At 43.4% G+C, this 288358-nt stretch overlaps 1 protein-coding gene across 5 annotated transcripts; it reads left to right on the top strand.

The window, feature by feature from the left end:
* The first annotated feature begins 95166 nt into the window (after positions 1–95166).
* On the top strand, positions 95167–241839 carry adgrl2a (adhesion G protein-coupled receptor L2a). 5 transcript variants are annotated; one of them, XM_080771094.1, is made up of 23 exons: positions 95167–95923; positions 123151–123354; positions 127691–127868; positions 159913–160126; positions 174710–174819; positions 184086–184886; positions 205279–205578; positions 207776–207879; positions 208315–208500; positions 209290–209328; positions 213329–213512; positions 214739–214861; positions 216707–216912; positions 217605–217778; positions 219354–219563; positions 221085–221305; positions 222255–222321; positions 228233–228324; positions 231539–231707; positions 232237–232365; positions 233557–233653; positions 236735–236786; positions 238987–239186. In XM_080771094.1, the coding sequence occupies exons 3-23, from the start codon at positions 127793–127795 to the stop codon at positions 239048–239050; spliced, it is 3618 nt and encodes a 1205-aa protein (XP_080627220.1). In that variant the 5' UTR covers positions 95167–95923; positions 123151–123354; positions 127691–127792; the 3' UTR covers positions 239051–239186. The 5 variants fall into 5 exon arrangements, with proteins under 5 accessions (XP_080627220.1, XP_080627221.1, XP_080627217.1 ...); XM_080771095.1 differs by lacking the exon at positions 236735–236786 and adding an exon at positions 238150–238202 and having other exon boundaries at positions 238987–239081; XM_080771091.1 differs by lacking the exon at positions 236735–236786 and having other exon boundaries at positions 95168–95923; positions 238987–241839.
* Positions 241840–288358: the final 46519 nt, after the last annotated feature.

Raw genomic sequence — 288358 nt, 5'->3', positions numbered from 1 at the left:
ATTAGAGTAAATGTGTAAATCCATATTTTGGGGAATTTTTAAACCCCCAGTAATTTTTGTCCTTGGAAAGCCATTAAGGAGGAAATAATATGTTATTAATGAATTGATGAATTCCATTATCTCTTTATTAACTATTCAAACATCATAATACATGATTTGGCTAACTTTTGTTGGGATTTTTCTTTTTAAAGAAATGAATGCACCTCCGGCGATATTTTAATAATAACTCTTCTTTATCGTTCCCACCAGTGGGATACTTGATACTTGATACTTTGGGTCCGTTGGGTAGACAACTAGGAAAGTCAGATGATTAAGACGTCCTACCAGTCTGTAGATTACTGCATTACTGCAACATTACCTCAACCCCCCACAGTCCCTGAACTGAACGTCTCCTCATCATCAGCTACACACAGTAAACTCCTCAGTGGTATATAAGCTCATCCCTTTGTAACTCCGAGAGGGTAGCGAATGGAACCAAATGGACCCTGTGAGCGTCCATTTGGTCATGTTTAAAGCTATGGTTTTTTTCCTGTGTACAGTACAGTGCTACTCCATTATGACATGGTCCTTGTTAGTGCGGCCAGCGGTGCTGTTTGTCACATGCCCGGTGAACACGTCTGGTGGACTCAAACACCCTTTTTTTCTTTTTAATTGAGTTGTGGGGCCGGCTGCCATTCAGTGGACCGGCGCATGTCCAGCGTGCGTGCGTGTGTGTGTGTGTGTGTTTGCGCGTGTGCGTGTCCAGGAAGTTCCCCATAACACAAGCTCTGACCTTTTCTTTTGTGGCGCAATCAAATGGGGAGGGTGGGGGGCGGTGAGGGGGGGGGGGGAGGACTGACTTGGTCCTGGGCTCTGAATAATTAATTCCTCCCCGCAGTAGGAGTGTTTGCCAAACAGTGGGGTCCTCTGCAGTTCACTTCTTCTGCACCACTGGCGCTGCTGCACCCTTGGGGAGGAGGGGGGGGGGGGAGAGAGAGAGAGAGAGAGAGAGAGAGAGAGAGAGAGACAAGTGTAAGGCGCCGTAGCCCAATTTAGGCTTTGTCGTACGACGTTGTCGTAGCGACGCTTGTCATACGACGAAGTGTAATTAGAGAGACTTTAAGATCCTCCTGTTTTCAGTTCAGAGAGAGAGAGAGAGAGACCTTGCTCCTCTCCTTACCTTCTCTTCAGGGAAAGAGCAGAGACAACGGCACACACACAAGAAGGTAGTGAGCGAACTTTGCATCATTTTGAGTCCCCCCCCCCCCCCCCCCCCTTTCATGCTATTTAAAACAGAAGCTCTATTGGTTGTCAACATTGGCTCCATTTGCTTAAAATGAGACTCATTACGCGTGAGTGTGAGTGTGAGTGTGAGTGTGAGTGTGAGTGTGTGTGTGTGTGTGTGTGTGTGTGTGTGCACGTCCAATAAATAGCTGAGTAACAGCAGTTACTAAGCACATGCTACTTGTGTCTGATTTTACTTCAGACATGCTAGTGTGGGGCCTGCTATGGCTCCAATATCCATGAAGCAGCTAAAGGTTCCGTTTGGGAGGCCTCATGCGTCTTGGTCTTCTCTCTGCATCATGGTCGTAGATGGTCTTCTCCTCTGCATCATGGTCGTAGCTGTTTCATCATGCGCGCACAGAGAGAGAGGAGGAATAATAATAGTGTTGTAGGGAGTCAGTCCTGAGCCAACCCTCTACTGTATGGCAGTGAGCCTGAAAGCCACTTTGATCTCACTTCACCGTGCCTAGCTGAGGCTTCAGGAGACATTATCAATGGAGAGAGAGAGAGAGAGAGAGAGGGGGGGGGGGTGGGGGGGGGGGGGGTCACATTGGCCAATCAAATTTGAAAGATATATTTTATTATTCAGAGCCCTGGGCACGGGTAATTGTGTGCACCGTGGAGGACAACAATTAAAATACTGTCACAGTATTTATGTAGTTGAATCACATACAGTGGCATATTGCATGCTTTTGTTTATGCATTATTACATTATTCCCAAAGACCATGTCTAACTGCAGGCCAGTGTTGATTTTGACAGCTTTTAATTTTGATTTAGTTTTAGTCTTTTGAATACAATTCTGTTAAGTTTTAGTCATATTTTAATCTCCTGGTTTTTTTAGTCTAGTTTTAGTCGACTAAATACCAAAACTTTAAAAAGATGGCGTCCTAATGCCTCATTTTACACTTGGTTGCGTGCTGATAATAGCCGATATACAAGTTCACGACGCATTGTCACGCATTTATAGTTAGATTTGAAAGCTTTCTGCGTAACGAGTACTTTTGCTTTTGATCACAGTTCTTTCTTTCTTGAGCGAGCAAAGACAGTGTGTGTCTATCCTTCTTATCTGTTGCATCTTCTCCGTCAACGCACCTGTTGCAGAGACCCTTATTAGTTCTGCAAAAGACTTTGTTTACAAAAGGATAACAAGTTAACGTTGACAATATTACATTTTAGACAGCCATACTGCCAGTTAATGATGTGGCTGTAAAACTGCTTCTGAATATCAACCACCAGATTCTGTCATAAGAACACACTGATAAATCTTCGCCAACAAATACTGGATGATCAAATGTGCTCCCGAGTCCCCGACACAAATCAACGGCTATTTGATCTGTTGCGGTTTTCATCATCGTGATGTAATGATGTTGAAAGTACGGTGTAATAATTTGTATTTACAGTACAGAGACCTTCCTCCAGATCAGAGCAGTCGAGAGTAAATCCAATGCGGTGTATTTGAAGTCGTGGAAAACAGGCAGTTTGTCGTTTACGTTTAACGTCGTGTCATTTAAACACATTTTAAAAGTGGAACCAGTAAAGTCATCTGGGGATATGGTGGAGACAAACCTATACCTAGTCTTATGATGACAAACTCAACTCAATTCAACTGCATTGTTGGCACATCACAGTGTTCACAGGTGTAAAAATAATAATAATAAAAAAAACATACAAGCTCTATCATTGCAGTTTTAAGAAAGGTGGAAAGAGATAGACAAAACAAGAAAGTGAACAACTTATCAATAGGAGCAGGTTAAATTATCCGTACAGTATATAGAAAAGGTGCATGCTTTAGGCCTACATATACATAAAGGGTATGTTTAAAAATAGCAGTAGGAGGAAGCCATTAAATAGCAACATATGTAAGAAGAGGTTATGCACATATAAGGTGCATGGTTTACTCTGATAAGGTCATAGTAACAATAATAAGAACGCTACTTAGACTCCTTCTCGACATCTTTTAAATGTCATGTACTATCATTTTCTCTGACATTCCGATACAGGTTTTTATCACTACATCCAGGAATATCTGCAACTTTATATAGGCTACCCATACTGTAATGTCATGAAAGGTATTCACAATATGGATTCCCCTCTGCATCAAAACAACAGCTGACTGACAGCTCAAGCTTCATATCTGCCACTGATAATGAACAATCTCTGCAGAAATACAGTATAGAAGGCATGAAACTGATGTACCCATAATGAATACGCAAATAAATACAGTATATGTCTTGGGCTGCGAGCATTAATGTGCCGTTATGCCTGTAGGTAGAAAATGCATGCCCGGGGGGTATATAAGATGAAATGCAATATATGATTTCCCAAGATAGGAATTCTGTAAAATTCATATTCACTGACTCTTATATGATGTGTAAAGTATAGAAAACAGAATTTGAGGGATTAATGACTTTCTTAAAATCGACATATAGTGTATAGGTATCCGTGTCAGAAAACACATATGTGTGCAATAAAATGCCCAGGAATTTGTCTTGGTGACAGTGTGGTGTAAAAATACAGTACACATTACCGTTATGATTCATACCATGTACAGCTAACTACGTCTGTGTACTGAACTTGAGCTATACAGTGTGCTTCATAGGTGACAGTGCATGCTTGCATTGCGATATGTTTCTCTGTCTGCATTGTGTACTTTCTAGATATGTGAGGCATGCTGTTACAGTAGGTGCAGGCACCCATACGGTCCGCCTGGTATGCAGACAGTAAGGCTAGCCCGTGTACATGGTGAGGTCAACCTTGCACACATCATCATGCCACGTTCCTATGTCGCGCGTCTTCATATCTTACTGTCTCGTTTCTATGATCCAGCACTATAAATAATATTCCCTCTGTCTGTCTAATAAACTTGGTCACACACCGTCCACCACCCACCCAGCCTACACACACACACACTGCTGCCAGCCTGTCAGAGCCAGACCGCAGGTCCTTTTAGAGATCACAACAATAGTAGTAGACATACACCAAAACCATGGAGATACAGATGGACCAATTATTATTATTATTATTATTATTTGTATTACTGTGGAATAAAAAGGGTTAGTCCAGTACGTGAAAAAAGGATTCCAGACATCAACAGCCATATGCCATATAGATTCATGTACTTATAAGCCTTAGATAATGGTCAGCCTTATAAATGTCTGCACATTCACAGCAAGAGCCAAGCAGCATACAGAGAAAAAACAGAGAAAAACATCCCTCTCTTAAAAAAGAAAAGCGAACAAACCAAAACAATATGGAGCCTTTTTTTTTAATATATATATATATATAAAACTGTCGGAAACAAAATCTTCATTAAGTGTTTCTCTGCTTGGCATGTCGTCCTCTTGTGAGATAAACTGCAGTGTAATGAAGACGTATTGGGGCAGGAGAAAATATTATCTGTGGCATAAGGGAGGAGGAGGGCTGTGTGGCTCCTAGCCCATTCTGAACGGGAACCCATTTTGGTGTTAGCATTATGTTCTGCTTTAGCTATTGAAAAATAGCAGATCTACAAGCTCATAGCGCGCCACCGAGTGGCGCGCTACGAGCTTGTAGCTCTGCTATTTTTGGAAAAATCGAAGAGCGACTGACATAAAAGATTTTTTTTAAAATCTGATCTCAGGTCAGAATGAAAACTGTCAGGATGTAGAAGACATTTTTAGAATCTGATCTCAGGTCAGAATGGGCTAGGGAGATTAGAGAGGCCGTGCCGCTTGGTCCGTTTGCTTTGTTTTCCTTTGGCGACTGGTCCTGATCTCATCTCTTTGGCATGAAGGGGGAGCTGTGGCTCCTCCTGTCCGACCGAGGTTACAACTCCTGGGTTTCTCTCTCTCTCTATACGGCAGTATACCGTACGTGCCTTGCACATTTTCTCACACTTTTCTGGCTGTGCTGTGCCACATTGATTTAAATGTATCTGTTTGGGGGGTGGGGGGTTTGGGGGGTTTGTGGGGCTGTAATCAATGCAAATTCCCCTGGCCGTGCGGGCCGGCAAATAAGACATGTCTGAAGCATCAAGTGAGCCGAGCTCTGCTATAAAGAGCAGTGTTTCTTCCTTTGTCCTGCTGCTATCTGTCTGTCTATCCACCTTCTCCGTGGCTCACACTCCACCTCTGTGCCTGCTGTCTGTCCGTCTGTCTATCCACCTTCTCCGTGGCTCACACTCCACCTCTGTGCCTGCTGTCTGTCTGTCTGTCTATCCACCTTCTCCGTGGCTCACACTCCACCACCTCTGTGCTGTCTGTCTGTCTGTCAATCCACCTTCTCCGTGGCTCACACTCCACCTCTGTGCCTGCTGTCTGTCTGTCTGTCTATCCACCTTCTCCGTGGCTCACACTCCACCACCTCTGTGCTGTCTGTCTGTCTGTCTGTCTGTCAATCCACCTTCTCCGTGCTCACACTCCACCTCTGTGCCACCGCTACGACCTTTTCTATTCTTCTTGGCTCTCTAGTCTCTCCCAAAAAAAAAAAACTCATGGCCAGTGCTTCAGTTAATGGAGGGAATCTAATGTGCAAAAGGCTTCCTGCAGAACTTCTTATGGAATGCAGCGTAGCAAATTTATTTAAAAAAAGGTAGGTGAAATTATCATTTGTACGCTGTATTTTAGCACGTGTGACATTTTGCATTTGGTGTAGACTAATAAGGCAATATGCAATTATGTTAGAGAAAAGGGGGGGGGGGAAAGCTGACAAATTAATTCAAATAAATATGAATTAGACCTATTAAAATATATTTCAAATGTACATCAGAACTATTACATCATTTCACATTTTTTATATATATATTCCAAATACTTTTATTTATTTATTTGTATTCGTCTAATAAGGCCATTATAAAATAGCTCCGGATATTAAAATGAAAGCGAGTGGACATGTGGAGCAGGAAGGAAGTGTAGGCCGACACCTAACCTGAGCAGTTAGTTGTTTTCTCCAGTCTGAACTCAAAGGGTCAAACGCTCTGGTCTCCTAACAAGACTGTTAGCCCCGCGTATGTAAATCCACTACATGTGTGAGAGAGAGAAAATAAAAGCACGGGGTTATTTGGAAATTCCTGTGTGATGAAAGGGAAAGAATATCCCCCCAAAAAATGATTAATGTGGTGTTCAGGTACACAGAAGATTGAGTGATCCTGTCACAGCGCCATATGGTACCAATTTATTCCGCCAAGCGAAAAGGCAAACTCAGTGGAAGAACTCTCACGACTCTCTCTCTCTGCGTCTGCACCGGCACTCCCCGCGTATATTCTACGAGCATGCACGCACGCACGCACTGCACTTCACACACTGCACACACTGCACACACACACACACACACACTGCACACATTACACACGTACACTGAGTTGTAGTAAAAGAAACATATTAATAGATGAATCCCAAAGCGGGGGATGATACGTCACACTGAGTCCAAGTCTCGAAGACAGATATTCCTTCAGATAAGAGTTGATAACTGGGCTCGTGTGTGTGTGTGTGTGTGTGTGTGTGTGTGTGTGTGTGTGTGTGTGTGTGTGTGTGTGTGTGTGTGTGTGTGTGTGTGTGTGTGTGTGTGTGTGTGTGTGTGTGTGTGTGTGTGTGTGTGTGTGTGTGTGTGTGTGTGTGTGTGTGTGTGTGTGTGTGTGTGTGTGTGTGTGTGTGTGTGTGTGTGTGAGAGACTATTTACCATGTATTGGCCCTAAAAGGTCTGTTATTACACATGGAGTAATAATGTATATATATATATCATCACATGACACTTTTTTTCTTTTCTTTTTTACCTAATTTAATTGACTAATAAAATGGATGAACCATATTGACATTTGACTTAAAATGTCGAAAAGTCAGTCTATTTGCCTTGAACTCAAATCTAGGTCATGATAAAAAATGGAATCATTTCAAGTCAAACAAAACACTGCCAAAACCTCCTCATCAGTGCACGCCAGTGTTGCCATTTTGACAGCAGCTCCTATGTTTTTGTCTGTGTGACATACTGTACAGCCACTCAGAAATACAGCCACGTAGACGAGAGACGTATGCAGACACTGCCCGAGTTAGGTTTGGGAGAGGTGAGCTTGTCAATTCAGGCTGAACTGGGGCCTAATTTGACATTGTTTTTCAGGTTCATCTTCTCCCACTTAAACGTGGCCTTGGCCCAGAAATAGAGATCATGAAATGCTGAGGAGTCTACTTTACTCGCTGACCTAAAAAATAACAATTGTGCAGCATGAAAAGACCTTTTGTCAAACACTGCAGCATCTTGTATAGTGGGGAAACATAATTAATGCCGGTCAATGCAAAATGTTATTTCCATCCTGTGAAGTTGGCATAATATCATATTACAATGTTGATATGTGTTTACTGCCTGTGGCCTTTCCAAGAGACCTTTAGCTCTCTCGCACACGCGCACACACACACACACACACACACACACACACACACACACACACACACACACACACACACACACACACACATCATTAAAGTAGATGAAGATGTGACCGTCTGAACAGGTGATGTGTGCTATTTCGTTGGGCGCCCTGGCTAATGCAGTACTTGACATTTTGTCAAGTTTCTGAGGGCATGATGAAGTACCGCTGCTCCTGATGCTGCACGGGGCTTTCTGTTCATCTATCGCTACTCGTGCGTTATACGCCGTTTGAGTCACGGGTCACCAGTCACGCATCAAGAACAGTAGTTGTGAATGAACATTTGTTGAAAATGCAGATGGCTGTTCATTGTGGGGGAAAAACGGCTACAGTTTTTTCCTGTTCTACTGCCTTATAATTTGCCCCCGCCTATACTCTGCTGCAGGCCATGGTGACAGGAGCAGATAAACCTCTTTGTGTGCCAGACTGAATTGGCTCCCATTATTCAAGGTGTGAGGCTGTTCAATGGTGGCAGTAAAAAGTCTTTATCCACTGCCCATCTCCCTACCAATCACATTCTCTGCCTGGTTTTCAGCATTTAAAAAAAAAAAAAGGCCGTGCCCCCATTTCTGCTTGGTGTGTACTGTGTATTCTCTCTCGTATGAAAGACAAAATGAATCTCTTTTTGAGAAAAAAAAAATCTTTTAGTTGATTGCCTGGGCTTATCACCCAATGTTGAAAGCAGGAGTAATGATTGGCAACACAGCCCTATACCATTAACAATAACCGTGCAGAAAAGAATTGTGTTGCAGCCACAAGGAAACTGGAAACGTGCAAAAGTGTGGCACCAACTTTGAGCCCTTTGCTTACAGAAGCAAAGGGCCAGAGCTCCAATCAAGAACGTTTGACTAGAGAAATCCTTTGAGGCCGCTTGGCTCTCTCAGAAGTGGCATCATAGCATCTTCTCAGCAGTGTTTATACTGAAGAAATTCAAATACTATTATATTCAAATTTAGATGTCCCAACTAGTTATAGGCGAAGAGGTGTATTTTTGGTACATTTGGTGGAAAAAGAATGAAGTACAGTACAGTGTAACTTAGTGTACGTCTAAGGAAGTAGTTTCACTGAAGTGACAATTTAAGGACATTTAACACCTAAAAAAAGAGACAAGAAAAGAAAAAGACCATTACTGCTTCAAAAACAATCGGCAAACTATAGCCTGCTATAAAAGCTGGTCAGACATTGGCCAAATAATGTTAGGGTGGGGGTTCCCCTCTTCAATTATCATTATTTTGGGCATGCATAGTCACTCACAAGTTCTAATATGATTATTTTGGGGGGGGTCCCCAGTTCTAATATGATTATTTTGGGCGTTCACAGCCTGAAAAGGTTGAGAACCCCTGTTGTAAAAATAAAGGACTGTTGATTTAGCAAGCATGTTCAGCAGCAGACTGCTTGGTAAATCCCACCAATATGTACAGTAGAATGAATCACACCTGGGAGCTACAGTCTTCTGCTCTTATCGAACAGATCCACACCAGTAATTGTGGGGTTAAGTGCCTTGCTCAAGGGTGACTCGAGTTTCTCATCGATTTTCCTTGGCCAGATTTTCCCAGCTGGTCCAGGATTTTAAAACACAGCCTTCACGGACCTATTCTATTGAATGAGATAAAATGCATAGTAAAACTGTACAAAGCATGTACAGTACAAGTGTGTTTATAGTCTTGAATAATTTACCCATGCCAAGGTGAGAGGTCAGAGTTTGTTTTGGATTAATATCCGTATAGATTATCTGTAGTAGATTTGGATTGGTTTCTGGTTTTACCACGATGTGCCTTAGCTCACTATAGTTACATGTCTCAAGACAGATTCAGCGAACAGCAGAACATGCCCTGTTGCATCTATACCATGTGAATGTGCTCTGCACAGTAACATTAATGAAGTGAAGTACTGTAAGTACATTGTAAAGTGCATTTTTGTGGTCGGAAAGACAGGAAAAACTTCTATATACTGTATAATGCAGTCCATTTGCTAGATGTCTCATCACTGCTTGGTTTTAAGTAGTTTGCAATGTGAACATGCTGAAGCTGATGAAAGAGTTCCTAATTTGATAGATCAGATTGATTTAGTTTCACTGTGGAATTATTGTTTTAATGAAGATCTTTATATGCATGACTCGATTGTATATTTTCTGAGGTTAATCTGGCTCTCAAAAATTCATCGCTGATTTAGTGTATTGCCTCTTGTTGTGTTTTGTCATACAAAGTATCAAAGTACATTATCCCTTCCTTATTACGTCACATTTTTTGTGAAATACTTTATCTTGCCTATAGCCAGATAAATAGTATTTGGGCAGTTTGCAGTAACTGGAAAACGTTTTAGTTTGCAATATTTTGCTTAACTTCAAATTGTCCAAAATGCCATACTTGGTTCCATATTTGACTTTATAGCAGACATCAGGAAATGACTTTGCAGGAAGTGGTCTGACAAGCTATGCATAATATCTGGTCTTTCTGGTCTTTAAGGCATAGTTGAGCTCTGGTAGGGTACAGTACCATACCACTACAATCAATTTATTTGTTATTGAATTAGCATGCTACTTTCACCAACTACTTATGCTTGCTATAACTGCATGACTCTCATCTACTAATTGCAAGTGAAAACTAATGTGGGGTTTTGTTTCTTAAACCTTGCTGTTTGAGTTCTGGTTTCATACCAAATATTTGTTTCCTGGTAATTATTATTGATGCATTTCTTATTAACCCATGACGAGGAATTTACCATCACCAAAAGCTCATTGGAATACATTTAAATGAGCCTATAGTACCATGGTAATTGAATACACTAAATTAGTCTAGACGGGCCTTGGAACACTGAACCATGCTGTAACCATGCTGTGGTCTGTGGGCAACATTTGGCGGTTGTCACTTAGATCGTCTCCACACCTCCACCTCACAACCCCCGTCTCTTCCTGTCCATGTTGGGAGAGCAAGTCCCCCCCCCTTCCCGTCTCACCTGTTCCGTCCCACCCCCCCCCCCCCCCCCTTCCTCTTCCTTTGTGTGTAAACAAATGGTCCTTTGCTTATTCACCTCCCCATCCTGTCTGCTCTCATTCTGGTCCGCCTTGTGGGTGGGACTAAGACTGTATATAAGGTATAACTCTGTGATTGTTATGTTATGCTTCTTGGGAGAACGGCCTGCGAGCCAGTAGCGTCCGTGTATGCTGGAGTTGCACGTTAAATAAAGAATGATCAACAAGGGAACTTGGTCTCACGCGTTTAGTGTCAGATTTCCTGCCATAACATTTGGTGTCGAGAAGTGGGATCCTGTTGTCGTCTAAAACTCCGGAAGATCAAAACTGACTGATTTCAACAAACGGACAGATCTACAGAAGAGTCAAATGCTGAATCTATGGAGTTCAAAACGCCAGGATTTAAAAAAACCCTGTGGCTACACTGAAACGGTGAGAACCTTCCAGATTAAGTGCTAATTCTCATATTTTGGAAAAAAAAAAAAAAAAAAAAAAGAGAAAAGAGAGACCTTGTTTTGCATTAAGAGAAGTCGCAGCCAAAGAACCGTGCTTGCCAGAGACGTCGCAGCCAAAGAACCGTGCTTGCCAGAGACGCAGCCAAAGAACCGTGCTTGCCAGAGACGTCGCAGCCAAAGAACCGTGCTTGCCAGAGACGCAGCCAAAGAACCGTGCTTGCCAGAGACGTCGCAGCCAAAGAACCGTGCTTGCCAGAGACGCAGCCAAAGAACCGTGCTTGCCAGAGACGTCGCAGCCAAAGAACCGTGCTTGCCAGAGACAGTATTTCAATATGGGAAACAAAAAAAGTGCGCCGGCGGCCACAGAAAAAGAAGAGATGGTTGCAAAATATGAGAAGAAAATTAGTAAGAAAAAGTCATTTAAAACAAATATGACCGCCACAAAAAAGTATTTTCAAGGTGGATGGAGGAAGAGACAACTGGAGGATCGTATGGAGGAACTTCCAAGGGCAGAGAGCGGACCGCTGGCTCCTCGGAGGTCTCCTTTGTCTTCGCAGCGGGCACTGACTCTCGACCTGGGCTGCATGGAGGCCAGTCGATGCCCAGACGGAGAGGAGACGGTGCCTGCGGGAGCCCGTGCGGACGGTCCACAGCCTCTGACTCTCGACCTGGGCTGCATGGAGGCCAGTCGATGCCCAGACGGAGAGGAGACGGTGCCTGCGGGAGCCCGTGCGGACGGTCCACAGTCTTCAGCCGGGAGGAAATCATCGGACATCGAGGTGAGGAGAACAGAACCAGAACCAGCAGGAGCAGAGCAGCCAGCGACAGACGTCGACGACAAGGGGACGTCTCCTGTGCACAGCGCAGGAAGGCTCCTGACTGCAGGGGCGGACCTTTTCGGGACCGGAGACGGGCCAGCGGCAGACGTCGAGGACGGGGGGACGTCTCCTGCGGAGGCCCTGGAGCTTACCTGCACAACCCTGGTCGTCGGAGCAGCAACGGACGTCGAGGGTGTCGGGGGTCTGCTCGTTCGACAGGCGGTGGGAGAGGAGTGCACACTCATGCGCCCAGAGGGGGTTCCGGCGGGCCGGCCAGTGAAGGAGGAGATGACCGAAGTACCGGCAGTTGCGTTCCGTAAGTTTTTACACGCACTGTCAGAGTTGGCAGGAAAGGAGAGGTTCACGCCTCCATTCCTTAAATCTAAGGCCAGAAAGATGCCTTTATTTTCCGATCACGATGGGAAGAAAAAGAAGGTGAAATGGAAATGGGAAGACACTTTTCGGAAGTCTGCTAAAGAGTAGCATGACTGCCCACCATGAGACTCAACACACACACACACACACACACCTCCCCCTATACAAAACAGTGGCTTAGATGTAAACCAGAGGGAGTGATTGAGTGCATTTTCCCTAAATCAGTCTAAAAGAAAATAGAGGAGTATGTGTAGTTTGTCTATATCTCATTTCTATTTTCACTTTTCTGTGTGAATGGGTATGAGAAAGTAATGTAAATCTAATTTACAAGTAAATGTTTTCCTTGAGTGAGTTTGTTGACTCTACTCATTCTGTGGGGATGGTATGCAAATGAAATGCATGTCTGTGACTGTGTGAGGTGTGTCACCCAGAATGAGTGCTGACACTGAAAAGGACAGTTCAATACTCAAGCCCGCATGAAGAGAGACTTACAGCATTTGAGACGACTCTATGAGAAATGTGGGGACAAAGACACCGCACAGAACTTTATGGAAAGTATTGCTACAATTGCTAGGAAAGAAGCACAAAGTTCAACAAATTGCTACAATTGCTAGGAAAGAAGCACAAAGTTCAACAAAAAAATCATCCCTTTGCTTAAACCATGCTTACAATGTATTTTGTTCAAATGTATTATGATGTATTATTTTGATATTGATGGAAAATTCAAATTATTGTTTAATTAAGCTGTTGTTTTAATTAACAAGAGGAAGGATTTGACGAGGAATTTACCATCACCAAAAGCTCATTGGAATACATTTAAATGAGCCTATAGTACCATGGTAATTGAATACACTAAATTAGTCTAGACGGGCCTTGGAACACTGAACCATGCTGTAACCATGCTGTGGTCTGTGGGCAACATTTGGCGGTTGTCACTTAGATCGTCTCCACACCTCCACCTCACAACCCCCGTCTCTTCCTGTCCATGTTGGGAGAGCAAGTCCCCCCCCCTTCCCGTCTCACCTGTTCCGTCCCACCCCCCCCCCCCCCCCCCTTCCTCTTCCTTTGTGTGTAAACAAATGGTCCTTTGCTTATTCACCTCCCCATCCTGTCTGCTCTCATTCTGGTCCGCCTTGTGGGTGGGACTAAGACTGTATATAAGGTATAACTCTGTGATTGTTATGTTATGCTTCTTGGGAGAACGGCCTGCGAGCCAGTAGCGTCCGTGTATGCTGGAGTTGCACGTTAAATAAAGAATGATCAACAAGGGAACTTGGTCTCACGCGTTTAGTGTCAGATTTCCTGCCATAACACCCATTCTGGGCGGGAACCCCTTTTGGTGTTTTAACTAAGCATTATTTATGTTATACTTTAGCTATTGAAAAATAGCAGATCTACAAGCTCATAGCGCGCCACCGAGTGGCGCGCTACGAGCTTGTAGGTCTGCTATTTTAGAAAAGTCGTGAAAATGCGGCACAAATCTTTGAATATATATTCTTTCAGAAGACTTATTTTTTTTAAAGCAGTGATTGATTAGCATATAATTCAGTCCACATTGTAGTCCTCACAGGGACACACTGAACATTGTAGTCCTCACAGGGACACACTGAACATTGTAGTCCTCACAGGGACACACTGGACATTGTAGTCCTCACAGGGACACACTGAACATTGTAGTCCTCACAGGGACACACTGAACATTGTAGCTACAGTATAGTTGTACCTACAGTATACCTATAGTTGGACATGCCATCCCAGAACATTTGTTTGTGCTGAAGTTTGCAGAATTATATGAGATTGATCGATTAGTCCTAAATTCAAGTGGGCCAGACCACTTTGGTAGAGGTTTGGGTTGTGTAATTACCTCGCCATGATGTAACTAAACGAGTGACTTTAAGAGCTGTTTCAGCGTACAATTAAAGTCAATGAGGAGCATATTTTGAATGATCCAAACTCTGGAATGAACTCCCCAACCATCTCAGAGCTGCTCCCTCTCTCCTCTCTTTCAAAACCTCACTCAAAACCCACCTCTTCAAAATAGCTTTCCCCAGTTGACGTCTCGTTTATCCTTTTATCTTTTTAACCCTGTATCTGTTATGTTTTACTTTTTTTTTTTCTCTCTTAATAAAGTCTGTTCCTAGTGTTCCCTTGTAAAGCGCTTTGGGTATTTAGAAAAGCGCTATATAAATCTGAGCTATTATTATTATTATTATCAATTTCTAATCACTGGAGCAATTATTTTCGATTTCTTGTCCACATTTGGAGTTACATCATGGCAAGGTAATTAGTACTTACACAACCCAAACCTCTACCAAAGTGCTCTTGCACTTTAAGTGTCTGTATATACCTGCTTTGAAATACAAAAAGATTACAGAACCAAATATTGTTTATAAAATGAAATATTCCAGAACGTGTCAGTTTCCAAATAATTATGTGACGATAAGGACACAATTTAATAGGAAATTTCAACTTTCGCTTGGCAAGATAATATTGTAGAGAGAATGTTTTAACATGAAAATGATGACAAAATTTCAGCCCGTATCTTAGTGTAGCTTATCTAGCGTACAGAGAGAAAATATCAGTAGATTAACATGAATAAATAAATAGTGTTTCATTCAAGTCCATTCTCCCCCATTATCACTGGAAAAGAAGTGTGCTTTGTTGGCTGTGAAGTAATTAGCTCCAGTTTTCTTTGCAAATGGAACACATTTACTGTAGATGCATCGCTGCTTTCACTTTTAAATACACAAAGAGAAGTCACTGCAACAAAGGCAAATCCCTCAATACCTCTTCAACAGGGTGATGAAGAGATGATATATATATATACACAGTATATATATTTATATACACACACACACACACACACACACACACACACACACACACACACACACACCGGTATATACTGTATATACATATATACATGTATACAGGTATACATGTCATGACTGATAATGTAAATGACAGCCCAACACACACACACACACACGGCCGGACTTACCACTGGGCTAGGGTGGACTAGCCCTGTGACTAGCCCCCGGCTGGGCTGTTTTTGTTTCTTTAAATTATGAAATTGTAAAGTATTGCACTCCAATTTCTAAAAGCATTACTCTATCCCAGGGGCCACAACTCCTATAAGTCTATCCCAGGGGCCTCAACTCCTATAAGTCTAGCCCAGAGGCCTCAACTCCTATAAGTCTGGCACTGGAGGTTATTCAAGGTGTCTTAGACTCATATTGTTCATTTAATATCTCTGTCAATTTGCTGGCCTGAGAAGAACTATAGATGGTTGGAGATACAAAGGGTCCAGAATAGAGAGGTTATAGGCTCTGTGGTACGTTCATAATGACTGTGTGAACTATAGATGGTTGGAGATACAAACGGTCCAGAATAGAGAGGTTATAGGCTCTGTGGTACGTTCATAATGACTGTGTGAACTATAGATGGTTGGAGATTCAAACGGTCCAGAATAGAGAGGTTATAGGCTCTGTGGTACGTTCATAATGACTGTGTGAACTATAGATGGTTGGAGATACAAAGGGTCCAGAATAGAGAGGTTATAGGCTCTGTGGTACGTTCATAATGACTCTGTGAACTATAGATGGTTGGAGATTCAAACGGTCCAGAATAGAGAGGTTATAGGCTCTGTGGTACGTTCATAATGACTGTGTGAACTATAGATGGTTGGAGATACAAAGGGTCCAGAATAGAGAGGTTATAGGCTCTGTGGTACGTTCATAATGACTCTGTGAACTATAGATGGTTGGAGATACAAACGGTCCAGAATAGAGAGGTTATAGGCTCTGTGGTACGTTCATAATGACTCTGTGAACTATAGATGGTTGGAGATACAAAGGGTCCAGAATAGAGAGGTTATATGCTCTGTGGTACGTTCATAATGACTCTGTGAACTATAGATGGTTGGAGATACAAAGGGTCCAGAATAGAGAGGTTATAGGCTCTGTGGTACGTTCATAATGACTCTGTGAACTATAGATGGTTGGAGATTCAAACGGTCCAGAATAGAGAGGTTATAGGCTCTGTGGTACGTTCATAATGACTGAACTATAGATGGTTGGAGATACAAAGGGTCCAGAATAGAGAGGTTATAGGCTCTGTGGTACGTTCATAATGACTCTGTGAACTATAGATGGTTGGAGATTCAAACGGTCCAGAATAGAGAGGTTATAGGCTCTGTGGTACGTTCATAATGACTGTGTGAACTATAGATGGTTGGAGATACAAAGGGTCCAGAATAGAGAGGTTATAGGCTCTGTGGTACGTTCATAATGACTCTGTGAACTATAGATGGTTGGAGATACAAACGGTCCAGAATAGAGAGGTTATAGGCTCTGTGGTACGTTCATAATGACTCTGTGAACTATAGATGGTTGGAGATACAAACGGTCCAGAATAGAGAGGTTATAGGCTCTGTGGTACGTTCATAATGACTGTGTGTGAACTATAGATGGTTGGAGATACAAAGGGTCCAGAATAGAGAGGTTATAGGCTCTGTGGTACGTTCATAATGACTGTGTGTGAACTATAGATGGTTGGAGATACAAAGGGTCCAGAATAGAGAGGTTATAGGCTCTGTGGTACGTTCATAATGACTCTGTGAACTATAGATGGTTGGAGATACAAACGGTCCAGAATAGAGAGGTTATAGGCTCTGTGGTACGTTCATAATGACTCTGTGAACTATAGATGGTTGGAGATACAAAGGGTCCAGAATAGAGAGGTTATAGGCTCTGTGGTGAGTTCATAATGACTCTGTGAACTATAGATGGTTGGAGATACAAACGGTCCAGAATAGAGAGGTTATAGGCTCTGTGGTACGTTCATAATGACTGTGTGAACTATAGATGGTTGGAGATACAAAGGGTCCAGAATAGAGAGGTTATAGGCTCTGTGGTACGTTCATAATGACTCTGTGAACTATAGATGGTTGGAGATACAAACGGTCCAGAATAGAGAGGTTATAGGCTCTGTGGTACGTTCATAATGACTCTGTGAACTATAGATGGTTGGAGATACAAACGGTCCAGAATAGAGAGGTTATAGGCTCTGTGGTACGTTCATAATGACTGTGTGAACTATAGATGGTGGGAGATACAAAGGGTCCAGAATAGAGAGGTTATAGGCTCTGTGGTACGTTCATAATGACTGTGTGAACTATAGATGGTTGGAGATACAAAGGGTCCAGAATAGAGAGGTTATAGGCTCTGTGGTACGTTCATAATGACTGTGTGAACTATAGATGGTGGGAGATACAAAGGGTCCAGAATAGAGAGGTTATAGGCTCTGTGGTACGTTCATAATGACTGTGTGAACTATAGATGGTTGGAGATACAAACGGTCCAGAATAGAGAGGTTATAGGCTCTGTGGTACGTTCATAATGACTGTGTGAACTATAGATGGTTGGAGATACAAACGGTCCAGAATAGAGAGGTTATAGGCTCTGTGGTACGTTCATAATGACTCTGTGAACTATAGATGGTTGGAGATACAAAGGGTCCAGAATAGAGAGGTTATAGGCTCTGTGGTACGTTCATAATGACACTGAACTATAGATGGTTGGAGATACAAACGGTCCAGAATAGAGAGGTTATAGGCTCTGTGGTACGTTCATAATGACTATGTGAACTATAGATGGTTGGAGATACAAAGGGTCCAGAATAGAGAGGTTATAGGCTCTGTGGTACGTTCATAATGACTCTGTGAACTATAGATGGTTGGAGATACAAAGGGTCCAGAATAGAGAGGTTATAGGCTCTGTGGTACGTTCATAATGACACTGAACTATAGATGGTTGGAGATACAAACGGTCCAGAATAGAGAGGTTATAGGCTCTGTGGTACGTTCATACTGACTGTGTGAACTATAGATGGTTGGAGATACAAACGGTCCAGAATAGAGAGGTTATAGGCTCTGTGGTGAGTTCATAATGACACTGAACTATAGATGGTTGGAGATACAAACGGTCCAGAATAGAGAGGTTATAGGCTCTGTGGTACGTTCATAATGACTGTGTGAACTATAGATGGTTGGAGATACAAACGGTCCAGAATAGAGAGGTTATAGGCTCTGTGGTACGTTCATAATGACTGTGTGAACTATAGATGGTTGGAGATACAAACGGTCCAGAATAGAGAGGTTATAGGCTCTGTGGTACGTTCATAATGACACTGTGAACTATAGATGGTTGGAGATACAAAGGGTCCAGAATAGAGAGGTTATAGGCTCTGTGGTACGTTCATAATGACACTGAACTATAGATGGTTGGAGATACAAAGGGTCCAGAATAGAGAGGTTATAGGCTCTGTGGTACGTTCATAATGACTCTGTGAACTATAGATGGTTGGAGATACAAAGGGTCCAGAATAGAGAGGTTATAGGCTCTGTGGTGAGTTCATAATGACTCTGTGAACTATAGATGGTTGGAGATACAAACGGTCCAGAATAGAGAGGTTATAGGCTCTGTGGTGAGTTCATAATGACACTGAACTATAGATGGTTGGAGATACAAACGGTCCAGAATAGAGAGGTTATAGGCTCTGTGGTACGTTCATAATGACTCTGTGAACTATAGATGGTTGGAGATACAAAGGGTCCAGAATAGAGAGGTTATAGGCTCTGTGGTACGTTCATAATGACTGTGTGAACTATAGATGGTTGGAGATACAAACGGTCCAGAATAGAGAGGTTATAGGCTCTGTGGTACGTTCATACTGACTGTGTGTACTATAGATGGTTGGAGATACAAACGGTCCAGAATAGAGAGGTTATAGGCTCTGTGGTGAGTTCATAATGACACTGAACTATAGATGGTTGGAGATACAAACGGTCCAGAATAGAGAGGTTATAGGCTCTGTGGTACGTTCATAATGACTGTGTGAACTATAGATGGTTGGAGATACAAACGGTCCAGAATAGAGAGGTTATAGGCTCTGTGGTACGTTCATAATGACTGTGTGAACTATAGATGGTTGGAGATACAAACGGTCCAGAATAGAGAGGTTATAGGCTCTGTGGTACGTTCATAATGACACTGTGAACTATAGATGGTTGGAGATACAAAGGGTCCAGAATAGAGAGGTTATAGGCTCTGTGGTACGTTCATAATGACACTGAACTATAGATGGTTGGAGATACAAAGGGTCCAGAATAGAGAGGTTATAGGCTCTGTGGTACGTTCATAATGACTCTGTGAACTATAGATGGTTGGAGATACAAAGGGTCCAGAATAGAGAGGTTATAGGCTCTGTGGTGAGTTCATAATGACTCTGTGAACTATAGATGGTTGGAGATACAAACGGTCCAGAATAGAGAGGTTATAGGCTCTGTGGTGAGTTCATAATGACTCTGTGAACTATAGATGGTTGGAGATTCAAACGGTCCAGAATAGAGAGGTTATAGGCTCTGTGGTACGTTCATAATGACTGACTGAACTATAGATGGTTGGAGATACAAACGGTCCAGAATAGAGAGGTTATAGGCTCTGTGGTACGTTCATAATGACTGTGTGAATCATAGATGGTTGGAGATACAAACGGTCCAGAATAGAGAGGTTATAGGCTCTGTGGTACGTTCATAATGACTGTGTGAATCATAGATGGTTGGAGATACAAAGGGTCCAGAATAGAGAGGTTATAGGCTCTGTGGTACGTTCATAATGACTGTGTGAACTATAGATGGTTGGAGATACAAAGGGTCCAGAATAGAGAGGTTATAGGCTCTGTGGTACGTTCATAATGACTGTGTGAACTATAGATGGTTGGAGATACAAACGGTCCAGAATAGAGAGGTTATAGGCTCTGTGGTACGTTCATAATGACTGTGTGAACTATAGATGGTTGGAGATACAAACGGTCCAGAATAGAGAGGTTATAGGCTCTGTGGTACGTTCATAATGACTGTGTGTTGACTCTGTTTGCATGGGGGGGAGGGGGGGGGGGGATGGAAAGAATACAGCCCGTAGATGGATGTGCGGTTTGTACTGTAGCCTCTGTCTGTGGAGTTCTGGACTGCTTTGAGCAAGTTAACAAAGCCATCTGTTTGGGCCTAGAGGGGCCGGAGCTGATTAATACAGCCATGGAATGGAGGACGTCACAATGGAACTTAAGTCAAGAGAGCAATGCATCAATGTGCCCTTTTTTTTTCAGGTAGTTCAAGGAAGTAACTTTGACTGAAAAGTAACTAGGTCAGCATCGATGAGTGGCCATTTTGACATTTTAAAGCATCACGTATAGCATTTGTTTAACCCATTTTGACGTGAGATCAGATTTAAAAAAAATCTTCTACATCCTGACAGTTTTCTGAAAAAGCTATGTTTCTATGTCAGTCGTTCTTTGATTTTTCAAAAATAGCTAAAGTATAACAGAATGCTTGAAACACCAAAAGGGGTTCCCACCCAAAATTGGTTACGTTGCAAATTGCTGCAAAGTTACAGTTAGTTAGCAATCAGCGAATTATCACATCACTTGCAGTGGGCAATTTTAAGGGAAATGTCATCTTATTTGCATTTAAATGGCCAATGCAAAATGTGAAATTGCCCAGGACACACAATGAAAAGCATGAGCAATACGTACACGCCCTGCGCTCCCTCGACCATTTGAATTATTTCAATTCCATTTAACTGCATTTCGCCGAAACCTTTTAGGCATCGGCGACGACATTGAGAATGCTCAGCGACTTTCTATTTTGGACTAATAATCCAGAAAAACAGATTTCCCCTTGCAGACCAGTGGGCTATAAGCGTCATTGATAGTTAAAGGAAGACATTAGCATGAGGCTGCGGTTAATGACATTGTTTAATGGTGTGTTCACGTTGTTAATATGGCTGACAAAACACAAGCACATTATTCTCACACTCACAACTTGGAGTAGTTGTTGCTTTCAGTGTGGGAGTTCAGTGTGAAGAGTCACGTTACTGCAAGAGTCCAGGGACATTTTAAATGGCATTAACAGATGGTGGACAGTAAGTAACAAATAGTACTGTACTCAAGTCAATGTTTTTAGTGTTACTTGCGTAGTTGCATATTTGTATTTTTCTCCACTTGTATTTTTACTTTCACTCCACTACTTTTATTGTCTAAGGGCCGATTCATACTCCTATTTTACCGCTGTTTCGGCGCTGTAGTGCCGAAATGATTTCGGCTCGTCAGATAATTTCAGTAGCACCGAAGAGCCGACTTTAGGACGGTACCCCCCCCCCCCCCGAACCTCAAATGACGTCAAATTGTAGGCTCTACAGCGCCGAAGCGACTTTTATTCGGCTCTAAAATAGGAGTATGAATCGGCCCTAATACCTATGCTGCCCAACATCTATGCAGTCTATTGCTCTTTTCGCATTGGATTGATGCCATAAAAGGGACACTTCACGATTTAGAACACTTTCCTGGGGGTCTTTATGTGCGTAATATGTGGTTTTAGATATTTTAGATTTCAGCAGTGTCCATGATGTCATAGACACTGGGCTCACTTACTTCCTGGACTACATGTTGTCTCAGTAAGACAGCCCTCCCCCTATCCACAAGGAGGAGCAGTGCACCATTTCAAAAGTCCATAAAAAGCATTTGAATTATTACTTCCTTTGAATGAAAACGTGATGCGTGATGACGTATCGATGCTGGCATGAATAAACATGAAGCTGGATTTCATTCCTATTGCTGCACGTTTCCTCCAAACACAGCTCAGCACGCTAAAACATGTATCTGAAAACAGAAAACCTTATAGCTTAGAGATAAGCCACGTAGTAGCAGAACATGGTTTGCTGGTGGACTCTTTGTCTTGTAAACAAGCAGACTCCATGCGTCACAGATGTAGCAAAGCTGTTGGTTTAGAAGGACACAGCCTTCCGTTTCAGAGTATAAAACTTCAAAATAAAATGCCCCCAAAAAGCCATTGCACCCCATATTTAAACTATTACTATTTTTTTATATATATATAATTTCTGGAAAATCCTGAAAAATGTCTAAATTTCAATACAGCAATGTATTGAATAGATTTGTTTTAACCCATTCTGGACGGGAACCCGTTTTGGTGTTTTAACTAAGCATTATGTTGTAAAAATAGCAGATCTACAAGCTTGTAGTTCTGCTATTTTAGAAAAATCGTAAAAATGGCGCACAAATCTTTGAATATAATATTCTTTCAGAGCGAACGTTTATTTTTATTTTTACGTCAGGCCTAAATGGGTACAAATTTGTCATATACTGTGAGTGAAGTATTGGGGTTCACTTTCGTGAATACAGTCCATTATGCAACGTGTTTCATTTTAAAATGTTTTCTTTGTGGCTTTCGCCTTTATTTTATATTTTTTATGGAGGGACAGACAGTAGGCTGACAGGAAATGGGGAGAGAGATGGGGGGGGGGGGGTGACATGCAGTAAAGGCTGTCAGGATCGGGAGTTGAACCCGCGGCACATTGCCAGACTGGATTAACCAGCCAAGGACCGCTGAGCCACAGCCCAGGCCTGCAACGTGTTTCATTGGCAGGAAAAGCAGTAACTATCTGAGTTTGAAGCCTATAAAATACTTTACAAACTTATTCTAATATCATCAGTGGGGGGGAAAAAGGCTTATAAAAGTCTTGATTGATAGGACCAAATTAGAACAAATTATCATCCTTTATTAAGCAAAGAAAGAAGTTTTAATCCTTAGTTATTACTCAATGAGCTTCTAAAGACAAATTGTTCTATCTATTGAATGATGAACATCAGGTTATGTCCCCCCCCCCTGAAAATGCATATGTGGCATTTTGGGGTAGATCTCTTCAATCGTTCATAGTAGTTGTGACATTGCTAAGGGTCCAGAGTTTCATGTTTGCCATTTAATAGGAAACAAATGACGGCGTTTTATTTGTTTCTGCGAGGGACCTAGGATGACATAGAAATGCTCACTCTGTGAGAACGTGCTCCTATAGCGCAGACAGCTCAAGTAATTAGTATAATCTCCCCAGGACGCATTAATTTCTCACCGTTAATTATATCAAATTCCCTCTCCCTGATCCACAGTGTGCATGGATCATGTTCTGACTGCGTTTGGAAAGATAGAGGCATCTGTCACTAAAGTGCCCCCCGCATGTCTGTTTTCTTTGCAGTGATTCAAAGCTCTGCCTGGTCATGGAATTGTGGGGCAGACACATTTTCTGAACTATACTTCATCATCTCTCTCTACTGTATATACTTTGTATGCCAATAGCCTATTTGTCTAATATATATTATCTACGAGCTCACAGCGTGTGTGTCGCATCGTCTCACAGCTTGTATAGATCTGTTAGCTCTTTTAATACATTCGGGAAAAAAAACACATTTTGACAAAATACTGACTCCATGCAGGGTTTATGTGGTTAACATACATTAAATGTTTTTTTATTAAATTATAAATAAACGGACCTGGGCCGTGGCTCAGCGGTCCAGGCACCTTGGCTGGTAATCCAGTCTGGCAGTGTGCCGCGGGTTCGACTCCCGATCCCAACGGCCTTTACTGCATGTCTTCCCCCCCCAATCTCTCTCCCCATTTCCTTGTCCCTCCATAAAATAAAGGTGAAAGCCACAAAAAATCATTTAAAATAATGATAGATAAACATAAAACATATCCCCACCGGCAATATAAAAATGAATGACCAGTAGGATGTACACCCACCCACCATAACCCCCCAGCCTGTTATTGTGTTTCGTTTGCGACGAGGGAGAACGAGACAGAGGTCTGGATTTGTAAACGCAGTCAGTGTACTTCTTTATCCCTCTTTAATTGTGGTGTTTTTCAGGCTCCACTGTGCTCACCACCTCGGCTCCAAAACCATGTTTTTCAGACCATTCATTCAGGCCTCTTAAATAGCAATGATGCACTCAACCTTGTGAATATATCAATAATTCAGACACATCATCCTCTCATGCTGTTGCTGTCTGGAATTGGGGGAACTGCAGAGTCTGAGCAGTAATATTGCACTCTGTCAAATCCAACTATAGCTGTCATCAGCGAGCGCATGGGATACACACTTATACACAGCATCCAGTAAACGCAGAGTCAAAGCAAGTACATTGATTCATGATTTGCAGTACAGCAATTCCTTAGCCGGAATCATGATGCTTATAGACCCCACCCCCTCAACAATACATTTGGATGAGTCATCCATTTGTTTATTTTTATTTTGAAAAGGCCATGAATCTCAGGTTGATTTATTGATTATAGGTTAGTAGTTACATGGATATGTCCCATGCAACAAAAGAAAAATCTTTAAAGATTTTCTTCTGTTTAGGCTATGTCAGCATTTTTATTCCAGGGGTAGAGGGACGGCTGGAGACGTGTGTGAAAATGACAGGAGCCTGACTTTTTAACGTTTTAACATACGTGTAGTAGGTCCTCTGAACATACAAGAAGCATGTGGAGTCTCACGTGTCCAGATACTATTCTATAATGGAGTCTGGAACTACACCTCCTGAAAGCTGAGAGAAGGAAGCTCTTATCTGTTCGTCATTTCCGTTCACGGAAAAGCAAAAAAATAAAATAATAATAATAATCTGCTAAGCAGAAAGCTGTATATATATATATGCTTTGAATAATTGTATTAACAGTCAAATGTAGGGGGGGGTTATATATGGAAGAATTTGAATATTGAGGGAGGCAATAGCCTGCCTCGAGAGGCTATACAGTATAGTTATTACACTATCTTTATTAATCAAAGTTCTCAAGAAGATTATTGGTGGCCTGGTAACTTGTGGTATAAGACCACATTCCTGCAGGATTTTCTGATAACTTATTAACCCTAGCATTCATACTTGGGGAATATGCCATTATAGGCACAATTAACATAACAAAATAAAATAAAAAGATTATCAAGATTTTTCCAAAATTGCATACCATATAGAAGCCCATTACACATCATGTTGGGAGCTTGTAGTTTGGCTACTTTTAAATAGCCAACGTAGTAAATAGGGTCAGCATCCATCAGCACCGTTTTATCACCTTTTTTTTCTCTGACACACGGTTTAATTTATTAACAGAATAACTCAAGTGAAGCTCGTATGACTAGTAAGCCTTTGATTAATTAATTGGGCTTGATGTGAAATCACTACTACAGATTAACATATATTGACCCAAAGGTATCTCACTGTCAGAGGTTGGTAAAATTATCTTACAGACTCCTTCAACATTTAATTATTTTTGTCGTGACTCATGCCGAGTAAACATAATCCAATAATTGCACATCAAATAGCTAATTTACTGCCTAGGAATTTTTCCCACGTCTTGAAATATATTACGCTTTGTCATTCTCATTGAATAGGTGGCATTGCATTTGACCAGGCTCATATAATTAGATTATTTCACTGCCACAATCATTACGGTCGAAAAAATACAATAAAACCCTCTCGACAAATCACTCTCTGCAGTCCCCTCTCTCTCGGTAATTCCTAATACAGATAATAACCAAACACGGATAATTAGCAGATATGAAAAATCATTAGCCACTGTTCATCATAGTGGAAAGTTTGTCCTGTTCATTATCCCATTCTGAACGGGAACCCATTTTGGTGTTAGCATCACGTTATGCTTTAGCTATTGAAAAATAGCAGATCTACAAGCTCATAGCGCGCCACCGAGTGGCGCGCTACGAGCTTGTAGGTCTGCTATTTTTGAAACGACTGACATTTTTTTAGAATCTGATCTCAGGTCAGAATGGGTTAATCAGACCAGCGTGTGTCCAGTGGAAACCTCGTATGAATCTGATCCCAGGTCAGAATGGGTTATCATTGCAATAGCAGAGAGCACAGGAGACTAGAGTATGTCAGCGATGCAATGCAATCAGAGACACGTATCGCTCGGAGAACTTTGGGCACAATTAGTCCCGCTGAACACTTGAGGCCTGAGTGAGTGCCTGGTCTAATTTTATCCTTCCACACCGCACCTGCAGTGCAGTCGGAACGCGTGCTAGTCCCAGGAACGCAGTAATAAGAGAATATTTATGAGCATGGCTTTTTTTTCCCTCTTCCTTGTGTGAAGTAAAATAGTAGATTCCCGGCTAATAAAGAATGAAAAAGTACATGCATAAAATGTGTGATGTCAGTGGGATGAAACAGGACGTTAAGTAGATCGTATCAAATATAAACGACCGTGAGCGGGGCCAACACTGTGAACGCAGCAGTGTGCATCTTGCGTTGCTTGATGAATAGCCCCGAAAATGAATAGTCATAACACAGATAATGCTACCCTGCAGTTTCACATTAAGGCTGTTGTCCTCCTCCCCCCTTTCCCTTGGGCTGCGTGATATTTGGCTGGCCGAGTGAGAAATTGCCCTGAATTCTGACCAATGAATCGTTTTACAACGTCCTGTAATGCGTTTCATAAATAATCTGCCCTAGAAGGTAATTAGTGCAGGTGTTTACACATATTTCTGCCATCAGGGTGCACAGTAGGATCACAGTTGGCTGAGAGAGTTTTAGGTTATTAACTCATTTTGGCCGGAAACCCTTTTTGGTGTTGTAAGCATTATGTTACAGTATGCTTTAGCTATTATAAAAAATAGCAGATCTACAAGCTCATAGTGCGCCACCGAGTGGCGCGCTACGAGCTTGTAGGTCTGTTATTTTTGAAAAATCATGAAAATGTGGCCCAAAATGTTTGAACGTTTTTAACTAAAATCTTTGCTTCTGGGGAGGTCCCTGGAACAACATATTTTCAGATGGGGGTCGGTGGCCAATTACATATCATTTTTGGGGTCCTTGACATGAAATATTGAGCACCACACTGATACAGAAACATGAGGTATTTTAGAAAACTGTCAGGATTTTTAAGATTTTTAATTTCTACGTCAGGCCTACATGGGTTAAATTAGGCCCAAGGTAACGGTAAGAGTGATGAGCTGCTGTCGGTAAGGTATGGCCAACAACATGTCTCCTTATTCCAAACAGTACGGCATGAACAAGACATAATGAGCTGCTGTCTGTAAGCTATGGCCAACAACATGTCTCCTTATTCCTCACCCGGTCAACAGCACGGCATGAACAAGACATAATATCACATCTATAACGAGAACATCTTATACGTCTTACGTTTTCTTTGGGGAAAACCAGGGTAATATTCAATGATGTTCTAAAGACTCAGGAAGAGTTCATCAGTTCTGAGAAATCTTTCCAGGGGATTTCCAAAGAACAGAGAGGGTTGGAATTGCTACTTTCCACGCATGCACACGCACACACACACACACACACACACACACACACACACACACACACACACACATACACACACACACACACACACACACACACATACACACACACACACACACACACACACACGCACACACACACACACACACACACACACACACACACACACACACATACACACATACACACACACACACACACACACACACACACACACACACACACACACACACACACACACACACATTTTAACAATTTATTCAGGTTCACATAAGGAGAGCATACAAGGACACAAATATTAAAGGTACATACATACAGTTATGGTTACATTCACAGAATGATGGTATGATATGTCTTCATGACAAGCATATAGCATACATTACTCTATGGGTATAAGTAACATGCAGCGTGTGTGTGGTGGCTACCAATTATGTCAGAGACAGCACAACACACACACACACACACACACACACACAACACACAAATCAGTTATACAAAATTACAATTATATACAGTATGTGTGGCAATTCTGAAGTGCTATACATATTGGCCTCGGGAAAATTCTCTAAACTCTTTTTTTTACAGTGTTTTTAACACAGTGGCATTGAGACAGTGTGTGAGAATGCTAACTGAAAGCTCTTTCAGTGGGCTTCAAGGATTAACACATTGAAATATGTGTAAATATAATTATTTACACACAAAGGGAGTCTACCAACGCGCCTCAAGCCTAAAACGGCTGATCCGGTGCTTCACAGGTGCAGGGACATCAAAGTTGCAAAAGGAGAGGAGACTGGAGCAACACAGACATTTGGAGCCTTTTATTAAGGTGCTGAGTATACAAAACGACTAACGTTTCGACCTTGCGGTCTTCATCAGAGTCATGGGTGGTAGCATTTGAGCATGTCTTATATACAGGATGGGCTATCAATGAGCCAATGACAGGAAACCATATGACATGTAATAGCCCGTTACTACCAGCAGTCTAGATAATGTAAGGGTGGCTATGGAAAAAAACGCTGCTAAACAGTAAAATAAATAAAGTAAAACAGTGATTTAACCATAAAAAAGCCATCAGAATTAAAAAACAGTATTAAGGAACAACAGTGCACATACATATTTAAGGGCCTTGTGGCCAAATAAATAGAAAAAAATAAAACAGAGGTACAAAGGACAATACAACACTCTCAGGGCAAAAAACAGAAGATTTCAGGGACCGTCTAAAAAGGGGGATTATAAAAAGCATGAAAGGCTCAGTTCTTCATTTAGGCCATTGGGTTCTAAAGTGTCTAATGCGTGTATCCACTGTGCTTCTCTGCGGAGCAATTTATTAATTATATCACCTCCCCGTGGAGGGGCTGTGATTTTTTCTATTCCCCAGAATTTGAGGGAAGCTGGTGACCCATGGTTGGCCTCTTTGTAGTGTCTGGCCATGGCATAATCAAGATTTTGGGTTCGAATGGCGGTTTTATGTTCTCCAATCCTTAATTTGAGTTGTCTTTTTGTTTGGCCTATGTAGGCTAGTCCACAAGGACATTTAAGCATATAAATAACATGTGTTGAGTTGCAATTAATGAAAGATGATATTTTAAATTTTTTACTTGTGCGTGGATGGGTAAAAAATTTGGAGTTAAAAGAATTGGAGCATTGTGCGCAGTTACCGCATTTATAAAATCCTTGGGGGGGGTTTGAGAGCCATGTCGAGGGGGGGGGGGCATTCATGTCCGAGTGGACTAGACGGTCTCTGAGGCTTCTGGAGCGTCTGAAAGCAAAGAAAGGTGGGTCAGTACATATATTTACAAGTTTGGGATCACTTTTCAGGATGTGCCAGTGTTTGCTCTCCTTTTGCATAATTATTTACACGTTGTACTAAATGTGTGGACACAGTCATATAGCCACAACAGTGTATTCCAAATTCATAATTCTAATGTTCCACCACTGGTTGAATGAATAAGTGTTGCCATAGATCCGGTTTATCTTTTAGATTTATCAATCTTTTAGATTCAACATAACGTTTGCTTGAATTTTTTTGAGGCATTTGAATTTGCCCTTGAAATTAAATCAAACTGGTCTGTGTTTTGACTTGGGATGAGTATTGACTTTCCGAATTCCTATTCTGTGTGATTTTCAAATAAGAAATGCAACATGACTTATCTTCGCCGAGCAACACTGTCATGCGATGATGCGACAAAGCAAAGTATTACATTAGGCTTAATTCTGCACGCACACAAAAAAACGACATGTAGCCTCATCACACATGCTATAGCCATCAAGAGCTCATGTCAAAGATTCTTCCCAGCGTGGAGAGATCTATTCCTGTGTCTTGTTCCGTTCAGCACCATTGAGATTTGTCAGTCGAGCCATGCTTCAGTGTGATAAGACTGGTGACCCACATGGTGACGTCTGCTGCTTGCATATGGCTCAGTGCAAGTGCTCAGTGAAACCTACTCAACAGGTGATGACAGCTGCCTGGGGTGATTCGGGCCGTTCTGCACACCTCTCGCCTACTTAGGACAGACACAGAACAGGAGCCTCGTCTGTTGGTTCTGTTCTGCCCATTAGACCGGTTTAGACCGCTGGTTCTCAGAGGGTGTGCCGTGAGACATGTCCAGGTGTGCCATGGGGTTTTGTGACAAGCACACATTATAATTGCAATTATACTAAAACTATGCAAAAGGTTACGAATTACGCTGTGCCATTATTTTTAACCCAATAAGACCTGAGGCCGATTCCACAAATGCCTTCTAAATCAGTAGTTCTCAAACTTGTTTGTGTCTAGGACCCACACATTGATATGTAATTTGGCCGCGGACCCCCGGAAGAGAAGATTTGTGTTAAAATAATTCAAAATGGGCCTGGGCCGTGGCTCAGCGGTCCAGGCACCTTGGCTGCACCTTATTGCATGTCACCCCCCATCTCTCTCCCCATTTCCTGTCGGCCCACTTTCTATCTATCCCTCTACAACAATAATTTAAAAAAAAAAAGGCAAAAGCCACCAAAAAATATCTAAATGATTCAACACTTTAAAGTTTTTTTCAAAAATGGCCCAAAAAAGCAGATGTACAAGCTTGCAACGCGGCACAAAGTGACATGCTGTGAGCTTGTACATCTGCTATTTTTGAATAGCCAAAGGCTGAAATCTAAAATGACACGGATGCTTTCCCGGTTTTTTTCTCCATATTTTTTATTCTTTCCTTTATTCCTTCCTTGCATTTTGATCCTTCCACATTCTTTCCTTTCTTTAATCCTTTCCTATATTCACCTCATTGAACTCAGTTCATAGTCCTTGTCCTTCATTGGTGTAAATTAATTCAGCCTCTTTCCTGATTGCTTTATATTTAATTAATAGTTCCTATATTTTGACGTAACATTTGAACTGCTCTTTGTGCAGACTTGTGGGTCACGTCATTGGACTGGGTTCGAGAGTCGGCATCCTTCATCAGTGTTGCCCTAGCAACAGTCTACTACACCCAACAACCACATATTGTACCCTAGCAACAGCATACTAAACCCTAAAAAAACACCCTAGCAACCACCTATTTTACCCTACCAACCACTTAATATGCCGTAGCAACCAGCTTTTTTTTATCATAGCAAAACCCCTGCAGAAACCTGCATGTTAGTCAATAGCAACTGCTTTATACACACAACCTAGCAACCACTGGCTTTCCCTTCATAACCCCTCCCCCCACACACCCTTCTTGTTTGTCCTTTTTTTATTTTGATTTCTAGTTTTTAACCTTTTAAACCCTTTAAATAGTTTTTCTAATAAAAATGTCTGTACTTCTTTCTGTAAAGCGACTTTGGGTACCCAGAAAAGCACTATATAAATATATATAAGTATATATATTATTATACACCCCAGCAACCAGCTGTTTTACCCATATTATCCCTTCTCATACTTCTCAAGGTTTATTTCTCTCAAAATCTTACATTTATTAATTATTATGAAATATTATTCTCAAACACAAATTCCGTTCAAACTGTTACGGTCCCTGAACACTGCAGCGTTTATCTGATTTTCTGCAGCGTTTTTCTGCCGGTTCTCTGAAACACGTATCCAGTCTGTAAGGACCTTTACTGTTTACGTTTTTCCAAAGTAACAAATGATTTCTTTGATCAATGTATTTATGCACACACATACGTATAAATATATTCCACTCAAATGCTATATTTACCATTTAACATGAGTATGCTCCTAAATAAATATGAATATTTACTCAATAAGTAGGCTACTCTTACTTATACACACAGGTGTGTTTCTCTATAGTCTTCTGTAGGCCACTCTAGTAGTATTTGTTTTTATAACCCTGGATATTTGCTGCCTGGGAGAGGAGGTGTTTTTGATATTTGCACACTGAACGTTTGAACTTTTGTTCAAACTGTGTGTGCTCTGGTGTGGGGGGGTTAGGTTAGGAACGTTATTGTTCCATTTGTTGAGATGAGTTTTATTGTTTCTGTGTGCCTACATCGGTAACAACGGTTATTGGTTCATTTGTAGTAAATTTGATATTTTTTGTGTTGTATTGTTGCTTCAGTTCAGGAACTATACAGATAGAAGTGAGCTAGTAGCTAAATCGGCTACAAGGCATCTTTCTTTTCCTTGATTGATACGGTGAACAAAAGATGTGTCCCATTAAGACCTGAGGCAGATACTAAATCCTTTGTTTTTACTTATAGGTTTTATTCCATGATTTTGCAACCCATTTTTTCACCCAGTGTCAATTATCTAATGATAGTGGAGGGCACGGTGGCACAGTTGGTAGTTAGAAGGTCCTGGGTTCGATTCCCGCTGGGGACGCTGTGGGTGCTGTTCCCTCCTCCGCGTCATCAGTGCCCATACCCGAGGCGGGGTTGGCGAAAGGGCCTTTTTGTGTGGAGTTTGCATGTTCTCCCCGTGTCCCCCTATAGGGTAGGTACCCTCACAAAAACATGCAGTAATCCTGGTCTCTAAACTACCTCCCCCTGGCCAGCCGGGTCCCATGATGGGGAGGAATGGAACTGGTCGGAATAACGTGTTCCTTCCACGCACTACGTCCGGCCGGGGAATCTAATCTAAAATGACACAGATGCTTTCCCGGTTCTAATGTGTTAAATATGGAATGTTATCCAGATGTACGCTGTCACATTGTATATTATGATAGCAGTGTTATTTATTTAAATATGTATTTTGTTTGTTCATAATAGTGTCTTCGGTGTTGCAACTGTGCTGGTGATGGAAAAATTAATTTCAGAGCAATCTAACAACAAATTGTCATCAATCAATTCAATCAATCAATTGTACATGGTCCCTAGTACAAAAAAAACAACTAATAAATGAAATGATAACATTTGCTTTGTATGGGGGGGGGGGGGGGTGCATATCATAATCACAAAAATATCTCGCTCTCAAACACAGACAAATAATAATGTCAGTGTTACTTTGATAGATGCCCATTTAACAACACATTAACCCATTCTGGGCGGGAACCCCTTTTGGTGTTTGGTGATAATTTAGCTATTGAAAAATAGCAGATCTACAAGCTCGTAGCGCCACTCGGTGGCGCTACGAGCTTGTAGATCTGCTATTTTTGAAAAATCGTGAAAATGCGGCACAAATCTTTGAATATATATTCTTTTAGAGCGAATGTTTTTTAACTCAAATCTTTGCTTCTGAGGGGTTCCTGGAACAACATATTTTCAGATGGGGATCGACGGCCTATTACATATAATCTTTGGGGTCCTTGACATGAAATAGTTTGAGAACCACTGATACAGAAACATGTGGTATTCTTTTCAGGCCTAAATGGATTAATGATGACAGAATGTGAGCTAAATGGCCGTCCACACCGTAGCTATAACGATAATGATGTGAGCATCTGTTTACACAACCATAACACTCTGTAAACAGTGGCTCTGAGCGCGCACCGCGCTGCACGCCACGCTGTGGCACACTGAGCCCCAGAATGTATATTGATGACTGTCTTTTTTTTCTGCTAAAATGATATTAATCTCTACTATTGTTCCACTTCTTAAAGTGTTCTGTCTGTCTGTCGTCGTCGTCGTCCTCCCCCTCCCCCCTCTCTAGCTGTAGCCAGATCTACCAAGGAGCCACGGACGCAGCTTCTTTTCCAGGTTTTTAGACAGCTGGTGGATGCTTCTTTTCCATCCACCAGCTGTCTTAAAAACTCGGAAAAGAGGCTGCGGACAGCTTCTTCTGTCCGCGGCTGTCGGCCGTTTTACGCTCAGGTGTGGAAACACTGTCTCTCCCCTTGTCTCTGTGATGCTGAAAGGTGCACAGGAGCAAAGGGGCCAATTCCTTTCCACACTTTTGTCACTTCGTGAAATTGCTCTGAAAAGTGATCTCAATGATATCGTTCACCGCTGTTGCTATCTTGCGGTGTGGCCTCCGCTGTCCACTTGAGTTAGAATGATTTGTGTAGAGCTGCACTTTGGCGGGAACCCCTTTTGGTGTTAGCATTATGTTATGCTTTAGCTATTGAAAAATAGCAGATCTACAAGCTCTTAGCGCGCCACCGAGTGGCGCGCTATACGAGCTTGTAGGTCTGCTATTTTTGAAAAATCGAAGAACGACTGACATAGAAACATAGCTTTTTCAGAAAACTGTCAGGATGTAGAAGACATTCTTTTAATCTGATCTCAGGTCAGAATGGGTTAACCAATCTGTATGGTAGTAGAGCATGCGCAGCAGCATTGGTTGGAGGTGGAGTGCTCGTGCATGCAGGCATTAGAAGTGTTCATGCACACGCACGCACGCACACACACACACACACACACACACGCAGACATGCAGACATTTATACAGTAGCATCTCACAAAAACATTTACACAGTGCACTCACCCACTCACCCAGACACCCACTCACTCACCCACTCACTCACTCACTCACTCACTCACTCACTCACTCACTCACTCTCTCCCCCACACACTCATTCAGACACAACAAACTCATGCAAGCACGCACACCATGCACAGAAATGCACGGCACGCTTGTTCCTTCTGGTGCAGGTTGTCATTTTGAGCCGTTAGCCTAAAAGGTTCTATAAGCTGTCAATATAGACTCACTACTACTATACTATACATATTTATTATTATATCCTCTTTTTGAGCTGTTTGGTATTATGCTATAGTTATATGTTGTGTTCTTGAAGAACTGCCTCGACTGAACCCGCAATATTTTAATACACAACAACAAGACAGAAAAGTGGATACCATTCAGTATTCATCCCATGTTTGGGTTGGAATCACACTGCACTATAGTTCCAGAACATTAATTAACAGTGTATTGGACACTGTTGTCATGAAAAAATCACCAAATGTTCACAGTTTCAGCTCTTGGGTACATACCGTACATATCGTGCCATGTTCCTTCTTCTTTTTTTTTTGCGTCTTGGCACGTTCTAATTCAGCCAGTCTGCCATCATGTGCAGTCACATGTGGTGAGTTGAGTTCTAGACGTTCTCATGATTTATGAGCTAATCACCAATATGAGAAAGACAGGAAACAAATGGTAGAGCCTCTGAATTGATATCCCCCGTCTTTAGTCATACATGTGTGTCACCAGTGAGGATAGATCTTTAGCTATGCTTCTGAGTCAGACTGAATACAACATATGCGTTTCCTTTTGGGAATTGGTCAAGCTGTTTAACCCATTCTGAACGGGAACCCATTCTGGTGTTAGCATCATGTTATGCTTTAGCTATTGAAAAATAGCAGATCTACAAGCTCGTAGCGTGCCACCGAGTGGCGCGCTACGAGCTTGTAGGTCTGATATTTTTGAAAAATCGAAGAACGACTGACATTTTTAGAATCTGATCTCAGGTCAGAATGGGTTCATCAGACCAGTGTGTGTCCAGTGGAAACCTCGTATGAATCTGATCTCAGGTCAGAATGGGTTAAAATTGTCATTATTTTTTATTTTACTCAAAAATAGCGAAAATGCAGATCTACAAGTTCACCATTCATAACATCCTAGTATGCTAGTATTTGTTGTACTAAGAAGTAACATTATACTGTACCATATACTGCAGCGGTTTGTTATTTTTTTTACAGATCAAACTCTTGTTCTTGGCAGGAGAGTGCATATGGCCCTGAAGGCACAGCTGCTTGATTCACTGTGTACAGTACTGAACAGTGACTCAGTGAATTTCACCACGCGCATGTCCCCGACTCCCCTTACACTTTCTCTAATTGAGCCATTCAGTTTGAGCATGTCCACCGCCCCCCCCCCCCCCCCCCCCCCCCCACAACCCCCCTAAAGCAGCCGTTTGGGGGTACAGTTGATGGTGGCTGTGTTGATGGCGACCTCTGTGTTCCCCTCTTTTGTACTTCAGTGTATTGTTGTTTAACGGTTCACCGGTCATTCACAGACCACTGTGTGAACACAGATGGGCTTTAATAACTGTAAAAGTAACACAGCTGCAGCATGTGGAACATGTCTGCTGCTGACGTGTGCGTGTGACACAAACTGTACCGCCCTGCAGAGGACAATAAAAAATGTTGTTTTAATGTACTTAAAAGGCATCTTTGAAGTTCATTCATACACATAGCTCTGCAGCGTGATACTCTAAGGCAGTGTCTTTCAGTCGGCGGGTTAGGGTTCTAAAAGAGGGCCCTGAAATGCTCCGACAGGGTCGTGCAAACGGATGGAGTATAAATTAGCCTTTGAATTTCAAATTGAATTCCTCGTGGCGTATGAATAGTTAGTGAACCAGTAATCTTCAAATGTGCAAGACATCACATGTAGCAGGATGCAGCTCCATTTGCTCCATATATCTTTTAACCGTGGAGATTTTTTTTTTTTTCCACAGCAACAGTATAGCGGCTTTGAAACCCCTGCTTGTGAATATAATCATAAAAAAAATAATGATTTATTGAAACCATGAAGACATCTGTCTTTACCTACCACAGATAATGATGGATGAATGCGTTTCTCAACATCTGAAAGACTGTAATGAACAGCCATTCAGAGCAGCTGCATTTTCCTCCTGCAAATGTGAATGTTTTTTGCAATTTTCTGCCCGATGCGCAGAAAGAAGAAAGACACAAAGAAACGTCTCTGATTACAATCAGCTGATGGACATTGAGATGTAGCATGTTAAACCTGCACCCAGAAACAAAAACAACAAGGTATGTTTCTGGATGATTGACATCTGTTGAATACCTCGGTAATTAACCCATTCTGACCTGAGATCAGATTCATACGAGGTTTCACTGGACACACACTGGTCTGATGAACCCATTTCTGACCTGAGATCAGATTTAAAAAAATGTCAGTCGCTCTTCGATTTTTCTCAAAAATAGCAGACCTACAAGCTCATAGCGCGCCACTCGGTGGCGCGCTACGAGCTTGTAGATCTGCTATTTTTCAATAGCTAAAGCATAACATGATGCTAACACCAAAACGGATTCCCGTTCAGAATGGGTTAAAGTCTTGGTCGTGAACGCCGTGTCTGTTTTATGTGAATCCTTCCATTCCATCAGATTGTCGCGCGTACGTGGAATGCAGAATGGAGCAAGACTTTAATTAGAATAGGCTGTTTTGAAGTTGGGATTGGTCATTATCTGCAGGCCCCTGCAGCCGAATGAGGCCATTTTTCAGATCTTGGGGGGTGTCCACTTTCAAAGCCACAGCAGATATGTATCAAATAGACACAGATGGATGAATTTGATTCCAGAAAAATGACCTATAGTCCTCTCTGACATTGTTGCTGAGCCTGTCCTCACATTTTCACGGCGCTATATGTGAAATTATGACTTGCTTTTGCGATGGCTTCGGGGCTCAGGCTGTCGGAAAGTAGTCTGTGGAATTTCATTGCAGACAGGAAATAGGCAGAACTCTACAGGAAAGCTATTAGGCACTTACTAAAATTAACCAGCAGTTAACGATTCAGACTTTTGATTCATCATCAAAATTCTAAATGAATGAATGTATTGTCCTTATTTAAGAACGGAGAGAAGAAGCAATAGTGCTTAAAATGATTTGTGTATGTGTCGTGACTAAAGGTTATTGGTATGAGATATGAGATGTGTATCCCTGGGATACACATCTCGGCCACGGCCAGGCAAAAGCTTCCGGAGCATCAGGAGCGGCACCACTGTCCATGCAGACTCTTGAACAGTTTCTGTTTTGTCAGCCATTAGACTGCTGAACAAGAGATACGTCTGGTGACGTCGCTGCCTGACTGGACACTGGCCTCATTCCCTACCTCTGTGTAAGGTTCGCTGCCTGGTTGGTGCCCTATAGTGGCTTTTTGAGATTGTATTGTTCATGGTGTGAATTAGCCACTATACATTACTTGTAATGTGAAGTGACAATAAAGATTGACTCTGATTGTGACTGTATGTAGGTAGATAAACAATACACAGACAGACAGACAGACAGACAGACGTGGCTTATTAGTGATGTTCAGCAGTATTATAATAAAATGTAATGAAGAAAAGAAAAGTCACGTCTATTTCAAATGCATTAAATTAAGCCTTCATGGCTTACTAAAAGCTAAATTGAACCACAGCAACAAGTGTGTTATAATGCATAACATAACCATTGCAATCACTTTTTTAAATGTGTGAAAAGGGCTTTTCACACATTGAGAATGTCTGGTCCCTCAAGTAAACGGCTCAGTGGAGTTATATTATGGCGTAAACCTAACCTCTGACACAGCGCAACAAAACGTCATGAAATGTGGATAATCACATCATAGGCGTTCTCAGCTGACAGTTGTGTCTATAATGCTTATACGGGTCGACGCTGTCTTAGAAAAGCAATACTGGAGACTTCAAATGGAAAGGCCTTTTGGCCATGTGGCAATGACTTCAGCTGTGGTCTCTTTAATTACATCCAGAACAATGGGTCAGTTGTCTCTCCGTACAGTTCTGTGGGCAGCATCTCCACAACATGGGAGCACCATGCAGAAAGCAGCTGTCATCGAGGATTTCTCCTCCCTTTCTTCCTCCCCGCCACGTCCTTTCTCTCCTCTCTCTGTTTCCATTCCTGCCAAAGCGTATAGCTGTTGCTAAGGATTGCCGGCAATCTGCTGTGCTGGAGAATATATATTTGAACAAAGCCAAACCGGATATTACGGCGTTCTTATTGCGAAGGTGAAACTGCTTTGCATATAATATAGTAGGTTTCCGCCGTGCCTCCGCCGCAGAGTGCAATCGCCAGCTATACCACTGTGAAGGGTAGACGCAGTCCACACAGATTTGTGTCATACGATTGCATCTGCCCTCAACATATATGTCATGCCTATTCATAACACGTAAACGGAAATTGCTCTTACAAAATCTCATCAGGTGTTAGGGTTATTTCTGTGGGTGAAGCGGGCAGAATTGTGTGCGTGTGTGCCTGTGTGTGCGTGCGTACCTGTGTGCGTGCCTGTGTGTGTGTGTGGGGGGGGGAGGTATTTTCTGGGAAGTGGAGAGTGTTGTGGTGATAGCGACCCCAACGGAGCTGGGGTTTAATTGAGATTTGGGGGGATTAAGGTATGGCATCACATCAGACAGCAAAGGTACTCCACAGACGCCTGTTGAGAAGTTGGAACGTATCGAGCAAAAAGAAAAAGGGGTTTCGGGTTTTCCATTTATTGTACGCAATGCAGTTCTCAGCCACCGGAGATCGTCTGGAATGACTGCTCTTAACCCATTCTGACCTGAGATCAGATTCTGAAAATGTCTTCTACATCCTGACAGTTTTTTATTCTGACCTGATATCAGATATCTAAAAATGTCTTCTATGTCAGTCGCTCTTCGATTTTTCAAAAATAGCAGACCTACAAGCTCGTAGCGCGCCACTCGGTGGCGCGCTAATGAGCTTGTAGATCTGCTATTTTTCAATAGCTAAAGCACGACATGATGCCAAAACACCAAAAGGGGTTCCCGCCCAGAATGGGTTAAGGTAGACCTTGATCCATTCCGTGCAGCGCCTTTGATCGATGGCTGAAAAATATGTGGTTTTTGAAATCTGGAGATGTTTGATATGATATCTGTCCCCAAGACGGAATTTGACATTGTAACCTGAGAGATTCCCCAACTGCCGCCGCCACGTGTTCTGCTTAGAGAGAAACCTTGTAATGTTTTGGAGCGCTTTCAAACAGTGAGAACAGCGGCGGAAGTCCATACTCTGGTATTTGGACCGTGCTTGGCTAAAGATGCAGCCTTTGAAATGGAAAAGCTTGGGATTTGACCGATAGCAGTTCATAAGTTCACGAGCACACACAGTTCGTTGAAAAAAACAGCTATAGAGAGAAACCTGAAACATGACGAAATCTCCTCTTGACCGTCTTCCTCTAAACCCAGAGCTATAAGCTTCTCGTTTGCCATAGCTAAAGCTGCAGCTGGTTCATGTCCTTACTGGGGATTCGAACCCGCAGATCCCGCGTGAGCACCAAAAGCCCTGCTTTCACAGCATCTGTGAAATATGAATCACTAAAAAAAAGGACTAACTATATGGAATCGTGCATTTCCCGTGTGTCGACGGGCACCATATATGGTGCCCAGGTCTCGTGACATCATGTGACATCATCAGGGATGGAGATGTGGAGACCCTGATGTCATAGTAAATGAGACCTGCTGTCGCAGTTAAGCCCATATATGGAGATCCCTGATGTCATCAAAATTGGCCAGAAACTCTACATCTGACCTCAAACCGCAAACCCTCATATATGGATATATATGTCAGAACCTGTTCTGACATTCCATATGTTGATCCTTCCCCATCCATCCTTCCTCTTCGATGTATTTGACTTATATCATGTCCATTCACATTTCTAGTTTTTTCATTTCAAAGTTAGTGCAGCCACAGCTACAGCTGAACGTTTAATATAATTGTACATATAGTCGATTCCCTTCACTGCAACAATAGTTTTGTTAAAGTTGGATATTGTCTGGGCTGTGGTGGTGGTGGGATCGCTGTGTGTGAATACCTTTCTGTCTTTGAATGCCAGCCATGATTGCCGTTAGATAACAACAATGTGAAATTCATAGAATGGCAAGCTGTGCAACAAATACACAGCTCCGTGGGTAGTCAAACACTCCTACTTATGAGACGCATACAAATCCCGGGAATAAGGTGTATGACTGTAACGTGGGCTTAACCCATTTTGGGTGGGAACCCGGTGTTGGCATTATGTTATGCTTTAGCTATTGAAAAATAGCAGATCTACAAGCTCGTAGCGCGCCACTCGGTGGCGCGCTATGAGCTTGTAGATCTGCTATTTTTGAAAAATCGAGAAGAACGACTGACATAGAAACATAGCTTTTTCAGAAAACTGTCAGGATGTAGTCGACATTTTTAGAATCTGATCTCAGGTCAGAATGGGTTAAACCCAGATGGTTGCGTCTTATGTTGCACTGAGTGAAATTGAACAGAACAAAGTAGTGTTTAACTGTCTCCCCTGCAGTGTTGAAATAATGACCCTTCCTCATGAGTGCTGCCGCTTCTCTCGCTCTCTCTCGCTCTCCGTCTTCTTCTTTCAACGGCTTTTGTCTCTCGCCCCATCTCTCACACACTTCACGTTTTTATATTTTTAGCCAATCTGCAGACATGTAGCGCAGCAGGAGGAAAACTGCTGTATCTGGCGAAACAAGAACATGAATAATTAATGCAAATTCTGTTATTAATGAAGTTTCAGACATGTTAACGAAAGATTTGACTTCTGCTGCCTCTCATCTCCGTACATGTTAACCCCCCCACAATAATAGCTCCAACCCAATGAGAAGGGGACACAGGGTGAGAACGGTGCTAGCGGAGTATTGTCAAGACTGTCGTCTCCATATGCTAATGTTATGAAAGACCAGACCTCTGTTTTGCTTCTTCCACTCTCACGCTGTAATTCAAAAATGGCCGACGGGTTTTTGGTCAACTCTGACCTACAACTAGTCAAAAGTCTCCCCCCTGTGATTGATGAAGTTTATTCCAAGTGTGGGGGGGAAGGGGGGGCGGGGGGCTGTTTGAAACAACATATTTTCCAGTGTAACGTTTTCCTTTGGACTTTGTAGTACCATGAACGGATAGTCCGGGGGCCGCGTTGGGTCGACCCGCCGTTCCCCAGTCGCTTTGGTGACAGCAGTACTTTCTGTTGACTGATTGGGATTTAATCTCTCTTCAATCAGGCCCTCCCACAACACATACATCATCGCCCGTTCCCTCTCGTCTCCCATGCATATTATTTTCTGCTGGTTGAGCCGTACCCGACCAGCCAGAAGCAGCCGGTCTGCTTCAGCGCTGTAATGTGAGCCAATTGTCATAACGCGTGGCATAGTGCACCTGTGTGAGGAATTTCACTAAGCCCCGAGTAATTTCTCCCACTCATCTAATAACATTCGTCGGATTTCCATAAAACGATTACGAAAGTTATAACTTCAATGCGAGGGAAGGAATGTCTCGCATTCGTCGCCAGAGAAATGTCTTCTTTTTCCGGAAAGTTTTATAATATATCCCGAGGGGAAATGTAGGCCTATAGCAGCCAGAGACAGAGTAACCACTCTATACACATAAAACACAAGCGAGACATGGCTATACATACAAATATTTACTGTGTTATACCACAGAAGTGATATCTTAACCCATTCTGAACGGGAACCCATGTTGGTGTTAGCATCATGTTATGCTTTATAGCTATTGAAAAATAGCAGATCTACAAGCTCATAGCGCGCCACCGAGTGGCGCACTACGAGCTTGTAGGTCTGCTAATTTTGAAAAATCGAAGAACGACTGACATTTTTTTAGAATCTGATCTCAGGTCAGAATGGGTTAACACAATGCTGATAAACCCTCCTTGAACACAACTGGCATTTATGTGAGACGTCAACCGTCACTGTACTGCTTTATAGCAACATCACTTCACTGTTGGTGAGTGAGTCTGGGATAGACATATCCACCTATCATCCATGACAAGGCCACTATGAGCAGCCACCGAGGCTCCCAAAGAGCCCATTAGTCCCCTCTCTCTTTCTCATTTTAGCACTGACTTGTGGAACTCTGCCGTCACTTAATATCACATTACAGCATCAACAACTCTTGTATATCATTATTACTGGCTCTTCGTTTTCTCTTTGACTGTTAATCATCCTCAAGATCATGCCTAATAATGTTACACATTATTCTTTGTGTTGCTCGGATTCATCGTGGCCTTCAGTCGGTGTCTTTTCACCCACTACTGTCATATTATGTGACCGTAAGTGTTTTTACGGTCACATAATATTTATCGTGTAGCCGTCAGTTTGCGGTTTACTTTACGCTGCACATCCCGCGTCCCAAACGCTGTCTCAATACGAGAGGTCCACCAGTCTCCCCCGAGCGGCGCTTTTTAGTCGTGCTGTGATTAATGTCTTCACGGTCTGGTCAAAGTGTCGATATCTCCAACAGCTGGGCCCATCTGTCATCTTTTTCCTTGTGACACCCCTTGAACGTACCTCAGATCCTATCAGGCTGGCCATCCATCACGCCGGTAAACAGAGACGTCTCATATTAGCAAAAATCTCCAACACTTCTCATCATATACCATAACAGACAGCCATTCATTCCGGTGTCGTGTTGCGCCACAGGCTTAATGCAAAAATATTAGCGGAAGTGAATGGCACAGCAGATGCGGATGGGGATGAGTGTCTGCTTGGGTTTGTGTATCCCTCGCAGGGTATCTGTCAGCTAGGTAACAGACTGATTGTGCAGACTATAGAGCCGTGGGATATTATTCCAAGGCTGAAGAGTTTCCACTGAATCAGGAACCCATGCAGCTAAACAAATTGGAGATTTATTTTCTCTTTGTTTTCACCTTTTCTTTCTTTACTTCCTCTCTGTGAGTAAATCAATAGCATGTCTTTCCGTCTCGCGCGGTCAGTTCCTGTATGAAGGCTGTGCATTTAGATTGATTTCAGGTGCTTATTCAAATCCCAACCCCGTCCAGTTTCGGTGAAAGCAAAGAAAAGGTTTTCAACTCCCATTTAGTCCTGATCCGTTTCAATAAATGGCTCATAAAAAGGTATTGATGTCTACATCCTGCCCTGAGCCTCGGAGCCTGGCAGCCGGGAGCGCCGAGCCTTTGAACCTAATCATGTATTTGGATGCGTTGTTACAACCACTATACGGCTCCCTGACAGGCAGCCTTATCGGGGACTTTCCTCTGGAGGGCAGTAGACTCAGGGACAGCTTGTGTGTCTCAGCGGCCATGCAGCGACTGAACCCTCGCTCGGATAAATAATGTAGGGCCGAGGCCAAAGGCCAGCTTACTATGGATCAACCTCATCCTGCTCTCCATGAGTCCCCCCAACCCAACCCCACTCCACCCCACTCCACTCTCTCTCTCCCTCTCCCCGTTCTGTCTCTCTCTCCCCGCTCGCCCCACCCCCTTCCCCTCTATGGCTTGCTCCCTCTTTTCTCTCTCTCTCCTCCCCATCACCCCCCCCCCCCCTCTCCCTCTCTCCCCCCCCCCCCCCCCCCCCCTCTCTCTCTCTCCACCGTGCAGTCCCATCCATGCAACACTCACTCCAGGCAGGGATTATGCTGACAAGCTCACCACTGTAGTGGGAGGAAAATATATATATATATATATATATATATGCACGTTGGAGAAAATCAAGATATGGAGCTGTAGTCGATGCCGCTGCCAAATGATGTAGATAAATGTAGGTCAAAATATGAGTTCCATGTTAATTGTGAAATCTCCTCCACCCACTGCTCACTGCCCGGGGCAGAGGTGTACATATTTCTCCTCTTGTTTCCAACTGTGATGCGTTAAAAAAATGAAAACAAAAGAAAAGAAAAACAGAAAACAGGGCTTATCTGCAGAAAGAATATTCTTAAACATCTACGTGAAGTGAAACCTGGTTTTGTCATGGATAGAACAACAGTCTCCTGTGCGGTGAAAAGTTGATCATTATTTGGACCTTTTAACAGACAGTGAAACCACATGGCGGTTGAAAGAGAAAATCTATATTAGATGAAGAGGGGCAAAATCAAGTGCAGGTCTCCCCGAAATTGAAGCAAGATTGTGTTTCCGACACTCTTTGAAACCCAAAGCATGACTTTGGGGTGCACGTTTCGCAGGCTATAGGGCTAATTGCATCAGCACCTCTACGTGGAAACTCAGTCAGTTATGAAGCCATAATGGATAACAGCATTTCCTCCTTGCAATGCTCCCTGTGATGCACAACCTTTTTTTTATATCTTATACCCCAAAGTTATTCCCCTCATCTACTGTGGTCAAAGTGAAGATGTCCATTGTAACAGTAGGAAGCGTATCATATGCATCTGAAGAATGGAAAGCAACAGAGGCCAATAATCAAGGCAGTTAAATGGAATAGTTTCATTTCCTTTGGTGTAAACAAATACCCCGTGTCGTTCCCTCAGTCCAGAGCCCGCGTGGGTAATGGTCCGTTGTAGCTCAGCGGAACACCTTGCCCTGAAGCTAAACATAATACTTCCTGCACTTAAACTAAATCCATTTCTCAAAACCCTGAGAAGCCACCCTGACACGGTGATTGCTTATTGTACAAATGTCCGACAAAGTTACAATTATACAAACCATGTAACAGTTTACTGCTTAAATAACCGCAAACATGTACAAAGGTTCCGTGGCGGTTTTCGTAGCACGCGCAGTACTTTGGTAAGTGGGGGTGGGCGGTTTATTGTATTATAGCCGACCTGTAGCCTACAGTGTGCGGTTGTTCGTGAGTGTTCTTCTGGGGGATCATTGGAAATATTTGGCTCTATAGTTAATTCAAGTTAATTCTTCTCCTTGTCACGTATCCACAGATGTTATTATCACATATCTGCAGAGCATTGCGCCAGCGTTGTGCATTCGTATAGATTTAAACTACCTCAGCTTTGCTTTTCATGTCATAGTAATAGTATAGCCTCTGCACTGGCTGTGGTGGACTCAGATAATTATCCATTGTCAGGAGTCACAGGTCCGTGCAGCAATGTATAGATTTACAGAAATAGGACTCAGTTGGGGGTATTTGGGAGTTTGGAGTGATGGTGGTGGGTGGAGGTGGGGGGAGGGCACTAGTTGGAGTGTTGAACAGGGCATTGTGAATCCGACACAAAGAGAAGACAGAGAAATCCCAGTCTAGGACAAACACTCCAACCGGGTGAGATTAGGCCACCTCGGTCGTCTGAGGCCTTGGGCTGGATATTAACTGAAGACCAGACAGTTCACACTGTCTTTAAAAAAATAAAAATCCTGTTGGTTTCATGGGAATGTAATTAGCACCTTGTCCTTGTGCCTGCCTGACGCTCGGCTGAGGGGAGAGGATGACATCTCTTCTCCGCCACTCTTAGCGGTGTGAGTGTCTCTTGTCACCTTTTGTCGCGGAGGTTTCAACCCCAGACGTTTTTTTATCACTGCCGCAAGAGGCGTCAACCAAAGAGGCATCCCTGGAGTTAAGAAATCCATACACCACATAGTGTTGATGCTGTTTTTCCTCCCGTCTCCCACAAAACATTGATTTCATGGTAGTTGTAATGGTCTTTGACTGTCCTCTACTACCTGCATATCTCAGCAGTAGAGGACGCGGGCTGGTTGTTTTCCGACAGCCTGCTGCGTAGCGTCGGTAGATAAAGCACACTCCAGGCCACCACGCGCACGGTCACTCACCATTACATCACTCCCCATGTTGCCCCAGAGATGGCACTCTTAATTAGAGGGTCCTTAGATCTCAGTGTCAAAACACTGCTTTATTACCACTTCATAATGTTGCCCTGGTTCAGTCATTGTGGGGGCATATATTATTATTATGGATATAGTTTATAATTGAGGCTGTTTTGTAGTTGTTTTGCTCAATGTCTTTCTTATTTGTGCAACTTATATGCTTTCCTCAGAATAGTGCACCCATCTTTGGTTTGATTACCTTGTTAGTCAGCTGCGTTTCCTCCTCAGACAATGACCTGTTCTGCGCATGCAGATGACGGGGTGCCATTTCACAGGCAAAACGAGATGGCTGCCAATTAGGGAGGGCTGCAAGGTGCATTTCAATACAAACTCACACCGGTATAACGGCACCCTGTGGTGTCTTCATTCAAAGACACATTATAGCGAGCGTGTAGAGTAGACTTCAACTAAAAAAAAGTTCTGAAAGTATTTCAATTACTGGAAAAAAGTAACAGGCCTCTTTTTCATGTACTGTACCAGCGCAGTGGAGGGCTGGTTTGTAAAGATGTCTCGCCGAAGTCAAGATGTCTGTGCTTAAGTCTTAACTTTAGATGTCGTAATACAGGCACAATTTGTGTAACCTTTTTTTCCTCCCTCAATTCCGAACGGAAATGGAAAGAATCTAATAATCCTTTCTGTGCTCTGGACAACTGGACGCACTCCAGTTCAAATGCTGGGAAACAATGCCGGACCACACAGTCATGTGGCCATACCCCCCCCCCCCCCCCCCCTGTGGACACAATGGGACTTCTATACTGTCTGCCCTGCACCAGTGCTGAGGAACAAAGAGCTCCGATAAATCCCATCACCTTTCACCAAACGGTAGTTCCTTAACAACACATTTTAATAACCTTTGATTTGGCCAAAGTCATGTTGGTTAAGAGTTATAATTAGTAGTGATTAAACTAGATGTAGAGTTACAGTATATAGTCTGCTTTCCAGGCCAGTCCTATTATTATTATAAGAGAAGGATTTAATTGAACATTAGGACAATGGACACCTTCCTCAAGAAAAGAGAATAATAATTAAACACGTTGGGATATGAACCGGGGGGCCTTTATCCATGGCCAAGCACTTCAGCCATCCGAGATATGCTGGAAAATATTACTGCCGTATAGTCGTATACAGTATGAACATAAAACTTAGGCAAATATCCTTACCAGAAATAGGTTGGTCAGTAGGCAAACAAGGCTTCTTTTACTTTTTGTGTATTTCCTGGATCTGCTTAAGAACGTTTAGTGCAGCCAAAGTGGCCTTTGAATCTAAATCTAAATCTTCCGTTATTATTCAAATTCAATCAGGTTCGGGGCAGATGGGGACGGGCAGAAGTCAAAAGAAGCCTGCTGTAAATTTCAAAGCTCTACCTCTGTGATTGCTCAACCCCACCGTAGAATAAAGATTAGAATATAAAATCACTAATCACAAGCGGATGTCATTAGCATATTATGAGGTAGTTTAGATAAAAGGGAGGGAGGGCGGGGTGGATTCAGATTGCCTTGTAATATTGGTTTAAGTTTGAATCAATCAATGCCTTGTATGGATGCACATTGCACACAGCTGCTTCAGAAACAGACATATTCATATCCAAACATGGAGCAGGAAGTGTGTGAATTTTTTCAATGTTATTCTTTTTTTTGTCACTCATTGAAGCACTTGATGGTAATACCCCCCCCTTCCTCTTTTGATCAGTTCTTGCAGCTGGGCTACACTTGCCTTGGATTGATCAACAAAGCCTGAAGTGGCCACTCTAATCTGATTGGGGGAGAAATGTGTCAAATTCTTTTAACTTTTCAAACAAACTATAATGCAGTATTTTTTTTGTTTTGTTTTTTTGAAAGGGGGATATTATTTCAATGTTGTCGTAATGCTTCTCTTCATTTCTATAAGCCCACAGAGTCGTATCTAACGTACACATAATGCAGCCTTATTTCAGATCAGAGAAATGAATAAACCAGAGGAATGTCTGCTTGAATATCTGCCAGGACACATTTCCCATATCTGGTACACTCAGTGATAAAAATTAACATTAACATTATAGTATAGTAGAAGTATTTATTAACAGTTTGCAGGATTACAGTACATTTCAAGCACAACTCAATACAAAAACTGTTAACTGTGAGTGGACGACACCATAAAGCATTACACTTGTTTAGAAGAGGGTCCACCGTTTTCAATTCATCATAACATTTAGCTCATACCCACCCACCCACCCAGCCACCCACCCACACACATAGCTCCGTAAGGGAGTGGTTGCACCACTCAAAAAGTGGAAAACGCATATACAGTGAGGGGGAAAAGGGGTGGGTGGGGGATTCAGATTTTACGGGGGCCAGTTTCGAATTGCAGCCGTCCGTAGGTGCCCTTTGAGAGCGGTTTTGAAGGAGTCAATTAAGGGATTCACATGTCTTAATGACAGTTGGTAGGGCGTTCCACATTTTTGTGGCATATGAGCGAAATTAATTTAGTCCCTTGTTTGTGCCCAATCTGGGTTGCACATGGTTTGTTGAACTCCCTCTGGTGTTGTGGGTGTGTGGAGTTTGGACTGATTGATTTGTTTTGAATTTGACTAATATTTTCGAAACCTAACAATTGTCTCAGACATATTGATCTGTTTCGTGTGAGAAGTCTGGAGATGCTATGATATTAAGCTCCATATACATATTCTTGGAGTGTGTTTTGCTTTGCTTGGCAGGGTGCTAGAGTAAGCAGAACAGAAGACTGATTGTCTAGTGTCTAGTATGCCAGATTTCCTCGTTAAAAATGGGAGACTGTGCTTTAATTACACCTATAATATTCTTTCACAGTCATCCTTTGATTCTGTCACCTAATACGTGACATTGTGCTGAATCTGCCAATCAAGAAACCAGTCACCTTTTCACTCAATATTCTGGTTCTTGTGTCTGTACGTAACGCTGAGGATATTCATTTATTTGCCTGTCAAGCAGCAGCACTTTCATGATTAATTTCCATTGGTGGAAGTCTGCAGAAACACATCAGTACGAGAAGTATCTCTAACCTGCTACCATATTACTGACAGATTTCCCGCTTCAAGTAGTGAAATTCTGTGAAAACAGACATTGCGTGGTCCCTTATTGACTAGCCTAGCAGATGGTTCAGAGGAGGGGGAAAAAAGAATATGATCACAACATTGCATTGAACAGTTTGTCTCTTCGGATCTTCGGGGCAGATTGTCTCCATTTTTCAAAGTGTCCAAATCCTTTGTTTGAAAGGAATCTGTTTAAATCCGTCTTAGTGCTAATAAACTGCCATTATTCCCTCCAACAAGGCTGCGCTCATTAATAATGCCTCTGTCAGATGCTCATTCTCCTCCGTGAAAATAGAAAATACCATTAATTACAGTTTCTGTCAGCCAGTGACAGCTCCACCAATTGTTCCCGTCCCCGAGTCCTGTTCCATTGTCTCCATACCTACTGACCACCTATTCTTTACTGTCTCAATGGGGATGTCCAGCATGAGGGAGCCACAAAGGCCCTGGAGGATCTCACCAGGCATTGCAAAGCCTCTGTCCCAGCAACACATTAGTCATCCGTTAGGAGACGTGATTGGCTTTAGGTGGTATCTAAAGCTCATACGATCATAGATTTATCTCAATTCTCTCAGCTAGAGAGATTAGGAAAGATTATCAATCACGATGCCACGTTTGTTTACTTTTCTATTGCAGATTCAGTGTATTTTCCCCAATTCAGTCCTCATAGGAGTGGAACGGGAGGTTATTCTTCTTCAATTTATCAACTCAGAGAGAGGGGAGGGGAGGGGGGGAACAACACCTAAACTTAACATTACAGTGGCCTATTCCGTAGGAGGAGAGCATTCTTGCACGGATACATCAGGATCTTGTTCCTTGTGGAATGCTTTCAAATGAAAAAGGGAGGTGGGGGGGAGGGGGGGAAGCAGACGTGAATAGAAGGAAATGGTTACAAGACAAAGGCCCGACTCTCCAAACATATCGATGTGGAGTGCTAACAGCGAGACTTGCTTTGGATTGTTATGGTTTTACGTTGTGTAAACTAAAGTGAACGCTGCAATCACCAACTGATCCCCAGAGCCTCGCCGAACCAGATGAAATATGTGTGTCCGTTTAGTAGCTTTACTCTTATTCTTCATGCTAGTGCATTTAGCATAAATGCTACTTTCTCGCCACTGCTCTCTGGAAATCAGACAAGAGGCTGAATGGGTCTTTTGTGTACACTGCTATCAATGGGCCATCAAGTTGCATCGCAGCAGTGCAATTAGACCTTGAAGACGCCTGTTTGAGTTTGTGCATGTTTTCCAGCACAGTGACAACAGATTCTGCATCACGAATGAACATTTATGTGAATAAGCTTACAATGACCTGCGTTGTTATGCACATTTTTATAGGGTTCCTAGGCAACACCAGTACATCGTGTACATAGACCACATAACTTACAATAGTTCCTGGTTCGTACGATGATGATGACGCATGTCTCACCCCAAGTTTCTTGTCTTTTTTTGTATCCACACAAAGCCAAAAACCCAAGAATATCAATACCAAATTACTGGGCTCCTGGTCACATAAATTATAATTGTATGTGTTATAGAGCCTGACAGACACACATACGTAAACAGAGGCACATAAAAGGAATGAGTTTAAATGGATTGTTGTTGTTTCTTGACCTTGAGGACATTTTAAATATCTTAGTTGATGCAGTTGAAACTTAGTGGAGTAACGGATGAGATGAGTTGAGATCAGATAAGGATTTAAGGATACACCTGTCAGAATTAAATTGATCTGGAAAGAGGAATGAGCTAATCACATGAATTAAATCATATCAACTAAACACCCCAATGAAGTGAGTATAAGTGATGCTACGATTCAAGCACATTATTATGGCTCAAAGTCAAATACAAACGTAAGTCTGTAAGCTGCGGTCGGTTGCTCTGTTTTTTGGGGGGTGGTTTCTGCTATAGTTTGACAGTATTGCGTTTTCTGTGGCTGTGGTTGATACTGTAGTATAGCTTTAAAATTCTCCAGATACCACTTTATTAAGTAATTACAGAGTTCTAGCTAACACAGGATTATATGACACAATAAACTTTAAGATTTCGGTTAAAGTTTCCAAAGACGGATAAGCTCAGGGAGATATGATACCGGACCCCATGCGTGGATGTAATTAAACGAGGCCAAGCGATAGCAATAATGCATCATCTGCTGTAGAGCCGAGGTCCTGGCTTCCTGCAAAACCAGCGTTACCAGAGACAAATTGCCCGGAGCAGTCGCCAGTGTGTCCCTTTTAACTTTGCTCTGGTGCAGACGCAGAGAAGTGGGTGTCTCCTGCAATGGTGGCCTAGTCAAGACAAATGGACAGTCATAATCCCCCCCCCAACCTCCCCACCACCAGCAGTGGAGAATGTGGTTTATTAGAATACGATACAGTGTAGGTGAAATAGGTCCCTGGTCGTGGGATTCGGTTTCACGTGTGGTTCTCCACATACACAAATCATATATGTGTCATGTGTTCACTTTTGTGATACAGCCTTGGCTATTTTGGACTCTGCAAGTCGCGACGAGTTGGCCTGCCCTGTTATTTTGAGATACGTTTTTCTTTTCTTTTTTTCCCCCTTTTTTTTAAGCTCCAACAATCCAGTCTGCTAATATGAGACAAGATCTAACTAGGGCAACTGAATTCCATATAATTAATCCATTTTGGGCGGGAACCCCTTTTGGTGTTTTGAACATAATGTTATAATTTAGCTATTGAAAGATAGCAGATCTACAAGTTCATAGAGCTTGTAGGTCTGCTATTTTTTTGAAAAATCGTTAAAATGCGGCGCAAATCTTTGAATATATATTTCAGAGCGAACATTGTTGACTAAAATATTCGCTTCTGGGGGGGGTCCCTGGAACTACATATTTTGAGATGGGGGTCCGTGGCCCAATAGAGATAATTCTGGGGGTCCTTGACATGAAAAAGGTTGAGCACCACTGACATAGAAACATGGGTTTTTCAGATTTCTTTTAGGATTTAGAAGCCTTTTTCTTTTATCGACCTCAGTCCAAAATGGGTTAATTTGGACAAAATGCACAGCGGGTTTAGATAAACTGGGGGAATAATAATGCACTCCTTAAGTGTCCTAAATTTAGAGATGTGTGCATATTATTGGCCCTGTTTATCTATTCAGTTACAGGATGCACAGACCACGCAGGCAGGATGTGCTGAGACAGGAGGATTTTTGCTATTATTGCATATCATTACATGAATAAAATATGCGTGTGATTACATTCATACGTTGTGCGGGTTTTTTTTGCACAACTCTCTGATTAAGGTGTTGTTGTATTAAAATGTAAGGACGCTCTGAAGGTGTCTGTCTTGTGATGTGACGGCTCAGAGCTGTGGGGAGTCCAACCAATGAAGCCTCATTTGTGCTTTGTGTCGCACAGCGAAAAAGGAACCAGGGCTTAAAGCCAAAAAGAATCCCAAGCACTGATCTCATTAAATGACCCCTATGAAATCCTCAGGACTGAAATCAGTCACCATGGGACTGAGAACTTTAAGCCCTGGCTGGAACATTTGTAAAAAAAAGTTTGTGCCTATAATGATCTTCCAAAAATAATGTATGCACACCGAAGATATTCAGCCACAAATCATTCATATTCTTTGTTGATGTAGTCCATATTAAAGCTTCACACGCTGACCCTTCAAACCCCACAGTGTGTCTTGCAGGGCTCAGCCTCGGCCCACATATATTCTGTATTGTCATTCACCAGACAGTTTTATCCAGACTCCCCTGTGACACTTTCCTCCTAATCTCCTACGCCGCGTGGTCATTCCTTTGAACACGTGGAAGACCTGCTGGTGCTGAAGGAAAATCATTTATGTCTTCTCCTGGGCACCGTCCAGCCCTCCAGGGGTCCCGTCCGTGCCCCTGTCAGGGGAATGTAGATGAGATGAGAGTCCAACCTCTACTCTGCAAGATCTCTTTATTTCTGCCATGTTTTGATAGAGCTGTGTGGATCCTTTATAGGTTGAGGTCTATCCCTCCTGAGGGACCTTTTATCTTGTTTTAGAGAGAATGCCTGTCCGGGCCCTTGACCTGAGGTGGATGGAGGTGTACGATGAACTGACTGGCATATCGCCCTCAGGATTCAGATCTGTGTACTGGTTTCAGTTGTGAGCATATCATTAACACAGAGGTTTTATTACTTGTTTTAAGTTTTTAAAAAAAAAGAAAGAAAATAAAAATTTCAAAAAATTGCACAAGTTTTCAAATTTTTCATTATAGCAGACACACATGTGCTTGTAATATCCCAAGTATGAAATAGGGCTTAACCCATTTTGGATTGAGGTCGATAAAAAAAGGCTTCTAAATCCTGAAAAACCCATGTTTCTATGTCAGTGGTGCTCAACCTTTTTCATGTCAAGGACCCCCAGAATTATCTCTATTGGGCCACGGACCCCCATCTCAAAATATGTAGTTCCAGGGACCCCCCAGAAGCTAATATTTTAGTCAAATGTTCGCTCTGAAATATATATTCAATGATTTGCGCCACATTTTAACGATTTTTTCAAAAATAGCAGACCTACAAGCTACATAGCGCGCCAAAAGGGGTTCCCGCCCCCAAAATGGATTAAGCGGTCAACATGTGAGAGCATGAGCGATAGAGAGCACAAAGTTAATGCTTCAGTTTCATACTACAAATGAAAACAAAAACACTTGAATTGGGAGTCGTTGAAGTCACTTCATCTGATTAAGTGCAACTATTTACTGGCTTTTAAAGGGTTTCTTCACCCAAATTAGCTTCTGGAAAGCTTCCAAAAAAAGTTATGCAAACCTATGCAAGGATGTATTTTTCCCCAGAGTGCTCCCTGTCATTAAGAACAATATTTCACTTAAATGTGAGGTGCATTTTAGTGCAAATAAAAACTATTTTGTTCAGCTTGCCTTTTAATGTAATCGCTGCCGCTGAAAGAGCTGTGTTTACACGTTAAAGATTTATGTTGTCATTATTTGAACGCAATTACAAAGAAAACAGTTCATCAGCATAGATTAACGAGCCATTCATTAATTAATTCAACAATATGAGTAAACACAGTATACATCATAATGAAAAACAAGGATCCCAAAATAGTAACAAAAAAAAGTATTCTTGTCACTCAAACATAAGCACTTGAACCCCAGCATCCCTATTCTGGGGGGAACATTCACCAAAAAATAGCATATCTACAAGCTCACAACACTTGTAGATCGTCTATTTTTAAGCGAAGAGCTTTGATGTAGACCAAATACAGTCAAGTTTACTAAGACTAGAGTGTGTGTGTGTGTGTGTGTGTGTGTGTGTGTGTGTGTGTGTGTGTGCCGTATGTAGGTGAGGGTGGTTCAGCCGGGCCATGGGGATGGTAATACATCTTCATAGTATCAGCTCTGTTCTGTTATGGAGAAACAATAGAGTCACAGCTTTTTTAATGTTTTTTTGTGTTACTTTGACCTCTCTCTACAATATATTATATTAAAGTGTGTTTTGTTTTGTCCAAACTGGACGCAACATTCCTCACTTGAGAAGCTAAGCAGTGTCCCACCAGCCCTGCAACTTATTCGTGTCAAGGACCCCCAAATCAACATTCATTATAGGCCACGGACGGACCCCCCATTTGAAAACGTGTGCCAGAGATAAGGGAGGATTTCTACGGCTCTAGCAGTGATTATGAAACATATTAATTTCATGGACCCCCAGTTTCACACGCATTATGCTACTGTACGGACCACCGATTGAATGGCATTTCTATCTCTGGTACCCCGATTTATATTGTAAAACCACTGTTAATTTAACTCTGAGAGTGTACAAATGGAACCGTTTGTAGAGTTCTAGACCCATAAGGGTTCATTTGGTTCCTAACTATCTCTAATTGAGCTAGGTACTCCCTAAAGTATACCCCCCTAGGGGTCCCCGGACCCCACTTTGGGAACCACTGCCCTAAACGCCTCAACAAGGACCACAATGGTAGATTATTATTACGGGCGAGATGAGATGGAATAAGAACAGATAAATACATGAATAAATAACTCATGATATATGTATGGAATCCTTTCAACTGATCTTCAATTTAACATTGTAAGCATGCCTCGTGGCGTCGTGGTGTTTCCAATGCCACAGTGAAGTGTACATCATACACTGCACTGTTCTACACAGTTCTTGATTTGTTGTAATTGTGTTTAAATTGTGCCAAATATTCCAGTTTAACCAGACAAAGAGGAGATGTAAGGTCTTGCCTAGCCATCTGCACTTGCATTGACCAGAATGTGCATGATAACAGTAACCGCACACACATAAATGTAGACGGTCAAGTTGTAGACATAAGTTTTAGGGATAAGAACGTATTGAAGCAATGACAGTGTGGACCATTAAAAGATAATAGCGGTACTTGACTAGTTGTTGTTGCAGACATCATTATTTAGAAAAACTGAAAGGCGATATCAAGTTTTGAAAGAATAACATAATTAGTTAAAATGGAATATGGTTTGAAGATGATGGTGAAATACAGTCTTTTGAGATTTGCAGGCTATTCACAGACTATACACAGTTATGTAATTTACATTTACACATTTTTAGTTCACTATTAAAAATCTGATTACAATTTGCTATATTTGTTCAGCGGCAGGAATGATGGATGAATCACATTTACATATTATTTATCTGCATTGTTAGATTGCTAATCCAATATATTTACATTAGTCACAGTATTATGACTAATATTAACTGTAGGCCTATAAATATCCTGCTTTCTGCAGATTACAAACATTTACAAAGGGAGTAAGGACCATATGTTCTATGACTATTAATAACCATATACATTGGAGTAATAGGATTCTGGAGGTAGTAGAGGTTTAACGTGATGTATGGGGTTATGTTGGGTTAACAGGTTCTCTGTGGAGAACGTGGGAGTGTTCACACTTCCTTAGATTCATTAGATTACAGTTATTGGATTTTACTTTCTTGGCTGATTTTGATTTCTTGGTATAAGGATTCAGTGGCGGAGGGAATGTCCCACGGGCCCTGATGCGAGATCGACAATTGATTGATTAATTATTCTCTTAATTTTTCAGTTCAAGTGGTAAAGTTAACGTGGGCATGTGTCCATCTTTATGATTACTGTTGTCTTTCACCAGCATGCGACTTGACAGAGTTACCGTGTGGTGGGTCCCCAGGGGGTCCCTCTACTGTACTGTCACTGTACTGTACTGTCACACCTGAAATCATCATATACAGTATACAGTAATATGTATGTGTGTGTGTTAGGCTGCACAACAGTGACACTGAAAACCAACCAAATGCTATTTTTGTGCCCGGACAATGCCATCTCTTGAAAAGTGTCTACTATTGAACCGAACATGAAAGCACCAAAATCAAGTTTGGAGTACTTAGAGAGATAAGATTGTATCCACAATAGAGTCTAGACGTCCTCTCTGAATGAGGTATTGTGGCCACATATCGGGCCCTTGTTCCGAGTACAGTTAACAGTCTTCATGTGTGGCTGAGGTTAGTGCTCACGCCGTGGGTCCCTACGGGGCTGCAGAGCTATGGATTACAAGCAGAGGCTAAATGTTCAGCCACCAGCAGCACCCCCAGACAACAGTTATGCATATAGGAGCTTAAATAGCAGCAGCATATGCCTTATGCCTTATGCCCGCATCATGACTTCACTGGTGGTTCAAAAACACAGACCCTTGGAATCAAACCCATCTGGTCTGGTCCTCCACTCCCTTTTACATTTCTGCGAGATAAATGAATGAATGTGTGCCTTGTTTGCGTTGATTTGCAGCTTGATGAAATAAGTTGAGTAATACACCAAAAGATATGCTTGCTCATTCGTTCGTTCGTTCGTTTATTCATTCATTCATTCATTCATTCATTCATTCATTCGTTCGATCATTCATTCATTCATTCATTCATTCATTCATTCATTCATTCATTCATTCATCCATTCATGAATGAAATGTGATTAGGATCATCATCAGACATCAGGTTTGTAGGTAGGTAGTGGAGTCAGAAAACAGTACCATACAATAACAGGAATTAAGAGCCATGTGTCTCACATTACTGATAAAAATGTTCATCGTTAAAATTGAGTCACTTCCAACATGGCAGAGGGTCTCTCTCTCTCTCTCTGCTGTTCATTTATTCAAACATGAAATCAAATAAAACATCATAACGACCGCTGTGTTGCAACCAGACATACTTGCTGGCCAGTTGGAACACACCTTGTACGACATCAGCATCCAACTCCCTGGTTCCAGTTTGTGTTCACATAGTTTTTTCAATAGGAAAATTATGTGCACACAAAAATTACGTGAACCGTTTTCCTGTTAGAAAGCTATATATACGTAGGAAAGAATCCAGTAAAAGACAACAGTTTGGTCGACAAAGAAGATCTTGTTTTGAAGCAGTTGTTGTCCGATCAAGGCCGTTGCCAGACAAACACTGGAGTCAAAACATTCCGTCTGAAAAAACGGCAGTGCAATTTGCAATTCTCTCCCTCCTCTATACACTCATCTGTCTCCATATGGTACCATGCACCATATGCACCATTAAACGTGGCTTTGATATCCCGTCTTTGTGAGGATTTAGCAATGGATAGAAGAACCCTGACGTGTTTTTCATTACGCATCAGCGTCAGGGAAAGGCTGTGTTCCAGAACAATGCTAGGCATGAAAGCAGTGCCATGCGGGCCCACGTGGAAAATCAATGTGATCCTAATTATCGGTTCACTTCAAAGGACAGCAATTGTTGGACATTAATTACAATGTCTAGCCCATTTAGACCTGAGTTAAAAACATTCACTTTGAAAGGATATAATATTCAAAGATTTGCGCCGCATTTTTACGATTTTTCAAAAAAATTGCAGACCTACAAGCTCGTAGCGCGCCACTCGGTGGCGCGCTATGAGCTTGTGGATCTGCTATTTTTCAATAGTTAAAAACACCCAAAGGGGTTCCCGCTCAAAATGGGCTAGGCAAAGGAAAGCACCTTTACAGCTGAGAGAGGACCAAATCATACAATGTTGGAATTGTTCTGAATTGCAGGGGGTGGTTTTGCCCCGAAGGTATCTAACAACCAGGTGAACGGTTGGTTTCTTTACCCCCGTAATTGGTCAGCAATGGTGTACATTTGAGCACAAAACAAGACGTATACAGGGATATGTTAAAACTTAAAAGATGAAAAGCGGAATATAACAATTCGTTATGCCCGTGCTGTATGTTAACACCAACAATTTATATGGAGCAAATCACATAATTTACTACTGCTAGTGGGCGTGTTGCTCCATCACTGCATACAGTAGCAGAGTGCAATAGCGGATTTTAATTTCACTATTTTATTTTTTAATATGACTAGTCCTTACCCGTTTTATTTTCAACTTGTATAATATATTTGTATTGTTTTTTTGAATGAATAAAAACAGCAGTATAACATGAAAGTATTCTTACGAATGCATGGTAGGGAAATGTTTTCATGGCAAAGGACAAGCTAAGAGAAGCGAGGGGCGTCACCGTGTGTGTGTGTGTGTGTGTGTGTGTGTGTGTGTGTGTGTGTGTGTGTGTGTGTGTGTGTGTGTGTGTGTGTGTGTGTGTGTGTGTGTGTGTGTGTGTGTGTGTGTGTGTGTGTGTGTGTGTGTGTGTGTGTGTGTGTGTGTGTGTGTGCGTGTGCGTGTGCGTGCGCAGGTCGGCAGTCTGAGTGTTGGGCCAGGCGCAAAATTGTATAGGCCACTGTTAGTTGTGTTGCGCCGGGAGCAGAGGAAGCATGTCAGTGGGGTAACACCGAGAACAGTGGCCTGTGATGCAGGTGTAGCTAGGGGGGGGGCGGAGGTATGAGGCTGCGCGTTTTCCTATGTAAGTAGATGGGGACATTTTAGTTCACTAATAAAGTCATTATTCATTTAGAACTTGTTAAATTGGAAAAAGGGGCTTCGTTAAGACCTCCATAATATTATGGTCAATGCCTGTGTGAAAAGGAGCCATTGGTGCAGACAATGAGGAGCTACGACAGTGTTTCAGACATTCATTCAGACATTGAGTGAATTATAGTATGATTATAGTATGATATGATTATAGTATGATGAGAAGAAAAGGGTCCTGCACACTGTCTTCACTGATAGAGCAGTAGTTTTATTTAATTTAACGTTTTGGTCTAAACGACCTTCATCAGGTATCCCAGATGAAGGTCGTTCACTTTTCTTCTCATGATTCGAATTTGGTTGCCGGCACCTTTACTATGATAACATTTTAGGCAATAAATAGACCTTGAACTTGCTCAGTATTGATGCATTTCTACATCTACAACTGCTACTTTAAAGGTGGAGTGCCTTTGGAGTCAGCATTACTCTAATACCAGGCGTGGTTATAATTGTAATATGTCTTCCCTGTGTACTTTTGGTTTCTTCCTGAAAGCCTTTGAGTCAAAAGGCCCAATCAAAATACACCACTTTAGTGACATCATAACCCTAATCCCTCCCCATTATCATACAGCATCAGCTGTGGGCATCAGGTGGGTGGTGCTACGGTGAAAACCATGTATACTTAACGAACTGGTGGATGTGAACACATAACCTCATTTTAACACTTTCTGTACACTTTTTACCTGATGATCATGTTTTATGGGGGTCAAAATCACTCCATCTTTAAAAGCCCCTGAATGGCCATGCATTCAAGATATTATTCGTCCGGACGAGATAATATCTTGTACGGACAAGATAAAATATATTTTAATGCATGGCTCCGTAGGAATCGATTTAGTGTGTCACTATCACTGTGTCACTAAGTTCAGCTGATCTCAACATGTTGACATTCTCCTTCCCTACAAACCTTTGTATAGGAATGCCACCTGCTTCCATAATGAAAATGAATCAAGAGCTTTTTTTTTAATAGCCAATGCTATAAAATCTAAAAGTTTCAAAGGGAAGCCACTCCGTTGTTAGACCGGTCTTGTTTATTTGGTTTCTCTTTCTTCTTATAATTTTACTGCATCTTACACAGAGAAGTCTCCCAGGAATTCACTGAGCCTTTAATGCCTTCACATTAGTGCTATCTTTTACCATGATCTCCTCAGATCAGTGAATAATCACACTCATGCTCTCTCTACACCATACTGTGTTATACTCTCAAATAAATTCAAGCCGAGGCAGAGCGAGCAGAAAAACTAATTAAGCCACAATAAATTAACCCATTCTGAACGGGAACCCCTTTTGGTGTTGGCATCATGTTATGCTTTAGCTATTTAAAAATAGCAGATCTACAAGCTCATAGCGCGCCACCGAGTGGCGCGCTACGAGCTTGTAGGTCTGCTATTTTTGAAAAATCGAAGAACGACTGACATTTTTAGAATCTGATCTCGGGTCAGAATGGGTTAATCAGACCAGTGTGTGTCCAGTGGAAACCTCGTATGAATCTGATCTCAGGTCAGAATGGGTTAATAGGACACAGGCTTGTAATAATTCTTTTTTGTGTTCCCTTTCTTAGACCTCAACCAAGCCTTTGTGTGCTTTATCAAATAAATGGCTCAAACCAATAAAAACAACAGACATGTTCAAATTCCAATTGGAATCACGGTCTCGTGGGCTATGTTTATAAAATTGCTTTCACCTATTTCCAGCTGACCCATTGGTCGGGTCATTATTGTACTAATTCCACACAGTGAAAGCATTTCGCTTAGCTGGAGGTATCCCCAAAAGCTGCTAATCAAGTTTTTAAACTGTGGAACATTAGTGAATTTGTCTATAGAGCACTTTTTAACATTGTGAAAATTTGATTGGGTTCCTCGCAGAAAAACAAAAGACATACTTTAGCTGAATCAAAACCAATTAGTCTGGATATAATTGTAGTTTTAGCTGTACGACGTGCAGCCCAAATGCTCTGAATACACGCGGTTCTATAAACACCATTTTGAAATGGATTCGGCAGTGAAAGTGCTTGTTTTCTTTTCACGTTATTGTTTACCCCAACCCTGAACGCAGGCTATATTAACACTGTGATTTAAGTCTGACCTACTAAAATTGATTTGAGCAGTTTATTGTTTTTTTTGTGTGTTTTCATTGTTATCGTTAACGTTCAGAATACAGAGTACCCCAACTTTATACGTTCTAGTATATCACTCACGAAAGCATCGATCATAAAGCTTGATTTGCTGTGTAACTATAACATTACTGACACATGTAACTAGCTGTTGACGTACAGCTGCTGCCTATCTATGGCCCCCTAAATAAACCAGTCTGTGGGAGATTGGTTACTCAAACACTGTAATTTTGTCAAATGTGTGTCTTTGTGTGTGTGTGTGTGCGTGAGGAGGTCGCACACAGTTAGCCCATTCTGACCTGAGATCAGATTCTAAAAATGTCTTCTACATCCTGACAGTTTTCTGAAATAGCTATGTTTCTATGTCAGTCGTTCTTCTTCGATTTTTCAAAAATAGCAGACCTACAAGCTCGTAGCGCGCCACTCGGTGGCGCGCTACGAGCTTGTAGATCTGCTATTTTTCAATAGCTAAACACCACAAAAGGGGTTCCCGCCCAAAATGTGTTAGCACAAGTGACACACCGTTACAGGACCGTCATTACTCTTAATTATGCGTTTAGGTTAAAGCTATCCATAATAGTCAAACGTGTATATCACGTGAAGTATCATATGTCAATATATGGTCAATATAATACATTTCATGATTAATTCCCCATAGTTCATGTAATGGTCCAGTAAACGCGGCGTATAAACAAAACGGTTTAGCTCTTGGGTCTCCTTGTTGCCAGGTTTGTAGGCATGCATTCACATTTTCAATAAAACACAGCCATGTTGAATTAATTCTCTTGAAATACCCCCCAAAATAAAGAAAAAAATCACACTCATGTGAATGAGGGGCGCCCAGATCTTTGGGTGCATGCTGATGCTGTTGAAAAATGAAATACATTTATTACCAGAAAAGAGCGAGATGATGTCTTACGTCGTCATTTACTGCCCTTAAAAAAAACATTAAAGTTGATATACTTGGCTGGCAAAGAATTACATCATAACTACCCAGAAGAAACATTAGTCTATAGACGGGGAATTCATAATTAGGCTCTAAACAAACGTCAGTGCTAAAGCCCTTATCCCTAAACCTCTTTGCCTCACAACGTGTTGTTGTTGATCCATAATATGCTTTTTAAAATAGTAAAAAAAAAAGAAGGAAAATAAGTTAAGGCATAAGGGGTTTAGCACTGTAATTTCGGAAAGCCATGCGTTGGAGTTCTTCTTGTTTTGATTTTTCTTTTCTCAACATAGTATTTTCAAAGCAATTATTCACATTTATTCCCCCCCCCAGCACAAACACTAAACAAAATATTCAAAGAAACACATTACATACTGTACAGTTAAACAAACAAATGCACAATTTAATATGCAGTTCTAGCGCCCTTCAAAAAATTAAATAAAGATTTCTGTTTTATCAGTGACGACCTTCCTCTATAGTACAGTGGGAAGAAAAGCACCCCAGTAACTGTTCTCTCCAGCTGAGGACGTAAACATCTGCCATTATATCACTGGGTTGTCAGAGGCAGCCATCACAGTTTACATGTGCAATTTACTTTGCTGATGAAGCTGGTGGGTAAAAACGCTCTCAGGGGATCAGATCCTTTGATAATGTAAAAAAGCCTGTTTTAGACTCCTCACTCTTCGTTGGATAGTTTGTTTTTGGACAGGAAGTGCACCCCAGCCCCTCACCCCTTACTCCCCACACCCCCCCACCCAGTCCTGGGGGATATTTCAGCACCTTGTCACAGTTATTCTTGAGGTCCTTTAACCCATTCTGACCTGAGATCAGATTCATACGAGGTTTCCACTGGACACACACTGGTCTGATTAACCCATTCTGACCTGAGATCAGATTCTAAAAATGTCAGTCGTTCTTCGATTAAAAAAAAAAATAGCAGACCTACAAGCTCGTAGCGCGCCACTCGGTGGCGCGCTATGAGCTTGTAGATCTGCTATTTTTAAATAGCTAAAGCATAACATGATGGCTAACACCAAAACGGGTTCCCGGTCAGAATCGGTTAACTTCCTCAGCAGACAAGGACCCCAGTGTCTCTGGACCTCTGTCTGTGTCTCCTGTTTTTCTTTTTTTTTGTGGCCGGTATAAGTGTTAAAGAATGGGAAGAATCTAAGTTGGCAAAACGTTTATCGGGCCCTTTATCTTCTCCGGTGCTGCATGGTGCGGGAAGACAGCCAGACAAGCTGCTCGCTGGACTTCCGTTTCTTTGGCTCGGTCAGTGTTTAACCCATTTCGACCATTTCATCTACTAAATCATGACAGTTTTCTGAAAAACCCTATGTTTTCTATGTGTCAGTGGTTCTCACACTATTTCATGTCAAGGACCCCTAGAATTATATAGTATTTGCCCGCCGACCCCCGTCTGAAAATGTGTTGTTCCAGGCAGGGAGTAGGGACCCCCACCAGAAGCAAAGATTTGAGATAATGTTGGCTCTGAAAGAATATATATTCAAAGATTTGCACTACATTTTCACGATTTTTCAAAAAATAGCAGATCTACAAGCTCGTAGCTGAGCTTGTAGATCTGCTATTTTTCAATAGAATAGAATGCTTAAAACACCAAAAGAAGGGGTTCCCGCCCAAAATGGCTTAAGTAGGTCCTCTGCCACCGTGCTCTGGCTGCTTTGGCACATTTTGGCAGCCAGACATGACCTATGTTTCAGCTGCTACCGTTTGGCACGCGGTTCACCGCCGCTGCCAGGCGCAGACCAGCAGGCTCAGGGACAGCCTTCTGCACCACACGGCCAGGCAAACAACCTCCTTTTTAATAATGTTGTGACATTAACGCTGTCTGTGTCTGCCTATTACACGCACGCTCATTTTAATTATTTATTTGAATCAATGAATTAATTTACAGGTTGTTCCAACACACACACACACACACACACACACACACACACACAGCACACACACACACACATCCAGTCAATGCAGATAATGCTATAATGTTAATGTTAATATTATCACTGAGTGTACCAGATAATATGGGAAATGTGTCCTGGCAGATATTCAAACAGACATTCCTCTGGCTTATTAATTTCTCTGATCTGAAATAAGGCTGCATATGTACTTACTGTAGATGCCGACTCTGTGGGCTTACAGAAATGAAGAGAAGCATTACAACAACATTGAAATAATAATCCCCTTAAAAACAAACAAAAGTTGAAAAGTTACACACACACACACACACACACACACACACACACACACACACACACACACACACACAGTCACACACAGGTCATAGACCTTTACTGTATATCTCCGATTCCCACCCTAGAAAGTTATTGCTAGTTATTTGCTATAATAAATAATATCCCCTTCAAAAGAACAAAACAAAAAAACTACTGTTATGTTTGTTTGAAAAGTTACACACACACACACACACACACACACACACACACACACACACACATACACACAATACTGTATATCGCCGATTCCCACCCTGGAAAGTTATTGCTAGTTATTTTGCTAGTGTTCTTGTTGCTGCAACGTTCGAGGAGCCCAATCATAAAAAATGTACTGTCTTATACTTGTTTATCTCAGGATGCAACAATAAATAACATTGAATGATTCATGAATCTGCCTGGGGGAGGGAAGCCAAATAGTCAGCTTGAGCCAGAGTGCAAATCCTCAATCAATGCTCTCTCTCATATCTCCAAGGGGTGCATCCATTGTTCTGGTAGCCTGGTTGTTCTTCCAATTTGCCAGGCTGTGTGTTAACCTGGCAGCAGATGTCAAGGTTTCTCACTGGAGTCCTGAAGACAACTGTTGATCTCACTTATTGGATGAATCCTATAGTAGCATTAGTTAGTCAGTCACCCAGAAAACCTCCCCAGATGTTGATGAGTAACGGAGACCATCAACGTACTGCTTTTCACTAGTGTGCGCTATAGGGCGAGGTGTGATTTTTTTCTTTTCTTATTAATACTTTTCTTTATTTGCTGTTCGTTCAGTGTGAGCGCTGCACAACAACCTCTGCAGCACTATCAATATTGTAGTCAGAAGCAGTGTCTGTTTTACAGTGTTTTGCTACCAGTGTCTGTTTTACACAATTTACAGCAGCTACCAGTGTTTTGCTACCAGTGGTCAGTCAATATAACACAACTCTCTGCCACTCTCTTCTCTTTCTGCCAAGAATCGCTTTGCATTGTGAGTTAATGGAACTGTAAACAGCATGCTCACCCTTTACTGTACAGGCATCTGTTGGTACTTTTTAAGTAATCACAACTAAGCTAGATGTTTGTTTTAAAAGAAGCCAGCCACTATAAACCAACCAAATGGATCTTCTATGGGATTTGTTTTAGGAGAACTTCAAACATTTACACACATCTCTCTGAGATGCATGTATGCATGTTATACTATTTCTTCATTAGTGTAGTAGTTGGGGATTGAGCTATGCCGTATATTGTCTGACTTTGACAGCCTCAAAGAACCTGTGAAACTACTTGAACGTGAACTTGGACTGTTAAGACCGGCACAATGTTTGGCAGGGCTTGAATGAAGAGGCTTGTTCTCCTTTGCCAAACGTTAGCATACTTAAATCATCTGCATGGAAAATAATGTAGGTATTAGTATTTCAATATAATTCTTCCAATCTTATTGCTTACCATTATTGTCGTTTCTTTCATTATTATTGCCCATATTAACAATTTCAATTCTACGGTGATAATTTCAACTATAAGGGCCGATTCATACTCCTATTTTAGAGCTGCATAAAAGTCGGTTCGGCTCTGTAGAGCCTACAATGTGACGTCATTTGAGGTTCGGGGGGGCGGATACCGTCCTAAAGTCGTCTCTTCGGTGCTACTGAAAATTTCTGACGAGCCGAAATCATTTCGGCACTACAGCGCCGAAACAGCGGTAAAATAGGAGTATGAATCGGCCCTAAGGCGCTAACAGTGCTGCCTAAATGCACTAATTCTGGACCTCTCTCTGTGCGTGTCTGAATGTTTCTGCTCTGGCCTAATATATATAGTCTTATAATTGACGCTGAGTTTGACGGTTGTTTCAAACGTCAAGCTCCACATCACAGACGAATGGCAAACTGAGATGGGAATCGAATAGTAAACAGTGTTTTAAACCACAAGCTGGTTCCTTGAAAGATGAGGATAAATGATCGGCACTGCTATCACATTGTTATCTATCTCGTGAGATGCTTGCCAAAATGCAGGTAATGAATCTACGAGAGATCGATAGTCATTCACCGAAAGTGAAGGTATTTCTGCAAGCTTGTTGTTAAACCAAGTGGGTCTTAGCACATCAATTCCACTCTGGCGAGGCCTTGCATCACACAGAACCTGATCATTTTTAACCCATTCTGGCCGGGCACCCATTTTGGTGTTAGCATCATGTTATGCTTTACCTATTGAAAAATAGCAGATCTACAAGCTCATATCGCGCCACCGAGTGGCGCGATACGAGCTTGTAGGTCTGCTATTTTTTGAAAAATCGAAGAACGACTGACATTTTTTAGAATCTGATCTCAGGTCAGAATGGGTTGATCAGACCAGTGTGTGTCCAGTGGAAACCTCGTATGAATCTGATCTCAGGTCAGAATGGGTTAATCATTACACTATCCAAATAGCATCGAAATAACACCTAACACAAATCATCTGGATTTCCAATTTTGCCCATCTCATGTTTGTGCATGCTAGATGGGTCTGCGTGTCTGGCTTATAATTGTATTATTTTGTATTTCAATTCCAAGCTGATGCGATGTGCATCTCAAAGAGGAAGAGGATTTAGCACCTCTGCAGACTCTCTCTCATTTTCTTCAGTGGTGGAAAGTAGCTAAGTACATTTATTCAAATACTGTCATACAACAAGTAGGCCTGCTTACAAATTAATACTGTATATAATACACGTACTATACACATTTACTCAAGTACATTTTTAAATAATGGACTTGTCCTGTACATTTCTACAAGATGGTATTGATACTTTTACTTAAAGTAAAAAACCACTGCATTTCACCTTGAGTGATATATATATTTTCTTTGTTTAACCCAGTAGTTTACTCTGAGGAGGCCTTTTGAGTTGACCTGACAAATTGCAGTCAGTGCCCATGTGAGTAAAGTAGCCTAACTCTTTACTGTGCCTTCGTCCTACTTTTCTGTACTGGGAAAGACTTGTCTGCTGTCCTGTATCTTTATTTTGTTTGTCGTAACTCTTGGTAACGTCTTTGTTTAATTCTGTCATTGCAACAGTGGTGAGGTTGTTTTTACAATGAAAAGCTCATTACAAATGTATTATTATTATTATTATTATTAGCATCATCATCATTATCATCATCACTCTGATTGGCTTGGAATGATCTAAGTTTGAGGACAGGGATCATAGATCAAGACAGTGATGACATGAGGCACATAAGCTGTGAAGCCAGCCATGACAGACACATACAAATTCAACTCACAATTGATTCATTCACAAAATACAATATGTATTGGTGACACGGGGCTACGACATATTGGCATAAACACACACACACACACACACACACACACACACACACACACACACACACACACACACTGTGGCCTGGCAGTGCAATAAAATAAGACGATAGCCTACACTTGTCAACAGATTCTTGCATATCAATAACCATGTGTGGTGCAATTCAGCATGACTGGCTAAATTAAAATGTAAATTAAATTCTCCTTTCTGCTCCTCCGACTACCAAAAGGTCTCCTGTAGTTAATCTGCCACTCTCCTGCTGCTCACACAGCGTCCTGCAGCCAATCCCCCACCATGCTTCTGCCACTATGATGGGGATAGAGCTGCGACGGTGCAGCTAGAGGTTCTGGTTCTGGGTCACAGGATGTCCAAGTGACATTATAGAACAGTGGCTTTCAAACTATTGTTCTGTGTCCAAGGCCCACCCAAAGAGCAGGTCCAAATCTCAAGGTACACCTGTATTCATATCCGTGCAGTATAACATGTTGTTGAAAACGTTTACTAATGCCAAATAAAAGATTTAACCAGATTATTTCATATGTTTTACATAGATCAGCTAAAATAGCTGATCTACAAGCTCACAACGTATCGCATTGTGATGCCAGTGTGAGTTGTTGATCTCATATTTTACTAATTAAAAATAAATAAATCTGAGAAACCATTTTTACGCCTATAATGTCATGGCCAAAGTAGGGATGCCAGGTACATAACAAGCTTAGAAATATCTTGGTAATGATCATTAAACTCAGATGCAATAACCCACCTATAATCCCTCCCCAGTCATGAGTTAGGAGTTTGAATGAATGAATGAATGTACAATTATGTGCAGGATGTAAATTATCATGTAATTTGTAGATGTGAATAGACTTAATTTAACTTGACTACACTTTTTTGGAATATTTAATTTTAAAAGAAAACCCTTCTCTCTCTCACACTAATGCCAGTGATCACCCTCCCCTGTGCCAATGGGCACCCGGCCGTACCCCCTATAGGCTCTAAAGCCTAAGAGCCGGAACCCAACCACCGTCATTTCACTTCACTCCCTGTCTCTCTATTGCTGTGACCCCCCAAATAACCAGGGGACCCCCACCATGACTAGGACCCTGACCCTGACCCCCACCCTGACAAGCACTTGCATTAGGCTTCATTTAGTTTGACTCGGTTTCACAGATAAATGTTGTGAAAATATCAGATCTTGTGAGCTTGTAAATATTATCATCATTATTTTGTTTCTCTTTCTTAGGTAGCCTAATATTTGACAATTTGTTCACAACTTTTGACATTTTTTTTACAGTATTTGTTGGTTACTTTTGACGTAGTAATGGTCTTATTATTGTATTGTTTACTGTTGAGTGCAGAAAGCAATGTTGCACATTAAGCTAATCATCTGGGAGGCCCCAAAATCAACCGACCTCCAGTTTGGGAACCATTAAAAACAAATCTGTAAAAATGGCAAAAAAGAAAGTTGGCATAATATTAATAATTGGTATATAAGAATGTGATTATATTGTAATGGCAGCACTCATTAGCACAGCAGCATGCCACGGGTAGGCTACACTTTAAGATCACTTTAAGAGTATAGTTTAATTGGGATCCTTGACCTTCAAAACGTCTAGACACCATGTTTGTTCAGTTAAGTGGCTGATATATAGTGAAAATAGATGTTTCGATAATATACACACTAATTTGCATATAAATGGTATATGGGACAGCTTTATAACACACCTTATCATTTAGTTTTTAGTTTTCAATCTAGAAACACTGATTAGAAATATATCTCCAGCTGAGTCATGCACAGGTCCAGTTCTGACCACCTGCAGTCCTGCACCCTCAACCACCAATCACCCTCAACCACCAATCACCCTCAACCACCCCGCCCGCCCGTCAATAGTCAGACCCGTAGACCGACCTGCTGTCACCCGTGATTACATCAGAACACAAACCAGACCTGACCGTCCAATAATGTCCCCGCTGTCCGCCCCCCCGTACTTATTCACCGATCGATATCTTTGGCTTTATTTCATCCCTGTTGGTTCTGCACGTGGGGGTGTGTGATGTTGTGTATACGACGTGCTCACTGGCGTGTATTTCCGTATATTTCCAGGAATGCATGTACGCACTAAACTACTAACCGTAACCACACCAACACACGCACGCACGCACACACGCACGCACACACAAACCTGCATGGGGTTAAATACGTTTGAATGAAACCCATGCCTAAACAAACCTGAGGTTAAATAAATGTGTGTGTGTGTGTGTGTGTGTGTGTGTGTGTGTGTGTGTGTGTGTGTGTGTGTTGTGTGCGTGCGTGCGTGCATAGTTTGGGTAAATGGGTGGATTCAGTTACATAGGGGAATCAGCAACTATACAAGGCCCATGCGCTAATCACTTCAGAGGTGGTGAAACAGTATTAAAGTAAAACTTCATATTGATTCATAATGAAAGTATATTTGAGCAGCGGGATTAAATAGTATACAGCGAGGTAATGTTTACCCTTTTTGTCTTTAATTGAGGACGAACTCCATTAATTCTTCTCCCCACAGCGCCACGGCGGCATAATGCCCTGCTACTCTGACAAGTTTAGAACCCGGGTCTGTACATCTTAAACCAATATCGAGCTTATTAACCCATTCTGAACGGGAACCCGTTTTGGTGTCAGCGTCATGTTATGCTTTAGCTATTGAAAAATAGCAGATCTACAAGCTCATAGCGCGCCACCGAGTGGCGCGCTACGAGCTTGTAGGTCTGCTATTTTTGAAAAATCGAAGAACGACTGACATTTTTAGAATCTGATCTCAGGTCAGAATGGGTTCATCAGACCAGTGTGTGTCCAGTGGAAACCTCGTATGAATCTGATCTCAGGTCAGAATGGGTTAATAGAATTTATAGGCCACATAACCTCTTCTCAGGCATAGAGCGCCCTAATTATCCCACACCGTGAATGATACTGGTGTGCGTTATTAATGTTCCACAGTATTGCCAGGGACAACCAATAAATGTGGCAATGGGGGGATCCCTGCAAATGAAGGGGGAATATTTCAGTCTCCTAACGAAGCGCTGTCAGTGAGTGCCGTGTGTGAGCCTTATTTAAATGTACGCTCACTCCTTCATGTGTTACATAAATTAGCGGTGGTATAGCTGACATGGCTTTATACGCCAAGAGCTGCTTTCTGCAGCGCCACGGGTCCATCTGCGTAGGAAACACAACAGCGTTGCATGCAGTTAACATTCACACAGCATCCATTTTATTACGGCGTTATTGTTCCCGAGGTGGACCTAATGTGCCCCTGGGGGACCCCTGGGATATCTCCAGCATGTTTTAACCCATTCTGACCTGAGATCAGATTCATACGAGGTTTCCACTGGACACACACTGGTCTGATTAACCCATTCTGACCTGAGATCAGATTCTAAAAATGTCAGTCGTTCTTCGATTTTTCAAAAATAGCAGACCTACAAGATCATAGCGCGCCACTCGGTGGCGCGCGATGAGCTTGTAGATCTGCTATTTTTCAATAGCTAAAGCATAACAGGATGCTAACACCAAAATGGGTTCCCGCACAGAATGGGTTAAAGGCTGTGTGATCCTATTGAGAGTAATGTGCAAAGTTTACATCATGACGGCGAGGCGTTCAACAGCAATGGGTCACGACGTCGTGGTGCGAGACTGGCTGTTTCTCGCCTTTTCGATTTGAACATAATGGAAAATCAAACCTCGTTATCGGGACATTGAGCCATAAAAAGACACATGTGTGTCTGTTACTGCTCTCTGCGCTCTCTTCTCCTCAGTGCTTTGTGTTCTCCCCGAGGAGGTGTTCAGGCACGCTGTGCTGTAGATCAGTCGTACTGTAAATCCAGAACTTGGTCCTTATTTATTTGTTTGTTGTTTTTGCATGGAAAGAGACATTGATGTCTGGCGTCGGACTGACCATGGCTCAGTGACCTATATGACAGTGAGGACTGTCTGATGAATGGCCTGCCCTCCCTGTATCATCACAAAGCACTCACACCAAGTGCAACAACAAAGGCCTGCCATAACAATGCAGATCCAGATTACCTTTACTGACACACTTCTGACTGACTCACTGTGGTTCAATCGGTTCATATCGGTATACACAAGTCGCTATTTCCCGACAAGTCCTGCTTAACATTCTGGAATTAGCCCAAGAGATCATTTCGTACAGCATTTACAGGATTTGGAATTGGGCGTTATAATCATGCACTACATTCATTCGTCAGTGGAGAGGAGAGTACAATGTGTTTCTTTGTCTATACAGTATGACAGCCAAATTATAAATGCCAATGTCCAACTATTGTTATTAATTTGATGCATGGTATTGAACACATAATCATAGTAAAACCTTTTGTCTCTTGCTGTCCACTTTCAGAAGGATGGCTTTTCTCAATTTGATGTGAAAATCATATGTTATGTTATTGTAAGTCCCACTTGACATTGAAAAACCAAAATGTAATTTATAATCATGTCAGAAAAGGATGATGTGTCAATGGAAAAAGGTGACCCCCAAATGCACACTTCAAAGGCTGCACATGGAAGAGTAGAAGGAAGCATTGTCCTTCAAAGGCCATTATTATTTGAGCAAAGCTATTGCAATGCACGCCACACTGCAGAGCCATGAGCGTAGGTTGCATTTTCTGTACACTCACTCCACTGCAAAATGAGACTAGTCAAGCCCTAATGTAACCAGCAAAAGCTGGATAGAAATCTATACAAACTCAATTATGAATCAATTTGAGTTTGTGTCAGACAGTCTGGTGCCAACAGAGTGGATTTTTTATTAACTTATGGTCTAGGAAGAATGAAACACTTTTCATTTGTGTACTTCACTGTGTTGCCTCATGATTCAGTGGAACGGTGTTCACACTTTTGTCTTTTGCACCAACTCCCAATCTACTGCTCGCTGTGCTAGATTCAGAGGGACAACTTGTGTTTTATGTCTTCAGTGTAACATTTAATTAAGTTGTTCCTTTTTTTTCCCCTACGTTTGGTGCTTTGTGTGTCAAAGTGTGATCAAAATATATGGGACTGTGAAGATAATAGCTACTCTATTTGTATGTTATTGGAACTGTGTCAATGTTACCTTGCGAAGGGGAGAGTATATCATTAGCTCAACTACCTCAATTAGGTCTTATGTTTGCTGAAGTCTGTCACTTATAATCAGATAAATAACAGAATCTAAATTGCCCCCGCAGTGAATGATATTGTAAGGTAGCAGTGTGAGGTGGATTTGTGCTTGTGCACCCTTGCGTCCTCTTCCTCTCGCATATCAAACTAGGTCATAGTGTTGAATATTCATGGTCCTCCATGACAACTCCCCGCTATTCCATGTCAAGACCTATGTTAATTCAGAGATCTGCTGAACTGAGTTAGTGCCTTCTCCAAGCCCTGATGCCTGATTTAAAATGCCGATTGTAGCAGATCTACAAGCTCATGGCGTGTTGGGATGTGGCGCATTTTGAGCTTTTATATCTGTTATTTACGGTGCTCAACACCCGCACACAACGAAGTATAACTGAGACTTTAAACTTAAACAACTCTGAAAACCAGCTTTGACAACTGAGTAAACTGACAGGGACAAAATATTGTGGCGTGCAACTTTGCAAAGTTTGTGGCTTTAAAAGCTTGCTGTTGAGCACGTTGGCATATCATTCATTCAGTTATTGGCCATATGGCTGGTATTTCCAAGGGTCAATCGTGCTGCAGCTGTGATAGCTATAGAGATGCTATTGATTGGAAACCAGATAGCCAGGTGGCCAGTGGGGATTTCCAAGAGATGGCTGTTGTTTTCCTGATGGATTGATTGTGCCCCAATTGTAAGGTGTCACTGGAAAATGACAGTTCAAACGTGAAAAAAGTAGCTGCTGGTTTGTTGGTCAGTTGCACACACAACTCATCATCATTACGATCCAAATGTCAGTCATTCCTGATCATGTTGGCGCCACCATCCAGATCTATTATTTCGTGGTGCACCAACGAATGCATGCATACAAATGCACACACCCACACACTTGACACACGCACACACACACACACACACACACACACACACACACACACGCCCAGTCACTGTTCCCATTAGCTCCATCACAAATCTCCCAACAGCGATTCATTGGTACTCGTCCCGATATCTCTTTCACCTGCTGATTGCCACAAACCCCAGGTCTCTCCCTCCAGGTCTATCAAGCACTAACGAACTGCCAATCAAAAATCCTTCACCGCATTTCCGCCCATCGGCTGATGACCTCTCATTAGCAAGTAAGTGGGTCGTATAGGATACACTAGTTATCAGTTCTCGGGAGGAGTGAGAAAACTGAGACAGTGGAGACTTCATCTTGAGGAATGAAACAGGCCCCCTGGTAATCATTTACTACTTTGCTGCCAAGGGCGGCATCATTAATTGGAAATGGTGTGGAATACTTGGCATGCGCCCACTCCTACATGTTGACGGAGAGCTGGAGCGTGTTCACGTGCCAGACCGCGTGTGTGTTTAACACAAAGAACGGAAGTGAGGAAAGCCAATGCAATGGGAGTACGTGTGCCACAATGGCGTTTGTTAACAAGATATACAAATTGAAAAAGAAATGGAATTAGGTGATTAATTCGTTCCACACATCTACTACTACTGTCACTATTTTTCCCTCTTATTTTTTCTGGCTTATCTGCTCCATCTTTCCAATTTTTCTTCCCCTTAACAGTCCCTCAGAATTACATGTCGATGCATCTTGAAGATGGTTATCCACTGAGATTGCACTTCCCTAGAAGACCATGCCCAGGGGAGCGTCATCGCCCCTGCTGTAATAGACGAGAACAAAAGGACCAGAGACTGGAGAGGAAAGCAGTAGAAATTCCACTGAGCTACAACAAAGCGTGCAGAGTCAATTCCGCCAGCCAGTCACCCCCCCCCCCCCCCCTGCCAAACTATCTCCAACACCCCTGCCGCCAAACTGCCACACACTACAAACCCCCCGCCCCCCCCCCCACCCTTCCAATATCTATTGCCCGATTGCGGCAGGCCAGCAACCTGCTTGCCAAGGAGATATCTCCATCATGGTCTCACCCAGCTGGGACAGAGATACACCAAGACAGAGTATTGATCATACCATACAGCTGTACGTCGTTAGTTCACACAACTCTGGAGCTTAATGAAGACTTTTACTCCACTTGCTCTGTTCTTTACCCCATCTCAATTCAAGGTGCACACCCTCTCACACACACACACACACACACACACACACACACACACACACACACACACACACACACACACACACACACACACACACACAAATAATGACTTGGAAGCTGTCGCCCCCCACTTACACAGGTCTCTTCCTTCCCCCCACCAACATTTAAGATTTATCTCTCAAATGAGAACCTGTAGTAAACAGGCTAATCTGTTTGCCAGCACTCACGGCCGTAGCTGAATAAAACATTTGACAATGCTTAAGCTCCCTAAATCTTCCTATCTCTTTCCGGTGAAAAGGCATATACTCTCTCTCTCTCTCTCTCTCTCTCTGTCTCTCTCTCTCTCTCTCTCTATGTCTCTCTCTCTCTGTCTCTCTCCGCTGCCTCCCCCCTGGGCTCTTTCATTGTTAATCCCCACCGATGGTATTCTTCCAGGCTTCTTGGCGAGCTACAGGGGTGTGGCCGGAGTTTTGTCTCGCCTGACCGAGAGTTCATTATGTGATTGGCGAGCAGCTAACGCAATAACACTCATCACGTGCTGCAGGCTGGGGCCAGCGCTCCCACTCCATCCTCACTCGCCTCCTCGTCTCCTTTCCCTTAATTATTTTATCCTCCCTCCTTCATAACTTTGTTCTCCTCCTGATCATGTCCTCTCCTCTCCTCACCCCCCAGTGCCTCCGTCCTCCTCCCTCTCCTCTCCTGATGGCAGCCCTAACACCTCTACGGCGGTGACAGGTTCCCTCTAAGGTATTTAACCACTTGTCTTGCAAAGCCCCTTTTAATTGAAATAACCCAGTGGCTGATAAGCTTCTACAACCTTATCACAGACAGAGGAGATATGGTGGTTAGGGTCCTCCATGCTGGAAGGTTTTGTTGTGTCTTGTTCATCTCATCACTCTCTCTCTCTCTCTCTCTCTCTCTCTCTCTCTCTCCCTCTCTCTCACAAGCACACACACACACACACACACACACACACACACACACACACACATTCCGTGTCTTCCAACTCCCCTCACTCCTGCCTTCTCTCTATCTGTTCACACTGAGAATATCTATTTCTGTCTCCTTCTATCTGTTTCTTACTTAGTCTCCTTCTTTCAGCCTCTCTTTGCATCACTCTCTCCCTCTATCTCCCTCTGACTCTCTTCCAGCTATTACCCGTGTTTTGGGAGAAAGTTGCCCAGTCAAACAGCCTCCTGTCCTGTGTGTCTGCCAGTGCAGGTGTTTGGGGCTGTTGTCGTGGCCTCCCCAGTGCGCGGTACACTACATGGAACCAGTAAGCCGTTTTTTATCTGTCATACGCAGGGCCTCGGCACGCCGGTGTGAGACACATCCCCCGTCGCGAGCTGTCAGGAGCCACCGGTTAACAAGGCTAACGCGGCAGCTCCAGCCAGCGTCGCTAGCCGCCGTGTGCATTTTCCTAATCAAATACATTCCCAGGTATTTGTCCCTCCCTCAGGCGCTATAGCCTTCCTGTAGCAGACAAACTGCTAATTCATCATTCAGCTCATTCCAGCCGCACACCGTCGCAAATGTGCATCGCGCGGTAATTGGGTCAGGCAAATTCTGTTATTTAAATTCTGGTGCAGCCACGGCATCTGACAGAAGAATGCCCACATCCACTGACTACTGCCACCCACACGTAATGGCCTGTACGATGGTAATAGGTCTGATATTGTGTATATGCCACCTTATCACATATGAGTGATGTTGACATCTTTGGGAGTTAATTGTCCAGTCCAGCAATCAACAAAGATACTGAGTCAGTCTTTTTCTTTGTCCCTTGCTGAGATCGTCTGAAGAATGCAAATACCTTTTGTATAACACTGAAAGAGGAATGGTGCTATCAAGGCTTAGACAGGCTTAGACAGTGCAGTGGGTTCACCAATAGAATAGCATATTAGCTCAGTTCAATATCTGTCAAGGGGTGGATTTCAGGTAAAGTAGGACCCAAATGCAAGGAAGTCAGGATCTTAAATGGAATTCAAGTCTTTATTCAAACAAAGGTTTGCAGGACTAGCACAACACTAGCAAACAAACAGACTTGGAACTCAGGTTTACAATACAATAATTAAGGGCTTAAATAGGCACAGGATTAACAGGACACAGGTGAACTCAAATCAAAGCAACACAAGGATTGGCTGAGGGGGAAAAGAACCACAAATCAGGGAAGGCGAGACAAGGCAGGAGACGACTACAAAGGAAGGCAGGAAACACAAAACGACAAAAGCATCACTTCATACTAAGATTCAAGAACACCACAGCATTACTTCAAAATAGGTCTCAAGAACAACAACAACAGCACACGGAGGAAGGCTGACCCTGACAATATCCCCTTTACACTTGCAGCACATGGTGTATGTAGTATGTATACATTGGCTCCAACTCAGTGGGCTGAATTCAATGTGAAAACTCAATCGGCGTGAAGCAATGCAAACAGCAGCAAACATGTCATTATTATTCCAAGGATGACATGAATACATGCATTAGCCCATTCTGAACGGGAACCCATTTTGGTGATAGCATCATGTTATGCTTTAGCTATTGAAAAATAGCAGATCTACAAGCTCATAGCGCGCCACCGAGTGGCGCGCTACGAGCTTGTAGGTCTGCTATTTTTGAAAAATTCGAAGAACGACTGACATTTTTAGAATCTGATCTCAGGTCAGAATGGGTTCATCAGACCAGAGTGTGTCCAGTGGAAACCTCGTATGAATCTGATCTCAGGTCAGAATGGGTTAGAGACGAGAGGCCCTGCGACTGCACACAGCTTAGAAGAATTACTGCTCATCAGACAGAGCATATTGTCCATACCTGGGAAATGTAGAATGGGACATGATTTATCCCTGCTAGATAATGAACTACTGCCATAAGAATGGCTGAAAACTAAATTGCTGGTCACGACACAAATGCGTGACACGGTGATTTGATCACCTGTAATAAAAAGAAGCAGATTCGTTTTGTTTAGTTTTATCTTCGGATTGTTTATCTCAACTCGGTATGAACAAATCAACTTGACTGAATTATTCATATGTGGCTATTAGGCCCTAGTTTCATTTACATATATTAATTGGATTGACTGCATGCCCCTATGATAATATTTATGTAAAGTTAAAGTTGTCAAGTGAGTATAATCGCCGATAGATCTCTCCCAGTGTTGCTTTTTTATCTGCATGCGTCTATTCATTTGACAATTGGAATAACTTATCAAGAATGACGGATATGAATTTAGCGAGAACCACATCACAAGAGTTTTGTTAGTTGTTTGTAGAAAACACTTGATTGAAATTCTCAAAATTGTGTCATACTGTCATTCAAAATGTAAAGGTCAAACCATTTAAAAAATACTATTTGAACTCTTTTGACTATTATGTCTCCGGTGAGCAACTGGTTGTAACTAGTGTGTTCCTCTATGTGTTACAGCCTTCCTGGTGAAACTCCACACTGTCAGGTTAAAAGAAGCGGCTGATCACATTTCCTCTTTTCTTCTCAAGTTATTTGTCTAAAAGTCAGGCTTTGACTTTGACCCTGACAGTGACGGCAGCCGACAGGCTTCTTTTGTTTAAAGTGGGAAATGTGGTATATAGCCTTTTTTTATTGGCCTAAAAAATTCATGAATCCAATTGCTGACCGGCTGTCAGCAATCGGAGCGATATTGGAGCGATATAGCCACTTGCCCCAAATGTGCCCAAAATGTGCTGACCTCATCACATTTTGTCATGATGTCTATGGCCGTTCTTAGCCCAAGGAGTGTATTTTGTGCAAAACTAATGCTTGGAATGGATTCAGAATCATGAAAACCCCCTAGTTTGACATAAAGCAAAAGGAAAGTTTGACATGTTTGCCTGCCATAGGATGTTAATGGTAGGGCTATAAAAACATTGCCCAATACTTTCAGCCGGTCAGCAAGTGGATTCATGAATGTATATATAGACAATATTTTAGATTATATATATATATATATATATATATATATATATATATATATATATACCAAATTTCCCATTCGTACACCTCGGCTGCCGGACTACCTTGAGTTTTGATCTTTTCAACCAAAAACGTGAATTTCATAGTGGCATAATGAAAATCAGCCCAATCATTCTCAGGTCATATGCTAACAAACAAACAAACAAACCTTGTACAATACTATACCAAATACCACACATTGCTGCGGGCAAGATAATAAATAATAAAACAAATAGAAAAGGAAAGGTACTGTAGAATATAACAAGACATTCCAATGAAAATAGCCACTATCTGACATTTTCCAAACACATCAAGCCAAAAGAAAACACTCAAAATGCAGGAATTGAGGCTTGCAACAGCAAATGTCTGGAGAGACAAGAAGTAAAAAGTGAGTCTGAAAGAAGGGGGGGGGGGGGGTGTAGATAAAGAGGGTCCTGCAGCTGGAGGGAGGGGGAGCGTGGAAATGCTCCGGAGGTCAAAGTGACCTGACCAGCTCAAACACACCATGTGGAGGTATAGAAACCAAAAGGGCCCTGCTGGAGATACCTGAGCCTGGACTCTGTCTGAAACAAGAGTGGCTTGTTGACAAGCCATCACTCAGAGGCTCCAGAAGGCCCTTTCAGCAGACCCTCCCCTCTCTCTCCCGCCTCCTGAAGCCCCCCACCCACCCCCTCCACCACCACCACCCTCCCTCCCGACAACACACTCTGGAAAGTCTGCAAACGGGGGTAAGCACACTGTATGTCAGCACTGTCATTAGGGTAATTGCTGATTACATACACAATCGTCTTTCGCCCCAAGTCCGCCAGACGTGCTTCACTCCGCGAGCCGGGGTCTCCGTGCGTTCACGGGGAGCTCTCCTGACTGAGGTTTGTTCAGAGCTGTTGAGAGGATAGTGTCGAGTAAAAGCCTCGGTTTTCTTCTAATTTGTTATTTCTTCAACCGAAAGAAAGAAAGTGAACGAAAAAAAAGGCCACTGCTGAAGTAAAACAAATTAGTTGTAGGGATTGTATTCCATAACGCTATGAATCATTGTATCTATCTATCTATCTCAGCCAGTAATATTGCTCTATCTGTCTCAGCCAGTATTGCTATAAAACACACATTATTCTTTGCTCAAAGAATGATATTGAACTATATTGTGGCTGTGTGAGTAGAGATCATATAGATGACAGCAACCCCTGTATTTCATTTTCATTTAGTTTCTCTTTGAAGTATCCCATTTTGTAACTCGGCTCTGCATTTGAACCAGAAAGGTTGAGAAAGAAAGAAGCTGTGCCATTTTCCTCTCTTTGTAGTGTTATATTTATTCCCTTCCCCCTCCTGTGGATATGAAGGAGTTGTACAAGACGTGACTGGTCAAACGACACACAGGCAGCGATGAAAACTCACAGCGAATGCTTTTCGTTTTGAGGCTCGCTGATGGATAAGTGGACAATGTGTCACGGACAGGTAGCTGTGAAAAATCGCCCTTGTTATGCTTGTGGACAGTCGAGGTATCTGTGGAATTCAAAGTGATTGAAACTGCACTCAGACGCCCGACCATTTTGAGGAAAAAAAAAAAAGAAATCCCCCTTGTTTTCTTTAAACAACCTCACCACATTTGAGCGACAATTCAAGCCATACATGCAATAGACTCTAGAAAAGATACATGCCCTACGTGGGTGGGAGCCGCGTTGCAGACGTATGTTTGTTGTCATTTGCATGGTACATGGCACATGGTACATGGCACTGCACGGCACGCACACAAATTGTCAGAGGATGAGGACAAGCAAACAACTCATAAATCATTCAAAAGTTATCCACCCCTCTTTTTTTTTGTCTGAATCTAACATATGAGCTATATCTTAATTTGACCAAGTTGTTTTCCTCCAGAGCTCTCTGAGAACACGCTAAGCCGCAGGCCCCGGCGTTGACGAGGCTTTAAGTGAGGTAATGGTTCACAATGAAAACATTACATTAATCCCAAAGAGCTGCAGCTGCCTGTACTCTTTCACAAAACATTTGGTCTAATCAGCTCATTCCAAGTCAGGCACACACTGATGAATTATTTAAATTTGTATTGGGAGGGCCACTAAAATCAGATCGTCATATTAAAAATGCATGATTTCATAACGGTCCCACGATTATGGCGATATTAACCTATTCAAACAAAGGCTCACCTTTTGCAATTACACACATCTGGATGTATTCCAGAGGGAAAGGAGGCACTGATCAGCGTTTCTGTATTCAGGCGACGCTTCCGTTTCCTTTTATCTTCTTGATTCCAGGTGATCACAGAGAGTTTCCAGTGAATTGGTTATTTATCTGCTGTTTGTGAACACCAGTTGAGTGGAATATTGTGCCTGGCTTGAAGCTGTGCCCTTTATGCTGATCTGCGTAGTATAGAAGCAAAAAAAACATGGTGGATTTGGTACTACAGAAAGCAGAGACGATTGGTCCCCCATCAGTGGCAGGTGATGAGTTTATGTGTCCTCGCTCCCCAGACAGACCAGGGGCCATGACCCCCTCATTCGCCTGCATGCACCCTCGTTGTCATTTCACTTTCATGAGCACCAGTAATGACTTGGCTTCCAATGAATGGGGGACACTTGTTGTGTGCAGAAGTAGTGTCTTTTTCTCAGCAACATGCAATTGGTCTTGCACTCAGCGAAGAGCGGCATGGGGAGATATGGCCATTACCGAGGTCACAGGGAAGACGGGAGGACAATCATCCTCCTCCTTACACATAATTGTTCATGCAACTGTCACAAAACCAGATTGACACATGCTTGAATAGATAGATGGATAGTATAGATAGTATATATGTGTGTGCGCACGCACGCACGCACGCACGCACGCACGCGCACACACACACACACACACACACACACACACACACACACACACACACACACACACACACACACACACACACACACACACACACAAACTGTAGACACACATCCCTGGCCGGTGTGGTGGCTGATGGACTGATGGCTCTTGCACTTGGTAATATGCTTGGGAGGCCTGTACTGGGATTAGCAGCTCATTTCAGGGGCTGCACGCTTGGCCTTCACAGCCTCCCCAGAGGAGGTGGGGTGGGAGGTGGCGTTGGAGAGGGACAGCTGTGAGGAGGCGCTCTTTGGAGAGAAGCAGGGCAGGCAGCGGGAAGGGATGACGACGTGAGCTTATCTGACACCGAGGGGGCAAATTTGAGATGGCCCAACACCAGCTTAACCACTACAGACCACTGAACTTAATTGAGACGGGGAGCAGTGAGGTTTGGGGGACCGGGGGGGGGGCAGCTGTCATGGGACAAGGGCCCTTATCATATCGCCTACTTCCTTTAACCCATTCTGAACGGGAACCCATTTTGGTGTTAGCGTCATGTTATGCTTTAGCTATTGAAAAATAGCAGATCTACAAGCTCATAGCGCGCCACCGAGTGGCGCGCTACGAGCTTGTAGGTCTGCTATTTTTGAAAAATCGAAGAACGACTGACATTTTTTAGAATCTGATCTCAGGTCAGAATGGGTTCATCAGACCAGTGTGTGTCCAGTGGAAACCTCGTATGAATCTGATCTCAGGTCAGAATGGGTTAAACAAACTACATCTCTGTGTGGATTTAGAAAGGCTTCACGTGTTCGTGGCGAAGCGATCTACATTTGTATTATGCAAAAAAGCGTTCGGCAGGGATTTGTGACGCTGTCACAAACAAAAACTCCCCCAGAGGGAGACCCCACTTAATTCAAAGTAGGCTCCGGCTAATTGGAAAAGATAAATACAAACATTGGTCAGTTATTCTTGTAAAGTAAAACACACAGACGGGGGGGCACACAGAGGTCTAGACTTTTACTGTGATAATTACATTCTAAGCCACTACCTTTAATTACATTTTTCCCTTGACAAACCACTTTTGGTGGCTATGCTGGTGATCTTTTCCAGGTGTGTGTTATTATGAGAATGTGAGAAAGGTCTTGAGTGACACACGGGGGCCGTATATGAAGACGGTGACGAGTCCTTATGACCTCACCAAGCTAAATCCCTCTGGGAAAGAAACGTATGCTGTCCGGCGCGCGGACACCGATACACAAATAAATATTTAAGTGGCGGTTACTTTTCCTGTCTTCATGGCTTCTGGTCATGTGAAGTGTCGTGATGATGAGAATGCCCCACTCTCATATGACCTTATGCTTATGTTCATTCTCTCCGGGCTATTTCTGCAACATACATCTGTCAGCATATATACCCAATGTCAAATATTTGCTATTAAGATTTCTTTCTCTGTAAGAGGTATGCAAAAGCTTCTGAGAATAAGTGTATAGCAGAATATCCTACTTTAGTTTTTTTTTTTAAGTAAAGAATTATGCCTGAGCGTGCCAACATGTTTTGAGCATTACGAGTATAACGTGGTCAGTCAGCTTGTCGTACAGATGGCGGGCCGTCCGACCAGCTTTGTTATTCCAGGTTAGCGTTTCAGTCCTGCTGGTGGGCCTGCTTCCGGAATCCTTTAAACGTCAGCTGTCAGCTCCAAAGCAAACACAGCCCGACTCCGGGACGGAAAAGAAAAAGGAAACAGTGAACAAATCCAGAGACCTGCTGCTTCAAGAGAACCTCAAGCAGTGTAATACAGTATGACATGAGGAGGGGTGGGGGGGCCCGGCCTGTCGTTTCTCAGGCAATGCAGGAGAGTTTTACCAAATAGGGGGAAGAGGGGGCTTTGGGGGGGGGATACGGCCCGGGGCGTGGTGGTGGGGTAGGGGCTATACTAGTGCAGGGGGGGATCCTCCTCGCCAACTGATGTCGCCGCTTCTAATTTAGCTGACAAGGAGGCCTTTGGCTGCGTTGTGTCCATTCTCTTAAGCCCCAGCGCCATGAACCGTCCTGGCATTTACATGAGAAATAGGGGGAGCTGGTGGAGAGTCGGGGTTCCCCATTGCACAGTCAGTTGTCTCTCTAATCCAATCTAGTCCAATGGTGTCGGCATGGTGGTATCAAGGAGGCAGCAGCAGGGGACAGCTTTGTGGAGAATAGAAGGGCACCATGATTTTGAGACCCCGACCCATGCAGAGGTCACCGAAACCATGCAGAGGTCACCAGGCTTTGCTCCTCCGGCTTCCGCTCGCTGTGACGACACGAGGCGTGAGGCAGGGCGCCATTATGGAGACGTGAGGCAGGGCGCCATTATGGAGACGTGAGGCAGGGCGCCATTATGGAGACGTGAGGCAGGGCGCCATTATGGAGACAAAAGTATGCGAAACACAAACTTTGAGACCGCGTGTGTTCCTGTTGACTAGCCAGGGAAATGGCTTTTTTATTGTTTTTCTTTAGATTTCCTTTCCTTTGTATATCGATTCAAGAATAAGATATACTCAGCAAACGGCAAAGCCATATCTGTCTTTATGATAGTGTTAACCCTGCAGCTCTTCTGATGAACAACTATATTTCTCTTATACGTTAAGGACTGGACAATTAGGTTTTTAAACAAAGAACACAGGAGGCAATAAATATTTACTACGTGCTTCACTGCTTGCAACACAAAGTTTAGATACAATTACATGCTCTCAGGCCCTTATCCATTGTCATCACCCACACACTCCACAACTTCACATTGGCGCTGCAGTGTTTTGAGTCCTTGGAGAGGGCTGAGAAGAGCCCAGGCTGTATTGTCCCTAACCCTAACACAACAGCTGTGACTTAATGAGTCCATTCCAGGGTGCTAACCCTTTGCCCAATGAGCTGCCTCACTGTTGCCTCCTCATTGACCACATGACCATTGTCGCCAACGGTATTCACGGGGTCTTAATGGTAAGACACACAAGAATGCCGCACAGACTGAGCCCTCCTCACCGCATATGATGGTGGGAAAGCTCCCCAAAACTCAATTCCACCGGCTTATGTTCAGCACCACAGCCCAAGTGACCTAGGGGTTGACTTTGGGGAGACCTCCAGGTCCATCCCCCCCTTCATCCTCCCATCAACTCTGCATTATGTCTCCCCTACTGACTCTCACAGTTATTCACAGTCTGTCTTTTATTCTCGTCCTCCTAGTCTGCACGTGATCTTGTGCTGTTTTTCTTTGTGAGATACAAGTACAGAATGTTTTGTTGGACTTGCATAGAGCTCAGGGTTGCAAGCCGATAACGAAATCCAGGAAATTTATAAGGAATGAATCAATGAATAGGACAATGGTTGGTTAAAGTAGTTAAAGTGGTTGTTTTTCCGTCAGTGTCCGTATCTGTGTCTGACCTGTATATTGACTATCTTATGTTGAAAGTTAGCCAGAAATCCTTTCACCACTCAATCAATCAGGAGCAAGAATAAAGCAAGGACAAGGATAATAGTTTTCTCTCAGTTTGAAAATATATTGACAGTTCAGGGTTCATTTTAAGGGTTCATTTTTGTCGTTTTCTTTTTTTGTAGGTCTCACTCCCTCCGAGTGTGAATCCTGAAAAGGAGTGAGAGAGGAGAAGTAGCACAAACCTGGAGTCTGGCAAAGGAATCTAAATGGTCCCATAGCAATTGAGATGAAATGCTGAAGAAGTTGTTTAATTAAATATATAACCTCTTTTGATGATTTGACAGTCAGTGGCACCGGCAACAACAGCAACCTTAAAGATAAAAGTACTGTTTATTAAACATTCTTTGCTTAAAACCCATGCCAGTGAATTCATGTTATACTCTCAAAATGAAGCTCCTTTTAAGAACACAATGTGAATGCGACACAAAACATTATGAATGCAACTTGGAAAGAAAACTCAGCAGTTCACGCTTGTCCTTGTGGGGGTTGGAAACAGTGGTTGGGCAGCCTTTGGAAAACACACGCACACATGCACACGCACGCACGCACGCACACACACACACACACACACACACACACACACACACACACACACACACACACACACACACACACAAACAGGCTTCTTCTCGCTGTGACCACTTACAAAGACAGAAGGTTAAGATCTAGTGGGAGCGACCTCGCGCTGAAGAGGGCCTATAGTCACACTGGAGGACAACATATCACATTGTAGAAGAACTTAGTCAGGTACGTGTCATTAAAGCCGTAGGTGTGAGTTCCAAGGTGAATGCTGTCAGTTGCTTATAAAAATCACACTTGTGTGAAGTCATTTGCCACTGACTTTCCATTGACCTGGAAGTTTGCACGGAAGACATTTTTCCGTAAAATATCCATAGACTTGTCCACACACATGACATCATCACAGGCTGCCACTGTGGCACCTATGTACAGTATGTAATTTGCCTTTGACTTGCCCTGACATTTTGTACGGAAGAAATGATTCTGTAGAAAGGCCATAGACTTGACCACACACACACACGACGTCATGGCGGCACACACAAAGCCAGGCATTGGAGGGGCCAACGCCCCTCAAAAGTATTCCATTGGAAATATTAAATCAGGAGAACCTTGAGGCTGAATTGATGTTGTTTTCCCGTCCTCTTTACGGATGTTTCCAGGAGATCTAAATGTCTTAAGCACTGTGAAATCACACGTCCTTCTTCAAATGATTCTATATTGACATAACTGCCTATCTGTGCCTCACGGGTATCAATGTTGAATAATGTAAAGACAGTTTGAACGATCTACATTTTCTCCCCTCCTTTTTCGTTTTAACGACGCTTCCTCTTTTCCCTGTCAGGTCACCGTAAAGCTTAATTAGTGTTGTTAGCCACCACGTTGTGAATTGAATTCCAGTCATGTCAAGTCGTCTGTATGCATGATCAGTATCATGAGTGCACGCGGGAGAGGCGAGGGTCACCAGTTAGCGGGTTTGACCCTGGACGTGAACCTGGGGGAGAGAAGGGCTTGTTGAAAACCAGATGGGCTAATTTCCCCGATAACCTTTCCCCTCTCAGAGGTTGTGGTGGATAAGAGACTTCTCACGTTCGCTGCCACCACGTGTGCCTGCTGGATGTGTCATGCAATGTGAATGACACGATATTAAAGCACTTCCTCATCAGATTGAAATGCGTACATTTTCCTGCCTGCGAGCAGTCAATTATTTGACAAGTACACATAATGAACAATGCAAGACTAGTCGGGATTTAATCAAAAGGGAGAGACAGGGGCCGAGCGCAGATGGGAAATGATTAACACAGTTAATCAAACATCCCAGCGTTAGTTTAAACACGGCAAGCCTATCCCATCATCTGAAATATGGATGGGATCCATTGCACATTTCCATTTTTCCATTTCCTTTAGCCTGTGGAATTTATTGCATTTATTATGATCACCCCTATTTATACTTCTGCTTTTATAAAAGTATTTATGTTCATCCAAGAGAACCTTCAGAGTCATTTCCTTGTGTCCATGTCAGCCACACTGCAGACAAACTCACAGGGCCAAACATCCAGAAATCTGCTAAATACAATCTTATCAGTATTATATTTATCAGAGTCATCTTCTCAGAGGTATAGCTTTTGATACATTAAGAAGAAAGCCAGAGCAAGCACTCAGTTGAATAGTTCCATGTAGTGATGTAACGGGTGCACGGTTCTGGTTCTGGAAGGTATATACACTGAAGGAATAAATACCAGCACTCATGTTATCCGTTAGGATCCTTGTTTTATTTCACTTTTCCCCCAGCAGGTATAACAACAGACAGATGGACGTTTCGGCCGGGTGGCCTTCTTCAACTTTAACCTCAATAGCTTTTGATACACCCATGCAGTGTTTATAAGGCAAATAATACCTCTGCACAAGCACTACAACACAGTTCTGGTTGGGAAGCCAACATGACACAGAACATTTCTCTTTGACATAATTTAGTTGGCCTTGTACAAGACCTCTCCCTCCAGGAATCAGCAGTACAGTATGTATGTCAGTTGACATAATGGTCTGATGGGCTAAAGAGCTAGCGCTTCGTACCACTTTTACACTAGCTCCTTTAGTCGATACCAAATGACTACTCCAGTCCTGCAGATCGTCTAAAGTTACTCAGCCGGAACCGGGTACTGCCTGCTGTAGCATGGGATTGAAGCAGGAAACCTGGAGGAGGAATGAATGCATCAATAGAGTAAATTTGCGCTGTTGAAGTAAGAATATGTTGCAATGGAGGCTAAACTTTGAGGCTGCCGCCCTACAGGAATGGCTATTGTGTAAAATCATGAAACATTAGCATTTCCCTGCAAATTCTTTTTATGTAGTAATTCTATGGAAAGACTATAGAACAACCACTATTGTTCCTCTCCCACTTTAGCATGCCACAATAATTAGTGATGATTACTAGGTATCCCTGGAGAAACTTGGACAGACAGAACAGAGTGTGTTCTTTGTCTTCACTCCTCGTCCTCAGAAATGAGGGTTCAGTTCACCCTTCCTTTCCTTTCTTGTCATCCCACCCCCATCGGATTCATGTGTTCCTTCACTTCCTTGGTATGTGAAGAGGAACACATCACTAATCAAGCAAACAATCTGATTGGCCTTGAAGGAATCCTCTGGTTTTAATAAACAGTTGAGTCAGATGATGGGATAGGTGCCATTGCAGAACTATTCTGGATCTTTATTTACATATGTCCTACATATGTCTTATTGGGCATGGACCCAGAGCGCAAACCTCTGAAAAGCAATCATCGCTGAAGAAGGCTTTGTTCAGTCACATGGACACGTTTTTTTTTTAAGAACTGAAAAATCCTCAAGGAACGCAACAGGATGTTGTTGACTTGATAATTTAAGCAACTACTGTAATAATAGTATTAATTTTGGCAAGTTTGTTATGCCTTGCTGAGCAGCCTCCCAGTCTAAATGTATTTAGAAAAATAATGTTTTATGGAAATCAGCTATATGTATTTAAAACTTTTATAATTGTGTTCCTTTCTGCTAGCACAAAGCAGTTACTTTTAAATTAGTGGAATTAATGGGAATGCCCAATTGAAAGGAGGAACGTGCATCCACAATGATGAATGCTTAAGAAAGATTTTCCTTCAATTATAATTTCAGGGCAATTATTCTAAAAGATTATTGACCTCTAAAGGGACTTGTGATGTCACATAATATTGTCCCTTTGCTCTGCTCTCTCAGTACAGTATTCATCTTAATTAGCAAGAACAATTGAAGGCGTTTTCCAACTCATACCGGAGGGTATTAACTCAGACAGATTATCCTCTGTACAGTTAAATAAAGTTGATTTCTATTATTGTCTGCCCAGGTAAGGGGAGGGGTTGAAGTCCCCTTTGTCCCCTCATCATCAAATCAGCTCCATTTTTAAAGGATTATCACAAATTATCATGTGTTTGTGGGAATGGAAAGGTGGCCCACATTGTAGTTTTTTGTAGTAGGTTTTCTTTCCCCAATCAATGTTTTGTGCAGATTTTGTTGATATAAGATTGTAGTTTTGTTTTGTAGGCACTGAAAAAGTCAGATGTTTGTGTTGATGTAGTGTTAATTGACAAATAATAATACATGTAAATAATATTTTTGTCGTTCTTATTTTTCACCGTTGAAGCATAAGGGCTTAACGAACCTGGCCATAAAGAATGTATGACAATATACATAGACTTCAGAAGATTAGACTCAGGATGGAAGACACAAGAATAAGGACCTCCATGGAGTACTTGAAGTCAAATGTCAAAATTATGTTTTATTTAAAAAAATAAAACACTTAATCATGACTCTAATTAAACAAAGTTATTACGTAATACGAAATAGAATCAGGGAGTTAAAAATACCTTACTAGACAAAATATATTGCATTGAAAATATTGCAATCTTGAATGAATGAACAGCTCTTTTCAACTGTTTCAAAGCATTCATTGAGTGAACATGCCACATCTTTTGTTTGAACAATATGTCTGCATTTACACAACACAGAGCCCAGTGCCACAATGTGAAGCAAATTGGAACTGTTGGCCTCTGCTGAACCATATTACTGGTCACCATATATCATTTTTTTTATAGGTCAGAAGTGAAGCACATCTGTTTCCACTTGGTTAAGTTTTTCCACACAAAACATTTTGAATAGAGATTCCTCACCTATATCTCTTGTTCCCCCATGTGCGTGCTTGAGCCAACACGTATATATGTCTCATACATCAAACAACAGGAATAATGTGGGGAGGCTTTTTCCACTATAAAGGCTTTTTTCTCCACCAAAAGGCTTGATTGAGAGACACAATGTTAAGCAGGGGTGAGATTCCTCGCGTGTTTACGCCACGATACATTTTGGCTGGTATGATTTGTTTATGTAGCATGGTCTTTTAACAGGCAACGTATTTGACAGTTGTGCAAGCCAGAGCCGAAGCCTGCCCGCGCTGGACCTTGCTTTTTTTTCCAAATTTGATCTCAAAGACCCTCATGTGTTTGACTTGGTTTTAATTGCTTCCTGTCTGCTGGGTCAATTATAAGCACTGGGTTCTTTTGGGTGAAACTGACTTTAGCAGCGCGTTTTTGAACAGACTGGGTGATTAAATAACTGAAATTCGAGCACAATGGTGAGATCATTCATCGCAGCTTGATTTGATAATATTTTACTTGGTTTGCCAGCTCACTGCATACACATGTCAATTTACGTTTAGACAGTGCTTGATTGCCCAGGCTTCTTGCGTTAGTACCTGTGTAATGAAAAAATGAAAAATCTGAATAGGGGGGGGGGGAGGCGAAGAAAAGAAGAAAACTATTGATTTATAAAGGCTTAAGACAGTCTTACTCTATCCGTTATTGAATTTTGTGTCAGATGGATTCTGATGTACAAATCTCGTCACTGCTTTTTTAAACAAAATATTTTTTTAACTAAACATTAGGCAAAACAAGAAGAAGATTGTTTTCAATAAAATACCTTAAAAAAGGGGGGGGGGAAAGACATTAAATAAATCACTTATACAACTGAAACAGCTAACTGTAGCTTTTCTATCAGACTGTAATTTGTTAGGAATCACAGGAAATCCGGTTGATTGATGATAATCTATTGTTTAAATTCTCTATCAACCATTCAGAGTAAACATGCAATCACTGGGCATTACAAAAGCTGTGACTTCAAAAAGAAATATGCAATTCATCTGAAAACACACGAGGACTGTTGGTAGGGAGGCAATGGTAGCCATTTAAAAGCCAATAAATAAACCTCGTTGTATGAAAGTATAGCATTCAACTGTCCTTGCACATTCACCAGCCACATTTACAAATATGACTGTGAACCTAATTGAGGTGGAGAGCTCCACATTGTCAAGCATTCAGCTTTTTAAAATGAAAATAATTACCTCATTGCATGCAGTTTTCAGTTCAGGCACCTTGTGCACACATCTGTCTGAAAAACCTGCATTGCAATTGGCAGACAAAATGGTCACCAGCACATGAGAAACCTGACAACACGCTGGGGGAGTGAATGCCAGTGCACCCGACGTGCTTCCCTAAACGAGAGCCGTGCACAGTTCAGCCTGTGTGGAGAGAGGGCAGCTCTTGGAGGTGCAGTGGTGAGGTCAAAGCTGCAAGCTGTTCAGTTGCCCATGGCTACATAAATATTAACCAAGCCTCTTCTGTGTGGAGAAGTCTGTTTTGATTACCAGTCTCCTCTGAGAGTTTGATATCCGTGGAGACTGCAAAAGACTCCCTGACAAAATTGTTTGATGCCAAAAAGACTATTATAGAGTTGATCTTGGTCAGCGTAAACATCCTGGTTTTTATGTAGATGTGGATAAAGTGCAATCAAGAAGTGTGGTTTACGGTCTACACAGTGTTTGAATGCGACTTGAGGATTTCTTTTTTTCTGTCTTTTTATTTTATTTTTATCTGTCGTTTGTAGAGCTGTAAAGTTGAAAATAACTGGTCAACAATAACTGATTCTGAACTGAAGATCCCACACAGAGTTATCTGCCACCTAAGTAAACCAAATTTTTAATTCTATATCCCAGTCACAAAAACTATATCCCAGTCACAAAAGTCACAAGCTATAGTACACTGGAGGTGTAGGCTACTATAGCTGAAGGTAACACACATACAAAATGAGGAAAAAAAGGGAATGTAAATCTGGTCAAAAACAATAAAACTAAGCAAATGATTGAAAAGCTAATTGGTAAAACATGCCTTTGCTAATTATGCTGTGAAGCCACACAAGTTAACTTGCCCAAAATCCTTTTCTGTCATCAGAGACAAGATGTCGGCAGCCCTTGTATTGGGGTCAGCAGTCCTGTGACTGGTCATGTGTGCATGAGATGTCAATCATGTGCAAATATTTTGGGAAGGAACCAATAAGCATTGTTTAATGAACAATTGAAGGTTAAAGAACCAGTCTCAGAGCCACATGGGAAACTGGGAGACATGTTTGCTCTCACCATGGTTGACTTAAGTCCCTCCAAAGCGTCTCCCATCGTCCTCGTCAAAATAGAACGACACCACAGTTACGTACGTCTTCACTGACCTGCACTCCAAACCCAGACTGTGATGTTTTCATTGTGCTTGTGTATACATGTGGCACTTCTGCACTCTGTGTTTCTACTATAACAACAACGTGATTCTTCCATACTTTTTGTCTCAGTTTTCATTTTCCGAACACTCACTGTGGGCCAAGCAACAAAGCCAAACGAGGGAAGAAAGCTTCCCCAAAGCCCTGTCCCCGAGCTAGCATGCACCATTTGGTGAGTGATTATGTGCAATATTGTGTGGCCATGACAAGATGTGATTATATCTGAGTTTATCATAAACACAAACACAATTTATGTGCAGCCGCCATGACTCAGCAGATCAGTTTATGGTTGAGTTGAGACGCACGCACGCACGCACGCACGCACGCACGCACGCACGCACGCACGCACGCACGCACACACACACACACACACACACACACACACACACATACACACATACACACATACACACACACACACACACACACACACGCACACACGCCACACACACAGTAGGTGGTCTTTTAACATTAACACTTCTAGCTGTCTGATTTGTGGTGGATATAATTCTGATCGTGTTGTGAGTTAAGCAGTTGTAGCCAATTTTTTTGGAATGAAAAGGTTGCTTCCAAAATGAGTAAATAATGTTCATATTGGACACACACATGCACACACACACACACACACACACACACACACACACACACACACACACACACACACACAGTGTACACACACAGCTGATTCTGCTCTCTTTTGTATAATTTTTTTCTTTCATTCTACAGTGTATATTTAGATATATTGTACAATAAATGTAAATCAAATAAAAAAGAGCACATTGAGAGGAAGTCAAGCATTTTTTTTATCCCACAATTTTGCAACCCATTTTTTCACCCAGTGTCAATTATCTAATGTAATCCTGGGCGCTATGCTTCCTCTGCCAACCTGGGGGGGGGAGCGGACTGTCCTCATGCTACCTGCTATGGCATTCACCTGACAAGGGAGAGTTTCCCCAGGCCGACGTAGCGCATGGAAGGAACACGTTATTCCGACCAGTTCCTTTCCCCTCCATCAGGCACCCCGGCTGGCCAGGGGGAGGTAGTTTAGAGACCAGGATTACTGCATGTTTTTTGTGAGGGTACCTACCCTAGGGGACACGGGGAGAACATGCAAACTCCACACAGAAAGGCCCTTTCGCCAACCCTGCCTCGGGTATGAGCACTGATGATGCAGAGGAGAGAACACGCCCCCAGCGCCCACAGCGTCCCCAGTGGGAATTGAACCTTCCTTCTAGCTGTGAGGCGACAGCACTATACCGACAGTGCCACCGTGCCCCTCTGGAAGGCAAGCAATTTTAACAGGACAGCTGAGGGTGCATGGTGGGAGATTATTATTAGTTTTTGTTTGTTTTTCTTTCAGTCACAAAATGCTTTGAGTACAAATAAATTCTTGGCTAAATATATAGACATTTTTATCATCTGAAAGATAGGTGTTTTGCAAAGAAACATTTTTAGATGCCACCAATAATAATGTCGGATTTATCCTAATGCCAGTTAGACTCCTTGAGTAAAAGTAGCCTATACTAATGCTTGTCTATCTCATTAGGCAATGAAATGTCATATTAATAGGATACAAGTGTACAGTGGAATGGGAGTTATGTTCATTCAGATGGATTGTAACTATAGCAGTAAGTCTAATGCCCTCTGTTGACTATCTGCGGCAGTTGAGTGAATTGAATGCATGCAAGATGGCAGTTTGAGTCATTTAAAATTGCCATAAAGACAAACCACATATGTTTTAACTCTATAGCTCTGCTCATAAATAAACATCATACTGAATATGGACGTCTGCCATCGTGTGACCTTTTATTACATCTGTTTTCTTCTCTTTTTTTCTTTGTCGTCCCCCCCCCCCCCCCCCCCCCCACACAAAAAATGGCCGTATTATTATGTAAAATTATGCTTATGAAAACACAAGTCTGCCCCGCTCCTTCGTTCACCTTCACCTGGCGAGCATGACTCAAATTCACATTTCCACTATAGCGGGTGAAAGACAGTTTTTATTGAAGCCAGGTGTGTACCCGTGTCTGTGCTGATAATGCTCCTGGACAGAATACCTCAACCAGATCATAACATGTTCCACGGTATCACTGAATGGAGCAATAAACATGAAACAGTTAGACTGGCCCGCGCCGTCGCTCCATTATATCAGTCTGTTGTAAAGACTAAAGATAATGGTGCCGATTGCGATTGAAAATGCAGATAGTTATGAGTGGATGAATGTATAGCAAACTTGTGTGTGTGTGTGTGTGTGTGTGTGTGTGTGTGCGTGTGTGTGTGTGTGTGTGTGTGTGTGTGTTACTAGTGTACGTTGTGTGTGTGTGTGTGCGTGCGTGTATCAAAGTATTTACAAGCTACAAATTGTAGTGTCTGCTTTCGTATAAAATTAAACAAACATGTTTAAAGGCAATGCCTAAATGGCCCATAAATGGTGCTTCGAAATCATAAGAAAATATTCTCGATGTGGAGGAGAATTGTGCATACTTGGTTGGTTCTACATACCAGTAGCAGCTCAGCTTACACTTGCCCCACACACACACACTGCTCCGTCTGCCAGTATGTTTTCTTATTGAGGCCACTTGGAAAAAAAATGTCTGGCTGTACTTTTATTCTTATTCCTTTTTTTTTAATGCTTTGTAGTGTTACAGTATAATAAAGTCCTCAGTCATTGGTTGAAGAAGCTGGACTGCCTACTGTGAGAGGGCATGTACCCTACCCAAAAGGAAGGGAATGTAGCCTGTCATCTACAGAGGAAATGGGGCCATAGGGGGGGGGAGAACATATTGATAATCTATTTCCCATTTGTACTATTGTGTGCAATCTCGTTTGCAACAGTTAGAGTCTTGCTGGACATGCTAGCATGTTGGATGCGATTAGTCTACTAACTGTTGGCGTTAGAGACGGATCTTCTAGAGTCGACTGACTCCGGGTCCGTGCGTTCGGGGACTCCGTGTCGGGTTTTGATAGGCTCCCTCCCATGCACAGAGCGCTGCTCCGCGCAGACGGCAGGCTGCATTTCCACTGCACTGGCACTGTTTACTGGAAGAAGCAAGTGTCTCAATACTGTGAGCGGGATCTTTTCCAGAGGCGAAGCCGCTGAAGAAACTTCTTCAGTCGGCCGTCATTTTCCCCATTCAGACCCGAACCCGGAGAGGATTGACTTTTTCTGTCGCGGAGAAAGAGAGAGAGAGAGGAGAGAGTGAGAGACATCCACGTTTTCTGCCCCCCACCACAACCAACAACAGACCACTACTACTATAATCACCCCCGAGCGGGCAGTCTTGTGCTCCTCGTCCCTGCCGGGGCTTCGCTTGTGTTCTCCTCGCAGACAGATAGCGTGTGTGTGTGTGCTATGTTGTTGTGACTGACTCGGGGAGTGAGTCCAGTCCAGGAGGCAGCGAGAAGAGCTGAGAATAGATGCTGATGAGTTAGGACTGACTGACTGAGCAACACCTTGCCATGGGAGTGTGTGTCCGATGCGGCGTGGGGGAATGTATGGGCTGAGAGAGAGAGCCGAGAGACCCGCCGCCTGATAGCAGAGAGAGCCCATCTATCTGTCCCAGATTAAGAAGAGGGAGCATGCATCAGAGCCGCAGCAGAGCCCGTCTCTTCATCCGCAGAGGACTGTCCTTCACCCGTTGAGATTTGTCCATCGCCCCCGCGGGGTCGGCGTGACTACGTTTTTGGTCGTTTATATGAGCCGCGTGGCTGCTTTTCAAGAAAGCAAGAAAAACAAATAAAGGTAAGAATGGAATTGGCGTGGTTTTGACATTTATGTTGTCACTTTATAAATCATACTGTCTAAGCAGGGTTGAGGTCTCAAGTTGGTGTGCGTGTGTGTGGACTGGAGTGCACGAACTTTCTTTTCTTTCGGGATGAGGACCCTTTTTTTGGCAAGTTCACCTACGTTGGTTTTTACCAGCATATGGAAGAGGCGAAGAGCACAAGCCATAAGTCATTCTTTACAGTTGTATATTTTACTTTCGCAAACCGAAAACAAACCTCTCAGTGGGCTGTTAAAAATCAACTTTTCTTTGTAAAGAGAAACCGAATAGCAGTTTTTTTTAAACTACGAATGATTCTTTAAAGAACAGAACGAGTCTGTTTGCACTGCAGTAATTAAAATGATCCAAGGGGTACCATGGTTAATTGAAAAATGGTTAATCAAAACACAACCAGATGTGGATTGATTTGCTCGACTGCCGTCTCGTTTTGGCTGAATGGAAACTATTAAAAAAAAGTGGTGGGAGAGCAGCGCGTTTATATGAACCAGAACACGTACAGCACCATTTAATTTGAATTTATGCGTTCTCCTCTAGATTGTAGGTAGGTGGAGTTGGTGCTGGTCACCGGTGTTTTAAATCCACTGATGATGGTCAGCTTGGTTGAATGGAATGGGGATTTAGACTGAGAAGCATGAATGTCGCTGTGATTCTTGAGACTCAAGTTGAAAGCATCGGGGAGGCTAATCCACTACAACTAAGGGGTTGACTATTTGTCTAAGAGGCGACAAACAATCAACACCATTTCAATAAGGTTAACTTCCCATAATGGGGTGATTATAATTTATAGACAGTCAGCAGTAGGCTACATAATGTATACAGTAGATTGTTTTTTTGCTTCATGAAAAATGTGCCTAGATAAAAAATAAAATAAACTAGTAGTAGGCTAAATAGAAAAACACAGAAATAAATACTGTGTGTCTGCCAGGGCACAGGAATTAGATCTTTTTCTGAGCATCCATTATTTAGGCCTATCAGTTGAACCATGTGTTAACGGCTGGGGGAAATGCTCACACATGCGGTGCAGCAGCGCTAGCAACCTCCTCTCCCTCGTAGAGTAGAGCTACTCTATCTGCAGGCTCCCCCGGCCAACAGACAGCGTCCTGTGATGCGTGACTGTCTGGCGACAACACAGGAGGAATGTCAAATGATCGATCATTGAATCTGGTACATTTTGATTTAACCCCAGCATTTCCCCCTAACCTAACCACCTTCTAAAAACGGAAAAACCCAACACAAGTGATTTCCCATCCTTTGTTGGGGCTCTGCTGCGTCTGATGTGGAAACATCTACACATTCCTGACTGGATTAGGGTCTATGAAGTATGAATGCGGTCAATCTCTCATTCTTTCCTATGTTTGGTCATTATCTCTAGCCCAACCATTAATATTATTTTTTTTGTAAATTTTCAAAATAACTTGATGAATAGCCTACATAATCTAACCAACACAACACTCAGATCTATTCAGAAACGTTGAAGGCTACTCGACACATACTATGACATAGTCCTTAAAATGAGGGCAAACTAAAATGTATAACTTCACCAATTGATCTAAAGTGCTCTAGTCTCTCAATTTATGCATACAAATTCCCTTCACTTATATATATAAATGGATAACTTGGTTAATTGCGAGCTTGTAAAACTGTGAATCCAAAGGAAGTGTGTCGGGCATAATACAATCCTGTCAGGCTTCATGGGCTACAATGAGTCTACCCAGACCCCTTTTATATGGCAATGGTATTTCACAAAAAATGTTTGAATTAATGCAAGTGCAAATTCCAACTGTTTGGAAGGGAGGCATTAGCATATCAAAGTGGCCACAGCCTTTGCTAAGTGAAAAGGGTATAGTAAGGCTTTGCCTGGCATTAGTTCTGACTGAGTCCGAAATTATTCAGGGAGAAGAGTGTGAGCTTCTGGATTCAGAGGCAGTTTTTTAATTTTAAGACATTGATTACTGTATATGAAAACACAACATTTCTTTTTTTTTTTGCGTGGAGGGAAGCCTTCAAATGTCAAAGCTTTCACACTGCAGGACACGTGACCCTCAATGACTTCAAATATAGCAAATTTGCAGCAAAATCATCAGTGTTAGTGAAAATTAAAAATACACCCTTGAATGTCCACTCCCAGAGATTTTACTCTGTGGCATACATTTTTATCACGATATAATTATTAAACGACACTGGTTAGGCATTTATATTTTAATGAAAGGTTTACATGGTTTGTGTCCTGCCGTTGGATTGAAGGACAATTAGGTGTATTTCAAGCCTCTATGAATGACCAAAAAAGAAAAACATCAAATGCCCCTAAAAGATGGTTTCCCGGCACCTATTGTCTCATATGTCAGTATTTGACAACCCTTTGAGACAAGCACACATTTTATAAGCATGTTACTGTTGTCTTCAGGCAAAGAGTGGCTTTTCCAATCCATATCCTTGCTTCTGAGGGAGTGCGTCCGGTTTCATGGAGCTGCAGCTGCTGTTGATCTGCCAGTACCCCCACATTGGCTCTCTCTCTCTCTCTCTCTCTCTCTCTCTCTCTCTCTCTCTGTCTCTCTCTCTCTGTCTCTCTCTCTCTTTGCCTCGCTGTTCATCTCCACTCACAGATCAATATAGCCATAGCGTGATAGCGTACTTCTATATATGATGGGAGGTGGAGAGACAAAATGGTACATATCTCTCTATTCGCCTGACTTTATCTGGATTTTGCTAGCGTGAAGGCTGAGATGGTGTGAATGAACAAGTGGGTGTGTGAAGGCATTAACATTTTTTATATTTGTGTGTGTGTGTGTGTGTGTGTGTGTGTGTGTGCATATTGCATAAACACTAAACAGTGCAGTTATGGTCGGTAAAAATCCATATTTGAGGGGATGACCTATGCAAAAGGCCACACTGCTGTTTCCATAGGCTTAGTATTTCTTTTTTACAAGCAAATGAAAATCTTTATTTTAAATACTTTTATTATAGATTTTCAGGATACAACCCCCCCCCCCCCCCCCCCCACACACACACACACACACACACAAACACACGCTGACTAGTGGCCACATCCATCCTTTTTTTTGTCGCATTTCCTCCTAGCCTTCAGTCTGTTGTTGTCTTTTGTCTGGGAGTCCAAATGAATACTAGTATGATGATGATTCCATTGAGTCTGAATGTATTGTTTGTTTGTGTCAGTGTTGTTGGGGGTTTGGTGCTTTAATTCACACAATAACGGACCACCAAAAAATAATATTCATCGTTGTCACCCATGATGGGCGTCATGGGTTCGGCTTGTGTTGGGAGCATGAAGGAATGTCACTTTGTAGCTTTTTCTAATGATGTGGTTGTGGTACAGTATGTCACTCAATAGTAAAAATGCAGGTAAAATGGGCACAGGCATACCGTCCATACATACAAAAAAACCCTGAAGTGGCGAACTGGAACGAGTCAAGGCATTGAAATGGACATCCCACTGTTGGCTTGGCGTATGAACTTGGGGTTTGTGTTTTCAGATGCAGTCATTTCCGCTGCTACGCCACCTTACATGTAGTCATACTGTGCGGATAACAGCTCGCCGTTAAAGCGAATAAACAAGGCCGTAAAAAGGGCTACGGCAAATTTGATGTAATGTGCACTGGTCTTTGGTGGGCCAAAAAACACCGCCCCTTTTATGACTGACTTTATTTTTACGATTGGCAATCAGTAGTGAAACACCGTGCGCCAGGGCGCTCCCCTCCCGCCTCCCTGCCATTTTGTGAAACATTTGTTTCCACTTGCCAAAGGCCTCTCTCTGGTGCAGTGGGGGATTCTGTGCCTCCGAAAATGGCAGGTGAAACTTTCTGCCTGCCTGAATAATTTCCTAGCAGAACATTATGGTAACAAAGACAGGAGGAGGCGATTAAGGGCAGATTCAAACCCATGAAAAGGAAGGCTAGGGATAAGTTCTATGGACGGTATCACGCTCCTCAGTCTTCTGCTCAAGAAGCACTCTTCTCATCCTTGGCTTATGTGATGTGGCACCTCTTCTTCGCTTTCTCATTTTTAGTTTTCTTTGAAAAGAAAAATGGGTTGTAAAAAGGCGTTGTCTTGAAACAAGGCTGGTGCTTAACAATATTGACCTGGTAGTGGTTACTGATTGCGATAATATTTCACAGCTGTGTGTGTGTGTGTGTGTGTGTGTGTGTGTGTGACTCTCTTAACTCTCTTACACTAAATTAAATTCACAAGCATAACTTGCGTGAGCATTATTGGATTTTTTTTAGTAGTACTAGTTGTCTATTAATTATTTATTTAGATTATTTGATTTTAATGAATTTACAGCATAATTTATTAAGCGGAAATTAATCAATATCTATCAAGAAGAAAATAGACATTTTAACTTTACTTGTTTTCTGTGTTGCTTTATTTCCATTTTGATTTATTTTGCGTTGCACAACATCAAAGTGTTTGGTACACTAGTGTGACTAGTGTCTCTCACACACACACACACACACACACACACACACACACACACACACACACACACACACACCGGCCCTATATCACTCACTCTTGTTGCTATGTGAACAGGACAGGTCCTTATCTAGGCACCGTTTACAACACTAATTTGGGAAGGAAAAAAATCTAAAATTTCTGTGTGACAGAGGAGAGAGAGCCAGGGAGGGAAGGTTCTGTGTGACAGAGGAGAGCGCCAGGGAGGGAAGATTCTAAGTCAATAGCCGTTATTGCGCCTTTGCTATGGTAGCCAAGAGTTAGGCCAGACTAGAGAGAGAGAGAGAGAGAGAGGGGAGGGTGGGGGAGAATCTACGGACGTCTGCCAGGGGAAGGAGTCATGTCTCGGCTGGATTATAGGAGAGAACAGCACATCCACAGTTAAAAGCCCCCTTTTCCAACGAGACAGGGCTGTTATTTAAGGGATGGTGTGGGTAAACACACCACCAGCACAATATATCTTCCCCAGATAGGCTGCTGTTGTCCTTCAGAATCTGACTCATTGCAAAGGGAGAAGGGAGAAGTCCTGTAAACATCCTTTTCCAGAATACATTCCCTTTGAGCAATCGATGTTGTATCTTAATATATTTAAATTGATGTCATTCTGGCTAGATTTAATACTGGTAAGCAAAGGTTTGCTGTAGCCAGTTGCATTTTAAATATATACTTTGTTTAAACATCAAGTGGGTGTTTGTTATCTCTGCACAATAACACGTTTATTTCCTTTACTTGTTTTGCAATTAATTAAACCATGATGCATCAACCTCATGATACTATCACAATATGAAGGTCACCCCTAGACCTAGTCTCTCGAGACAGACTGTTGATTACATTCAAAGGAAAAGAGATGTTGTTTTAGCCTAAAAGAAGCATTATTTTGTCACATTGGTTGTCATCATGCTGTTCCAGCAGAGATAATCAGAACATGGGTGAAAAGTATTTTCATCTATGTGCCATCTGGAAGCACATATTGTTCTCCTGGGAGCTCCTTGGTTAAAAAAATAAGAAATTAATTGTAGAACCTTGCTGATCCCATCCCTGATCCCATCCCATCAGGAAGGGAGGTTGCGTAGCTAATGAATGTTTTGGGATCGCCAAAATATCATCTTGAAGTCAATATAAAATATTGAATAGTATGAATACATTGTTACGAAGTTACCAACGACTGCATGTACGTAGGCTAAATCTTTGAAAAATTTACAATTAGGCGCAATCTATTGGAATACGTTATTAAATTCTGCTAATATATCATTCCTAGGACCTAGTTGACTGACCGATCATTTTCAACATCTGAGATTCCGCTAAACTGACATTCTTCCGTACAAGTTTATAGTTGATTTAATTTGCTCATACCACTCCGCTAGCTCATTGAATGACATGTCTTGACTGCCAGTGCAAGAATCATGGGTGCACTTGATACTAATCAAGAAAATAGGTGTTTCATTTGCTAGCATGCCAGAAACATCAAACACACGGGCTATGCTGAGAAAAACAGCTGACTTATGTGTTCGTGATTGCTCACGCTGACAGATGAGTGCTTGCATAGTCGCTATTGTTTATAATAGACTTTGTTTATAAGGAAGATTAAAGTTCTCTCTGCCGTTCAGTCACAGACTATGTGTACATTTGCATTCCCCTCACGGATATCCATCATCACCTGTAATGGGAAACATTTTCGAGTCGTGATGTCGTTCTTGGCTTTGTATCAGAGTAAACTGTATTACTCTATTAATTTCCTGCAGTGAATCATGGATCCTGCTGCTTCTATCCACTTAGGACCTCCATGTGTGGTCTTCAAAAACATGTTTCTGTTTCCTCTGCGACAGACTGAAGTTTTGGCCCCTACTATGTCTGCTCTTTTTCTACACCGCGCTCTCTCCCCCTCCCCTTGCTCGACACGCACAGTAACATGCTCCCTCTCTCTGTCACGTTCTCTCTCTCTCTCTCTCTCTCTCTCTCTCTCTCTCTCTCTCTCTCTCTCTCTCTCTCTCTCTCTCCCTCCCTCTCTCCGTGTGCGTGCAGATAATGTCTCCACAAATGATTTAACCGTCTTTGTCGTGGCTCCTTCCAGTAATTGAACAAGCAGAGACTCACTGGGTGCTTTACAGGAAAACAATAGTCATATTTATCTCATACTGTCATCGCTCGGAGATTCAGCAGACACAATCTACAGTAGGACTTGGGAGGGGGACTCTGTACAGTGGCTATACTCCAAGTGGTGTCTGCGTTTGAGAGGAAAACATAAATAACAGGTTTGCTTTGTCTCCACCACCACCACACACCAGCGCCACATGACTCACACACACAATGGCTGTCATTATGTTTTAGGTGTGTTCATATTTACATATTGACTTTGTCGCATGATTAGATTGCATGCCTTGCAACAGCCCCCCTCAAGGCAGGGTAAGGTGCAGTCTGAGCTGCTAGCTACCTGGTAGATTTCTTAACCGGTGTGCATGCATGCGCCATTTGCATAAAGCACAGCTAATGATTTATCAGATGTAGTTGAACGTATATGAATGTGTGCTGAACTTTGTGATACTTCTTGTTTTAACTCTCGACTTGGTTAACATATTTTTTTATTTTTCCCAGATTAACGAGGTTTCCTAAGAGTAACCTGTTATAGAAATACCATGGTATAATCAAAGTGTTTGTTTTGTATGCAATTCAGTAGATATCTAGCATTCTTGGCTGCGTTATGTGGGAATAATGTGTGTTTTGTCAGAGCTTGGGGGGGAGGAGGGGGGGTTTATTGTGTTACTGCGGTGCAGAATTGACCTCTTGAGCCAGAGCGAGAGGTTTTTTCATATGCCATGTTTCATAACGGAACACCCTCGGACTGAAACGGCCTGAGGAGAAGCAGTTTCCAGTGACAGAGATGCATTGTTTCAGGCAGCCAATAAAGCATTGCACTGAGTGGCTACATCTGTGAACCATGGTCTCAGCGACAGTGTGTGCGGTGTGGCGCGCAAACAACACGGTTAACTGTCACCGCTGCACCTGCTGCTGTCTCGCTGCAGAGGCTCTCCTTCTCTCCGTAAAGCAGAGCAGTCACATCACTCTCCTCTGTCTGTGACAGGCCAGAGGGAACGCTCTGCGTTTGGGTCAACGAGACACAGGATCTCCTTACACTGGAACAACAGAGGACGAGAAATGTCAATCTAAATAGAGATGTTGAAACTTTGGGCCTCAGGGCCAAAGTTTAGTTTTAGCTGGAGCCAGCCTGGGCACAGTGTCATAAGTTTAGTTTTAGCTGGAGCCTGGGCACAGTGTCATAAGTTTAGTTTTAGCTGGAGTCTCTGGGCACAGTGTCGTAAGTTTAGTTTTAGCTGGAGCCAGCCTGGGCACAGTGTCATAAGTTTAGTTTTAGCTGGAGCCTGGGCACAGTGTCCTATGGAATTGTGTTTGGGGATTACAGTGTTGACTCGGTTACAAACTGACCACTGGTGGTTAGTCTTGTTTATTTTGCTTCTTATTCGTTTTCTTTTTTTTTGCGTCCAACTGCTGTAGACAGGATGGCAATCTTTAATACAGTCGGGCTGCATGTGGTCTGATATGTCCATGTTTTTATCAGGAAAACCGATCGATAGTTTCTTAACTGCTGTGTGTCTGTTTGCGAAGGACATGCAGTTAAATCCTGTCCCGATGGCAGCGCTGATCCTATCAGTTTAAAGAAGATGTTATGGGAATCCATTCTCATTTGGCTGCCATGTTTATTCCTTTTACTTAAACGTGGAAGCAATAGTTGTTAAGACAAAGTTACAAAAACAATATCTACAACCATTTTTTTCACTTTGTACGATTATGGATAAGAAAAGACGGCGTAAGATAAGATGAGATGAAACTTTATCGATCTCCCGAGGGGAGGAACTGGAGAAATTGACAGACATTAAAGTGACATTATTACAATTGATTTATTTGCTTCAGTGAACGACAACAGAGTCAAAGCCACAATGACGAAGCCAGAGAGATTCTGGGATCAATTTTAAATCACACACCGCACAGCCTTCATGTTGTCTTTAGAAAATGCCTGGTGGAACTCTGAACAATGATGGAAACAGAAGGTGAAGGTGGGGTTCAGGCTGGAAGAGAGGTGACGCAACATGTCCACTTCCCCACCACAGTGAACTTGGTAGTTATAGGACTTAGGAAGTGTGAAAAGCAACGCAGAGAGAGTCCAGGAGTTGCGGTGTTGAGAGTAGGGGGGGGGGGGGGGGAGTGGGGGGTGTTGCTGCTGTGAGTGCAGAAGGCATGGGGATTATCACGAGGAAAGATTGAGCGACAGCGGCCAGTAACTTCCTTTTTACAGCTTTGCTTGTACAGCTGCGGCAGGCCCTGGCAGTCGCCGCTGCCTGTTTGGACGAAGCTGCCCCTCCCAATGCCGGAGGTTTTGGGGTAGTCGCTGTCCGAGGCCCCTTCGGGCAAGAGCTAATGGCGACTGATCAGATTGCTTTGTGTCGCCGTCCTCACGTCTTCAGTAAAAGTCACAGTGGAACTGAACACGCCACAAGGTATTACAGCTGACTGTCGTCTGATGGCCGACCTGCATATTCTGTGCATGAGAGAAAATGACACTCCATACCGTGAGGTGGCAGTAGTCTGTTATACGAAATATTGTATCTATAGCAGAGGAAAGCTTCAAAAGCAGAAATTATGAGGTGTCTTTCTCAATACTAAGAACGGACTTCGTAAGAGAATGTTCTTGTCAAGTTAACATTGGGTGAACATTCTCTTAAGTTCATGGACCAGGGAATCACAAATATAGTAAATTATATATTTTTAATACATTATAAAACTAGTGGTCACGATATATTAATAAATACATATGAATGTAATAATAATAAGTAAATATTACTGGCTCATATGCAGGCGAATATGTGAAATGCATAATAACGTAATGCATTTAAAATAATGCAATCCGGAAGGGTGTTGGGGTTTCCCAATGATTCATCCCAACACATAGAATTAGATGACTGAATGAATGCTGTTTGAATGAATGTTGTGGAGCGTATTCTTTTTTAAAGTTAGCGTGGCATGGAAGCCTTTTCCTGCGTCGTGGCAAGAAGTCAGTTTGAAAGTATTACACTAGATTATACTCCACCATAGATAATTGGATAATATGTAGTGTTAACAGTTTTCACACTTTTGGAGCAGACCAGACATGAGATCTGGGTTTCCGTTCCGACATTTATTTGGCCTGCCAAGTTTTAAATTTAATGTCCATATGTAATACACATCACATAGCACTTTATCATCGCTGCACTGCTGGACTGTTCCTGCTTGTACAGTATATCATAATTTCCTAAAAGCATAATTTATACTTCACCCTGTATGGTGCCAAGATGAATAGAACTACAGACTTACGATGTGATGTGACTCATTGCAAGCTTTCTGGCACGCTTTGTGACGCCACCATAATTATCACAATGAGCATTTCATATTCAAGTTCACTTAAAATTCACCAGTATTCACAAGTTCTTTTTTATGCTTATAAAACACTACGTATGATTTTAATTGTTATCAATGTTCATATTGTAATTTGGTTAGTTTATTTAATATATTAAATAATGCTACAGCTAAGACAGCAATCAATATATATTTATATTTAATGTCCACTTGAAATTATAGGTGGCCAATGGCCAGTATACCAACAGAAAAATTTATGTAATAATCAATATGGAATATTGATTATAAATATTACAGTAGGATAATTGTAACGCATTTATTCCATTTTAGTTTCACCCATTAGCTGGTAATTAATCCATTCTGTACAGGAACCCTTTTTGGTGTTTTAACTAAGCATTATGTCATACTTTAGCTATTTAAAAGGTAGCAGATCTACAAGCTCATAGCGTGCCACCGAGTGGCACGCTACGAGCTTGTAGGTCTGCTATTTTAGAAAAATCATGTAAATGCGGCACAAATCTTTGAATATATATATATATATATATTCTTTCAGAAGACATTTCTTTTAATTTCGACGTCAGGGCCGCCTAAATGGGTTAAAGTTCAGGAAGTATGCAAAGTAGACTATAACGTTATGAGTCATTACAGCTTCATTATTGAGCATTCAATGGTAAACGTGTCGCTGATACAAGGTACTGTAAGCTACTGTTACTGTATGGGTTTATCCACTATCGACGTGCAGAACTAGAGTAGCACATCTCACATTGGCACAGTGTGTGTGCATTAAGTGGTTCACTAACACTATTGGGAAGACAGAAAGAAAACAACAGGAACATTTTCACGCCACTCTGAATCCTGTCAATTAGTTATATGCCCAGAATAGGAATTGAGAGAATATGTCTTGCGTAAATATGCAAATGAGACTGGTGTTTTGTAGTAATGCGCATAAACCCTGTGTTTGAGTGTTGCAGACAGTGGCTACTCTAAGTTCCAGCAATGTCTGTCCGTATGTCTCCATGTATGTATGCACACTTCAGTACAGAAATGACATCACTGACCTGATAACCAGGGAGCCCTAAAGCTCAAGGATTTGAGATTAACCTGGGATGTCATGAATGACATACTTTTTATTTGTGTTTTTTCTATTCACTTGGCCATTAATTAAGGTCCACAGAATGAGAGGTCTGCTCTGCCGGAAACATTGCAAAAAAAGAGTTATGGCCCTTTTTGTATACCACACCATAGACAACTAATTAATAATTATGGCAAATTTCATCATACTTTTAAGTAGCATGTGACATGTCAAATTAGGGGGTTTTGATGATTCCGAATCCATTCCAAGCATTCGTTTTACACAAAAAAACACTCCTAAATGTGTCCATATCCAATTGCCCAAATGTGCCCAAAATGTGCTGACCTCATCACATCTGTGATGACGGCAATGGCCATTTTTAGCCCAAGGAGTGTTTTTCGTGCAAAACTAATGCTTGGAATGGATTCAGAATCATGAGAACCCCCTATAGTTTGACATGTCACATGCTACTTAAATCATGAAGAAATTTTGAATTTCTTTGCCTTATCTTGGTTGTCTATGGCGTGGTATACAAAAATGTCCATAAACTTTCCGGCAGAGCAGGCCTCTCATTCTGTGGACCTTAATAAACAAATTAATAGAAAAAACACTGTCATGACATCACAGGTCCTCTAAACTTTTGGGGCGACTGGCTCCCCGGCTATAAGATGTCACTGTTGAGCAGCCTAACGTTGACCACTGCAGCGCGTGCACAGTGCACATTTTAATCATTTATTTATGTCCACATAAGAGATACAAATACAAGGACACAAATATTTACAAGGTGCCGTACAGAATGCAATCAGCAAATCCCGAACAAATACCCACACACCCTTCAGGGGTACAAGTAACAGCGTCTTCTCCATATTTGGCGGCTACCGATAGTGGAAGATATTGCACAGAATTTCGCAAGCCGTTTGGCTGCACACACACACACACACACACACACACACACACACACACACACACACACACACACACACTCACTTCAGACGGGTCATATTTTTCATGTCATTGGTTTGCATGTCACTTGTCCTCTTGCGCTGCCTGCATTAAGGTATGTGCTCAATCTGTACACAGATCTCTCTCTTCGCCCACGACGTGCACTGTGCACACACACACACATACACACACACAACGTGCACGGCCGTTTCTCTGCACGCTCAGTCGGCTGGCCGCACGGCCACCGGTAATGGCCGACCACCACCGGCGCCATGTGGGACATTTTGGAATGCTTTAACATTTAACATTTAGACCCCTCTGGGTATTTCCCTGTGTTTTTCTTAGCATTTGACGCTCGGGGTGGGAAAAAAGTCCCATGTATTGTAACAGCTCACTCTTATTCCTCGTCATGCCTCCGTCTCTCTCTCGCTCTCTGAATGAGGTGTGAGGCCCCGGTGGAGCCAAAATCTGTCATAAATCACGTAAAAAAACCCTGACTGCTTTGGCCATTAGGCCAACCTGTTTGTTTAATGCAGCAATTCGCCACCTACCAAGCTGGTTTTAATTAACCCACTTTGTGCGGGAACCCCTTTTGGTGTTTTAAACATTATGTTATGATTTAGCTATTGAAAAATAGCAGATCTACAAGCTCATAGCGCGCCACCGAGTGGCGCGCTATGAGCTTGTAGTTCTGCTATTTTTGAAAAATCGTGAAAATGTGGCACAAATCTTTTGAATATATGTTCTTTCAGAGCGAACGTTTTTAACTGAAATCTTTGCTTCTGGGAGGAGGGTCCCTGGAACAACATATTTTCAGATGGGGGCGGAGGCCAATTACATATAATTTTTGAGGTTCTTGACATGAAATATTGAGCACCACTGATATAGAAACATGAGGTTTTCAGAAAGAAATACATTTAAAAAAGTCATTTTTTAAATTTCGACGTCAGGCCTAAATGTGTTAAGACATGGTGTGAGAATTACAACTCCTACGTCGCACCTGGCATGTTATCACTAGAAACGAGACATGTAGATACACATGGACGAGGCTGGGGACGAGGAGGGGGAGATTCCTGTACAAACTGTTGCATTTTTCTCCAAACCAAATCCTGACATTGATTGTATTGTTAATTTGTTTCCACAAACCATATCTTAGCAGTTAAACAAGTCTATACTTACTTGGGCCATTTGTTATTTTATTTGTCTGTCACCACCAGACCATTAAAACGGCAAGAACGATTATGTTGGACCGTTAACAGGCACTAAGAGATCCTGATAAAAACCCACCAGTGAGTTGGGCTATAATATACCCTGCAGGTTCCCCAGGTGGCTCATGCGTGTCTCTGTTGGTGCTCCCATAACACGCCATTCATAATAAATGTAATTTATTTTCTTATTGGACTCTAGGATTAATTGAGTGGTCGGATGGAGCTGTGGTGATGAGTGGCTGCTACACCCAAACAGACTTTAGGATTAATTGAGTGGTCGGATGGAGCTGTGGTGATGAGTGGCTGCTACACCCAAACAGCCTGATGGAGCTGTGGTGATGAGTGGCTGCTACACCCAAACAGCGGATGGAGCTGTGGTGATGAGTGGCTGCTACACCCAAACAGATTAATTGAGTGGTCGGATGGAGCTGTGGTGATGAGTGGCTGCTACACCCAAACAGATTAATTGAGTGGTCGGATGGAGCTGTGGTGATGAGTGGCTGCTACACCCAAACAGCCTGATGGAGCTGTGGTGATGAGTGGCTGCTACACCCAAACAGCCTGATGGAGCTGTGGTGATGAGTGGCTGCTACACCCAAACAGCCTGATGGAGCTGTGGTGATGAGTGGCTGCTACACCCAAACAGCCTGATGGAGCTGTGGTGATGAGTGGCTGCTACACCCAAACAGCCTGATGGAGCTGTGGTGATGAGTGGCTGCTACACCCAAACAGCCTGATGGAGCTGTGGTGATGAGTGGCTGCTACACCCAAACAGATGGAGCTGTGGTGATGAGTGGCTGCTACACCCAAACAGATGGAGCTGTGGTGATGAGTGGCTGCTACACCCAAACAGATGGAGCTGTGGTGATGAGTGGCTGCTACACCCAAACAGATGGAGCTGTGGTGATGAGTGGCTGCTACACCCAAACAGATGGAGCTGTGGTGATGAGTGGCTGCTACACCCAAACAGATGGAGCTGTGGTGATGAGTGGCTGCTACACCCAAACAGGATGGAGCTGTGGTGATGAGTGGCTGCTACACCCAAACAGATGGAGCTGTGGTGATGAGTGGCTGCTACACCCAAACAGGATGGAGCTGTGGTGATGAGTGGCTGCTACACCCAAACAGATGGAGCTGTGGTGATGAGTGGCTGCTACACCCAAACAGATGGAGCTGTGGTGATGAGTGGCTGCTACACCCAAACAGGATGGAGCTGTGGTGATGAGTGGCTGCTACACCCAAACAGACTTTAGGATTAATTGAGTGGTCGGATGGAGCTGTGGTGATGAGTGGCTGCTACACCCAAACAGCCTGATGAAGCTGTGGTGGTGAGTGGCTGCTACACCCAAACAGCCTGATGGAGCTGTGGTGATGAGTGGCTGCTACACCCAAACAGCCTGATGGAGCTGTGGTGATGAGTGGCTGCTACACCCAAACAGCCTGATGACACTTCACAAAATATCTGAAGCCATTCATCTTCTCTGTGCTGAGAAGCACAACACATTCAGTGCATTCTTCTGCACCGCTCCATCAACAGCCCCACCGAAGTCTACTGGGATGAACTGAACTGAACCCATGCAATTCTGTTGGAGAGAGAGAGAGTGTGTGTGTGTGTGTGTGTGTGTGTGTGTGTGTGTGTGTGTGTGTGTGTGTGTGTGTGTGTGTGTGTGTGTGTGTGTGTGTGTGTGTGTGTGTGTGTGTGTGTGTGTGTGTGTGTGTGTGTGTGTGTGTGTGTGTGTGTGTGTGTGTGTGTGTGTGTGTGTGTGTGTGTGTGTGTGTGTGTGTGTGTACGCACGCACGCGCGCGCGGTTATATAATTTGCACCCTGGCATCACTATTTTGGGTGGGATTTTGGTGTGTGGACATTTTTTTTTATTTGAAATAGCAAAACCAGCAAACGGTTCTACAAACGCATCACATCAAGACACGCTCTGCGCTTGTAGAACTGTTGTTTTCGCACCCACTTTTGGTGTTGGCATTATGTTACGCTTTAGAACGACTGACATAGAAACATACCGGTAGCTTTATCAGAAAACTGTTAGGATTTAGAAGGCATTTGTAGAATCGTTCCCAGGTCAAAACGGGTTAAATAAATGTCCTAAGTGGATAAACGAGGGCGTAGTGGGCACGGTTCTGTTGTTGCACAGAGTGCTGCCCGTGGCATTTCCGTCCTTCATCAACCCCGGGCTGATTGCTAGTAAGTCTGGAGTGGACTGACAAGATGTGACTCCAGCAGCCATTATCATCAGAAATGAGTCCAGCAGGCCCAGGGGCAGCCGAGGAGGCCTGGCTCCAAAGGACCAGGGGCAGCCGAGGAGGCCTGGCTCTAAAGGACCAGGGGCAGCCGAGGAGGCCTGGCTCTAAAGGACCAGGACCAGGGGCAGCTGAGGAGGCCTGGCTCTAAAGGACCAGGACCAGGGGCAGCTGAGGAGGCCTGGCTCTAAAGGACCAGGGGCAGCTGAGGAGGCCTGGCTCCAAAGGACCAGGACCAGGGGCAGCCGAGGAGGCCAGGCTCCAAAGGACCAGGGGCAGCCGAGGAGGCCTGGCTCCAAAGGACCAGGACCAGGGGCAGCTGAGGAGGCCTGGCTCTAAAGGACCAGGACCAGGGGCAGCTGAGGAGGCCTGGCTCTAAAGGACCAGGGGCAGCTGAGGAGGCCTGGCTCCAAAGGACCAGGACCAGGGGCAGCTGAGGAGGCCTGGCTCCAAAGGACCAGGGGCAGCTGAGGAGGCCTGGCTCCAAAGGACCAGGGGCAGCTGAGGAGGCCTGGCTCTAAAGGACCAGGGGCAGCTGAGGAGGCCTGGCTCCAAAGGACCAGGACCAGGGGCAGCTGAGGAGGCCTGGCTCCAAAGGACCAGGGGCAGCTTAGGAGGCCTGGCTCTAAAGGACCAGCTGAGGAGGCCTGGCTCTAAAGGACCAGGGGCAGCTGAGGAGGCCTGGCTCCAAAGGACCAGACGAGGAGGCCTGGCTCCAAAGGACCAGACGAGGAGGCCTGGCTCCAAAGGACCAGCCGAGGAGGCCTGGCTCCAAAGGTCCAGCCGAGGAGGCCTGGCTCCAAAGGGGCAGGACCAGCCGAGGAGGCCTGGCTCCAACGGACCCGCTTCAAAGAACCTTCCCAAAAGTTTGCTTTGCTGGGTGCGATAACATCTTTTACTGGATATGGAAGCTAAGTAGTTTTTATAGTATGTACTCTGTGTGTGTGTGTGTGTGTGTGTGTGTGTGTGTGTGTGTGTGTGTGTGTGTGTGTGTGTGTGTGTGTGTGTGTGTGTGTGTGTGTGTGTGTGTGTGCGTGCGTGTGCGATAACATCTTTTACTGGATATGGAGGAAGCTAAGTAGTTTTAAAGTATGTACTCTGTGTGTGTGTGTGTGTGTGTGTGTGTGTGTGTGTGTGTGTGTGTGTCTAAAATACGAGTCTAAAAGCCTCGTATCTCCCACACTATTTCAAATTCAATAATTGCAAAAATAGCAGATTGACAAGCTCAAAATGCGTCTCTTTACTACATCCAGCTTGCACATCTGCTACTTTAAGTAGGGCATTCATTTACAGGGGGGAAAAACCACACACAAAAGGTTTGTTTAAATTGGAGATAGCAGCAACGTGATATATGGGTAGCTTGTACTTTTCTGTGTGAATTAAGACCGCTGGTGCTGACCAGCAGAACCGTCCATAGACGGTGCTAAATAGTTCTAAAGCTATCGCTGCGAGATACTGTCATTCTGCACCCATTGGTCGTTAAACTCCAGCAGCAGTTAAACAGTTTGTATTTAAAGAGGAAATGTGTAATGAAGTATTCCTAACAGGATTCTTACAACAGTACAACTGGAGCATGCAGCAATAGCCTGAAACGCAAGTGGTAATTGGCTGTGAATGTGTAACAAAACGACACTTGTGAAATCTTCCCAAGACGGTACATTTTCTATTTGTTAATCATGTTGTGCTTCCTAATATTTGTTTGGTTTAAGATCTTCCATAAATATGAATATAAAAATATTGCCGATGTTAAAAAAAAGCAGTCTGCATTGAATATCTAATCTACATTTTCACTTTAATCATTCCATGCGTTTACCAGCTTGCTTCAAATTCATTCAAAGATATATTGAATGTTTCCAAAGGCAAGTCCAGGCTTAACTAAGCTTTAAAACGGCAACTCACGATTTTCCAATACAATTACATTCCATCAATTAGTTGTTAGTCTTATATTGAATTTGCTCAGTCTGTGCGGATCTCTTTTGCATGTATAGGGAACATATTAAGGAGCTATCTCATCATGGAGTGCGTTTTGTGAGCCCCCTCACCCCCTCCCCCTAAACAAGAGCCATCTTCAAGGTATTACCTCGTCCCCCACCGTGGGACTGCGTTATCAACGCTCGTTTCATATTCATATGGAGTCTCATACATACTCCTGTCGTTATTTGGTAGAACGTGGCGGTAGCAATTACTCTTCAGTGGCTCGGCGGTATACCGTGCTGCATGAGATGGAGAGATGAGAATCAGTCAGTGTCTCATAGCTGGCGGTGCCACGGAGGTTCAGAGGCATGACCTAGACTGCAATGAGAGCATCATGTTTGGGAAGTTGGTCAATCTTCATCCAGGCTTTGTTTTCTGAGGATTTGAATACCTTTGGTATTCAAAACGAGGATGTTCGGTACAATGGAACAGATCATTTCAGAATGAATGTTTTATTGCTTCCCTGCTTTACACAGTGTCCTGTATCAACCCCCCCCCCCCCTCCCCCTCCCCCCTATCTCTTCCTCTTCCCTCCCTCCCTCCCTCCTTATGTCTTGGATTCGCCCGACTTTGGTCCAGTTATTCCCAAGAAGGTTTTTTTTTAGCCCCCCCTTCCCTTGTTATCACAAAAGAGGAAGCACATCTTAAATATACACAAGGTGTGGAGCCAGTGATTGCTGTATCTTCTGCCCCTACTGTGGGTGGCGGGAGATGATAACGTTAGCCAGCAAGGCCATTTACATTCAAATATTTCTTTTTTTCATCATTCCAAAGACTCTGATGTGGGAACAGATTCATAGCCGGTTGAAGGCTGGCTTGGAAAGAAATATTTCTGTCTGACTGACTGACACGGGGGTTCTTTGACACAAGACGCCGAAAGTAATAATCTATAATCCCAAAGAAATAGCTACTGTATCATAGAAATCAATGAAATGGATTATCTTCTTGTCATATTTTTGCCTGTGATGTGCCATTATATTCAGCCTTTGTGTAAAGGTAGACATCTAGACATTATGGGCACTATTGTCATCCATTCTAAACCCCCTCATCCCTAAACTACTTTACATTTTTTACTATTTTGAAAAACATTTTTGAATAGTTCAACTAGCTGATCTAAATGTTTTTCTAAATGGTAAAAAGAAAAGGCAGTTTAGGGATAAGGGGTTTAGCATGGACAAAAATAGAGCACATCCATTTTCGTCACCGCTAAACCCCTTATCTCAAAAGTAATTTAAAAAAAAGGCAAAGAAGTTTAGGGATAAGGGGTTTAGCGGTGACAAATGGAGCCCTATATGCCATGGCCCAGTATTGTTCTACCTCGCATATAACACATTTAGGCCTGACGTCGAAATAAATAAAAAGTCTTCTGAAAGAATATATTCAAAGATTTGTGCCACATTTTCATGATTAATTTTTTTTAGCAGACCTACAAGCTTGTAGAGCTTAGCTACAAGCTAAATAATGCTTAAACGGGTTCCCGTCCAGAATGAAATAAAGAACTTAAACCAGTAGCGCTTTCATCTAATGAACGAAAGCAGTGTTGCCAGCGTTTGTGAGAGAAATAAGCAACCAGGTCTATGAAAACCCAGCCCAAAATATGCGACTATAGACCATATTCCCGTGTTGGCCATGTTGGCACTTTGCATCGAAAAAGCAGGGTGGCATTTCATTAACTTAATGACAAGATGGCCGCGATGTGAATATGTTCTCTTATAGGTCTAGTATATGCCACATGAACACTATTAAACTGAAAACTCACCTCTTCAGACTCCCATCTTGGCCCGTAGCACTAGCCACAACGACCGTACAGGCATATGCAAAGGTTAAACTTATGTAATTTAGTGTTACAATTTAACATTTTATTGGATTAATAATTTAGCATTTTATGTAGATGCACGTGCACGTGGCACTCTATAATGTATACTCATAACTTCACTGTACACATATAATCTACTGTTAGACAGATATTAGGTTCTTAGCTTGAGGTGTTCTTGCTTACTGTAAAACGTTCTGGATAAAGCGTCTGCTAAATGCCTAAATTGTAAATTGTACATATAAACATATATGCATCAGACATTTGAAAACGGCTGATCTGCAGGCATCGCGACACATTGTGAGCTGTTGTTGTGATCTGCTGTTTTTCAAAACAATGTGTTAATATTTTTTGAAATATTTTAACAAATTTGGGGTGCCTTGACATGACATTATTTGAGAACCACTGGTTTATACAGCATTAGGAAAAAAAAGCTCAAACAAGCAACTACATTTTAGGCCAAAAACACAACCCACACCTACTGTATACCAATAATTTGCAAGAGAAAAACCAGAAAAACCAACAGAAAAACAAGCCCAAGGTCGCTTATTATAAGCAGACATGGCAACACTGAATGAAAGCACAGTGTTTGTTTTAACTCATTCTGAACGGGAACCCATTTTGGTGTTACCATCATGTTATGCTTTAGCTATTTAAAAATAGCAGATCTACAAGCTCATAGCGCGCCACCGAGTGGCACGCTACGAGCTTGTAGGTCTGCTATTTTTTTAAAATCGAAGAACGACTGACATTTTTTAAATCTGATCTCAGGTCAGAATGGGTTAATCAGACCAGTGTGTGTCCAGTGGAAACCTCGTTTGAATCTGATCTCAGGTCAGAATGGGTTAATGACAAACATTAATTAACATTAAGTCCAGGTGTGAGTTGAAACTTCCCTCTTGCATTATACTGTAGGCTGTAGCTACTCTGTCCCAAAGATGACCGGCTCCTTTTTACAATGGGAAGACGGACAGGAGTGAAATCCTTTGCCATCTTTTAGTTATTCAAATCGGGGGCCATGAAATGAGGCAATCTGAGCTTGTTTGCATCACAATTCGCCATACAGCGGTGAATGATGCTATGCTAATGACCACTCTGGAAAAGGCCCAGTCGCCTCTTTTTAAAGCTTCCCCCACTTTCACTTTCTGCCAAGGGAATCATGGCGGAGAAGGACTGAAGGAGCAATGTTACAGACACTGGCTGAATGCACCGTAAAGGAAACCATGAAGTTCAAGACAAAATTAAATTAATAGATTTTTAAAATTTGCTGTGTGTGTGTGTATATGTATATGTGTATATATATATATATACAGCAAAGTACAATTAAACATGTGCCGTGATCAATCATGCCTTTTTATTAAATAAATAATAATCAAGTTATCTATTTCCCCTCTCTGTTATGATGTCTGTTATTGTGTGTTGGGCTGTGGAAAGTAAGTGTGTGTGTGTGTGTGTGTGTGTGTGTGTGTGTGTGTGTGTGTGTGTGTGTGTGTGTGTGTGTGTCGGCGGTACGTGGTGTTTGAGGGCTTTTGATATTTTGTCAGGTTTAACGAGCAGCACCATTACCTGACAGGCCGGTAGTGAGCAGAGATTTAGGGTTGACAACTGACTGCTCTAAGACAGACTACACCCACTTCTTTTGTCTGGGTACAGACAGACACACACACACACACACACACACACACACACACACACACACACACACACACACACACACACACACACACACACACACACACAGGTATTATACGACTTGTGACATATCTCATTCCTATACCTGTACACCATGGTCTTCACCATTGGAAATGTAATCAATAGGGATGTAATGGGAAACTATGAACAAAATCAAGTATCATGATTTTATTGACCAAACACCTCAATAAGGCATTATGGTGATAATATATATATTTTGTTTTCTTCCAAATGTTTCAAAAAGAAAGAAAATGGACAATCTACAAGCTCACATTGCAATGTTTCATGAGGCCAGCCGCATGGAGCACAACGCCTCTAATCTCAAAGAATTAGCACCACTGTTCTCCTGGGTTGTGCATTTAAAGACCTAATGGCTTCAAAAACGTCAAAAAACGTCATACATTTCAAAATGTATATACCTCCTCGTATACGAGATGGATGGTTTATTATTGGCACACTTGCTTTAGATGCGTCTCTTACAAGTCATCTTCTCTGTTACCTTCTTGATGTTTCGTGTTGCCATCCGCTGTCTTAAAATAATAATCACCCTGTTGAATAATGCCTCACGATCACTGTTCATTATTGATGAAGAGGTCCTTAAAGGAGAATTCCATACTAGAAAGCTTTCTTGCCTTTATTTGTAGTTGTTACGTACCCACCAAAGAGATCCAGGCTGTGTTATTTTGTGCAAAAGGGCATTATTGGCCATTTCCTCTACCATAAGCCCTCAATGAATTGCATTGAATTGAATGGGGCTATGGGGTGTTGTGCTAATTCGCTTATATCCATCACAATCATTTAAAAAATATATACATATCCATTATCCTCTCTGCATAATGTAAATAGTATCCCAAGCGGCACACTTAACTAATTAAGTGTGGGAAATAAGCGAATTAGCACAAAAACCCAACCGCCATTGAGGGCTTATGGTAGGGGAAATGGCCAATAATGCACTTTTGCACAAAATAACACCTGGATCTCTTTGGTGGGGACGTAACAACTACAAAGAAAGGTAAGAAAGCCTCCTAGTATATGGAATTCTCCTTTTAATAGAGGGACAGAGCAGGCTTTTTAACCATTCAGTTGGTTGTGAGAGAGAGAGAGAGAGAGAGGGAGTCAGCCAGATGAGGGGAGAGACAAGAGAGGAGGAGAGAGGGCGATCACAAAGGCTGTTAACTGGTCTACTGTTAACTGGTCTACTGGTCTACTGTTAACTGGTCTACTAGTCAGAGTAAATAAAGCACACTTGAATTATCTTAGCCTAACACCAAGCACTGAGACGCTAGGCTGGTGATTCTGGGCTCTCGTTTTTTGTCTTTTTTAAGATGCATATATATTTTTTATGCTTTTGTTTTTAGACAGTAGTGTGACAGGAAATGGGGAGAGAGATATGGGTGACACACAGCAAAGGTGGTCGTGATCGGGACTCTAAACCCGCAACACGCTGCCACTGCTGGGCTGGATAACCAGCCTATAGGTGGCCGGAACACTAGGCCGGCCCGGGCCCTGCTGGGCTCTCTTTTTCCCCTGTTTGTTTGTTTGGTTTAGGATTAGCTGTGTTTTGTAGCAGTGTAATAAGACAAAAGGTTTATTGCACAAAACGGCACTATTTCATATACCACAGTCTTTAGCTGTTTGCTGCAGTCTGACCACAAACAACCTGTCTGTAATATAGAGTGCTGTCTCACCACAGCTTCTTCATGAGGACACCAGTGTTGTCTGAAACGTGACAGAATTGACCTGAACTGTACATCCCTGCGCATGCTGTCTGTCTGTGTGCCTCGATCATACTCCCCCCACCCCCACACATCTGTTGGTTTTACCAGCCACATTGTACTTGTACTGTCTGCATTCTTTTGGGCTGAGTGTACAGTACACTGTACAGTAACACTGATGCGCCCTCCTCCTAAACGGAGAATGTGATATTGGGGGAGAGGAGAGAGGGGGAGAGAGAGATCGGCGTCTGGGCTGACTGCCGAGCTCCGTCTGTGTGATCCCTGATTTGTTTTGACTAATTTAGGCATGGCACACTGGATCACACAACAAATGTTTCCTTTGTGAAGTCCTATAATGTGTTCTCTAGTCTCCAAACGCAACGGAGCAAGAGAAGGCATTCATCTGTCTGCACCGAATGTGGTTGTTTTGGTGGAGAGCCAAAGGCATCGTTTACGTATTCCATAGACTAGTTTTGTGTGAGACTTGTTCTCAAGGTGAACCGTACAGTGCCAAGGACTTGTTGGACTTGACTGACAGGTACTATCACAGTCAGATGCCCATATAATGGTAGGGCTCCCATTCCTGACCTTCCTATTTATCTTGCTGTATTAATGTCAGCCCATTAATTCCTAGGCGGGGGAGAGCATTTGGCAAAGACACCGTTTTAACAGCCCTGGTCTTATCTCTGAGGACCTGAAAGGAATAGTTTTGTGCTATCGGTGAGTGGAAATGACATTTTCAAATTTCATTCGAGATAGACCACTTCACTTCCCACTAAAACATCAAAATTACTAGCAACATTGTGCAGAAAACAGTATTTAAAACTTTGTTCGCCGTGACAAATAATCTGTCTATAATCCATGTGGACACTAGACAGGGTATTTGGTATATCTTTCAGCACTAATAGGATTTCAGTTGCATTACTTATAAATGATTATCATATGAATTTCATATATGAACAGGGGTGGCAAAGCAGCACTCCTTGCTCTCAGGTATCTCCTGAGAGGTATTTTCCTATAATAAAAACCCGGTGTTGTGATTTTTTACAGCAGTAGCCTAAATATCGACAGGGCCTAAAGATTCCCCTTAGTAGCAGACAGTGCAAGTAGGCTAAGGCTAGAAATATTTGTAAGTATAATGTAAAGATTTCTGTACATCCTGTACATTTCTGTTCATCCCAAGGACTTTCTTTTTTTCCTCTCAGAGAGAGAGGCCTCGCCGGGTCTTCCACTTTTTGCTCCCCCCTCTTCCATAAAAGTATTGATGAGCTGGCATGTGTCAGGGCTTCGGCTCGTGATCGCTTTATTTAGCCCATTCTGACCTGAGATCAGATTCTAAAAATGTTCTTCTACATCCAGACAGTTTTCTGAAAAAGCTATGTTTCTATGTCAGTCGTTCTTATCGATATTTAAAAAATAGCAGATCTACAAGCTCGTAGCGCGCCACCGAGTGGCGCGCTACGAGCTTGTAGATCTGCTATTTTTCAATGGCTAAAGCACAACATAATGCTAACACCAAAAGGGGGTTCCCGCCTAAAATGGATTAGTAGCCATATGTCTGGACCAGTGGGGAGTGCTCTAATCGATTAATTGAATGGCTCATAAAAGTGATGAATGGAAGGCTAGCGCTAAGAGCAGCGAGCACGCACACGCACCACGCTTCCACCACACGCTATGCTCCTGTGTGCCGTGTTCCTTTGTGCACGGACCCACCCGGCCTGCCCAGGAGCATTGGTATATAATGAATTGTTTTCTCTCTATACTTCGTTGGAAATATACCACGCCAAAATATTATGATCCCCCCTAGATTCTGGTATGATGGAGGAGTATGGTATGGTCGGTTTGGACGATGCCTAGAAGTAAAGAAGATACGTTTAGACAGGCACCTGATTCATATCTCTGGACTCTGCTGGATTATAGAGCAAAATATAAATACTGTAAGACCACGAAGGGATGTGAGACGCATCATATATTGAGCTGTGGCAGTGCTTTTTATTCTGCCCGGATAAGACCTCCATTATAGCCATCATGGATTTGAAATAATAGGAAAAGGATTTTTCTTGGTACTAATAAATTTTTATTTTATTATTTCCCCCTATTCTCACAAAATATATAAGAGCTTATCAATGTGCCACAGAGTGATTTATCCCCAGAAAAAAAGTCAGCCATTTAACCCATTTTAACCTGAGATCAGATTCTAAAAATGTCTTCTACATCCTGACAGTTTTCTGAAAAAGCTATGTTTCTATGTCAGTCGTTCTTCTATTTTTCAAAAATAGCAGACCTATGAGCTTGTAGATCTGCTATTTTTCAATAGCTAAAGCGTAACATATTAATGCTAACACCAAAATGGATTGAAGGCAGCTCCAGACAGCACTGTCGGCCAGTTTGAAAGCGTCGGGAGCTTGTCGGCTTGCCGCCAATATCGCCTTTGAACGCGTCGGAACACGTTGATGAAGAACCGAGTATGTTTGGTCGATTGCCGACTTCGGGCGGCGTCGCTTGTAGTGATGAGGGGGTAATATACTAGAGTGGACACCCAATCTGCTCAACTACTGGGTGGTGTAGTGTGAAGTGTGAACTACATACCATATTCTCAATCGATCCAACTTCAAAGCAAAGCTAGCAAAAAAATGCTACCAGTTGTTTGTTTTTTTTCCGTTGTGGGATACAGAGAGGTTGCCAGATTCTGTTGGTGAAACAAGCGACCAGGTCCATGAAAACAAGCCCAAAAGAAGCAACCAGTTTCACCACTTGAGCCCTATTACTGAGTCCTGATTAAAAATGCTAGTCTGTTGCAATCTGACAGTTTTAAGTAGTCTTTGACGACCGACCAGTCTGAACAATGCTGTTTTGTGTGGTCCTTCAACCTCCATGTAATATAAAAGAATAAACGTTCTATATAATATATATATATATATCCCCCAGCGCCCCCTCCCTCCCCGCGTGGTCCCTAAAGTAGCAGAGCTGTCCCGTCGTGCAGCATGCCATGTCTGACCTGGTATTCCACAGGCTGCGTTCCGTGGTCAGGGTCAGCGGGGGGGGGCTGCTGTTCAGGGGCAGTGTTTGGTTCTGGTGTCATTCATGGCCTCCCTCCTCCGCCTCCACCTCCCTGCTCCGTCCTGCTCTCAATCATCCCCTCGGTGGCGGGGTCAGCGTCTGATTCTGCCCTGCCCCATATATCTGTCTCAGCGGGGGGGGGGGGGGAGCCCGCCCCACACTCTCCCTGCGCCGGAGTATGAACTTTTGGATGTTCGCTTGCGAATTGTACATCTTCAGTGGGTGTCTTTTAGGAATATAGCCTGTCTTGGGACGGGGAAGAGTGCTCTGGGACTTGGCTACGGCTCCCCAGGTATTTCATGGGTTTCCCTTTAAAGTGGGTGAGAAAAACAGAGATAAAAGGAGTCCTGACAAATATATTATGTATGAATTCATGTATAAGAGAAGGGTGTGCGTGCGCGCGTGCGTTGCGGACTGTGGGGGAACCCAGTGGAAGCTGAATGTGTCCCAACGTATTCAATATGTGGCAGCTCGTTTGGCTCTGATTTACATTCGGGGTGGATTGACGGCCCCGTACTCCTCTTCCTCTGTGATGTTGCGTGACAATTAACATCCCAACTCTTTCTTGGAGTTTGTTGAAAGCTCAGAGGCTAATTCAAGGGTCAGGCAAGACTTGCAAGCTGTCAATCTTTTATTGTAACCCAAGGCCCCGCCCGTCCCCCATCAACCCCCCCCCCCCCCCCCCTCCCTCCCTCTCTCCCTCCAACTCCCTTTATTTACCCTGTGTGTCCTCCCCATTCTTCCAGTCCTTATTTTGTAGAGAGACCCCCACCCTTTTCCAGAGGTCCTCTTTAACAGCTAGAGAGAGACAACTGGGAGCTTTGTCCCAAAGAGCCCAGCATTCTTTCACATCTGCCTCTTGTTTTCAAACCCTCACCCCCGTCCCGTCCCCCACTCGGCATTCAAATTTCAATCTGTCCTTTTCAATCCCTCAACACCAATTTACTGCTTCTCAACCCCTGACACACACACACACACACACACACACACACACACACACACACACACACACACACACACACACACACACACACGATGAAACAAAAACAAAACAAAAGAAAACTCTCTTTGTTTTAGCAGTATGTATAGGTTTCTTCTCGTTGCTTTGTGTTTTGCCTTTTCTGCAATGCACATTCTTCCGTCAGACCGTTTGTCTATTCTATTGCACAGCGCTCTGTCGAATGACTCTCCGCCGCTGGCAAGTCTATCAAGTGCACATATGTTTAAAGCCTCTGGGCCCACGCCCCTGTGGCTTCCCCATCTCTCACGGAGTGCTTTAACATCTGTCTGCGCCCCACTTCATATTTAGCCAAACAATGTGGTGCCTGTTGACATTCTGGCAATCTGTGCTTAACATTCACGCACATTGCCTCGATCCCGCCGTCTCCCGAATTAGAAAAAGATATGGCCGTGATTATGAGGCTAACGGATGACGATGATGGATCGATCTGTCCATGACCACCCCCCCCCCCCCCTCCCCCCCCTCGACACCCTGTAAACAACTGCATATCAAACATGCTGAAACACCCACTCTCTCTCTCTCTCTCTCTCTCTGTGTCTCTCTGTCTCTGTCTCTCAGATCACAGCCAAGTGGAGAGCTGTTTGAGGAAGCAGTCAGGGCATATGATGATCACCACCGTTGGTTTTCTGGTGCGAGCCTAAAGGCGGCGAGAGAGAGAGAGAGAGAGAGGAAAAAAAAGCTCCCCTGCTGAGAAGGGAGACCTCGGCACGTCTAATGAGGAGGATGAGAGTCGGCAGAACCTCCCTCCAGTCTGCGCCTTTGGTACCGTGGCATGTTAAACACTCTCAGCATGACACAGAAGATATTGAAGTAGCGGCGCTGTTAGCATCGATTTACACTACAAACCGCCCATCCACCGTGTACTAGGGATCTACGTTACTGTCATTACTTATTTAATATTTTCCTAGCAGGGAGGCGGAGACCTCCAGAAAACAAAAACTGCTTAAATGGCATTTTGTTCTGTTCTTCTTTGTCCACATGTTTAATTGTGACGCAGGTCCTCTTGTTGTGCGAGCTTATACCTCGCTTTTAGTCTAAACAATGATGTCTGGGGATGAAAGCGTAATCATATTGATACAGCACTATTGTCTGAGGCTGAGGCGGCGCGTTTGCTTACAGAGACACACCTGTGCACACAAAGGCACAGCACGCGCAGGGAAGCACACACACACGCACACGCACACACACACACACACACACACACACACGGATGCAGAGACACACACACAGAGACACACGGATGCAGAGACACACACACACACACACACACACAAAGATGCACATATTGTCCATTGTAACCGTCGCAGTATGTTTTTCATTACCATCTCTTGAGGCAGTGTACTGTTAATAAATTGTATTATACTGAAGCATAATGTCAGAATGGAAATGGCAGCAGTGTGAAGAGTTATGGGTGACGGTGAACAGGGGGATCTGGAGGTCAGGGAGGGAATGTGATTTGGAGATGGCGACGGGAGACCGGGCAGCACTCGCCAAGGAGGGTTAAGTTAGTTGGTGGGTTCAGGAAAATGAAATATGCCACGACATTATCTTCAGCTTTGAAAGGCCAATGGTAGGATTATTATCGCCACTTGAGGATGTGGCTGTTCTCACAAGGTAATTTCCCCTTAAAGTGTTACTGTTGTCCTGGGTGTGTGTGTGGACAGAATGCCACCCGGGTGAACTTTGTGATTTTTGCTTTGTCGTGGCTAATCTTTTGACATTTGACGCTCTATTCAGATAGTGTAGAGAGAGTGTAGTAGAGATATGGGATCCGATACACCTACAGTACATGACAGGACTTGGATTGGAACTATTGGGTCCTTCTTGTAACTTAGGCAACAACTTACAAGGAGCAGAATGGTCTATGTATGGACTCACTGGACAAGCCACCAGGCACATGGCAAAATTGTTTTCATGGACAGTGAAAATAGCATATACTGTATATCCACATGCCCGATAAACTGGATTGGTGCAAGGTGCACAATCAGTGGTGGAAAAGTACTTTTACTAAAAGTATCAGTACTGCAATATAGAAATACTATGTTACGAGCAAAAGTCCGCCAATCAAAATGTACTTGAGTGAAGTACAAAAGTATTGGCATCAAAGTTTTCAAATGTATACAAATCCTTTGAAAATAGCAGATCTGCAACGCATTGTGAGCTTGTAGATCGTCTATTTTGAAATGGCCGAGATGAAGTGGTTAATGTATATTTTGTAATGGTAATCAACGTAGTGGAGTAAGAGTACAATAGTTGGATCTGAGATGGAGTTGAGTAAAAGTATTGGAAATATCCCAGTAAAGTAAAAGTACGTCAAAATGTTACTTAAGTACAGTACTTGAGTAAATTGTCCTAGATTGTCCTAAATGCATCTCATCTTTTTTGAGTGGTGCAACCACTCCCAAGGAACAGCAATGTCCGTGTCCGCCTATGTGGTCATGAGCACCAGTGGGTACCAGTAGGGGCGCTGTTGTGCCAGAGAGAGAGAGAGAGATAGTATTAGTGCTGCACTGTTGCCTGCTAATGAGAGAGAGAGAGGAGAGGGGGGGGTGATTTTTAAAGGTATATTCAGTGATTTCACTTAATTCAAATATCACTTTCTTTTGTTGTGATAATCCTCCCTACTATAGAGTGTGCTGACCATATAATGAGTTCCTCCCTGTCCCCAGTTAACTGCAGGTGTCAAAAAACCCTGGTTTTGCTTTTGGTGGTGGGTGACAAAGCCTTCATCCAATCAGGATAGAGGGGGCCTTCCTCCAATCAGGATCTAGGGGTGGGCCTAGGTGCACGTGCTGTTGGCCTGTTGCGTGTCCCCACACTGTAGAGCGTGTGCACACATATCTTGTTACCAGGACGGACCGTTAACTTTTTCTTCTCAAAATCACCCAAATCACTGAATGCTCCTTTAAGTGGGACTCTGTCTGAATCCCACCACACCCGATCAAGTCATTTCCCCAAATTCAAGGTACCAAAAGTGAACTCTGAACTTGGAAGATCTGCTTTTAGCTTCTGTGGCCCTGATATATGGAATGACCTGCAAACAACTAACATTACAAGTGACCACATTGGTACCCTTGAGCGGTTTTAAAACCTTGGTGAGCATACAGACCCCCACAATATGCAACTGTTTTTAGATTATTTATCTGTAAACCTACAGTATGTAATTCACATTCTTTTCCTGATCTTCTGATGTATTGTGATGTTTTTCTATGTGATGTTAAGTTACTCGACGACACTGAAAATGAGTTTGATTACTCAGTGTGATTTTGGAGAATGGATAAAAGTTGAATGAAAATGTACTTTAGTTACACGGCGGGGTTTGCCAGGACTCTGAAGTCCAGGCTGGTCTGTCGAGTCTCATTAGTGCATATTATTCCATTGAAACTAAACACACTCTGGCTCAGCGTGCGGCGTTCCTGTTAACCTCCTTTAAATGGCTCTAAAATTAGAGGTCTCAGGTGAGACATATAATGTCATTTCCAAATGAGTTGATTATGGCAGGCGTAATTATAACTTTGTCAGCTAATGTGAGCACTCTGCATGTTTGGCCACGATGAGTTATTATAGCGTCTCCGAGAGACGGAACGTATCAAAGACCTGTTTTTAGTTTAGCCCCCGTGGCGTCTTCTGGGGAAGACATGGGAACCTTTACATTGTGCTGCACCGTGCTCAAGGTTGTGTTATCTATGTTGACTCTGCTTGTGAGATGGGCTAGAACTTTGGTTGTTCTACTAGCAGAGAGAGAGAGAGAGCTACATGACAAAGAGCTACATGACAATGACAAACACCTCATTGTATTAATTAGGAGAAGGACCTGCTGCACAGTATGTGACTGCATGTCACAAAATGACATAGAACAAATATACACAATGTGACTACTATCTTGACACGAACCATCTCGACACGGACACACACACACACACACACACACACCACGGACACATTTAATACTGACCGGTATGACAGTATTTTCATATTGTATTGTGAAAGTTAATGTTCTATTTGCTTGTTTTCTGTTGTATATATATTTTTTGTTCTTTTGTTGAATTTCATGCTTTGGCAATACTGTAGCTATTACATTCATGCAGAGAGAGAGGGGGAGGGGGAGAGAGACCTGTTTTTGAATCTGTTAGAATAAAAAATGGGCAGGACAAAAAAAGAAAAAGCAAAAGATGTGTTCTAATGGGTTCCTGTGTGCCTTGTTGCTGGAGTGATGCCGTCTCCCATGGTGGATGTGCTAATGGTTCTGGGGAGCAGGAGGACCCGAGCTAAAGCCAGACAGTGTAAACACACAGACAAAGGGGAGCCGTTAGGAGTGTGAAACGCATGCCTGAGCGCACAGGTAGGCATTAGGTTTCACCCTCAGACGACACCCATCACTGTATCTATGACAGGGAGGAGGCAATTTGCTTTTGTAGCAGAAAAAAAGGAGAGCAAAAAACAAACAAAACCCGAACAGACAAGTAGCAGAAAGGAGTCAAAGGACAGGTACGGCGCAGCCAGGCTAGGAGCAGAGGGACTCTGTCTCCGAGGGGACGGTGAGCGGAGAGATAATTCAGTCTGTGGTCAGTCACCAAACAGAGAACAGTGCAGGCCATTTACTCGATTGCACGTTTGCTTGTTTATGTGTGAAGGGAGAGATAGCAGAGCGGAGAGCACCATCCATTCCACACCGACTCACACAAGGCTTTGAGGTGGGTGGGGCATATTATGTGTGATGACAGCGGATTGGTCCTGCCCACCCCTCTAGTGAAACGGTCAGCACTTAGCTTCCATTAAGGGATTTCCCTTTTCAGGATTATTGACCTTCTGGGCTTATTTTACTGGCTTGTGTGGATTTGTGGCGCTTAACAGTTTGATGAGGTTTTCCACAACCCTGTTTTTTTCTTTTTTTCCTTGGCTATGGAGGCAGAAATGCATAGGCAGCAGAGCAAGTGCTTTGCGTGAAGATTATCCAGGTTAAAAAGCCCCTGAGAAGTTGTGTGGGGCCTAAAGGAAGCTGTCAGTCATGTATGCTAACCACTGAACCACCCCCCATTATGGAAAACCTGGATTATCCTTTGAAATGCGAGCTAAATCTCACTCTCTTGCTCCACAGGTGGTGGTAGGACCAATGATGTCCCTGTTGGAGACCTGCTCGCCTGGACTTTTCTAACCACGTTTGTCACAACCTAAAGCTGCCATAGAGAACAGTCACACCATGGCATGCTCCCTGTGGAAACTACCCTCCCTTTACTGGTTCATCATCGCCCTGAGCCACGTCCACACCACAGAGGGTAAGTGTCACACCACATCCGTCCTCAAAAAGACTCATTTGATCAGCCAAACTGCAGTAGCTCTATTAGTGACGTATGTGAAAAGAAAATGACACTGGTGTAGTTGACCGTAGTCATTTTGGCACGCATGAAACAAGTGAAATGGGAGCCGGTAATGTCAAGAATCCTTAAGAGCCTGCGGAACTGGTGTTGGGTGAGAGACAAATTGGCACGCGGAAAAGCTTTGACGTCAGCAGCCAGGCAGCGCCAGTTTGATTTCAGCCTCACAGCTGAGAAGTGAAACTGTGGCTCCAGCCAGAGCGGTTGTCTCTGGGCTGGATGTGATGCTTATCATGTGAGTAAATGCAGCTCCATCTGAGGACAGTGGGACCCAGGCGGAGGAAGGATCATCTTGAGTGGGTTTCATTAGTTGGTAAATTGTGATTTGTCTGAGATTTTCTGCTTCAAAGCGCCGGTTGTCCCCAGTGGGCGTCGGAGCTGGATCAGTTTGTAATTTCCTCTGCGGAGTACTCCTGCCTCCTGTCTTGTTGTACACGCACACACACACACACACACACACACACACACACACACACACACACACACACACACATTTATTTATTTTAATGTTTACATTGACTTTATTTATACTCTGCCGGCTGCAACATGCTGTGTTGTGAGGCTGTAGTTTTTGGCAAGGGATTGTTGGATGACGCAGGCTTAACAATCTCCAGAAAAGAAGCAAAAGGTTGAATGTGTTTTTAATCACTTTGACACGCTATCCTAACACGCTAAATATGAGCTTCATGCTTCCAAACCATATCTCTTCATTCACATTCATTCTTTTCATGACGGGAAGAACAGTTGTGCGTTTTTCAACGCAATTCATCAGAGGCAATTCATCAGAGGTGCCAAATATGGCTTCCCTTAACGGTCCACTATTCACACTCATTGATGATAACGAACCCATGCTATTCATTTAAGTTTGCAACCCAACATATTCACACCGTGGTGCGTTGATAAATATCACACATGGCTGGCGTAACACAACGCATTGTGCTTTTGGCACACATTCTCTGATCCCTACTGTAGGTTTTGTTGACGGTAGTCTAGTCTAGTGCATCGCCGCCGGGCTTAGAAAGGATTTGGGAATCACCAAGGTTAATAGTGACGTTAATCATCTGCCCTATATGCCTGCACACCGAGATATCGTCCTCGAAATCAGCCCCGGGCAAAGACAGCAGTTACCCATTTTGGAGCTTGTGTGGTGGTGTGTGTGTTTATAAATAAACCCATTTATTTCTGCCATTTGTCATTCACCTTTTCCCTCTTGCTGGTTCACTTGGCCTCATCTCTCCCTTTCCCCTGCTATACCACCCCGGCCACAGAGATCCGCCCGGCAACAGTTCATTACAAACAATATCCCCAAGTAAGCATGGTTCATTAAACTGCATCCGGCCCCTAATATCTTTTTAATGCATTTTTTGAATTGAATTAAATGGGTTAGTGCCATGCTGTAAATAGTTTTGAGAGTTCCTTGTTGTTTTTATATTTTCTGTCATTATTATAATATGTCTAGAGTCTAGCCGAGATGGATAGCTGCAGGGGGCCGTTTTTTCTCCTCTCACCTTCCCTGCATGAAATAGGATGCATGTCTCCACCTCCGCACTTGACCTCCTGTCCACAAGAATGTGGATCATTCTCCCTCACTCGGTCGCACGCACGCACGCCACCCCCAACGAGGGAACCCATTCGGTTAAAAAAAAATGGGTGCCTCTGCTCTGGGGCCCTGGGGGCACCACCTCTTTTTTTGTATTTTGAGACAGGAAAAAGTCTGGTGCTGTCCTGAGAGATCACTTCAATTCAAAGGAGCTTTAGTGGCATGAGAAAACATTCGTTTACATTTGCCAAAGCAAGTGTCAAAGTATAATGAAAAGCATATACACTATATACACTCACTATATACTGTACACTCTTGCACACTCACTCACCCACCCACCCAACTCACTCACTCACTCACTTTTGCTCACTATTGCTCACTTTTTTTAAACATATGTTTATTGATTTTTCTTTACAACATAGTCATTTCAAAGCAATTATTGACATATATTTCCCCCCCCCCCCCACATCCCCATGGCAGCACAAATATCTTCGAAGAAACATTAGGAAATGTCCATAAATACAGAACAAATTTAAAAAATAAAATAATAATATTAACTAAAAAAGAAAAAAAACACATTACATACAGTTAGACAAACAAATGCACCACAGTGTCCATCACAGTTTCTTATTTGCTCACTTAGTCAGCCTACCCTTGTCATTAAGTTTTATTTTTAGTCCAGTGAAGCCAAACGGAGTGTATAATGTTTGTTTCTTGCAACTGAGTCACAGGGGCCTTTTGTCTATTGATTTGCCTTATTATTTTAATTAAGCTACAGTATGTTGCAGATCTGACATCAAGGAAACTCATTAGCCTGCAGCCTCTCTCAGCCCAATGAGGTGGAATCAAGCACATAAGATGGTGCTATGTAGGAAATGCAACGATACAGCAACATATCATTTTGTATCTGTCTTGTGGACAGCAGTTTTCTGCACAATCTTACAATTATGTAAACGGTAAAACACAAAACACTGTATTATCATTTAGTGCAGGTGGTGTGGTTTGCAGGTTGAACTAGTAATATTATCTACACTACAGTATCTATTCTATATTGACTGATATAAGTAAGTCTCATAACATTGTATATTAAGGCTGAATGAGTATGGGGTAACTTGGGGTTGTTATGTTTTTCCCCGCACCGGAACCGGAGTGTTTTTAACGCGTACATGACACGGTTGTGAACCATACTCGACCGTAATCTCTGCGCAGATGGATCGTTTGGACAGGAGGCGTCAAATGGCGCCCAATTGAATTGAGTTAAAAAACCTTCTAACAACACACACTTTGTATGGAGGTCCCACTCCCCTGTCAGAGAATATTATCAGCTGGGGGTCTTACATTACATATCAATTTATTTGGGAGTCTTTGACATGAAAAAGTTAGTGAGAAGAAACACTGGCTACAGTATGTTACAGTATATTATGTACAGTACTGTATGTTCCAAACTGGCTGCCTTGTCTTAGATGTTCTGACCTGCTTCGGTGTGCTGCAGCATCAAGACCCGCCCGCTGGCATTTGGAGCGATCGCCTTTGAAGTGGCGGCTTGTTTTTTCTTTGTCCTAGCGGCATCGTATAGGAATATCACCATAGCAACGTGAAATAATGTTCTTGTCCATATGGCCTTATATCTTTATTATATATAATTATATATCTGTAACTGCGACAAAATAACAATTCCCCAGCTAACTCAGACAGCCGCTCTCCACAAAGGCTTTCCGTAGAATTGGACACACTGAGGAGAAAGGCAGAATTAGGGAGCATATAGCAAAGAATTCCGTGCCAAGAAATAGGCCTAGATGTGGCAAAGTTAGCAGACGCCTGCTGCGTGCATGGAATACATTAATGCAACGTTTCACTCATATCTTATCTGGTGTGCTTTATCTGAATGCTTTGTCTTGTTCATGATGAGTCATTGGTCAGGAAACATGACCTGGCATTGAATCAAAGCCCTCTAGTGCCAAAATGTGAGCTTTTCGGGTTGTTGTTTTAAACGGATGATTTTCAGTGCCATGCATTTTTTAAATCATTTAAGCAATATGGTCTATAAAAACTGGTTGTCATATGGATTTCACATGTTTGGACAGTGTGTTTGACATTTCATAGAAAGTCACAGGCGTGTACAGGTTCTAATGCTTTGGACTCTGGTTGGCGGCTATCTCTGTAAAGGTTATACAAAGAACATTCTCTGTGGTATGAAAGCCATTTCCAAGTCTTTCAGTGGCAGAACTTGAACGAGTATTAACACGCCCAACACAGAGAGCTTTGGTTTTACTTAACATTCCCGCAAAAACCAGCCTATTGTTTTCGACTCAAAGCTTGAAATGTTTGAAGTACTTGAGATTTCTCAAGGGCACCGGGGAAGGGCACCCTTAAAAGTCCTCCTTTTCTGACATGCAAATGGAATAGAACAGATACCTGAAGACTTCAGAGGACGGTAAATGGAGTGAAATAGACAATTAAGGCCTTCTGAAATGTCATTACTGGAAATAAAAGCCCAAGGCTTAATTTGAGCTGGAGTCCTTGCCGGAAATGATACAGCCTCATCGCTGTGCTGAAACCACCACCTACTGTATTTGCTATGGCTTGTTCGTGTGGCAATGGTGATTCATAACACCTTCCAGAGTCAGTGTCCCAACCTGATGTTTTCCCTCTGGATGAAACTGGGAACGTCATATTAGATCACAGGCCGTTTCCTACCTGTAGTTTGCAGGGTTCTTACTGGTCGGGAGTAGCTGATTTTAATGTTTCTATGTCAGTCGTTCTTCGATTTTTCAAAAAATAGCAGACCTACAAGCTCGTAGCGCGCCACTCGGTGGCGCGCTATGAGCTTGTAGATCTGCTATTTTTCAATAGCTAAAGCACGACATGATGCTAACACAAAAAGCGGGTTCCCACCCAAAATGGGTTAAGAGAGGCTTGAAACCGAATAAATTGATTTGATTGATTTGTAAAGGGCTACTCGCCTAACATACATGTTCGAGCTGTGCTATAGGGTTTCTACAAGAAGAGCCACAGATGAACACAGTCAGGCAAAGTATATAGCTAAAGCCAAACGTCATGCTTGCCCTTTGAATTGTTTCAATTAGGAATGCACAATTAAATCTGAAGTAATTAAATCACAATTTTTATGTTTCACAATTATGTAGTCATTAAACTTGGCCGTTAAGTCAAGCGTCTTTTTTTCCGGCCAGCTGAACCTGTCCTCGTATTCACTACTGCTATAAGGTCTGTTACACGAAACAGGAATCCATCATGGGCTCACAAGATGTACACAGAAAATACCAGTTTTGACCAAATATACTGTATGTAACATATTTCTAACAATCATATATCACCAGTAAGACGCACAAACGCGGGAAGCGAACGCAGCTGAGACCCTGCAGATCATGTCTGTCTGTCTGTCTGTGTGTCTGTCCCGCTGTTACTGTATATGTGGACCTGGCCCCTTTTGTGCCCATATATGGAGCTGAGTGATTGCTGATGCAACACACTCCATATTTGGACGTATAGCGGGACAGACACACACACAGACACACAGACAGACATGATCTGCTAGGTCTCATAGTAAGTGCTCACTGCGTTCGCAATCAATCATTTTGATTAATAATAATACTAGTGATTACAATATGAATCAAAATCTGGATTTATTATTTTAGCTATGAATGTGCATTCACGTATCCTCCTACTGTCTACACAGCCTCATCTGTACTGAAAAGCGCATCATCATCATGCTGCATTTTCTACCTCTCTAGATCCATATTATCGTCTCTGTTGGGTGGAAACCTTGTATGTCCAAAACTGTTACTAGAAGATTCAGGTAGCAGATCGACCGACGAGCTCCAAACACGTTGCTTCAGGCTGTGTTTCAATTAGCTAATTAGCTTGTGGTGGAATCGCTATACCTTTGATGCTCTGTTGTGTGTGACGCTCTGTTCTGTTGTATGATCAAGTTACGACTACAAGTAGGGCATTCATTTACACACTCATTTAAAAGGTTAAAATGTGGAGATGAGAGGTTTCTGCCTGATGGCAACGATATGCACAGTCAGGGTTCATTCTATGAAAGCATGTCTGCGTAGTTTAGTTGTAGAGCGCTGGTTCCCAAACCTTTCACACCCAAAAGATAGATAGTCACCCTGCGACCCCAAGCATTATGATGCACTATTTATAAAATCAGTAAAAATTAGCCAGTTAACTTGTAGATGGTTTTGTTTTCATTTGTGAAAATGTATGTATGGACATTTTGTTGTATTCTTTTGTAAGGCAAGGCAAGGCAATTTTATTTATATAGCACCTTCATACTCAAGGCAATTCAAAGTACAGAATAAAAACAAACACAGAGTGCAACAGTGCACTTTAAAATGAATACAGATAATAGACACAATTACATTACATTACAACAGATACTCCTACCTTTAATAGAAACACAGTTAATTGGGATATGCAATGTTGTATATTTGTGAATGAAGGAAACTTTTTAGTGGCCAATCAAAATTAGTCCGTGGCCCAAAAATAGGACCATGCAGAGTCCAGACCCTATGTTTGGGAACACTGTTATCGAATCAAATCAAATCAAATCAAATGTTTGGGAACACTGTTATAGAGTATTCCTGCCATCCTCCAATGTTCCCTGACCTTCATGTAAACCCTGGCCATAGCACAACTGTTTATGGAAACAATTTTTGTAATTGTTTGACAAATTCAGTGCTTATTAACTAAGTAGCCAAGTGTGCACTCTGTGCCCAGCTTCCAATTCATTTATCATTGGATATACACAAAATTAAATTAAAACTGTTATTATGGCCAAAGGGGTGGATTTTCTCTTTGCGGCGGGTTGTGTAAACAGTCTTTTCCTGCATCGTCTGCTTGACGTGACGTCACCACTGGCGGTTTAGTCTGGCTTCCCAGGGAGCCGCACCGGCTCTGTGGACGGAGGCTCCACAACTCTTTCATCGCCAGCCAGCCTGGGCTGATAAGGAGATAAAGAGGACAATGGCTTGTGAGAGCAAGCAGTGGTGTAAGGTGTACCGTATAGGCCGTACGTAGCCCCCGGGTCTCGTCCCTCCCTGCCCAACGCTTCAAAACCCTCATTAGGATTTCCAGCACGAGGGAAAAGGGGGATTTGCGGGATTATTGCGTTGTCACAGCTGGCAACGCCGGGTCGGTGTTTGTTTGTCATGCAGGAGCTTTTGGACGAGCTCCGACACGGTGGCAGTTGTTTATTTCGTCGACTATAATACGCTTCGTCACTGACGAAAACTAAATAAAAACTGAGCTATGCTGACTAAGACTAAGACGAAATATACTGACAATTTCGACAAACTAAAAGGTTAGGGAGGGACTAGTGGAGAAGACGTCCAGTGGAACTAAGAGACGAGTCTCTGGTTGCAGCTGAAAATAGCAGATGTACTGTGGAAGTCAGGCTCACGAGCTTGCTGTGTAAAATCATCCATTGTGACGCCATCAAGGCCTACCAAAAATAAACGTTACTCGACTAAATCAACTGTAGATTTAGTCGCCAAAAATCGTATGATATTTAGTCGACTAAAACGTTTCAGATGACTGAAAATGGCTATAACTAAATGGAATTTTATAACAAAGATTGACTAAAACCAAATCAGTAAGATGCCCTGAGGGTCGAGAAGCGACCTCACCCTATATGACACGTCACAACAGGTCAGCTCCATATATGGGGGATCTAAGAATGGCAGTGTCTTGAGTGTACAGGGTTTGATGAGGTCTGGCCATACATGGCGTGTCTTGAGTCTACAGGGTTTGATGAGGTCAGATCGACATATGGAGACGGCGTGACGGACTGACAACCATATATGGAGGCGTGACGGACGGACTGACATGTTTTTCAGGTTTTATCTGCGACCTACGGTCAAAATCAACACTACATGGTGGAGCCGATGCTGCCGCCATCCCCTTATCTCTCCCACCCAAACAAACATTCTTCATGACGCAGGCCCCTCCCCCCTCCCTCCTCCTGGTTGGCTGAGGCAGCAGCAGTCGGAGACTGTGAGATTAACCCTAAATGGAGGAAAGAATGGTTATTAGCTTAGTGCCCTTGCCTGGGGTTTTTATGGTCTTTAGTGCCCCATGTCAGGTGTCTGTGGGTTTGGGCTGCTGCGTCAGCATTTTGCTCCTAATGGTTATTTATGCCAGAGATAACCTTGGGAAGCGTCATTAGTTTGCTGTTTGCTGTCACCGTCCATAACTCACCGTGAGATCTCGGGACATCACGCCCTTTTGGCAGTCCAGACGAGTGGATACAATGGCTCGTTTCAGCTCCTGCCGCACTCTCAATTTGTCATTTTGTAGCAGAGGCATGGTAAACAGTAATTTATGAATCTATTTATCCACGCTATGCCTTTATAACTTCCCCTCAGTCCCCTCTCCTTTTTTTTTTTTACCCCCTTTATGAACATGAAGCAAAAGGCATTCCTTTGGGGAGCTGTGGCTAGTTGTTTAATTAGGCCTTAAGTCATGAGACCAGCAGACATCACCAACTAAACAAGGAGGGCTGTGTTCCCAGACATGTAGCCCAGCGTTTTACATAGTCCTTAATTGGGTTTCAAAAACTTGTCTAGGGGGAGAGCGGTCGGTTCAGTGTGACAGAACTTCCCTGCCTTATACGTGGAACCCTCCATCTTTTCCCATCGTTCCCTGCACTGATCTCGGCAGGATAATGGGAATTCGCAGCGGTCCCGCGGGACCCCACACTGGGTGGGAAGTAGGTGCTATAGCTGCGCGAGTCGCCAGAGATTAGTCATCTATACCCACATCTCCCTATCTTGCCTTGTTCCTCGCTCTCTCTCTCATGCTTTGTCTCGTTTTGTTCTCGCAGAGGGAGAATTATGCGGGTCTCTAACAAGCACATCCCGAGGAATCTACAAAACATGCTCCGATAGCCACTGAGTCGGCTCCGTGAATACCAAAGGGAAGGAAAAAACAGATATGACTTATCAATCTCACGTGCAGCCGCCTATGACCAAACAACCATTATTCATGGAGCATTTATTGTTTTGCGTATTCTTGTTGGTCGGCCTCTAATCTGGCCACGGTAGACGTGACTGGCGGTATGTGGGCATTCCTGCGTTAAAGGATCTGCGATTTCCCAGAGAGATAGCTCTCTTATTTTAAATGCCTTCATTCTGTGTGCCTCTCTGCATGTTAGCTGCCCTCTGGGCTGTGCAGGAGTTGTTTTAACTTGGGGGCGTGCTGGTAGCTGACCGGGTAGTGAATCGACCACATAATCACAATATCCCCATGCCGGTTCTTCTCGCTGCAAGGCCTTGCGTTGCATGACCGTTCCCCTTTTTTCTGGCCCGAGTTTCCCGTTTCTCTACGCTATACTGTCTGAGCAAACAAATAAAATACATCGTTTAACGTGAGTCTTCGGCATAATGATTTTCAAGCTCCGTGTGTTTATTTTGGGCCAAAGCCTGCATGAGCTTGGCATCGTAAAGGAAATAACAATGTGTCTATCAAAGTTATTTTGTTTGGAATCACAGGGGCCAGTTTAGGAATCACAGGGGCCAGTTTAGGAACCACAGGGGCCAGAGTAGGACTGCAGACAGACAGACATCACAGGGGCCAGAGTAGGACTGCAGACAGACAGACATCACAGGGGCCAGAGTAGGACTGCAGACAGACAGACATCACAGGGGCCAGAGTAGGACTGCAGACAGACAGACATCACAGGGGCCAGAGTAGGACTGCAGACAGACAGACATCACAGGGGCCAGAGTAGGACTGCAGACAGACAGACATCACAGGGGCCAGAGTAGGACTGCAGACAGACAGACATCACAGGGGCCAGTCAGTGTAGGACTGCAGACAGACAGACATCACAGGGGCCAGTTTAGGACTGCAGACAGACAGACAGACAGACATCACAGGGGCCAGTCAGTGTAGGACTGCAGACCCACGTCACTGACACACTAGACTAGATATGATATGATATGATATGATATAGTACTTTATTGTCAGTTCACACTGAAATGTGTCTTGCGACACAGCAGCCAAGTATGCAGAACACATATACACACACATTTGACATAACACAAAGAACAAGACAATTTACATACATAGAGACATGAAGACAAGAGCAATATCCACCGCTTAGATTATCCTGTGGCTACTACTATGAAGGTGCTGTCGGGACGAGGATAATGTTTTTGATTATCCAACGTAGAAGATGTAGCATTTCAAACAGGAACCACAGTGTACAACCTCAGGCCAGACTCATTCGAGGTCAAAGGGCAAATGTCGAGTGGCTTCCTTCCTGTCTGGCTACCGTAATATTGTGGAATTTTAAGGAGATTAGGGTCTACACAGAAAGCAGCAGTCGCTTCAACATGTGACTCGTCGTACACACAGGCTCAACTTTTCTCTCCTCAATTTTAGAAAAGAACATTCAAGTTGTTACTTTGAACCTTTGCTTACATCTCCCACTGAATCAATAACTAGTCATTGTTGGATTGGTTCAGCCGTTAACCATGTACACTGTGTTTGTACTGTATTTATCATGTTGCTCGATGAGCTACATTCATTTTTCAAATAACCCATTCTGAACGGGAACCCGTTTTGGTGTCGGCATCATGTCATGCTTTAGCTATTGAAAAATAGCAGACCTACAAGCTCATAGCGCGCCACCGAGTGGCGCGCTACGAGCTTGTAGGTCTGCTATTTTTGAAACATCGAAGAAACGACTGACATTTTTTAGAATCTGATCTCAGGTCAGAATGGGTTCATCAGACCCAGTGTGTGCCCAGTGGAAACCTCGCATGAATCTGATCTCAGGTCAGCAATGGGATAATGCAAGTCATTTCAGTCCCTCTGCGCCGCAGCCTTCCTATTTGTGCAGCCGAGGGATAAATGTTTCTGATTGAAGCAGTCTCATGTGAACCGCTATATTTATGTCATCAACTCGCCACCTTGAATTTTATTTTTCCATTCCGTATCGGTTCGGTGGAAAATAAAATGCGCGAACGCCGCAAACAGCAACAATGTGCAGGTGTTTCAAGGGGGTATATGTAATCATAGCTTTTTGATTGTGAACATGCTGTTGAAAGGCATGTGTGCACCGAGGCGGAGAAATGCACAGTTACGGGTTTCAAAAACTAAAGCATGCAATGAAAACTGATTGCCGAACGCGTTGATACAGTGGAACCGCTCGCGTAATGGCCACATTTCCCTTAACCCATTCTGACCTGAGATCAGATTCATACGAGGTTTCCACTGGACACACACTATGGTCTGATTGACCCATTCTGACCTGAGATCAGATTCTAAAAATGTCAGTCGTTCTTTGATTTTTCAAAAATAGCAGACCTACAAGCTCGTAGCGCGCCACTCGGTGGCGCGCTATGAGCTTGTAGATCTGCTATTTTTCAATAGCTAAAGCATAACATGATGCTATCACCAAAATGGGTTCCCGGTTAGAATGGGTTAAACCATTTTGGGCGGTGAACCCCTTTTGGTGCATTATGTTATGCTTTAGCTATTGAAAAATAGCAGATCTACAAGCTCATATAGCGCGCCGCCGAGTGGCGCGCTACGAGCTTGTAGGTCTGCTATTTTTTTTTTTAATCGAAGAACGACTGACATAGAAACATAGTCAGGATTTAGAAGACATTTTGTAGAATCGTTCCCAGGTCAAAATGGGTTAAGAGATCTTAGCAATATTTCCAAATGCTCGTCATTTCACAGATTTCTCCCAATTTCACCCTTAAGAGCAAAAGGCCTGTGAGATATTCCTTCTTATACCCCGAGTTGAAATCCTCTTTGTCCCTCGCTTTCAGTCCTGATTTAGAGCCGCCATAAATCCTAAAGAGGCTCCTGTAAACCAGGGGCGGCGAACGCACGACCATAAATATAAAGGATTTAGGACCACGGCCCTTATGAAGGCACTCTGAGTGCCCACTCATGGAGCCGGATTCACAGCCTCATATTTTCCCCCCTTTTCGCTCAGAGGTCTCGCTAGTATCACACTCTTGTAGTCTATCCCATTTTGGGCGGGAACCCCTTTTTGGTGTTATGGTATTATGTTATGCTTTGGCTTATTGAAAAATAGCAGATCTACAAGCTCATAGCGCGCCACCGAGTGGCGCGCTATGAGCTTGTAGGTCTGCTATTTTCTTTTTAATCGAAGAACGACCGACATAGATTAGAAACGTGGCTTTTTCAGAAAACTGTCAGGATGTACAGTAGAAGACATTTTGTAGAATCTGATCTCGGGTCAGAATGGGCTATTCATAAGTCCCTTGAGTGCCAGCAGCCCAACTATAACACTGAATCCCTCTATTTAGTCGGTTCGTCTCCGTCGCTGAGTTATCGTGGCTCATCATCACTTCCCAGCCCCAGGAGTCATTATGGGGCCTGATTTACTTCCCAAACATCGCTCACAGCGTCAGGCTGGCCCTATGGTTGTGACAGCGGATCAGTGGGACGCTATGACCTCACCCTCTCTGTGAGTCAGAAGTTTGACCTCCCGGAGTCATAATGACCCCCGAGTGCTTCCGTGTGTCAAGAGGCTCAGTCCTCTCAGTCCTCCAGGCAGACCCTCTCAAGTAAATGATGGGCTCAACAAACACTAAAGACCCTGTGCTGTGCTGTGGTCCAGCCTAGTCGTTGTGAAAGCACGTTTTACCGATCGATATCAAAGGAAATAAGTCATTTTGAATCAATCTCCTTTTAGTATGTCAGTCAGCGGGTCTTTTATGATATTGACGTGTCACAGCTGGAGCACATAATCCCCCCCCCCCTCTCTCTCTCTCTCACACACACACACACACACGCACGCACGCACGCGCACACACACACACACACACACACACACACACACACACACACACACACACACACACACACACACACACACACACACACACACACACACACACACGTAGCCAACAAGCAATAATTAAGCCCCAAAATTCTGGGATCTGATAAACTCTTCAATAAAAACCTCAGAGCGCCCCATTTCTGTGACGATGTGAAGGACGGAAACGGTTGAGGTGGAGAAGCAGGCTGGCTCCATGGACTTGAAGAGAGGCTCAGATCCACATCTGAGTCTGTCCTCGTCACAAAATGACCCGTTGCAGAGCCCAGTCCTCCCTCCCTATAACAGTCAGTCCAGTAAAAAGAGAAAAACTAATTTGTGCGAGACAGTGGGGCAACAGGACTATTTTCAGCCCTTGGAGATGTAATGAATCGCCAATAGAGCCTTGATGAATTGCAACAGGCGCAAAATTGAATTTTAGCTAAAGCCAGCTCACATCTAATGCCAGTGTTTGTGGAGGCAGGAGGTTCTAAAGCCAGCTCACATCTAATGCCAGTGTTTGTGGAGGCAGGAGGTTCTAAAGCCAGCTCACATCTAATGCCAGTGTTTGTGGAGGCAGGAGGTTCTAAAGCCAGCTCACATCTAATGCCAGTGTTTGTGGAGGCAGGAGGTTCTAAAGCCAGCTCACATCTAATGCCAGTGTTTGTGGAGGCAGGAGGTTCTAAAGCCAGCTCACATCTAATGCCAGTGTTTGTGGAGGCAGGAGGTTCTAAAGCCAGCTCACATCTAATGCCAGTGTTTGTGGAGGCAGGAGGTTCTAAAGCCAGCTCACATCTAATGCCAGTGTTTGTGGAGGCAGGAGGTTCTAAAGCCAGCTCACATCTAATGCCAGTGTTTGTGGAGGCAGGAGGTTCTAAAGCCAGCTCACATCTAATGCCAGTGTTTGTGGAGGCAGGAGGTTCTAAAGCCAGCTCACATCTAATGCCAGTGTTTGTGGAGGCAGGAGGTTCTAAAGCCAGCTCACATCTAATGCCAGTGTTTGTGGAGGCAGGAGGTTCTAAAGCCAGCTCACATCTAATGCCAGTGTTTGTGGAGGCAGGAGGTTCTAAAGCCAGCTCACATCTAATGCCAGTGTTTGTGGAGGCAGGAGGTTCTAAAGCCAGCTCACATCTAATGCCAGTGTTTGTGGAGGCAGGAGGTTCTAAAGCCAGCTCACATCTAATGCCAGTGTTTGTGGAGGCAGGAGGTTCTAAAGCCAGCTCACATCTAATGCCAGTGTTTGTGGAGGCAGGAGGTTCTAAAGCCAGCTCACATCTAATGCCAGTGTTTGTGGAGGCAGGAGGTTCTAAAGCCAGCTCACATCTAATGCCAGTGTTTGTGGAGGCAGGAGGTTCTAAAGCCAGCTCACATCTAATGCCAGTGTTTGTGGAGGCAGGAGGTTCTAAAGCCAGCTCACATCTAATGCCAGTGTTTGTGGAGGCAGGAGGTTCTAAAGCCAGCTCACATCTAATGCCAGTGTTTGTGGAGGCAGGAGGTTCTAAAGCCAGCTCACATCTAATGCCAGTGTTTGTGGAGGCAGGAGGTTCTAAAGCCAGCTCACATCTAATGCCAGTGTTTGTGGAGGCAGGAGGTTCTAAAGCCAGCTCACATCTAATGCCAGTGTTTGTGGAGGCAGGAGGTTCTAAAGCCAGCTCACATCTAATGCCAGTGTTTGTGGAGGCAGGAGGTTCTAAAGCCAGCTCACATCTAATGCCAGTGTTTGTGGAGGCAGGAGGTTCTAAAGCCAGCTCACATCTAATGCCAGTGTTTGTGGAGGCAGGAGGTTCTAAAGCCAGCTCACATCTAATGCCAGTGTTTGTGGAGGCAGGAGGTTCTAAAGCCAGCTCACATCTAATGCCAGTGTTTGTGGAGGCAGGAGGTTCTAAAGCCAGCTCACATCTAATGCCAGTGTTTGTGGAGGCAGGAGGTTCTAAAGCCAGCTCACATCTAATGCCAGTGTTTGTGGAGGCAGGAGGTTCTAAAGCCAGCTCACATCTAATGCCAGTGTTTGTGGAGGCAGGAGGTTCTAAAGCCAGCTCACATCTAATGCCAGTGTTTGTGGAGGCAGGAGGTTCTAAAGCCAGCTCACATCTAATGCCAGTGTTTGTGGAGGCAGGAGGTTCTAAAGCCAGCTCACATCTAATGCCAGTGTTTGTGGAGGCAGGAGGTTCTAAAGCCAGCTCACATCTAATGCCAGTGTTTGTGGAGGCAGGAGGTTCTAAAGCCAGCTCACATCTAATGCCAGTGTTTGTGGAGGCAGGAGGTTCTAAAGCCAGCTCACATCTAATGCCAGTGTTTGTGGAGGCAGGAGGTTCTAAAGCCAGCTCACATCTAATGCCAGTGTTTGTGGAGGCAGGAGGTTCTAAAGCCAGCTCACATCTAATGCCAGTGTTTGTGGAGGCAGGAGGTTCTAAAGCCAGCTCACATCTAATGCCAGTGTTTGTGGAGGCAGGAGGTTCTAAAGCCAGCTCACATCTAATGCCAGTGTTTGTGGAGGCAGGAGGTTCTAAAGCCAGCTCACATCTAATGCCAGTGTTTGTGGAGGCAGGAGGTTCTAAAGCCAGCTCACATCTAATGCCAGTGTTTGTGGAGGCAGGAGGTTCTAAAGCCAGCTCACATCTAATGCCAGTGTTTGTGGAGGCAGGAGGTTCTAAAGCCAGCTCACATCTAATGCCAGTGTTTGTGGAGGCAGGAGGTTCTAAAGCCAGCTCACATCTAATGCCAGTGTTTGTGGAGGCAGGAGGTTCTAAAGCCAGCTCACATCTAATGCCAGTGTTTGTGGAGGCAGGAGGTTCTAAAGCCAGCTCACATCTAATGCCAGTGTTTGTGGAGGCAGGAGGTTCTAAAGCCAGCTCACATCTAATGCCAGTGTTTGTGGAGGCAGGAGGTTCTGGGATGGCAGATGGAGCTCGTTCTGTAATACAGGAAAAAAGAAAAAGTGGAAAATTATTAGTCCTTTTGAATAACAGGGGGGGGGGGGAGGGGAAACAGTGTGTTGTTATGAGTGGTGGACTGTAAAGTACATGCACTGAAGTACTGTACTTAAAGGGACACTTTAACACACCCTTTTTGCAAAAAAATATATGTTAATGACGTTTAGAAGCTTTAGAACACTTTCCTGGGGGGCTTTATGTGTGTAATGTGTGGTTTTAGATATTTTAGATTGTAGCAGTGAGCCTGTTGTCTCTGATGTCATGGACACTGGGCTCACTACCTCCTTGTGGATAGGGGGGAGAGCTGTCTTACTGAGACAACATGTAGTCCAGGAAGGAAGTGAGCCCAGTGTCCATGACATCAGAGACAACAGGCTCACTGCTACAATCTAAAATATCTAAAACCACGTATTACACACATAAATACCCCCAGGAAAGTGATCTAAAGCTTCTAAACGTCATTAACATATATTTTTTTGCAAAAAGGGTGAAGTGTCCCTTTAACTCTTTTTGTCCCAAGTCCGTATATATAAGTACGTCGACGCTAGGTGGCGTCATATGCCAAGTCGGTATATATATATATATATATATATATATATATATATATATATATATATATATAAATATATAAAGGTACCCCAACGTATATACTCTGTCTATATAAATGTTGATGGCTTTAACATTGGTCCGGTTCCTATAGCAACGCCCCACCGTTCCAACTAACTATGAGATTGCAAATATATTCACAGTGCAAAGTAAAGCAGTTGAAAGGAGGATTTTCAAAAACCGCCATAAGTCGGGTTCTTGGATCGCTGTCCCACATTTCGGATTCATTTCTGGTATTCAAACAGCCCATGAATGAGTAGAACGCTCCCAATTTCTTCTTCTTCTCTGTGACACATGTAGGAGGCCGCAATCTGCGTTCAAAGATTTTCCCAGAAGCTTTGTCATTGTCTCGATTTGCCTGTCTACTAACTGATTGGTTAGTCATTGCGACAGGGTTTTTTTCAAGGGGGGGTGAGGTGACTCAGACTATCACTCTGAATAAAACAGCATTGTGTCACAGCAGAATTGGCCTAACCCGTTGGCGTGTTCTGGTGGATCTTTGGCGGTCTCTGCTCTGAATAAGAAGCACATAAAGAATTCCGGCGGAGCAGCAGGGGGGGTAGTGTCGTCGAGGCATGACTACCCGGTTGGTCAGGGAATTAAAATGCCAGGTGGGGGTCAGTGGAAGCACTCTCTGAATAATGTGACACAAATGCATACACATGAGAGGGCCTCCCGACTGCCTGCCCTGGCGCAGGAAAGAGGAAACTGCTGTGGTCTGGTCTATCCGAGGAAGTGCACGTTGGGGGTGGGGGGGTGGAAGCCAGCAGAAGGTCCCTCTCTCATTTGCGTGTGCACCGACACTGTTGACCCACGGGTGGAATGTGTCCTTATTGAATCGTGCTGCATAAAATGCTCCGTTGGGCCAGAGAGAGGGAAGTCTGGCCTCTCCCCCAGTGTCTCCAACTAATTTTTTTATTTATTATCGTTTACAATGGGGGAGAGGAAACGATGTTGAGCTAAAGGAAAGGGTTGGGAGCAAATACGAGGAAAATCCAATCTTAAAGGTCTTTTGCAACAAATGCGCCTTTTGCAAAGCCTCACCCACATCCTTATTGCAATGATTAAACTCTGGATGACTTGATAACGCGTGAAGCGTGTCACTGATAAGGCTGAGTAATGGCCTCCGAAGAGCTTGTTGTCACAAAAGGCCCACGACAGCGTCAAGCGGCCAGTATGGCATTCTTCTTCTTGCAGAATGACTCACAGAATCAGTTTATTAATATGCATCGATCACAACACAAACCTGTAATTGCACAAAAAAAACAGCCCTTAAAAAGCATTTATTTATTTTATTTTATTTATTTATTTTATTTTTCCCATGATTTTGTAACCCTTATTTCACCTGTAATCCTGGGCGCTACTGTCCCTCTACCATGAGGAGTGAACAGGCCGCTTCTTTTTACTTTAGGACGTAGTGTGTGAAAGGAATACTTATTCCAACCAGTTACTTTCCCCTCCATCAGGCTGACCAGGGGGAGGCAGTATAGAGACAATGTTTTTGTGAGGGTACATAATGCGTGGGGAAACTGGGGGTCCATGAATTTAATATGTTTCAGAATCACTGCTAGAGCCGTAAAACCGTCACTGGCACATGTTTTCAAATGGGGGTCCGTGGCCTAATACATGTTTATTTGGGGGTCCTTGACACGAAAAAGTTTGGGAAGCACTGCCCTAAGGGACACAGGGTGTCCCGAGTCCACACAGAAAGGCCCTTTGGCCAACCCCGCCTCGGGTATGGGCACTGATGACGCGGAGGAGAGAACGGTGGGGGACACTGTGATCACACAAGCTCCAGAATGTATATTGAATCTGCAATACAAATAATGGCAGAATGACCTTTTTAGTGATTTTGCCAGATGCAAAGCAGCACTACTACTAAACTCCGTAAAGACTCTAAACACAACCTAGTCATGATTGCCTGCCTCTTAGCAACCTTAACTAGTGACCTAGTCATGATTGGCTGCCTCCTAAGCCAATGGGAGTCTGAACGGCATAAAAACCCATACTCTGAGAGTGGCAACAGCAGCTAATGTTATGAGCTAACTGGAGCTATACAGGAAAGCCATGACAAAACGCAGTGAGTGAACCAACAAAAGATCATCGGAAACCTAACGAAACAGAGTTTGTCTGTATGTGTTTGTCTCCTCACGTAAACCAATCACAGCTCATGCTATATCTATGTCATCACAAAACACAACTAGCGAATGTTGGATTGTGATCGAAAATATAATTTAGTTTACAGTTAAAAAAAGCAAAACTCCAAAGCAAAGTCACCACACCAACCTGTGTGGTATATGTATTATGTATATATAGATTTTTTTGTTTTTTTTTAAGAAATCAAAGTGAATTTGCCCCACCATTATAATTCAGTTTGCAACACGCCTGCAGCCTGTGTCTGTCACTCTCCATAATTTGGTGTATACTAGATCAGACTCAACCAGTATGTATTTCTCTAGGGCCGTTGGTTGGACGAGCTCAGAATTTACTGTGTGATGGTCATCATAGTCATTACATTACATGTAGATGTCCTTGCTTTTTTAGTGACCTGAAAAAGTCCCCCCCCCCAACTCCTCCTGCCTGGCCCCAGGGCCATCCGATATTAGACAGGCAAGATGACATTGTGTGCTCAGTGTGTGAGTGCAGTCAGCCGACATGTGCAGATGATGTGAAGTCAATAATGCATTATAAAAAAGGGGGAATGATGTCCTTGATTGAGCCGCATAGAGCTTAATTAGGCCTAAAGGTTGATTTACATACAAGTGTACATGAAATCCGATAATGGCACATGTTTTCCCGACGGTGCCGTCGTGTAGTTTGGTCGGTGCTTGATTCTCTCCTGTATCGAATCCATCATAACCCGTTTTGACCTGAGATCAGATTCTATAAAATGTCTTCTACATCCTGACAGTTTTCTGAAAAAGCTATGTTTCTATGTCAGTGGTTCTTCGATTTTTCAAAAAATTGCAGACCTATGAGCTTGTAGATCTGCTATTTTTTCAATAGCTAAAGCATAACATAATGCTAACACCAAAAGGGGTTCCCGCCCAAAATGGGATAAAGAAAGAGGAAAGAAAAAAGATACACTTAAACATGCTGCATGTGCATTCTGCACATACGGCATTGTTTTACCCTCTTTTCATGTATCTAGTGCAGTGCCCGTTCAGGGTGTGGCCGCTGTCCAGAACACATGGCCCGTTCCGACGAGCGGGCCCGTTCTGGAGAACTATAGTGCTCATCCTATATATGGACTTCATACTCAATCCCACGGGTCCACAGCAGCAATACAGCCGGCATGGCAAGTGTGAAGACAGACAGTATAGCACTGTAAATCCCTGGAACATGTGACACGTTTAAACCTAAACACCAGTGTGTAATAATAAAATGCCAAATGTTTATTAATGGTCATAAAATACAGTAGAACACGAGTTCACTCGAACACCTAGGGCTGTATTTTGCGTGTCTTAAGTACTAGGTCTTATTACCTAACTTGAGTAAACTAAAGACCTGGAGGCGTGATCAATGCTCTTTGGCCACTCAGAATAGCCAAATGGCATTGATCACGCCTCCGGGTCTTTAGTTTACTCAAGTTAGGTAATAAGACATGGTACTTAAGACACGCAAAATACAGCCCCTAGTGTTTGAATTCTAAACACCTATATCACTGACTTTGATTGTAAAAACTAAACACGTTTATGTGTTTAAAAAGTGTTACTTACTGGCGATTAAACATGTTCTTCTGTTTATAATCTAAACACTGTGACACGTTTAAAAAAGTGTTACAAATAAGTGTTTAATACCGTTTATATAACCTAAACCCTTGGGTTTAGTTTGTGGATGGGATGAACAACCGGAGAGATACGCGTGCCCTTCCGGACTGGGCCCGCTTCTAGAGAACCGCTCATCCGATCGACACGGCGTTCCCCTCGGGTCTTCAGCAGGACACCTACCTAGTGTGAAGTCGATCGGATGAGTGATTCTTGAAATATGTTGAAGGACACACATATCATACAGACAGACAGACAGACGGACAGACAAGACAAGAGATTCCTGGTATTTGTAGATGGATTTCTTTTTTTTTTTGTTAGCTGTGACCACACAAGGTAAAACTAACGAATTCAGTGCTATATACTGGATGACTTTGTCAGCCATAACGTATGCAAATAATGTGCAAAGACAGGAAGGAGCATGCGCTCTCCGTCGTCCCCATGTGGCCTCTGTGTGTCGGCTTACTAGTGCAAGTCAGAGAACAGAGGGAGGGTTACTATCCCATTCTGACCTGAGATCACATTCTAAAAAATGTCCGTTTGAAAATGACAGTTTTCTGAAAAAGCTATGTTTCTATGTCAGTCGTTCTTCGATTTTTCAAAAAATAGCAGACCTACAAACTCGTAGTGCGCCACTCGGTGGCGCGCTATGAGCTTGTAGATCTGCTTGTAGATCTGCTAAAGCATAACGTAACGCTATAACACCAAAAGGGGTTACCGCCTAAAATGGGCTATAGGTGGGGGTGAAAATCTAAAGTCCCTGACTGTAAACATTACGGTTGAAAAGAAGTCCCACCGAACTATCAAAGGGGAAAACAACAGGGGGCAGCTTTTGTATGTTGAGAGATAAATGACGTGATCTGTTTCAGAGTCATGTACCTTATATCAAAGATGCTCCTGATAGCCCCCCCACTGTTGCTATGGAGGGAGCAGAGATGTAAATGAATTGGAGCGTATTGGATGGTTGAGAATACAAATGAGGCTGGGTTCCTTGTGCTCCGGCTGCTCTCTCTCGCTCTCTCTCTATCTCTCTCTCATGTCTTTATCTCTCTCTTGTGTGCTCTCCTCTCTCTCTCTCTCTCTCTCTCTCTCTCTCTCTCTCTCTCTCTCTCTCTCTCTTTCTCTCCCCTTTCTCTCCCCTATCTATTGCTATGTCTCTCTCTCTCCCTCTCCATGTCTGGGTAGATTCAGCCTGGTTGGTACCTGACGTTGTGGAGCAGTGTTCCACCAATTACCAATGTTTTGTCAAAAAGTCCAAAATGTTCTAATCAAATTGAAATTCTTTAAATTTGATTAATGCTTCTTTTTATTTTTAGAACATTTAACTTAACCCATTTTGACCTGAGATCAGATTAAAAAAATGTCTTCTACATCCTGACAGTTTTCTGAAAAAGCTATCAGTCGTCAGTCGTTCTTCGATTCTTCAAAAATAGCAGACCATATACAAGCTAGCTTGTGAACTTGTAGATCTGCTATTTTTCAATAGCTAAAGCATAACGTAATGCTATAACACCAAAAGGGGTTTCCGCTCAAAAAGGGTTAAGTAGTGAGCAGGCTGCTACTTATTACCTGACATGGGGGAGTTTCCCCTTTAGGACTTAGTGTGTGGAAGGAACACGTTATTCCAACCAGTTGGTTTCCCCTCCATCAGGATCCAGGATGAGACAAACAGAAAGGCCCTTTCGCCACCCCCACCTAGGGTATGGGTATGGGCAAACAGAAAGGCCCTTTCACCACCCCCACCTAGGGTATGGGGCTATGGGCGCTGAGGATGTGGAAGAGAGAACAAATATTATCATTATTTGAGATAATCGCAATTATTTTCCGTAATCGTCATAATTGCTTGCATGTTGAAAATTGCTCAAACAACAAATTATAATATAAAATGCTCATACAAATATACAACGCGCCATTTTGTGGTGCGTTGTAATATAGATATAGATATAGAGCTATTTCCACTTTTCTTGTTCTTTTTTTTAGTATAACATTATTAAATATGTCAGTAATTTATTTATATTTCTAATTACGAAATCTTAAAAGGCTACCAGAAATTAAATTTGTATTTATGAGTTCACAATTAAATCATTCATCGCAATTATTTGTGTGACAATTAAATCGGCAATTTATATGTGTAATCGTGACAGGATGAGAAGGTCATTTTTTTATCACATTTGTGATAAAGACATGAGTTCAGATCATGTTAATGTGTCAGTGTTTCCTGTGCCATGCCAGTCATAGCTTTTAAACATCTGTTTTTCAAACCATTTAATAAGCCACAGATGTTATAGGCAAAATTACAGAGTAGAAAAACCTCTATGTAAGTGCCATGGGTAAGTCTCAATGTTTGCCAAAACAACCTCCTTTCAAACTGCAACACAGCGTAGGGGAAAAACAGACGTTGTTGTCGTGAGGTAAAACTCCACGTTGGAGCATTCAAAAGGATGTAATATCGGTCATGCCAGTAGTATAATTCTTTTTATACAATGGTTACACAGAGTCAGCAGTCTACCTCGTGTCCCGCTGTTCCACGGGGCTCATTCAGCTCAGAAAAATATGCACCATTTTCCCTCTCTGTTCCTTCCCTGTGTGGACCCTGACTTCTTAAGAATACATGCTGTTGTAAAGGATATCTGTGGATTATGGAATCAGCACTGTGGGAAGAGACTTGACTTAACCCGTTCTGTGTGGGAACCCCTTTTGGTGTTTTAAGCGTTATGCTATACTTTTAGCTATTGAAAAATGGCAGATCTACAAGCTCATAGCGCGGCACCGAGTGCCGTGCTACGAGCTTGTAGGTCTGCTATTTTTGAAAAATCATGTGCGTCAAATGCGTCAAATCAAATGCGGCGCAAATCTTTGAATATATATTCTTTCAGAGCAAACGTTTTTTAAATCTTTGCTTCTGGGGTGGTTCCTGGAATAACATTTTCAGATGGGGGGGTCGGTGGCCAATTACATTATCATTTTTGGTATCCTTGACATGAACTTTTGAGCACCACTGATATCGAAACATATAGGTATTTCAGAAAACTATCAGGATTTAAAATGTCGACGTCGTCAGGCCTAAATGGGTTAAAGGTTTCTTTTGCTCCGTGGACTTCCGTTGCTTATGCATGGCGGAGGCGAGGGTCCGGGGGGAGTGGGTGGTGGTGGTGGCGGAACCTGGGGGATTCACACTGGGCCTTCCTGTGGCTCTGGGCTAATGCCAGGGGCCACACTCTCCTTTTACCCCCTAAAATCCACCCAGCAAGCCACCTTGTCCCGGGGAAAGAGGACTGAGGAAACAACAGCGTGTCGAGGCAAGACGACGCTATAGCTCATTTACAAGCAGCTGGGCTGGTCCACCGTCGGGAACAATGAAGAGAATCAAAGGAGCCGCGCTAACAGTAGACGACAAGCATCAGGACCGTCCCCTCCTCGTCACACCTCCTCCTCATTGGCCCTCGACAGAAAAAATTATCTGGTTTCACATCAAAATAATCCGGCGGGCTCTTTTGTCGTGGAGGCCACAATGGGCCGTGGTGTGAGCCGGGCTGAATGGGCCTTTTGATACGCCTCTGCTGTGGCCCCCAAAGTCTTCCTCCTCTGCTCTGGCCCCCAAAGTCTCCCTCCACCAGCCGCGGGGTTCTCAAGTTACACAGGGTCCTTTTCAATATGAAAACTATTTACTGTACGGGGTGGGGGGGAAAATGCGGAATAGTTTTGCATTATCAGCGTCTTTACTTATTACGGCGGTTTGCTTGTCAGAATTTAGCTATGGACTGAGATCTGGGGCTCCATTTTTGTCACCGCTAAACCCCTTATCCCTAAACTTCTTTGCCATTTTTTTTTACTATTTTGAAAAACATATTTGAATAGTTCAACTAGCCAATCTACATTGACACATTGAGAGCTTGTAAACTGGCCATTTTAACTATTCAAAAATGTTTTGCAAAATCGTAAAAAAAAAAGGCAAAGAAGTTTAGGGATAAGGGGTTGAGCGGTGACGAAAATGGAGCCCCACGTTCCATATTGACCTGTTAAGACAGATTCTGCATGCGGTCCTTAGTTATATGTTCCATGTATGTTTGGTGACGGTTATGTCCAGGACGGTGAAGTCAAAGAGCCTTCCTACATGGCTGAAGGAGATCCTAATAGCTCCCCATTTGTGTGAAATAGGAAGACATTTTGTTCATTACCTCCGCTTCAGTGAGACTCGTATCGTGGCAGATGGTCACTTTCCAATTGATTTGGCTCGACGGAGAGAAAAATGAATTAACCCATTCTGATCTGAGATCAGATTCATACGAAGTTTCCACTGGACACACACTGGTCTGATGAACCCATTCTGACCTGAGATCAGATTCTAAAAAATGTCAGTCGTTCTTAGATTTTTCAAAAAATAGCAGACCTACAAGCTCGTAGCGCGCCACTCGGTGGCGCGCTATGAGCTTGTAGATCTGCTATTTTTCAATAGCTAAAGCATAACATGATGCTAAACACCAAAATGGGTTCCCGGTCAGAATGGGTTAAAACATTATAGCACCAGAGAGACCGTACCGAATAGCCCCCCCTCCCTTATATATTAACGGTGTCTCTGTGCCTAAGCCGGGCGGATTGGCTCAATGTCATATGAAAGGTTAAACATAACGCTAAATGCCACCATGGGAAGCTTTTAAACGGAGGGCGCTCCATTGGTGCAATGAGGCCGCCTTGTAACGCACAGAAACAGGTGTCTCGTATACCAATCAGGATCAATTAGCAGCATGTTTGGGCATAATAACAACAACCGCATACAATCATCGGCGTGGTTAAGGTTGACTGATGCTAAAATCACCCCCCCCCCCTAAACACCACCTTGAATCCCGTTGGCTGCATTCTAATTTACATTCAGTCGGAGCACAAAAGCTGTATATACTGTATATAATATATATATATATATATATATATATAGTCACTAGTGTTTTTTACTAGGGCTTACAAGTTAACCCATTTTGGGCGGGAACCCATTTTGGTGTTAGCATTATGTCATGCTTTAGCTATTGAAAAATAGCAGATCTACAAGCTCATAGCGAGCTTGTAGTTCTGCTATCTTTTTAAAATCGAAGAACGACTGACATATAGAAACATAGCTTTTTCAGAAAACGGTCAGGATGTAGAAGACATTTTTTTTAGAATCAGGTCAAAATGGGTTAATTACAGTCGGAGTAGGGCCCCCCCCCCCCGCTGAATGCTCGCCATTGTGACGTGACATAGGCGCCTGATCACTACCGTGGGTTCATCCATGGCCAGAGAGGAGAGGAGAGGGAATTGAAAAGCCACTGTGGCGGTGGGTGGGTGGAGTGCTGTGGGGGGTAGTGGACTAGCCGGTGGGTGGAGTGCTGTGGGGGGTAGTGGACTAGCCGGTGGGTGGAGTGCTGTGGGGGGTAGTCGCTATAGTGGACTGACCAGAATGCCTGATAAGGCTGAGTGTCAACAAGGCCACGATAAGGGATCTGACCAATTATGCTAGTGCTACTGCCGCGGCTGCTACTGCCGCTGCGGCGGTGCCCGGTTGCCATGGCTACCGGATTGAGCATCCACACATAATATGTTATTGACCATCCCTTGATCCTCTGCACCGTGTCATCTAATTAGTGTGACGGGTGCATCTCCCCCCTTACCTTACGTTCTGGTTTGATAGGCGTCCCTCGTCTTTCTCAGCGGTGGTTTTATTTCTCCTGTGTTTGTGATTGTCGGTATACACGTCGGTGCAGTCGTAGTAGGGGAGGATCACACGGCTTGAGAGAGGCTGTCTGGAATGTGCTAGCAGTTACGAGAAGAGAGAGAGGATGTGTTAGGTTTGCATCAGCATGCCATGTGCACACGTGCGTGTTTTTCTTTTTCTCGAATTAATTCCAGGGAAAATTGTCAGTGAAGGTCATGTGTGTCTAAGGTTTTTTGCTCGTGTGTGTGTGTGTGTGCTTGTGTGTGTGTGCTTGTGCGCGTGTCTCAAAACCTGTTTGTCCATTTTGTTGCCAAGCAGTCGCGGCACAAAGCTCAGAGGTAGAAAAGGGGGGGGGGATGAAAAAAGGTCTCTGAAACACAATACAGCAACAAGTGCTCTTAGTGACTCTAATGAGCTGTCTGCGTTCTCCTGGATCACATCAGGGGTTCCCAACCTGGGGCCCGGGGGCCCATGGGTGGGCCGGGAGGATATTGCCAAGTGGGCCACCAAATAATTGGCAAAACACTTTTATTTTTTATTTTAATGATAATATAAAAAAGGTCATGGTATTTTCTTTTCTTCAAAAATCTAGAAATGTGAGTTTTTTTTGTGATACCAACCAATACATATTAATATCTTTACAGTATACTATGTTAGTTCCATTGATCCAATCCAGTCGATTGATTGATCAAAATACATGCACTGAAAATGCACATGATATCGGTTGCCATGTTATGTGTTCAGATGGGTGGGCCTCAGAGGGGCTGCCATGTTATGTTCAGATGGGTGGGCCTCAGAGGGGCTGCCACGTTATGTTCAGATGGGTGGGCCTCAGAGGGGCTGCCATGTGTGTCCAGATGGGTGGGCCTCAGAGGGGCTGCCATGTGTGTTCAGATGGGTGGGCCTCAGAGAGGCTGTCATGTGTGTTCAGATGGGTGGGCCTCAGAGGGGCTGCCATATTATGTGTTCAGATCGGTGTGCCTCAGAGGGGCTGCCATGTGTGTCCAGATGGGTGTGCCTCAGAGGGGCTGCCATGTGTGTTCAGATGGGTGGGCCTCAGAGGGGCTGCCATGTTGTGTTCAGATGGGTGGGCCTCAGAGGGGCTGCCATATTATGCGTTCAGATGGGTGGGCCTCAGAGGGGCTGCCATGTGTGTTCAGATGGGTGGGCCTCAGAGGGGCTGCCATATTATGTGTTCAGATGGGTGGGCCTCAGAGGGGCTGCCATGTGTGTTCAGATGGGTGGGCCTCAGAGGGGCTGCCATGTGTGTCAGATGGGTGGGCCTCATAGGGGCTGCCATGTTATGTTCAGATGGGTGGGCCTCAGAGGGGCTGCCACGTTATGTTCAGATGGGTGGGCCTCAGAGGAGCTGCCATGTGTGTCCAGATGGGTGGGCCTCATAGGGGCTGCCATGTTATGTTCAGATGGGTGGGCCTCAGAGGGGCTGCCATGTTATGTTCAGATGGGTGGGCCTTCAGAAAAGGTTGAGAATGTAAGTTCTGTCCTAGATTGAGTTTCAGTGCACCCTTCAGGACAAAAGGAAAAACAAAACAAAATATAAAGACAATATAAAGTAGACCAACATTCAAACAGATCACACTGTAGAGGCCTTGATGTGCTTTACAGTATTTGCAGTCCGTTGAGTAAATATGCAAAGTAAATAATATGCGCTGCGTGCGTGTGCGTGCGTGTGCGTGCAAATATCATATTATTCTGGTGTAATTGCGGTGCATTGTTGTGCCAGAGCGTGATGGATGTCACTGTGATCTGCCTCCTCCTTTATGAATAAAAAGAGAGAAATAGGGCTTATTAAAATAAAAAGGGGGCACAGCTGCACAGAAGCTCTCCGTTGTACAACATGGTTTTGCAGAGCGCTGTAAATTAGCCCATACATCTGTTCTTTCTTCCTTCCTTGACCAGCGAACGTCTCTACTGAGCGCTCATAATGGCTATATAGGATCGGGCAAATCACCACATCTATTTGGTCATTGCAGCTGGAAGACATCTGCTGTGAAACTCCAGTAATTGGAATAGTGTAGAGAATATAGCCCTAATTTGAATTGACTTGAACGGCACAGATCAAATGACTGGATGGAATAATCGATTAATCAATCCAATAGAAAATTAATTGGATTAGACATTTTAGTAATCGAATGTTATCGTTATGTAAAAATATGTCTAGTGCTTTTGCCTTTGTTCCATATTCCAAAAGGAAAGGGTGTGTTTTTGACTGCTGGTGGCGTGCTGGGTTTACATTTGAGGCATCTTTCCACATTACCATATTTTAATGTGGTTTAGATTAATGTAATCGTATTTGTATTTACATTTAACCGTAGACTATACCGTAATCATTATTTCTCATTATTTAACCACATGAACCCTATAGCGGCCCTATATTCTGGGGGCGAACATGTCCATGAAAATAGCAGACCTATAAGCTCACAAGGCGATGTGAGCTGGTAGATGGTGAGCTTGTTGGAGCTTGTAGATTAGGCTATGTACAGTGAAGAAATTTGGTGTTAACCCATTTCGTGCGGGCACCCCTTTTGGTGTTTTAAACATTGTGTTATAATTGAGCTTGTAGGTCTGCTATTTTTGAAAAATCGCGAAAATATTTATTTCAGAAAACTGGAGGATTTAGAAGATTTTTTTTTTTAATTTTGAAGCCAGGCCTAAATGGGTTTTAAGATAATTTAAAAAAAAAAAGGAACTGACCTAGTACAGAGCCCTGGGGGCGCCCTGATCAACTAAGTATATGGTTTAAGTGGTCAACTGTAGAGATGGCAACAGCAAATCAGATTCACTTTGCTGGACTGTCTGCTACCCCCCCGCTCGCGTATTGATTGGCCAGTCACTGCATCCCCACCCCACCCCACCCGCTCTGCATCGAGGCAGGCCAGAAAGTAGTTCAGCCTGCGGCCTCTGATCAATTCAGAGAGAGAGAGGCTTTTGGACAATGTTTGCGAACATTTCTCGGACTCTATGATGATGTACAGTACAGTTACTACAGGCCCAGCTGGTGAATAGATTAGTGCTGACTGGGAGGACAGCACTTTTTGTGTTTGACTTCCAAGAAAATGCATGGTCATTATAGCGCCTGTCATCATCAGCTCAACAACGGAAAGAGTTGCATGAGTTTTTCTTATCTTGTTGCCTAGCGCATATACCCCCCCCCCCCCCTCCCTCCCCCTCCTTTTCTCCAGCCTCTGTTTATCTACTTAAGCTGGACTGACTGCATCCTTTTCTAAATCACCAAACCAGAAGGCGTTTTGTGAAAGCCGCTGCAGGGTGATTTAAGTGTTTTAACAGCGTCCTTGGGACCACGGTGCCTGGGTGGGTTTGGCCGCAAAGATTTTGGGAGATCAAACCTGGGGGGAGACCTTGTGCGTGGTCCAAAGAACCAGATCACTTCCAGCCACAAAGTGGGCCAGTTGCTGGCTAATGTATCCCACTCAGCCATACATGGCTGCCACAGAATTGGCCCATGTGAAATCGTTGTGACCTCTGTCTGTAGGGGGGGAGACTCGCTATACTAGCATGCAGTCCTATCTCTGCTGCTGACAGGGGGGAGACTGTTAAAGCAATCAGCCTCTGCCCCGTATGGTTAAAATGTGTTGTGTTATTCTGAATGTGTTTGTCTTTTGGAATGAATATTTCACCCGTCATGTCAGCTGTAGAAAGGTTAAGTATGATGTGGTTATTTAGTGGGTATAGGATAGGCAATAAGAAGAGGGATACTGTAGGTAATGCACAATATAATCTAACGGTATTGGACTCATTTGGCCCTTATAGCCCGTACTGTATGGACTATGGGTTTTTTACAGTGGTGTGCACTGCCATGGAATAAATGTGCTTTGCTTAAAAACATGTCTGCCTCTTGTTTGCGATGAAAGACATTCCTAAAGCATTATTTGTGCATCTCTTGTGATCATGCAGACTGAGAGTAGTGTTTTTCTACGTTGGAGAGAAAGAACCAAAGAAACTATTAAAACCAAAAAAGCTTTTAAAATGCCTCTGATTCACCGTAAAGTACTTCAGGCTTCAGTTCAAGGGATGACTTTTTTTTCTCCTTTTCTCTCTCTCTGTGAAATGGCCTGTGACAGAAAAGCAATAGACAAATGTCTCCATTATACTGGGACTCGTCTCAAGCTGCTGTACAAGTGTAAAAATTGTAATATGGCAGTGATTGATGTATTACATAGGTTGGCTTACTTATTACACGGAGTGGTGGGTGACTTTTGATGGAGCTATGCTGCAATGCGTTGACATGAGCGCGAGATTGCTTGTCATGGGTCCTGTTTCTCACATTTCTTCTGCGCTTGTGTTTCTCCTGCCTCGCCATCTCTTCTTCTCACACCTCCGTTACGTTGTGCATCACCTTAAGCGTCCTGATTTTTATTTATTCTTCTTTTTTTTACTGACGAGAGAGAGAGAGAGAGAGAGAGAGAGAGAGAAAGCGAAAGCTGGGGGAAAAAAACTAAAAACCTTGAAGTATTGCTGAATCCTATCATACATGAAAGCGTGTGCTTTTTCATGCCTTGCGGTCACATGAGAAAGTTTGTTTGCAAGTAGAGAGAGAGAGAGAGAGAGGAAGAAAAAAACCAGATCCTGTGAGTCTGTGCTCCCAAACAAATACAGCCTCACAGACGTAAGATAGGCCAGGACAGTTACCTTGTGCTGCAGAGATATACAGCAGTTGTTTACCTTCAAGTCTGTCTTGGTTAATGCTGAGCAAATAAGCAGCAGCACCTAATTGGTGCACTAGCCGGGGAAAACGCAACACAAACTGACATTTATCTTCCTTTGCAAAATACCACCGTAGCATTTCCCGGCAAGGGGGCACAATGCAGAATGCTAATTCCCTTCCAAGTGTAACATCGTATTTAATCAGACATTGGTAATTGTATTGGCTGGTGTTCATTGATGAAGTATCCGATAAGGTAAAATGACTTTAGCCTTTGCAGGCGGCCCCGATACAGCAGAGCGCCAGTCAATGGTTGGCAACTAAACAGACATCACATAAAGAATGTCACACATGACAAGAAAAGGTCCTGGGTAATTATATATATATAAAATCAGTTTTTCAGGTGCCAATCTCACAAACAAATTAGGCCATTTAGTTTTTTTTCAGGCCAGCAGTCTGTGAACTGTGCCTCATTAGGGAACCGAGAGAGTCTGTAAACACTGTGGACCTCCCCATCAACCAAGACATAACAGCCAACAACACTATTACTTAAACATCGTCCAGCAAGGTAACAACGTTCTCTTGGACTGTGCAAATCCATATGCAGAAAAGTTACGAAAATTAACCACATAATATAAACCCTATCTTCCATATATTCTGCACCGCAACATGATCACATTGTGAGCAATTCTCGGCAAAGTGATTTGGTGTAGAGGGAAAAAAAAGGAGCAGAACTGGTAGTGGTTATAAAAGGATGCATGTTTTTCGAAGGGCCTCTCAAAGATCCTATAGTTTATAGGTGTCGTTGTTTATTCAATATTGTTAGATATTCCACTGTGATATGCAGGCATGAGGCCCAGAATTTCAAGCTGCCCCTGTTTTGTCACCGGTGGATGTGGACTCGGCCACAGAATAAGTGAGCGACGTCTCTGGTGTATTCAAATTCCACTGAGGGGCAGCTCTGGTTATGATTAAGGTGCATATTTTTTGGCTCGACTCCACTCTATTCTAAAGCTCTGACACGTAGCTCTGGGAAAGCTGTCCTGACAACAAGTCCCTCGTTGGAATTGGAGAAAATGTAGCAAAACAGTTCACTTTGACCCTAAGCTCTGCTATTTGGCAGTGTTCACATTTCTGGAACACAAAGCCACAATATTGATTTTTTTTTTCTTGAACCCTCCCCTCCCGTATTTTTCTTCTTCCAGCCTCGCCAAACTTTTCAATAGCCTCCCTTCAATTGTCAGTGCTATGAAATGGATTAAATGCCACTCTCATGTTGTACAGTCAGGCATACAGTGCCATTGATAGACTTTGTGTGTGTGTGTGTGTGTGTGTGTGTGTGTGTGTGTGTGTGTGTGTGTGTGTGTGTGTGTGTGTGTGTGTGTGTGTGTGTGTGTGTGTGTGTGTGTGTGTGTGTGTGTGTGTGTGTGTGTGTTATTAGGACTGGTTCAGGTGGGCTCAGACAGTAGCATCATAATGTAGGCTGTATGCTGAGACAGTAGCATCATAATGTAGGCTGTATGCCGCCCCAGACTCTACGAGTCAGTGATCGATCCGCATTCAGAACCAGTTTAAAGTACTACTAACATCATTGGCCCGCCCAGTCCTGCACTGACGTATAAAATGTCTGCACGATATATCGATCTATCCTCCAAAAACCTAGGACAGCTCTACATTCAGGTCATTAATTGGAACGCATATTTCAAACACATTTAGCTTGAGCTGTTGTCAAAAGCCTTCTATTTATACTGTCATCATTTTCAGCTCAAAGTCAAAATCGTCAAATCCTGCCAGATTGTTGCTCAACGACGCAGTCACACATCTCCCTTATATTTCCAATTGTACTGATAAAAAATGCTCTCTCTCTCTCTCTCTCTGTCCTCTATTTTCTCCTCCCCTAGGGTTTAGCCGGGCTGCTCTGCCATTCGGCCTCGTGCGAAGAGAGCTCTCCTGCGAGGGCTATCCGATAGACCTGCGATGTCCAGGAAGTGATGTCATAATGATCGAGAGCGCCAATTACGGCCGGACGGATGACAAGATCTGCGACGCGGACCCGTTCCAGATGGAGAACATCAACTGTTACCTGCCCGACGCCTTCAAGATCATGTCACAGAGGTAAGGCTGAACGGAGAGCTGTCGCCGTGCCAGGAACAACGTTGCAAACGTGATGTGTTTGGATTAATTTGATCCTGTGATTGATGGCGCATAATTAGAAAGCCATTATTACAGCTTTTAAAGGGTTCATTACAAGAGCATCTGTTCAGTATGTTCTAACCCTTAGCCCCACTGCATAGCTGTGGATACTTAAATAAACGCTTAAGGTCTGCATGGTTCTTTGGGTGTTAGGTTAAGTCAGTATGACTATCGCTGTTATAATTGCATTTTGGACAGTAATACCAAGTAAATATAACCTGACACTGTCAAATAAAGCTGACTTATTTGCAAGTGAGGAGGACGGTGTGTGCATGTGCGTGTGTGATTATCTCCCATGGCATTTGTACAGTAATACTCTCAGTAAAACCTTGACAAGCCAAATAGCTGCTTTCAAACCACCTGGATAAGCGCCAGTCCCACTGATTCCCACTTGGCACATTGCTCCCCAGGTGATCCCCTGGTGCCATGATTCACGTCCCCATTGTACCTGTCTGGGACACTTTCATGCCCATATTTGGATATATCTCTGTACATGTCTGCAGAGGGAACGTTTAAGTCCAAGAGATTGCTCATCTGCTACAGTGTTGTTATTAGTCAGATTAAGGCCAAACTCCAATCTGGCATGAAAGAGGCCTTTAAAGATGCCCCATTTATCCCAGACGTGTTTGACCACAGAGATGCCTCATCGTTTTAAACATCACGGCTCCACTTGTGATCAGTCTCGTGTGAAGGAATATGATCCTGTACACCGCAAATTTATGAAGTTACCATGTGTTTATGTACCGTACGTGCACACACTGACACATGTGCACACACAGACACACGTATACAGACAAAGCACACGTACACACACACACACACACACACACACACACACACACACACACACACACACACACACACACACACACACACACACACACACACACACACTGTTAGGCGCCAGTTGCAACACTGTCTACATGAGACCTCATCCATGAGGCCAGTTGCCACGTAGGGCTACCGTCTGAGCCAAAGTGCACAGGATAGAATGACATATGAGTGCCGCGGAGAGAGAGAGAGAGAGAGAGAGAGCAAGAGAGAGAGAGAGAGAGAGAGAGAGAGATATTGGTCGCTAGAAAACTGTCAGCAACCCGGCCGCTCCACCTTGGGGAAATAAGAAATAATGAAATAAAAGGGAGCCCTTGTGTTCGGGGGGGTTATTGTCGAGCCGTATTTGATGAAGTCAGATAGCTGACTCACGCAGTCTTGTCGCGGCGAGAGAGAGAGAGAGAGAGAGAGAGAGAGGCTGTGGTCTGTCGTCCCTCCCTGGTCCTGCCTGTGGCCCTGGGTATCACGGCAGCTGCCCCAGACACACTCACAAAGAGAATCAAACACGGTGTGTATACGTGGTCACGCGGCGGTGTCGCGCGGCAGAGAATATAAGCTCAGTGTGAGCTTTTCTCGGCTGTTCTCGGCTGCACGATGATGGAGCATAAATTAGGGTTTAGTCCGGTGAAGCACAATGCAGGCTGAGCGTGGTGGGGCAAAGTCGGACTGCCAATCCCAAATAATGCAGGTTCATGTCTTTCTCTGTAGCCTCTTTGTAGCCAGGGCTATCAGTTTAGTCCAGGTATTTTTTTATGTTTTTATGTGCTTTTCTCTATAAGGAACTTTATAAGAATGTTGTCATTCTATTGTAAAAGCCATGATTTTAATGTTTATTTGGAGCTGCTGTTTGTGTGGACTATCAATAGTGAAGTACTACAGTACGTAAAAATCAATGCATCATTTATTTTCTCTTCTTTCCTCTTTCATTGTATTGTGTGCATAATCAGGCCAAATACGAAAACAATCAAAATGTCATGCGAATGCATTTCAGGGCACATTTACAGGGCAGATATACTATACATAGACACATCGTGGGATTGAAGGTGGAACAGAGCAAGCGAGGAGAGCTTCAGTTGAGAATGCGTCAATTGTTGTTGAATGTGACAGCTGTCACGAGGCTGGCGATATTTATGCATCTCTCCTGTTCCCCAGTCAGTTCCTGAGACGGTAGATCGGCTACATTGACTCAGATTGGATACTTTTAACACTGGCTTGTAGATTGGCAATTTTTGTTATTCGCCACATTATTCACAGATGGATAAATGGCAGCTGATGGTAATAACGTTTCATTTAGGTGTTACCATCTGTCCAAAAAGTTCCATTCTTCCATTTTGTATTGTCTTGTAGGACAAGATCCTTTTTTTTTTTTTTTTTACACCCACCAGGATGACTCGCTCTGAATTATTACAGAGAAAAAACAAAATGAAGATTAGGGAAACTTATTGGAGATTGTTGGCGCTTTTAGGGGGAATTAAATATTTAAACACAAGCTTGCATTTTAGCGACGAGCCCCCCCAGCAGCTAACAGTTGGCGACGAAGGCCATTCGCTTGACTTGGTCTTGCATGCGGGACTAATTAGCGATTTATTCTTTCTTTCTGTTTATTTATAGGGCCAGGCTCGAATAGGAAGCGAATGTAATGAAACAATGCCTCCGATGCCAAAATCAATTATCTTCAAAAACCAGAAAATACAGTGGATTTCTTTTGCTTATTTGAAGTGTGGAAGTATGGTCTCGTAGCCAGGAGGTCGGAAGTCCTCTCAAGTCAAAACTATGCTCTCTGAGCTAAAAGTAAACTGAATTTTTCCATATGTGGGCTATTATGGCTATACTCCACTGCACATTATAGTACACACAATAAATAACCATCGTTTTTTTTGTCTTGCTCTCTACTGTACGGTCCTCATCAATAAAATAATTGAGGAGTGGCCAATATTTGTCTCTATAATTGCGAAGGTCTACTAATTTCCGTCAGGGGGGGGAGGGGGGGGAGAAGTACATTAGCACACGTGTGGAATACTGTGTTCACTTTTAAACGTCCCTAAATGTATGTCATCCCATAGTGTGGAGAATTGGATCGAGGCTTCACTGAGTTTGATGGATCCCGTTGGCACTCTCCAAAGTTGTTTTTATATCTGGTTGGCATATTATATTCATGAGCACAATGATTTTATGAAAATAGCCCTAGGAATGCATGTGGCTCAATTAGCCCATTCTGAACGGGAACCCCATTTTGGTGTTGGCATCATGGTATGCTTTAGCTATTGGAAAAATAGCAGATCTACAAGGTCTGCTATTTTTTGAAAAATCGAAGAACGACTGACATTTTTTAGAATCTGATCTCAGGTCAGAATGGGGTTAATCAGACCAGTGTGTGTCCAGTGGAAACCTCGTATGAATCTGATCTCAGGTCAGAATGGGTTAAAGTGTTCAGCTGCAAGCAATTAGTTGACTCAAGTGGGTGATAATGGGTACAGGAATCCTGTACGTGGGCAACTCCCTGGCAGATGTGAAATTGAATGGCAATAGTTTATTAACCCATTCTGACCTGAGATCAGATTCATACGAGGTTTTCACTGGACACACACTGGTCGGATTAACCCATTCTGACCTGAGATCAGATTCTAAAAATGTCAGTCGTTCTTCGATTTTTCAAAAAAATAGCAGACCTACAAGCTCGTAGCGCGCCACTCGGTGGCGCGCTATGAGCTTGTAGATCTGCTATTTTTCAATAGCTAAAGCATAACATGATGCCAACACCAAAATGGGTTCCCGTTCAGAATGGGTTAAATAATTAATTCATTGATACGAATATTAATGGTTGCAATTTTTTAGGAATGTTGGAAATTTTCCTAATACATTTTCTGTATTTGGTATTTCCTACCAGCATTTTTTCTTTGTCTTTGTCATGATGTCCGGATAATCTTGACAGATTATTTTTGAGGCATAGCTTTCTTAAATTACGTCATTTTTCAAGACCAGCCAGTCCAGAGATTTTTAATTTTTAATTTAATTTGTTTTAAGTTCAATGTTTGGTTTAAAAACGTCATCTTGTCCCTAACACAAACATTAAATGCCATTAACAATAAAGAGAATTTAATGTTTGTGTTGGCACCATTTGCTTTACATCACCTAATCAACATGAGTTTTAGACTTTAATATATTAGCGCCCCTCACTTCACACAGGTGTGATTTTTATTTTCATGGACATGAGAACATCAACATGGTCGCCCCTCATTTCAGTGTGATTCTTATTTTAACTATTTCAGTCAAACTAAAGCTAGTCACACCAGCATAGTGCATACAAGGCTAAATTGTAACATACTTAAAATATATCCCAATACATTTCGGCGATGAGTTAATTTGCCCATGAGCTCGCCATCTGATACTTAACTGTATTGATCCTAATCTGACCGCCGCTGTTCATCAGAATACCTGGAGGGACTGGAGAAGACGACAGTTTCGTCTTGATTAATCATTTTCATGAAAAGCGGCACATGCAGATATGAGATATGAATAAGTGGCCCCCATCTATTGATTTCTTTGTTGACTAATGAGCTTCATTGTAAGTATTCAATAACAAGGTCATTGATCGCTGTAACATAACATGGCTGAGCCCGGCCGCGCCCGTGGATCGTATCATTATCAGGGGAGATCAATGTAGATGGCGCTCTAATCATGGTTGCTACATTCATCCAGCGAGGAGCCCCTCGGATGTTTGACTCACTCTGTTTGATTTCCAAATAATTCCTATCAAGCTAATTGTTTCCATTCATCGTTGGGTATTTTTTTTTAAAAGGTGCTTCTTCAGAAAACACCTTCTAGCTTGATGGCACGGTTTATTATAAAATGAAGCTCTTGGCTGTCCCACAGACTGTAGCTTATAAAATAGTTATGTATAAGATGGTAATGCCTTGCATTATTCAGTTAAAGTCCTGTGAATGACCTGATGTTCTTTTTTATTTATTTTTATGTTTATTACCCTCACAAAATACTTTTTATTTTTATATATATTCGTCATTAGACTTGCTTTGTTTGTACAGAAACAAGGAGAACGGGAGAAAGTAAAAACAAACAAACAAATAAATAAATAAAAAGCCTGTCCATCAGATGTTGGCCCATTGAATAACCCATTCTGAACGGGAACCCATTTTGGTGTTAGCATCATGTTATGCTTTAGCTATTGAAAAATAGCAGACCTACAAGCTCATAGCGCGCCACCGAGTGGCGCGCTACGAGCTTGTAGGTCTGCTATTTTTGAAATATCGAAGAACGACGTGACATTTTTAGAATCTGATCTCAGGTCAGAATGGGTCAATCAGACCAGTGTATGTGTCCAGTGGAAACCTCGTATGAATCTGATCTCAGGTCAGAATGGGATAATGCTAGGTGCTTTACACTATTTATATCAGTGACAGGAGTGCTTGCGATGCTCTCCAAGGAGCGGGTTGTTGCCGCCTGACAGCACACTGCCTTGTAGTTCCTCCTCTCCGTACATATGGTGTGTTAGTGTTTATTTAAAGCACGTCCCATTAAGATTTCATAAAGGTCCGGGCCTTCTAACGGGGTGGACGCCAGTTCACCAGGCATGGAACTCGCTCCAATAAGAAGGGCTTTTCGTTGAAGCGCTGATTGGCCTGTTAAGAGACGAGGCCCATTCTACCAACGTCTTTCTAAACTAAATCCTCCCATCTAAATAGTTTTCTGAATATAAATATAAATAAAAATAGTTTGCTATATCAGTAGTGCTCACACTTTTTTCATGTCTAGGAACCACAAAATTATATGTATTTGGCTGCGGACCCCCCCCCCCCCCCCCCCCCATCTCAAAATATCTTGTTTTAGAGACCCGCAGAAGCAAAGACGTTCGGTTTTAGGCCTGACCTCGAAATAAAAAAAAAAATCTTCTAAATCCTCCAGTTTTCTGAAATAAAAAATATTTTCACGATTTTTCAAAAATAGCAGACATACAAGCTCGTACGATTTTTTATTTTTTTGCAGATCTACAAGCTTGCAGTGCGGCAAGAAGTGAGAGCTTGTATTATCTGCAATTTTGTAATATCTAAAATCTAAAATGACACTGACGCATTCCCAGGTTTTAATGGGTTAAGAGAAATGATAAAATAACAATAGCTGAGAAACGGAGGAACATCAATATTGTGAGACAAACACCAGCTAATAACAAAATAAATCCAATTATAATATTTTTTATACAAATTACACATAGCTCTTAGATTGGGGGGGAGGGGGTTGGGTTACCAGGGGTCCCCAGCAAAATGGGTAAATACAACGTCACAATCATTTTAACCACTTTAATCACATAAAGCAGATATAAAACTCACAGTGTCTTGAAAGTATTACGATTTTTCTTTTTACACAAGTACTCTATTCTGGATGTTGCTGGTCTCCCACAGCCAAATACATATCGTATATATATTGTTGAGGTGAAATAGTTTGAGAACCACTGCTCTGAGCTACCAGCAGGGAGCCCTGCATTATCTCCACTGGTTCAACAGGCAGATCAATCATTTTAGTTTTAGGTTCTTCTTTTTCAATGGCACTTTAAATACGGAAGTAATTAGCACACGCTATCGAAGCCTAGCCACCAGTAATGCATTCTGCCACTGCCACTTAAATAAGAACCCTATACTTAGTTGACCGAAGGGCACTAGTATACAATGCCGCTGCATGAAATATCTTTGCCAAAAAAAAAAAAGGACGATCTACAAGCTCACAGTGCATCACGCTGAGATGCTTTAGGAGCTTGTAAGATCAGTTATTTACGCCAAATGCATGTCCCGAAATAGGGATGCTGGGGTGTGATAGCAATTTGTCTTATTTATGACTATAATGCCATTACTGATTTTTTTTTAATCAGTTGTGGAGAAGATGAAGACACACGAGTCAGGCTAGTGTTTCCCTTGGACTTAGTGCTGGGCTAGAACCCCCCACTGAGCAGCAGTAACATATAGTGTAAACACAAAGCATGTGACAGCAATTACCGGATCCTGGGATGTCTCCCCCGGATATTAGGTCAGGCACAATGTTGAAGGTGCTCATTGGATGCAAACGGTTAATTTCTAACAACCCACTTCCTGAAAACATTATTAGACCACCCTGTGGTTAAATGGTTAAACCCTACTGATATTGAGAGTGATTACGCCTGTGTGTGTGTGTGTGTGTGTGTGTGTGTGTGTGTGTGTGTGTGTGTGTGTGTGTGTGTGTGCGTGTGCGTGCGTGTGTGCACGCACGCCGACTCTGTAGCACTGTATATACGGTGCGTGTGTGTGTGTGAGACAGAGCGGACAGAGGGTGTGTTTTCCTTTTGCAGTGCATTGTTTCTTTAGCTGCTGTTTTGTGAGTCCCTGGAAATGATTTAATTTTCTAGTGGCCTCTGCTATCAACGGGCGGCCTCCTGAGAGAGATGTCTGCCTTGATAATTGTGCCATGAACCTCATCAGCATTTCAGATGAAATGGAGCTAGACGGGTCACTTTGAGTTTAACAGACGCTAATTTGATTGAAATTCAAACTGGGGAGCCACGGGAAGTAAATTGTACGCCTTTCTGCAATGGCTTCCTCTCACTCATGCCCGCCTTTCTTTCTTTCTTTCTCCTCCAGATACGCAGCAATTGCTTTTTTGCCCCGGCTGCCATATATTTTCTTTTGCGCTTTGTGAATTTGAAATAGCTGCTTCGCCTTCTGTCTTTTTCAAAGCTCGGAAGTGCCAAGGGGTTGGGCGAGACCGAGAGAGGCGGTAGGAAAACAATCTAGACTTCAACAGATTAGAGAAGCCAATGTGTTGCACAGAGTACTGGTGCCTGGATTCACCATGGTGGCGTGCGGTACCTGATTTGAGGGAACGAGATTGTGTTTTTGTCCCTGTACTCCAGAAGCTAACATGTAGTGTTTCACATCATATTCACTATCATCAGCCTCCATAACATTCACTCAAACAGCCACATAGAATCGTGTTAGCATAGCCCATTCTGAACGGGAACCCATTTTGGTGTCGGCATCATGTTGTGCTTTAGCTATTGAAAAATAGCAGATCTACAAGCTCATAGCGCGCCACCGAGTGGCGCGCTACGAGCTTGTAGGTCTGCTATTTTTTGAAAAATCGAAGACACTTTCAGAATCTGATCTCAGGTCAGAATGGATTAATAATGACACTGTCAGGATGTAATAGACATTTTTAGAATCTGATCTCAGGTCAGAATGGGATAGAAACCGTAGCGGTGCCAAAGTCAACGTTTCGGTTTCGGTCGGTGGCAACACAGTCAGTAGCATCCTGACTGATGGTGTAAGCGCTTGGACATAAAAAAATAAAACATGTATGGCATTTTTCTCACTTGAAGCAAGCTATTATTCAATTATACCCTTATCTCACTGACCAATTATTCCATTGACATGCTTTATGATGGCAGATTGGCAGTGTAGGATGGTTAAATTGGACGTGGTGAGTGACGAGTGCTATCAGTTACACCTTGTTGGCATCTTATCATATACCTTTCTGTTGTCAGCATACTGTGCTCATGTTAGAAAGCATTGGATTTGTGTGGTGTTGGTGGTAGTGACCTTCTTAATTGCACGGATGCCTGGCTCTCCCAAAAGGTCAGGGATGTGATGGGCTTAGATTTGATTTGAAATGCCTCTCTGGCCAGCAGTGAGAACATAACCTAGGTTTCTTCTGCTTGTGTGGAGGTTGAGAAGAACTCACACTTATTTTTTTTCAACAGACTTACAGCACATCACAATGCGATATTTTCACTATTTCTGAAAATCTTTGAACATTTTGGAAAATAGTCACACCATGTTGAAAATGGGTTAATGAATCTTGAATGGGTGTACAAGGGAAAGAGGCTACATAGTACATAAGATTACTTTTATCATATACAATCATTATTGTAGAACAATTGTTTTTAAGAGCTAAAGAGCTGAAACCATATCTAATCACATCCTCAAACAATTAGCTAATTAGATAATGTTAAAATGGGTCATCTGTACTTAATGAGGGGAAAATGTTGCGTATCAACATATTTTATAGGTTTTGCTGTAATCTGACCCACAGTTAGTATTATGGTAAATCTCTGTTCCACTTTGAATGTTAAACCTACTTTCATACCAGTTCATTTACTCAGATAAATCATACCATCTCTCTTTACCCCATGAAGGCAGTCATGATTGGCAATCAAGACATTGATTAAAATGGAATGGTTCACTCTGGAGAAAGACTGCCGTGGTTGCCGTCGACATAATTATTTATTATGTACATACTTAATTACTCTGTAGCCCCAGAGCCAACCAGAGTCAGAAATATCATATTTTACATATCTTTAATTAGTCCTCATTTGGAGACCTTGTGTGCCTTGGCAGGCCCAAAAGGTGAACTTTTCATGGGGGTAAATTTCAATTACATGCTACGCTCCTCAATTGAGGGTTAGCAACAAGCCTATATAGAACACTCATTAGGGCTTTTTCAATTGGTCTCAGGAGGTGGCAACCATGCCACAGTTTCATAGAGAATACAGGCTCCCATAGATCAGGGACCCCCTTGCTCCCTATAGCCAGTTTCATAGAGAAGACAGGCTCCCATAGATCAGGGACCCCCCCTTGCTCCCTAGCCAGTTTCATAGAGAATACAGGCTCCCATAGATCAGGGACCCAATTGCTCCCTAGCCAGTTTCATAGAGAAGACAGACTCCCATAGATCAGGGACCCCCCCCCCCCTTGCTCCCTAGCCAGTTTCATAGAGAAGACATGCTCCCATAGATCAGGGACCCCCCCTTGCTCCCTAGCCTACAGAAATTACAGCAATACATCAGAAAGACCTATCAACACTTGCACTCACATTGAGTCATCGGAAATATGGGTGAATATTTTCTTTGTCCAACGCCTCCCCACGTTTGAATACATTAACCCATTTAGGCCTGATTTTTTTTAAATGTATTTTTTTCCCTGAAAAACCTCATAAACCTATATCAGTTGTTCTCAATATTTCATGTCAAGGACCCCCAAAACTATATGAAATTGGCCGCTGACCCCCATCTGAAAATGTGTTGTTTCAGGGACCACCTCCCAGAAGCAAAGATTTGAGTTAAAAACGTTCGCTCTGAAAGAGTATATATATTCAAAGCTTTGCACCACATGTTTCACTCGGCTTGAGCTTGTAGATCTGCTTGTAGATAGCTAAAGCATAGCGTAATGCTAACACCAAAAGGGGTTCCCGCCCAAAATGGGTTAACATGAGGAACAGTGGCACTGGCAGGTCTTATTAGTGTCATGCATTTTATTCGTGATTTCATTCTATTTCATCGGCCAATGTGTCACCAGTATGGCATTATTCTCGTCGCAATCTGTTGGGGTAAAGCATTGTCATTTATATTATTCTCGCTTGATATGCTCATACATGAGCTAAAAGCATGGGGTCGTGAAAAGTGTCCGCATAAAATATGGAGAGTGCCGCTCTGTACCGTTGAAACATTACCTGTTAAAATATAAAAATAAAAACATGCTCCTACAGCAGGCGGTGCATGTTTAACTTCTATGCAATTCTAGTATTCACATAATGAAGAAAAAATGCTTTCCAAGACCACTCCCCAGCACACGCACACATGAGAAATAACATGTGTATACCGTTTACTGTATAGGGAGTGCACATGTCATCTTTCCCTGATGAAGACCTTTATCGGTGAAAACATGTTGGAATTTTTATAGAATATATTTTCTTTTAAACTTTACTTCCTCTCCTCCACATTTTTTTGAGTGTTCAAATCTCCTCTTCTTTAAATAATTAAATGAATACATTTTCTCTGAAATCATTTAGTAAAATGCAATTAGCAAAAAATTGCCGATCTACACATCACAATGCAATGCGTATTGGGAGCTTGCTATTTGTGCATGACACCGTTGTATGACAAAGTAAAATAGGCTAATTGATTTTGGGTCAATATTATCAAATATTTATTAGTACATTTTTGTGTCAATATATTGATGCACTTCTCAATTACTTAACGCATTTTGACCTGAGGACGATTCTACAAATGCCTTCTAAATCAGTTTTCTGAAAAACCTCTGTTTCTATGTCAGTGGTTCTGTTTCTGTCAGTGGTTCTCAACCTTTTTCATGTAGGGTTAGGATTATATGTAATAATCTGAAAATATGTTGTTCCAGTGACCCCCAAGAAGCAAAGATTTTAGTTAAAAACGTTCACTCTGAAAGAATATATGTTCAAAAATAGCAGATCCACAAGCTGAAGCATAACATCATGCTTAAAACACCAAAAGGGGTTCCCGTCATGAATGGATTAATGAATCAATTAATCAAACACGTAATCAATAGAATAATTGCTAAGAAAATAATTTATATTTTAAGCCTTATGGTGGCACTCCCCTGATTGAGAATTGACATGCATGCTGTTGCTATTGCACTGCTGTCAATTTAGAAAATATACTTTACATTTGATTTCACATGTCATGGGGTTCTATAGCTGTCTTTACCAAACAAAATAAATCAATTGTAAATTTACTTCCTTCGTGGGGAAAAAAAGACATGTATAATTGTATTCCCTTTCTGTGAATTATTTTAACGGTCAAATAAGGTGTGTGTGTGTGTGTGTGTGTGTGTGTGTGTGTGTGTGTGTGTGTGTGTGTGTGTGTGTGTGTGTGTGTGTGTGTGTGTGTGTGTGTGTGTGTGTGTGTGTGTGTGTGTGTGTGTGTGTGTGTGTGTGTGTGTGTGTGTGTGTGACTGTGTGACTGTGTGTGTGTGTGTGTGTGTGTGTGTGAGACTGTGTGTGTGTGTGTGTGTGTGTGTGTGTGTGTGTGTGTGTGTGTGAGAGAGAGAGACTGTGTGTGTGTGTGTGTGTGTGTGTGTGTGTGTGTGTGTGTGTGTGTGTGTGTGTGTGTGTGTGACTGTGTGTGTGTGTGTGTGTGTGTGTGTGTGTGTGACTCATCTTAAATGGTTGCAGCCACTATAAAGGACTGTACATTGCCAGACATGACCGTCTGGTGGACCTGGTCTCAGACAAGATCAGAGGAGTACAGGACAGGACAACAAGAATGTATAAACACAGCACTGTAAAAATAGACTGGTTTGATCACAATGACACGCATGTCAATTCACTACAAAATATTCCAAATACCCCAGATATTGTGTTCATCAATGAAATTAGAAAAACTGTCACTATATTTGAAATAGGCTGCCCATTTGATTTGTATATGGACACTTGTTTTACATCCAAACTTATGAAATATCAGCTTCTGGTGGAACGTATTATGGCCTTGGGATATAACTGTCAACTTATTGTCCTTGTATTTGGAAGTCTGGGCCATGTCCATAAACTTGTGCTCAGGGGTTTGCAATTGGGTGGATTGCTAAAAACAAATGCAAAAAAGCTGGCTAAATACTGTTCTGTCTCAGCTACTATGGGCAGTCTGTCTGTCTGGAGAAGGCGTTGTTTCATTTATCCCTAGGAGGCTTAAAAAAACCCAAAACAAACATCCTGTCTAGTAGTATCAAGTATATAGTATGTCAACAATGTGCTGTATATATATATATTTTTTTTTTTTAAATATATACTTTCTCTTCTTTTCCCTCTGTGTGTTAAGCGCATGTGCAGCAGCTTGGTTGGACCATGTAATGTATAACCTTATTCTGACCAGTGTTTGGGTCTATTCTGTATACGCCTCTTGTGCAGATCCAAATAAAAGAAATCAAATGTGTGTGTGTGTGTGTGTGTGTGGAGAGAAGAAGCCAGCCTTGGGAGATTAATTGCCTTCAGTTGCTGGTCAGAAAAAAAATATTCAAATGGCTAATTCTGCTCCTGGAGTTATCATGATTTAGTGGAGCTTTTCAGTTGAACACAGACTGGGGCTGTTTGTTCCCCCCATCGGATGGTTCATTTTATTATTATTTTACTTTGCTGCAAGAGACTGTACAATATGTACTGTACCCACGGCATGCAGATGAGATACTGTCTCTGTCGGGTGGAAACATCGTATGTCCAAAAACCTTCCCTTTTTTTTAGATCTTTTTATTTTATTTTGTGCAATACAATACTTATAAGATTAAGTAGGGTATTAACCCCTTTTGGGCCGGAACCCCTTTTGGTCTTAGCATTATGCTATGCTTTAGCTATTGAAGAATAGCAGATCTACTTTTATTTAAACGTTTCGCCTATGACGACACGTCCAAAATAGGGATTGATTGTTTTATACAGTTTAGCAATCAATCAATGTTGTATTTAATATTGATTTATATTGTTTAAATCTACTAGTGTGATTAACTGTGTCTAAACGTGGTATGCTGTATAATGTAAAGCGACTTTGAGTGCTTAGAAAACGGTTATGTAAATCTGAGGTGTTATTATCTCTTGGCGCTGCAAAAATCAGCAGAACAGAGTCATTGATATGGATTGTTCACATCACTTATGTCCACTCTCTTGCGCCCGGTCGCAGAGATGGCCCCGCCTGAGGTATTGATGTCATTACCGTGGTTCCAGTCCAGTGTCGCAGCAGCAGGGGGGTGGTCAGTGAACTCCCCAGACATATGAACGCTGCTCCTGGTTCAATTAGAGATGTCTCCCAACACACACAACATGCTAAAGGTCACTATTCATACCAGATGAGAGGGGAAGAGATGTATCGTGGCAACGCTGCACCGAGGCAGGAGGGTCACGAGAGGTTGTGTACCTTGTGTGGGGTTGTTGCGACGGTCTGCGCCAACGATCCCCAACCTTGTGGAAATGTGGAACTCTGCCCACTTATTTAGCCCATCTGTCCACTAAGTGGTCAGATCATGGGTGGGCTTTCTTTATTTTTAATGATCAGTCAATAGTGTTCTGGAACTATTCTAGTATAGCTTAGAAAACGCTCCCCCCACAGTTTTAAAGAACAATACCACAAGAACGTCATTATATATTCACATTATTATTTTTATATCAATGTTCTATTATCAGTTAAATCTTAGTGTTTTGCAAATAATTTGGGGTTGTGAACCACTGGTCTATACACATCTGGGACATTTTCTACTTTTTTTTTTTTAGCTACATTTATTCAAAGAGTATACATAGTATTACATACATGACATTATATTCAAATTTTGCAAAAATAATACACCTCTTTGGTTTAAAATGTTCTCCCACAACTCCCTTCCACTCCTCCCCATCCACCCACCGTCCTTCCCCACGAGGCCAGGCATACATTTTCTACTTTGTGAACAATAAATCGTTTTTTTAAAAGACATACACATAGGTGTCCTCATAATGCTATAGAGCGAAAAACAATGGCTGAACAAATGAAACTGAACAGAAAGGCATTGACCTTGAAACGAAATGGCTTAAACGGTATTCTATTCACAACAGTGAACAACATTGCCAACGTTCAACTTCTAACATAAAGCATCAATTGTTTCACCCATTGTGACTGAACTGAACCGACTTCCACTTCCACCACAGAAATGTAGTCACTCTGAGCCCCGAAGAGCTGTGTTTCTGTGTACTTTTTTTCCATTGCTGCACTGAATTAATCTCAGCTCCGGTTTCGTGTGTTTTGTAGCAACCACTCCTCTGTTTCCTAGGATGTGTTTGTAGAAATACACGGTATGGATTTCTCTGAAATGTCAAAGATTTTAAGACGTTGACCCGCCCCTCCCCTTTGTGTTTGTGTTTTGTGACCAGGTGTAACAATCGGACCCAGTGCATTGTGATCACTGGTTCGGACGTCTTCCCTGACCCGTGCCCCGGGACCTACAAGTATCTGGAGGTCCAGTATGAGTGTGTGCCCTACAGTAAGTGTGAACCTTCTGTCGTCAATTGAAATGTTCCCCCAGGATGCCTTTCAACACCCCACCTCATTCTTAGCTACTCTTTCTTAATAACCCACCCTCTCTCTCTCTCTCCCTCTCTCTCAATGTATCCTTCCTTCCCTTGTCTCACTTGCAGTTGTTTTCCTTTTGGTTATGTCCTTCTCCCCCCACACCACACTTCTTCCAGCGCCTCCTCGATTGTCTCTCCTTTCCTCCCATCCGTGTCACTTCATGAGCATCCTCATAAGAGATGACCTGTAAAACCCTTTGTTCCTCCTCCTGTGCTGCTTCCATTATTGATGCGCTCACCATGTTTTCCAGCAGACTTTTCCCGAGCCAGGTTATGAGGTAGCAGACTACAGGGGCAGGGTGATAGAAGTCACGCTGACTGCCGATGAGGGCAACCCAGTGCACCATTACTCAGTCTCGCAAGGAGAACTATCAGTGGAGAAACACCGCATCGTAATGGCTCAATAACCCCCTCGGTACAACAGGTGTTGAAATATGTTAACAGATGTTCCGTTACATAACGGAACAAGAGCAGCTTTACATATAAAGTCAACAAGGTAATATTTCATGCGAACGGATAGCGTTAACATTTAGCCGCACGTCGGATGACTAAAATATTCATTGCCATTTAGCCCCAAACAATCTTTAGATTGCCTTTTGCATTAAAATTCCGCTCTGTCCTTTAAGCTTCTATTTTCATTAGCAATTTGTGGAGCTAAAAGACCCATCTAACCTTTACTAACTGATTAATCACCAGGAATTACATGAATTGCCAGAATCACTAATCAGGTGGAACTGAAATGATTAGAGTAGCAGTGATGTCAGGGTAGTCCTGTAGCAGTGTTTGATGCACAGATTACATGTATTCTAGTTTCATATTGTCTGTAGAAGTTAATCTAATGTTAATTTAATACCAGGCTATTAACCAAGATTATTATTATTTTTGTAAGACATCACGGCTATAACCACGATTTTATATCTCTTATGTAGAATTTTCAACGAGTGACATCATCATACAACAGACCATAAATTATGCATCACTGTTACGTGACACACATTTTATGCAAAGCTCGGCCAATCAGTTAAGCCAATCAGGTTTGCCAATCAGGGACTGATACTGGACTGTACTTATACGACCCTAGGCGGGGTTGACGACAGGGCCTTTCTGTGTGGAGTTTTCATTTTCTCTCCATGTCCCCTAGGGAAGGTACCCTCAAATCAAATCACATACAGTAATCCTGGTCTCTATACTGCCTCCCCTACTGTGATAAGAAGCGGCATGTTCACTCCAAATTCAGACCAACGACCAAGGTCGCAACTCACAACCAGTGATCATCATCAAAGACTGTGATTAGCCGATTTTCTCAGACGTAAATTCCCCTTTCATTTTCAATGTTTGTGTTGACACAAGAAACAGATTTACCAGATTTACTCAGACACACATGATATGACATTCTCCTTTCATTGTCAATGGCAAATGTGACACGGGTTAGGACAAAGAGCTGTATATCGGAGGGGCTAGCGCCCTTATACTGGTTTAGGGACACAAATGTGACACGAGTTAGGACAAAGAGCTGTATATCGGAGGGGCTAGCGCCCTTCAAAAAGCAACTTATATACTGGCTTAGGGACACAAATGTGACGTGATGCTCCAGGCAATCCATGTAGCCGAATGTCTGGGTTTGGCCGAATTATAGTACAGATGTTCCACAGTGCCAGGTCGTCTGCCCCAACCATTTCCCCCATGAAGTTAAATCAGAATATGTAAGTGAACATTATTAGGGAGCAAACCTCATTACAACTCAAAGGTTAATGTCTGCGAGGCTTTTTGAGGACCTGTAAATTAATAATAGAATCAGGCTATAATGAGCATTGGATTCAGCCTAATGGAGCATGGCCAAATATACTCACTTTTGCCTCAAACCTACCTCTACCTGTGTTGGTTTTCTCCAACCAGTCCGTGTGCCTCCAGACCAAAGTGAACTATCGATTGCACCTCTCGCTGTGCAAACTTCAAACCGTAATGGTGGGATTAGCCTTAAGGTGCACTTGACTTGTGCACACCTGCTGTTGCACTGGGCTTCTGGTTGCTCCATGTGCACCAAGGCATCAGTCAGATCTGCACAAACACGCGTCTGTGATATGGCAAAGACTCCTGGCAAAGTGTATCTAATGAATGATTCCCTGGTGATCGTCCGTCCCTTCCAACATTACATGTGTGACTTTAGTCCCATCTGTTTGCTTCTCAAGGAGCTCCATGCCCACACAGAATAGGACCACCGACACAGAACGTGTCCTATCTCAACTGTCCTCCTGGTAAGTGATTGTTGTCACTAGGGGTGTGAATCTTTTGTTATCCCCACAAATTGATTCAATTTCGATTCTTGAGGTCGCGATTTGATCCAAATCGATTCTCGATTCTCGATTGATTCTCCATTCGAAACGATTAATTATTTTGATCCCTTGCCAATAAACTTGCCTGTATGTCATTCAGTGTTCAATAACACTATTGACTGATGCAAATATGTTAGCTTGCAAATAATTTACATACATAACATAACATTAATGTAACATGCGCGCGCGCGCACACACACACACACACACACACACACACACACACACACACACAGACAGATAACAACATTTTTGGAAATTGTGAATCGATTCAGAATCGTGGAAAATAAGAATCGCTATTTTTACACGAATCCAAAAAGAATCCGCCACCCCTAAGTGTCACCCCCGTATCGTATGGTCGAATCCAGTCCTGTCTAGTCCAGTCCAGCCTTTTCCCCCCTCAAGATAGACTGTGATGTGTAAGCCGTGCCTTTTCTTCCCCCTAACTAATCCTGCGTCTCTTCTTGTAAGTGTCCATGTTTTCCCGATGACCAATCAGTTTGTTGAAGACATTAAATATGAATGGTCTTTCAAGGCGTTGCGGTATAGAGTGAGACTTATGGCAGGGAGTAACTGTAGTGTGGCAGGATTTACTGAGCTTTTGCACTGATCCTAACGTTTTCATTGATGGATGATCGTACATGTTCAAAATCCAGATTTAGTTACCAAAAATGGCAGTGGCCCAAAACCTTAGGAATTTGTCCCCCATTTTCAAGGACTTTACTGTAGATGTTTTGCAAGACAAGATATTAAATCCCTGTTAAGCTGATCAGTGACTGCAGAACAGACTCCAAGGAAGTGGTAGAGGTTATAGAGTGAGCTGCCCCCCAAAACTCCGGAATAATCTTTATTCAGAATCATCATTATTGTCATTTTGGTGAAATTGTTTACTTGTTTATGAGCCCGTAACATTGTTGCATTCATGGGCCTGTGCCGGGTTCAAAACCAACGTTTTCTTATATCCTGGCTGTTTTTTTGGTGTTTAACTGTATTTTTATTATTTGCTAAATTAATTATATTAAGATAGATAATTCAATTTCAGTCTAGGTGTATCTTTTCAGATTGGATAAATTTAATTATCTTGCTTTGCTCGCAAAACAAGTGTTGGGTAGGCAAGCAGTGAAAAGCCGACTGTTGATAAAAATACAATTGACATTAGGAATAATCCAAATTTCTTTGTAAAGCGCTTTGTGGTTTACAGAGAAATTTGTTTGGCAGGCAGAAATCTGTTCAAAGTTACGTGCAGGGTCTTACTGAATAGCATAATCCCCACCTCAATTTTATTTTTTTAAAGGAGGAGAGAGAGAGAGAGAGAGAGAGAGAGAGAGAGAGAGACGATCTGAGCACAAGCCCAGCATGACTCTGGCCTGAGTAAATACTGCAGAGTGAAATTCTTACCTGACAGCCCCGGACCAGAAGGGCCGTGCCTAGTCCCAAAGCATTGGACCAGAAGGGCTGTGCCTAGTCCTAGTCCCAAAGCATTGGACCAGAAGGGCTGTGCCTAGTCCTAGTCCCAAAGCATTGGACCAGAAGGGCTGTGTCTAGTCCCAAAGCATTGGACCAGAAGGGCCGTGCCTAGTCCCAAAGCATTGGACCAGAAGGGCCCTAGTCCCAAAGCATTGGACCAGAAGGGCCCTAGTCCCAAAGCATTGGACCAGAAGGGCTGTGCCTAGTCCCAAAGCATTGGACCAGAAGGGCTGTGTCTAGTCCCAAAGCATTGGACCAGAAGGGCCGTGTCTAGTCCCAAAGCATTGGACCAGAAGGGCCTAGTCCCAAAGCATTGGACCAGAAGGGCTGTGCCTAGTCCCAAAGCATTGGACCAGAAGGGCTGTGTCTAGTCCCAAAGCATTGGACCAGAAGGGCCGTGCCTAGTCCCAAAGCATTGGACCAGAAGGGCCTAGTCCCAAAGCATTGGACCAGAAGGGCCTAGTCCCAAAGCATTGGACCAGAAGGGCTGTGCCTAGTCCCAAAGCATTGGACCAGAAGGGCTGTGCCTAGTCCCAAAGCATTGGACCAGAAGGGCCGTGCCTAGTCCCAAAGCATTGGACCAGAAGGGCCGTGCCTAGTCCCAAAGCATTGGACCAGAAGGGCTGTGCCTAGTCCCAAAGCATTGGACCAGAAGGGCCCTAGTCCCAAAGCATTGGACCAGAAGGGCCGTGCCTAGTCCCAAAGCATTGGACCAGAAGGGCCGTGCCTAGTCCCAAAGCATTGGACCAGAAGGGCCTAGTCCCAAAGCATTGGACCAGAAGGGCCTAGTCCCAAAGCATTGGACCAGAAGGGCTGTGTCTAGTCCCAAAGCATTGGACCAGAAGGGCTGTGCCTAGTCCCAAAGCATTGGCTCCCTAACCAAGAGTCTCTGTGTCCTTTGACATTTAATCCATTTAAGCCAGTTTTCTGAAATACATATTTTCACGATTTTTCTAAAATAGCAGACCTACAAGCTCATATGAGCTTGTAGATCTGCTATTTTTCAACAGCTAAATTATAACATAATGTTTAAAACACAGGGTTCCCGCCCCAAAATGGGTTAAATGGCAGTTGAATACCAGAAAGTAATAGATACTTTTCTTTCAGTTTATTTCACCTCAATGAGTCATTCATTAACCTCGTCATTAAGCTTTTGCATTGTCACCTACAAGTAAAGCCTGAAACAAACCCACGTACATTTCAACCATCTTTTTTTAAATCCTAATACTGTGGTTCATGTCAAGAGCCACCCTCATTATCACCATGCAGAAGCCAGGGATGGTAGTTCACCTTCACCTCGCACCTTCTGAATTGGCTGTGGTAATTGCCTCGGAAAAGGGAACATAAAGCAAAGAAGTGTCTTCATTAAGGCTGCTCTTGAAATTGTAGGAGAAAAATTATGAAATAAAACCACTATGGCTGTTGCTATGCTACTGTGTAAAACAAAGAGGGGGAAAAAACAGACATATCTGCCTGCACTAACATGACTTGCCATCAGTGCTAGTTTAGCTTTGTGCCATCTACTACTACTATCTCGGTTACACACATTTTACGTTATATTGTGTATAACTCCTTATATACTAGGCCTATGATTTCCCCATTATGTACAGTAGTATATGGCCACAATACAATACTATTGTAGCCACACTACTACTGTACATATGGGGGAAATCATTTACTGTAGACTCTGCAGTCCATGATTGTCCCTTGCATAGCATGTATAGTTTAAATGATGTTATTTTTCTATTTGCTTCCTGATGCTTAAATAATGCTGGAGCCACTAATTGAGTCTGCAGAGGACAGCAGACATATCAGCCAAGTTGATACAGACAGTTGGCCAGTCTAGTCGGTACTAAAGTACATTACATGCAATTCAAAGGGAGCCTCGGACTCCGAAAGGCAAATGGCCTCGTAGTTTATTAGGTACAGAGCGGATTGGATTAAGATGGAACATGCAATAATTATGTCATAAATCAGTCTTATAGAGCAGGAAAGCAGAGGTGCGTGGTGACAATGGCAGAGGGGTTTTGGGTGGTTGGAAGAGGGGTTTTGGGGTGGTTGGGGTGTCTTGTTTAGTTTCTGTTCTATACTGTAATGTTCTTCTCTCTGTTACTGACTCTTCTTCCCTTCCCTTGTGCAATCTGCAGGACACCTCCTAGTCCTGGCCACCCTGATTCATTCTCTTCTTCCACTGAGCGGTTTCTGATCACAATGATTGCCTTTCCCTTTCCCCCCCCCCCCCTTTTTTCTTTCTTTCTTTCTTTCCTTTTTGTTAGTTTTTGTTTGTTTTTATTGTATTTCTACTAACCCACTCTTTCTTTTCAGATTTCCACCTCTCTCTCTCTCTCCTTTTCTCCATCTCTGTTTCTCTCCCTTGGTCTTTCGTCTCTTTTATCTGGCCGCCACAGCTTCTGGGAACTGGACCGTTGTTAATTTGTTTACTTCTCCTCGCTGTTTGATGTCTTAGGTATCTGTGGTTCCCTCAAATGACTCCTGCAGAGTGCCATGCATTACTTGTGCTTCTCAGACTGATTTCTCTCTGTCTTCTTCTCTTTTGCTGTCGATAGAGGCATGCCTGTTGTAGCATTTTGATCACTTGACTGGATTTAAAAAACAAAGAAGTTCTCTAAACGTGCATGTCATCTCCCCCCCGTTCAAACAAATGCTAAATATATTACAAAAGAAGGCTTTTCTAACAACGATAGTAGGCATTTTTAATGACATTTTCAGGCAATCGTGTGTTTTTCATTTTGCCATCTTTTTCTCTCTTAAATTGTGCTAATGTTATTCGCTTCACCGCCACTAGCTTACTTTACACAATGAAGTGTAAACACTTCAACGTTTAAGGACCTTGTTTAAAAAAAAGTGGCCTAATACAAAATGTATGCAACAAATCAAGCACAGTGTTTACCCTGGAACTCAGGATACACAGTTCAACTGTGAGTACGCCTGATGTGGTTTTGCTACTGTGATTTAGGGCCATTATCAACTTCCTTGATGAGTGCAGAAAAAATACACAACCCATAAGCTAGACGGCTTTTCTTTTTTATAGCCTACACTACAATACATCACTGTGTTTCACAGTCACATATTCATTGTTCTCACATGGTGAATTAGTGTAACGGTACAATACAATATTGTATCTTTCAACCGCTTATTTTAGTGCTTGGCCTAGTGGCCTACCTTTTAGCTATCGGAAACACAATTTGGCTTCATCACTTGTGGTATTAATTTTGGTGTACCACACCTCTTTGAGTCGACCAAGGTCAAATTTCCCTAAAGTGTGTTGGGGCTTTGTTGAACCTTTAACAGATATATACTGTAAGCTGGTGAACATTATGCACTAAGGAAAGCATGACCGGAATGGTGAAATTGCTTCCGTTGGATTAAGATTGTGTTGGATGATAGAGCAAATGAGGAGCTACAGTCAGATATACTGTATTCAGCTATCACTATGAACCTGGCTATTCCACCTGGAGTTAGGTTTGCTTTGTGGCAATGGGTGTATAAGAAGATATCACACGTTTATTTTATTTTTAATAATGTAACTTCCTTGGACAAACCGTTGAAGCTACAGATATAAGCAACCAGCAAAATAATATAAAATGGGACCATATAGTAGAAATATGTAACAACTTTTGTTTTAAACACTATGAAACGTTTTTCTTTTTCTTTTTAACTTTAAAAAAAATCATACCATGATTTGTGCTAAAAGATTTGCACTAATTACCAGGCTCTGTCATACCGCATACAATCTATCAGATTATTTTTTGGATTGGTAAATGTCACAAAGCTAAACTAATTTAGCGTATATTGATGGTTTTGCCATCAATGATGAACATACATTCTCACAGACAGTCGGATGTCCTTCAAATTGTGCCTGAAACTAAATCGACCCCTCCTGTTATAAACCAAGCTTAACAGTTGGTCATGATCCCAATGCACGATCAATTAGACTGCTCTCAATGTAAATAACTACTCCTTTTCTCTGAGGCAGGGTGCGTCGGTGGCGTCCCATCTTTCTCTCACCTGTCATTTCTCCCCTAGGTCTTCCTGTCTTTGTCCATGTCTCATGTTTCTTGCATTATGTAATCTTAGCGATTAATTCATACTAATCTCTTTTTCTTCCCTTGCACCCCTTTCATTCTCTCTTCCAACGCTTAAAATAGAAGTGGAGCAAAAAGGTAAATAACAGACTGACACGATCTAAACCCTAGCTCCTTGTTTTTGTGGCATCTGGTTGTAAACCTTTATATCTTCCCATAGTGGCCCCGACAAAGATCACATAGTACAATACAGTATCTCCCAGTATACCCCTATTGTAATGTTAATGTCTAACGTAATGCTACATGGGGAATGAGACGGGGCATAAGCATAAAACACATTCTAAAGATGATACGACCACATACAGTAAGCAGCCTCTATAAGATGTAAAGTGGGGGCATACAGGCTGCAGTCCGTGGGGAGTTTCTATCGTCATGTAACCCCTGGATGCTTTTTGCTTGTCAGCAGAATCCCATACACACCGCCTTGGCTTCCCAGTCTTCCATAGCATGCCATGGTAACTGTGTTTCTATGGGGCTTTTTTTCCTCCCAAGCTATCGCTTTCTATACACTCTCGTTTCCTCTCAGCCCCGTCCGCCTTTCCTCTCCTCTCTATCTCGCCCCACCCTGTTATTCTTTCTTGACCACTTTCTGTTCCTCTCTCTGACCGTTCTTAGATCTCTGTGCGCCTCAGAGAAGCTCCCCCTCCCCCCCCCCCCCAACCCCCCTACCGCCACCCGCACCACACTGACACACACAGTTGTTTCAACATGTGACATTTGCACCACTCGATAATGACAAGCCTCTCAGGTACATAACACAGTACCTGCCCCCACAACCTGCCCCCGTCCGTGCACACTGCCAGACTCTGATGACTCCTGCTCCCTCGTAGCCTCTCCCATCTTGTTGACGAGTGACTTTAGCGTGCTGCTTTTTTTTGTTTACAGGACAAAATTGAGTTTTTATTTTAATCTTAATTTATTTGGTCCCCCCCTTCATTTCTGTTCTACTCCCAACAGTTAATGTCTATGCAGCGAGGCTTGTGTTCGTTTCAGACTATCTATATATCCTGCTTAACAACTTTCCTATTTCCTTTTGTTCTTCCTATGCACACAAACCAAACTCCCCCATAAGTGCTCGTGAACATTGGCCATAGCTGTTAGTCATCTTACGGGTGCCTGTACCCACAATCCCCCTACTCTTCCTGGACAACCCGTAAAACAAAACGAAGACACTAGAGATTACATTGAGTTTCATTATTGTTCCCAGTTTGTTTTGCTGCCACTGTGTTAACCTGTGTGTGTTTCCTATGTCTACTCTTCTCCCATCACTAGTTTTTGTTTGTCCCGGGACTCTGAAAGCCGTCGGAGACCCTTCCTTTCTCTTTGAAGCGGAGCAGCAAGCCGGCGCCTGGTGCAAAGACCCGCTGCAGGCCGGCGACAAAATCTACTTCATGCCCTGGACTCCTTACAGGACAGACACTCTCATCGAGTACAACTCCCTGGACGACTTCCAGAGCGCCCGGCAGACCATCACCTACAAGCTGCCGCACCGCGTGGACGGCACGGGCTTCGTGGTGTACGACGGCGCCGTGTTTTTCAACAAGGAGCGCACGCGCAACATCGTCAAGTTCGACCTGCGGACGCGCATCAAGAGCGGCGAGGCCATCATCAACAACGCCAACTACCACGACACGTCGCCCTACAAGTGGGGCGGCAAGACGGACATCGACCTGGCGGTGGACGAGAACGGCCTGTGGGTGATCTACGCCACGGAGCAGAACAACGGCATGGTGGTGATCAGCCAGCTCAACCCCTACACGCTGCGCTTCGAGGCCACCTGGGACACCACCTACGACAAGCGCTCGGCCTCCAACGCCTTCATGGTCTGCGGCGTGCTGTACGTGGTGCGCTCCACGTACGAAGACAACGAGAGCGAGGTCAGCAAGAGCCTGATCGACTACGTGTACAACACCAAGCAGAACCGCGGGGAGTACGTGGACATCCACTTTCCCAACCAGTACCAGTACATCGCGGCCGTGGATTACAACCCGCGAGACAACCAGCTGTACGTGTGGAATAATTTTTACATCCTGAGATACAACCTGGAGTTCGGCCCGCCAGATCCAGGACATGGTGAGCATACCCCACCCATCCATCCCTTAGCCACTTTCTCTGCACACACAATCATGGGAAATTGCATTTTTCTTGTTTTTTATTTTATTTTATTTTTTGTGATTTTAGTCCTATTAAGTGCGTCTTACCTTCTCCTTTATTCCCACATCCGTGTGTCAAGTGTCAAGGCTGACTGATTTTTAATTTAGAGTCTAATATGTGCTAGATATGTTACGGAAGCTTTGGAGTGTAGGAAAGCATCTCACGGGGCGAAGTGAGCGGAGCTTGGCAGTAAACAACACCTCAAAGCCAGTTAGCTATCATAAGGGATCAGCGTCTGGGGGATTTGGGTAGGTTTTTACCGCGCTGGCGTTCCCCGAGTCCCCCGTGCCGAGGCCCCTGGGAGCCCTGCGAGCGCATCCTGCTGCCGACCTGAGAGAAAGGCGGTAAGACGGAGAGAAGGCAGGTGGATACGTAGCCTCGATATACAGTACGTGCCCAAACAGGTACAAAGGCTGGCCTGGGGCAAGGATACGTCATTCCCCTCGGTGATGGTGCTGAACTGCCAAATCCCCATCGGCTGTTAAATAAACATTTCATACTCTTGAGGGTGGAGTGCGAGGAGTCAAGGCCCCGCCTGAGAGAGAGATGAGGAGAGGAGGGTTAGAAGAGAAGGCTAAGCAAAACACCAGGGAGAAGAGGGATCAATCATGCCGGGTCACGTCAGCTACGCATGTTTTTAATTTAACTGTCAAGAAGCCGAGATGAGACTGGGCCCAGACGTGCGATAGTCTTTAGATTTGAGAATACAGTATAATAACTGTAATTATACTAATCCCCTTCTCACCCACAGTCCTAAGTCAGTGTAATGCATGCCGCCGTTAGTGAAGAGCTACAGAGGTCACGGAACCTTCGCGCAAGATTATCCCACGGCTCAATATTTATTAATGTATTTGCTTTGCCCACTTTGCTATTGATAGTCCTGGGCGGCTGCTAAATTGGGTTCAGCCAACAGTGTCACACTGCTTAGAGGGAGCTTTTAGTGTGACAAAAGTGTGAACTTTGCAAGCAGACCCCGTTTGCAATTGGTATGCAGAGCAGGGTGCGCCAAACGCAAGTACAGTGATCAAGGGGAGCAAGTTGAAAAATTCCCTTATTTATATGCCCAGATGTAACACATTTGGAGTTTTTTTTCCCCCAGGCTCCAACAATAACAAAGCTAATGTTGGGTTTCTGATTAAATATCTGTTGTGTTACATGAAAATGGCAGTTTTTGCAGTGAAGCTTTGTGTGTGTGTGTGTGTGTGTGTGTGTGTGTGTGTGTGTGTGTGTGTGTGTGTGTGTGTGTGTGTGTGTGTGTGTGTGTGTGTGTGTGTGTGTGTGTGTGTGTGTGTGTGTGTGTGTGTGTGTGTGTGTGTGTGTGTGTGTGTGTGTGTGTGTGTGTCAGACAATTATCTAATCATTATCAGACACTCGACACAGAGTTTATAATAAGTTGGGTGACAATGGTTACAGACAGAAGTATAAATTATGTCTGTTTCACTTTTACCAAAAACATTTCCAGTGTGCAAACAGCTTGCCAAGCCAGGCGCAGACTCCTGCAGTCTGTGATGAGCACAGCTGGTGTGAATTTCTGAGAAAGGCTGGCAGCACGCTCAATCGATCTATTCACCTGTTGAATGCACATTGATTACTTATACCAGAAATACTTTCTCTCTGAAATGAGACCATATGTTGTGTGTCTGAGAGACACTCCCCGGTTGTTGTCTCCACTGACAGTCAATACTCAGTCAAGCCTATTGTCGACTTAACCCATTCTGACCGGGAACCCATTTTGGTGTTGGCATCATGTTATGCTTTAGATATTTAAAAATAGCAGATCTACAAGCTCATAGCGCGCCACCGAGTGGCGCGCTATAAGCTAGTAGGTCTGCTATTTTTGAAAAATCGAAGAACGACTGACATTTTTAGAATCTGATCTCAGGTCAGAATGGGTTAATCAGACCAGTGTGTGTCCAGTGGAAACCTCGTATGAATCTGATCTCAGGTCAGAATGGGTTAACCACTGAATCCCTATTATTTCATGGTAAGATAAATAGCACACCACACGTTGCATTGTGATGCATCGTGAGCTTGGAGATCTGCTATTTCCGCCATCCTAACCTACTATAGAATGAACAAAACTCTGTCTCAGTCCATCAGTATCCATCATGTCTTCTCAGTGGGCTGAACTTCTACACAGGAATTGACCCATTGGCAGATGCAGGGAGTGAGGAAGAAGACGATTCTTCTCTTCTCCCCAAATGTTGTTAGCATTTTCACGAGGGGGGTCTGTAGTCGCAGCCCCATAGCCAGAATGGAGAGCACTGCGGTGGTTCTATGATCTGTGGTTACGGTAAATAATAATAATGACTGCATACTGATTAGATGCTCTGCTATCTGGAGCATCTAACCAGTGTGTGTGAGGAGGACCTTAAAGGAGCATTCAGTGATTTGGGTGATTTGGAAAACCCGCCGGGGGAACTTTGCCCAAAAATAGGGATGCCAGGTTGAACGTGTTTATACGTATATCGTGCCGTGTGTATGCCTCTTATTTGTTGCCATGTCGGCTATATTTTGCGAAGACTGAACGCTAAACGTCTGAACGGCGTGAGGACGCAAGCTCGCTCAACGTGACAAATGACTCATGGACCTGGCGCTGCGCCGGCCTGACTAATGTTGTGTTGAGTTGCAGTCGATGAGGGAGATGGAGAATGGTCCAAGATGATCATCAGGATGTCAATACTGTTGTCCGCCCACACGGCTGATGTTGACATATAAATGATGGCACTTTTTTCTTTTTTCCCCTTGGCTGTCACTAAAAGCTCTCCCTCATATCCTGATGACGTGCTCAGTTCAGAAAGGGTCACGTTCACTTCACAGACGTGAAGCCAGCAGACGGTTGACGTCTAAATGTGTAATTGCTGTTTTGTACAGTCTTAAAGAGTATATGTACATAATAACAATGCTTATGTCTTAATCATGAGTTATATCCCTTCACATCACATGTATATGCACGTGTGTCTGCTCAGGTTCACATGCAACACACGCACGCGCACGCACACACGCGCACACACAAATCACACTCACCAGTACCACCTCACCCACACAGGATTAAACAGGCTTCAACAGGAATCTAGGTACGTAGTTCTGAAGAGTTATTATTAAGATGTTTATGCATCCAGTAAGCATCCTCTCTCCTACAGAGCCTGGTCCCGTTAATATTGCATAATTACTTACCGTGTAAAATTATGCTCTCTTTTTTTTTACTTTTTTTTTTTCTCAGTACAATCTGCAAGCTTCCAGCTGCAAGGTCAAAACTGATGCTCCCAACTAGACTCACTTTTAATGATTACAACATTAGAGTAAGCCTTCAACAAGCCTAGCCCACAGCCGTTATGAGCCACAAACAATGGGGGGAGCAGGAGGCCAGACACAGATAACCAAAAAAAAACAAATAACACTGTTAACCCCGCTTGTAGTTTAATGATGGCTTTATCAGACTGCTGGATATTGTACAACATGAGTTCTCAGGCTCCACTGGAAGAAGATTAGGGAATGACTCTGTTGTCCTTGAGCGGACCGGGGCGGTCACTGCGTTATCGTTGGGTGGTGCCCCGTATGGGAGGAGCCATGATAGGTGGGGGTCCGGGGGGGGGGGGGGGGGGGGGGGTGAGGGGGGGTGGGGGGGTGGTAGGGGGTTCCCGCAGGAAGGAGCAGACAGTGCTAAGTGGCCAGTATTTGCAGAGCGCAGCATGTGGCTGGCAGCATCATGTAGGACCACACGATAACTGTTTTGGCTGTGATGGCCAGTCACAAGGTAGTACACACAGCATTAAGAATTAATTAAAAGGCCATTCTCTCTCTCTCTCTCTCTCTCTCTCTCTCTGACCGTGCACACACACACACACACACACACACACACACACACACACACACACACACACACACACAGAGTGAGAGAGAGAGAGCACAGAGTGCATCGTTCATTCACTATCTCGGTGACGACTCTTGTCACATGCTTTGCCGTGTCATGGAAGTGGAACGTAATCAGATAGAAGTGTCGTCTGCGTCAGAACACTTGGGTTCTTGTCAAGTCCAATAATGTTGCTCCGCGTTGAGACAGGACCAGCTCCTGTTGTGGGGGGAGGGCGTGGGGTCGCGTCCAACAAGCAGTTCTATGGCCCAAAGTGGAAGTTAATTGGGTCACTGCTATGTCTGTCCCTCTCCTGGCGTACTGTAACCAATAAGCTCTTTCTCTGTCAGCAGCAATACTGCCAGAACTACTCCGTCTGTGGCTTCGCGCCTGTTTTCTGTCCCATACACGGGGCTCGTAAAGAGACATATTCCTCTGTCGCATCTCCTAAGTGAGATGATTAAATTGATTTAAATGAGATGTTCCGCATGAAAAACTCATTATGAGGTTTGTTGCGGGCCGTTTACTCATGCCAAGTGGCGGCGTGTGGGCCTCAAATCACAGCGTATAAGCATCTACTGTAACAAGGTAACGTTTCTATAGGGTAAAAATGCACAGGCGAGGCCCATCCACCAGCCTCAATGGGACAGGTGAGCTTTGGGAAACCTTGGTATTCGTCCCTCGTCGCAGCGTGGATGATTGTGAATCCCACATGAAAGCTTCCGGGCGCTGCAGCATCCGCCCACTGGAGTCGACAACCACCTCCTTAACCCATTCTGAACGGGAACCCGTTTTGGTGTTAGCATCATGTTATGCTTAGCTATTGAAAAATAGCAGATCTACAAGCTCGTAGCGCGCCACCGAGTGGCGCGCTACGAGCTTGTAGGTCTGCTATTTTTGAAAAATCGAAGAACGACTGACACTTTTAGAATCTGATCTCAGGTCAGAATGGGTTAATCAGACCAGTGTGTGTCCAGTGGAAACCTCGTATGAATCTGATCTCAGGTCAGAATGGGTTAATTGTTCAGATGTCGATACATTTGCATGCAATTTCAATCTGTTGCCGCCGCACACCTCAAATTACACATTTTGCAAGAGGGGGGGCTTGTGAGACGGGAGAGAATGACCCAATTTGTTTGAAATTATAAGGCACGGCGAAGCCGACACGATACGCCAATTATATCTCCCCCCGTCTCTGCGTGTGGTTGGTCAGGACGGCGCCCTGCGTTATTGGAAGTGCTGGCGGTGATGATGCGCTCGCCGACGCTCTCTCGGCGGTTGCAGAACGATGCTCGTGAGCTGTTGCACGTTAACTACGTCCCCCGGCAGAACGCACGCCGTCCCATGGCGGCGGGCGCATTCGCAGCTTCTCCGTAACGTCGTCATGATTCCTTTGATCTGTTGCTTCTGCAGCGCTGGCGTATACTGTAGCTCGGCTCATTGGGAATTAAAAATGTGTGCATGGCTACAATTACAGAGAGATGAGAAGAGCGTAGAAGACAATGAACAGAGAGAGAGAGAGAGATGCGGCCCCTATATAATATCCCTATATAAGGCTCAGAGGGTTTGATTCCCCTTCATAAATATGCATAACGCGTGTCCTTGAAATGCCAAATGATGGTTGCAAGATGCCATGCTTAAAAGCACTGTCATATTATGTTCTTACAGTAAGCTCCCTCCATGGGACATATTACACATGAGCAACACGGGGGCCACAGGGCTATGGTGAGGGCCTATATGAGGCCCTTCAGAGGGCCATGGTGAGGGCCTATATGTGGCCCTTCACAGGGGGCCATGGTGAGGGCCTATATGTGGCCCTTCACAGGGGGCCATGGTGAGGGCCTATATGAGGCCCTTCACAGGGGGCCATGGTGAGGGCCTATATGAGGCCCTTCACAGGGCCATGGTGAGGGCCTATATGAGGCCCTTCACAGGGGGCCATGGTGAGGGCCTATATGAGGCCCTTCACAGGGCCATGGTGAGGGCCTATATGTGGCCCTTCATGGTGAGGGCCTATATGAGGCCCTTCACAGGGCCATGGTGAGGGCCTATATGAGGCCCTTCACAGGGCCATGGTGAGGGCCTATATGTGGCCCTTCATGGTGAGGGCCTATATGAGGCCCTTCACAGGGCCATGGTGAGGGCCTATATGAGGCCCTTCACAGGGCCATGGTGAGGGCCTATATGTGGCCCTTCATGGTGAGGGCCTATATGAGGCCCTTCACAGGGGGCCATGGTGAGGGCCTATATGTGGCCCTTCACAGGGCCATGGTGAGGGCCTATATGTGGCCCTTCATGGTGAGGGCCAATATGTGGCCCTTCACAGGGCCATGGTGAGGGCCTATATGTGGCCCTCTTCACAGGGGGCCATGGTGAGGGCCTATATGAGGCCCTTCACAGGGCCATGGTGAGGGCCAATATGTGGCCCTTCACAGGGCCATGGTGAGGGCCAATATGTGGCCCTTCACAGGGCCATGGTGAGGGCCTATATGAGGCCCTTCACAGGGCCGTGGTGAGGGCCAATATGTGGCCCTTCATGGTGAGGGCCTATATGTGGCCCTTCACAGGGCCATGGTGAGGGCCTATATGTGGCCCTTCATGGTGAGGGCCTATATGTGGCCCTTCACAGGGCCATGGTGAGGGCCTATATGTGGCCCTTCACAGGGCCATGGTGAGGGCCTATATGTGGCCCTTCATGGTGAGGGCCAATATGTGGCCCTTCACAGGGCCATGGTGAGGGCCTATATGAGGCCCTTCATGGTGAGGGCCTATATGTGGCCCTTCATGGTGAGGGCCTATATGAGGCCCTTCACAGGGGGCCATGGTGAGGGCCTATATGAGGCCCTTCATGGTGAGGGCCTATATGAGGCCCTTCATGGTGAGGGCCTATATGAGGCCCTTCACAGGGGGCCATGGTGAGGGCCTATATGAGGCCCTTCATGGTGAGGGCCTATATGAGGCCCTTCATGGTGAGGGCCTATATGAGGCCCTTCACAGGGGGCCATGGTGAGGGCCTATATGTGTCCCTTCATGGTGAGGGCCTATATGTGTCCCTTCATGGTGAGGGCCTATAAGTGGCCCTTCATGGTGAGGGCCTATAAGTGGCCCTTCATGGTGAGGGACTATATGTGGCCCTTCATGGTGAGGGCCTATAAGTGGCCCTTCATGGTGAGGGCCTATATGTGGCCCTTCATGGTGAGGGCCTATATGAGGCCCTTCATGGTGAGGGCCTATATGAGGCCCTTCATGGTGAGGGCCTATAAGTGGCCCTTCATGGTGAGGGCCTATATGAGGCCCTTCACAGGGGGCCATGGTGAGGGCCGATATGAGGCCCTTCATGGTGAGGGCCTATATGAGGCCCTTCGCAGGTGGTGAGGGCCTATATGTGGCCCTCCATGGTGAGGGCCTATATGTGGCCCTTCATGGTGAGGGCCTATATGAGGCCCTTCACAGGGGGCCATGGTGAGGGCCGATATGAGGCCCTTCATGGTGAGGGCCTATATGAGGCCCTTCGCAGGTGGTGAGGGCCTATATGTGGCCCTCCATGGTGAGGGCCTATATGTGGCCCTTCATGGTGAGGGCCTATATGTGTCCCTTCATGGTGAGGGCCTATATGTGTCCCTTCATGGTGAGGGCCTATAAGTGGCCCTTCATGGTGAGGGCCTATAAGTGGCCCTTCATGGTGAGGGACTATATGTGGCCCTTCATGGTGAGGGCCTATAAGTGGCCCTTCATGGTGAGGGCCTATATGTGGCCCTTCATGGTGAGGGCCTATATGAGGCCCTTCATGGTGAGGGCCTATATGAGGCCCTTCATGGTGAGGGCCTATAAGTGGCCCTTCATGGTGAGGGCCTATATGTGGCCCTTCATGGTGAGGGCCTATAAGTGGCCCTTCATGGTGAGGGCCTATATGTGGCCCTTCATGGTGAGGGCCTATATGATGCCCTTCATGGTGAGGGCCTATATGAGGCCCTTCATGGCGAGGGCCTATATGTGGCCCTTCATGGTGAGGGCCTATATGTGGCCCTTCATGGTGAGGGCCTATATGAGGCCCTTCATGGTGAGGGCCTATATGAGGCCCTTCATGGTGAGGGCCTATATGAGGCCCTTCATGGTGAGGGCCTATATGTGGCCCTTCATGGTGAGGGCCTATATGTGGCCCTTCATGGTGAGGGCCTATATGAGGCCAGACAACCAAGACGGAGACAAGGTTAAAAATCGCCCCGTTGTTGGTTTGTGTCGTGGAAGAGAGTACAATATCGATGTAGACAAATAGCCACTGCTTCTTTTGCTTTTGTTCTCCTGTCCCATTGTGCTCTCTGCTTTTTCTCAATGTCTCCATCCGTCTCTCTCACTCTCTCTCACTCTCTGCTCCCACCTTGTCTCTCTTTGTTTAAATCTCCTCTCCGTCTGTCTTCACTCTCTCTTCTTCTGTCTTTCCTCTGGAGGAACGACAGAAGAAGAGAGGGGGGGGGGGGGCTCCTCTCTCAGGGTTATCGTTTTCCTGAGCCTCTCCTCCGTTCCTTGTGGTCCACCTCCTACATGTCCCCCTACGCGTCCATCTGTCAACAGAGAGAGATAGCCTGTGTGTGTGTGTGTGTGTGTGTGTGTGTGAGTGTGAGAGAGAGACCGTCCATCCCAGCCCTCTCTCTGTCTCTCCCTCATTTCTCCTGAAAGCACTGCCGTTCTCCCAGGCGCGTCTCTCTCTCTCCCCTGCATCGGCTAATAAAGGGATTAATTACCTTGCCAATCTGTGCTGATAATAGCAGCGACATGCTAATTCAATGACGGATCTTCCTCCCTATTCGCAGCACGGCGGCGGTTTTCTCCTCTCACTGCTGTCGGGTTTATCTCGCAATCCGTCGCTTCGTACCCCACTCACCGTTCCTTCTTCTTTTATTTTATCATGTTTTTAAATAAGCGATATGCCGCCGCTGTTCTTCGACCGTCGTATTATCTCACCGGCCACATTCTCTGTTACAGTATCATTCTCTGTTACAGTATCATTCTCTGTTACAGTATCATTCTCTGTTACAGTATCATTCTCTGTTTCAGTATCGTTCTCTGTTTCAGTATCAGGGGGGTTGAGTTGAACCGTAACACATTCTCTGTTTCAGTATCAGGGGGGTTGAATTGAACTGTAACACATTCTCTGTTTCAGTATCAGGGGGGTTGAGTAGAACCGTAACACATTCTCTGTTTCAGTATCAGGGGGGTTGAGTTGAACCGTAACACATTCTCTGTTTCAGTATCAGGGGGGTTGAGTTGAACTGTAACACATTCTCTGTTTCAGTATCAGGGGGGTTGAGTTGAACTGTAACACGTTCTCTGTTTCAGTATCAGGGGGGTTGAGTTGAACTGTAACACATGATTCTCTGTTTCAGTATCAGGGGGGTTGAGTTGAACTGTAACACATTCTCTGGTTCAGTATCAGGGGGGTTGAGTTGAACCGTAACACATTCTCTGTTTCAGTATCAGGGGGGTTAGGGTTGAACCGTAACACATTCTCTGTTTCAGTATCAGGGGGGTTGAGTTGAACTGTAACACATTCTCTGTTTCAGTATCAGGGGGGTTGAGTTGAACTGTAACACGTTCTCTGTTTCAGTATCAGGGGGGTTGAGTTGAACTGTAACACATGATTCTCTGTTTCAGTATCAGGGGGGTTGAGTTGAACTGTAACACATTCTCTGGTTCAGTATCAGGGGGGTTGAGTTGAACCGTAACACATTCTCTGTTTCAGTATCAGGGGGGTTGAGTTGAACCGTAACACATTCTCTGTTTCAGTATCAGGGGGGTTGAGTTGAACTGTAACACATTCTCTGTTTCAGTATCAGGGGGGTTGAGTTGAACTGTAACACGTTCTCTGTTTCAGTATCAGGGGGGTTGAGTTGAACCGTAACACATTCTCTGTTTCAGTATCAGGGGGGTTGAGTTGAACTGTAACACATTCTCTGTTTCAGTATCAGGGGGGTTGAGTTGAACTGTAACACATTCTCTGTTTCAGTATCAGGGGGGTTGAGTTGAACTGTAACACGTTCTCTGTTTCAGTATCAGGGGGGTTGAGTTGAACTGTAACACATTCTCTGTTTCAGTATCAGGGGGGTTGAGTTGAACTGTAACACGTTCTCTGTTTCAGTATCAGGGGGGTTGAGTTGAACTGTAACACATTCTCTGTTTCAGTATCAGGGGGGTTGAGTTGAACTGTAACACGTTCTCTGTTTCAGTATCAGGGGGGTTGAGTTGAACCGTAACACATTCTCTGTTTCAGTATCAGGGGGGTTGAGTTGAACTGTAACACGTTCTCTGTTTCAGTATCAGGGGGGTTGAGTTGAACCGTAACACATTCTCTGTTTCAGTATCAGGGGGGTTGAGTTGAACCGTAACACATTCTCTGTTTCAGTATATGGGGGGGTTGAGTTTGAACCGTAACACATTCTCTGTTTCAGTATCAGGGGGGTTAGGGTTGAACCGTAACACATTCTCTGTTTCAGTATCAGGGGGGTTAGGGTTGAACCGTAACACATTCTCTGTTTCAGTATCAGGGGGGTTGAGTTGAACCGTAACACATTCTCTGTTTCAGTATCAGGGGGGGTTGAGTTTGAACCGTAACACATTCTCTGTTTCAGTATCAGGGGGGTTGAGTTTGAACCGTAACACATTCTCTGTTTCAGTATCAGGGGGGTTAGGGTTGAACCGTAACACATTCTCTGTTTCAGTATCAGGGGGGTTGAGTTGAACCGTAACACATTCTCTGTTTCAGTATCAGGGGGGTTGAGTTTGAACCGTAACACATTCTCTGTTTCAGTATCAGGGGGGTTAGGGTTGAACCGTAACACATTCTCTGTTTCAGTATCAGGGGGGTTAGGGTTGAACCGTAACACATTCTCTGTTTCAGTATCAGGGGGGTTAGGGTTGAACCGTAACACATTCTCTGTTTCAGTATCAGGGGGGTTGAGTTGAACCGTAACACATTCTCTGTTTCAGTATCAGGGGGGTTGAGTTTGAACCGTAACACATTCTCTGTTTCAGTATCAGGGGGGTTGAGTTGAACTGTAACACATTCTCTGTTTCAGTATCAGGGGGTTGAGTTTGAACCGTAACACATTCTCTGTTTCAGTATCAGGGGGGTTAGGGTTGAACCGTAACACATTCTCTGTTTCAGTATCAGGGGGGTTAGGGTTGAACCGTAACACATTCTCTGTTTCAGTATCAGGGGGGTTAGGGTTGAACCGTAACACATTCTCTGTTTCAGTATCAGGGGGGTTAGGGTTGAACCGTAACACATTCTCTGTTTCAGTATCAGGGGGGTTGAGTTGAACTGTAACACATTCTCTGTTTCAGTATCAGGGGGGTTGAGTTGAACTGTAACACATTCTCTGTTTCAGTATCAGGGGGGTTGAGTTGAACTGTAACACATTCTCTGTTTCAGTATCAGGGGGGTTGAGTTGAACTGTAACACATTCTCTGTTTCAGTATCAGGGGGGTTGAGTTGAACTGTAGCACATTCTCTGTTTCAGTATCAGGGGGGTTGAGTTGAACTGTAACACATTCTCTGTTTCAGTATCAGGGGGGTTGAGTTGAACTGTAGCACATTCTCTGTTTCAGTATCAGGGGGGTTGAGTTGAACTGTAACACATTCTCTGTTTCAGTATCAGGGGGGTTGAGTTGAACTGTAACACATTCTCTGTTTCAGTATCAGGGGGGTTGAGTTGAACCGTAGCACATTCTCTGTTTCAGTATCAGGGGGGTTGAGTTGAACTGTAGCACATTCTCTGTTTCAGTATCAGGGGGGTTGAGTTGAACTGTAACACATTCTCTGTTTCAGTATCAGGGGGGTTGAATTGAACTGTAACACATTCTCTGTTTCAGTATCAGGGGGGTTGAGTTGAACTGTAACACATTCTCTGTTTCAGTATCAGGGGGGTTGAGTTGAACCGTAACACATTCTCTGTTTCAGTATCAGGGGGGTTGAGTTGAACCGTAACACATGATTCTCTGTTTCAGTATCAGGGGGGTTGAATTTAACTGTAACACATTCTCTGTTTCAGTATCAGGGGGGTTGAGTTGAACTGTAACACATTCTCTGTTTCAGTATCAGGGGGGTTGAGTTGAACTGTAGCACATTCTCTGTTTCAGTATCGTTCTCTGTTTTAGTATCAGGGGGGTTGAGTTGAACTGTAACACATTCTCTGGTTCAGTATCAGGGGGGTTGAGTTGAACTGTAGCGATAACGGCGATGTGTAAATGTAAATCCCGGGGGAAACAGATTAAACAGCCGGCCTCGCCTCCCCTCTGACGCTCCATATTGTAATGTGCAGTATAAGACGCACCGTTACTCCCACGTCGGGCGGTTAATGAAGGAGATCGCGCTTCGCGGCGGGAGAGCGAGAGGGGCGCGTCAGGGGTCACCCGCTCAACCACTGAAGTGCGATCTCATGTTTTAGTGCTTAGCTAGCTCGCCGCCCGGAGGAGGAGGAGGCTGCACGTCGTTGGGCCAATTATTGTCCGAGACGACGAGTATTAAGACCCGTTTCATCCCCGCCGGTCCCGGCGAAAGGAAAAGCACGTCGGAGAGAGAAGGCGATCTTCCACGTTGGCGTTCCGTTCCTGGCCAGCTGCTGGCTGGCGACTCCTCTTACCGTCTGTAAGAGGGGGGTCTTACCGTCTGAAGGCAACACTGTGGAGGCACAGGGGGGGGTAGGCTGGGCGCAGTGCTGCGCTGCTTAGGGTTATGTTTCAGAATGTCACCGGGAGTTGTTTTACATAAGAGAGACAGAGTAGGGGCGGTTGTGTGTGTGTGTGTGTGTATGGGATGTGCGTGTGTGTGTGTGTGTGTGTGGGTGTGTGTGGGGGGGGGGGGGGCGTTGGGGGGTGTGATTATGTTCGGGCTGAGCTGAATTTCCACGGGGATCTGGAGTCTCTTGTTTGATTACAGTCTGACTGTGAAACAAGGCGTATTCAAAGAATTATTACTCAGACATCACAATGGTCCCCCAACAGTCGCTGACACATGCCTTTGAGGAGGTTTGTTTCCACAGTGCACACTGTGTGCCTGCTTAGTGTGTGTGTGTGTGTGTGTGTGTGTGTGTGTGTGTGTGTGTGTGTGTGTGTGTGTGTGTGTGTTGTACATGTGTTCTCTGGCTACTATGTACACCGTCGTACGACGGTGTCTCACATCAATAATGTGTTGCAATGTGACGCGTTGTGTGACGGGGGACACCGGCCTACAAACTATTAATCATGCTTTTGTGTGTGTGTGGGGGGGGTGCATGCGTGCGTGCGTGTATGAAAGCCCTCTGAAATAGAAGCCCCCGGTGTGCATGGCATCAAACGTAGCTCCGTTCAGCATGCTGTGAGTTCATGCTTGATATGTGAGGCACGTACCGAGACTGTACAGAGAAAACTGCCCCGAAATAATGCAGGCTCCACCAGTCTGGCAGCTGCTATGTCTGTCTCTATACGTAGAATATGGGCATTTATGGTATGCACTGTATGTCTTAATGAGTGTGAATGCGAGTTCATGGATCTGCACATTATGTATTATCGGATGTAATTATGTGCAGGCACCTTCCGTTCCTTCATCTGCCGTGCGTGCATGCATGCGTGCGTGCGATCATGCGTGCGTGCAAGTGTGTGTGCGTGCGTGCGAGTGTCAGTGCGTGCGTGCGTGCGTGTCAGTGCACGCACGCATGTCAGTGAGAGAGAACACGAGAGAGCACCCTAAATAACATAATTATAGCATACTGTAAGTAAACTATACATTAGGTTTTTACTCCCTGAGTCGCGGACATGAACACAAGCACACAAGTGCATACCTCATGGGAAATAATTGTAATGTGTACTGCTTTACAGCTCATATACAAACAACATTGTAATGCAAACTAAATGTGTAATACAAACAAAGCATTGGGAGAGAGACATGGCAATCCAATTTTCCTCATGAATTATTGTTATTAGTATGGACTCAATATAAAAATGCATTGCCAAAACGATATACAGTAAGCCCCTATATCACAGTTAAGCAAGGCCATGTTTTCCACCATGTTTTTCACGGGAACAGCGGCTTGGCAGTTGTGTGAACACTTGTAGAAAAGTGTTCTACATGTTCTGGCGGTGACAACACTGACAATTGCCATCATTCTTGTACTGTACTTTCTCATAGCTTCAACGCCTCATTTTTCAGTGAAACCCTAACCCCGAAAGACCCTCCCTCTCTACAAGCAGATGGCCTTTTTTCTCTTTCATTTTTCCTCCACTCGCTTCACTTGGCCCCTGCACAAAGAACCAAGCGTGGCCCCTTTTTGATGGAAGAAATAGGCTTTTAATTGTTTAACCCATTTAGACCTGGGGATGAGTCTTCTAAATCCTTTTTTCTGAAAAATCCATGTTTCCATGTCAGTGGTTCTCATCAAACATTTTCAAGTCAAGGACCCCAAAAATGATATGTAAATGGCCTGCCGACCCCCATCTCAAAATATGTAGTTCCAGGGACCCCCAGAGGGAAAGATGCGTTAAAAACGTTCGCTCTGAAAGAATATATATTCAAAGATTTGCGCGACATTTTCACGACCTACAAGCTCATAGCTATGAGCTTGTAGATCTGCTATTTTTCAATAGATAAAGTATAATACAATGTTTAAAACACCAAAAGGGGTTCCCGCCCAAAATGGTTTAAGCTGCCATTGACTTGTTAACTTATTACTCATCCCATTAGGACGCCATGACCCCCTGGGAGCCATATTTAACAGCATCGTGGCTACAGTGAACATGTTTGATACGTTGCTAGGTAACAGCTGCAGCAGCTACCGTATACTGTAAATCTGACTTGGAAGTTGTTGTTATTTTGTAGAATAATTCTACTGATTAAAACCACAAGGCCTATTAGTCCCATGTGAATTCGACTATATAAGAAAAACTTCTCTGTAACACGGCGTTCTATTTCAGGTAAATTAAATGGCAGTCCTATTTGGATTGCTAATTAACACTGTTGTCAAATATATTGCCCAAGGGAATGAGACAAACCATTACGGTACTTATTAGCCTGAAACTAACGCAGGTGTGGATGGAGAGGCAAGAATTCTCTGCTGCCGTTATACGCATAATTATGAATATTTTGTCTATGGTTTTTATGGCAATTCATCACTAGGGCTTCCACAGAGGGTACAGCAGTCGACAAATAGCTGTATCTGCTCTAACATTTACTGTAGCAGCTGACCAAGAAGTCAAGAACGTGCAATTTGTTATCGTTGTCAAATTTAAACCTTCCTTTTTTTCTATTGCTGCTGCTGTTGTTGTTGCAAGAAGCACATCTTGGCTTCAAACAAGCAAGCTAGCAAAGAAATGAACATCAGTGTCATCAGATTCCTTCTTGCATTTCCATGAGATAGAACTGTGACAGATGACTGGGAGAGGAGAAGTGACAGGCGAGATTAACTAATGCTTTATACCTTTTGGGAAATTAGCTGAAACAACATAAATATGTGTTTTCCCTCGCCACACACGCTAAGATAAACAGTGCCTGATAACATGTATGAAGCGTTGCCCTGGTGGACGACCGCGCGCCGCCTATCGTAAGTGGGGCCATTAAGCTTAATATAAAAGACACACGTGCTGTCACTTTTCATCTGTTACACAGCTGATGACGGCCCGAGGAAAGTCTCACGTCAGGGGCTGTGTGTGTGTGTGTGTGTGTGTGTGTGTGCGTGTGCGGGTGTGTGTGTGTGTGTTGCCAGTGCATGCATGCGTGGGTGTTTACACGTGCCCTGTATGTATGTGCACACGCGGGCTCGCATGCATGCAAAGTGCCGACAACACTTGACGGTTCCGTTAGCTCCTTGTGGATGCCCACTCGTCTCCTCTCTTCCTCTCAGCCCTCCGTTCCGTTCCTCCACGTCTCCCTCGTTGTCTATCGTAAGTCTCTCAGACCTTTGGCCCTGGTGGTAATAGCAAAGCCACTGAGATATATTTAAGTGGGAAAATGTGTGGGAGTGGAGTCGCACCAAAAGGGCTATGAATAAGGCCGTTTCCGACTATATCGGCAGTACTTTGGAGGATATCTCTCTCTCTCTCTCTCCTCACGCTCACACTCCATGACAGCTAATTGAAGCTTCCCCTTGGGCTGAGCGCTATAGAGACGGACATGTTAATCGAGGATCCTGTCCTGATTTCACCATATTGTAGCCCCGACAGTGGCTTAGCCGTACTCTTCTCCTGTCACAATCAAAGTACAATTTTACAGGGAGGGAGGGAGGGAGGGAGGGAGGGAGGGTGTTCGGGGACAGAAGTTAGCAGAAAAGAGAATGGAGGAAAAAAAATAGCCAGATCTACATTTCTGTGTATAGTGGGAGGTGCACAGAAAATGCTGCCACAGCATTATAGGGCGATCAATAGCAACCCCCCCCCCACACACACACACACACACACACAGTGCCTACCCATCTACCTATCCACTTAAAAGCCAGAGCTGCAAAGCAGGGGACTGTCAGAGAGAGTAGCAGTGTCCCATTTTAATACCTGTGGATTAATTCCTCGCTGCTTTCATTGGATTAAATGGGTCCGAGCTACAGCATGGAGGTAATGAGATTACTGCGTCGCTGGCTGGGATTACTGACCGAAGCGGGCGGTACACATGAATAGCGCTGGTCAGGGAGGTTGCATTGTTTATGGAGGCATCCCGCTGGGAGTGACTTTGCAAGCATAGTTACATTAATAAGCCCTTCTTTCCGTCATAAGCGAAAAGAGGATTAGTTTTCATCATAAACATGTAATGAAACTCGCCAACAGGATTATTTGATCCTTTTTACTTGTATTGCATTTCATTAGACTCATGTCTAATGAGGCCCCTTTAACATATACAGTAGACTGTGACTGTGCATATGGAGAGGAATAATGTTGTATTATTAGCTGCTTGGCTCAGTCTCCCGTTTATACAGACGTCGTCTCAGCAAATTGAATTCAATCCCCCTTTCAACTGAAAGCCATCCAGCGGGCCACTGGGCCACGTCGACTGGGATTCAGATAAACTGGATCCCTCTCTCTCTGGTGGAGAAAAGAGCTGCAGTAGCATTATGTTAGCCTACGCTAGTTCAATTATACCAACACTGGCTCCATGCTGATAAGCAGGAAAGAATGCAGACGAGTTGAAACTTGTTGTGACATGTAATCGAACTAATCGATTTAATCCATTACACATGATAAATGTAATTAGTCGGGGGAGAGCGGGTCATTCTTAGTATTTTTATTTTTGTAAAATATCCAAAAATGGCTAAAATAGCAGCTCTTACATCTCGCAATGTGTTGCAATGCGCCACTTGACTTCATGAGCTTGTAGATTGACTATTTTTGCACAATAACAACGTATAAAATAATAGGGTTTAATCAGAAATGAATAAAATAAGCGAGACTAATTGAGACTAATCATGGATTCTAGTCATTCAGGTGGCAGCGTTTGAAGATTATTCTATTGTGACTTATTCGATTCATCGAATATAAGTCTTAGCCCCGGAAACAAAGAAAGACTGAATGAACGAAAAATAAACCAAAGCTGTGTAAAAAAGAGAAAAGAGAAACTAAAGGGAGAAGGACATTTTTAAACGGGGGAAATGGGAACCAGTGAAAGAAAAGAAAAGGTGTACCGTTGCATGTTGAAAGAGAACATGTGGTCGGGCCTCTCGGTGAGACGTCTCAAGCAGCTCTGTGTCGAGTTCCGCGGACATGATCCAGTTGTTAGCGGACATGCTAAAGGAATGCGCTTGGATTACAGCGAATGCCTTCTTCCTTGATTTATTAGCTGTGCTCCCGAGCCCCCTTATCTTAAATCATTGTGTCCAGCGGCGATACATTTTCATTTAATTTGGTGTCCGGATTCCCCAACTCCCCACCCACGGAGACGAGGATTCATTATCCTCATCATCATCATCATCATCTTTCATACTTTGTTAAATGAGGAAACTTAATCTGGGCTGCCCCGCACAATTTCCTGAAAAGTTTTCTGGAAATGTGCCAAGCACTGCACCCCTCCCTTCCACCTCCCCCGTCTAAATGTACACACTCAAAACTGACACGCGTTCATTTCTCTCCGACGGTGCTGTGACGGGCCCTTTTACACGGCCCTGGGACGTGGCAAAGTTTTCACGACGCCCTATTGTCATGTTCTATTGTTGTTTTCACCTTTTTGTGGCTTTGCGGATCATTGCTTATGAGCAAAACCAGGGCCTGTAGCAATGGAGGGGTATTTTAGGATGCCATGAGGAGGAGAGTTGCCTCAGGGGGAGAGAGAGAGTGAGACAGTGAATTGAAACAGACGTTTCTCATGGCCACCTAATGCATGGTGTTGAAAGGACAGAAAGCACAGGTTGTCTGTCAGCCACCATGACAGGCGTGGCCATGCAGCAGAGAACCCCTGCCTGCGTGCGTGCGTGCGTGCGTGCGTGTGCGTGTGTGTGCGTGTGTGTGTGTGCGTGTGTGTGCGTGTGTGTGTGTGCGTGCGTGTGTGTGCGTGTGCGTGTGCGTGCGTGCGTGTGTGTGCTTGTGCTTGTGCGTGTGCGCGTGCGTGCGTGCGTGTGGACAGGAGAAGGGTAAAAGGGAGTTGCAGAGATAGAGGGTTATCTTCAGCTCTGTGTCAAAATGGGCAGTGAGCTACAGTATATGCAACACTTTCATGTCACCTTCAATAGGTGTGTCTGGATTTGTGTTTCCTGTGCGTTTGTTGTATATGTGGGGTTACGTACCGTTGCGCGCGGGCGTTGATTGATTTGTTCGTGTGTGTGTGTGTGTGTGTGTGTGTGTGTGTGTGTGTGTGTGTGTGTGTGTGTGTGTGTGTGTGTGCCCATCGGTGTGCACACATGTATGCAGCCCGTTCAGGTGGGAGTGATCCAAGTCATCTCCACCGGTCAATAGAGCCTGATTTGCCACAGGTATACAGTTTCCAGCTGCTGGTCAAGGCCAGATAGATATGCCAGCAGCTCACACTGCTCTAGCCTCACGTCACGTCCACAGCGTCCACCCGTAGGACGGTGTCGCTGATGGCTCGCAGGGTGCGTGGAGACGGTCGGGACTCGGGGGGGGGGGGGTCAACTCTTGCCATCAGCCAGGCACCACCATTATCCAATAGGAGGCAACAGATACGGTCGCTATGGCGCTATGGCGCCTGGTGTTGTCGACTGCCTGTTCTGTTCCTCTGCTGTTTGTTTCCCACCCGGAAGACCGGAGCTGTCGTCCTCCGATCAGCCTTCCAACGCAGTCTGACTGTCTCTGTGTCTCTCTCTGTTTCTCTCTCTCTCTCTCTGTCTCTCTGTCTCTGTCTCTCTCTCTCTCTCTCTCTCTCTCTCTCTCTGTCTCTCTCTCTCTCTCTCTCTCTGTCTCTCTCTCTCTCTCTCTCTGAGAGTCGTCTCTGCAGTGGTTTGCAGCGGCAGTACACAATTCAAGCAGAGCCACAGCACCACTTCACATTCTCTGCATGCTCGACAGTCAGCCTAATGGGGGAAATCAGAGTGCTCAAATGCGATTAGATTCAGTACACACATTGCATTATAATCATACTTCCTTTTATTGATATAGCTTATCCCTTTGAAATTCCCCAGACAAAATGCTCTCCGTCTCTCGCCGCAGTCGGGGGGAGGCGACGCGGGAGACTGATTCGGGCATCAGAATAGTTTTGTTTATCAACGTCTCATCGATATAAACCCCCCCATATTTGACTTTTGTGAAATGTAATTACGGGGCCAGTCACACTGTGGTGTGGTGTTGTATGGCATGACAAATGTCCTGGTCGTTTCTCCTCACAGTGGCTCATGTTAAATGTAAGGACCGTGCTTGTTTTTCTCTCCCTTCCTTCCCCTGAAATGTATTGTTTTTTTGCCCCGGGCGTTGCATGAGTTACAGGCAGCACACCTGCTTTATCAGCGTGTGGGTAGCAGGGAGGGGGAAACGACGGCAAAATGAATGTTCAGCCACCAACGCTACACATACATGAGGCTTTGTGTTTTTCTCCAGTGAAATTTAATCAGCCGTACCACAAAAATCTCCCAGGCAAAAAATAACTGCCGACCAGGAGGAAGGATATTACTGTAATTATTGTCTTATACTCGACCACAGACGAGAAATGCCTCGAATAAGTCATAGTCCGTGGGAAGGCAAACATACTTGTTGCTCAAAGCTCTCTCGGTGGCCATTTTGCCCCATGGCGTATGTGAATGTATATGCGATTTTTAGAGCCCTAGGGCTAGTAATGAAGAAGGCCCTCAGACTTAAACATACTTCACATTTTATACACATTTTAATGTGTATGTTTTATTCAGAAGCCAAAGCCATACAGTTCCATGAACACATAATGGGTATTGAGAGGCCCCAGCGGAGTTCCAACCAATAACCTAAGGGGGATTCGACGAGGTGTTTCTCTACCTATCGTCTTAAAGCCAAACCTAACTCTTCTCTCCCCTTCATCTCTCCTCCTCGCAGCACCTCCGTTCTCAGAAGCCACCATGGCCCCGCCGGCCCTGAAAACAACAACCAGCGCCAGCAGGACGACCACGGTGCGCCGGGGCACGTTCAACACCACCACCACAACAGGGCCCCGGGACGGAGGCAGGGGAGGGCCCCGGCCGCCTCCCGCGGTGCTGCAGACGACTGCCCCTCCGTCCCTGGAGTCCTTCCCGCTACCAGAACGCTTCTGCGAGGCCTGCGAGAGGAGGGACATCTTGTGGCCCCAGACCCAGCGGGGCATGCTGGTGGAGCGGCCCTGCCCCAAGGGGACCCGAGGTAAACAAGAAGCTCTCCTGTCTCACCTCATGGAGGTGTGGCTGGCGCCTCCGCTGCTGTTTTCAATTCGACCCCAATTATCCAGGGAGAATCATTCTGCTTTACTGTATCTGATGCATGTGATGTTGTTGCATATACAGTAACAACTCTTCTCTTCTCCTCTCCTCTCTTCTCTTCTCTTCTCTTCTCTTCTCTTCTCTTCTCTTCTCTTCTCTTCTCTTCTCTTCTCTTCTCTTCTCTTCTCTTCTCTTCTCTTCTCTTCTCTTCTCTTCTCTTCTCTTCTCTTCTCTTCTCTCTCTCTCTCCTCTCTCTCCTCTCCTCTCCTCCTCTCCTCTCCTCTCCTCTCCTCTCCTCTCCTCTCCTCTCCTCTCCTCTCACTCTCCTCTCCTCTCCTCTCCTCTCCTCCTCTCCTCTCCTCTCCTCCTCCTCTCCTCCCTCCCTCTCCCTCCCCTCCCCTCCCCTCCCCTCCCCTCCCCTCCCCTCCCCTCCCCTCCCCTCCCCTCCCCTCTCCTCCCTTCTCTTCTCTTCTCTTCTTCTATTCTCTATTCTATTCTCTACCACTTAAGCCCTGTTTCTTACTTTGTTGTGTGTTATTGTGTGACAAAATTAGCTGATCTTCAAGCTCACAAAGCATTGTAGTTTATCATTTTAAAATGAATCTACAATCTCAGAGCGTGTCACTTATACGTAGGTCAGCTATTTATTTTCTCTTATTTTCCAAAATGAAAAAAAAATAAAAAAGATAATACATGGTTTTTTGCCTAGAGTATAATGACATGGCTAAAATACATACACAAGCTGTGGTGTAAAGTAGCTAAGTACATTTACTTAAGTTAAGTACTGTACTTAAGTATAACTTTGAGGTACTTTTACTTTACTGGAGTATTTCCAAATGTCAGCAAATATTGTACTTTTACTCCACTACAATTATTTGACAGCTTTAGTTACTACTTTCTTTGTAGGTTTGGATTATTATTACAAAACATACATTCACCACTTCAGCCCTATATACATTTGATAATAGTCAATCTATATCTTTATACATTTTAAAAACTTGAAATGAGACATTCGGCATAATGAGTTTGGTACTATAAACGTTTGGTACTAAATTTAATACCAATACTTTTGTACTTTTACTCAAGAAGAATTGACTGTGTAAATCCCAGGGCCAAAATCATGATTTAGCTCTCGGTAACGGTTGTGTTCGCAGAGAAGCAGGCTGAGCTGTTTCTATCGGAGGCTGTGCTCAGAGACTTATGCATATATCCCTCATTTGACTGTGTGTGAAATCGTGTTTCGCTCGGCGTTCGTCAAGACACGAGGCTAATTGAACGGAAGAGGAATTGTTGCCATGACTTCATTTCTTTGGAAGTCACGCGCAACGAGGTGTTAGTAGAGATTATAAAGGAGACTCCTTGCCACAGGTGCGCAGAAGGAAAATTATGTGACTTTGCGAGCGTTGAGGTGGCGCCGCATTATTCCCTGTTTGTCTTGTGGCATACCGTAGTTAACCCATTCTGAACGGGAAACCATTTTGGTGTTAGCATCATGTTATGCTTTAGCTATTGAAAAATAGCAGATCTACAAGCTCATAGCGCGCCACCCGAGTCGGCGCGCTACGAGCTTGTAGGTCTGCTATTTTTGATCGAAGAACGACTGACATTTTTAGAATCTGATCTCAGGTCAGAATGAGTTAATCAGACCAGTGTGTTTCCAGTGGAAACCTCGTATGAATCTGATCTCAGGTCAGAATGGGTTAATGATGATGATGAGTCAGACCACAGCACGGTTCAGAGGATTAGCGTTGTCACGTACGGTGCAGTAGGTCTGTTTTGTCAGCACATACAAGCGTGCATGCCCAGCGCACACTTACACTTTGTTAGTTTTGTGTCTTTGTGTTGCTCATTATACCACTTGAACCCCGTGCGTTGTTGAGCGAGGAGTACCTCGGGGCTGTTTTCACTCGTCGTTACAGAGTGAAGATGGCTGAAAACCTTTGCTGAAAATAGCCGATCTACAAGCTTACAATGCGTCGTGTTAAGCTTGTAGATCCGCTATTCTTTCTGCAAAAGGCTTTCCTCAGAATATGGATGCTGGTGTTTTAAGTGGATGTTAGAGACGTTCCCTGATGTGTTTTGTATAATGCTTCGCGTCGAGTACTGAATACTGTCTTGACTGTGTTGTTTTTCGCTGACAGGCACAGCATCCTATTTGTGTGTCCTGTCCACCGGGACCTGGCATCCGAAGGGCCCCGATCTCAGCAACTGCACGTCCCACTGGGTCAACCAGGTCGCCCAGAAGGTTCGTACCCGTCGCCGCCTGCCTGTCTACTGTTAGACGCCGATAATAATCTCCTGGAAGCGCAGCACGCGGTGTCGTGCCAACCTTGTAGATACAGCTTGAGATGAAGGGAGATACAGAACCGTCTCGCAGAACTGTCTAGAGCTTCTGGCTGTGCAAAAAGCACTTTTATAGCTTATTGTAAAATATAAACGCCTCATTTTCTCATCTGCCACCCTGTCAACTTCATGCTGTGAATAAAGAAGATAATAACGCCCGACACTGCTTATTTGGCTGTATCTCTATTACTTATTCCAGTTTACAGTTACAACTAACCATTTTCAAATAATTACATAATCAATAAGTTGATTAGTGCGATTAACCTTTTGCATCACTGCTCCTGTTATGGTTACTTTGAGCACACATTTATGCTGTCATCTCACCTTGGCTTGGCAGATCCGCAGTGGTGAGAACGCTGCCAACCTGGCCAACGAGCTGGCCAAGCACACCAAAGGGCCCATCTTCGCCGGGGACGTCAGCTCGTCTGTGCGTCTCATGGAGCAGCTGGTGGACATCCTGGACGCCCAGCTGCAGGAGCTCCGGCCCAGCGAGAAGGACTCAGCCGGACGCAGCTTCAACAAGGTATCCAAGTCTCATTGTCTGTCTCTGTCTCTCTCTCACTCTCTCTCTCTGTTCCCCTGAAATGAACCCTGCCCTCCCACAGAAGGTCGTATTCCTCTTCATCATCTCGCTGCACCTTATTAAGATGATTACTACTGGCATTTTTTTCTAACTTGATTTCGCTCCCGGTCGGCCGCTGGATCTTAGTTGAGGTTTATTGGACGTTTGCAGATGTGTTCATGCTTTTAAGTAAGCCAAGCACAAGAGGGAACATAACGAATAATAATAACTACATTATTAAATGTTTCATATTTTTGTTTCCTGGCGTTGAAGTCTGTCTCCTTTTCTCCTCAAAGTCGAGAAGGGGGCAGAGGCCACGAGACGGACAGAAGCAAAAACAGAAAAAGTCACTTTACTTTTATTTCAGACTTCTGACATGCAGCGAGAGATCTGTATTCATGGCGGTATTTGTACATTTGAGGTAATTGCCATAATTTGCCCCTGCCAAGGTTAATAGTTCTGTGATGTGTCGAGAGGCACGGAGAGAGAGAGAGAGAGAAATGCAGCATGTCAGTGAAACGGCGCCAGTGTGCTTTTGTTCTTCTACCTCAAGGTAGGCTCGGCGGCAGCACTGGAGGCGTACGGAGAGAGAACAGTGATTGGCACAGTCGCGCCAGCCCGCCAGCCAGGCAGTCAGTCATAACACAACTCTGGGAAAAAAAAAAGCTTTATGCTCAAGCTTGTGTGAATTATTGCTAATTGTTTGTCTCCCCTGTTTCATCTTTTCTTTCCCCTTTTTCTAACGAAAAGCTTCAAAAACGAGAAAGGACATGCAGGGCATACATGAAGGTATTGGAGCTACGCTATGTGAACTGTTCCACCGTGCTTGCTGCCCCCCTACCCACCTTCATACCCTCTGCTATATATATATTTATATATGCTGCCCCTCAAAGCTCAGCAGCATGTACCCTCCTCTGCTCTGTCTCGGATCCTGTGCTGTCCTTTTTTCTTTATCTGTTTTTTTCTTAAGTAATGGCCTTCTACGGACCACAGTTGTGCCCGAAGTGCTTTCTAAGTCGAAGAGAGTCATCTGCAATTACCGATGTGGCTTCCTTTCATGAAAGTATATGTGTGTTTTGGTTTAGTTCTTTTTCTCCGTTTGTGGTTTCAGCGGTGGTTTTTATTTGTTTTTAGTTCATCCCCCCCCCCCCCCCTCCCCCCATCTTGTTTTTCCTCCAATTCCATGTTCAAGGCTGTACACGCGTGTGAATTCACAGCGCATACATAGACTAAAAAACACAACATGATTACATTGAGCTCATTATTCATTGGCTGTGCTTTTCTGTTCCAAGACTATGTTGTTGTTGTTGTTGTTGCTGTTGTTGTTATTGTTGTAGGTGCTGGAGATCTGCCATGAATATAAAGATATACTAAACTGAAAACCCCTTCTGAATACTAGGGTCTCGTGCAGAGAGTCCACTTAACTGAAAAACCCTTCTGAATACTAGGGTCTCGTGCAGAGAGTCCACTTAACTGAAAAACCCTTCTGAATACTAGGGTCTCGTGCAGACAGAGTCCACTTAACTGAAAAACCCTTCTGAATACTAGGGTCTCGTGCAGACAGAGTCCACTTAACTGAAAAACCCTTCTGAATACTAGGGTCTCGTGCAGACAGAGTCCACTTAACTGAAAAACCCTTCTGAATACTAGGGTCTCGTGCAGACAGAGTCCACTTAACTGAAAAACCCTTCTGAATACTAGGGTCTCGTGCAGAGTCCACTTAACTGAAAAACCCTTCTGAATACTAGGGTCTCGTGCAGAGACAGAGTCCACTTCCCTTTTGATTTAGTGAGAGCGTCGTCTCTCCCCGCGGACCGCTGGCTGACCTTTCAACCACATGTGAAAGCAAACCCGCAGCGCTTGCTTTTCACGAGGACACTGGTTTTCATTTATGTTTAATAAATCAAGAGTCATAAATCTCTAGTTCTACCTGGTTAATAGGGTGAGTCGGGGTCAAGCCGTTGGCTCTCTCTCTCTCTCTCTCTCTCTCTCTGTTCTGGCCCTTCCTCCCTCTATCTAATGTGTCCTATACTATCAGGCCCAGGCGAGCAAGGATTTTGGCCGTAGATCTCTGAGCCATTAGGGAGATCTGTGTCCTCCACCTGCCACCAATGTCACCCCCTCCCCTCCCCTCCCCTCACCATCCTGATCTCTCCACTGGGAGGGTATTAAAATGGTTCAGCTAATTAGCCCGTAGACGGGCCGTGTGCTCATAAAAGACCAGAAAAGAAAGAGCAAAAAAATGTCTTCTTTTTTCCAATCCCCATCCCCCCCAAAATGTCACATCATATAGTATCGTTTTATTTGCAGTGTCATCGGCATTACATGTGTTTGTGGATCTCTGGTGTTTGGTGGGAGCAGGGTGCAGGGGTGGGTTTGAGGTGGGTGCGTGGGGTGGGTGTGAGGGGGGTGCGTGGCGTAGGGGACGGCGGGTGGGAGCAGGGGTGGGTTTGAGGTGGGTGTGAGGGGTGGGTGTGAGGGGGGTGCGTGGCATAGGGGGCAGCGGGTGGGTTTGAGGTGGGTGTGAGGGGGGTGCGTGGCGTAGGGGGCGGCGGGTGGGAGCAGGGGTGGGTGTGAGGGGGGTGCGTGGCGTAGAGGGGTGCGTGGGGTGGGGGGCGGGTGGGTGTGAGGGGGGTGCGTGGGGTAGGGGCAGCTGGTCGATGCAGATGACAGTATTTATGCGACTAATGACAGTATGAGGGGGGGGGGAGCTGGAACGAATGGCGTTGAGTCAGCGGTATCTGAAATCCGCCAAATTTGATGCAACTACGCATTAGCCCTGCCGACCAACCCCCTCCCCCCCCCCCCCTCCCCCCCCCCCCCCTGCCGCCCACCCCCGCCCTCCATTCCCCTCCACCCTCCCCCCCCCCCCCTGCCGTCCCCCTGACATTGATTACTCTATTAGACACATTGATTTGATTATTTCCTGAGGAAATACCAGCCATGTCTGTCTGGGCCCTGTCCCCATTTTATCCACTTGCTGGTAGAGCCGGGCGAACTTGGGCTCGGTAGAGAGAAAATGTCTGCATGAGCGAGGCCGAGGAGACCAGAGGAGAGGAGATCAGATTCGATAATGGTGCGTTTCCCCTTGCTCTCCTAAATGGGATTGGAAACATTTATACCCTCTCCTGTCTGGTGGTTTTCTGCTCCTGTTAGCAGCGTGGCCCCCTTCAGTTAAAGGGATTGTTCCTGTAACTGGAACCTCTCAGTGGCAATGCCCCCTGACCCCCCGATGTCTGCTCTGATGACGTGTCCCTGTGAATCCCTCCCATCTCCAGGAGGGCTGCCCTCCCCGTGGAGGGGATGAAGGGAATAGATTCAGTCACTATTGAGCATCAAAACGGGCTACATTACGTACCGTACGTACAGTATTATCCCATTCTGACCTGAGATCAGATTCATACGAGGTTTCCACTGGACACACACTGGTCTGATGAACCCATTCTGACCTGAGATCAGATTAAAAAAATGTCAGTCGTTCTTCGAATTTTTCAAAAATAGCAGACCTACAAGCTCGTATCGCGCCACTCGGTGGCGCGATATGAGCTTGTAGATCTGCTATTTTTCAATAGGTAAAGCATAACATGATGCCAACACCAAAATGGGTGCCCGGTCAGAATGGGTTAAATAGCCATTGCAGTCATGCAGTCATTCTGTGCCCTGTGCCGTCATACACCAGCAGACAATATCCATGATGGTTTGCTTTGTCACAGTGACAGATCTCGACAAACCTTTTACTTTACTTTTGTTTTTTCTTAGGGGGCCAAGCATGAAGTGCCTAGGCACCCTGTTGTATCCATTTGTTTTGTTGTTATTTATTGGTATGGTAGAGGGGGTAATGGCAAATGGCGTACCCTGTTTGGCCAAAGGGGTGATGCACGACACACACACTTTGAACAAGCAAATCTCTTGCACTATTTAAACTACAGTACAGCCATGGAACTTATATATAATAACAATATCTCTCCACTGACCTACTATGATTGTATGCCATTTTTGTATTTGATGAAAGATCGCTACTGCATGACATTTTCCTACACACAATCTATCGACCAATATCTAAACTCCCTGTTGAAAGAAAAGTTTTTACATCATCAATAATTGACTCCATGACCCGATGAAGTTGTAGTTTTATTACTATTTTTCATTTTTCACTTTTTATAAAACGTATTGACTGGGGGTCATATCTGCTCGACATAAATCTTACCCCGACTGGCCATATGGTGGGTGGACTAAAATATCCAACTTTTTAACAGGCATATCTCATTAGCCGAGGCTTCTTGGCCAGACTCGTATCGCACACTATCCGCTGAAGGCAATTCCTCATGAGGAACGAATGTGACTCGAGGACCCCATAAGCTCCACCTCTTAAATGTTGATGAATTTTATGAAAAATAAATCCCTGCTCGCCCCTAGGGTGTTTGGAGCAATCTGTACAAAACCTCCTATATGCACAATGTATGGACCGATATCTAAACTCCCAGCATAAGAAGGGTTTGTACATTAAAACTTTGAAGCCTCCCATGCGCCACAAAGAGGTGAACAAAGCTCACAAATGCTTTCTCTTTAACATCACAGAACGTTGTATGTTTTATCAGCAGACTATAAGCACAGGCTGGCCGATTGACCGCATGCTGTCGCTATAAGTGGCGTGTTGCGCTCACTGCTTGGCCGCCCCTCCCCCCTTATATTAATGCTTGCAGCTATGTAACTTTATAGTTTTTGACCATTTCATAAGCGTTTCACAATCACTCATATGTGGCTCTGTCTTCCTTTGTGGTGGAACCAGGCCATTGTGGACACAGTGGACAACCTCCTGCGACCAGAAGCGCTGAAGTCGTGGCGCGACATGAACAGCACGGAGCAGACCCACGCTGCCACCATGCTGCTGGACACCTTGGAGGAAGGGGCCTTCGTCCTCGCCGACAACCTCATGGAGCCCGCCATTGTCAAGGTTCCCGCTGACAATATCAGTAAGTGAGCGGTGCATAAAGTGCAGCGAAACGAATGACAAGCAGTCAGTGCAACTGTGTGCCGTTTGTGCACGGCTGAAAATTAACCCATTTTGACCTGAGATCAGATTCTAAAAATGTTCTTCTACATCCTGACAGTTTTCTGAAAAAGCTATGTTTCTGTGTCAGTGGTTCTTAGATTTTTCAAAAATGGCAGACCTACAAGCTCGTAGCGCGCTAAGAGCTTGTACATCTGCTATTTTTCAATAGCTAAAGCATAGCATAATGCTAACACCAAAAGGGGTTCCCCTCCCAAAATGGGATAAAGTGCAGCAAACGAATGACAAGCAGTGCGACTGTGCCGTTTGTGCCGCGGCGAAAATTAATCGAGAGAGGAGCCCTCGGAAGGGAAAAACGAGGCCACTCTGCATGAGAAAAGGATCGTTGTTTTCGTAATGTGTGTGTGTTTCAACCTCAGGGGAATGTGGGGGGGAGGGGGGAAGAAAATAAAAGGATATTAGGTTTAACGAGTCTCTCACTGACACAGTGATGAATCTACGACAATTAAAGAGACTGGATTCTGTGATTGCGAGTGCTTAGTTTATAAATGTGTGTGTCTGGACCTTGTAACTCTATACATTAATGTGAACATTAGCCCGCTGTGGAGGCTTATAAAAAGTACAAACATTGTTTATCCACTGCCTCATTCCCTTACTTTTTCGTTTCTTTTTTTCTTCTCTTTTCACCCTAGCTCAGTGAGGATGTGACTTTTTCATTTCCCAGGCCCGATTTAAACAAATGTCAAGTTTTTATCTCGCAAAATCCAACCTTTTTACAAGTGTCGTTTTTTTGGGGGGGGATGAAAGGATCACCTTGCAGCTGACATTTTAGTTCCTTTAGCTCATATTTTTTTGCCTCGATTCACCTTTTTAAATTGCAGCCACGTGTCTGTACTCTGTATACGCAACATCAGTTGTGAGTTAGGAATGTAAAGCGAGAAGGTCTCGGAATAAACACTCTTTCATTTTCATGTCATGACCTTTTGCTCAAGTCAAACATGCTGTAAAAAACTGTCATATCTCTCTCTGTCTGGCTGTCTTTCTCTCTCTCTCTCTCTCTCTCTCTCTCTCTCTCTCTCTCTCTGCCTCTCTCCCTCCCTTTATAATCCTCTTGGTTCTCATCCTACACCTTCTCTCTCTGTCTCTGTCTCCCCTCATCACACCACCATCACCACTGAACCAAACCAGTTCTGGATGTTTATGTGCTGAGCACGGACGGGCAGGTGCAGGACTTCAAGTTTCCGGCAGCCGGCCGAAGTGGCATCTCCATCCAGCTGTCTGCCAACACCGTCAAACTCAACAGTCGGAACGGTAAGCCCCTCGTAAACCCGTCGCAACCGGGAAAGCGTCCGTGTCATTTTAGACATTAGCATCGGCTATTCAACAATAGCTTATCGTTGATGTCGGGAGGAAACCTCATAACTAAAAAAAATTCCACATAAATCAGTGGTATTTTAACACCCTTTGGGCTGTATTTTGCGTGTCTTAAGTACCAGGTCTTATTCCCTAACTTGAGTAAACTAAAGACCTGGAGGCGTGATCAATGCCATTTGGCTATTCTGAGTGTCCAAAGAGCATTGATCACGCCTCCAGGTCTTTAGTTTACTCAAGTTAGGGAATAAGACCTGGGACTTAAGACACGCAAAATACAGCCCTTTATGTCTGTGTGTTGTTTTGAAAATATTGAACCAATGGAAAGTAGTAAAAAATGCTTTGGTAAAAACCTCTTAACTCTATTGGAGCCTCAAACTGTCGGCTAAAGCAGATAACTCCACCACCTCTCCCCCTCTCATGGAAGTAATTTACTATATATAAAGTCACCAACACCAACGTTGATGAGGCAGTATTGCTTTGTTTTAAAAAAATAAGGTTTTCTTAATTTCCTGAAAAATGAACATTTTGGAGTTAGGTGGTTTCTTCCCAACAGTAGAGATATATTATATGCACAAGCTCACGGCACGGCACTTCTTGCAGCACTGCGAGCTTGTACATAAAATGCAATTTTTTTACTTTTCTTTTTTAATAATGAAAACAATAATATATACTGTATATAGTATATAGCCTATTTATATATATACAGGGTAGAAGGAGGGAAGAAAGAGAAAGGAAATACATAACTTCTCAATTCAATAAGGTGTTTTCTGTGTGGGCGCGGTGGTGAAAAGTGTGGAGGGTTGTCTTCTTTCATTTCTGTTCCCTTTCCACGTGTGTCCTATGAAAAGGCGAACAGTCTGTCAAACAGGCCTGTCAATGCTGCCTGTCAAAGCCGACAATGCGGTGTGATTACTCACCGCCACTGTTAGTTAGGGAGCACCTCAAAGGATTTGATCTCTGAAACCCTGAGCTCCGATATTGGCAGAAAAATGACAGGCCCCACTTAAAAGTGTTCACTCTCTCTCTCTCTCGCTGTCTCGGTCATACTCTCTCTCTCTCTCTCTCTGCTATCCTCCTCCCCCCCTGCCACCATCACCGCCAGCCATTGAAACGGTTCTTGTATTTTCACAGCTTTTCAGCAGCTGTGATGAATCTTTTACACGCTCGAGTATCGATTAGTTGCATGTTTGGGGCTCATCTGCTGTCGTTCAGCCTTGTCTAGTAGTCTCAACGCAACACCGGTACAATTTGAAATGTTAATGTTTGACTTTTTTTTTTTCTATCACACAAAAAAAGACAAATGAATAATTCAACAATATAATAACTCGTCGGCTATTTTCAATGTTTTAGAACCTTTGTATGTTCAGTATGAAATGGGGCTTAAGTGGTTAACCGTATTATTTACACTTTTACAGAATGATGATAAGAGTGTCAGTGATAGCATGCTATAGAATATGTTTCTTCTTTTTCTTTTGAATGGATATGAATACCTTGCCATTTAAAATTTCCCTTTGGTGTGCATAGTTTAAAAACCACTGGTCTAGAGTTTTGTTTTAACCCATTCGAGCTTATGTATCTTTGAACATTTTTGAAAAATCTTTTTGGGTTTTTTTTTTTTAACACAAATCTTCTCATCTGGGGGTCCCTGTCACAAGACATTTTCAGTTAGGGCGACCACGGCCAAATACATAGTAATTTGTGGGTCGTGGAAGTGGAAATTCGTAAAATCGCCCTCATCTTAATTCCTAATGGAATGCCCGTCTTCATCCCTCTCTCTTCAAGGAGTGGCCAAGCTGGTCTTCGTGCTGTACAAGAACCTGGGTCAGTTCCTGGGCACGGAGAACGCCACCATCAAGATGGCCAACGACGCCTACGGGCGCAACGTGACGGTCGCCGTCAACTCTGACATCATCGCCGCCTCCATCAACAAGGAATCCAGCCGTGTGTTCATTAACGACCCGGTGATTTTCACCCTGGAGCACATCGACGTAAGTGACCTCCCCCCCCACCGCCGCCTCCGTCCAAAACTAATGGAGAGGTCGTATTAAAAATCACCAGGAGAGTACAGCCGCAGTAGACGGAGTCCATTTGAATTGTAAATGTCTGGCGAGGTCAGGCAGCAGTTTATTTAAGTCATTGAACATCAAATTAAAGGAGTCTTTAGAACCTAAGTGAATTCTTAATGAAAACTAATTCTTTAATCAACATTGGGATATAAATGATACCCATTTTCTTTTATAGAAGGCGGGGAATTAACTCCTAGATTAGCGGTACAATCTAGGATGAAATTACTTGAGCACCAATTATCTTCCGTCTTTTAGAGTTTGTCACGAGAGTTCCCAGAGGGCCGCGCGTGACTCCATTCTTTACCAGAGAAATTGTGCAATTCCGGCGATATGCCGTCAAACAATTACCGCCTCTCTGTTATTAAGGCCCTCAAATACCCCAACGATGCCTCGCTTGATGTGGCAAGCATGTGCCAAATGAGATACAACATATGAATTGCTTTATAAGAGCTCTGAACTGAAAAAAATGAAAAAGAAACCCTCATCCATATTGGTACGGGAGGAATTATTTGTGTGAGCAGGGGGTAAATGGCCTCGGTGTTCTGCATCTACCCCAGCTCAATTTCAGACAGTCAATTATTTGGACACTTAACCATATCTCTTGTTATCTGCAGATGGAGCACTACTTCAACTCCAATTGCTCCTTCTGGAATTATTCCGAGAGGAGTATGATGGGTTACTGGTCGACGCAGGGCTGCAAGCTCCTGGACTCCAACAAGACGCACACCTCCTGCTCCTGTAGCCACCTCACCAACTTCGCCATCCTCATGGCGCACCGGGAGATCTCGGTACGTTGGCTTCAGGGATTCATCATGTTCACCTCTTGTCTTATTTGCATGTGCATCTTGACTGCTGTGGCTTATTCCTCTGGTTCCCCAGGGGTCCTTGAGGGGGTTCCAGGAGGCCCTCGACTGAATGATTGCTAGTTAAGAACTAAATGGACCAAATAGATCCTCAGAGAAAAGTCAACTCTTGAGGATTTTTACATTGTAGATTGGGGTCCCACTAGAGATGAAAACGTATCACTTGAACGTGCGTCTGTGGCCTAATGAATATCAGACTGGGCGTCTTTGAAATAAATAATAAGAAGGTTTGAGAATCAGTCTTATTCCACTCAAAGGGCATGTGTGCAAGGTTTTAAAATAAGGTTCAGCAGTCCCAGCAGTGCACTACGGGTGGATTAGTGTTAGGGGTTGGCCACTATTCCAGCTACAAAGTATGAAATTGCTTCCAGTGTTTCCATATCTACAGATCGGGTCAAAGGCTGTCTAATGTACTAAAGTGTGAAGACATATTATACTCGTGCTCAACAAGTTAATATACTGTAGGTCTCTCTGAGGTCTTTGAATTACATTTGTTGGCTGGAAATACCACCATCAGATTATGCATTCTCGCATGCCTCTCTATAACCCTATATTCTCGACAGGCTGTTTCTGTGTTTCTGTAGCTTTTTTAGTCGAGGGATATTAATAACATCTGGGAATAAATTCCTTACCAATACATTTCTTCACCAATGTGTTTGTAAAGTGTCTAGTAACACGTCTCACAAAGACTGAAATTCAGTTTCCCTAAAAGGAGAATCTGTGACAGCTGCTGAACGTTGGGGTACCATTTAATAACAACCTAAATGCAGGCAACATGTACACATTTTCATTCTGCTTTAGGTATCATGTGAGGGTTCAAACTAGGGGGTTTTCATGACTCTGAATCCATTGCAAGCATTTGTTTTGCACGAAAAAACACTTCTGACCTAGGCAACCCACAAACAGACTGGGTTGTGCCATCAATTTGTTAATGCACACCAGAAACCCAAATGTACAAGCACATGAATATGTGCTTAATATGTAGATGTTTGGATATTTCATGATGAAATAGCATTTACATAATGGTACCAGGACTTGGTCAAATACATAAAACATCGTCATCCTCTGGTTCATAGTAGTGTCGTAGCATGATGTTACATTGTAGAGATTTTTCCATTTTTAATACGAGTCATTGTCAAGCTCATTTTGCTATTAGCATTTTAACCTATACCAGCCATACCTACAGTGCACTGTACAGCATCTCATTTGAAAACCGCAGCCCTGCTTTAAATTCCTCGCCGTGACTTGTGTCCTCTATCACTCAACTGATCAGTGTCATCTGAAGGGATGGACCTCAGCACCTCTGATTAACGGCGCGCCCATCACTTACTTCCAGGCGCCTTTCCGTGAAATACAACGGCAATGTTTCCACAGCCGTGCACGGCGGCCTGACAAGTGGGCGCGCCAGGAAACCCTCAATTCTTTCCTATTGACAAACCAGCGTATTAATTTGGTCCATCCTTCATCCCACCCCCCCCCCCCCCCCTCCCCCCCCTGCAGGGTAAAGATGGAGTGCACGAGTTGCTCCTCGGTGTCATCACTCGCGTGGGGATCGTGGTGTCCCTCGTCTGCCTCGCCATCAGCATCTTCACCTTCTGCTTCTTCCGGGGTCTGCAGAGCGACCGCAACACCATCCACAAGAACCTGTGCATCAATCTCTTCATCGCCGAGTTAATATTTCTAATTGGTATCGATATGACGGAACCCAGGGTAAGCGGCCCGGGAACGATTGCTGCTCTATTGATCTTGGATTTTGATTTATTCCCTGCCCCCCCCCCAAACCTGTCTCGTTTGTTTCCCCCCCACCCCCTCCACCCTGCACAGCAAAACAAAGGAGCCTTCCTCTCCGATGTGAAATTGATGAGTCTCAGTGTGTTGTTTGTTTCGAACCCTTCCCGTTCCTGACATGACACGAGTCAGGGAGCATCATCTATATTGATTACTAAAGGGCCATGGTGCTCACTTGATAGCTCCTTTATCCTCTGTCACTTTAATGGCACTGCATGAATGGCTAGCTCAGATTCTGTTGGTGCATTCACTGCCTCGCGTTGCTAACTGTTCTCATTGAGAGTATTGTAGTGGAGAGAGATTCAATGCACATGCTAAATAGGGGGCGGGTGGTTTAACCCATTAAGATTCTACGAATGCCTTCTAAATCAGTGGTTCAACTTCTCAGTCACACTATATTTATTTTCTTTTTCTGTTAATAGCAGATGTACAGCTTGTATCTGCTACTTTTAGAAATTTTAATGGGTCGATCCAGCAATAAACCTCACAATAGATTTTATTGTTTAAATTGCTTCTGTGTTGTGGCAAAGTTTGACCGGGACTTAAACGGAGGCTTTGTGGAGGCTGTATCGTATTATTAATGCAATTTGACTGAACTGCATTAAATTACAGTGGAGTGGAAAGTGCAGTACTCGAAAAATATAACAATGCACTCTTTTCAGTGGGATTTCAAAAGATTGAGATGATTGCATGAGATGAGGGTAGAATAAAAAGTGGCTTTTAATATGTTCACTTTGGCTTAGAGTACAGTACCACCACTTACTGTAGCCTCAAAGCTCTGTTGTTATTAATAGTTTCATCTACAGTATTTGGACCACGGAACCAGGTTTTATAATGCAGATGCGAGGGTGCGGATTAGCTAACAAACACCAGCTGGGGACTCGGGACTCCTCATCATTGCACAGAATCATCCATGTCATACCATAATATTTACTGTGGTTGGAGACCCTCTCCATATACTGTTGAACACAGTGGACTAACCGCTCAATGACCTTATTGGCCTTGGTTATTTCATTAAGTCGTGTAAAGCTTCAAATTACTTTGTTTGAGAATGCCAGTTTTAGCATGCAAGGGGTGGGAACTGTGATCCACACGAGCAATGGAGGGTATGCGCATGCATAAAGTGAATGACAGATCGAGTGGCAAAGTGAGTTTAACATTGTTTTAACGTTGTTTAATGCAATCAAGATAGGACTTTTCTGTTTTGATGTAAGGGCTGTCAAGGCCAGAAAGTAGTTTTTTGCCACTCAGTGGGCATTCCTGCGTAACTTCTGGGTTTGATGATGATGTCACATGCATACTGGCTTCTACACCATGTTCTTCATATTCGTGCCAGAGCAGCAATTCCAAACATTTCCAATTTAAATGTGTGCCTAAATCTTTTTTCCTACTTCAGCTCATTATTGTTTTAACTTCATGAAGCCCTGTTTCTTCTGTTTGTAGATCGGGTGCTCCATCATCGCCGGGATCCTGCATTTCTTCTTCCTGGCCTCGTTCTCCTGGATGTGTCTGGAGGGCGTCCAGCTGTACCTCATGCTGGTGGAGGTCTTCGAGAGCGAATACTCCCGGAAGAAGTACTACTACGTCTCCGGGTACCTCCTCCCCGCCATCGTGGTGGGCGTCTCGGCGGCCATCGACTACAGGAGCTACGGCACGAAGAAAGCGTGAGTTCTTGTTCTTCATCGTTTTCAATGTGGGGTCCGGGGGGGGGGGGAGGAGCAGTTGAAACACTTTTGCCTTATTTTATTTCTTCTGCAATTATTTTAGACATTTTGGCAAATGCTGACAAATCTTCTCCAGTGGGGGGTCCTTAGTGGCTAGCGCACAAACTCTTTTCAGGCGGCGGTCCACAGGAGCCAAATAGATTTTAATTTGATCCAAAACATGACATGAAAATGTTTGAGAACCTGCTGTTCTAGATTAATACCACGCACCATGCAGAATGTAAAACCCAGACGCTTGGCGCTGTGTGGGGCTTTACCTGACCCACACTGTGATGATGAGTGGGTCTTCTGTTCTGAATAGAAGGCCCACTCATCACTCCTCCTGCGTCCGTGTCTTACATCTCCGTCCCGGGAGGCTACACCAAAACATTTGAGCTCCTCTGCCTGGAATGGGCAGCTGTTCAATTTTTTATGTCCATTTTGAAAGACCTAACGCTGTGGTTTTGTGGGGGGGGGGGGGGGGGGGAAGGGGGGTTGGTGTGGAGAGACACAGCCACATTAATACCTCTCTGCTCAAAGACCCTCCAGTGACCTCTTGTTTGTAAATGCTCTCTTAAAGAGAGGCAGTGCAGGAAAAGCCTTTTACACTAGATTAATGGCTATGTTTGAGTTAAGACCGGGCGAGCAGGCCGGGCTACTTAGGGTCCTTCCAATTGTTTTGCGTTAACCATGTTAATGTTCAACTCTTGTGGGAGTTTTTTTCTTTTCTTTTTTAGTTGATTATTGAATGAAAATTGTCTGCTCTGTGTCGGGGGTCATAGGGTTATGTTTTTGGCCCAGGATTAATTTCCTTCTGTTAATATTTGCTCTGCGGAGCGCGGGGTTATGGGGATGCTCTGTGTGTTGTGACAGAACTGAAGGGTTTGCTTGTCTTTGTGTTCCATTGTAGGTGTTGGCTGAGAGTGGACAATCACTTCATATGGAGCTTCATAGGACCCGTCACCTTCATCATCATGGTACGTTATCCTTATTGTTTGGCTTGGTTCTGTTTGGTTTTTCTCTCATCCTGAGCGTGAGGGGCCAGAGTTCAGACAAGGTGGGGGAGAGAGAGAGAGAGAAGGGACTGGTGTACAGGTCAGACTGGTGTACAGGTCAGACTGGTGTACAGGTCAGACTGGTGTACAGGTCAGACTGATGGTGTACAGGTCAGACTGATGGTGTACAGGTCAGACTGATGGTGTACAGGTCAGACTGGTGTACAGGTCAGACTGATGGTGTACAGGTCAGACTGATGGTGTACAGGTCAGACTGATGGTGTACAGGTCAGACTGGTGTACAGGTCAGACTGGCGGCTGTGGCTCAGGAGGTAGAGCAGGTCGTCCAATGATCCCTGGGTTCGGCGGTTCGAATCCCGGCTCCTCCTCCTGTCCACATGTGGAAGTGTCCTTGGGCAAGACACTGAACCCCACATTGCCTCCAATGAGTCGGTCTGTGTGAGCTTAATGCCACCATTGGTGTGTGAATGTGGGAAGTGAGGACGCTGGCGTCGACTGTTCGCCGCTTCACCTCCCAATGTATGAATGAATGAACCGTTGTAAAGCACTTTGAGCACTTGGAAAAGCACTATAAAAATGCAATTCATTATTATTATGCTACAATCTGCTGAAAATGTTTTCAGTGATGTTATTATTATATGTATTTATATATTGTATTTCTTGCACCCAAAGATAATCACATTGTCATTGCCTCTCGCTACCTGAGTGAGCCTCTGTTTATAAGCGTATTCTCATTGTGCATTTCCCCTTGAAGTATTCTTATTTTGACTGAAAATGAAATGTGTGCCATCAAGTCAGAGGTATAGTCCAATTTGGTTTTTTTGCCGTTTCACAAGAAAAGATGATCTTTGAAATCTAGAAATTCTCTCCCGGTGCGCATCGTACAGCGATAGATAAGATGGCAACGTGCAGATTGTAGCCGAGATTGTGTGTGGAGTTCTTCTCTGTATCAGCCTGTGTGTGTGCACTCACGCGTGGGAGTGTGGGCGTGTTTGCGTGCTTGCGCATGTGTGTGTGTTGTGTGTGCGTGTGTGCTGTGCACGTATGTATGTCTCCTTCAGCGGTAAATAGCACAGGACGCTGTCAGGGAGAGGTAGAAAGCAAACGTCTCTGTTTGGTCAAGGACCATCGGGGGGTGAAGGACATGCAGCATATTATATTGACATATGTGCCATTGAAGCATGCAATTATTTACTGGTCCTGACATTATTATCTTGCACTCCATCCGAGGGGCTGAGAGGAACTGGGCCTGGGGGAGTCTCGCCTCCTCTCTGGGAGGAAGGGGGAAAAAAAGAGAAAAAATAAATGGCAGGTGGTGTTTCTCAGACTGGGGCCGTCTGAGTCCTGCTTTGCCCCGCCTGTGCTAACGGAGGACGGGGCCATATTTGTTCGGCGGCGTGGTCATTATCCAGCTTAACCCATTCTGACCTGAGATCAGATTCTAAACATGTCTTCTACATCCTGACAGTTTTCTGAAAAAGCTATGTTTCTATGTCAGTCGTTCTTCGATTTTTCAAAAATAGCAGACCGGGTGCAGTACTTAGCTTAGACAGTTTTTTGGTTTAGACTAGTCATTGGTTATACCAGTCATTAGTCCTACAACTACAACCTATCTCAAACCCTCACCCATAAACCTAACCTCCCACGGGGCAGCACACCTAAACCTAACCTTAACCCATGTCTAACCAATGACTAGTCTAAACTAAGTATGCACCCCAGCAGACCTACTAGCTCGTAGCGCGCCACTCGGTGGCGCGCTATGAGCTTGTAGATCTGCTGTTTTTCAATAGCTAAAGCATAGCATGATGCTAACACCAAAAGGGTGTCCCCGCCCAGAATGGGTTAATGGCTGATATCTATACTGTGGACGTGGTGACCTCCCCTGTGAGCGCTGAGCTGACATTGAAAAGCCTGCTGGCGAGGGACGGTTTGAGTCCACAATGTGTCTCCTTTAGAGCAGCAGACCACCAGCTGACCACAGCGGGCTCTCTCTCTCGCTCCCGGTAAAGATCTAAATATGGCCGTTGATATATCTGCGTGGTAATAGAATGGAAAGAGATGGAGGAGAAAAAAAACCCTTCTGGTTAAAAATAATTGAAGACGAGCTAACGTTATTCAAATATATACTAAGTCATTATTCTACGGTTTCTTACCTGTCTCGGTGAATGCTCCCGTCAGCCGACCCATGGAATATGTTTTCGCTTTCCAAATTGGCTCCTTGTTGTTTTCCAATCACGCCATCCGACCGCCACCGCAAATTATTTGCATGAAAAATGCGTCTGTGCTGCTGGAGCTGACGGCTGGGATCCCCGTGGCAGTGACCTGAGAGGATAGAACCGTGACCCCCACAAGAGGCTGATGTGTTGTAGAACAGGCACGGCTAATATGCCACAGAAATGAGGATTCGCAGCGGCGACCTGGGGCATTGCAGCGCAGCCGTGCCATGAACGCGCCCCATGCTGTTTTTTATACTGTTTTAGCAACTTATTGAAAGTGAAAACACAAAGCACAGTGGAAAAGGGCATCTCGGGGGAATGCTCCAGGAGCAAGGTTCCTTCACACACAACCCGTGACCTGCGTTTCTCGACAAATTGGCTTTGTCCTTGTCGATGACAGAGAGAGGGAGAGGAGCAGCAGAGGAATAGCAAGGCAGGAAAACGGCAGCATACAGTATGAAGGAGAAAAACTAAATAACAATGCTTTTGAATTGATCTGGCACTGTGTGACTCCACGCGCCATTACCTCCTCGTCTAGAGCTCAGCTCACGCCTGCCTGGCCTGAGCGACACTCGACACAAACACTCTCTTTCTGAAGGGCTCGGGAGAAGAGCGCTCCAAAATGACGCTGTTGTTGACTGCTGGTCATGATCTTCGTCCCTCCCACTCTCATCTCTCAATTTATTTTCTTTTAAAAAAAAGAAATCTTCTGGCTGAAACTGGCCTTAACCCATTCTGAACGGGAACCCATTTTGAACCCATCATGTTATGCTTTAGCTATTGAAAAATAGCAGATCTACAAGCTCATAGCGCGCCACCGAGTGGCGCGCTACGATCTTGTAGGTCTGCTATTTTTAAGAACGACTGACATTTTTAGAATCTGATCTCAGGTCAGAATGGGTGAATCAGACCAGTGTGTGTCCAGTGGAAACCTCGTATGAATCTGATCTCAGGTCAGAATGGGTTAACAACTTGAACGCTAGCCTCCCTATTCTTTGGGGAGTGGAAAAATAGCCGATCTATACGAGCTCACGACTTGTCAGCGATGCGATTGTAGAGCAAAAAAAACTAGGATGGAGCCCTGGGGGACTCCGCTGGACGGAGTATATAGGGTTTAAGTGGCTAAATGCCAGAGGAGAAGCAGCAAGCGGGCCGCAGGCTGTGGCTTTCAGCACCCCCTCCCGTCTCCCTCGGTGTCTCTGAGGGGCACAGAGGGGTATTAGCTCTATGAAGGTGGAACATGGAACTAATGAGTGGTGGTGGTGCTGTGGGGGGGGGGGAGTGGGGGAAGCCATTAGTATGCCTGAGAAGGCTTCAGCGCACGGCCTCCTGGATCATGACACGTCGCGAGGAGTTCTTGTCATCCGGACAGCTCCATCTGCACCTTCAATATTTCATCCACCCTGCCGGTTCACCCGGAGTTCAGCATGTTGCACAGCACACACACACACACACACACACACGCACACATACACACACATACACACACACACACACACACACACACACACACTCAACATGCAGGCGCACACGTACATACACACTCCACTTCGGAAAAAGCTTTCTCCTCGGTCCCACTGTGGCAAGGTGCTTCTGCATGGCTTGCGGTGATGATTCAGAGAGAGAGAGAGAGAGAGAGAGACATGGCATGGCAGCAGTTCTGCTCTTGCAGAGCAAGGTAACCAGGGTTCCCCTGGGAGGGGCCGAGAGAGTGTGTCGGGTGGGGGCGGGAACATGTGCCATGCTGCTAGGTCTCTTTAAAGCCCTGTGTCCCCCTCCTCTGTCTCATTGGATCCATGTCACCACTGCAGGCTGTGGTAAAGGGATTTCTTCTTTTTTTCAGAAAGTCCTCACCCCGTCCTGCCCTTTCAACATGGTCCCCCCCCCACACACACACACACACACACACACACATCACCTAGCTCCCTCCTTCCCCGCTGTCTGTCTGACTCGTACGGAGGAGGAGGCTGATGGAAATAATGGCTGATGGCTGTGAAAACAAAGCACCGCATCCGTTGGTGTGTTTGAGATATAAAAGGACCCGCGCCCCGTTTAGGATTATTTCTGTCTCCTCCTATACCTTTCATCTTCTTTTCTTCTTCATCATCATGATCTTTTTTTCTGTGTGTTATTGTGAGCGGTGGTTCCACCAGTTGATCAGAGGGGAGACTACAGTGATGTATTGATCCCTGTCTCTGACGTCCCTTTCATAGCAGAAAGTTGGACAGAATGCAGGGAATGTTGTGTCGGTGAGCGTTGAGTGGACGGGCCGTGGCCTCTGGGGTCCAGGCGTTCATTTATCCCATGGCCTCATACAGCCGCGGCAACGCTTTTACATTTATTTATTTTGTTTTTCCAAGGATAACATAATGCCATGATCGAAATGCTTTATTCAACGGGGCTGTGGCTTGAACAAGCATTTTAAATCAATATGGCTTCCCTGCGGAGATTTTGGTTTTGTTTTAGTTTTTTTTGTGTATTTGCAGTTTCTTTACTACACAAGATGTATTGCCACTTTTAGTTTTTTTGTCGTACAATGGCGTCGCGCTTCAGAAATAGTACATCTAGTTACTAGATACTGTAGTGTAAGTTCAAAAGTACACCTACAGTATGTCTATTTTGTGTGTAATGACCTGCCCAAAATAGGTACGGAAATTGGTTAATGTACTACACAGCTGAGGACAGTTGTAATGTGTACACTATATTAAGTATATTTCAATATCTGCTCCTCCTATGAGATATCTACAGTAGGTATTCCCAGATGCTATGGTTGCATGGCTGGTTTAGCACGGTGTGGTTTTGAGTGTGTATACTGCAGTGCATGCAGTCAGTTACTTGTCAGAGACTTGTTATTCCCAGAATAAAATGCTTTTGAATGCAATTATTTGGTGAGGCTCCTGGTTTGCCCATTCAGCCCACAAGTCTCTACATTTAGCTATTGATTTTTAAGGTGAGAGCAAATACAACGTTGTATCTTTTTCTCAGCCTGATGTGTTTCACTCACTCTCTTCGGGTTTAATACAATATTAAATCAAGAAAATACAAGCTGTATGTGAATAAATCTTTTTTTCCCTTTCCATTCTTTCTTGATTTCTTATACTCTCTTTAGCTTTTTCTATCGCTCGTACCCACCTCTCTTCTTTCTTTATTTATTTCTTTGCTGTCTGTCTGTCTTCCCAAGAAAATATACCAGTTCTCTCGAGCCTTTTACATCCTAATATTTCACTATGTGCATAAAACGATATGCAGTTGTTTTGTACAACAAGAGGGTCTCCAGTTTCCCCCCCCCCCCCTCACTTTCCATTGCCCCCTGACATGGCCAGACTGTTGTGTGTGTGGCTGGGTTTCTGATGGACTTTAATGCATCTCCATGCTCTTATTGATATAGAATGACACTAAATTTGGCGCCAGTCGGGTCCGTCTGAGTCCGGCAGAAACAATAGATGCTTATTGGATTAGTCTGTAGGCGAGTGGAAACTCCAAGGCAATTTGTCTTTAATAGTTAAAGACAAATTAACAGTTTATCTTTCTTTTTTTTTCTCCCCCACCTCTATGTCTCTGTCCCTCACTCCCTCGGTCTCTTATTTCTCTGTCTCATTTTCCTTGGGTTCATTTATCTTCATGTATAAACTGTGCCATTACTTGTGTTTTGACAGCTCAATCTCATCTTCCTGGTCATCACAATGTACAAGATGGTGAAGCACTCTACGACACTGAAACCTGACTCCAGCCGACTGGAGAATATCAAGTAAGTAACCCCACCTCCACATTCTCATACTTATTGAAAATACATTGTCTACCCAACGCACAAGAAGAATACCACACAACACAATGCCTTGAAAACGCCTCACTCACAAAAAGAAAAGTTTTGCCTCGCACAGAGTGAAACATTTCTTGTTTGACTTCCTCGCTACCGGAGCCCAGTAGAAAGAAAGTGCATTCCTGAAATAGCATAAGGACGAACCAATATGTTATTTGCCTTCTGCCACTGCCCCAACAAACAATCACAAGCCATTGGCTCCCTTCATTTTGGAGATAATATGTTTTTGACCTGATAACATTCGATGACAGGAAATCCTTTTATTCCCCCATCTCCAGTTAATTTTACTTTCACTAACAGACAACCCCTTGTCAGCAACATTACAATATCTTGCTTTCTCCCTCTGGTTGAAATTTAAATTGTCCAGACAGAACATTTAACCAGAGGAATTCCAATTGACTCCAGAGATCTCGGATTTTATACAAGGGGCCGGTGGTTTTTAGAATGAGAATTATGGCATGACCGAGCTGTAATGATGACAACATTGACTTTGTGAGTGGTCTTTCAAGTCCTTTGTTGTGTTGCTCCAAGCCGCTGACCACAGAATTGCATTGGCATGACACACACCACTCTTAAGTCTGCGACTTAACTATGCGTTGTTAGGCCTGCAGGGTGGGGTATATAGGGGGAAGTGCTACCATGTGTGTTCTCCCCTTGGAACCAGTCAAGCCTCTTTTATAGTTCCCAGCACCCTTTTTAGTCTAGGAAAAGAAGTTCTTCACCAATATGCCACTGGCAGCCAGACCACTACCGCTTTCCACTGACACCACCCTACCCCCCCCCGCTCCACCCCGCCCCCATTCTGCTAACGAGAGTAGGTTTTGTCAGTAGCCTCAACATTTGTTAAAGTGTTTTGCTTTGGGAACGGGGGAGCAAGTGTTTTTCCGCTGTTGCGGAATGTTTGTATTCAGGAAAAACAATATTTATTGCCACAAATCAAGGAATGTGTTTCAGCGCCTGGGCTGGGCTGGGCTGGGCTGGGGGGGTTGGTTTGTTGTTCAAAGTTTCAATAGCGTGGCTCTGTGGTAGCCATTTACACCGTTATATTACGCATTTAAACTCCCAATTTGTGTAGGGGGAGTGGTTTGGCTATTTCTGCTGGCGGTTTGTTATTATTCATTTCTTCTAATGAATGTGTTTTCGCGATGTGTGCTTAGCAGCACACTGGTGAAATTGCAATCAGAACAGAAAGGTTGATGGCCTTTTCCCCTCCGATGACTGCTCTATAGCTATAGACACAGTAAAACAGATGACTGCTCTATAGCTATAGACACAGTAAAACAGGGAATGACTGCTATATAGCTATAGACACAGTAAAACAGGGAATCTTCAGTGTGTGAAATCGCTAGTGTCTGTTGTTTTGCTGGCTTTATGTTGTTTGTACCAGAGATGTCCTGGTTGTAAACTGGACATACTGTAGCACCAGTGTCATTGCATGTTGCATGTACGAGAGAAAGCTAACCCACACCGTCTCGTTTCTCTTCTCCTTTCGTTTTCTTCTTGTCTCTCTCTCTCTGTTCTGTCATCCACACCAGTAATTATCGCGTTTGTGACGGCTACTATAATACCGATTTGCCCGGGTAAGCTTCTGCTATACATCTCAGATAATATTACCCACAGTGCACCACCCACGCAGAGCATAAATGCAAATTTGACCGCAGACAAGCGCCTGCTCTGACTGAATGCTTTACACATTATTCTGTAATTGAATCATCAACAGCCAAACACACGACACTCGGTCCTTGTTAGCCCCATAATTTCATTGCCTCCCGTAATTTTCCCTGGATCAAACTTGAAGATATCTCACTTAAATGCCGACTAACCCACGCTGTGATGCGTTCTGATCTAATTGTGTTTCTCTCTTCCCGCTTATCATGCTCGCTCTCTAGCTATGAAGATAATAAACCGTTTATCAAGTAAGGACATGTTGCCCAGCGGTCTCCTCTTCAGCGTATAGCTGATTTCTCTCGTCTTTCTCTCTCTGGCTCCTGGTTGTACCGTTTACATTTCATTGCTTCAGGTCTGAGTGTTGCTCATTCAGTCTGTCCTCGTTCTCACGTCCATAATGTCTCCATAACCTCCATCTCGCAGTCCGCTGTTGGTGTTGTGTGTTTGAACTAAGTTTGACCCCTTGACCTCTGCTGGTGTCTGAAGGATCCCCAGGACCTTCACACACCAGTTGGGGGAGAATGAATCCTCCCCCCCCCCCTCCCCCTCTAACTCTATCCACACACTCCCTCGCTCCCCAGACGTCAACACACTCTCACTATAAACAATCACGCCATGCTGTTTAGACTTGTTGAAATGACTTGACCCTAATGGACAATCCCACAGACCTTACGCTCAACCCTTCAGATGCCTCTTTTGAACATGCATGTCCCAAAAGATCATCCGTTACGTTAGGCACGGCATTGTGTCATACAACTATTGTAATATTCAGCAAGCAATTTCAGCAAGTTTGTCTTGTCTTGTTTGTTTTGACTCCAGGACGTGTAGACAGACAGGTTGAGTTTTGGGGGGTGGTGGTGGAATGAGGAGGGGATGGCGGGGGAGAGTGTGGGAGGGCCCTCTGGCTGTTAGTTGATGTTTCAGTGTTTTTCTTTCCATTGGTTTACTCCTGTTTTCCTCTTCGGTCAATTTACCCCCGATAACACCACAGAACAGTCGGGTTGTTTTGTTTTGCTTTGTGTCTGTCTGTCAGAACATTGATGGGTTCTGTCCTCTCCCTCCAGATCCTGGGTCCTGGGTGGGTCCTGGGTGGGTTCTGTCTGTCAGAACATTGACGGGTTCTGTCCCTCTCCCTCCAGATCCTGGGTCCTGGGTGGGTCCTGGGTGGGTTCTGTCTGTCTGTCAGAACATTGACGGGTTCTGTCCCTCTCCCTCCAGATCCTGGGTCCTGGGTGGGTGGGTCCTGGGTGTGTCCTGGGTTCTGTCTGTCTGTCTGTCAGAACATTGATGGGTTCTGTCCTCTCCCTCCAGATCCTGGGTCCTGGGTGGGTCCTGGGTTCTGTCTGTCTGTCTGTCAGAACATTGATGGGTTCTGTCCTCTCCCTCCAGATCCTGGGTCCTGGGTGGGTCCTGGGTGGGTCCTGGGTTCTGTCTGTCTGTCAGAACATTGATGGGTTCTGTCCTCTCCCTCCAGATCCTGGGTCCTGGGTGCCTTCGCTCTGCTCTGCCTGCTGGGTCTGACCTGGTCCTTTGGCCTGTTCTTCATCAACGAGGCGTCGGTGGTCATGGCGTACCTCTTCACCATATTCAACGCCTTCCAAGGAATGTTTATCTTCATCTTCCACTGCCTCCTCCAGAAAAAGGCGAGTCCACGCACTGACCTTCGGCTCATTTCCACTTCCACTCATTCCCGCATGAAGGCTGTCCGCACCCATTAAGACCTGATGCCGGTTCTACAAATGCCTTCTCAAACTGTTTCATGCCAAGAACCCCCAAAATGATATGTATTTGGACGTGGACCCCCGTATGATTTGTGCTAAAAGAAAATCTAAAGTATTTGAATAGACGACGCTAAAATCGAAAATGACACGGATGCTTTCCCGGGTTTTAATGGGTTAAACACTTAGGCACTTGTTTTATATTTTGTCAGAAATTGTCATCGTCAGTGACAAAAATAGGGAAAATAGCCGATCTAAACAAGCTCCTTACTTACAGATCTGTAGAATTTCTTGTAAATGTCTGAAATGATGCGAACATTTCCGTTCCCCATCCCTAGACACATCCGCCAATAATACCAACATTAGTCTCGCCTGAAGATCTCTGTGAACTCTGTGAATGAGGGGGCGGAAAAAGGAATTGCATGTCAACAGCCTTACCGTTTTGCCCACGCAGGTCCGCAAAGAGTACAGCAAGTGTTTCCGCCACACGTACTGCTGTGGGGGATTGCCCACGGAGAGCTCACACAGTTCTGCAAAGACCTCCACCACGAGGACCAGCGCTCGCTACTCGTCTGGTACACAGGTAGACCAGCAAGCTCCTTCTGTCCCCATTGACACAGGCAGAGAGAGCACTCTCAGTGCTCCTTCTGTCCCCATTGAAACAGGCAGAGAGAGCACTCTCAGTGCTCCTTCTGTCCCCATTGAAACAGGCACTCTCAGCCTCAGTGTGGAATTACTAGTATTGTTATAAGTTTAAGGAAGACATTTTGGCAAGTAAGGTCTTATTCAGTGTTAAAAAAAAAGACATTACTTCTCCAAATTATTTGTATGCATTTAAGAATCAGTGTTTTATTAAGGTATTATTAACCGAACACAATAAAGTACAAGTGCATCCAATACTACTGCTTCAACGCTATCAGAGAAGGGCATTTTGTCTCTTCCGCTGCAAGAGGAAACCAAATAAATTAACATTGATTTCTCTTGGAAGTAAAGACCGGTATTCAACAAATGTTGAGTGCGCTAAAGGATAATAAAGGATGCCAAACTCTGAGGAGATTACTTTAAATTTTGTACATTTTATGACACAGAAGTAGATACCGTAGACATTATTTAGCATTTTCAGACAGGAAGAGATAGCTCAAGAGACACAGGTATGGTTCCCACATTTTGCAAGCAGCATCTGCTGTACTGCATGAAAGCCTTTTTTCTTGCTCTCCTCCCCTTAGCACTTGCTTTTATCTTTTTTGTTTCTCACTAACGTCATGTGCATGGGAAATATTACTGCACTATATCAAGAGCCTTTGCAAGCACATTTCTAAAGTAAGCAACTCAGACATTTTTTAAATCATGTTTGCTCAATTCCAAAAAACAAAAAGGCAAATGGAATTATTTATTTTCTTTGAGGGAAGGGATACCTCCCAAAGTCTCACTGTTACCATAGAGATACCCAGAAAGTGAGCGTTCAACCCTATGGTGCACTGCACTCCCTTTGCATCCCCTGAGGCCACGATTGACTTTCGTCTGTCTAAAAGTAGTCATTGAAGAGTCAACGAAAGTAATCTTTTGATGCTCTACTGCCTATACAGTGTCAGCGTACGGCCAAATGTAGTATCACTAGCATTAGCAGAACTCTTTGTATAATAGTGGGCAAAGTACGGAGCGAGGCAGGAACCCCGGTACATTCTTTATTTATAGAAAAGTTAATGAAAGCTGATCTGAGAGGAGAAGCAAGGCGTGCTGGAGTGCTAACGCGTGTCCCTTGTTGACCTGACAGAGTCGTATCAGGAGAATGTGGAATGACACCGTAAGAAAGCAATCTGAGTCCTCCTTTATCTCAGGTGACATCAACAGCACCTCCACCCTTAACCAAGGTCAGTTCACACCTCATCTCTCTTCACACGACACCATGTGCCCGCACATACACATACACTGTGCACACACATGCACACACACATACACTAACACCACTCATTTCATCATGTGGCTAAAAATACCAGCTCCTTCCAAGTTCCAATGATTTCAGCACAGCCATAGAGGATCCTCCTACACCCTGGGAATTGTAATGAATGCTCTAAGCTTGAAAAGACAGAGCAGTGTGCAAAAAAAAAAAAACATCTTAAGCCCGGGCCCCATGCTTCCCCATTCCGCCAGAAACAGGATTACAAAAATCCCTGTCCTGAAATACTTTGTGTTTCTGTCATTCTGGACCGGTCAACCGTCAGACTTATGAATCTGAGGGCGAGGCGGTGGACTTTGTTTGTCCTCAGGTGCCTGCCGTCCAAGGTTTCTACACCCAGCTCAGGGGAAATGCGGACAACAACAGTATATATTTATTTTAGAGAAAATATCCTATAGGTCCACTTTGACACACCAAAAAGGGCCTGTTATTGGCTGGCATGTAAGGTGACCTTATGAAGGAGCACAAGGGGTGGGGGCGGGCGGGCTCTGTTCAGTCGAGAGGCAAGAATTCAAAAATGAAAAGAAGCAAAACCCTATCATTTATTATTTAACTCCAGCGCAAATATGATGATGAGAAGATGATGTTCAACTCTGTGTGACCCAGAGTAGGCCTACTTAAGGGTGTTCAGCTCACTGCTGCTGCCGCATCGCTCTGAAAATGGCTTTCCAAGCATGCAAGGGCCAGAGGGGTTACACTGAGGTAGTCTGACTTCACCCTCCCTGCGACTCCATCTTTTTCTTTTCTTTCTCTTAAAACTTTCTCTTCTTGCTTTCGCTGTGTCTCTCTCTCTCTCTCTCTCTTTCTCTCTCTCTCTCTCTCTGTCTTCCTGGCCGCATTTGCCTTCCCGCGAGGTAAAACCCTGAAACACCCCGGAATTTGAGGTTACCTCTCATCCAGGCCAATACATCAATATAAACATTGAAGATGGATTACTCTTGACCCGCTGCCGGGGCTGTAAATGTAAAGGTTGGGTATTGATCACTCTGCCGGTGTGTAGGAGCCCCAGTTACCCAGGAGAGAGGAGTGCACTAAAAGAGGACTCTATCACCAGGATGTGGTTCCTTGTCATTAAAACACTTCCTGGGAGACTGTCTCCTGGCATGACAGATGGCGATTAACGCAGGTGATGAATGGCAGTGGAAGAACTCTAGCAAACAACACTTAGCTATGAATAATGCTGCGAGAAAGACAAAACCTGGCCAACAACGCTGTGTCTGGAGAAATTCCACAGCCTCTCTTGATAAATATTGATATTTTTATAACTGAAGTTAGAGGAGTCCTGCTGCTCTCCCTGCTGGGGTGTGTTTTTTTTTCTTTTTACCTGTTTTCAAGATGATAAACCATATTGTCTGAGGCCCAGTGGGAAGACTTGAAAAGACTGGGAGGTTTCATTTGGAGGAAGGTGTGCATATACTGTGTGTATATATATATATCTCTCTAGGTCGTCCTCAGACGAGCCCTCCATCGTCGTTTCCATCGTGTATATATATATATATATATATTCAGTGCAAAAAGAAAAGAAAACACAACGGATGAAAGCTAAAAGCAGCAACGGCAGCTAATAATAATTAAGGACAATGGGTCAGTTAACATTTATTCTCTATTCTATGGAAACGACTGAGCATACAAGTGTAAAAAAATCTAACTTCAAATTTGCGTTGGAGATAATACTCAATTTGTCACGGCGTTGCATGGGGACCGTGAGGGAGCTGAGTCAAGGCACACACTGTTTTTGCCTCATACAGAAGTAGCTGACTGCCCGCATTTCCCTCGTTGCCTCTGTAACCTTATTCTGGGGCTACACAGCAGCTGCTGAGCGTTCGTTCGGGGATATTTTTGGGGGTGGTAGCTTTAGTTGACACCGCATCCTTCAAAAGGCAAACTCAATACTTTGAATGAAAGTCCTGCTCTGCTCTCTCTCTCTCTCTCTCTGTATCTCTCTCTCTGTATCTCTCTCTCTCTCTCTCTGTATCTCTCTCTCTCTTTGTGAATGTTTTTTTTTATTATTTTCCCACCCGCGCCCTCCATACATTTATTTTTTCTCTCCACCACCAACACACCTCCGCACCAGATGCGACCAGAGGACTGATCTTCTTTTTCTCCTTGTCCTTCCTCTCCTGTGTCTCGCCTGCTCTAGGAATGACGGGAAATTATCTACTAACAAACCCTCTCCTTCGACCACAAGGCACTAACAACCCCTATAACACGTTACTGGCCGAGACAATCGTGTGTAACACCCCCACGGCTCCAGTGTTTAACTCACCAGGTGTGCCTCCTTAACACACTCACACCTAAATGCCAAACTTATTTATTTCTACCTGTTTTCTTTCTTTCTTTCTTTCTTTCTTTCTTTCTTTCTTTCCTTCTTTCTTTCTATTCATCTGTCTCATGAAATAATTGTCTGCCACTGGCCTCGACAAGAGCAGCACGTTCTGGGTGTATCTCCTTTCCCTCGGACTCATTGTCTCCCAAATTCTGTAGCAATAATAGTTGTGCATGCGTTGCGTTCCTCTGCGATTCATCACGATCTGCCCTCCGTTCTTATCCAAACTATAAGGCATTGAGGAGGACATAATGATTAAGCTGGGAATGAGATACATACATATTCTGCCTGGACATCTCATGTAAACCACATGTTATGGCCCTGCAAAGCTGCAAAATACATGTCTAAATACATGCTTAAATGCTTATTAAAATTCATGCCCCTGAATTTTAGCATAATCTTAATGGGGTCTATTTTGTTGTCGCATATATTTCTTGTGATTTGAGAGAATTCGCCCCCTAAAAGCAATTGTTAAGATGCAAGAACATCCATAAATTACTACAAATAATGTATGCTTAATGCAACCTTTTACAGTTACTTGCCGATAATAGATGATAGAAAAGCTTTGCAGAATGTGTGATTTTAGCTCTTAAGTAAAGATTTGAATGTGCTTTCCGATTTTGGATATTTAAATGGCATCTTCTCTTTCCCCTGTGCTTCCCTCTATAGTGACCTTCAGAGAGACAAGTATGGGAGTAAAACCTTACTTTGCCTATCAAATGTAATTTTTTTTCAGCATGCTTATTACAAACAACCCCCCTGAAAAAAGAGAAAAATGTACCATGGCACAATCACTTGGTTTTATTTTGTTTTTATCTTTGGCCATTAACACACACACACACTCAGTGGGCAAGTGGTTCACAAAATTATCACTCCAAATTCTATAATGAATCTGAACAAAAAACAAACAAAAACATCAATTCTATTTTAGACTAATTTTAGGCATCTGACGTCTTGATTTAGAAACCAAGACTTCTCTTCTCCTTTTGACACAAAAACATTTTTATCTGAGATTTTATCCATTGGGAAGGAATGTTTCTAAGGGGTGTTATTTAGTTTATTGTTGTTTTTTAGATCCCACTGCCACGGTTTCAGCATCCAGCCACATTCACCGCTCATCTGTCCACACCCTCTTAGAGAACACCTGCCCGGTCACCCAAATCGCCTCCTAGCATGCATAAACAAATCACATGAACGCCATAGTAACAGCTGTTTCGCCCCTCCACGACCCCGCCCCCCCTCTATCCCTCCTTTCACGATCATGCGGTCATCCTTCACTTCTCATCTCCTGTAAGCTCTGTGACGTCTGCTCTCCTGTCTGTGAAACTAACTTATTTCACTTCACCAGGACAAGAGCATGTGTCACTGTAAACCACACTCATCCCTTCCCTCTCCTTCTCCCTTTAATTTTCAATTTGTGTCACGGCTGTGCCCGCAAGCATGCCAGTTAATGTGTGCTGTGCTCCACCCCTCGCCTCCACCCGCGCAATCCTTTGTTTCTCACCCTCGCCCTTAGCCACCGCGCGAACCGATATTTATTCTTTCGCTGCTGATTTGTGCGACCCAGCATGCTTAGAGAAAATTCCTAACATGACTGTGTGTGTGACCTCTGCATCGGCTGTGTTATTCTTTTGAGCTGTTCTGCCAGTGACCGGGGGTCTCGCTGGGAACTGTCACTGTGACGGATGCCAAGCGCCGGGCTGTGGGTGAGCGCTGACCTTTGCCAGCCTCGGGTATACACAAGCTGCCAACTAATGGAAAGGAAGTGTACCGAGCAATAAGACAACAGCATGATCCCCGAGCTCAATTAACGCCACCTCCACCAAACAAACGTCCAAGCCCTCTCCCATACTCCTTACAAACAGAAAACCACAAAAAGACATGGCATTGACGATGACATTTAATTCCACAAAACAAAAACAAAAGCGAAACAATGTGTTTTTACTGCTTGTCGGTTTAATTTGCTGAATCCTTGCTCTCACTAAGAGTTTTTTCCTTTAAGTTCTCGTTGTTGTTTTCCTTTTTCAGTGATTCTTTTTCATCATGTTACAAATAAATCATTTTACTTTTCTTTTGTACATCAGCTACTCTTAGACCGGTTATTCTGAGCAGACAGACATGATGTGAGTTGTCCAAAGTGAGTCTTTGCACCTGCTGTGTGTGGTGATGTGGGAGTGCAGCTTGTGAGCCCCCCACCCGTCCCCCCACCTCCACCCCCCTTCTCTCTCCCCCCTCGTCCTTGTAGTGAGAACAAAAAGATGGCTGTTGCGTGTTGAAACATGACTCCTTTTCCCTTTCTGTCTCCGTCATCTTTATCCCCCCCGCCACCCCCTCCACCGCCGTCTCCTTTCTTTGCCTCATCACATCAAAAACACTTAGTTGACTAGAAACCAAAAAACCAACTTCTCGGTGTCGTAGCTTAATTTGCCCGCTTGTGGCGACCGTCCTGTGGACATTATGCCGTTGCTGTGTGTGTCGTGATGGTCATGACCGTTCCAGTCAGTTTCCTAATGTTGTTTGGGATCACTTTCATTGCTTTGTCACTACTGTGGTCATGACAGAAGTTAAATGTAGAACGCCCTTGTGTTTTGGAAAGACATTTAGAAAATGGAGAAGTGCAAAATAATTCTGCCCCAAAATGAGAAAGTAAAATGATTTCTCACACTATATAATGCATGCATAATATAATACTGTTTGCTCTACCTAAGCGATTGTGCCTAACAACAGCAGCAGCATGGCTTCCTTTGACTTCAGTTGTTGTGTGAAACTGCATCCTAAACAGCATTAAACTTCTCTTTTTCATCATTATTATTATTATCATCACCCAATATTAGTATTATTATGATACATTTATTTAGCTTTTTAAAGGTGTACTTTGGTTGACAACGTATGTAAACCCCCCTGTTCTTTTGTATTACCAGGACACTCGCTCAACAACGCGGTGAGGGATATAAGTGCAATGGACACACTACCGCTAAATGGTAACTTTAACAATAGCTACTCGCTGCGTAACGGGGACTTTGGCGACAGCGTGCAGGTTATGGACTGCGGCCTCAGCCTGGACGACACCGCCTTTGAGAAGATGATCATCTCGGAGCTGGTGCACAACAACCTGCGCGGCTGCAACAAGAGCCTCCACCACCACCACCAACAGCAGCCACAGCAGCAGCTGCAGCCATCGCAGCCTCCTCCCAAGCAGCAGCAGCAGCAGCCCTCCACCCTGCACCACCCACCCCTCCACCACCACCACCATCACCACCAGCAGCCGCAGCAGCCCTCCACGTTGCACCACCCACCGCTCCACCACACGTTCCACCACCACCACCACCACATGCATCTCAACCACGCGGAGCGGGCTCCGCCCCAGGTGACGATGGTGGGCGTGGCTGGTGGAGGAGGTAGGGGCGGCGGCGGCGGCAGCAGCAGCGAAGACGACGCCATCGTGGCCGACGCGTCGTCCTTGGTGCACATGGGCGACGACGCGCTGCCGGCGGGCCTCTCGCTGCAGCACCAGCGAGAGCTGGAGGCGCCGCTCATCCCCCAGCGGACTCACTCGCTCCTGTACGCGCCCCACAAGAAGGTGAGGACGACCGACGGAGGCGGTGGAGTGGTGGAGCAGTACGTCGGTCAGATGAACATGCCGGACGCCAGCACGACGACTCCCGAGCGCCCCGACGACAGCCCGCAGTCGCCCAACAGAGACTCTTTGTACACTAGTATGCCTAACCTGAGGGACTCTCTGTGCCCCGAGAGCAGCCCGGACGCGCCGATGGACGACCTGTCCCCCTCCAAGAGGAGCGAAGGTGAGGACATTTACTACAAGAGCATGCCTAACCTCGGGGCTGGACACCAGCTCCAGGCCTACTACCAGATTAGCCGAGGGAACAGCGATAGCTACATCATCCCCATCACTAAGGAAGGCACTATACCCGAAGGGGATGTACGGGAAGGACAGATGCAGTTAGTGACGAGCCTTTAAATGTATTTAAATTCATCCCCTTCTCCTCATGTCCGCCCCTTCTGTTGCAGGCCTGACCTCTCATACAGGACACGCTCTGGTAGATGCCAGGGAAGTGTTTTTCTTTCTCTGAATTTCCTTTCCTCCCCCCAAACATAACTCTATGTTCCTACCTATACCTGCCCGGCAGACCGATAGACTGAAGCGCACGGTGACGGCAGTGCAAAGTTTTAAAGAAGAACTGTATATAAAATGCAGAGTGGAATTTCATTTTAAGAGACAAGCCAACTATGTATTTAAATGTGCTGCTGCTGTCGAATTATTGAGAAAAGGTTAAGCTATAAAAGAAAAAAAGGAGAAAAAACTAAAAGAAAAAAGAAAAAACTTTTAAAAAATCTTGAAAAAATATTATTGGTTATCATCAGATCAGCAGTTTTACTGGTTCAAAAGGTTGTACATACACCCCCCCCCCCCTCTCTCTAACATCCTGGTTGTTGAAGCCTGTTTTGTATTATATACAAAATGACACAGTTGGCCCGGGATGTGGAGTTTTCTTTGTTTGGGAATGTTCCTGATCAGACTGTTGTTAGGAATATAAGGTCCTGGCTCCCCTCTCTATCACCGTGAAGTTTGGATTGTATAACCACTAGCAATCAAGCCCCTGGCCTTATATTTTCTCAATTGTACATTTGAACTGTTGTCACGGAAAAATGGCGAAAATATATATTTTGTTGTATTGCTAGTGTAAGATAAAAACATAAAATACAAATAAAAAAAAGTCATGGGAAAACCATAAATATGAAGAAACCTTTTAAAATGTAATGTTTGAGAGACTATTGTGTAAAAGTTGCACATAAAACTATAAGCGTGTTCATGGTTCAGACACTTATAATTCATGGTAGAAAGTTTGAGAATAAAACCTGACAAATAAGAGCGACTCGACCAGTACAAGATGCATCCACTCACCTTTTCTCCACTTGTGAACAGTGTTCTTTTGCTTAATGAGTTCCATACAGTAGCTATCGCCCATTGAAATGACCTTCATTTGATATTGCCAAAGTGGCATTTTGTTTCAGTAGAAAGGGGGAAATTAAAATACCCTCATTAAAGACATTTATGCATTGCGTATTTTCTTTTTGTAAAGTTCTTAATGGAATAGATCTTTTCAGAAATCATGGCATAGTAATGAAGTGCCACGTGAAATGAACAAACTTTTGACAATAAAGTTTCTATTTATCATAAAAGTAGTTCCTCCGCCTGGGTTTGGACATTTTATTTATTGAAATCTTTACAAAAAAAATGAATGGGAAATTTGTGAATATTTTCCAGCACTGGTATACTGTAGCTTATCTTTTTATTATATAAACATGTTATTAAGGGGCCCGTCACTAAAGACTGATGTAAAGTTCAACACTTGTTTAACAAATAAAATAAATGTGGAGATTTTTCTGTCAAATGCAAGTTGCTTTTGTAATGGTTTGTGTTTTTTGGTACTATATGGAAAAGAATAAATAGGTTTTAATTGTTTTACTATTTTGGACAAAGACACTTTTGACTCAGGTTGTCAAGTATGTCCCAACTTAAGCACCTTGGAAGGTAAACCAGTGATTTTATGTTCAAGATTAATTTGCTTTTTTTTTTTTTACTTTGTTTTGTTCTACAACTCAGTGCAGAGTAGATGGAGCTCATTTCACCGTATGTGTTAGAGAAGCCAAATCTTTCCATGTGATTCAAAGATGAGAAACTCAGGTAGGAAAATTACATTGTAAATGTTCCTCTGTGTGGTTGTAACACTCCAATAAAGGTTCCAAAATTACACCGGTTCACAGCATTGTCCGCTTAGTATATTATTGTGAGCACGACTAATTTAATTTTTCCTTTTTAACCCATTTAGACCCGAGGATGATTCTACAAAATGTCTTCTGAATCATGCCAGTTTTCTGAAAAACCTGTTTCCATGTCAGTCGTTCTCAAACCATCTGAAAATATGTTGTTCCAGGGACCTCCCAGAAGCAAAGATTTGATTTAAAAATGTTCGCTCTGAAAGAATATATATTCAAATCTTTGCGCCACATTTTCACAATTTTTCAAAAATAGCAGATCTACAAGCATGTATAGCGCGGCACCGAGCTTGTAGAGCTGCTATTTTTCAATAGCTAAAGTATAACATAATCCGGTTAAGCCGGGGTCATGCACTGAGAGTAGCCAATCTACAAGCTCACAGCGCGTCCACACATTGCGAGCTTGTAGATCGGATATTTCCGGTGCGCGGCACGATGCGAGGCAAGTATAAATGTGGCTTCATGCTTCAGGTACTGCTAATCTCTGAGCTCATCTAATGTACCACCAGTGGAGGCAGAATGACAGGTCTTGCCAGGGAGGCTGGTGGAAATTACTGTGTTTACCATTTTGGAATTGACGGAAATGACTCAAAACGCCTGTGTGGGTTGCGTGTTGATTTGACATTATGTACAATCGAGCATGTGACTATTTTTTTTTTTTGCAATTATCTCAAGGTACAAATTATGTTGGGATACATTTGGTTTGGAAGTTTTTCAGTTTTAATAAACTTTTGTGTACTTTAGTTTACACTTTACAGGCATCTAAAATTATGCCTTTTTTTACATCAATGTCTGTGATGGTTGCTGATTCATCTCTAAAAGCTATGTGCCCCAAATAGAGCTGCTGTGGTTTCTGGTGTGTGTGTGTGTGTGTGTGTGTGTGTGTGTGTGTGTGTGTGTGTGTGTGTGTGTGTGTGTGTGTGTGTGTGTGTGTGTGCGCACACCGATACCACAAGGACCTCCAGGTCAGTATTTTATTTTATGTTTTCTTTTCTTTCATTGTAATTTATCTTGGTATAGTTTATGACTCTCTCTCTCTCTTGTACCTCCTGTGTTTCATTCTCCATTCTATGGCATCTGCATTTCCCTCCAGAGATCAATAATATCTTATATATCTTATCTTAAATACCTACTATATAAAATGATGAAAGCATACATGTAACTTTGGCAGGTAATTGCATGTTTAGTTTTTGAAAGATTGCTTCACAAACCAAATTTATAATATTCCAGATTCCTATTTGGAATGACTCAGAGGTCATCGCTATAGTCTTCATCATTGTTGAGGATTTAAAACACGACACGGCATGCTATAACACGCCGTTCCACATCATTTTTGAGGATTTTTAAAAATTCCGCAATTTCCACAATTTTCAATTTCCAATTTCCGCAATTTCCAATTTCCGAAATTTCGCCATTCCGCAATTCCGCAATTTTTCCGCAACACTCTGCAATACTCCGCAATTTTTCAAAAAACATGGGCTATAACCCATCGTTTTTTTTAAACACTCAATTTGCTAATTTTTCCCATCCTTTCCGGTAAATACAACACATTGAGCAGGGCACTGCAGGGAGTTGAACCCCGTTCCGGTAAACCAGAAGTCCGACACCAGTGCCTTAGTTTTTGTGTTGTTCATTTACAGGCCCATGGTCCAAAATGATGAGAAACGAGGATAACTTTTTTTTCAAAATTTCAAAAAGTGTGCATACAGTATACATAGAAATGCAGTCTATACTATAGACTGCATTTCTATGTATACTGTATGCACACTTCTAAACATTATGAATACACTGAACTGCTTATATTACTCCTACACATTTTGTCAAACAATCATCACAAACGCTATTATCCTGGTGCATGGAGACCTGTGCCCTGAGGGGCACCTTTTCTAGTTTCAAATGAATTGTAGAAACTTTGAGCTTCTACTCAAGACCTTCAATATGGAATATGGGCAAATTGAATGGTGCTATTGAACGGTGCTAAGCATGGCTCACTGTAGAGCCATGCTTTTGTGTTCACTGAGGAAGAAAAAGCATTATTTTCATTTCATTTTCAATGTCACAATTCAGCATCACCCTGAAAGTATGTCTGCTCAGTGTTGCAATAAGCATCACATCTGCTTACACTGCTTACAAATAATAACTTCATACAATACATCTGACAACAAAAGGCAACTTTCCAATACCTCATGCTGTCTAGGCTGCACAAAGACTCAACATTTTCACTAAATCTCATCTCTCCGAGTCTGTATAAGAAAACGGGTAAAGAAATGTAAAAGGCTTTTCCTTCCTTTCCATTCTCACAATCTGTAGTTGGTTTACTATAGTGACCTGATACATACATAAGCTTGGCTGGTAAGCAGGTTTATTTTCATTATTAATGGCTGGGGAATATGATCCAGGATTAGCTATTGGGGTGTGACAGCGAGAGTGTGGACTCGGCACCCTTTTTGCTTTGCGTGTGGCCCTTTCACCGACTTAAGAGCCTCCATAACTCCCCTTTCTCCCGCACAGGAGGGGAAGGCTTGCTCTTTGTCAAACATTGATTCAGAAGTAGGCCAGGAGCTGTGGGGCGCAGGGCTCTGTTGCGCCCACAGAGGAGTAGGTACAGTCCCTGGAAACACAGACAGAGAATGCTGTCAGCAGAATCGCGGTGAAACTGCTAAAGATGGATGTTTTTGACTCCTATTTTTATTTAATATTTTACCTATTGAAGCCAGAGACTAGAATATGAGACCAAACACAGATGTTTGCAATCGTCAATTCAGTGCTAATATTGAATGCTGTGTATAATATGATGCAATTGGATGAAAGCGATTTTTCCCTCCACTAATGAAAATTTGTTTTTTGGCTTCCATATGCCATATATAGTATTCTAGAGCTCTGGAAAATACAGTTCCTTTCCAAGGAACTGTTGTTATTTTGTTCACATGGCTGTTTAATTTAATTAAACTGATCATCTGTTCAGGACCAACTGTAATGAGTTCCTCAACATGGTGAAAATAATAGGTATGTTGGCTCTTTAGCTCTTCCAATTACAACCCATCACTGGTTCCTTTGTGTATGTACACTCCAATCATTTGCTTTGTTGGTATAATCAATAATTAAAGAAAAGGTAACTTTCTACATTCTAGATTACACCTTTTAAGCCTAGTCCTTGGATGGTTATTGTCCAATATGTTCAGTGTAAGTGCAAAGACATGTTATTTAAAAGCAAAAAGGCTATTTGAATCATATATGCCCTGAATAATAATAATAATGAATTGCATTTTTATTGCACTTTGGTTCATTCAGAAGCTGCGAACAGTCGACGCCAGCGTCCTCACTTCCCACACCAATGGTGGTAAGCGAACACCGACCAGCTCATTGGAGACAATGTAGGGTTCAGTGTCTTGCCTTCGAGACCCAGGGATCATTGGACAACCTGCTCTACCTCCTGAGCCACAGCCGCCCTAAAAACATTTGTTTCGAATGAGCCTAGTATTGTTCAAAGTCTATACCTACCTATAGTAGTTAAAGCATTGTTTTCTATTTCCTTTATTTATTCAGGGAAGCCCATTGAGAGCAATTTAGCTCTCTTTTTCAAGGACACCCTCTGATCACAGCATAGAAAACACAATAATGCAAAAACAATAACAAACATTTGAACCACGGTACAACGTCACAGATGCAAATAAATATAGTAGTGCATGAAACGTGCAGTCAGTATGTACGGTATTGTGGCCTCAAGAAGCACGCTAAATGTCTCTATTGAGACAAATCGAACTGGTTTCCTGAAGTTTGTTCCATTTGTGTGGAGTAAATGAAGGCAGTCTTTCCTTGTTCACTGTTCACACATGGACTGCTATATCTAATGTGTGCCTGTGAACATGTTGGACTGGTATATCTAATGTGTGCATGTTGAACAGGCAAACAAACGTGCTTGTTTCTGTGGGATTAGGATTGTTTCTGTAGGATTGGTATAGCAATTTATACCAATCCTTGTGAAGCTAACACACTGTGCCAATTATGGATAATCAAAGTGATTGCATGTAAGGGGGGAGAAAAATCCCTCTTAAGTCACAAACAGTAACTGCCGGTGCAAAGCAACTCCCCCAACTCTTGAAGTCAAAGGGGAACCTTTCAATGCTCCGCTCTCTCCTTGCCTCTTTTGTCCTGTCCACAAACTTCAAACGTGTGGATTTGTGGCCCTTTGGCGACTTAGATCCGGTCCTATCGAGGTGAAAAATCCAATTAACCTGCAGCTCCAGCTGCCTTCGTTATAATCCCCTGCCATAATTATGAAATCACCAGATGTAGTATTTCAAATGGAAATGGGATGAGAGCGACTGGCTCAGCAAAGTTGAAATGAAATAAACCATGCCATGCCAGTAAGATTGAGTATAGGAGTAGACCAAGCAAGCAGGGGCCCAAACGTATAGTAACAGAATAAAAGAATCACACCCGTGTGATGTGAGGGGCGCTCTAATCAATTATTGACCTTATACCAACCTTGAAACATACCTTAGTTACGTCACCAAGAATGGTGGTCCCTTTTTGGCCAAGGGTTTCCACCGACCTACCGACAGCCGATTTGCTCAGACAAATGTAATGTTTGTGTTAGGACAGAATCTACACTATAGCAGTTTATAGGAGGGGCTAGTGCCCCTCAAAAATATAAAATAAATCCTGCACGCTGTCTTCAAATGCAAAAGAATACTTTAATGGAATTTAGGGTTTCACATTGAACAAACGGGTCAGGGTGACATGTCACAATTAGCCCTTCACTAGTTCCCTCCCCAACCCATCCTTGTCCAATAGGCATGTTAGCAGCGAAGAAAGGTTGACCTGCATAGCAACCGTTGCTAAACTATTTGGGTTGGCATTGGACAATCGCTTTTTGGGGTGAGATTTAGTGAAGGGCTAATTTCCCTTTATATTGTGACTTGTCACCCTGACCAGTTTGTTCATTAACTGACCAGTGCTTCTCAACCTGTGGACCGTGGCCTGCTTGTAGGAAGGCTGTATATGGAGGATATTGCAAGTGGGCTCCCTAATAATGATAATAATAGAATTATGATAAAATGACATAAAAAAATAAGCCATGCTAATCAAAAATACGTTTCTTCAGTGTTTAAGGCTTATAGTGTTCCTCCAAATTAGCTTTGGTGTTCATTTAAATGGAAAATAAACCAAGAGACTTAAGTTAATTCATTGACCTTGTATGGCCAGAGCCAGAGGCAAAGATTATTATTCTATTTGGGATAACATTAGGTTAGGATAAGATGCCTTACAGTAGAGTAGAACGATATTTAAACAAACACATTTTGTTTAGTTAGGATAAGATGCCTTACAGTAGAGTAGAACGATATTTAAACAAACACATTTTGTTTAGTTAGGATAAGATGCCTTACAGTAGAGTAGAACGATATTTAAACAAACACATTTTGTTTAGTTAGGATAAGATGCCTTACAGTAGAGTAGAACGATATTTAAACAAACACATTTTGTTTAGTTAGGATAAGATGCCTTACAGTAGAGTAGAACGATATTTAAACAAACACATTTTGTTTAGTTAGGATAAGATGCCTTACAGTAGAGTAGAACCATATTTAAACAAACACATTTTGTTTAGTTAGGATAAGATGCCTTACAGTAGAGTAGAACCATATTTAAACAAACACATTTTGTTTAGTTAGGATAAGATGCCTTACAGTAGAGTATAACCATATTTAAACAAACACATTTTGTTTAGTTAGGATAAGATGCCTTACAGTAGAGTAGAACGATATTTAAACAAACACATTTTGTTTAGTTAGGATAAGATGCCTTACAGTAGAGTAGAACGATATTTAAACAATCGCATTACGTTTAAATTCCAGAACACACATTTCCAATGGTCTTAAATAATGAGTTAATGCGACCACAGGTCACATTTACTATGACATCCTGCATTTCCCTTTCCCGTCATCATCTGATGTCATCAATATTGGCCAGAAACTCTACATCTGAACTCAAACCTCAAACCCTTAGATCTCCATATATGGAGCTGACCTGTTCTGACATTCCATTATGTTGATCCATCCATCCTTCCTCTTCGATGTGTCCATTTTGACTGATACCTGTCCATTTAAACTCTAGACAGGCCTGCCCCAAAGTTATTAGTGCAGCTGGTGAAAACTAGCGTTCTCAACAGGCCTGAAAAAGTGAAAAATGAAGGCCCGGCCCTACCTCTGGGCCCTCATCAAACCCTGTACACTCAAGACACTGCCCTCACTGCCACCCTTAAATATCCATATATGGAGTTGACCTGTTCTGACATTCCAGTTGCCTACACATTCTACCTAAAAATCCCGGCTACAGGCATATTCATTGATTGTTCAATATATATCTGTATTTGTTCTTATTCCCCTATTTTGCTCAGTAGCAGATTACTGTAGCGGGATGCATATTACCTTACTGTCTGTAGTGCTGTGATGCGCAAACGTGAAAGCAGCAGACAAGGTTTGGACCTTTGTGACCCATTCATTCCAAGTTCTAACCGAGCCCGAGGAAGCCACGGCCCATCAATACGCATGAGTAGATCTGAACACAACAGCTGATCTCAGCCGTCTGTGTGTTCCTATGTTGAATTCCTATTGAATATAGGACCGTGTGTGTGTGTGCGTGTGCGTGTGCGTGTGCGTGTGTGTGAAGTCAACTTGGAGAAATGGAGAGCAAAGGGTTCAATCTGGACTGACAATCATTGCCACTGACACTCAGCTGATTGTCACTCACTCACTCCCCAAATGCCTAATCAGCATCAGTGCATTCACTGCACCTGAGAGTAGGGCGTTGGCCAAACACAGGAAACACACAAACCTCCATGAGAAACAGCAGTGTGCATCCAAACAGGAGCAACACACACAAACAGCAGAGCAGAATGGTGCAGCCATATAAATGCTGGAGAGACAGCCGGTGAGAGAACTGTATATTTGTGACAGATCATGCCAGTTGCATGCCAGTTCATGGACACTTGTCATTGTTTGTTGTTGTTGTTTATGATGACTTTAGTTGAAGTTAAAGGAAACATGATGGCCAATTGGACATGAACAATGAACATGATCATTTGATTTAAAATACATTTGAATTGATTATTGATTGATAAAAAACGTTTCAATGATGCATTGTTTATTTAATTTACATTTCATGAGTTTAAAAAATGAATTGATTTAGAAATGAGTTGATTAAGAAACACTTAAGTAAAAATGATATTTAGGTGTAAAGTATGTGTATTGATTGAATGTGCATTATACTTACATTAGTTCTTTTTTATTTTCCCTTTAAGGTTTTTCACCTTACTTGACTTACCCACTAAGTGACTTACACAATGCCTGTACAACTGTACTCAACTACAAAGTAAAGAAGCGCAAAAAGAAGGAAACTGTGTGGTCATTGAATGAGTGAAACCCAGTTTAAAGTGTGTGTGTGTGTGTGTGTGTGTGTGTGTGTGTGTGTGTGTGTGTGTGTGTGTGTGTGTGTGTGTGTGTGTGTGTGTGTGTGTGTGTGTGTGTGTGTGTGTGTGTGTGTGTGTGTGTGTGTGTGTGTGTGTGTGTGTGTGTGTGTGTGTGTGTACTACAGCATAGTATAGTATATATATAGTTTCATCATATAGATATTCCACTGTTACATTCTTAGCTTACGCATGTTTTATGATAAATGCTTTTTATGTGATGTATTCCCATGCTTTTTTGTTCTTGCTTAATGTAAATCGCTCTGGATTAAGAGCTTCTGCTAAATGCCTAAATTGTGCGAGAGAGAGAGAGAGAGAGAGAGAGAGAGAAAACAAATAAATTCTCATTTACATCCTTTATACATATAATCATATAGTGAAAACGTTGATCTGCAAAGCAATCTCACAACATGTTTTGCCTATAATGACATGCCCAAAATATGGCTGCCCTGTTGAAAGGGGTTAATTAAAGTGTGGATATCCACGTTGATGTTTAAATCAATAAAGTAAATACATATCACATATCATCACAAACTTTTTGTACTGCACTCTATACTTTAAAGCACAATTTCTTTCTTACAGCACCCTGTCAAACTGACCTTGAGCAAGGCACTGACCCTTGCCCGCTCACTCATGCTCACTCATTTCAGGTTGTGCTGCATCAGCGAAACGCATACAACGTAAAAGGAAAAAGCATAAATCACATTCATTGATTGAGTGAGTTATAGGAGCAGAGCTAATACAGTAGTACTAATATAGTATTACATTCACAAGGGCAGCAGCTGCCGACCATGAGGTTCATGCCTCAAATTGAAAATAATACTTTTATCTTGTACTGTAGGTCTTTTCCAGCTTAAAGACATAATCGAGAATCTCTCTGGGTTTTCCTTACATTCTGGATCTTATCCAATAAAAGAGAATGTTTCATAATTTGTTTAATATTTAAAGCCTGTTCACATGCTCCATGAATATATGTCATGAATTATTTGCACCTCATCGGCATTTTACAGTCTTTTCTACACGGCAAGAATGTAATATATAAACCCTGTATCACCTGCAGTATAAAAATGAATAGATGTTTGAGATTGTCAAATGGCAATATGGAATCTCTAGTGGAATTATGCAATAACATGCAATACATGTCCTGTTTTCCAATGATCAAGGCATCAAGGTATATTGATCAGAATCAGGCCATGGCACATCAAAACATCTTGCTTGGGAAGCCAAATGATTCACAGAGGAACTGCACACATGGGATCCATGAGGCCAGTACGCTGTTTTTTTAATTGATAAGTTGAGGGAAAACAGTTGTAACCTTGAGCATGGGAGTGTATTGCAACTGAATATTGATTTTGAGTTTCCTTGCTGGTGGCGAGCGCGAGCAAGGTGACTACGAAGACAAGACATAAAATATATTAATGTCTCGGTTGTATTGTAGTTTCTCATTAAGATGCAGAAAGGCCTTATGCAGAGGAACCTTGTCATGCTAATCCTGGCCAAGTGGTCCCACAGGGTCCCGGAAACAGAGAGAGAGAGGAGGCGAGTGCTCATTTCTAAGAACATATTTTTTGGAGGGGGTGTGATCTTTGTCATATTATTTCCATTGCCTTTGTGTTGTCATTGTCCTATATGTACAGTACTTTGTCTTAGTCAAATTTCTGGTGCGGTACACACAACTCACACAACTCGCTTGTTCTACTTCTACTCTCGCTTGTGAGGACACAGATATACAAAATATGAAATATATTCTTTTAGAAATTACAAGTGTTCACACTTGTAATGTGTCAAGAGTGTCAGAGTGAACAAAATGCTAGCAAATGGACCGCCTCGGTGTTACAAAATGAATAAATTAACCCTGAGGATTATCAACAAGTGTTAACGATCAGGCACTCAAGTTGTAAATGCGAATGCCGTAGATTCAGGTCCATTCTTTTATTTATTTATGGGGAAACATCAAGTTCTGTTGCTTGAATGCAATTATACAGAGGACCCAGTATAAAGGAATAGCATAGTCTGAGACGGCTGTGATAGAAGAATCCACGTTGTGTAATTTAATGTCTTCTGAACCCTGGGTCAGTTTCAATATAACATGAGTGAAGTGTGGCGAGATGTAATCTGATTTCATTTTTATTAAAATGTGAATACATTTCAAGAAATCAATTTCACATTTCTGATGAATATCAACAGTTTATTTCACCTGTGGAGAGGAGAACTATCACCTGCTATACTGCTGTTAGGTGACAATTTGCAAACACACGTCACGACGACTATGGCTTGGTAATTTCTGTTGAATAGCCAATTTCATTGTATACAGTACAGTACACAACAAATTTGTCAACTTATAACACAATATGACGTATGACTCTTATTCTCAGAAATGGTCTTAAGTACAGCAATCTAACAAATGCTATATTTGGAATTAGAATGTGAGCTACTGTACGCGAAACCTTTACATTTCCTACTGACGTGAGCTTTAAAAAGCATCACATTAATCCCCCATCAAACTCTCTATGCAAGATGTCATGCCAACATTGTAAATGCAATCTCAGATTCAACGTTTCACATTGCACACTACATGCAGACGAAGGAGGGAGGCATTATGTTGACTGAGAGAGAGAGGAAGATGTGCAATTAATGACATCTGAGCTGGGGGTTTCATATCCCTGACAATCAAAAATAGATTTTGACGATCGCATGGTCCAACGTGAGGCATACTTCCGCGCCCTCAGAGCCATTTCTATGTTAATACATCTCGGTAAATTACATTGAGCTTATTTGTGATAAGCTCCATTGATGCCCAGGCTGCAATGAATGGTTTCTATTACATGTTTTAGCAAAAAGCCCAGGAAAGAGACTTTTAATATGAATGTATTTCAACAATGCTGCTTGTAATGGATTATGGTGGTTCTGCCGCCTCATTGATTAGTTTCACCTTTAATGCACAGCACACAACTCTGGCCGCCACTGCAGATGTCCTGACTTAGATAGCTTTTCAATGACATACTGCGGCTTGGCTTTTGCAATTCTATGGCAATAGGCCTACAGTGCAATGCAATCATTACAGGGAATTCTCATTGGCCTGTCTGCGTGGCTGGGGCCCACAATCTATCCTTCCTTCCCAGCACATTGCAGTGCTTCGATGCATTAAAGCGGAGCCAAGGGGGATCCCAACAGATGTTGAATGGTTGTTTTGTCTTGAGTACATTAGTGCCTTTTTCCAGCTTGAAGGTGATATGGAGTAGAAACCACATTAGGACTCTCCCTTTGTTCTTATAGCTTACAGCTGTGAGTGGCAGTCAGATCAAATTAGAAATTCCTATTCTGTATATTTTGGGGTGGTAACCCGTCTTGTGCTTATGTGTTCTGAAGTCAATAAAGCCTGGTTTATACATACAGTCGTTGCGTGTCGGTATTGTGTGCTGAAAATAGCTGATCTACAAGTTAATCCTCAATGCAAAACATTATGAGCATATGTGACTGAAGGTCTGGAATTGAACAGAAGCTCATACCCATAGGTAATTCATAATGTGTTAATTAGGATGGGGGTGTTCAATCCAGACTGATCATTATAAAGACAGTCATCCCTTAAGAATAAATTAAAAATAAATTTCCCAGAGTCTTTGCTACATACAATATATACCAATACTTTAGCACTAGACGTGTTCAGAGAAGATTGTGTGGGGAAACAGAAAGCCAGTAGCATTTGTATTCACAGAGCCACTGCAGTATCTGACTGCAAGGTCAGTCTCCATGTGGACAATGTGCCAGAAGCCTCACAGGACAAGCAGATGCAAAGAATCTCAAGTGGTGCTTAACTGCCAAGGTATCAACATACCGTATGTCACCCGGACGGACGTGTCAATTTAAGCGTGTCACTCGCTACATGTTGAGCCTTGAGCGGCGCTCCCTGCATCCATTTGCTGTGCCCCATGTCCAAAGTGTTTGTCACCCTGTGTCAGTCACATATTGCTAGTTTCTCCCTCCCCCCCACCCCCCTCTGTACTTGGAGGAAATGTTGTTCTTCATGAACAGTACACTGGGTCACTCAGTCGATGGTGCCAGAGGTCCGGCGGGGGTCGAGCATGCTGACAGGGGTGGCCATTGTCCCGGCTCCATGATGGAATGCACAACGGACTTCCTGCTAAGCCCCTGCATGCTCTCGGTAGGAAGAAGTCAAAGGTGGAGTTAGAATACGAGAAAGGATGGAGAGAAGAGAAGATGGAGGGAAGAGAGTGGTGGTGTCGCGGTATAGAAAGGCAGCCGAGTCAAATAGAGTTGTTTTTATCGGTGGTTGGACTCAGGGGTTAATCAATACAGGAATCATTGTGTGTGAGAGTGCAGGGCTGATGGGATGCACTATCACTATGTGACTCAAAATCACAAAGGTCCACTTGATGGAATCTGTGCTGCAGATGAAACGGTCCATTATGTACATATTTGCTCTGGGACGTTATTCAGCAGAGGGATTAATCCGAATATTAAGGGAGGTTTAGGAATATGTTGCATCAGTAAAATCCTCAGTATTCATATTACTTTGAGAATAAGTATATAAAAATGGAACAAAAATTGACCTGTATAAGGTCAGAGTTAATTCAAGTCTCAGAGTATTAACACTGAAGATTTTATTTTGTGCTGTGTGCCCATTCCTTGTCCTTGCAAAGATGTAACACTTGACCGTGATATATAACAATCGTGAGAAAATTGTAATGAAAGCTCTCTGATTAACAATTATACATTATTCTTTTTGTGAATTTCGAAACATGATTTAATTAACAGCTTTTTTTATTATGTACAGCAGTGAAAACTTGCACATTCGCAAAAGAAAGCTGAAGGAAACCCACCACAGGTTTAATTATGTATGCTGGGTGAGTCAGAAATATGTCCAAATTGCTGAATAGGCCCATTTAACTTTTGACCATGAGGCCAAAAATCCAACTAAAAAGTTCACCAATGGTTTAGTTTTGGTTTTAATAAATCACACATAATCTTCATAACAGGTCCTGTTGTTGGATGTGTGTTTAACCAAGACACTGTGAAGAATATGGTGATTATAGACTTGTGTGCATATAAAGTTGGACCTGTCAGTAGCAGGCTTGTCCACACTGCTTTGTCCCACCACTTTGTTTTTGTTTTGTTTTTTTTTGTTTTAGCCTAGGGGGGAGGGGGGGAGGGGTCGTATGTGTTTGTGTGTTTTGTGTGTTTACTTACATACATGTAATGCAATGTACTGCCAAAATGTGATAACGGAAGAAAATGTAAAAATAAAGTTTACAAAAAAAAAAAAAGAAGACACTAAATAAATTAACTTTATAAACAAACAAACAAACAAAACAAGTAATCAAAAACTCTAAAAAATAGGTAAATCCCTCCTCAGTCCTCAGAACAAATGTCAATATAAGAGAGGATGTTGCATCGTTTTGATTTGCTGATGTATTGCTGTCAATGGATCGGTTCAAAAGGTAGGGTGCTCGCGGTGGAGGAGTGGGGTGGGGGCTAAAGTGCTTTGGCTGTCGCGCGAGTCTGCTAGCCAGCTGGAAGTGATTAGCGTTGATTTTAGTGTTCCCTCTCTTTTGCACTGGTGGATGCGGTGTTGACAAAGCTCAGCTGGGTAGCTACAGCTGGGTAGCAGTGGATGGACATTACATAGTACGGTTATTAAAATTGACATGAGGACTCGAGGAGATAGTTGACGACTGCTGCAACAACCATCAATTTATCTAGTATTTAATGCACTGTCATGTTAAATGACAGAGCAGGCAGCACCCGTCGAACATTAACCGTGGAACAGGACTGTCTGGAGGATTGTTTTAGTAGGTGCTTGCTTCAGTTAGCCCTCCTAAAACATAGTCCAGAGCGGACAGGTGAGGCCCATTACAACTACAAGTAATGACATGACTACTTTCACACTGGCGCTTACCTAAAACAAAAACAAAGTTATGAATAATAGTATTATTAATAAGCTGGCGTCATAATTGTAAAGGGTTATTTAGGCTAATTCACTAGAGAAGCCATGGTTTCCATGAAATGGATGGATTAACTGACTACCGGTATATGTTTCCGCTCAGGTGAATGACATGAAAATCAAATAAAACTCGACCTGTAGCAGCTCAAATGATTGGTAAGTTTTATTTTCTGTTCTATTGTTCAGTTAATTCGCTGTACAGAAATATTTCTGGCTCTTGAATGAATTAATGTAGGCCTACATTATGTGCACTGCACTGCATATTTTGTGTATTAGGCTACAATGGTTCACATAGACCTGCACTTATTTTAAAATTGAAAGATGTTACATTGTAATAGGAGCCATTATAGCCTGGCTCCAGCCCTGAATCGCTACCATTAAAATAATGAAGTGAAACGAAATGATGTCAGGCTAGGAGCCATTTATTGTTGGCATAATTAAATATATATATGCATATATTTTGCTATTTAACTTTCAGACACCTGTGGTCTGGCATTAGATGGACAAATGTTATAGAAGGCACAGTGCAGTAGGGAAGAGGTCTTGAGGGGAGCACTAACACAGTGGTTTACAAACTGGTCCCCAAATTATTATTTTTATTTTTATAATTTTCTTTTTTTAGGGGGTGTTTTCTCACTCAATAGTAATCAAACCAAGTCTATACAGGGTATCTGCACATTTCAAGTTTAAATAGCCTACAATAAATCACTTTTAATACCAAATTAGCCAAATTCTCAAATATTATATGTAAGAAAGAGGCAAACATTGTGAAAATTGTCGATCTACAAGTGCGGCAATTTTCACTATTTATCTGTGGCGCTGAGTCAAATAAATGTAATTCCTACAATTGAGAAATTGAGTGAAAGAGACCTATGTTTACCTGGGCATGGATGGCGGAACAAACTGGCGCTGGAATCCTCTGCCGCCTTCCTATTCGTTCACCAACCTATGACCCCCCCTCCCCTCCTCTCGCTCCCCTCCCCAGTAGAACGCAGCGGAGAACACTGGCGTCGCCAAATTTGGAGAGACGCGGCGCCCCTCTGCACTGCTATTGGTTTAGCGAAATACAAGGTTGGCCCTGCTGGTCTACAGCCCTGCACATCGACTGCCGGACAGTGGTAGGTCCCTCTTCTTAAATATAGGCTAGGCCCATGTCCAGTTAAACTACTTTTAACACATAATAACATTTAACCCTTGTATAATTCACATTTAAATCATTACACATCATCCACAATAATTCACTATATTTACAAAACCCTACATTGGTCTGATCCAGTGGGATGGACTGAGCATGCTCCCTACAATGGAGTCAGGCACTATAAAAGGCAGCCTCATGCTACAATCGGGTCCTTCCCCACTGGTCTGCACCAGGAAGCACTGTGGTAACACATGTCAAACATTCTCCAAACATGATTCCCAACTTAGAGAATAAAGGTGAGACTTTAACCCATTGTTGTCCTCATACATACATACATACATACAGTCATTAAACATATATTTTTTACATATATTTGGGAGAACACAAGAAACAGTCTATGTCAACTATTAAATGAGTCAGTGGCAGAGTAATCTGCCACACTCCCCCCACTGCTATGCCACTTTTCCTGCTTGGCTCACCTAGGCTTTTTTTTCTCCTTTTGAAAACAAAACGCCTGCGGTTTCCGAGGCTAGGGGCTGGGCTACACTGGGGCCGGAATTGGAGCGGAATTGCGCCGCACCGTTCGTGGGAGTCTGCAATGGTACAATGCCACTATAATCAATGGAACCCGGCTACACCGAGCGCGGGTGTGATGCGCAGGTTGAAGGTTGTGTCTGCTGGGGTCAGCCCTTCACCTCGCCTTCAGAGGAAAGAAAAAAGAAAGTAAATACGGCCGTGGTACGGTTCCATCCCCAGTGTGCTACTATTGTGCCCGTAGGAAACGATTTCCTAGGAAGCACTTGCTTTACAGTTTACACCGCGGCATATAACCACTTGTGTGTGTGTGTGGTCAAAATGACCACAGCAGAGCGCTCCCTACGCCACTGACAACCAATCACAAGCCAAGTTTTGAAATCGTCTCCTATATGGACACAATATTCGACCCCAGTGTATAGCCCAGCCGTAAGGGGGGTCCCCAGACTCGGCACTCCCCAGTTCAATATTATGATTATTTTTGGGGGTCGGCCTGAAATGTTTGGGAACCCTTGCATTACAGACAGACAACCTCAGACAAAGACTGCTAAAAGGCAACATCAACTGGAAATCTAACTGTTCTTTTTGTGTCTGCGCAGGATCACTCCCACCTGTGTAGTAATGGCGAAGGAACGTGGACGCTGACATTGGATCGTATTAGAAACATTGCCATTACAGGTAACTTTTGTCAATATCGGCATGCCATTACAGGTAACTTTTGTCAATTTCGGCATGTTGCTAATAGTCCAGGCCAGGGGTAGGCCTGGACCTACAGGGGTAACCTTTATTATCAGAAGATCCATTTTTGGCCCAAAAAGCCGCAAAATAATGTTTGCTTTAATAAAGCAAACTTTAATTATTTGGGATTTTTCTGGTCTTTCAATATTTATTGTTTGCTAATTTCTCAAAGCATATCCAGTATACTGTACCAGTAAGCCAGCAGCATTAGTGGTGAAAGAATAACTTTATGCCTCCTACAAATTCAATAATAAATTATGATTAATAAATGTAAAATAAATTAAAGAAAAGAAAAAGAAAACCTCTTATTCCTTTTCATACTTCTTTGCCGTAGCAACTGGGAGCCACGGGAGAGGGCCTATAAGAGCCACATGTGGCTCCTAAAAAGCACTGAAAGTCTACTAGTCTAGTTCAGACCAAAGAGCCATGATGGATGACCCAAGTTGAAACTTGCAAGTTCTTGCAACAGAATTCCCCAAATAAAGCTGGTTTTATAAAACTGGACAGAGGTGCCGAGCTGCTGAGATTATGAAATAACAATAATAATGTGATACATTCTTAAAGTTGTTGCATTGCGATTCAACAAGTCGATACTCATGGGACCCAATCAGCCGGCTTATTTTTGAAGTGATGTGGTTGCACATACAGTGCAGACAAGCCTAATGGTTGAGGATAATTGGGCTTCTGATGTTGTTTGTGGTCATTTTTGATCGCAAACTCCTGCATTTGATTCCTAAATCTGTAGAATTGTGTAAGTGAAGTTTTTTGGGTCCTGACTTTGGTTGGTTAGGTGACAGGATTACAGAAAGACGGGTTAAATGATGTACCACATTGTTTTGATTATAGGCGTTTTGGTCGATGAATGGAAAGATGTCCGCATGATGTTACCTGAAAGCTGAGACATCATCTGCAGCTCTTCTGATTGGTGAGTCAATTATTTTATTGTATTGAGTACTGTTGTTTTCTTTTCTCTTCCCCATCCCCAATTAAGTCAGTGCCCCCCCCCCCCCCCCCCCCCCCACACACACACACACACACACACACACACACACACACACACACACACCTTGTACTGTGTTCTCTGGCTGATTGCTGCCAACACTGTGAACCTGTAGTGTAGCCACATATGTGACATGCCATTTATTTTCACATGACCGCAAGGAATTTCTTTGGGGCCCCTTTTCGTTTTCCACCAGTTCCAGAACTGGTTCCGTTCTAGATTCTTGGAACCAACTTGTAGGGTTCTGAACCAATTCATTTTCAGTGGAGAAACACTCTGAACTGGTTCGATATTGGGCAGGAAAAGGGGTCTGGGAAGAAAGCACTAGGTTCACACTATCTCCCCCAGCTCCCCTCCCGCTGAACAGGCGCCTCAGCCAACAAGTGAGAGTCATTAGTGCAGCGACAAGGACACAGTCCCCTCCAACCTTCCCACCTGCGAACACTTGTGTTTGTTCGGGTGTTGTTAGGGCAACAAGCCAGAGGCTCGTGCTATAACGAACCTCTGGGATGGTGGGTGAGAGTTTTACCTCCATGCCACCCGGCCTGTTCACCCCATCCTAACCCAGAATTCTATTCTCTATGGGTTCATGTTCCCTGGTCGGTGCCGTGACACTCGCCATAGGGGTCGTTGAGCCAGCTGTGATTGCATGTTCTACTTTGTGAAGTAATGCATGGCCAAAATGAGGCTTCTTGTGTTGTTTGTGCCATTTTTTGATTGCAAGTTTTGTTGTACGTCCTGTTAGTTAGTGTGTGGCCATTGTTTGGGTGCCGATGTTTGATTTGGTTATTTGAGAGTTTACAGAAATGGAGTGTTGATTTAATTGAGTCAAAGATTCAATTCTCACACTAAATCGTGTAGGTTCAGGTCGGCCTTTTGACTTTGGTGTTGAACTAAAATGTGTTATGGTGCTTTGAAATACGCATAGAATATATTAAATATGATATAAATAGCTGGCCGTAGCACAGCAAAATATTAATACTGTACTACCAATGGAAACAATAGAATGACAAATTAAAGCCATTATTACTAAATTAATAACATTTTCAGTATTATTGTTATATAGAACGTCTTATTTCAGGATCCCAATGAAAAATCCTAAATGGCCAACAGGCAAAATTATTGTCACACGGTGCTTGGACACCCTGTGGAAGTGGCGGAAACAAAATTGTGGGTTAAAAAAAAACCAAACAAACAAAATACAGCCAAGACGCATATGTAAGAATAATATTGATTCGTGATTCCTTTAATTGGTACTGAGGCATCTTCTGTCTCTCAAGGCTAGCCAGTAGCCGCTGTCTGAGGACGGTGATGATAATAAAAAGGTGTAATTTTAGAGCTCCATGTAATTGTCCTCATGAATATATATTGGTTTGTTTCCACAAGCTCAGATTTTCACCTTCACATCTAATCAACACCCTCCGCATCAAGTCATTCTTGTTAACCCATTCTGACCTGAGATCAGATTCATACGAGGTTTCCACTGGACACACACTGGTCTGATTAACCCATTCTGACCTGAGATCAGATTCTAAAAATGTCAGTCGTTCTTCGATTTTTCAAAAAATAGCAGACCTACAAGCTCGTAGCGCGCCACTCGGTGGCGCGCTATGAGCTTGTAGATCTGCTATTTTTCAATAGCTAAAGCATAACATGATGCCAACACCAAAATGGGTGCCCGGTCAGAATGGGTTAAGCCACAAACTAGTAAAAAAAAATATATAAAAAGAAACCGCTGACTTATGGCTTCATAGAAACAACCACCCTTTCCCTCGATAAACACAATACAAATAAATAGCCTGTAACTTTTGTAAAGAGTAAGCTGAATCTCTCAACCGAGACGAAGTTGAAGAGGCTGCTGTCATTCTCAAAGTTCTTAAGTTGGAAGACTTGTACTGACAGTGACTGACAACGATCGCTGTGAATCCGCCCTCTCAAGATTGCGATGTCTGAAGTCATAGAGAAGTTGTAATTGGGGTCATATGCGAGATGTTTAATTCCCCGCCCTTTAGAATGACATGATACAGCGACTGCATACAGTGATGTACGTAATACGTATCAACGGCAACTTCTCTTGTCAATCTGGAGAGTCCATTATATCACTTGAAAAAAAGTTGGACGTTAACAACTTAACGGGCAGTTAATGAACAGCAGCCACCCCTCCCGCCGCAACAGACACTTTGCTTGTCGTAATGCGTGTTTGACTGTGAAATAATTGGTAGGGCTTAAGAAAGTACTCTTATAAGTGTGTGAGCAGGTGTCCGGTTGTCCCAACAAATCATTTTCTTAGAGAATGAAAATTGGTAATGTTTAGAAATGGAGACGTAAGAAGGAAGTGGCCCTCTGCAAGACTAAGTGAAGCGTGTCTCTGTCTAAGGCATGCATTAGTATAGTTCCACTCGACTAGTTAAAATGACAACCCTAATTATTTTTGCTTAACATTCCATCATCATTATTGATAATGATGTTTCCTGATTGAAATTAAGTTTAATTGAGATTTTTGGTACAATTAAGCAATATTACACGAGAGGGTGTGCGTTACCGTCATTAATGGCACACCTGTGTTGCTGCAAGAACGTGCCGAAAAGGCGAGTTCTGTAAGCAGCGCGGAAGTGTTTAATGTGTGTGTCATGATGAAGCCACTATACGACCACAGATGTCCCAAGAAACTAGCTAGCCTAGCCACCGAGTCTGCTCCTCTCTGGGAGAACAACATGGCTGAATGATTTGTTTTAATTAGACGTTCTTCCTCGAAACAACCTGTTGTATAACGTGTGAATGGGTGAATGTACAGTAACACTTTGGTTAATGGCGATATAGAAATGTAGACCTGTTCTATAATATCCGTAATGTCTTTGTTGCTCTTGACCGTGCTCTTGCACTTGACGGTGTGATATCTCTGGTCAAATGGCATGTAATAATGACCTGTGGTTTGCCTCTGTGAGCCTGATGGATGGGGAGATGGGCTGTACAATGTAATGGTCCCATAAAGAGACTAGGCCATGACTGAATACGATTTTTTTTAAAAATCTTATCAAGGATCATAACTGTATAATTAAACTAAAATCATGATCTTACATTATTTTCTATAAAATGTGCAGTCCGTGTATTCATGTTTTGCAATAAAAGTCATACGGTAGTACAGATGCATATCACCTAGGGAAGCACCATAGATGTGTCACTTTAATATTGTAAAATATTCCGAATGCATTACGTTGAAAAAGAAATAATGACCCCCAAAAACCTCAATTTCCATATTCTAGGTTAGAGCCTAAAAGGAATTCTGTCTCTCTAATGAATCTGAAGGTATACTCTTTGCCAAAGGGAAATTCTCAGCAGGCTTTTGGCCTTACACCCGGCCATAGGGCCTATCTTAAATAGCCACAGGATATCTGATCCATGCAGAGGCAGCCGAACACAATTGCCTGCTCCCCTCCGGGGTGCAGAATATGGAACTGCCTTAGACGACCAGGAGATGTGTGTTTTCTGTCTTGAATAGAATAGCTTGCCCGTTTTTCCTCCCGGAATTTTCACCACTGAGGGGGATAACTTTGTAATATGCTATTGGCTGTTTGTATTCTTTTTGGAAAAATATAAAAAGATGCTGCCTGTGGAAAGGCTATATTATTCTACTTATTTTGACCCTATAAACAATTTATTGTATGTTTATGACATTTAGGAAAAGTTCAAGAAAAAGGCGGAGCCATCTATGAGCTTCCTTCTCAAAGTTAATTGAGTTCAAAGTGTGCGTGCGTGTGCATGCTTGAGTGCTTGCATGCTTTCGTGTGTGTGTGCGTGCGTGCATGTTCGCCGCACTATGACAGCACAGTCACAGATGAGCTGAGAGGATCAGGTCACTGTGAACCCACTGAGTTGCAAACAGAGGAAAGTGGGGAGAGAGAGAGAGAGAGAGAGAGAGAGAGAGAGAGAGGAAGAAAGAGAGAGAAAGGAAAGAGGGAGGGTGGCGGGGGATCGTAGGGAAATAGAGTGTCATTGCATTTCACCTTCATTAGCCACCGGCCATCCTATGTCCTCACCCGGCCGCACGGTAGTTAGACTAACTGCCTCTGCTGCTGCCTTCCCGTAATGACAGTAGAGGAAGTTACAGGGGTCATGCCTATACCTCGCATGTTGGGGGTCAGTAATCAGCCATGTGCTCATTTATTGGGCATTTCAATGTTGCTGTGGGGGGAAAAACGACTCCTAACTAAGTTCTGGAGACTCTTCTGTTATGTTCGTACTTCAAATGAAGGTCAACTTAGTCCTTAGGATGTGTGGTGAATGTTATGAAACTAGGGCTGCTCGAACTTCCAAAATGCGTGGTACAAAATTGAGAAATGGCCTTAGGCGGGCTATCTGAATTTGCAAACAGCATTGACATATTGTGTGGTGCAAGAAAAGCATAATGTAAAAGTTTCTGATAGTGTATCTGAGATAATATGCGAATATACCCAACATCAGTGTGGCGCCTTTATTAAAATGTGTGTTTTATAGAGCCAGGGCCTTGGAGAAATACTTAGCTGACACATAATATAATGAATGTCAGTGCAGACCAATATCCACATGTTGGCACCTCTTCAATGGTTTTATTCTGCTGCTTTGAGACATGCTGCTTTCAAACATGCCGGGTTCTTTTCCACCACTACTAAACGTTGTCAAGCCTTTTCAAGTCACAAAGTGCCACACAGTGTGTTACAGTCGATAACACAATGATAAATAAAAGCTACAACAATAAAGACATATCAATTTCAGGCATGAATTAAAAAAGAAAAAAACATGCTGCAAAGTATTAACAGTAACACAGACAACTTCAACTTCAACAAGTCTGAAGGGACTGACACATTTTTTTTTTAATGCACAGTTAATTATTAAGCGATGAGCTACAAAGTAGCAGCTCTCGATTTCAGTGCTATTTTTATTGACAGATCATTGTTTTGATACAGTTGTTAATGCCATTTGCATGAAAATGAACGACCATTGAAAACCTTGATAGCAGTGATTTAAGTCCTCTGGATAATTTTATATAAACACTATTATATATATTATATAGTGTGTGTGTGTGTGTGTGTTATTTTGCCTCTAAATGAGAGAGATGCCGTGTAAATCTGCTCCTTTAGAAGTACCAGTGGGACATACTGTGATAAGAATTCTCTCAACGCAACCTCTCCATGCGTGGTTGACAGCTCTAAACTAATTTACTATCGGGGAACACGTGACTTTATAACCGCTTTCTGATTAGGTAACCCTGTCTTTTAAAATGATACAAATTGCAGTATTCATTTGTTAACCTCACTAATTCACGAGAATGGTATAAGAAGGTGTTCAATAGATATCGGTTGGCTCGTATACTGTATATAAATCTCTCCTAGGGCTGGTTCTTCCTTATCTGTGTTTATACATGTGTGGAAACAAAAAATCAATATGGCCTGCGCTTTCACAACAGCACAAATGTTGCTCCCCAGAGTTGGAGCATAATTAGGCATAAAAAAAAGCTTTTAAATGCGCTTCGCCTTTATATACTAGAATAATTTCCAGAAGGACATGAAACTGTCGGATCTGAATTAATATGGAGGAGTTTAAGGTTACATTTTAAAAAGGATTGAGAAAATGGTAACTCTTTGTCAGTGTGATTGCTCCTAATTTGTTTGCTGAAAATGTTGACCCTGTGTTGCATTATATTAACTGGATTTTGTAGTCCCTCGGTTACTATTTTCAGTCTAGAGAAATGGCTAAATAAAGGATATACAGTAATGCTGAGATTTGAAAAATGTTTGCACAGTCAGAAGTGCCAGAGACGTTTGCAGGGAGTGGACTTGTGACTGTGCAGACATCTTCAGTTCTCCACTCAAAGTCCTTCAAAATACAGGTGTGTGTGTGTACACACACACACACACACACACACATTGCCTGCATTGTATGCATTGCCACATACAGTAGATAAATCACTCGATGAGTTTATAGTTTTGTTGTGGTGGACTGCAGAGAATTGCTTTGTCTGTGGGAATTCAATGCCTTTGTGTAAATAAAGTTGTACAGTTCAATTAATCATCAGGCAGTAATTTAAGTATTTAGGCCAGTGATTACAGTAATCTGATTGGTTTAAAAAAGTTCCAGTTTAATTGGGTTATTAAATATCAGTTGACATTTTGTTTGCACTGCAAAGTAGAGCAGTTGGTTCTCCAGAGCTTAGATGTCATCTAATCTAAGGTTTCGTACCTCCAAAATTTGAAGAATTATTTCAAGTTAACACTGCCTCCGGTCCACGTTCACAGAGGGGGGGGGGGGGGGGGGGGGGGGGGGGGGGTGTCCGTTTGTCTACGAGTCTGCTGGGAGAAATGACTGCAAACCATAACCAGTTGTATAGTATGTGCTAAAACGCGATAGCTGTGCATTATCCCAATGTTTTTTGTCAATTGTGTCTTATTTTCCTTTTTTTGCTTCTTGCGCTATATTTTGTTGGCAATTCATATATATATATACTGTAGCAGTCCCAATCTCCTCTGAGGCATGCCCTAGATGAAACAAAGAATACACCTCAAGTGGTCTCCAGGGGACCGGGTCTATCTCACTAGCTCCAGGAAGATTGACAAGTGAGCATTATTTTTCACAGGAAAGTGGCAGGGAGTCCCTTATGTGATATGGAGGCATGTGAAGGGCTGCTCTCCATCTTTCTTTTTTTCCACAGCTCTGCTATTCAGTTCAGGCCTCTGAGCATTTAAATGATCAGAATTCGGCAACATGGCTGTCTGCCCCTGTACTGTCAAATTTGGACGGATACATTTCAGCAAGAGAGAGGTAGACATGTGCACTACACACACACTCTAGACGTACAGTATATGTGCTCACATAACCCACAACAGAAACGCACACTCCTCCCCCGCGCGCGCACACACACACGTGCACACACTCTTGCCCGTAAGTCCAGAGTCACTTCTCTAGACGGGCAGACGCCTCTCGGCATATCTGGGCTGAGAAGTGGGAAAAATGGTGCTCCTCAGTGGAGAAGCAGTCAGTCATGCTGCTGTCCAAAACCAGCAGCTATCTACTCTGTGAGTGACTGGAGGGCAAGAGGCCAGAGCCTTTTTTTATGGTCAACTTTCACTCAGAGACGAGACGCACAAAGTACCCAGTGGTAGGTTTACTGGCTCAAACCCCCCCCCCCCCCCCCCCCCCCTCCTATTTTCACACCGTGTCAAGTACCGTGCCGATCAAATGGCTACTACTACTTTGTACTACTTTTAACAGGACAGCTTTAACTGTTTACCTGAGAAGAAGAATGCCTCCTCCTCCTCCATCAAAGAACCGATTCATCCGTCTAAACTTTGGACTCCAAAACAAACTTTTTAGTTTCGCTATAGTGTGCAGTAAAAGAGGTTTGTCTGACTATTTTGAGTCTACTTTTGTGTTTGTGTCTAAAACTCTCATACACTATTTAACAATAGGCTTAGGCTATATCAGCTGTTCTGTGTGCATGCACGCGCATGCACGTGGCGTGATTATAATGCCGTGGTACCAGTAACAATGACACCACTGCTCACTAGTCATCTGTGGAAAGCGTATGAGTCTGACCCTTCTCCTGTTTGATGATCTCCAGCACTAGTAAATGCATGGCAATAAAGGGATTCAGTAGCCCTTTTTGACGAAGGACATTCTTAGATTATATGATGGCTGTATGCAATCATTTGTTTAAATAATTCAGTGCAGACTGTAAACTAAATAGGCCTATACGCCTGTTTATGTTTTTTTATGACAGCACAGTTACAAAAAACGCAAAGGAAATTACAACTTATAACATTTCGATGGTCTAAAAACCTCTTTCATCCATATCGCATGCAGAAACAGAGAGCAGAGCGCAGATGACAGTGTCAACACAGACTGATTACCGCTGATAAGAAAATAAATACGCCACAGGCAGTCATTGTTAATGACAACACCATAACGTGCCTCCAGGGATCTTGAGTTTGCCAGTTTTCTTGGGGGAAGAAAAAAAAACAATTTAGTTACCACAAGATTGGGCTCTCTGTCCGTCTGCCTGCCTGCCTTCTGTTATCAAGGAAAACATGTCTCCCTCCTTCAGCATTATCAGAAATCATTTGAATAAAACTTATTTGTGACCTTATGCTAAATAGTGACACCCATAGCTCATTTGTAGTTGGCTGACTTGAGTCTAATGCGTTCACACTGGCACACTTTGTAGTTAGCTTTGTGTCTGAAGTTGAAACCAGTTAAACTTATTTGTAGCGGTTGTAGCTTTTGTAGCAGCTATGAACGTTGGATATATCTTTGTATCTTTATGTGGCTATAGCGTCCGTTGAAAAATAATGGTAGCCTGTATCTTTGTATCGGTCATGAACTGCACACAAATTAATATCCCCTTATTCCAAATAACAAATCTGTTGAAATAATAAGCACTCTGGAGACTGACTAGACTTGTGTGTCACAACAAGTCACCAATTGCTCTTAACTGAGCAAACGCAGTCCTTGGTTTTTCAGACAGAGGAATCGAAGAAGACTGCATTAGGCTAGAGTTTCCTGCCTGCTCCTATATGCATCAGGCTCAAATGAAATGTCTTGTGAAAAGATGCTATACTCCCTGAGACTGTAGAGACGTTGCCAGCACTGATCGATCTGGAAATGTTATTGTTTTGGTGAAGACTTATCCGGAGGTAGCTATTTTTTTGTCTCGGTTTAACTGGATTACGATGCTTAGCAAAAATCCTAACATTTCACCCACACCCTCCTCCCCAGATGACAAATGGATTTTTATTAACTCTATCGTGTGTCAAATTATAGTGTTTCAGTTGATTAATAAGTCATCGTTCTCTCGTGATTCATACAATCATCTCATTCAGTCACACTAATCATAATGACAAAAGTAGATGACACATTTTCTTATACTGTAATCTGAGTTCCCAGAAGTTTTATTTTTCGCCACTAGGCGGGCGAGAAAAAAGGAACTTCTGGGAAAAAAGGAACGTATCCCTGTGAGGGAAGTACGTTGCGCTCAGAATCTGAGCGGACACTCCCCTTTCCGGTCTGAAGCACTGTGCATACCATGAAAATAGTCCGAAGGGAATCCAATTCCAAATTGAATTGTAGTAGGCCACTGTTTCCCTTCCGTCTTATTTAGATGTAGCGCCCACTCCATGTGGAACCCGCCCCTGTCTTTTGATTCGCATTTCATTTGAAACGCAACGCACTGGGCCACGCCCCTGCTGCACAGGATCTGAGGCCAATTTTCCTAGACTACTTATACTGTAGTTCAGGAGTGCATCAAAAATAATTAAACGCTCTTTGATGTGTACAGTGCACTGTTCTGAACCCATTTTAAGGCCTTGGACAGCCCCTGCCCTCTAATGTGTGCTGGGCGTTTTGTAAATCGCCACAGATGCAACTTGCCACATCTAGATTTTAAGCTGGTCAGCAGAATGTCCGCTTATAGGCTGAGTGATGTCACGACACCCCCCCCCCCCCCCCCCCCTGAAAGCTGACTGGAAAAATTGACATATTGGTCACAAGCGGTCTCATCTGCCGGGGAAATCCAATATACGCGGGCTATATCTCTGGGAATCAGCCTGCTTTGCCGTGTGTGCACGGGATTGTGAAGAGACCTCAGAGTCCTGGAACAGGATATGTGAGCATTATGAAGGCTATGATACACAACATTGACATTCTGAAAGCAGCCTGGTGGTGCTTCTGGAGCTCACCCGGGGTGAAATGGATCAAATCAAATATACCGTATCTGAACAGTGATCTGAATCCGTGGGAGTCCCCTTTTCAACTATTTGGATATGAGATGCATCACTAACTTTATTACTGAAGTACCACCATATGTCATGTTGACTATTGACTGAGCAGAAAAGGTTATAGGCCTACAAGGACGTTGATGTTATGGAAGAATTTAATCTATGGCCTGAAGTGTCTATGACTACTCATTTTGTCCTGATCTTTACAAATAACTGACCAATGATGGAGTAACTGCAAGCCATGAACATTCATTGCCGTTTGCTTACTTATTTTCTTAACAGATAAGCAGTGTTTGGTTTCGGATGATAAATCCTCATGTTGGAATGCAGGGTTCGAGGGCAATGAACAACTGTAGGCTGTTCAGATTGTGAGAATTATGTTTAAACAAGAACAATCCATTCACTCCTTGCTATAGCAAGCAGGGAAAAAAAACATTCTTCAGAAGGTGCAATTCAAAGACAACCCACAATGAAACAAGGTCAAACATGTCAAAATCTCCCATGCCGTAGATATAGATGTGTGCCACACAGAAGCACTCTGGGGCACTCAGACAAATACACCTTCAGTTTGTTCTAGATGAGAATTGTGTTGTCTACTTCCCTTCAGCAAAAGGTCAAGGTCTGTGTGAGGGTGGCTAAAGAGACTCACTGTTGCATAGCAAGTGAGGAAATCGGCAGCGGAAGATGGCTAACAAATGTTTGAGATACTGGTGGGTTTAATGCAAAACATGACTGAGGCGCTACTTTTCAAGTAAAACAATCATAATAATCAGAACACTTGTCTCAAAACACTATAGTCCTTGTCAAAGAAAGATCATAGCCCTCATACCTGTAATAATTATTTCTGAAAAGAAAAATGAACCCTTGAAACTGTCTCCAAATCACAGTGAAGCGACCTTAAGTACCTTGAAAAGCGCTAGATAAATATGAATATGAATGTAATTTAAGGACTTTTAAGACTTTCTTTAATACCTCCAAACCGAAAGAAAAGAAAAAGACCATTACTGCATCAAATGTAAGGTAAACTATACTACCAGTAAGACAGCCTGAGGGCGAGAAGTGAGGTCGTGCTGAAATAACAGAGCTTCTTAATACGGCACAGTTGAGAAGCAGGAGTTATGTAAATGAAACTATTAATACAGTGTCAGTGAGGTCGGATGTAGAGTTGCTGTACTAGAACTCCATATTATATGCAGTTCTAGTACAGAGCATCTCATGTTGTGAAACATTGTGAGCTTGTAGATTGGCTATGTCACTGTGCACAATATTTATCTGTGCTAGCGAGTCAAACAAAACTAAATGCTTCAGCAGATCCTACATTCTATGTGCTCATAAGGGTGGGGGTCCCCAGTGACTGGACTGTACGTGTTTTTATGTGCGTGTGTGTGTGCGTGCGCGCGCGCGTGCGTGCGGTACGGTACGTTAAAGTCGTATTTCCATTTCTGGCACCACTTACACTCAAGGCAAACACAGGGCCAGTATGTTGATGATTGTCAGCAGTGGCCATTTATCAACTGTCAAGTGTCCGTCCTCTGTGGAGGTAAATACACCCAGTGAATTATGGGTGTTTTACTCTACAGGCAGAATCCCACATGACAGCTGGCAGAAGGCCGTGACAAAATCATTTATGGGGAAATGGTTTATCATGACCATGGTAAACATTGTCCATCACACATACAGGAGAGTGTGTGTATCACACATACAGGAGAGGAACGGATGGTGAGTGTGAGTGTGACAGTAGATGGGTCAAACGATTTATTTAATGTGATGGAAGAAAATAAACATTATTTCTGCTTGTCTGTGTGCAAAACTGTCACTGAGACCAGGACATAATAGAGAGGGAAACATTTCTCACAACATCACACACATTTTTATAGTAAAGAGAGGAATATCAGAGCAAATTTATGAATTGTTTCACTGTCACAGATGAACTTGCACTCACTATTTAACTACGATTAACTTCTTTATGAAGAACACACTTACTGTAAGTATGAATAGCCCATACGTTCGTTCACTGTCATTACTAGTTGGAGCATTGAGACTTGAATATTCCGTTACAAAAAGTGCAAATTAATTTCCTTGTCTGATTTGCAAGTGTGTGTGTGACACACAGCCCTGCCTGCTTGCATAAACACAGTGGCATTCTACTCTCATGCTTGGGAAGCAGTGAGTTGAACTACTGTCCATTTTATTTCCCAGAGAAGTTAAGTGCTGCTCCCTTCTGAAGAAAGATCTTAAAGTGGCTCAGCCAGATGGACAGCCTGTAGAAGACAGAGGGGGGTGGGGGGGGGGGCTGCAGCCAGGGTATAGGGGCCACTTCCACACCTCAGAGAGGCCCCGCCAGTCATCAACATATTTGACCCCTCTCTTTTCTTGACTGCAACAGAGTGCTGGCTGGTGCCGCGTTTCTCCAAGAGCCCTCCGGCAATCCCGGCAGGCATTTACGAACATATGGAGAAATGTGTGCTTCCAAAAGCAATAAGTTACCAAGATGGCAAGACTCTCTCTGAAAGCATGTAATGCTGTTTGAGTGAGTGAGCGAGTGATGTCCGAGCGGGTGGGGTTAGGTTTGTGATGACGCAGCACATTCATAGAAGGGTTTCCGGAGAGTAAATCAATAAGGGTGACTGTGACATTTGAAGTAGGTAACGTCAATGAAGTGCTAAGTCACTGTGAAGTTTAAACCCTGAGCAGCCAATCTGTATTAAGGCAGGTACTTGTCAGTGCTGAAGTCTAGTCCAACATCATGGCAGGCCACTGTGTGGGATCAGTCACTCCTAGACTATGCACTATTTCCCTGGCTCGGTGGATATAGTCAGTTCCAAATATCCGGGCTTGAATCTAGTGGTTTAAAAATGACTGAGACCAGCAGTCGGTCTTTTTTGTGTGGCTTTCGCCGTTATTTTATATATTTTATGGAGGGACAGACAGTTAGGCTGACAGGAAATGGGGAGAGAGATTGGGGGGGAAGACATGCAGTGAGGGCCATCGGGAGTCGAACCCGCGGCACACTGCCAGACTGGATTACCAGCCAAGGTGCCTGGACCACTGATCCATGGCCCAGGCCCAGCAGTCGGTCTTTTACTCACCCAATCACTTAGGACTTTGTGGGTCTGAGATGCACGCCGACCTCATCATTGTTTTACTGTATGTTTTCCCTGAGAGGATTGTGACATTCAGCCATGTTATTTGTACCGGCAATCCCCTAATAACGTTGGAAATTTCTACCACTGTCCAAGTCCTGAGATGATTTCTCAGGTGAAGCGATCGCTAATGATGCCGAGATTTGATCAGGATATGACCTGTAAAACTCCAAATGATTGTCCAGATATAAGGGAGTGTCTGAACATGGAGGACAGAGACTGGTGTACTCAGGCGTTAGCCGCCTACCGAACCGAACTACTTTATATTCCATTGGAGAATAGGACTCTGCTCATGCATTAAAGAATATCTTGTTACGAAGAATTGTTATTGAAATGTCTCCGCTGAGAATTGCAACAACTCAAATTGAAAATTAAAAATAATTTCCCCTCAAATGGAAGCCATTATTCTGTCAACGCCATGTCAGGATTGTTTTTTAATTTCTTTCTTATTAATTTTCTTCCAAGACGGAGTGCCAAAGCATACCTTAACCCATTCTGACCTGAGATCAGATTCATACGAGGTTTCCACGGGACACACACTGGTCTGATTAACCCATTCTGACCTGAGATGAGATTCTAAAAATGTCAGTCGTTCTTCGAATTTTTCAAAAATAGCAGACCTACAAGCTCGTATCGCGCCACTCGGTGGCGCGATATGAGCTTGTAGATCTGCTATTTTTCAATAGCTAAAGCATAACATGATGCCAACACCAAAATGGGTGCCCGGTCAGAATGGGTTAAAATGTTACGGATCATTTCACTCTTATTAAATGCACTTTCTGATTCTTCCGTCTGGCATCAATTATTTATATACAAATGACGGTCAGGATAAATTGAGCATCACTACTGTCAGTTAAATTTGGTTAGTGTCCACGCACGCATGCACACGCGCACGCTCGTTGCAAGTAGCCTACAGTTTGTTTCCAACGCAGGGATCATTCTTGTCTGAAGTAGAAGAGGAGGAAGAAGTTGTTTTAAAATCATTAGTTTGAGCCAGTTGTGCTTTTTATCTAGTCTTTAACTCATGCAGTAAAATCCTTAAAGGCGTAGTGAAACGGAAATGGTGGACATTTTATTTTGAAGTTTCAGACGGTTTCAAGTTGAAACACCGCTTTGAAGTTTCTGAACTAATCGGAGCGTCGCATCCCTTCAGGCGATGGGGCGGTAGCTAGGTCACGGTAGCTATGCTACGCAGGACAGCATGGAGTGTGTTTGTTTACAAGTCAGATGGTCGGCCAGCTGTACCAGTTTACTGTTATGTGGCTTATTTCTCCCCTATAATGTTTTCAGATACATATTTTAGCCTGATGATTACGTTGAAACCGAGTAATACACTTTCTGGATGTTATCTTGAATAGGATTTCTGTAATCAGTAGCAGCTGTGCTGAACATCCGCCCACGTATGGGGAATTAAACGGGTGAGCTTCATTTGTATTGGCTTTTATTGATGTGGGCCTCGACACGTCACGTTTTAGTTTTAAGGAAGTAATAAAAATTCGATTTTTATGGACTTTTGATATAAAAATACACAAATGAGAATTTGCCCATTTTTTGGCATCCATTGTCCGGTATGCCCATATGACCACGGATATGGTCTAAAAGTGTAGTCCTATGCTCATAATGTGTCGTGGATATACAACGTGACCGGACAGTATATTCCTGAAAATTGTCGATCTACAAGCTCACAAAGTATCGATAGATTGCCATCTGTCAATACTTTAGATTGCTATTAGCCATACAACAAAGAATAGTTGTTTAATGGTTGTTGAAGTGGTTAAATTATCAAAAGATGTATTTATTCCATTGCTCTACTCTACTGTGCAGCCAGCTCTACTTTTTGTCACACTCCCTGAGGTGTGCTGTGTCCTCATCGTTTGTCCTGGGGCTTTTTTACCAAGTTTACTTTTTACCAGCTGTTATGCAATAGCAAGCCGAGTCCAGAGTAATTTAGTCAGAGAGTGGCGACACTGGCGTTGACTCCCATTGTAACAATGGAATGCGGAAGTGCTCATTCTATCTCAATGGGATAGCACCTTAGAGTATATATGAATAGAGACGGCACCCAAGTTCTCCTCCCATCCACTTGCATTAAGTTGCTCAAAAGTGCATGAGGCGATTTCACTCCTCCTTCCGGGTAGGAACAGTCCCCAACAGTCCCCAATGTCCATAGGGAATCTATCCCTGAGATAGATAAATCAGGCATTCATCTCTCTCTCTCTCTCTCTCTCTCTCTCTCTCTCTCTCTGTGAGTGTGTGCGTGTGGCTGCTGTGAGTCCTGTGACTGTCTGGCGCTATAATGCGCTTTGTGGATGGACACAAAGTTTGGCCGGCAACGCGGAAAGTAACGCAGAAAGATTTTTATAATATATTACAGTTTCTTTTTTAAAGTAATGCGTTATATTATGCGTTACCACATTTCGGTAATATATTAACACATATATATATAATCTATATGTTACCTAACACACGTTACCCAACACGGTCAGCGCTACACTCTGGGTGTTATGAACATACTGTGCTGCCGTGTTGGTTGGAGTTGAATAAGTTTGGTTAACTTGGCCATTTTTTGAACCACTCGGTTTGAGATGGTCACGACGTTCCTCCAACTTACATCACAGCTGTAGTCGTCATCCAGGTGTGTTGCTTCACTCGTTTGATTCATGACACTGGATTCACCGGTACGGGCGTCATCTATCGGCGCGGATGCCACAAAGTGACCATCAGCCAAATCGAATAGTCGAATTTAATCAATATCGGATAAAACTTTTAAGATTTTATATTATGCACATGCCATGGTCACATAACGATTATATGTTGAGTGCATGCTTTGATGGTTACAGTTTTATCAATTTACAATTTACAATTTAGGCATTTAGCAGACGCTCTTAATCCAGAGCGACTTACATTAAGCAAGAACAAAAGCATGGGAATACATCACATAAAAGCATTTATCATGAAACATGCGTACCGGTAAGCTAAGAAAGTAACAGTGGAATATCTATATAATGAAACTATACATATATACTACTATGCTATACATATGTACTATGGCGTGCTATGACTATATACTATGCAATTATAATTGATGAGTAAACCTTTGTGGAGATCTTCTCAGTGCCATTCAGGATGGAAAATGAAATGCATTTGGATTTGGGGAGAAGTAGTTTCATAAGGGGCTGGTGTGAAGTACTTGATATAAAGAACATGTTCAGTTCACTAGTCTACACTCTACTCTACACCTCATTTCATCTGATTGTCTGTCTGGCAGGCACTTAACTCAATGTCTGCCAAGGACTGAATTGACTGATTTTTTAGCAACTCCAGCAGCGCCAACGACGCCTTTATCGTCTTTTTCAAACGGGTTTAACATTGGAAAAAAAAAAAAAGAAAAATGTATAGAGACTGGCGCTTAGGGACTTTTTGGCACTTCTTAAAAGCGATGGATGAGTTAACAAGCGATCGTTAACTGTGTCTGTTAGAGAGAGGGGCAGAGAAGAGTGGCTTTGCTCAACTTGATTTATACTTATATTCTCCACTCTGATTAAGGTACATGTTCGATATATCATATATTTTCGATTATGAAATATTAAAATAGATTTCGGAGACTACGATGAATAATCGGAAAATCGAATAATCGGCGGCATCCCTAGAAATGACTGTGTAATGAATGAATATAATACGCATATAAGAATATTATACGCTGATATCTTCAGTGGAATATAATGTCGTCCTATATTCGGCACAATACGGTGCGTGCAATGTAATGCATACAAAAAACCCCCATCTGATACAGTATTGAGCTTACTGCGTAGGCTTCTCCTTGAGGGGGAAAAGAAGTTGGTCTTTATATTTCTTTGCTTGAGGTCTGCAGTCGTCTGTGATGTCATTGTGCTAAAGGAAGTATGAGCACGTAAACAGCTTGCCAGATCAACTCACTATAATTTTTCATATTGTAAGTGAAGCTGTTTAGAGAGACGTTTTGCTTAGATTTTTTGGTTTGTCAACCAGCAATCAAGCCCGTTAGTGAGGAATCCACAGTGATTCATGGAGCTTATTTTTGGACATTTCATTTGAGGGAATGAATTTAGAGAGTCTTATATAAAGTGCCAAGAGAGAGAGAGAGAGACGGATGGGGAGTACGGATAGGATGCTCATCATGCAATCAAAGGTTTTTGATGACTTTCCCCTCTGTAAACATTGGCACCACTAAGGCAAACCACACAGTGATTAAGAGGAGTCCCTAGTCTTTGATAAGACTTTAAAACTTTTCCCAAGAGTTTCAGAATGATCAAGAGAGTCATTTTGTTTTCTTCCACTATCTCAATAGATCTTCATCAGTTGATGAAGTCCTAAAGGCCCCTCGGCCTTTAGGATGATCAGCTCTAGGACCTGCTTTGTAATCATTCTTTAACCCATTTTGGGCGGGAACCCCTTTTGCTGTTTTAAACATTGTTATAAATCTGCTATTTTTTGAAAAGTCGTGAAAATGTGTCGCAAATTTGGAATATCTTTTTTCAGAACGAAACGTTTTTTGAACTCAAATCTTTGCTTCTGGGGGGTTCCTGGAACAACGTATTTTCAGATGGGGGTCGGAGGCCAATTACATATCATTTTTGGGGTCCTTGACATGAAATATCGAGCACCACTGATACAGAAACATGAGGTATTTCAGAATTTACAAGATTTTTTTTTTTTAATTTCGACCTCAGTCCAAAATAGGTTAATGATATTATATAGTGTGGTGGAATGATGTGGCGAAGCGCGGGCTGATTTGGAAGCGTCTTAGTTTACCGGAATGAGGTCATGGCACAGTGTTTTTTTTTTTTTCATTTGATTCGATATCCCTGCAATGTTTCTCCTGATTGGTGTATATTCTGTCCATTTTGTTTGATAGCTTCTTGAGCCCACTACCACCACAGTACACATACCACATTAGCTAGTGCACGGAGAATGGAAAGCAATAAAGATGAATGTAAACCTAGATTTGTGTTTACATTAACCCATTCTGAACGGGAACCCATTTTTGGTGTTAGCATCATGTTATGCTTTAGCTATTGAAAAATAGCAGATCTACAAGCTCATAGCGCGCCACCGAGTGGCGCGCTACGAGCTTGTAGGTCTGCTATTTTTGAAAAATCGAAGAATGACTGACATTTTTAGAATCTGATCTCAGGTCAGAATGGGTTCATCAGACCAGTGTGTGTCCAGTGGAAACCTCGTATGAATCTGATCTCAGGTCAGAATGGGTTAAATGTCAAGATATGACGAGGTATATGACTACAATCTGCACCTTGATGAGTGTATCACGATCGAACCTCTACTGCCAAACCACCTCCCGATATTGAACTCGAGAACCTGGAGTTGTCTTATAAACTCAGACATGCAATAACATGAATGCTGTTTTTCATTTTAATATGGCTTTCACATGGATTAAATGTGGCCTCAGCTCAGTAGAAAAAAGCCACAGTCCAGATGAATCCAGGCAGCAGTTGTAAATAAGAATTAGTTCTGAACCCATTTAGACCCGGGGAACAGCAGCTATATATGGCAACATTCATTTTTAATGTCTTTCTTAATTATAGCTGCACTAAGTAACTTTCCCTTTCTACCCCAGATTTGAACCCGGTTTCCTGCGCCAAGTGCTGACATTTTTTTTTTCATCATTCAGATGATAGAGCCTGCCTGCTTGCTCGGGGGATACATTTAATATTGACATGGCAACATAGCTGCCGCGCGCCCGGCGATCGTAAATCATTTGTGAGTTTGTACCGCATCGCTGAGAAAGTTTAACTGGTTGTACTGCTAGTTAAAGGCTGTGTTGTGATCCTCACAAAGGCCCCTACCTTCCTGAATAACCCGGAAGGGAAACAAGCTCCGTTAGAGTGAGAGTAGACTGGCGGTAGTGTGCGCATGCTGGCGCTAAAGGAGTTAAACCTGTATATAGGAGGGACTAGCGCCCCTCAAAAATGGACAGGTATCAGTCAAAAGGGAGACGTCGAAGAGGAAGGATGGATGGGGGATAATCAACTATTATTATGGAATGTCAGAACAGGTCAGCTCCATATTATGGAGATCTAAGGGTCCGAGGTTTGAGGTGAGCTGTAGATTTGCTGGCCAATATTGATGACATCAGGGATCTCTATCCCAGTTGATGTCACGTGCCCGACCAACACCCAACCAACACACTGAAAACTGGAAATGCACAATTCCATAGTTAACTGCGACCTTCAGTCGCAATAAACATAAACATAGTTTCCTGACCTGGACTTTGAGACCTCAAGCTCCACATGACACTGTTGTTTGAATGATGTAGCATGTGATGTTGATACATATGTCCATTCTTCTCTTTAGTATAAAATGTGGTGTTTCAATGAGTTGGCTGACCTTTCCACTGCGGGCTCTCGATACAGAGAGCACATTACGGAGAATTGTGCTTTTATTCATGTTATATTACCTATCTGCCTGTGTAAAAACATTAAAAAACCCCCACTAATAGCTTTATTAGTTTAAGCTGGAACAGAAGTACAATTGCGGAACACAAGACTAAGCTTCATAGAGCGCCAAAGTCCTGACGTCATTCGCTCATTTGTGCTCTATTGCAACCATGGCTTAATAGCATAATGATGGCATTACACCTAATGAAATAATCTAATCTATGAAATACTTTATTATGTATTCTTCTGTCAAGGCCTTGAGAATTAAACCAGAATAGAGTTTTCTATTCACATTTGTCCGCACACCTATGAGAGTTAGATTTTACTTGCAGAGTGCAAACGCTGCTTTTCTTCAAGCCTATTGAGAAACACAGAAACCCCTTGACTCAGACAGAAGCCATAATTCTCAAACATGTACACCTTCCCAGCTGAAGAATGAGGGGGTTTAGAACCTGGGAAAAGGAGTAGACCTATTGCCATGAGTCAAAACCTTGTCAATGGAAGCTTAAAGCCTTATTTATGCTAAGTTGTGTGTCGATGCCGCGCACCGCAAATAGTAGTAGATCTACAAGGATACAACATGCTGCGTTGCGATGCGTTGTGAGCTTGTACATCAGCAATTTTTTGATGGTGCACGACGCAATGTCCAACCAAGTATAAATCAGGCTTAACGCACAAGAAGTTTACTATTACAGTGCAAGGGCCATCTGGCTGGTGGCACCACTCCTTACAGGCCAATCCAACCGCGTACGTACCGGCCCTGGGCTCCTGCCAGCACTTCTTAGCGGAGGCCAGAGAATGAGCAGATGCAATAAACTTAAACTCGAATTCATGCTTGTGGAAATGCAGGCTAGCCAGGTCTACTGCAAGAGAAATATGGCAGGCTTTCGTCAATTTATGAAGAGGTTGGCGTTGCTAGAAGTTGTGTTGTCAGCAGGAAGTGGTGAAGCTCTGCCAATTTGCTGTTTCCCCAGTTGAGAAACGTTGACACAAAGCAATTAGTCGATCTGTGGTTAAGTTTACTCCCCCCTGTATGAAGATGCTTGCTGTACTCATACTGTACCCCCAGGGACATCCTTAGTGAAGTTGGTGGTCCGGGCACTGGGTTCTGTTTTTGTTAACGGCATAACGTGTCAGAACATTAATCACTGCATGCAACTTTGAAACTCTTGTGACAGTTTGGTGCAAATGAAATTCATGGTTGAATATATTAATATTAATTTCGCTGGTTTTTTCTCAGCCAAAGAAACGGATACTTCTTGGTTAGATAGATGGTGGTCTTGGCTACAAAGCAGTGGGGGGAAACTCTGGTGCATGTATTCACGAGAGCTCGTACAGTACAGTACAGTACAGTACAGTACAGTACAGTACAGTACAGTACATGTGGTTCTTTTTGCAAAAGATTTGACCCGAATGACTTCGTCATCGTGCGGCCACTGTGCAGCTCTTTATAAGAAATGAGCGGTTTTGTTCTGTTATTAACATTGATATGTCCGCTAAGATAAGTCTGGTTTAGAGCCCACAACCTTTTAGTTCTCACCACACTCGGGTGCAAATGCAAAACATGCCACAATGCTCCCTTTCTTTTGACATTTAGTTGCACTGATGCATGGGCGCGCCAGCACTTTGATTGTCAATCATATCTGGTCCATACTCTGTCTTTGCTTTACAACGGCCAGCCCACTAATCACACACATTTAACCCATTCTGAACGGGAACCCATTTTGGTGTTATAGCATCATGTTATGCTTTAGCTATTGAAAAATAGCAGATCTACAAGCTCATAGCGCGCCACCGAGTGGCGCGCTACGAGCTTGTAGGTCTGCTATTTTTTGAAAAATCGAACGACTGACGTAGAAGACATTTTTCAGAATCTGATCTCAGGTCACAATGGAAAACTGTCAGGATGTGGAAGACATTTTTAGAATCTGATCTCAGGTCAGAATGGGTTAAGTAACCACTGTGTCATCGCCCATATTATTCTGTCATTCCATTTCACCTGGAATTGTTTTTGTCATCCGGATGCCAGATTGGTTTCTCGTTGCCAGGTCCACAGGCTTGCTTTTGATGATAGAATTAATTGACTACATTTCTCCATTACACATAATGCCAGGGCAGATTGTGCTGTTGGCTGGAAAGAGGGTTAAAAATCCATTTGAACAAAAACCTCCAAGCTGAAGAACCATAATTTAAGACTGGTTTAAAGTCAAACTGTAGAGAGTGAGTCATTTAGAACACAATGTTCAGCGTAATGGAGACATACTTTATTTTTCCAAACACTTTCCTCCAAAATGTTTAATGGTCTGTGAATGGAAATACTGTTGGTAGGCATAAGATCACTCTCATTGTCTAACATAAATAACATATGGCGTCCAACCACCCTCTCTCTCGGGGACGTATAAATCCAACTGAGATGACTGATGACCACAGCTGATATTGAAGCCCGGGCAGAAATGTCCTTCTCGCTTACGAGGCCAGCACTGCAGCCCTTTTTTATTTTTTGTAAAGAAATGAAAGATATATTTTGTAAACAAGTTCAAGTTCAGTGAAGCAGTGAAGATAGATTGTTCCCATCACCCAAATTCATTTATTTTCTTCATCCACTTATTTATTTGTCCTTATCTTACAAAACGGGGTATTAGGCCTGCCCCGTGTTCCTGCCTGACGCGTGCACCTTCAAATCGACGGTGACCATCATCATGGCCCCTAGAGTTGGTCCTCACATTCATCTCCAAGATCCTTCTCGGTTCAAAATTGAACTGTTTTCATATAAGCAGTTTTCAGGCTATATTTAAGCACTATCTATCTGTGGTGGGATCTCTAAGAAAGAATGCACTGTTTCGGATGTGGACACAATCACAATGTCCCCCCCCAAACACACACACACACACACACACACACACACACACACACACACACACACACACACACACACACACACACACACACACACACACACACACACACACACACTCTCACTCTCTCTCTCTCGCACACACCCTATCGTAGACCTAAGTCTTAACACAGACTGTGAAACTCAAACCCGATTAAACTTGGTGAGACTTATAACACATAAAAACAGATACCCCCCCCTCCCTTACCCCCCTGAACATTGGAGAGCTGCCAAACCTGATTTGGAATGAAGCATAAAACACTGTACTGTGGTTCTTTCCAGATGTTACGTTGGGAAGAATGTCCGTCTGACGTACTGTACATTGTCGTGTGAGAGTTGATGTTTAAACGCTGCCTTTTCCAAACAATGCTGATGAGTAAATAGACGAGGTATGACATTCGCAAGGTCACCTATGACTGCAGATCGACAGGCAGTTAAAACGGAAATATACAAAACAAATGGCAGGCCATTACTCTCCTCCTCTCCCTTATTCCCATTATGACTAGAATAAGCCATAAACTATTTCTGCAGATTATACTTATTTAGTTTAATATAGGGTTTAACTTTGGTTTAGTCAAGGGGATTAATAAAGCACATTTTATCTCGTAGTCTGCCGTTTTCCTTCCTGTTACTTGGGACAATTTTGTCTGATTGGATTGCCTGGTGTCCATTACGAAGTGGTCTTCAGTTCACATGCTTTCTGACATTTTTCTAAAGCTTTTTATCTCATTATCCTCCCATTTATCCTTAGCCCTACTTGAAAGAGTATTTCGGGGCCACCTCAGCCGACCATGAGGCACTGCTTTTCACATTTTTTTTCACATTGACTGCTGTTCCCATGATCCGTAGCAGCATTATACATACTCAGCCAGCCCGCCCACTTTTGAACGGCTCCCAGCTTCAATTGGAAGTACATTTAAAGCAGAAAATGGCCCATAGCCACGCTGCCAGGAAGTTCCTTGCGCGTTGCCTAGTATTAGACGTAATAGTGCCGAGTCAGTTAACGTTGTGGAAACGTGGCATGCAGATTAGAGATACAGTATATCTATTACAGATGTTTACTTTATTGTTCACATCTGTACAATATCACATTGAGGTTCGGCATCTTCTGTATTGAGACAGACAGACTATGCTCCCACCCACTAAGACAAAAGTGTGTGTGTGTGTGTGTGTGTGTGTGTGTGTGTGTGTGTGTGTGTGTGTGTGTGTGTGTGTGTGTGTGTGTGTGTGTGTGTGTGTGTGTGTGTGTGTGTGTGTGTGTGTGTGTGTGTGTGTGTGTGTGTGTGTGTGTGTGTGTGTGTGTGTGTGTGTGTGTGTGTGTGTGTGTGTGTGTGTGTGTGTGTGTGTGTGTGTGTGTGTGTGTGTGTGTGTGTGTGTGTGTGTGTGTGTGTGTGTGTGTGTGTGTGTGTGTGTGTGTGTGTGTGTGTGTGTGTGTGTGTGTGTGTGTGTGTGTGTGTGTGTGTGTGTGTGTGTGTGTGTGTGTGTGTGTGTGTGTGTGTGCGTGCGTGCGTGCATGCGTGTGTGCTCGCCGACTTGTAAATGCGAGGGTACAGTTACCATTTGTGTAACTATAGGGCTTAGAGTGGAGTGGGGCAGATTTAACACTTTTTGTTTGTTATTTTTAGCTCGAAACAGGATATATATATATATATACCAGAGAAGCGACCTCGCCCTTGACTGGCCATATATGGAGCGTGTATTGAATGTACATGGTGTGATGAGGTCTGATCAACACATGGAATGTCAGAACAGGTCAGCTCCATATATGGAGATCTAAGGGTGGCAGCGGGAGCAGTGTCTTGAGTGTACAGGGTTTGATGAGGGCCCAGGTAGGGCCGGGCCTTAATTTTCGGCCTGTTGAGAACTAGTTTTCGCCGGCTGCCGGGAGTGGCTGCACAAATAACTTTGGGGCAGGCCCGTCTAGTGTTTAAATGGACAGGCATCAGTCAAAAGGGAGACATCGAAGAGGAAGGATGGATGGGGAAGGATCAACATATGGAATGTCAGAACAGGTTCTGACATATATCCACATACTAATATTGATGACATCAGGGATCTCCATATGATGATGGATATATGGGGACATTCCCGTTAGGGGTGCAACGGTTTTCAACCGAAAACCGAACCGTTCGGTTCCACATACACGGTTCAATGCGCTCTAATGAACCGCGCTATTTCGGTTTGCATTAATTAATTTATTACAGCTGCGAAGAATGTATTTCTCGGTCACACACTGGCCTACTTAGAAGTCTAGCACTCTATCGGTCACACACCGTCCTACTAAGAAGTCTAGCACTCTTTCGGTCACAGAAGTGTAGCACTCTGTCGGCCCACCCCCTACACACACACACACACACACACACACTGACACACACACACAGAGAGAGAGACGGCATGATGAGGAGAATCCAGCACTCGTCTTTAAACGTCGTTCTTGGAATAATTATTGATCGTCATACACAGAGACACACACAGCGGAGTAACCTCGCGTCAACAGGCTTCTAAGCACGGTCGTTGTAAGTTTGTTCAGATCTGATTCTGCATCTGCACTCGCTGTTTGAGTGCTAATTAAGAGGGAGAGTGAGAGCAAAAACAACCCGCAGCAGGACATTCATTCCGTCAGAAAAGTACCAACAAAATACTCCCATGTCCAATCCATGACTGTAGATAGAAGCCCTTCTTCTAATAATATAAGCATAATATCCTTAAATCCTCATGTAGACTTATTGTAAACTTTTGTAGGCTATTTTTCTGAGACACGACGCATTCACTGTGAATGACTCCCCTCCCAGGAGACACTCTCCTCTCCTCTTTCCTGCATGTGCCCCGTGTGAGCGCATAGGTGCATTTATTTCCCCTTAAAAATAATGATGAGGCACATTAAAATAGCAATATAAGGTTTTTTTCCCCCTTTAAAATAATGAAAAGGCAGAAATGCCTAATAAAATAATATATGCTAAAAAAAGAGAAGAAAAGAAAATGCTATAAATAAACTTTTTTGAGTGGTGCAAGCCACTGCCTGGCTGGCTGGCTGGGTATGAGCATGAAAACAGCGTGGTTGTTTTTCACCACCTGTGCACAACCTAACACACACGCACATTATTAACTGTATATATGATGATTTCGTGTGTGCCAGTACAGTGACACTAGTACAGTACAGTACAGTAGAGGGTACAGTAGGGCGCGTTCCTGGGGATCACTTCACAAGGGGGTATTTTTTTTTACTGTACCGAAACCGAACCGAAACCGTGGCCCCCATACCGAGGTTCGAACCGAACCGTGGTCTAACTGAACCGTTGCACCCCTAATTCCCGTATATATGTATGGTGATTTTGAGTGACGAAAAACGCACGATTCCATAGTTAACTGCAACCTTTGGTCGCAATTACATACAGTAAATACACGCACGCACTACACGATAAATAACAATTACATTATCTCTTTGAAGACTAAAATGAAAAATATTAATGGTGTACTGAATTGAGTGATCCAGATAATTCATTAGGACTAATGTGGCTACAGAAATATATTAATCAGATAATAAGGGAACTTAGGCTATATGTGACTCCCTTCTGTATATCTGCAGTGGCAGAAAAGGTACACAACACAAATCATTCACATAACTAAAAGTACAGTACTATACAGTATACTCTGATGAAAGAATATGGAATACAGTTAGCAACGTTCAGCCTTGCAAGTCCTAAATTATTGGCCTACACAAAATGTATATACAGTAGTTATCGCAATCACAATGACATAAATTCAAATTCAGCTTAGACTGACCTGTGTTGCCTGTCATTCTTGCTCTGTCCTTTCTGCCATTCTTCTATGTCCTGTGCTGTAAAACAATGTAGAAATACTTACAATGAAATGAGACGTAGCTTGCGGAGTTGGTTCATTCAGACATACTCGAGGGGGTTCATGCCATGCTCAAAGGCGCATACTATACTCAAGGGGTTAACATGCTGCATTACTATGTGGGCGTATAAGTGTTTGCAAGTCCCACACGTCATTCGCCGATGTGGCAGTCAGCTGACCAATTGGGCGGGCTACTTAAGCGCCTTCCTTCTGCTTATGGTTCCTGGTTGTATGTGATGTTTTCTCCCACCACCACCACCCCAGCACCACCGGTGGGCTCTGTTATTTAAGCTCCCCATGGGGGGGGGGTTATTGTATATCTTATCTCCCTGCTCTTAATGTTTTATGTTGGTGCTTAATCGTGCCGAGCAGGGAGAAAATCCAGCAGAGCCGAACGCCAAGTCAAATATCATAATTATGCACACTCATTACTCATTCTGTAATAAATATTGGTAAATCTATTCGTGAGTTGTCTGACTGAAATGCAGTTAGTAGATTAAAAGTATCACTCACCACCATGGCCCTTGAGAAAGAAAACTACTTCATCTTTCGTTAGTTGTTCAGCGGCCCACTGTGCCTGACGCTAAACAGAGTCTGGCTCTCTGCGTCAGGTAGGCTACGAATCACGATTCATACAACATTCAAAACACTTTCCCTGACAATTGTTACCTGGGCCTCTCAAGGTTTATCTGATAATACTGGTCACACTGCATTGTGTGTCCTTGTGCAGCAACAAGGGCAAGTGATTTATTCTGTCCTTAAGTCCATGTAGACAGCAGGGGGAAAAACATTTCTTTGAATAGTCACCGTTATTGTTTTGAGCGACAAGGCTGACAATTCTCAGAGTGCATTATTAAATGCCACTTTACAACAAGAGGGTAGGTGCAATTTGCGAACGGAGAGGCTAAGAGTATATACGGTATTTGTAACAATAGTGTTATTTAATACAATAATCTGTTATCCATGTTTGCCGCAAGAAAATGATTCATACCGCCATTATACAGGGCGATGAAATGTTATTGGGTATATGAAATTGTAATACACATGCATGATATTTAATAGTCTCTGCACTGTGGCCTACTTATTGCATTCATGCCCGCATATTCACATAACCCATTTTGGGCGGAAACCCCTTTTGTTGTGTTAGCATTACGTTATGCTTTAGCTATTGAAAAATAGCAGATCTACAAGCTCATAGCGCGCCACCGAGTAGCTTGTAGGTCTGCTATTTTTGAAAAATCGAAGAACCACTGACATAGAAACATAGCTTTTTCAGAAAACTGTCAGGATGTAGAAGACATTTTTAGAATCTGATCTCAGGTCAGAATGGGATAATGATTCCACTGTTAACCCTTTCACTATAGCCCGCCACACCAGTAACTGATGACTCGCTACATCTCCAGCAAGAGTAAGTAGCTTAGCGATACGCGAGCATACATGCTTACAGTAGCTGTAATCTACTTACCAATCATAAACTGGATTAATCTTCACCGAGATGCGTGTGAAAACAAAAATAAATAAATAAAGTGGGGGCTCTGTGAAAAATCCAGGAACACTATCGGTGGTGCAAAGTAACTAAGTACAGTACGTGTGCACAAGCACAAGAGTATTTTAACTTTACAGTACTTTTACTTCTACTACACTACATCTCAGAGGCACATATATATATATATATACTCCACTACAATTATTTGTAAATTTGTAAAATGTTCCCCCCCCTGTTTTGCCGACGAGACTGAAAATCTTAAAATGTTAACTCTTGATCTAAATCATCCCGTCAAATTCTAAGAAAAGATCATGTCTTAGGGCCGATTCATACTCCTATTTTACCGCTGTTTCGGCGCTGTAGTGCCGAAATGATTTCGGCTCGTCAGAAATTTTCAGTAGCACCAAAGAGCCGACTTTAGGACGGTACCCGCCCCCCCCCCCGAACCTCAAATGACGTCAAATTGTAGGCTCCGAACCGACTTTTATTCGGCTCTAAAATAGGAGTATGAATCGGCCCTTAGACGGCCGCCCCGTCGCTAGTCGTGATGCATTTAATCATACCTCCCGTTGTTGTCGATGGGCTCTAGAGTGTTTTGGCTACATCTAGCTGCTACAGCCACATCCTCTAGAGTGTTTTGGCTACATCTAGCTGCTACAGCCACATCCTCTAGAGTGTTTTGGCTACATCTAGCTGCTACTGTACAGCCACATCCCAGATAACACCCGTTCCGTCTGTAAAATACTATAAATCGCCGGGCGCTATGATTTAATGGATTAAATAACCCTGGGCGATCGGGAGTGTTTACTCGTACCTCATCTTGTTCGTATCTCTAATTTAAAACAAGGAAAAGGGTCTTGTTTCTTTACCTACAGTGGCTCCTATTTCTTACCTCTTCTCTATTATACATGAGCATTCCTGGCACCCAGGTGCACAGTATTTGTTACACTGGTGCTCTGTGGCGCTGTGGCTTCCACTACTACAATTGGGAGTTTGTAATGATGGTAATTAAGGAATTTGAGGGTTGTTTTTCAGATGTGAGCTTCTCTAATGGAGTATGCAGTACACTGCTTGAAATGGCAATTATTTGACTTTGACTGTAATTTAGTAAATATTGTGGTACATTTTTCAACCTGGCATCCCTTTTGACAGGTCATTATACAGTAGGCGTGGACGATCTTTCAAACCTTTTCAAAAAATAGTATAAACTAGAGCTTAATGGTTAATTAAATTAATAGCATTAAATAATAAACAATTATGCAGATTATTTATTATAACAGATTGACTATTTATTGTTAGCTAACCTAGCAATAACCTATTCCACATACTGTAGCTGAATGAATAATTATTTCTGTTGTATTGTGATTTTTAGAACATTAAAATAGTAAAAACATCTTTTTGAAAATGGTACAAAATGTTACAAAATGGTATGGAACTACAAGTTCACAAACTGCAATGTGTTATTGCTACAATAGTCGCAGTTTACTATGAAAACCTGCAAAACCTGTCAGTCAGTCCGTCACACCTCGTGCCACGCTCCATATATGGCCCATACAGAATTCATTCCATATGTTGATCTGACCTCATCTGACCTCATCAAACCCTGTACACTCAAGACACTGCCCCGCTGCCACCTTTAAATCTCCATACATGGAGTTGACCTGTTCTGACATCCCATATGTTGATCTGACCTCATCAAACCCTGTATACGCAAGACACGCTCCATATATGGCCAGTGCATAATTCATTCCATATCCATGTTGATCTGACCTCCCATGCCAATGCGCCAGCGTTAAGCAACGTTAAACTCACTTCATGCATGCGCATAGCCTCTATAAACACAATGTTTTGGGCAGATCAAATAATTAGAAAGAAGAAAAAAAAATGCAGGGTCTAGAACACTTTTTGTTTTGTTTTTCTTCGTACTAATTTGTCACGAGCCGAGTTGGCTTTGTCCGCATAAAGGTCTTTAAATAAATACTTCTTGAAAAGCCTATGGGGAAAATGTATGGGGAATTTACTTCCTGGGCCACTCGTCGTTCTGAAAGGGGGTATGGACTCTATAGATAGATAAATATAGAGGGAGGCCATGCT

Source organism: Protomyctophum bolini (assembly GCF_963924005.1).
Source record: "Protomyctophum bolini genome assembly, chromosome: 8".
NCBI lineage: Eukaryota > Metazoa > Chordata > Actinopteri > Myctophiformes > Myctophidae > Protomyctophum > Protomyctophum bolini.
The sequence above is the reverse complement of the archived record's forward strand: the minus strand, read 5'-3'. Positions and strand labels throughout refer to the sequence as shown.

Excerpts from the sequence above, each read along its gene's own strand:
- adgrl2a (XM_080771092.1), top strand. The coding sequence starts at position 127,793 with ATGGCATGCTCCCTGTGGAAACTACCCTCCCTTTACTGGTTCATCATC. Across the intron at positions 184,887-205,278 it reads CCCGCCAGATCCAGGACATG|CACCTCCGTTCTCAGAAGCC; the intron begins GTGAGCATACCC and ends TCCTCCTCGCAG. Across the intron at positions 208,501-209,289 it reads CCGGACGCAGCTTCAACAAG|CTTCAAAAACGAGAAAGGAC; the intron begins GTATCCAAGTCT and ends TCTAACGAAAAG.